Source organism: Chamaea fasciata, unplaced genomic scaffold (assembly GCF_029207755.1).
Source record: "Chamaea fasciata isolate MVZ Bird 193981 ecotype frontalis unplaced genomic scaffold, bChaFas1.0.hap1 SCAF_8, whole genome shotgun sequence".
NCBI lineage: Eukaryota > Metazoa > Chordata > Aves > Passeriformes > Sylviidae > Chamaea > Chamaea fasciata.
Window position 1 is genome coordinate 29681890 of NW_027094093.1, and position 205321 is coordinate 29887210.

Genomic DNA, 205321 nt, shown 5'->3' on the forward strand with positions numbered 1-205321 from the left:
GACATCCTGGTAATATCTGCAGCCACACACAGTGTTCTCTACCACGGACCCTCAGACTTGTCATTTAAACTGAAAGACACTTCTTTTCATCTGGGCCATTAACATCTGCCACCAGACAGAGCAGCTTGTCCTACATTTTCAAAGGAGATCCAGCTGCACTAACTACCCAGTTCCCTCCAAAAGCCACCACTGAATATCAGTGCCAGTCTCACAATAAACATTTTAACTTCATTAATACTTAATAACATTTCTGAACTTCTGAGTGAAAGCTGGGTGCTGATGTAACCAGTCTTTGCACACTCATCTCTAAATTGCACAAATTTTAACATAAAATAGTCTCTGGAGTTTTAAAAAAAAACACTTAAATCACTGCGAGGAACATAAGAAAACCTTGGTACTGAGAAAAAATAATGTTTAATAGGAAAAGTTAATCTGCATATATAAAAACAAAACCACAAAATACAACAGAATTAAATGATGCTTTCAATGATTGCAGTCTATAAATATATGTACAGATGTGTGCATGTAAGTATTTTATATAACTATAATATTAATGCCAGTCAATAGATAATGTACACTCATTAAAATGCAGTAAAATATAAATTTTTTACAGACAGATTTATTGACTGTATGTAAGAAATTAAAAAAAAAACCAAACACCAAGCTTATTATCATTCAAACATAAAGACTGCAAAAGAAAGAAATGCTAACACTTTCCACAGGACCTAAAAATGTAAAATCAATGCAGTTTTGCAAGATGAAGCAGAATAGTATTTGTTTGAAGATATTCTATCTTGCCATTGTATTGGGAACGAAGGCTGTGGAAAAGGTCAGACAACTGCCTTTGTCTCACACAACCCATGTCAGCAGAGATTGGAACAGAATGCTTTCAGATGGAAAATATTGGTTGGTTGAGGAGGGTGAAAAAACCTGTATCTAATATAGTAAAGTGAAGCAGGTCAGGTTCTCATGAAAAACAGTTTTCATCTGCCCAAAGCTGTAGTCCAAATTAAGTGAGCACAAATCCAAGTGAAGCTCTGGGTACTGATGTTTTTCAGCATCACACATATTGCCTGGACCATCTTCCAGAACTGAAAACCAGCAGGGTTAAAATCCTGTAATCTTGTGTACATTCACTCTCTTGCCAATGTACTAGCCTCATCAAAGCAGTCTAATGTTTATTGGAGCACACGGGTTCTTTTAAAAGAAGTCCTCTTCTCCCTACTCTCTAACATTTTTCCCTTATTTCAAAGCTGTCCATGATCTCTTTGAAGCAGGAGTCTTCCTCTAGAAAATCTTGAGAATCTGGGGGTTAAGGATTTTGTTGTCTCTTCTGCTGAAGTAACTGCATTGGTGAGAGGCTGTGAAATTCTTTGCTTTGACCCAGTGTTGTGGTGATCATCCATCCTTCTGCTGCTCTGGTCACTCAGTATCTGCTCTGTGTCCTAAAGCCCCTTGGCTCCCGTGATATTCCATACTACAGAGAATTTTTAGACAAGAAAAGAAGAGAAATAAGGACTCACAAAGATCATCAAGTCCAACATTTGCATGAATGACCCACAACCTTGGTGTTATTACCTCAAACTGAGCTAATCTCCAGCCTCTGCTTCCTCCACAGCTCCCTTGCAGAATTCAAGGATAAAATAGGCTTTTTTTTTTTTTTTTTTTTTTTTTTTTAGGTCATGCCTTCCACATAATGACACACCTCTTCTGACCAGGCTCCCCTGGGCCACAGCAGTGCAAAAGCTGTTCTGTATTATTCATGGCACTTCACACCTTTCCCCTCTGCAATGTTGCAGCAGCTGCAGATGCTCTTGCTGTGAACGAGACAGCAGCAGCCAGGTGGGAGGACACAAACCCCTGGGCATCAGTCCCAGCTTAAACTGACTGCGAATCTTGCATGAGGCTGCAGCTGGGAGGTGCCTCTGCAGCACCTGTTGACTCTATAGCAGCCTAAAAGAAACCCAGGTGGTAGCAGCCTGTGATGCTTGCAGGCACAGCTGTGCTGAGGGATGAGTTCGGCCAGCGCAGACAAATATCCTATGATGCAGCAGACCACTGGGCACCCAAGCTCTTGCTTTGACCCTTGCTTTTCACATATTCCTCCTTTGGTTCCAGGATGACTATTGGGGCTTTAGAAAGGCCTTTATGAGTGCTGATCTCTGCATGGAGGAAAATTGCTGTATTCAGACATTTTTTTTTTCAGCTGCAGCTACAGTTGTTTGGGTGCCTTTATACTACTTTGACCTTCTAGTCCAAGGGAGGATGTACAGAGGCGAGCTTAGGTTCCAACAATGTCTGCAGCCCATAATGCTACTGTTCAGGGATTCCGTTCCCACAGGACTGTGTGAAACACTTACCAAATCATCATAATCCCTCTCTGGAAAATGGTCTCTGTTAGTGGGATGCATCTCATAGGGGTTGTTGGGCTGATATCCTGGGTTTGCGTGGCCAGAAGTGGTCTGCACCCTGGGGAACATGGTTGGTCTATCCTCAGAGGTATTAATGTCGGAATACCCTGGCTTTATCAGGCTCCTCTTCTCTGGATTTTGTTTGTGTCTTGCTCTTCAGAGGAGATGAAAGAACAAAGAAGATTTTAAAATACTATTTAGACTACTTACTTATTAAATCCATCTTACTGATTTGTCCACTCCCACCTTATTTTGAATTCTCAGTCCCATTCTGAAGTATGCACAGGTTTTTATAGCCCACCTAGTGCAAAACCCTTATGGTGAACACAAAGCAATGCAGTCTCTATTGAACTTTAAGAATTTCTTACCTGACTGAAACAATAGAGACTGCTATCACTAAACTCAGGATAACTGCTCCAAGCACTGTGCCCACTATTATAAGGATGAGTTCAGTGTCTGGGGGAAAAAAAAACATCAAACAAGAAATGTGTCAATTAATATCTCACAGTGGATATTGAAAAATGAGGGAGGGAGGAAAGAAAGGTAGGAAAGGAAGAAAAGAAGGGTAGGAAAAGGAAGGAAAGGAATTTATTTCCAGGCTCCTGGTGCTTACAACATTTTGTGGACACACAAAGATGTACATTAAGGATCTGCATTAAAGACCATCTCTGTGGATGGCTATTTTGACTTCAGCTCTAATTCCTAATGCTATGCACTGAATGGTTTTACACATAGTTATAGGCAAGGGACAGGAACAGCTAGGAGGATGCAGGGTTTTTTAAGCTCATATTGATGCTAAATTGTGTAGTTAGGTGTCAAATAGGGTCTTCCCATGCCCTAGGCACATAGAGCAACAGAGAAATTTCACTTTTTTTCTCCCTAACATTTTCCTGCTATAAATGCAGAATGGTGGCACCCCTAAAGGCTACTACTTTTTTCGTTGTCTCAGACAGATTAAGCATTATTGGGCATTTTTCAATTATTAGGTATTTTTCAAATTAAAAATCAGAAATTCTTATACTTACTGTCACTGCATTCCTCCCCAGAGTAGCCCACTGGACAACTACAGGAGGGAAAAAAGAAAAAGGGGAAAGAAAGAAAGAAAATATGATCTTTAGGGTCTCTTTTAATCCAAACCATTCTATGCTCACAAAACAGTAGTATATTTCCCCCTTTTGTCAGCAATTTCTCCACAAAGCGTGCTCATTACAGGTTTCTTCTTTAACCTTATCTTAATGTTAAATTATTTACTTTCATTAGAGTGAAACGATCTGAGATTTTCAGAGTGCTTGGTGATCTCAGAACTCAAAATTTCCGGTTCCCAGTCTGTAAAATGTTAAAACGACCTAGTTTTTCTAAAGAACTAAACTTTGCACATCTGAGCCACTTGGAATTGCCATGCAATGTCTTTAACAAAAGCTTCAGTATAAGGTCTATAAGGACTGGGAACTCTATCTTCCTCCCATGGTCGTTTCTTATATTTAAAAAATATCAATTTTATTGTAAGAAACGTTCTGTTTGCAACAGTAATAATTACAAAAAGAGCTGAATTAATGGATATGGGGAGTGAGTGTCTCTATCCACCAGAGTGGAGCACAACCAGTCACTCACTCGGCCTCACCAGCAAACACCGCTCTGTTCTGTTCTGATCTGATCCTGAGCTGACAGAAATAATTTCAGAGAGAAAACCAAGCAGGAACAACATAGGTCTGAAAGTTATCAGGAAACAGTGCCCTCTGACACCAGTGCAAACATTCCAGGGATTAGAGGCACGTCTTGCTCTAATGCCTGTTGCTTACTAAACACTCCAGCACAGGAGTTCCCATGGCTAAGCCACGCTGCTGGAGTAGTTTGTGTTTATGTGGTGAAGTACTTTATCCTCTTCACTGACTCACGGGTGACCCTGGCTCTCCCTGCCTTTCCTCCAAGGCGTTATGAGTGCACACAAAAGACTGATGCCAAGGAGTAAAAATGCCACAGCTCGTGACACCACGGGAGTTTGTCCACCTGCTGTCCCCCTTGGGCACCTCTCTGATTCACCTAGCTGCAGCCTGTTCTTCTGGATTGCAGCTGACCCTGTGACCGACGTTCTTCTCCCCTACCTCTGCCCACAACACAGGAACGCAATAAAAAGCCGAGTACTCACGCCACACAGCTTCCAGAGTCCTTTTTAAAGTTAGTCATGCATTTGCATGTTAGACCCTCTTCTTCATTTACACAGTACTTGTGTCCCGCTGCAGAACAGCTTTTACTGCAAACTGTATTTTCAGGGAGAAAAACATGTGTGAATTGTAGATAGGAGATTATTTTATTACTCTGGAAACATGCACACCCCCCTCTCCTGTGCTTTAAAGCATCAGAATGGCTTTTTTAGGACGGTACCTACGTAAAACAAAAACTGAAATATAAAATCACAAAACCAGAAGTAAACAGGCTGTGTTTAAAACCATCCAACTTCATTAGAAAGGAAATCTGGCTATGCTGCACCTTCCACAGGCAAGCAATGGCCTGAAGTTTGATCTCACAGTAGATGATCTGCATGGCAAGCTGTATCACTTTAAGACAAACATGGGACCACAAAGGCCTACACTGGATCACATCTCACTAGGATTTATTGCAACCAGTTTTCATAACTTTATCATAGATTTTTTAATTATTTGTTGTTTTTCTTAAAATCTTACATCTCTGACATTGTTTTTTTACTTCTGTAGTGTGAAAATTTTAGTTTCCGTAAGAAGAAAATAATGTATTTTGAAGAAAATTCGGTACATCACAGGGCTTTGGAGGGTAGCTAAAATATAAACAGGGCACTCCCTAAAAGACTCAAAACAAGAAAGTAAATAAAACCCTAACAACTAACAGTTCCCAAAAATGACAGAAATCATTCTTCTCACAAAAGCCTGTCTAAATCCAGGTAATGCAAACCTAGAATTATGAACAAGGGACAGAGCCTTAACAGGTCATTGTAGTGTATCATGAGACTTCCAGTTCTGCCAGCTACCTTCAAGTAACGTGTAGAATTTATTCCCAAAACATGTCCTAGCAGAGACGGCTGTAAGTATAGGATTCAATTTGTTCCATCCTTTATCTGTTTAGGTTTCAGTTCTTACCAGGACTCTAACAATGCGTTTAAGGACTTGCCTACTCACTGGTTTTGGTGATGATTTTATCAAGTTTTAATAATTTATTCTACTGGAATAAAATTATAGATTTGTTCAAAGTGAAACATGAGGATGTCTTTCTATGACTTTCTTCACAGGGTGCACATTCCCTGATTTTTAGAGGTCAGCACATTTGCCCAGCACCCTTCTCAAAAGGAGATTAAGATAGGGAATAAGAGATTAAAACAGGTCAGCCTTTCAGGAATAGATAAAGCAGCAAGATTCTTACCTGAACAAGAACGATCATCCCATTCTGTCTTTTCCAAATCAGGTTTGCATTTGCATTCTGGAAACATGGCCCTTTGACACACTGTGGTTTTAGTATCACATCGATAAACTTCACAAGGGTCTGCCTCTTTAAAAGAGAAACAGGGAGCAAACCTGAATGCCCTTTCATGGAAAGCAATGCACTTGCCCAGTAAATCATAAACTAATTATTTAGTAATTCTAAACAGAAAAAAATATAAGTCTTTCTCTTGGCACGGCAATATCACAGTCTTTCAGACCAGCCCTTTTTTTTCTCCCCGCTCTTTACCAGTTAAGGTCCTGTTTCCATCACAGCTTCTGACCTTCTCTTTCTCAGCCTCCTACAACTACCTCCAAACCTTCCTGGCTCCAGTCTATGAAAACAGACATTCTTCCTCTAAGTGCACATTCTGAAAACTTTCTGACTCACCTTAAAAAAAAAAGACCTACAGGGAAAAACCTTAACTATTGTCCTCTTTTTGTTTTCACAACTGAAATGTGAGACCCAGATCCCATACAGTTCTAGATAGATATAAACATTTATGGGCATGCAGCTCATTTCATGAGCAGCATTAGTATCCTGTTTGCCCAGCATGTTGCTCTTTAGATCCATGTCCTTGTGGTGGGAATGGTTTAAAGACCTCAGTGCATGGCATGCTATAGAGGGATGTGACTGCATTGGTGCCTTGGGAGCTCTCAGTGGATTCCTATTTCCTTCTCATGGCTGAGGCAGATACAGTCACCTTCAGAGACCAAACTCAGGCTTTAAGCCATGAAGTGGATCCTTAATTATTAGCTAGAGCTTTTAAGAAAGCTGATTTCAAAATAGGAACTTAAATTTTTAAAAAAATTAAAAAGAGAAAAAAAAATCCTTATTTTAATTAGAAGCTCTTTCTCCCAGTATTCCACCTTTAACAATGCAAGACTTTACTGGTTTAGATCAAGTAATCCCTTAGTTCAGTAGCTCATCAGTGAGCCCTCATTTCAATTATCATGGCTTATTATGGGAGAAGTCTAAAGAGAGTTTTATCCTATTTTTCCAGTAAAATACTAGCTTGTTCTCAGAAGCACAATATATATCTGTATATATTTTATCCTGATTTTTCCCATTTCTTAACACTCAGCAGGTTAAAACCACCACACGCCATTGCTTACCAGGGAATAAATATTTTCCTTGTCTTTTTTACACAGGAAGTAGGAAGCCTTGATAAGACAAAAGAGCCTAGAGCAGAATGGTTGAATCTTCAAAATTACCCAAGATTGAACATTCAGCTCCTTAAAATCAACAAGGCTTATGATTTGATGGGCTCCTATGCCCACAGAAATTTTCCAACCAGGTTTTAAGAACCTTTGTTTCTGCTGATTAATTACTTCTCTAGCAAGGAGTTACATACCATCATAAATATAAACATAGGACTGGTTATCCTTTTCTATTGCAGATTCTATTGCAAACTTAACTGACTTCTCATCTTCACTTGAGTCCTCCTTGAACACGTTTGTCACTGTTACATTCACTGAAACAGAACTTCTGCTTTCTTGTTGAGATCTGAAAAGGACAGATAGTACCATTTTAAAGTTTCACATAATCCATATGGATAGCAAACCAGATGCAAAGATGAGAGAAAATTTCTGCCAAATCTCCCTCTCTCCCCCAGCTTCTTTCTTCCCATGATGTAGGTAATTGCCAAGAGACCTGAAAATGAGCATAAGTCTGGCTCAGGAATATATTAACAGCCATCTTTCCAGTAGGTCCAGGTGTAAATAGGTAGCTGCTGGATTTAATAACAACATTGCTCCTTTGTGTGCTGTTGATACACAACTGACATCTCTAACTCGTTTAACCCCAAGCCAGCTGCAGTGTGAAGAACCTCATCTGTTAGACCCCAACTTTCACATGCTTCCATCAGCCTGTGGTGTCATCCAGGCACAATGTGGAGAACGCACCCTGAAGTGTGGTGAAGATAATTTCAGGGTATGACCACAATGAATGCAGAAGGGTCTGTTTGTGATCTAGAGGTATCTGTGCAAACTACACACTTTCTAGGTTGAGTTCAGCACACAGCAACCTCCCTGGCATGAGATGGAGAGCAGCAGTGACTGCCCTGTTCTTCAGCTAAACCTCATGCTGCCAGGATGCCTACACAAAAATCCTTAAGTGGCAGATTGCTATAGCTCCCTGAGGTGTCACAACTGCTCTGCTGGAAGTTACTGCCCCCACAACTCTGTTAGAACAACATTCTGCTTAGCTGCTTAATCCCTGGGGTGCACTGGAAGGGTTGACACTGTGTGCTAGTATGCCAGGTTTTGCTTCATGGGGGTTAGGAAACAGAGAAGCTGGCAGAGCTCTGGGGACAGTAACATGTAACAGATGGGGATGGGAAAAGAGGGACATCTCACAGGGTCTAGCTAGACCAGCAAAGGACCTATGCCCACAGCTACAGCCACCACAACCCATGCAGTGGCATCTTTGCTCAACCTGACATCAGGAGACACCAACAAATGCACAATAAAATGCATTTTCCATGTCTCCTGTAATGAGGGTGCTTTTTAAATTAAACTGGACTTCAAGCTGGGTAGCACTCCCAGTGGTAATAGTAACCTCAGGGTTAACTGTTAGAATTTCAGACATGTCAGATATCACAGGGACTGCTAGTTGCAGCACAGTGCTGTATCCTACATGGTGCTAGAAGCAGGACTTCCAGTGTGGAGCTGCCTCAGCCAGCCCATTTCACAGACACATTGGGGTAAAAATGGGGTCAGCATCCCTCCTTTATGGGGAAGCACTCTGAGCTGAACTCATCCCATATCTTCTAGTGAACTGAGAACTTCATGGGAAACGGATTAAAATGAGGTATGTGGAAGTATGTACTGTGCAAAAAACAAACCGGCAAACTTACTTAATTTCCACGATGGCAGTTTTCATATAGCCGTTTAGACTTTTTAAGGCCTTTGAAAACTATAAAAGAGAAAGAAATTGGAGTTCAAGGCAAGCAGAAACATAGACCAAAATCACATGAACCACTGAGGCTTCAGCAGTAACGTTTTAATACAGAATATGCTACTATAAGTACAAAGCAAAGTGATGTGTTAAATCCACCAGGCAAGGTATTGCAGAAGAAGAACAGTGGGGTGGTGCTGTAGAATATGGAAGAACAGGGAATATGGGAGGGCAGTGGGGGGATAGAGAATGAAAGTCAGGCAGTGCATTAGGGTTAACTGACTGATAGTTACAGACACCCCTGTGCAAACTCGTTGCTTAGGAGGGTGACTCCACAGCACCAATCTGTGTACAGGTAGGGGGGAAAGGGAGAAGTCGACCTCCTCACAGATGGCACCTGTCCCTGAGAGGCAGTGAAGTGGGATCATCAGGGGCCGATCTTGTGGGGAGAAGCACCGATGAAAGCATTGGGAGCTGAACAGGGTCAGAAGAAAAGTCACTGCTCTCCCTCATCCCATGTGAAGCAGGGAATACGCAGTGGAGGCAACTGCCTTCAACTGCCACACAAGCAGGAGGCACCATGAGAAGATAAGATCAATTCTAAGGTCTAATTCAACTGAAGAATAAACTATCCATCTTTCTTTGTAATAAAATTCAGATTATGTTCTATGCTGTTTTCACTTCTGCATTCTATTATGTATCTATTTTAGTCCTACATATGATGCTCTTCTGTAGCTATATCATGAAAAAATGCTGGACAAAAAAATTGAAAAAAAATTTTTAACATTTTGGAGGAACAAGTTTTGGTCACTTTCTGATTCAACATTCATAGTAAGCAATATAATAATATGCAGAAATTGATAACCATTTTTGATGATTCCTGATTAACATCTGGTGGATATTTTTTAATCAGATATCTGGTAGAGTTGCATATCTCTTCTTCCTTACTGCCAGAAAGAGAAATAAGCAAATCCACTTGTTTCAACCTGGCAGTATAAATTAAACTGATCATCTTATTTCTTCAGGAAATCTATTACCAGATTTTATGTATAATCATAGAATTATGAAAAATGTGCAATATTCAATTCACTAATAACATTAAAATAGTAGTACTGGCAGACTTATGGAAGAGGCTGAATTTAAGTATTTAGACAGCTGGACAGCCATTCGGAAAAGTTTGTGCTGTCTGGAATCAATAATTTTCTTTAAAAAAAATTGAAGTTGTTAATTTTTACTCATACCACTGAGTATTATTGAGCCTTCTGCAAACAGAGGAGATCAGAAACTCAGTAGGCTGGAAACCTTCTTTCAGCCCCATTGTATCTGGAGAGGGAATGGTGGAAGATGCAGAGCAATCTATGTGATAACTCCCCAGAATAGAAGCAGTACTAAAAATGCAGATATTACTTCAGGGATTCCCTCCACTTCAGCAAAAGCCATGATGTCCCCATCTGAGGGCAAATTCAAGTCTTTCATAAATAGGTCTAAACTAATGTGAAGCATTCTTAGAAAGAAGTAGATCTCTTGTAGAGTGGAACTTTTCAAGGCCCCACATTAAAGAGAGTGTGTATCCTCTCTGTCTGCATGACATCCAGTATGGCATCAAATATATGGGGGGGGAAAAAAACCATTGTCACTCACAAATTCTGACACATTGTTGAACAGCTCTTCATACTCCAAGGAATTTACAGCTTGAAGACTACCACTGTAAGGTGTTTTCACTGCAATGTTCGCTGGAAATACTTTCCCTGGAATGAGAACAGAGAGTGTAAATTAGAAAGCATTCAAGAAAATCCAGTTTCACCTTGGAGTTCTCCAGCCTTCAGGGATGGGAAAATACAATACAGAAAAAAAATGAGTGTTATTTTTCATATACAGGAGGGATCAATAGAGGACAAATCAATTCAGTCACAATGGGGGATGTACTTTGGCTGCCAGGGAAGAAGGCAGGATCCTGGGCCCAACCAATCTATCCTGGTTATGAAACTGAATAACATTAAACTATTAGCATGACCTGAAGCTAAAAGACTCTTTGGGAGGTGTTACAGGATTTAGTGAGAAAAAATGTTTATTAAGGACTCCAAATTTGCAGCTATTAAACAGCTAATGTGGTTTACTGTGGTTTACAGAGAAAGTAATTCAGAATCGACCAGCTTCTTAAGCTTCACAAGTAAATTTGAGAATCCTGCTTGCTGATTCTTAAATAAGAAGCCCTATTTTCTCACATGCTTGACCTTCAGAAGCATTTCAGAGATGCATTTCAACAGGACTCTGATGAGTGTTTAGCAATGGGGAAAATCAATCTGATTGTTTACAGGTCTTCATAAGTTTGGTCCTTTTTAAATCATTGCCATTAATATCGATGTCAGGTTTATACTTGTATTTCTTTCCTGCTTTTCACTCATTTCAATCTCCAGCACCCGTGACATTCACCTTCTTTTCCTAGAACATTTACCTCTTTGGCTGACACTGATTTGTGAGATAGCAATCTAGGTCATTGTAGGAGTGGCTGTCTGCAAAGCAAGAAATCACTCAGCAGTCACTTTTCCAGTCTGATTGTGTATGCAATTATAACATGAAAACAAGCTTTATGGGAAGCGAAATTCACCTGAGCAGGTAACTAAAAACGTTGATGCCCTTCTGCAACTCACCTATGTAACAATTCTTATCTCTGTAGTAGAATCCATACTTGCATTCACAAGTAAAAGTGCTATTTAAGGAAATACATGTAGCCGAATTTCTTCCACAAGGATGTCCATGGCAGAAGTCCACTGATACCAAGATGAAAGACATTGACGTTAGGGTTTCTGTGAATTTTTGCAATAGCCAGTTCATATATAAAGTAATTCATATATTGAATAGTTCATATATTCTACTAAATATTAAATATATTAACTATATTAAATACAGTTCATCCTTCTACTAGAGGAATCTACCAGGTATGTTTTAGAGAGTATAAATGCAATTGCAGATCATACAGCTATATCTTGCATGTTTAATATGTAGTAACTGTTTTCCCTACACAATCTAGCAGGATATCACAGTGAAGACATGGAGTATGGCTGAAATTCATTATCTGTCACATTGAGCATTCACAATTCAACTCCACTTAATACAACTAAAACCAAATCAAAGAAAGAAAGTATATCAAGGCTTGCCAAGACCAGTGACTGTTAGAAAGACAGACTACAATAGCCTGTATGTCTTTAACACTGCACAGGTACATACTTGCCTCATTATGATGGTGTCATAGCACTGTTCTCTACTGCAGACACATTAATAAAATGAGGGCTCCAAAGTGAATCATAATAGTATATTTTCTCAGAGTAACTATATATATTCTTTACAGGTTTAGAGTATGTATTTTATATCTATACATAATTTAAGTGGTTAATAAGTAACTAAAAGTTATATTTCTATACATCTTATATATAGGATGTTAATTACAGTTCTCGTCCAAGACATCAAATTCTGTTTTTCACCCTGCCTGGCTTTTCACACTTCACTCCATAAGTACATTCTCATAGATGAGACATTTTCTGTGAAATGGGGGAAAAAATAGGAATGCTCATTCATAGCCCCAAAGGTAAAAACACTAAAAGAATTTTCATTTCCTGTAAGGTTCATTTCCAAATATTTTTTTCGAGAGAACCTAGTAAAGCCAAATTTCTTTTTCCTGATTAAAAAGATCCCAGGCAGAAAGCAACAACAATTCTGAACTCCTCCAAACAAATTTGACTTGCAGCAAAGGCCCTCAGGGAAGAGTGGTGGGGAGAATAAGCATTAAATGGAGACACTTGGCCTACACTGCACGAGCCTACTGGGATGGAGGACAGTGGGGTATGGAGAGCTCCTGGGACAGACACATGCACAGTGCCCCAGACAGTTCCTGGCCCCAGCCCCATGCCTGGGTGTGCCCCAGCTCCCTCCCGGCCCATGCTCCAACAGCCTCAGGAACAACTCCCTGCAGGGCCAGGTCAAGGGCTGCCCTGGGCACCTCTTTGCATGGATCATTTTGTACCCCTGCCTGCAGAAGTAGGCAAAAAGCACCTAGCACAAAAAGAGCAGCCTCCTCCGATCTTCCCCAACACATTCTCCTTGCAGCAAAGGCCAGCAGGAAAAGAGAGAAGTGTGGAGGGTATTCGTGGCCACTATCTGGGCAGCTTTGTCTCTTCTGGAAGAGGAATATGGGGAACCCAGGCAGGGGGACTCCTTCCTCTCTGAGGGGGTTACAGAGCTCCCTGGGATCTGCTTACACCAAGCTGTCCCAAGAAGATGTTGCCTGAGAATTTTTGCTCCTTACCTGGAGGTCCTGAAGTTGGCGTCTCTGTTGGCTCAGAAGTTGCTTCACTTACAGCACTACTTTCTGATGAAGGGAAGAGACATGTCAGCACTGCCAAGGACTGTCTGTTTAAAAAGCTTTGGGGAATTCCCTGTGCGTGCAGGACAACCTCTGAGAAGGGAAATGCTGGGGGATCCTTGTCGGGCTGAGTACTGAGTGGCCAAAGCCCTGAGCACCCTTGCCCAGCCTCTTGGCTCTCCCTGGCTGAGATGCCTCTCTCATCTGATGTCTCCATGACCCCTTGTCCCCCAGTGGCACCACTTGAACACAAGGACCTCACACACATTGGTCTGTCCACAGCTTATCTGTGCTTTATGGCCAACAGCTGTGTTGGCCAAAACTGTCACTTCCAGCAGCAACCAGCCTCAGGCACAGCTCCCTGCAGGATCTGCTCATAGGATTCCCCTGGGCATGTCTGCAGGGATCCCCTTCTATCCAGGCCTGAGGCAGGAGACAACGGTGCCAAGCACAAAAGGAGCAGCTCCCTCAACTCTTCCCCAATGCTTCCTCCTTGCAGCAAAGAACAGCTGGGAAGGAAGGACTTGTGGCAGGTATTCACAGCCTGATCTGGGCACCTTTGTCTCCCCTGGGAGAGGAACGCAGGGTAAAGCTCTGTGGGGGCTGCAGAGCTCCCTGGGACTGTTCCCAGAAGGGGCTGACGGAGGACTTTGCTCCTTACCTGTAGGTGTTGGGGTTAGCATCACTGTTGTGCCAGCAGATGTTTCAGGAGGAGGATCTAATGAAGGGGAAAGGAGAGAGAGGGCAGCACTAGGGAACTCTTTGCATGCCAGACAATTTATGTTCAGAAAAGTGCAGGGGTGAAATCTGTGTGTGGCTGAGCAGCCACACCTCTGGGCAGCCTTAGCTTGCCTTTTGTCAGTGCCCAGGCCTCGTTTGCAATTGCTGTTATTTTTCTCTCACAGTCCTTCTCCCACACCCTGCTTTTGGACTCTTCCTTCCCAGTAGCAGGTTTGTTCCCTCCCTGCCTCTCTTCTCCAGGTGACTAATGCTGAGTTGTGGGCTCACCACACTTTTCTCCCTGCAACACCTGGTGTGATCCCAGCAGGAGCTTTGACCCTCCTGGCTGGGGCTCCCCAGCACCAAGCTGGGAGTGGAGGATGACAGGCAGGGTCTGCTCCATGGCCCCCAGCCATGGGCCCTGACCTCTCCCTGCTGGGCTGTGCCCCAAATCCGTCCCTGCCCATGCTCCAACAGCCTCAGGAACAACTCCCTGCAGGGCCTGGTAAAAAGCCTGCCCTGGGCTTCCTTTGCACAGATCATTATGTACCCAGGCCTGATGAAAGAGGCAAAGGCAAAAGCAGGAAAAGAGCAGCCTGCTCAAATCTTCCCAAACACATTTGCTTTACAACAAAGACCATCAGGGAAAGATGGAAGAGCGGAAATTATTCACGACCAGGATCTGGGTAACTTTGTCTCCAATGGGAGAAGAACTGGGGAAAACCCAGGCAGGGGAACACCTCCCTGCTTGGGTATCTGCAGTGCTCCCTGGAATCTGGTTACTCCAAACTGTCTTCAGAAGGGGAAGCCTGAAAGCTTTGCTCCTTACCTGTAGGTCCTGAGGCTGTTGTATCTGCTGGCTCAGAAGTTGCTTCACTTACAGCACTACTTTCTGATGAAGGGAAGAGAAGAGACATGTCAGCACTGCCAAGCACTGTCTGTTTAGAAAGCTTTGGGGAATTCCCTGTGTGTGCAGGACAACCTCTGAGAAGGGAAATGCTGGGGGATCCTTGTGGGACTGAGTGACCAATGCCCTGAGCACCCTTGCCCAGCCTCTTGGCTCTCCCTGACTGAGATGCCTCTCTCATCTGATGTCTCCATGACCCCTTGTCCCCCAGTGGCACCACTTGAACACAAGGACCTCACACACATTGGTCTGTCCCCAGCTTATCTGTGCTTTATGGCCAACAGCTGTGTTGGCCAAAACTGTCACTTCCAGCAGCAACCAGCCCCAGGCACAGCTCCCTGCAGGATCTGCTCATAGGATTCCCCTGGGCATGTCTGCAGGGATCCCCTTCTATCCAGGCCTGAGGCAGGAGACAACGGTGCCAAGCACAAAAGGAGCAGCTCCCTCAGCTCTTCCCCAATGCTTCCTCCTTGCAGCAAAGAACAGCTGGGAAGGAAGGACTTGTGGCAGGTATTCACAGCCTGATCTGGGCACCTTTGTCTCCCCTGGGAGAGGAACTCAGGGTAAAGCTCTGTGGGGGCTGCAGAGCTCCCGGGGACTGTTCCCAGAAGGGGCTGACGGAGGACTTTGCTCCTTACCTGTAGGTGTTGGGGTTGGCATCACTGTTGTACCAGTAGATGTTTCAGGAGGCTCTAATGACGGGGAAAGAAGAGAGAGGGCAGCACTAGGGAACTCTTTGCATGCCGGACAATTTATGTTCAGAAAAGTGCAGGGGTGAAATCTGTGTGTGGCTGAGCAGCCACACCTCTGGGCAGCCTTAGCTTGCCTTTTGTCAGTGCCCAGGCCTCGTTTGCAATTGCTGTTATTTTTCTCTCACAGTCCTTCTCCCACACCCTGCTTTTGGACTCCTCCTTCCCAGTAGCAGGTTTGTTCCCTCCCTGCCTCTCTTCTCCAGGTGACTAATGCTGAGTTGTGGGCTCACCACACTTTTCTCCCTGCAGCACTGGCTGTCAGAGCAGGCTCTAAGGGGTCCCATCCCCAGGCACACAGCCTCTGCACTCAGCACTACTGGAGCATCCTTTAAAACTCCATCCATACTCCTCCAGAGCAGTGGAAGAATGACTGCCTTTGCTAACACACACTCCTGTGCTGTAACAGATTCATGTGGACACTGACAGCAGGCCATTTCTGTTCCAGGAATGCTTCTCCTGCTATATCAGCAGCACTATGTAGACCCATCAGACAGTGCAGAGCCTGCACATGTGTATTCCTCCACAGAGGTGTTTGGCTCCCGATCATTCGGGTGGAAGTCAGATGGACACAATCTTTCCCAATGCTGGTCTATTGTGATGGGGAAGTGGAGTGCTGGCAGGAGGGTTGGGCTCATGCAAGCCCAGCATGGAGCAAGAGCTGAGGGACTGGGTAGGTTCCCCCTCCTCGGGGGGATTGCAGCAGGAGCTTTAACCCTCCTGGCTGGGGCTCCCCAGCACCGAGCTGGGAGTGGAGGATGACAGGCAGGGTCTGCTCCATGGCCCCCAGCCATGGGCCCTGACCTCTCCCTACTGGGCTGTGCCCCAAATCCCTCCCTGCCCATGCTCCAACAGCCTCAGGAACAACTCCCTGCAGGGCCTGGTAAAAAGCCTGCCCTGGGCTTCCTTTGCACAGATCATTATGTACCCAGGCCTGGTGCAAGAGGCAAAGGCAAAAGCAGGAAAAGAGCAGCCTGCTCAAATCTTCCCAAACACATTTGCTTTACAACAAAGACCATCAGGGAAAGATGGAAGAGTGGAAATTATTCACGACCAGGATCTGGGTAACTTTGTCTCCAATGGGAGAAGAACTGGGGAAAACCCAGGCAGGGGAGCACCTCCCTGCTTGGGTATCTGCAGTGCTCCCTGGAATCTGGTTACTCCAAACTGTCTTCAGAAGGGGAAGCCTGAAAGCTTTGCTCCTTACCTATAGGTCCTGAGGCTGTTGTATCTGCTGGCTCAGAAGCTGCTTCACTTGCAGCACTACTTTCTGATGAAGGGAAGAGAAGAGACATGTCAGCACTGCCAAGCACTGTCTGTTTAGAAAGCTTTGGGGAATTCCCTGTCTGTGCAGGACAACCTCTGAGAAGGGAAATGCTGGGGGATCCTTGTGGGACTGAGCGACCAATGCCCTGAGCACCCTTGCCCAGCCTCTTGGCTCTCCCTGGCTGAGATGCCTCTCTCATCTGATGTCTCCATGACCCCTTGTCCCCCAGTGGCACCACTTGAACACAAGGACCTCACACACATTGGTCTGTCCCCAGCTTATCTGTGCTTTATGGCCAACAGCTGTGTTGGCCAAAACTGTCACTTCCAGCAGCAACCAGCCCCAGGCACAGCTCCCTGCAGGATCTGCTCATAGGATTCCCCTGGGCATGTCTGCAGGGATCCCCTTCTATCCAGGCCTGAGGCAGGAGGTAAATGTACACATTTCTCTCACCACACTTTTCTCCCTGCAGCACTGGCTGTCAGAGCTGGCTCTGAGGCATCCCATCCCCAGGCACACAGCCTCTGCACTCAGCACTACTGGAGCATCCTTTAAAACTCGGTCCATACTTGTCCAGAGCAGTGGAAGAATGACTGCCCTTGCTAACACACACTCCTGTGCTGTAACAGATTCATGTGGACACTGACAGCAGGCCATTTCTGTTCCAGGAATTCTCCTTCTGCTATATCAGCAGCAGCAGTATCAAGACCCTCTTTCCCTTGACTACACCTTTATGCATTTATGACAGTATCCATTTTTTTGATTCTTTTTATTACTTCTGTGTCATCAATATTTGTGAATAAAGGGAAACCTGGCTGATATCAGCCAAATGATGAAAATAGTTCTTCACGCTTCAGTTTCAGCCTTTGGTATTGCTTTTACTCTTCCAAAATATTTTAGTTATTTATTTTAAAGTTGTTGAGTTTTGCTTTATTTAACCTATGCCATTCTCAACTCTTGATATAAAGAATGAGTTTAGGTTTGAGGGGTTTGTTTGTTTTGTTTTTTCTAGATAGAAGAATAACAAATAACAATCCAGTCTTGCTTATAAATATATGATGCTGACAAAAGGCCAGTTTGGATGATGTAATCTAACTTTAATCTGAATTAGTTAAGTATTATTATTAATTAACCACTTATTTATGAGTTAGGAATAAACTTACTTATTCTATGTGAATGCTGCTGCAATCATAATTTTATCTAAAGCATTAAAAGCATGGAGCTGAAAGACTGATATATTTGGGGCTAAAATCCATGTCACTACCACACTCTGCACATCTCAGCAGGCATTTGAAAAATAGACCCCACTTTTCTGGAGCTTTACAGGGCTTTGAAAGTCCAAATTGAGGAAAATCTTCTACACTTTTTTTCTGAGGGTTAATGTATCTCACATAGAAAAGACACATGCAAAAGACAAGTAATCCATTAGCCTTCTCTAGGTGAAGGGGAAACATGAACAATTGTGCCTGTCCCTGCCCATTCTCCTGCCTCCACTGGTCATTGAGTTCTATAAACAGCATTATTTGTTGCCCAGTTCATGTAAATGGATGTTTTTCCTATAACCATAATAATATGAATCTCTGCTGGCCACAGGCAATGGATGTTAGAACAACAACCTGTCACAAAGCTAGTGCTTTTTTACAGCTGTTAGAGCTGGGAGGCTCTGGCTAACCATAGTCCTGGAATACCCTTTGGACTCAGGAAGAACAGCATCCGTGGTGCCAGCAGAGTGCATGAGCTGCAATTGAACCTTGTGGATAGGCTTGACAAAGGTAACCTGGGCAAAGGTGGCTAATTTATGGCTCTGTGTGCCTAGATCTAACCTTCTGTGTACAGAAACAGAATGTGTTAATGGGCTTGGGCATTACCACTGTGATAAAGAAATGGATGTTACCACAAGGTTGTACAGAGACATCTGGCTGCTGAGCAGGGCAGGGCCTTTGTCAGTATTATTCAAATGGACACATCCTGCAAATCTTTTACAATGTTTGCTTAGAATGAAAAAGGTTTCTGGGCAGATCTATCCTGATGCAAAATCTAATCAAGCGAAAAACGGGTATTGCTTTCAGTAAGTCTTGGCACAAGATTTTTCACATCTTGCTGTTACCTACAAGCCCCCAATCAGAAAACCAACCAACTGACTGACAATCTTAAAGACTTCTATGCTTATGATTTACAGCTGAAAATTGGTCTGTAGCACACTGTGAATATTGCTGGAAATACATCTGTTCATTCACAGTAGTCAACAGAGACCCACAACTGTCCGCCACCAGTCGCAAGCTTAACAGGTCTTAATTTGGCTGATATCTCTGCAATTTTATCATCGTATTAGCTAGGACCTCCTGTCTCTCACAGATTCGAGTTGCTACAAAACTCTTCACACAGATGCTTTACTTCTGCTAATGTCTTCACCCCCTCATACCTCTCACTGAGTATCAGGAAAAGGCAAGTTTGGCTGTAGGCTCTGGCCCACAACTACCAATTTTGGCACAATGCCAGAAAATGTACTAAGTGGCTTAAGGAATGTCACCTTTAGTTTGAACAGACTGTGATGCAACCCTCTTGAAAGCTGGTGTTGATGTTTCCACTAATTTATTTCAACAGGAAGGAACAAAAGCTCTGTGAGCCAGCTCAGGGGGAGCTGCTTTCCAGACTGGTTGGTTAAGGAGCCTCTGGCCAAAAGGGTACTGGCGTGGAACAGTTGCACCTTTTGTTTTGACTGTAACAGAGCTTGAATTACCTGGGTTTAGTTTGAAAGTCCTGAAAACTGCTCTTGGAATAGGCTGAATTAGGTTAATCATAAGCACCAGTGATTTTCCATTGTTCTGCAAACAAGGAAAGCCATTGGCTTGCAGTGACATCTTTCATCATTAATTAATCAAAATCTAGACATGCTAAATTGTGTATCACAACTGGCTTCTCAACAGCTGCTGAAAGTACTAGAAAATCCTTTCACTGCCACACAATAGCTGCCTTGATAAATCACAAAACAGAAGATAGTGGTTCTTACCTTTCAAAAGGCTCAACACCAGGCCGAACCACACAGCGAGGAGCACAGAGCGTCTCATTGCCACTTCTGTTGCTGCTGCCACTTGCTGCTGAGCCTGAGAGAGAGTGCCTTTCTCTTCTGGCGTCAGCTCATTTAAGGTCCCAGCCACAGGTAGAGAGCTCAGCCCTGAGCTGACGTCATGGTGGCAAGTGGCAAATGATAAATTCAAGCGGTGTTTTTCTTCCTCCTCAGGCTGGGAGGAGATTTCTGGACCTGCAGCGTTCTTTCTTTAAGTCATAAATACTTGAAATCTGTTGACACAAGGAAGTTACTGCTAAATAAGCTGACATGGGAACTGACAGTGCATCAGCTATCCCCTGCCAGCTTTCCGTACCAGCTCCTTCCGTGCAGATTAAATGAAGGGTGCAGTATAGTCTGTTCTTAAAGTGCAAGAGGTGACCCCATCCCAAGGCACACTAATTATCCTTGATAATCCTTGTGTGATCCACATGCTCACTTCCCTTGCAATAAATTACCAGTACAGACAAGCTTCATTCCTCAAACTCCAATTACTTTTTTTCTTATAAGCAAAATCCTATGCTAAAGCACTTCTTACTGCTTAACAGGTTAAAAAGAAGTAGAAAACACCTGCACCTTTGACATCAAAGAAGCAGGACTGACGTTGGCCCTTCTGGCAGTGACCATGGCTGGTTTGTTTTCTGCCCTCTTATGTGTGTTGCAGGCTCACTGAAGTGGTGGGTGAAGAGAAGGAGGAGCAGGCAGGACAGCCAGCAGGTGTTTTTTGTCTTTATCCTCCCTTTCTTGAGAGAAAGTGTATTCCTGCCAGGGAGATGTTTGTAACCAGGGATTGTCAGGCTGGAGCACAAAGCCTACAGCAGATCTAGAAATGACAAAAAGCCCAGAAAGCCGAGAAGCAGGTAACACTGCTGTGATGCAGGGAAAATAGGTTGGAGACTGAGACTTTTTAACATCGCATCCCAGGAAGCTTCTGAAATGGCCAGTGAGAGACCAAGATGGGAAAAAAGGTCTCTGTGGGCGGGATTTGGTTATCCCAAAGTCTCTTACTTTTAGCTGTCTCCCCTGTCCAAGTTCTGCAGTGTTCATTCTGCTTTGTGCTCCAGTGAAATGCACTGCTTGAGATCAGCTGGGCCAGTTGAGATCAGTGATTTCCAGTTCTCCTTTTCAGGTGTAATTTCTCTCATTTTGAAGGTCTAAGTGACTCTGTATCCTGCCACAACTGCCAGTAAAGTCTTTCTCTGAAGTAAACACAGGTTACACCATCATTATCAGACAAAAGAAGGATGAACAACCCATCCTTGTATCCCCCGCAATGGCACTTCTAATGGCTATGGAGCTGGTCTCCTGTGGCAGACCCCACTGCCAGTAACACAGGCAGGTTATGAACACACTACTTAACACCAAGTAACAGCTCAATGTGGTAAATGCCTCTCCCTTCATCTGCTTTTGTTCAATCTTCTGTTTTAAGAACAAGAAATGCAGTGTTGGGTAAACTCCTATACTGAGAGGGTGTATCTTCTTGAATGAGGGAGGGTGAGAGAGACGAGAAGTATTACTCAAGTCATTCCTGAACTTAGGGTTGTCTTAAACTTTTAACTTGCACTGAACCAGGAAACACTGCTGGCTTACAGCCAGCAAAAATGGTTGTGTGCCTCTCTGCTGGCACAAGTAATGAGCGGCCTTGTCCCTTGGCAAATCTGCTCAGGATGCTGAGCGTGAAATGTGGGGGGGTTGCCTGTGCCTTCCTTTGTATCTCTGTCCCTGAAGTCCCTCCAGTGCAACCTGCTCCCCACACCTACCCCTAGTCCCCACAGTGACTGCCTGGTAGCCCCCCTCTCCCTCTGTCTGCTCCTTCAAGACATGCTGGATTCAGCTCCTGCCCTGTTGCTGCTCCCTCCCATGCCCATTGCCCACCACAGATCACTCAATTCCTCCAGGCCCCTCCTTAAAACTGCTCTGCCAGGCAGCTGACAGAACAAGAGAAGGAAATGCCTGGGAAAGGTTTGTCCCCAGTGCTCTGTGCCTACCTGCTTGGCCAGTGTCCAGCCTCCACATCAGGTCACCACCACCCTCCCAGCTTCAGGGGACATCCAAAAACTAATCCCAGAGTCTTGTTAGAGTAATATATTTCAGTGCTGTGAGCCCCGGACCCCAGCAGGTGCTTCAGGTGGGAATGGGTGGGCAGAGGAGGACAAACCTGGCTGTAGGAGTGGCAGAGCTGTACGTCACCATCCTCTGGCAATGTCCATCTCCCAGACTTACACTCTTCAGTCTTCATGATACACTCCGATTTTCCAATGCTGCTCAAAGGTGCAACTGAATTAATCCAGGTCTTAAAACCTCCCTGTTGGCTGTAAAGCAAGTGCATGGGACCAAAAGAACTTTTCAACCATTGAAAATGAGGGCCAGGTCTTCATCAGGTGTAAATGGTGCAGCTTTTCTGCCTACACTAGAGACTGCTGGGTGAGTGTGCAGTCCTGCACGTTAGAACAGTTCTCTATAGTGAATGCACATCAGTAGCTGGTGGATTAACTATATTTTTAAACTTTACTTCCATTCCTACCTGGTTGTTTATGTTTATTACGATCACAGTTTTGGCAGTGTGAGTCATTTGCAACGCAAAAGGCCCCAGTTCCTCCAGGAAATAATGCACTGAACAGACATATATCTTCACGGACTACAAGTCTTCATCTCTGCTTGCCCTTTCCTGGCCATTCTGTGACACACCAGTGGTCACAACAGTATCTCTCCAGGAAAGAGCGTGACACACCCTATGTGCCCCATTGCTTGGTGATTTGTGAAGGAATTAGTTATAGAGAGATGGTGGTTTAGGAGAACAGACACAGAGAATTAATGAAATAGGAGAACTGATACCAGTGAAATAGCAGCTCTGCTGAACTTACCAATTAAGTCATTTAGCACACATTTAGACAATAAAAATATGACTGTTAGTCCAGACAGACACACACCCACAGCAGTTGTGACGTTCTGCACAGAACTACAGAGAAATTTCCTTTGCAGAAATAACTCAGTAACTTTCCAGAGGCTGTAAAATCAAACTCCTGTGTGTCAAAACTCAGATATGACAGGAACGCTGAACAATTATTATGGAATAAAAAAATATGCTATGTTTAGTAACAGTAGCTGCTCTATCGTCAATACTTGTTTATGGCAAGAAAAAGAAACATCAAAGGTAAAGGGCCTTATGTATCTATTAGACAGTGCATGTAATCAAGAGGCAATCTTGCTGTCAGAAGACGTAAAGTAGGGAAAATTGTCTTTGACAGCTCTTTATGTGCATCAGCTCAATACCTTTTTTCCTTGCACATTTTTCAATCCTTTTCCTTCCTAGATTCCTATACATTTTGTTATTTCACGTAAATTTGGTTTCTCCACTATATTTGATATGTATAATTAGAAATATATGTTTTAACTACCTAAAAGTTTAAAAAAAGCTTCAGAAGTCCAAATCAAATATTTAGCTATGGATACAGATACACATATAATCAGGGGATGCAGATGCTCTTTAACTTCAGATGGTGTCCAAGAATTTGAGGGAACACTCTATGGATGCATTCAGTGGTCTCAGAGGCACTGGCATGCAAATCTGAACTGGTCAGGGCTGTTAAATCATGTGCTTGTCCATAACCCCAAAGTCCCACGGAAATGTTGTGACCCATGGTTTTACACTGTCAGTTTCCTAAAAGATACCAATAACATGAAATAGTTGTGGTGAGCGATGTCTTACCTCAGAGAGCAGGGTGGGCCGCTCTCTGTGGATGTCTCTTTTCATGGCTACTGAGGGAGCCAGATGATGTGTTCAAACTGGCCACCTAACTTTTCATAGAACAGATGAATCCCACCTTAGCCCCATCTGATTGCTGTCACAGCTCTACCGCTCTGGAGCAACACAGGAAAAAATTGCCCCAAATGAACCTACCTGCCATTGATCCAGATGCTCTTCCACATCATGCCTCTTCTCAGCAGCCTGAGTTGGACTTGGTGTTCACCTGGATTCAAGGTGCCCTCCTTCTTCCTTTGAGGGACACTCAGCTGGGTATTCTTCACTGTCCCTGGTGGTTTTTACTGGGATAGGACTGATGGTCTCATGGTGGTCAGGTCCAGTCCCCTGCCCTTGCAAACAGCCCTGCTGCACCCACCTCTCCTGAGGTTTTCCTCCCCTCCAACATGCACCCACACACATAAACACACAGCTTTACCAGTTCCAGCAAAAATTAAACTGAGGAAAAATTAAAATTAGACTGAGTTGCTTGGTGCAACCAAGATAAATGTATGACAACATAACTTGTATTTCAGCTGAGCAGAATTTTGTTTGGCACAACTAACAGAACATACCCATTTTTCCTCTTTGCTTTTCAATTTAGTTATTCAGTCAGGAAGCACCATCAGAAGATCAAAAGCAATTTCTTCTCTATGCAATTTCTTATTTTCAGATTAGATGCATAATAATAATTAAAACCACGTAAAAACTGCATATGTTTATCTTTACAGGCAAAGCTAAAGACAATAAAAAAGCAAGGACATAGTAATATTCATTGTTTTATTGTATCTTTTTATGATACTGACTAGAACGCCAGATTTAATAATATTGGATGCAGGTATAAAAATAATCCAATCCTTAAAAATTATATTTTGATGCTACAGTACTGTATAATTAGTGGAGGCTGAAAATATAATACAACTTTAAATAATACTGGTTTGGAAAACATCCTCAGAACCCCAGAGACTTGGAAGCAAACATTCAGAGACAGAGGGAAGGAAGTGGAGCAGTGTCAAGAACATAAACCAGGCTTGTAAAGAAGCACAAATAAACACTGAAAATTTATCTTTTGTAAGAGAGTTTACAAAAGGTGAGCTTTACTATTGCAATTCTAAAAGCTGCTCAAATAAGTCATTATGATCTTACACACCAAGTTTGACCTTCCACTAGGATAAAGTCCTGTAGAATGTAATGGGTTTAAATGACTGAGTTTAACAGAATTTCCTTTTAAAAAGGAAGGTAGTAGGTATTTATCCTGTTGAGCTTTTTTTTTTTTTCTTTAAAGTAAACCCATCCTAGAAGATTCTATTGAAGATTTTTTGTGTCCAGTGAATTCTATAGCCTTATTCAAGAGAAGTGATGATTGTTTACTGTATTCCACAGGACTTTTCCATACAGGATTTTGCAGACCTGGGGGGCTGCCTGCTGCAATCATTAACCCAAGTAAGACTCCCATCCCTTCTAGCATTTCATTGAAATAGAGACTGAGCAATTTAACATTTAAATATCACTTTGGAGGAACATCAGGTAGCCTCTCTTGGTGTTCCCTCAACAAGGATATTATCCAACACAGACTAGACACAGAAGAGATGTCATCCCAAACATGACCTTACAGTACAGAAGCCACACTTCTGAAAAATAAGTAAGTACATTTTTTTTTTCTTTTTCTTTTTTTTAATTCTGGTACTTCTTACTCCTTTGTGAATTTCTCTCCTGCTTTTCAATTTCAGCACTTCAAGGGAATGAAGAATGAAATGTACATTGAAAAGGTCCCAAACTCTTACAAGCATATAGGACATACCCCTTCTGAAAATAGGAGATCTTGCTTAATTTCTAAAGGCACAGGTAAGAGTCATCTGAGCAGCTGATATGTGTGACACCAGGAAGCATCTCTACATCCCTTGATATTACATAATAGGAAACAGGCTGGCTGACCAGTAAAACAGCTACACAAAATTCCCATTCATTCTCTTCCCAGGAAGCTGTTTCATATCTTGAACCTGTTTCGTTCATTCTCATATAACATAGCTCCTGCTACAGTTATAAGTATGCTTAAAAAAAAAAAATAGGTACAACATGGAAAGGCAGGAACAATATCACAAAAATAGGCACACAGAGTCAGGTGATAGAGTAATTCAGGCCTAAAAAAAATTTCTTTACAGTCCATGGGAGAGTTACCCCAGTCACAGTAATGGATGCTGGATTACATCCTTTGTGTGTAAAGAGGAAAAAACATTAGTCAGCATAGGAAGAGCATTTAACTAAAAAGCATCCATTCTTGTTAATTTAAGGAAGAAAGCTAAAGATTACTATTAGAGAATGAAAATTCCAGCTGGATTTGGAATGGATATGGCCATTGACCAGCATCAGAGACAAGGCCCAGGAAAGTAACTTGGTGTATCTGCAGCAGTGTCCAAACCCACTCGATGCTCACTCGGGTCCCAGCAATCACCTGTACATGTATCGGCACAAACAATTTCACAGTGATAAATACCTCTCTCTAACTTCAATTTATTGCTATTTTAAAAGCCTTTTATCACCCTCCAGCGTGGAGGCAAATAACTTCATAAGGCTGTTCACAAGCAGTAACTCAGTACATGACTGTGGTGCCAGTGGGTCTTATGGGAAATGCCACAGGAACAATGAGATTCATCGCTGCTATAAAACTTAACACTTCCAATGTGGGGGAAAAGGGCATCAACCTGACCTGCTTTTTCCACTTACAGTCCAATTCAGTGCTGTGAGGTTTCAGCAGTATGAAAAAACTGCCCTGGTTTTCCCAGTGCAGCTGGAAGGACTGGCCAGAACAAGCAGCAGGACACAGGAAGACTGTATGTTCAAGATGACTTTTGAAAGATTCCTCAAATCTGTGTTTTGCTGATCAGTTCACTGGAACTGCTTCTCCTATGCTGACTGTCAGGGGTATTTTTGTGGAAAAGGCATTTTGTCAGTATAATTGGCAGAGCACCATAGCAGCAAACACACGCCTCTCACAACTTTTCCTGTCAAGCCACAGAATTAGCATTTTTTTTCCAAATTTAATTAAAAATACACCCACACAACTGCTCGTGAGTCCTTGCTAACTGCTCCCCTCACTTTCCACAGCAACCAGGAACAATAGCAGATTTATGAGCAGTGTTAGTGTAGTTTTTCTTCCTTTCCCCACATCTGGCTGAACCACTTGCATTCTTCATACCAAAATCATGCCACTTCCCTCTTATCCTCTCAGATAGTGGAGAGTGATTCCCCTTGGCAAAAACAGCGAGTGTGCTCAAAATTTTCAATTTGGGATAGCTAGAAGTAATTTAAAAGAGAGATGAGAAATAAGCTGCATGTTTTTAGACATCCTACAGGGAATTAGGTTGCGAACCGAGAAGCATCTGATTTTGAAAGTGTGCTTGAGGACACATGGAGACCCTTCTTATACCCAAGAGGAGTAACAAGGCACACTTCACTGCCAAAGGGTGCTTTGTGTATGGCAGACACAGAGAGGATCCTGGTGGCAGCTTTACACAGAGACAACTTGCACTGAAACAGGCCACATCCCTGCTGTGGCTGGGCAAGTCTGTAATGCTGGGGTGAGGCAGTGAACACTTGCAGTGAAACTGTCATCATAAACTGTGACACTACACAGTGCACTGCACCCCTTCTGTCCCAGTGGAGCTGGGAGCGGGTGGTGCCTGGCTGAACACAGAAGCACTGCAGCACAGGGGAGAGCCAGGGGCTGAATCATTCCAGGCTGCCTCTGTCACCTTCATAAAAGCTTCCTGGAACACTGTTGGGGGAAAGCACCTGCACTCATCTGGGTGCTGACTCCTCCTGCCTAAACCCCTCCCTTGCCTGCTGGGCAGGGCCTCTAAGACTCCCAGAGGAGGTGTGGCAGGTCAGGAGAGACCTTTTTCCTTCTCCTCCTGTGGACTATGCATTGGCTCTGCGACTCTTCTTAACCAAGCTAAACAGAAGTTCAGGCTGCAATGGATAAACCCTCATAAGAAATGTCCCCATGTTTACCTCCACTGGCAGAGAGAAAATATTTAAGTGCAATTACACTCTCTGTTTCAGGAAAGCCCAAGTTTTGCTGTCCTCATTAAGAAAATCCTGCAGGATTTTCTGAGACTCTTTCTCTCCAGATACAATTTAAGAAGAATTTGAAGACTGTTGAGATAGTAAAATTAATTACTTGCAAACTTTTGTGTGCTCTCCTTAGAAATAGTCCTATCTCAATTCCACTCAAATCCCTTGCAATTTGCAATGTGCTGGGAGATACAGACCAGAAGTTTTGTTCATATACTCTTTGTGCAGAAGGATTGATCGGCAACTGTGAGTTGCTGTGTCGTACTTTGTCCTTTGTACTTGACACACAGAAGTTCATCTCCTAGTCTCTGAACTCGCCAAGCAGTTATACATCTTGGCCTGTAAGCATGGGCCTAAATGCCTCCCCATCTGAGGAAATGCTGGCACCTGGTTAAATCATGGGATTCTCATCATTGCTGGGACACTTCCTTATCACAACCTGCTTTACTAAAAAGGGACAAAGTCCAGTGCTTTTCCACAGGCTTTGGATTTAGATTTAGGATTAATTGCATCTTCCTTTTTTTCTTTTGTAACAAAGACATAACTCTACTCCATACCAGGGGAAAGGCAGTCCTTTCTGTCCTGGGTGAAAACTCTGACCAGCATGGCAGGGAAGAGCTAATTCCTGTGCATTACCTGTTACAGTATTTCAGACCCTGTAAGTAGAGCTTTCCTTAAATACAGTTCCTTAGGCAGCTGTATTTCCCATGAGCATCCATTCCTTTCCCCCTACAGCTGAGATCAGCAGTGTACTACCAGCTGCAAGGCTGATTATGGATCAGACAGGCATGAAGTTGCATGCATTGTCACCAGAAGTTCGTGTAAGTGCAAAGGATACTGCCCTAGGTGTCCATAGAGCTGTTTTTCTGCAAGCTCACACTGCTGCTTCTACACAGAAGACAAGAGCTGAGGCGTAAAAAAGACACTGTGTTTGTGTGCTGTGGCTGGTGCCTTCTCAAGCACATCTGCGGCGCCTTTCCTGCCTTGAAGTTTTGAGAAAACAGAAACTACTGTGAGCAGGGAGCAGAAACCTCTAAGCCAACACAGCTAATAATCGCCTGTTGCTTTCTGATCTCCCTCTGGATACTTGTTACTGACCTTTGATAGGGAACACAACAGCCTTTAAAGTGCTGGGAAAGGATCTGGGAACTACACCTGCAGGAGGAAAGCAAGTGCTTCTTGATGGAGGGCTCCTTAACACCCCAGGTTTGCCTCCAGTGAGCAGCCACAAAAGACATGAGCATCCAAACTGCTGCCCTTACTTGGGGTTAGGCACTTCGGGGGATGCACCCCGTGGTCCTCAGTGCTTCAGTGAGCTGAGCTACCTAGTGAACTTACTTGTAGGCACTGTTATCTTTTAAAGCATGGTGGGGGAGAAGGGAATATCAGCTCATGCACACACTACAGATATGGTGGGTTAGTGACTAAGGAATTTTGCTATTATCCTCATACAAGCAGCCACCTTGAATTAAAAGCCTGCTCACATCCAAGAGGAGAAACTGCATCTGGACCTTGTATTTAAACAGGGTTTGGATGACTCAGATTAACAGTGCAGTAAAGATAAGCGGCAAATATACTTTGTTATATTTAATTATATTTCCTGCAAGTGAGTTGGGGCAATCCCAAGCACACATGCAGGTTGTTGGAGAATAGAAAGTAGCCCTGAACACTTGGGGTGTTGGTTGACGAGAAGCTCAGCATGACCCAGCAATGTACTCTCACAGCCCAGAAAGCTGTGTCCTGGGTGGTGCAATTGTGTCCTGGGTGGCACCAGAACCAGTGTGGGGAGGGGATTCTCTCCCTCTACTCTTCCCTCCTGGGACCCCACCTGCAGTGCTGTGTTCAGTGGTCCCTTAAGAAGAAATGAGGCCAGAGGAGACCACAAAGATGGTCAGAAGCTGGAGCACCTCTCCTATGAAGACAGTCTAAGAAAGTTGGGGATGCTCAGCCTGGAGAAGAGGAGGCTCCAGGGAGACCTTAGAGCACCTTCCAGTAACTAAAGGAGGCCTACAAGAAAGCTGGAGAGTGACTTTTCGCAAGGGCATGTAGGCATAGGACAAGGGGAAATGATTTTAAAGCAAAGAAGGTAGATTTAGATTAGTTATAAGACAGGAAACTCTTCGTTATGGGAGTGGTGAGGCACTGAAACAGGCTGCCCAGAGAAATTACCCAATCCCTGCAAGTGTTCAGAGCCAGGTTGGATGGGGGTTTGAGCAACCTGGTCTAGTGGAAGGTGTCCCTGCTTATGGCAGAGGAGTTGGAAAAAGATGATCTCTAAGATCCCTTCCAACCCAACCCATTCCAGGGTTCTGTGATTAGTAAGATCTCTTTCATGATCTATTCACTTTAGGTCAGAATACAGTCCATGAGTTTCAGTCTGATCTTTGGTGAGAAATGCAATAACTTACATTCTTCAGCTTCTGCTAATATGAATGAACACACCTGGGAGAGGAAACTTGCCTGGTCTGAATCACTTGAAACTAGGATGGATGAAAGAAAAACACTTCAACATAAGTGATCTTTGCTATGTAAGGATTGCAAGCATCATGTTTTCCTTTCCCTTAAACGCAAGTGACTGCAGTATGCCCTCTTTTCCAATGCACTGAAAGCCTCCACAGCTCCTACAAATTCAAGGTGGACTGTGGAAGTTTGAAAATATAGCCCACCTTCAGTGCCCAGAATCCAGGTTCCTCTGCCCAGCCAAGGCTACAGCATTATTACTCCTTCACAGATTCCTCATAAAAAGATTTCTGAATTCAGAGCTCATCTTCTTCTTCCCTGTTAGTAATTATTTAATATTATATTGCTGTGTCTACAGGCATTTAAATCCTTGCAGGGAAACAGAGCCCCAAAGGTTCCCATATGGAAGCACCATGATGGCATGTAGTGGCATCACTTCTGAACAACACTGGTTGACAAAACAACAACATTGCCTATATACAGAAGATTTTAAAGCAGCACAGAGGAACAACTGTGCCTTTTTTTCCATGAAAATTGCAGTGGTGTGACTAACCTTCCTGCACTCCTTGGAGACAACCCATGAATTCAGCCAATATTGCCAGACACTGGGCTTTGGCAAGGACCCACTAACCTGGAGAACCTTTATCAGTAGGAAGGTGAGGGCCAGAAGACAAGCCAGCTTCCCTGTCATGCACAAAGCCAACAGCAAGGCAGTGGTCTAAAAGGGAATGGACAAACTTGCCTGACCAAAAGCAGGTGCACAGTGAATCTTTGCATGAAGGCAGGCTAGGAAGACAAGCACAGTCAACAATGAACAAGATCTGTAAACAAGACACTCCCTAGTGGTATTCAATGCAGAGTGCTGGGCACAGTTCATCTGCCTGTACTGATCCATGCTTGCTCACGTAGCGCCAAGAGTGAAGAACAAATAAGGAGTGCACGTGTTAGCTTCCCTCTGGGTCTTCTAGTGATGTGCTTCTTGAGTCATTCCCTCCTCTTCCTCCTCTTCCTCTCTGATGCTCAGCAACCGTGACTGTCCCTCAGGGCAGCAATGCTCAGCATGAAGTTCAAAGTCCTTCCTATTAAATGGGAAGAGTAAGACTGATGTGGCCTGAACGATCCAAGAGACGGATTGTATCTGGGGATTAAGGGCCACACAACTGTGTCAATCTTCCACTCCCTCTCCACTCTCTGCTAAAAATAGTCTCTTCTTCTGGTTTCGTCACTAATGAAGGACGGATTGTATTGTCCAGGGTAGATGCATGAATGTCGAGATCCAGGCAAACCAGTGTAGGGAGGATAAAGTCCGTTTCTTTCCAGTTCAGGATTTCTCAGTCCAGTTGGCTGTATTAGCAAAAAAAAAAAAAAAAAATAATAAATAAATAAATAAAAAGGGTCTTATTCTCACACTCAAATCCTCATTCAGGCACAGCCTTACCACATCTCTTTGCTGTTGGTTCAGTAGCTAGAGGGAACAATGCGATCTCTAATGATCTCTATAATCTTCAACGATTTTTGCTGTATTGCCTGAAGGGATTATTATGATGAAATCTAATTTCAACATCTGAACAATGAACAGACTTGAAGTTTACCTGACTCTGCTAAGTGCGGTCTAAGTACACAGTTAATTTTTAATTAGAAAAAAAAAATCTACTGCTGAGCTCAGGTATTGAAACAACTCTCAAGGATATCATCCCAGAGCCATCCTTAAAGGAGGAAATCCTAGAAAATCAAAGTTAGTCTCCTGCTTTGAGTATTACGCAGGCACTTCTCTCCCCATTGACCGTAAGTACCTCCTCTCCCAATACAGACCCTTGAATTATATGTCAAATACAAAATGATCTGACCTTCTTTTCTCTTCCCTCCTTGTAACAAAATAAATCTCCTGGGGACATTTGGTGGAGGAACATTGATGTCTAAGACCAAGACTGTGCAATCCTTTCACCCAGTGAATAACATGAAGCCTCTTGGTTTAATCTGTTACAGAGCAGATTCATGCAAAGCCCTCATCACCTACTGCTTTCTAAAAAGTTTCCCTTTCTAGTTCCCAGCATAACGAGAGTCTTAAAAAAAAAATTAGGAAATGCATTTTCATTTTCAAGTATCTCATTCTTAGTGGAAGCATGAAGGAGGATTATTTGACTCCATGCTGTGCAACCCATTAAATTTGCTTACTGAAAAACTTAAAATGTAAGCCAGGAAAATTGTAATGTTCTCTGTTCTCTGCTCTGAAAAGCAAGGAGTCCAGAATGTGTGACTTGGGTGAAATCCTGCGAGTTTCACTCTCATGAGTAACCCACACACACCTTAAGTACATGTTGCTAAAAATGAGTGACAGATGATACAGCCGCACCACAGCTCTGGATACAGCCATTAGCAGATGGTACCACCCATGACAAAACAACGTGTCCTTACGTCTTTCTGTGCCCTACACAGCCTATTACTCCTCATTACCTTAGAGCTAAAGGGATGCTCCTTATGTACCCTGGAAAGGGAAGAAATGGAGGAGAAGAGGGATCCTCAGTGACCAGCATCTTCCTACTTTGGGGCAAAGTTCCCCAGACAGAGGTTTCAACCTTCCACTTCATCAGTGAGGGGGGACAGGATAAAACTGCTAACAGAGAACCCTAGAAGTTTATCCAAAACTTTTAACTGTCCTTCTCTACTCTAGGATTGGGATTTTTGGGCATTTTTACCAAAATATGCCTAAGCGTTCTTCCTAATGGCATATCTTTGTGATATTAACCCCAGGAAAACAGCTAGAGTCCATAGGACTCCTGATGCCTTGCTGTCTATGGAGAACATCTGCCTTGCCTTTTTATTTTGCAGGAAAGGGATCTGCACTTCCAAAAATAAAGGAATATGTCTTTCCTGTATGAGGCACAAAGGGTTAAAAGTTAAGCTATGGATAGATACCGAATAATACACATCTGTCATCTGCAGCAGGTTCTTGGTGCTTCCATTCTCCTGCATCTCGATGGTCTCTCTGCCCCACTCCTGTGCCCGGGGATTCTTCGGATATTCAGCATAAGGTGACATCTGGAAATCCCCACTCTTGAAAATCAGTTTACTTATGTCATTTTTATTCTTCCTGTTTATAAGAGAATGAGGGAAAGTGAAAACTTACAACTTATCCTGCTATCTTGCATACACTTCTCACGTGATCCCAGGAGAGATCATTACTTGGTGTTACGAATCTTGTCTGGGAACAAAGATCACCTCAGAAGGACTATAGCCAAATATTCTGCTCTGAGGCCAAGTCAGATATGAAATCAGATCATGCAACTCAGTGAATTATCTGGTGGGACTTGAAATCTCCAAAGTTACATGGCAACCTCCCTGAGCAATCTGTTCCACTGTCTTACTGTTCCTTTGGTAAAAGAATTTTTCCCTAATTCAGTTTGAACCCCTCCTGTTCCAGGTTGTTCCAGCTATGCCCCTTGTCTCTTAAAAACATGTGTGTTCACCTAAGTCAATGAAAAAATCATGGAAATTGAGGAAGTAAAACATCTGGGAGCTCCCATGCTATTAACTATAGCACCTGTAGGCACTATGTTAATTCCTAAGAAGACCTGCAAGGAGCTGGCCTGAGTGACAGCTAATGTCCCTCCAGGACTATAATGTTGTATGAGTGGACTTTGGTGACACTTCCAGTTCAAAGCAGAGTATCCTCTAGGAAGTCACATAAGCTACCCAAGGCCAGGACTCACAAGAACATCAGTCTATCCCTCTGGAGATCCCTGTGGCCACCTCATCTCACTGGGGTTTGCTGCCATCCCCCTGGCTCAAAATATGGGGTAACTGGCACAACCAAACCACTCCCACGTCTATATTACTGACAAAACCAGTTGCCAACTTCATGAAAGAGCTTTGAAATCCTAGATTTGGGGACTGGAATGGTGGGGAGACAGTGTTACTGCAAGGCATCCCCTTTCAGATTACATAAATCACAGAACAGCCTCCTAGGCAAGCACATCCTGTCCAAAGCCACCTGCTGGCATGGGAACAAGGTGTGTATGTGTGTGAGTGTGTGTGTGCGAGAGGGAGAGACACACAAAGTGAGAGCACATGCAGGACTTGTCCATAAAGCTAAATGGAAATAGCCTTAAATACACTCAAACACCACTTGAGCAATGGCAAGTAACCTCTCCTGTTGCCTAAACTGCTCCTTTCGACTTAGCTTGCAATTTTGGAGTCTGCTTCCTGGCTTCAGAGCCTTACAGTTCTGCATGGGAAGGACTCCTCTGCCTCTCCATCCTCAGAGGACATGATTTCCAGGTGTGCCTTCAAGAGACACCCAGTCCATTGTTTAGCCTGGCTGCTGGGGAAAATAAATTTTAAAATTCTCCAAATAAAAGCACAGTGTGATACTTCAGTACCTCTGATTAACCCACATGCTTAGCTTATGTTTTCACCTATGTTTTGGTCCTTAGCTATCCTATGCTTTAGTCCTGAAGAGTTCCCACGTGGAGCTCTGGGTGTGGTGCAATCCACAGGGAGGACAGCCTGGCTGAGCAGCGGTACCTACCGGCAGCAGGTGACAATCAGTGCTATGCCCATGATGAGCAGCAGTCCCCCTCCTGCAGCTGCAATCACCACCGTGATGAGCTGATAAGCTACAGACAGGAGAGACAGAGGCTGAGAAACAGCAGTGTGGATTTAAACCCCAGTGTAATATAACCACAGTCCCCACACAAAGGGATTAGCTGTTTAATTCTCACCTTCTCCCCGCCCCCGTAAGCAATATAGCCTTAAGTTTTCAAGTGGAATAGAAACAAGTTCTTGTTTCTCTAAGAAATTGATTTCATTCACTGACATACCAGAGTAACTCAAATGGATTCACCTTCAAATATCTTGCTTCGAGAGTGCCCGCTATTTGTGCTAACCTGACAAGACTATACAGGGAAAGGAAATCTCCTTTCCTTAGGAGATGACATTAAGTCAACATCGTCAAAGAAGGTCCACGAAATAACCTTCAACAGAAAGTTATTCAAAACGAAGAAACAAAAAGCACTGAAAAAAGTAGCGTGTATCTACTGCATTTTAGATACAGTCACTTGCAATTACTTGTTTCAAATCTCCTACTTCTGACATTGTAGAAAATAAAAGAAATGAAATTCGGTACTCACGGTTTCCACAGTTGAATCCACCCAAGCCAAAGGGGCAGCTGGGAACAGAGAACAACAGGGGAGTTTCAGCAGCTCAGTTGTGCCAACAGCTCACCAGAGCAAGGATGGTGGGGTAGGAGGAGGGCAGAACAGTCACCATACCTCACACAGGTCTCGTTTTCCAGCTTATATCCATCTTCGCAGGCTAAAACCAGAGAGAAGGGCCGTGAGCACCGCGCAGCGGAGCCGGGAGGGATTTCCCAGCGCCGCTCCCCGCGGCAGCCTCGCCTCCACCACCCCAGGGGCCCGAGCGCACCGCGGCTGTGCGGCAGCAACGGGACACGCTTCGGTGGGGTGCCGGACGTCCTCCGGGTTGGGGAAAACATCGTGCGCTTAAATCCACCTCCCGCTGGCTTTGATGGAGCCATTTCAGGGCTCCCAAGCAGAGCCAGTTTGGAGTCTGGCGCAGGGAGGGGTGCTGGCAATGTAATTCCCAGCAGAGCTTCTCCTTGCCCAAATGAAAACTCACTGCACGCTTGTACTGCTTCACGCAAAATAGCAATGGAAAAAATCTGCAAGTGCCTCCAGTTTTCATTTTGAAAGCCCATTTAAACTATGCTACTTCAGCATTGGTGCGTGTTGTTAATCACTTCTAAATGTTGGTACTGCAACAAGACGTTATGCAAACAGTCAGGGTAACCCGAAGTGGTATGATAATTTTTTTTTTTCTCATGTCACCTTCTTTTCTGATCTTTCAAATTTTCAGCTAAATCAAATTTTGAGATATCATATTTTACTATACAATAGAAATTGAATTTATTATGTCTAAATAATCCAGAAAACTGTTTGTGAGATGTTGGTGAAAAACTGGAACCATCACTTCAAAATAAAATAATTTCCATGCTTACGGACAGCTATCCTAAATTATCTAAGGAAATTATACTACCCTTCTGATGAACAGCAAAGGGGATGATACATTGGACACACAACTATAAGGTTCAAATTACTGGTAAGATCACTCATGTTCTCAGCAATAGTCCCACCAGAGCTCTGGCAGATCTGCTGCCTTTCACAGAGGCAGTGAAGGTGGTCACTCAAAGGCCTGGGCAGGAGTGACACAGACACAGTCACTTTGGGCAGAGGGACAAGCCAGGACTAGCACAGGCAGCAGCCCTTGGGGGTCTGCAAGACATCACCTGTAGGTCTGGAAAACCCCTGTAGCACATCCCACAAGGAATTGTTTCAATGAAAACAATAATGCTCATGAATTTTTCCCCCTCTCAAACACTACTTGCTTAAAACTGTCACAGAATTTCCCTAAATTTAATTCCAGTTTCAAATCAAATAGTTGGACTGGAGCTACATTTTAGAGAAACACCCCAGACTGATTTTAATATTTTCAGTGACAGACAATCAACCACAGGACTGGGTCAGAAGCTCACAAAGTTAATTCTCCTCAGCCATTAAAAACATTCACCTTCTTTCTGGTCTGAATTACCCCAGTGTCAAATTCCAGACTTCGGATGTTTACTTATTAGACTGGAAAAGGTTATATGATCAGATTTCTCCTTCTCACCACCAAATCGCTCCTTTATCTTTAATAAAGCCAAGGCCCCTGAGATCTTTGAGTCTCCCTAATTATTGCAGATTTTCTCTGAGCACTCACAGGTTCTCTTCGACCCTTTTGATTTCTGCTTCTCAGAAATAGATGTTGCAAGCCCAGGGATAACAAAATTTCCCATCTTCTGCCTACTTCACATCCTCAGGATGTGTGGACGTGGAAGAGGGCTGCACTCACATCACGGATGTGGCTGTAGACACAGACTTGCTGAAGCAACTGGCCCCAGTGATGGTAGGGGGCTGATGTCCACAATACTGGTCTTGCACACCTTTCTTTGCCCTATATAACCCCACTATTCCTTCACTACCTCCCTCATTCCATTTATTTTTCTAGAGCTGGGGATGGGGAAGGTGAAGCTCATTACACAGCCCCCCTGCTGCATCACACTGTGATGCTTTTTGTACTAGATACATTTTTCTCCCTCTAAGATGATTTTTTTTTTTGAAGTAAAATAAGAGACCAGAGGTAACTGAGTGAAAGAGTTAAGAGCCTCAGTCAACAAACAGCCAAGGCAAGGATAGTAAATCCCCAAGGATCCTTGCCTAGCTCATTTATCTCACTGGGGCATTAGCAAAAGGAGACTGGATGGGTAGCTCCTTTCACTTGCTAACAAAAGCAAACTGAAAACATTGTGGAGTGAACATTCTACCAAAGTGAGCCACAGGACTGGGCAGTAACAAAATGTGCAGGGGAAGGGAGGGAGGCATCACCTCACAGCTCACTGGAGCTGCCTTCTCTAATGCGCACAGCAGCCCCGTATATCCCAGCCCCAGCTCCAGCCCAGCACCTGCATGTTGGGAAGGCCTGCAGGGGCAGGCAGACAGGTGCTGGAGCCCACCCTATGCTCAGCCCTAGCCCCGTAATGTGTGTGAGGCACATACTCCTTGAGCAGTTTCACAGCTGGAGCTGTGCCATGGGCAGAAGCAGCCCTGGGACCCCCCTGGCACGCAGCTCTCAGGTCAGGAGGATATAGGAGAAGAAAAGAGGAAAAGCAAGATCCTGAATATGCATTTCTCTGTCTTAAAAACTTGGAGCTTATGTATTTTCCTCTCCTCTCTGTGTCTTTTCCTGCCACTTTGCTTTCTCCTTTGGCATCTTTCCTGCTCCTTTGAACACGTTCCCAGGACACCTCTCACTGTCACACTCACTTGGCAAGATTCCAAACACAAGCAGGGGACAGAGGAAAGACCCAAGTGTCAGGGGCCAAGCAAACCTATTGAGTTGCACTCCTCAACCTAGGATTCCTTTGCCTTTGCCTTCCCAAAAGACACTCAGGGGTCTCTTTGGAAACCTGCTTTGCTGCTCCTTGCTTCACTCTGTACTAGTAAAAATAGCATGTCCTTGAAAAGCTGGCACATCGGGTTTGTTACTGAAATAGCCCTGAAGATACTGAGAAGGTTGAAAATCAGCAGCAACCCAGAGACACTGAACAGCACAGCAAGAGGTACCCTGGCCAACATCTTGGAACTCCTGTGGCTCAGAGGCCCAACCCTTCCCTGGCCCATGGCATGCTTTCCCAAGCATGTCCCCGAGGACAGATGCTACAAGGAGGACAGAACAAATCCTGAGGGTCAGGGCAGCCAATTCTCCCAGCCTTCCCACGGGGGAGACCGGACAGGGCAGCACAATAGCCGCTTCCCTCTTTGCAAATACTATAATTGGAGCGACCACACCACATTTTCACAACCCACAATGAGGGTCGGATACTCACGAGACCTCAGTTCCTGTTTAGGCACTAAAAGGGCAGAGATTTTCAAAGAGGCTGGTATATTGTATGCTATATTTATCAGCAAAATGGCCCTAAATATCAAAAGGGGGCCATAGCATGGCTTTTGGAAGAGCTTTTAAAATCCCAACCACCTAGCTGGCCCAGATGGGCACAAGTGATAATGAAAACTGGGAATCTTGTCAGAGTGGCACCATGTAGCCAGTGCTGCCCCCATGCCTCTGCACTAAAGCCTAAATCAAACATCAACCCTGTCCCTCAGACACTCTCAAGCTGATCTGTAAGATGTTTCCTACTGACAGCAGTGAGATGAAGGTGGAATTGAGGCCTCACTGTTTACAGGTAAGGTTTTTATATTTTCCACAGCAAACAAGTTTCGTCACTATGGAGTAAACACACATACAAGGTCTTAGATCTCTAAGCCCTCTGCAACCATCACATCCAAGTGCCTCACAGCCTTTCAGGTATTTATCTTCACTACTTGGCAAGAGACATGAACAAGACAAATGGAGTAATTTTCCCGGGGTCCCCACTGTCCATGATGGAACAAGAATTGGGTGAAAACCTCCCAAGTTTCAGCTCAGCTCCCCACTCACTACATAAGCCCCTCTGTGACTCTCTAGGGTTCATGGAGATGCTCAGTATTTCCCAAAAGAAATCCTTCCTCCAACATACAAGATGAGGGGAAGAAAGGACAGAAAACACAAAGGGAAAGGTTTTGTCACAAAAACCTTTTGTCACCGCAGAGTAAAGGAGAGGCAGGGCCATGACCTGGCATGCAGAGATGCCCATCTCTGAGCTGTCTCTCCCAGAGTCTGTAGCACATGAGTTATTTCCAGGCACATTTTTCTCACTCTCAGATTTGGCTCCAACAAAACATCTCCGCCTATTTCAAGAGCAGCCCAGCAGGCAGTGCCAGAAGCAATATATTACCACTACTGCAATTGTTATTGATATGTCATCAGAAAACTGCTTTTCTTAAGAAGCCTTACAGCAACAATCTAACTAGGGGATGGACACCCTGATCCTCCAGAAGTCATTTTGAACACTGGCATGTAAAGACTTTGTTTAAAATGCAGCAAAACCAGATTTGTTGGTATGAGAAGTAGCTAAAAAGTAATGCAGTCTTTAAGCTTAAAATTTCTATTTGGAACCCAGCTGAAAAATAAATTCGTAATAATTTTCAGATACAAATTTTTAAAATACTGATGATGTATTAATATAAGCTTTTGAGTTTAAAGCACTTCCCCCAAGTTCACTGAGAGTTCAAACAAAATCAAAACAGGCAGAGACACACGTCATCTCTGTTCTGTGCCACTGAACTGGAGCCCAAAGCAGCCAGGCCCCTTTCTCCCTCTCCTCAACCACTGTGACTCACAGCATGCTCCAGAAAGAGATAATATTATTCCTAGAGAGAGACTGTGTCTTCAGTGTCTGCTGAAAAGCCCCCTCACTAAAAGAAACTTGAGCTACTAATATTTATTCATAATATTGAGGGTTTTGAATGCACAGCACCACATGCACACACTCATTTTCACTGGAACAAAAATTTTTGAGGAAAATTCGGGCAAAATACACCACAAAGAGCAATACCTCTGCAGGAGTGGTCCATCTTGTTGTATTTGAAGTACCCACTTTTGCACTGGCAAAGAGCGACTCCATCAAAGTCGGTGCATTCTGAAGTTTCCTTGTCACATTCAGGGTCTTTCTGTCTGCACAAGCTGCCAGCTGTTGGGAAGAGGTGGCCAACATCAGCATGGTTCTCTCTGAACCCACCATTATGCACATTTGCTTTACCAGGGCATCCCATTCAGCTGATGTATTGTTTTAATCTCTTTTTCTTATTTTTACTAATATTTGTTCCATTAGGAGGCAGTCAACATTACCCTGTGTCCCCAGTTCTTGTGTATCTACCATCATCTGTACAGGCAAATAGAGGGGGTGAATAATAAAAGTTTCAGTTCGGAAGCAGAAGGGGAAATGAAAAGGAGAAATCTGGTTTGGCTCAAGCTCAAACACATTCATCCCCTGACACAGTTCAGCAAATCACTTTTTAAGTTTATATCAAGCAAAATGCTTTGCTTACATGAAACCAATTCTTTTCCATTTCAGCATTAAGCACTGGATTTTTTCATTTTTCAAACAAAAATTCTGTACTTTCATTTACAGTACTTTGAAGCAGTGTTTTAATTCAGAAAACCAAACTTCTTACGATGAGCATTCAGCAAAACTGTGGATAAATGATGGAAATTGTGACATCGAATTTACATTTTTTGCTGGGAGGTCAGACTAAATGGAATGAATAAATATTCATGAGAAATAAGATTTTATGGAAAATATGTCACTCATTTGGCATTCTCCCTTTATAAACCTCTCCTTGCTAGATCAATTTTTATCTGACTTTTTTTTTTTTTTTTTTTTAGGTACTTACACAAGAATGTAATTTGTTTCTTACTCTGCTTATTTCAAGTTAGAAGCTGACTTTACAGAATCACTGTATCAGAGGTAATGGTTAAGTATAATCTGAGCATGTTTACCCAAATAATTTAAAGCAATCCATGGGCAGGGTATAGCTTTAAAATACAGCACACTGCAATAAAAGCACACACTAAACCTCTCATCTGCATGTTTTCTTTGCCAAAATGATACCGGGGGTTTCGCACTAAATCCAGGCTAAGTGTTGCCACCCTAAAGGTGGCAAACCCTAAAAGAGTAGGCCAAACCCATAAGCCTTGAACCCCAAAGTCACAAAACACCACATGCAGCAGTTTCCTTGCAGGAAACTCTTTCAGGCATCCTGAGGTACCTCTCACAGATAAATCTCCTCCATCACTCCCTCAGGAAATGAGAACTGGGAGATGCCAGGGCACAGCAGTGGGGTCCACCTGGAGAAGGTCACACACAACACTGGTGCCGTTCTCCACATCTTTCTGTGCTGTATCCACATTCCCCTTGGGCTGATAAAGGATTCAGTACAGAAATGGAAAGGTCTTGACTGTGAACCATTTTACAACCTGCAACACTGGAACTGGGCAGGCAGGAGAGCAGAGTTCAGGGTGCAGCCTCAGCAGCTCTAATCGAGTTCACTGGTGGGGTTTTGTCTCTTGGCTTTCACACCATTTCCCTGGCTCCCAGCCATATGTGTGAAATTAAGACTTACGGTTTTTTGATCTGGCTGGGCCCAGTGTCACATCCCAGAGATGAAAGGCAGCTCTACAATGTCTCTAATCCTGTGCTGCACAATATTTTCACAGAGAGACAGATTTCTCACACATGTGGCAAAGATAAGGCTTGGTATCTGCATCCCTTTTGGACTGGGAGGTTCTTAAGATGACTCTCATTTGAGTAAGATAAAAAGATTCAGAGGGATTTTTCCAAATGACAAAATGTTCTCCCCCTTTTATAAAAGGAGCCAAATAAAACATCCCTTTCCCCTCCTGCCAAGGTCCTTCCAGATGCTATTTACCTCTGTGCAGTGATTTCAGGCTGGAGATGAACTGGCAGGCTTCAGTGGGGGATTTGCAAGCTCGAATGTAGCTTTTCACACTGCTGATGACATCGAAGAAAGTCACGTTGGATGCTAAAGAGAACGTGGATTGCACTGAAACGTGCACAAAATTTGCCTCCCTAACAAAAAAAACCAAAACAAAACAGCCCTGAGTATCACAAGTTGGTCTGATGTTATCATTAGCACCTTATACATAGGACTGCTATTGACACAAGAGATGCTTATCACACACACAGCACTACATGCACACTGAAAGAGCCATGCACTGTAAAGACCTTAAAACCAGGACTAACCAATACACAGAGAGGAGAATACGGAGCTGGAAGGGATGCCGGTAGCTCACTTTGGAACCAGCCACAAATCCCTCCTGGGCAGCCCATCCCCAAGCTGCTCAGGTCAGAAGGAGAGTACCAGGTGAGCCTAGCAAGCTGGTCAGGCATTCCTCATGCCCCGGACCACTGCCAGGCTGGGCTGTATCCAACCCAGCACTGACTCAAAATGGAGAGTGTGGGTCTCAAACTGAAGATCCCAAATGCTCAAGTTTCTCATTCTTCCCCTGGTAGCCTTAGCCTTACCTGCTTGCCTTGACTGTGGAGTGGTGGTATCCTGGCAAGCCTGACAGTGATGCATTGAGCTGCAAGGAGGGAGAGAGCAGCTGTTAGTGCCCCAGGGGATGATGCAAGGAGGCAGCCCCATGGGATGTAGCATGGGACAGTCCTCCTGGGTCCCTGACACCATCCCCTGTGTTTCCCAGAGATGCCTGCTGAGACCAAGGGGGCTCTGAGCATCCCAGAGGTTCATCTGCTCTGTAAGAGAGAAGCACTGCCCTGTTGCCAGTAAGAGGTGGACAAAGTCACCATTGCACAGCCTTGCACAAGAACAAAGCTCCAGGGATTTTGACATGAGCATCTGCCTGTGGCCCTGCAGTGCAATGACCACAAAGGTCAGGCATGAGCCAGATGTCAGCAGGGAGAGAGCCCTGTGCAAGGCTGTCCACAAAGCAGCACCCTTGGAGACTGCAGATCTTCCCTGATGCTGGATCTGTGCAGTTGTTTGTATTTACTGCCCAGCACAAGCTGTGCAGGCAGCACCACAGTGACTCCACCCAGCACCCCCTTTCTTTGGCAGTATCTCCAAATCACCTGCTCCAAAGAGCTGGAATGAAGTGCACCCAGCCCAGGGACCACTAACAGGATGAACTTGTGCATGCAGTAATCTGGAAAAGAACCGCACAGAGATGTACCTATACCCAGCCCATGGGTCTTTTTGGAGCTACTGATGGCATAGGATATGGGGTAGACAACAGAACTGGCTCTCTCAACTGACCAAGAGCCACGTGGCTACAAATGAATGGCTGGGAAACATGACAATCATAAGATGAGTGAAGGGGACTTGTCCCATCAGCATTGCCGAAGTCCCAGCAAGGACACTCACCATCTCCAGGATCTCCCTCTCAATGTGGAAGAGCTCTGTGTACTTCCCATGGGTGCTATTAGGTTTCAGGGGAACCTGGCCAATAAATATTCTCACTAAAACGTAGAATAAGACAAGTTTGTTAGGACAATTCTCTGTGCCATGTGTAGTATCTGCAAGTTTTCATCTGCCTTACATGAGAGGCAGTTTGCATGGAAAATTCCTTTAGAGAAAACTCAGATCTGAGAGTCGCTGCCCCAATAAAACAAAGTCACAGCCTTGGGTTTTCTTCCCAAGGGTTGCTGCAATGTTCCCACAGTCCCAGTCAAATTCCAGAGCTCAGTGCTGCTGAACAGACAGCATTTCACTTCAGTGTTCATACATTTCATGCAGAAGCACAAACTAACTTAAATAGATCCCTGAACACAGAGGGAGATGGGTAAATTTAGTAAGAAGACAGTGTCAGGAACCAAAGCTATTTATGATAATTTGGGGTAAACATGTCAAATCTCTTACTCCTCCCTGCAATGGAAGGAAATCAAATTAGCAAGTCAAAATAAAGCACTGAAGAAAGGACATTTCCATTTTTCAAACTGCTGGAGAGAATGAGCAATGACATTTGAAAAGAGGTCCAAAAGATGCATTTTTCTGTGCTTAGATGCATATTTGATTCACAGCAGCAGAATGTAATAATCTGAGTTGTCCAGACTTTCAGAGATAATACCCCTAAATCTTGTATTAAGTGTCATGAGATTCTCAGTGGAAATGAGAACTCAGAACTCCAGCTTTATGTTCCACCAGAAAAACAAAACCAGTTGCAGATAACATTATAAAGTCTCCAATTCTTTTCCATTTTTTCCCATCCACTGAACCTATCTTCACCACAAATTGTACATCATACATCTCTAATGTAACAACTCCAGACAAAAACTATGATGAGAATCACCTTTACAGTGTTTATATAATCTGTCCATACCCCAGTTCAAGGCGTAATCAAAACATGTCTCTAAATTAGAAGCTGACAGATTCCAGCTTGAAGAAATGTTTCAAAACACTCTTCAGGGACACCTCACCCATGTTTCCTTAGCAAAATTTCCATGCCTCTAATCCCCACTGATTAAAGGTCAGAAGAAAACCTATGAAAACAAATTCCCCTTTACAATGGAATATTGTAAGTCCTTGAGACTGAGAGTCCTCTAATAGAAAGGAAGGGGTCAGAACCTGAGTTCCAGCTAATAACTGTGCTGCTCAAAAAATGCTAAAGGTATGAAACAAGACCTTGATCTTACAAAGACTTTCACGGCTGCTTAACTTTCCACACATGGCTGACCCCACTGAAGCCAGGTTACACAACAGCCCCACTCACTTCTCCCAAGCCAAGTGTCTTCACAGGAGTCTGCAGGGCTGATAAGCTGCTGAGTGGTTTTGGGAAGTTTTAAAACACATCAGGAACAGAAGGGGCACCTCTGTCCTTACTGACAAGCCTGAGCCCACTGCTCCATTGCTGCGTTTTTAAGAAGCACTCAGGTATCTCTGCCTGCTCCCCAGGCAGCCCAACACAACAGGCATTAGACACTACACTTGTAAAAACACTAAAAGGCTCATATAAAAGGGGTGGTTGGAAGGAACATTAAGCTCCTGAACTAGTTTGAGCCTAAAACAATTTATTTTAGAGGATTAAAAATAATTATTACCATCCCTGGTTTTTCACTTTTGTTTTCTTACCTAAATTGCACTTTCCTTTTTCCAGCTCATATCCAAGAGGACACTGACAGATATAGGAGCCATGGGTGTTGTTGCAGGTGGCCAGTGCAGGACAAGGGTTGGAAAGACATTTATCCACCTCTATAAAAGTTAAAAACAGAACAAAACAGATTATACTTACAGAATCACAAAAATCATCAGCTGTTGGGCTAAAAGAGATGAACTTGACTCCCCATCTGTGACTCCTTGAGCATTATCAGATGCTTCATTGCATCATTTGCACTTAATATTTATGCTGTTCCTAATTATTCTGTTGGAGCTGAAAGAATAAATATAAACCACTTGAATATTCATTCAAAAGCCCTTGGGGTCTAGCATGGATCCATGTTAATACAAACATCCAACTGCTCTGCTCATCAGAGGATCTCGGGGTTCTTTCCAAAGACAAACAACCCAACAGTTAATGCATGAGAAGACCAAAGAAGGAACCCCAACAGCCCAAGTTAGACATGTGAGCACGGGCTGCTTCACCAAAGTCCTGCCCTTTTCATCCAAGCGCTGTTTCTCTGCTCCAAAAGTAGTGCTTGAGCACTGATCCAGTCTGTAGATTACCCAGTAACAGTGGAGGCAGCCCTGGCTGCAATCACCTCCTTTTCCAGAGCTCCTCCATGCCAGCCTGGGGATGGTCACAGCAGTGGTTCCTGCCTGTGCCACGACTCACAGTGCTTTTCCTGCTGGGTGAGCAAGATCTTGGGGAGCAGACACCACTGTGATAATGTGATGTCTCAGGGGATTAAGGACTGTAATCTCAGATGCTTCATAGATTACACAGCTCAAACTGCAAATTCTGAAGAATATATCCAATAGTTCCTCTTAAAAAAAAAAAAAAAAAAAAAAAAAAAAAGGAAAAAAGATATCCTGGACAAAAAATTCTTCTTGCTGCATCTAGGACTCACATGAGCACAAACACACATTGCACACACCCACAAGGACAGACCATAGGCAGGGCTGTGGACTTGCCAGTGGCGAGGCTCTACAAGACCAGCAAGACAACTTACACAGCACTTGCACCTCTCTTGTGGCTGCTCCTGAGTGCTGCAGCCAAGGCAGGAAGGACAGACTCCGTGGTTAAAGCATCAAGCACTGCAGCCAAACCCGTGTGAGCATTTCTGGTGGTGCTGCAATAACCCACAGCACCACACAGACCTGACAGCCCTGAGCCAAACCCTGCACTGGGACACACCACCTGATGCGCTCTCATACCTGGGCTAGCCTGGCACAGCTACCTCAGCAGCAGTGAGAAACAGATTTGGTGACTCTAATCTAAGCAGCCAGAAATGAGTGGGTGTGATTTAAAACCATGGCTTTCACTGTGCCATCCTTCAATTTGTGCTTTGTATAGCAGAGACCAGGGCAGCTTCTCTCAGGGTGGTGATTGCCCATGTACAAAGCACAATGCCCAAGACAGCAGAAGGATCTTTTTCATTCTGGTAAATGACAAATCTCAGTTTTTAAAGGAAAGAATAATTTGGCAAAAGTGTGAATCAATTGCTAAACAGGATGAATCACCTTAATTTTTCAATTTAAAAAGAATTCATTCCAGTAAAGTGATTCTTTTTCGAGGTTTTTTTGCATGAAGCTATAGCTATAATTAAAACCAATCAGCCTGAGAAATAAGTTTTAAATACTTAATTATTGGATGGAATATATATTATTGCCAATATTTCACTGAGATTAATGCCTTTAGCACACACAATATCCTACAGTGGCATGATGGCTGGGCTCTGAACTTCAAACACAAAGTCAATTTGCTTTCATATAAGACTTCAGCAAATGTATTTACTTGAGAAGATAAGGAGACTGGCAGTGGTAATAAATTACTATAACAACACACTCAGCAAGCCTATGGTACATAACCTACCAGAAGAAGCATCAGGTCCCTAAGTAGAAGATTAATATTTAGTGAGATGGGGAGAAAAAAACACATAGGTTGTAATATGAGAATCAGTTTCAACACAAATACCAAGTGCTGGCCAAGTGTACTTTCTCATTAATAAGACAGGTATCAATCATTATAGATTGTTATTGTTAACTTATCAAAAAATATAAAGTGCATCCTGTGCTTACCTGTAAGGCCAATCAGCTTTATTTTCTTGAAACTGTCAAATTTCAGCTTAATCTTTCTATCAGAAATGTTCACCAAAGTTTTCACCCTTATTTCAGCCATTCAACTTGATTGCTAAGCCCTTAGCTTAAAAAAAATCAACAAGTTATTGCCCTCAAACCCTGCTGACAACAGACTTGTCATACATACATGTATACACAACTCTTTGAAAATTCCTTAAGTGGGACCCAGGTGTTCCTGGCCCCACCACTGGTGAGAGCCATTGTACACGTTACCTGTTGCTGGAGGTGACGTCCTCAGCCTGGCCGTGCTGCTCAGTGGAGGAACAGTGGTTGGTTTGGTAGCAGCCAAAGTAGTTGCAATGCTCACAGTGGTCTTGGTGGTTGGAGGGGCTTCAGAAGGACTTGTAACATGGAGGTTTTCCTCAGTGACTTTACCAGGCTTTGCAGTGGTGGCATCCATGGCTTCTGTGCTTTTACCGGTGGTATAACTGTGCTTAGTGGCCGTGGGTGTGTGGGCCCTGTGGTCTTTCACAGTGCTGGCCTCACCTGGGGTGGGCTGGCGACCAGCCGGCGTTGTCAGCACAGGAGGTTTCACCGTGGTCACTGCCACTGCAGGGACAATGCTGCTGTGATTTGCTGCACTTGGTGAGGGACTGAGGGGTGCATCTGTTGGACCAGCCTGTGGAGCAACACTGGCTGTGGTGAGCAGCGGTGTTGCCTTCCCAAAGCTGTCCCCATGGGTGGTGGCATCTCTAGGCGAGGCAGTCTCCGTTACTGTCACGGGAGCGGACACAGACACAACGCGTCCACCAAGCAGCTCCATGGGTGCCGTAGGGAGAGGGGACCTGGTGGGACTGAAGGTGGTGCTCTTTTGGGGCTGGTGTGTGACATTGGGCTTGTGGGTCTCTCTGGGTGAGCTCCTGGCTGTGGCAGCTGTGGAGGGCACCTGCCTGACCACGCTCGTAGCCACAGTGATGCTGGTTTGATCACTGTCACTGGACTGCGAGATGGATGAGGGTGATGAAAATACAGACAATAAAGATGCTAACGAGTAAGATGGAGAGGGCAAGGAGGAAGTGGGCAAGGAGGATGACAAAGCCTGCAGAGGGGGTGAAGATGCCATCACAGAGGGCAAGCGTGGCTCAGGTGATTCTGACGGTGTAAACAGAGGAGTTGGTGGTGGTGGTGTTGATGGCAGCGAGTGCTGCAGTGATGACAGTGAGGAAGAGGCTGGAAATGCTGATGAAGACAGAGATGATTTGTCCGTGGTCAACAACTCAGAGTCAGTGTTGAATAGAGTTGTATTTTCTATGCTGCCTGTAGAAGCAGATGTCGATGGTTTGGAAGGGATCACCAGCAACGGCTCCGTAGATGGTCCAACAAAACTGCTACTGTTCGATGCATTGGTGTGCCTGTCATGAGCCACGGACGACTGTGAGGCATCAAAAGGGCTGGAAATTTCAGAAAAAAAGGTGGAGCTTTCTGAGGAGTCAGCAGAGGTGCTGCTGTTGGAGATAGACAGGAGGGTCCTTTCTCCTCCTCTGGTATATGTGGTTGAAATGTATGTGCCATCTGTGTGAGAAACCGAGGTCCTTTTCTCAGCATCAATGCTACTGACGGGCTGATGGCTACCTGAAAAGTCTGGAGTAAAAGGACAAAAAATATTAGAAAGACAGAGTAATATAAGAGCATTTTGATGTCATTTTAAAACTGTTTGCTAAATAGAATATTCTTGTCTGTGAACCTGTCCATGATTTTCTAAAAATTACAAGGACCATTCAAGCATAGTTTTGGGATTAGGAGTCTTATGCACTCCTTAATTGATTCTAAAATGGTGAACCCTGACAGACACAAGACTCCCATGAAATGTGTAGGTTTCCAAATCACTTTTCTTCACATATTGCTTTCCTGAAGTGATAGAGTTCTTAGCATTCTGTGATATTTGTGGCAAGCTAAGCAGGAAAACCCAATTGTTCTTTTTATCATTCATAATCTACAAAACTCATATCCTCTCCTTCTTATCCTCCGTTTCCATCTACACAATATCCATCTTGTTCAGTCAATTTGTTTTTAGACACAGTGAACTTCATGCCTCTGCAAGATGAAATTATAACATTATGTTAATTTGCAGCTTATCATGAACACAGTGATTCAAAACTTTGCAGCCAGAAAAACCTAAATGAACAGCACATCAGCCTGCAAAAAATTCACATTATTTAGCATAAAAGGTACAATCAATCTTATAATACCAATTTCAGGATGCAAAACTAAGTTCAGCCCACTTAAAAAAAATAAAAATGGTGTTGAAATTTTGTTTTAGTTCTACAACTGACTTAGGTTATCATAAAACACTCCTGAAAGCATCACACAAAAGAAATCAGTTAGGATGCAAAACAAAGTAATGCAGCCATCAAAAAGGAGGGTTTATGGCTCCGCTTCTGGAATAGTTCCCCATCTGTGTGGGGTCTGATTTTGAGTCCTTTGATGGAAACATTCCCCTGAGTGAACCCACAGGTGGTACTGAATGTAGTAATGAATGAGAAATTTATGTACAACATACTGAAAAACAGGAGAATGTGAATTCCCCCCAGATGTACAGGAGGAGACACCAACTCACTTGTGAGATTGTTTTGGAAAGAAGAGGAAGTGGGTATCTTGGCAGAACGTACAAAGACCGTCTCCGTCGCAAGGCCCGTGAAACCCCCACTGCTGGTGGAGGCATTGGTTGTCCTGCCCTGCTCCACCAGTGCTGGCTCAGATGGCCCTGGAGAGCTGGGAGCTTTGGCATGGAAAGGAGAGCTCTCCATGTCACCAGACAATGTGCCATCTGTCACTGAGTGCAGCATCCTCTCCTCAGCACCCGCAGATGTGGATGGACTGTACACGGGATTGGTGACGGGGCTGGACATCCTCTCAGCACCTGAGCTGCTCAGGGAGGGATGGCTCCTGCCAATAGCTGGAAAAGGATTGAAAAGCAGGCATCGGATTCATCATCTCAGAGCAGACAGCACTGACTGTCCAAATACTGAGGAATCAGTACCATTAGAGTCATAATGGTATGTTTATGTTATTTATAATTATCACCCCAACCCAGACAGGCAGTCGATGTGTCCTAGAGCAAAAAGCTTCATGTTTCAAGAATGAGACCCTTCTTGTTAAGCATCAGCAGCTGCAAATATACAACACCACTAGGCAGAACCACCACCACTTATAAATGCTGCCCCTGACACCTGCAACAGCTGTGTCAATCCTACAGAGGAGGGGAAGAGACAGGCAGTCAAATGCTACCCCAGAGTTCAGAAAAACTCACTGGAAGGTTCAGCAGCAGTTGAGAAGTAGGTGAAGACCCTGGATGTAAGGGTGACCTTGGGCTGTGGGGACCCTGCTTGGCCAGATGACACATGTCTCACTCGAGGCCATGCCGTGGAGGATGGGATGGGGCCGGTATGGATGGCCCCAGCTGTGCCAGGCTGAGATGTGAGGCTTTCTGCTTTTGTGCTCCACATGCTGCGGCTCCCTGGGGCTTGAGATGTCCCTTCCTTGTGGATGAAGATTGTGGCTGAAGGTGAAGGCACTGAAACTCTGGGAGAAAACACAGGCAGCAGCTTTGTTGGAAGCTCACTGAGCCCAGCACCACTCTGTGAAACATTATTCTTCTTCCCAGGCTCTGCTGCTGACAAGGACAGCAGGACTGTGTCCAGGGTGCTGGTGTGGAGGAGAGAGGGAGCAGAACTCCCTGTGGCACTGGAAACTCCATGGGTGTCCATCATGGGCACTGTGCTGCTCTCCTCACTGGCGGTAGTTGTCACCACACTGGGTGTGCTGGTGAGAGGCAGGTGTCCTCCCATTGCTGAGGTCTTGTCTGCTGAGAAAGAGAAAAGCAAAATGATTTATGCACCCTAAACTATAAATAAGCAGGTGTTCTCTCTTCCATCACCAGCCTCAGGCTGAGGGCACAAAGAGAACGTGGCAGAAAATCCAGTCCTGAGGAAAATGCTGGCTGTGAAGGCACAGCTCTTTCCTGTGCTGGGAAGTGCTGCTCACAGCAGGGCACCCTGGAGAGGGCACTAGGAACAAGTTATGGGAACACGTTTGGGTGCGCTTCCCTTTGGTGCTGTTCCCAGTGCCACAAGCCTGACCTGGGCACCAGACACCCATACTGTCACTTCTGCACCCACAATGAGAGAGGGGAGGTCACACAGCACCCAAATCCCTGGTACTCAAAAGAAAGTGTGGCAGGTTTGTATGGGATCAGTAAATACTGCCTCAGCACCCCAGGGTGGGAGTCAGGAATGACTACTGCTGCGATAAACCCAGCCAATGGGGCAGTCTTGAAATTGTGCTGTCCCTGAAAACACAGCTAATCTCAAGGCCAGACTGCTCTGGCTGTAAGGCTGGCTTTTCCTGGTGGCTAAATAAAAGAAACAGATAATGCATTTTCCTCTGGAAGTTGAAATTTTCATCTGTAATGTCCAGTGCCATCATCCAGCACCTTCTAGCATGCCCTCACCCTCCATGCAGGTGGGTGTCTGGTGTGTGGTCAGAGCTCACCTGGGGAAGTGCTTTCTGAAGAAGAGGGTGTGCCTGTGAGCAATGGGTTCACAGATGACAGGGTGGCACCTCTGCCACCACCACCCTGGTTTGTCAAAGAAGACTGGGAATGGCCTGGAGAGCTGATGTTTTCAGTACCAGTGGTGGAAATCTCTGTTGTTTGGGCCAGTGTGGTGTTGGCTGGCAGAGACCTTAACGTCCTCCCTCCACCCTTGGTGCCTGTTGTGGAAACTGAGGTGCTGGTAGTGGAGAAATTGGTTCTTCTCTCTGTTGACAGGATGCTGAATGGCACGTGGCTGCTTCCAGTTGCTAAAGTGTGATAAAGAAACAATTTACATTTTTACACATATGAAACTATAAATAAAAATGAGCTTTCTTCCAACAGCACCCAGAGGCAGCAAGTACACAAACACAAGTAGAAAACATGAGAAGATGCCAATTTCCAAAGATGCAAATCCTTCCTACAAAAATTTGTCTTCTAAAAAACAGTGTGACACTGACAAAAGTGCTATTATATAAAAACTGTTGAAATAGTAATGCTGTGCACTTGAATTCACCATTATGTGCCTGAGTGCACTCCATGCTGCTAGAACAAATATCGTGATGACCCAGAAAAGCCTGGAAACCAGTTCAGACAAGACACTACCCTGAGCAGTGTGAAGGTCTTAGAGAAGTCTGAAGAAACAGGATCAGGGAGATCAGACCCCTTCAGAACCACAGTGGGGTTCTTAAGCATGAAGGACCTCATTCAAAGTTGCCTTAAATTTGTTGAGCTGGTTCAAATTCTGGGAAGCAGTACAATCCGAGAAGTAGGACAGAAGGTAGGAACTGAAGACTGATCCCTGGGATCACAGGGACATGATCTAATCCTCACTTGCTTAGTTTTCTTTTCTGTAACGTGGAGATAGCAACTGGAGATAGTAAAAAAAAGACTGTGATTTGAAAGTTAATTATTTTTCTTGGCATAATGACATTTTCCACACATGTGCCCTTTCTATAAAAAAATCTAAAGCACATTTTTTCGGTCAAGAAGGAGCTGAATAATTGCAGACACAAAATCACACTGCATCCTTCCAAACAGTATATTCTACATCACAGGAAAGATTCAGGCAAGTGCAAGCTGCAGGAAGTCCTCCTTTGGCTGGTAAGAAAAATGATATTTCAATTCTAACGTGAGCTCACCAGGGGAAGGACCTTCTGAAGGAGAGTGAGAGCCTGTTAGGGAAGAGTCTGCCACCTCAGTGAAATCTGTCATTCCTGTGGACCCCTGAGCTCTGGAGGTCTCTCTCACAGAAGATGTGGACAAGGATTGGGTTGTGTCCAAGGTCCTGTACATGGCACTGCTGCTTGTGGAGCCCTTGGCTGCTGTCCAGTGGCTGCTGCCCGAGGCAGACCTGGGTGGCCTCCCACCACCGCTGGACGTGGCTGAAATGGGAGTGTTGGTGGCAGAGGAAGTGAGGGAGGTCTTCTCTGCCACTGGTCTGTGGCTGCTTCTGACACCTAGGATACAATAAAACCAGGTTTGATTTATGCATACAGAGCTATACATACGGCTGTAAGCTCAGCACCCATTTCTACGCTGCCCACTGAGAAACTGAAAGTGTTTCTCTGGGAAGAGGTAAATCTCTTAAGTACAGGCACACGTGCCTTACAAAAAGCCATGAAAAATCTCAAACCCACGTCCTACAGACCAGCCTGCATGGCAGATATAACACCAGGTGACAGCTGCAAAACCCCAGCAAGCGTCTCTGGCAGGGAAATTTCTTACCAACGTTCTTTCCAGGACTGGAATTTCATTAATAATGAGGCCATCAATGTTTTCCACTCTTTCACCCAAAGCTGAGTTCCACTCTCCCCCTTCCGACCCACCCCACTGCCAGCTCAGTGCAGCTAGTAATAAAAACATCCAATAATGACTGATGACCATATCTGAAGAAAAACAACGCAGGGATGTGAAATCTCACCCAGCCCCAAGGCAGACAGCTTTCAGACTAACAAATTTACCTTGGAAAGGACTTTCAGAGGCAGAGAGGGAGCTCGTGAGCAAAGGACCCCCAGGAGGGCCTGGGAGATTGGTGGCTTCCCATGAGCTGTTGGGATGATGTGTCCCAATCCTCAAGGAAGAGGAGGTCCCGCCCAAAGAGCCTGTGGGGTTGGTGCTGGTGGCAGAGTCCCTTGTCACCCCAGCTGTGTGGCCATTTTCTGGGGACATCAGTGTCCCCATTGCCATGCTGGACATGTCAGCACCCTGGATGTCCAAGTGCAGCGTCGCCTCTTCTGCACCTGGGATGCTCTTGGGGGGTTCATAATTGCTGCCAAAAGCTGAAAACGGAGAAGGGAAAGACAAAAGTGCTTAAGCATAAATAAAAACTGCTAGGTAGGTTTCATCCCACTATCAGTAGATGTGGACAATGTATGTGTGAATATTCAATGCAGAAATATTTAACACTGGGAAATCATTAAGACAGGGGGGAAAGTGGTCTTTTAAATAGGAACTGCTGAAGTTATTGCTTGCAAAATTCAACTGGAAGTTTTCAAAGAAAATCTATCTTCCCCTTCCACCAAGAATAATATTTATCCATACTTTCATTTCTGTGAAATGTTTTTAAATGTATAGAATGTGCCAAATACAATATTATTCCACCTTTCTTTAAAATAAAAGGGATGTATTTTGTTAATAGTCTTTAAATAAGAGTTCTGAGGTATACAGCTATCTATCAAAACTCACTTGTGGAAGCACTTTCTGAAGCAGATGGCAAGCCTGTGAGCAATGGGTCTGTGACACCTCTGCCTTCATCACCCTGGGCACCCACAGACATCCCATGGGTCTGGTTCTGGGCTGAAGAGCTGGTGATTTCAGTTCCAGAGGTGGAAATGTCTGCCATGGTGACCAGCCTGGTGCTGGCTGGCAGAGACCTTAATGTCCTCCCTCCACCCCTGGTGGCTGTTGTGGAAATGGAGGTGCTGGTGGTGGGGAAATCTGAACCGAACCTCTTCGTAGTTGAGTTGTTGGATGGCTGGTAGCGGCTTCCAATGGCTACAGTAAAATAAAAAAAAATGGATTTATACATATGAAATTATAAACAGATGGATCTGTTTTCCTCCCAGATGCTTACGGCGTACATACAGATATTAAGCATAGGAAGTTTTCAATCTGGACAAAGTGCTCTTTTGGAATGGCATGACTCCCCTCACTGCAGGAAGACCTCTCACCAAACCCAGGGCTTGCTGCCAGGCTTTGTGAGAGTGGCGTGGCCCAGACAGCAGGAAACCCCACAGGGCAAGGACTGCGGGGATTTGCTCTTAAATCCCACCTTTGCTCTAATATTGCTGGAAATAGGCTCAGGTTTTGGTTTTGGTTTTTTGTTTTTGTGTTTTTTTGTGGGTTTTTTTTGTTTGTTTGTTTTTTGGGTTTTTTTTGTTTTTTTTTTTTGTGGCTCGAGCACAGCATCCAACAGCAAAGGGAGGAAACCTAAGCACAGCCACATTCCCATATGAGCCTGCAGCTCACTACAAGCCCCAGGGCTCAGCGGGGCAGTGTCATTCAGTACTGGATCTCAGGTTTCCTGCAACCCCAGTGGTGCTCCCAAGAGCTGTGACAGAGGGAAGGGATGTGTCAGTGTGAGAACCCTGAAGATGCGTTTGCACCTGAAAAGCCCTGGACACAGGATAAGGATTTGGCAACATTGAGGTTTTCAGTATTCATGTCAAGCTGGGCAAAGCCTCTGTTTTTGGGAACCCCACAGACTGGCTGCTGTAGAGCAAGCAAGGGGAAGCCATGGAGCCCAGGGATCTCAGGTTTGCTGCCCTGAGTAAGTTGTTAAGCACAGGCATCTCACCCTGTCTAGCTGAGGGCAAACCCACCCCATGTGGCCGCAAGTGTGGATTCCCAGCCTTCCACCCCACTCTGTCACCACTTGGGCACAGGTCAGATGGGGGGCAGAGCTGCCCTTGCTCTGCAGCTGGCACTGGCCCAGTGAAGATATTTCACAGCTGCAGGCATCCACCCTGCAGAAAACACTGTGATAACATCCAAAGAACTTTTTTTTTTTTTTAAGTGGAAAATGCTGGGGGGGGGGGTTGGATCAAATTATTTTTTCCATTGCTTTTTCCTGCTTTCAGCAGGGAATTTCAGCTAACCATCCAAATAATAAAAAACAGAGCACATGCAAAACAGAGCATCTCCTCTGCCTTCAAGAAAGCAAATACTATGAAATGGCATTTTAAAACTATGAAACAAAGTCCAGCAAAGCTCACCTCTGAAAGCATTGTCCGTGGGAGGTGATGCAGTCAGCAAAGGGCCACTGGAGTTCCCCGTGACACCCCTGGGGTGTAGCATGATGTGCTCTGCACCAGTCTGGGTGCTTGAAGCTTGGGAGGAGGCCTGGGGCTGTCCCAGGAAGCCAGGGAGGGCAGTGCTGGGGCTGCTTCCTGACGGTCTTGGTGAAGCAGCAGCAGTGCCCATGGCAGGGCTGCTGCCCAGCTCTGTGCCCACCCAGCTGCCCACTGCTTGAGAGAGGCTGCCAGTGCCTGCAAGGCAAAGGGGGAAAGCAGATGAGAGCCCAGAGATGGGATTAGCTTCCTGCACACCATTCCACACTGCCACCCTGCCCCTGCTCCTCAGTCACTCTGTCTGTTCTGTGCCTACAGAAACTTTCTGTCGGGAAGCTGCACCAAGCAACTCATAATTTTGAATAGCAGGAGAAGCCACATGGATTCTTCTCTCCATCCTTGTGCACAAAGCAAGCCAGAAAACTGCCCTGAGTGCACAGTGAGGATGGAGAGCTGGATCCACAAAGCTCTACAGCACAGGAGAACCAGGCTCAACCAATGCTGGCTGCTCTGGGGAACAGCATTCAGCTAGTTCCAAGGTGTTGGAACACCTTCCCAGTGTTCCTAGGCTGCACTGGGATGGCTCACCTGGGTGATGAGATTCTGAAGATGAAGGTAGCAGCACTGTCCTCACAGTGTTGTTAAAGCCTGACGCATTCCAGATCCCATGGTGCCCTCCCTGTGTCCCCTCAGCCGAATCGGCGCTGACGGCTTCTGAGCTTGGTGGCATCCCTTCAGCAGCTGCAGGGGTGCTGGGAGGAGCCAGAGTCCTCTTGCCTCTCCCCTGGCTGCCTGCAGCATGGTGATGGCTTCCAGGGTCTGGAAAGCAACAGGGAGAGGGGTCATGTTCACCTGGAAAAGTTGTCTCAGCTGGGTGGCAGCAGCATCACCTGCAGTGGTACCCAGCCCTGCCACATGCAGTAGGAAGGGTCACAGCTGCATCCCTCATGTTTCCTCTGTTTGACAGAGCACAGCTTAACTGCAGGAGGGATTGATGGGAACAGGGTTTCTGTCACCAAAAAAATAATGGCATTTTAAACGTTGTCTTCATTTGTGCATGGCAAAAGAAACAGATTTTTTTTAGAGACATTAAAAATGCAGAAGGCAGTAAGAAGCTGGTGCCAGAACAGCCCACAGCTGGCAGCCTGGGCATGCCAACTCTACATTCTAGTCCCTAAGCAGAAAAAAACCCAAGTAATCAAAAAAAAAAAAAATTAAAGAAAACCTCTATGCTTATATCTTATTTCAGCTGGGGTTATTAAGAAAAAAACTGAGGTGGGGACAGGGCAATCAGCACAGCTTTGTCTTGCTGCTGTGAGAAACAGGCCTTGATTTAAGTTCATGATTTTAAAAGTACACTGGTTTACTTATGACTGAAGATTATGAACAATCCCAAAAGTAAGTGTTCCCTTGCAGGATTTCCATGTAAGGACCTCAGCCACAAACCATCATCACAGCTGGTCAGGTGTCCTTCAGCTGAGTTCTTTTAGCCTAGGCTGGGCTTGTTATGGGGTTCAGGTCCTGCTGGGAGGAGGTGTGGGGACACCTGGGGGTCTCTGCTCTTTGCACAGCCCCTGAGCTCAGTGGATGGGCAGGACTGCCTGGGTACTGCTGGCTGCTGAAAAACAGTGGCAGCTCCTGAGAATCATCTTCTTTGTAAAGCTAAAAAGCAAAGCCCAGCTTTCCTGAGATTGGATTTCTCACAAAAATCTGCATTTCTAGTTGTGAGGCAGGAATACTTCCTAACCCACTGGCTATGCTCAGTCCATGGGCTGGGAACAGCTGACAGGGACTCTGATATCCATAAAACTCACCAGGAGGATGGCTGTGGGTGAGTAGATGGGTCACTGTCCCAGCAGATGGGTTCTCTGGGGATCCTGCTCTTGGAGGGGTGACATCCCCATCACTGGCAGGGGGGGCAGTGTGCCCCATGACCCTGCTTGCTGCTGGCACTGCCCTGTGCCTGGCAGGCAGTGATGCCCATTCCCTGCTCCCAGCCAGCATTGTCACCAGCTCCACAGGAGCACCAGGAGTCCTCATCTCTGTGCTTGAACTTCTCTCCTGATGGCTGCTTTCAGTGACTAAAAGGAAAGACAAGAAAAAAACTTAGATCCCATCTGCACTGATGTGCAGGCTCAGCTCACTGCAGTAACACCAAGGCCAAGCTCTGAGCTCATTTACTTACACTAGAGAAAAATTTTGTATAATCAAAACACAGACATGAAATTTATTTTTGGATTTGCACCAGTGGAAACTAGATTGGTCTCTAGGACCAAATACCAAAACCCACCTCTTTGCAAAAGACCAATTCAGCACCCTCAGGACTTTTTTTTGTGTTAAGAGAAATAAATCTTGAAAGGAGCAAAAATAAAGTTTTAAACAAATAACTGATGGAAATACTCGCAGTGCAGAGTCCATGGGAGGAGTGTGAAGGTCTGTGGGGATGACAGCCCAGCACAGCCCATGTGCCTCAGTCTGAATGTAAGATGGGAGGGGAGAGGGCCCCACAGCTCTTCCCCTCTCTCCATTTGGCCAGTGTTTGCTGGACACCTGACCTCAAACCCCATCACCTCCAGAGAGCTGGCATGAAGCCAGCTGAGAGCTGCAGGGCAATCAGGAGGGTCAGTATAACCCATCCAGCCACCATGAGGAACTGAGGACAGAGGAGATCAATGTATAGAGTGGATTATATGGCCCACCCAGGTGATGAAATATCCAAAGCACCCCAAGGCGATGAAATATTTTGGCATTTCTAACATTAACGCCTACCAGAATATGAGAGACAAGATGAAGAAGAAGATTGTGCATGAGTGGTTGTCCAGGGAATCAGGGTTTTCAGCTTATGGTACCACCCAGGGCTGTGAGGATTTCCCTGCATATCAGTTCACACAAAAACCAGCAGCCATGTTACAGTCCCAAGGCTTGGCTGGCACTGCAGCCTCAGATGACCTTCAAAGCCCAAAAGTCAAAGCAAGTCCAAATCTGAAAGGGCAAGGTCCCCGTTTTGTCCATCTTCTGTAGAACCAAAATTCAGTCTCTGTCATGTGCATGGCATCCACAGGCAGCAGCCAAAGGCAGTCAGTCTCTGCCCAAAAGCTCTGATTTTGAAGATTAAACCTGTCCTGGGCCTCCAAACATCTCCTGTAAGAAAATTGTACGTTCAAGAGAAACACCTGTGGGACACTTATTCCTTGTCTTGTATGTCTTCTCTGGAGTTGCTGTACCTGCCACAACAGAGGTGGCAATTTCAGAAGTGGTGTCCTCTATCCACCTGCAATAGCTTCAGTGGGATCTCACCAAAAAATAGAGGGCTAGGTAGGACAGTCTGTATTTCATCCTGGGAGTCTAAGCCCAATGTGGTCCAAGGAGACAAGAGCTATGGTGGAGCAGAGCCCCCAGAATACCTTTTCTGGCAGCCCTCACAGTGACTGCAATGCTGAGCTGCCACTGCCACCCAGAGCCCACTGTGAGCCACCTCCTGTCTCATGGGACAAGCCTCTGGTTCTCACCAGTTGGACAAGGGGATGGGAAGTAGCAGGGGATGCTTGCTATGTTCATTTGCAAGCCAATACCCAGCCTGTAATTGTAGCCCACAAGTCCATTTATAGTAGCCCTGAAAAATGTGGCTGTGCTGGAGGGCAGTGCACTGGTTTTCTCTCCATCCCCCTCTCACTAAAAGCTTTCAGCTGTGCAGCCCATGCTGACTGGAAAGCCCGTGGCCAGCTCTGTTGCATGGAGAGAAGGCAAAGCAGCAGATGCTTAAAGAAACCCTTAGGGTATGAGGATAGACAGAGGGAAATCTGCCTTCTCAGGTTGCCTGCTCATTTGTCAACAAGGGCTCTGGACAGGCAGGCTAAAATATACAGCATGACACTGCAGCAGGCATTTCATTGCCACTTCTTAAAAAGTAACCCTGGAAATGCCAGCAAGCAGTGCCTTCAGCTATGTTCCTTGATTGAATGAGACCAGTTCAAAAGTAAAACACTGCTGTTTGCTTATCTGGTGGTTGTTTGCCCTGCAAATCTACCTCAGAGTTTTCTCTATCCTCTTTTGGCTCTGCAGAGCTGCTGGGAACAAACTGAAGCAAAATCCTTCCCCTTACTGTAGGTGCCAGCAAACCTGGTTTTGAGTGCAGCCAGGCAGTGGAGGGGCTGAATGAGAAGGTATTATTTACACAAGCTTTTTAGAGTCATCTGGCATTTTTAACGCTGCCCTGCAAAGTATGCCAGGTCCAGGTGCAGGGAGAAAAACCTCGTGCTCAGCTGCCCAGTTCAGTGGGTGCAGAGCATGACCCACACTGGGAAATCCAACCCACAGCGTGTAGTAAGGAAATCCAAAAAAAATTGTGTCGTTCAACAAAATAGATGTGAAATCTCACATCCATCAAAGCCTGCCAGAAGTGCAAGATAACCACAATATCCTCTTTGATTTGCCTGCAGAAATTAAGACTTCAAAGACAACCCTCCTCTGGAGAGGATGGACCAGATCAAACTTATTCCCAGAAAAATCCCCATGGAACCATCTGGCCTCCCCTGATGCATTAAAGGCTTAAAGCAGAGTGGCCCTTTAGCTGAGGTACTGATCTGTCACTAACAATTTTGTCACATCCTAAGCTGCCAACAGCTTTGCATGGTTTAACTTCACACAGCCACAGCCACTGAGAAATATTTGACTTGCAGCATAAAACCCCGCCACCCACTGGACTGGTGTTTTCCTTCCCAGTTAAAACTAGCAGTGATGCTCACCAGACAGGTTGAGCCTCGGAGTTACTTTTTCTCTGCAAGCATAACAAGTCCATGGCTTGCTGTGAGCCGAGTTATATAGCTCAGCCAGGACAAACAGATCAAGTTCCAGCTGATTTCTCAAGGCTTTGGGCTTGCCCCTGGCAGCCCAGTTGGATATCTACCTTGTGAGACTCCTGAAAAATCTCTTGTGGGCCAACAATGTTCTGTCTCCACCCCTGACACAGCGCAGGCATTGCCCTGTTTCAGAGATGACTGCTACCAAGGCGTTTAGGTGATGCTCACAACTCTACCATGGGTCAGCACAACACCTAAATGCACAATAATTCAAGTTTTCTGCAGTGACTGGGATCGCACACAGACATCTTAGGGCAGGGAGGGAGGACCGGTGTATCCTGCTAATGCCAGGAGAGCAGCGTCCCCACAGGCAGCATTTGCCAGGAGAGTGCAGCCAGCCAAGGCACGCCTCAAGTTATCCCAGCCCCATTGCTTCCCTACAGATGGGATTTTTTCCCCTCGAGGGGCAGAAAAATACTTTCTTGACTGGGGAACACAAATTTAATCTGAGTTCGCACAGAAGGAAAGCCAAGAGCAGTCGATTGCCTGTCCAGAGCGGCCCTTCACCCGGAGCAGTCCCTCCTCGGGAGGGTGGGCATTCCCTGGGGAGCATTCCCGGTAGAATGCGAAGGGAGCCGCCCATGCAGCGGCTGTTTTGCCAGGGCTGCGGGCCACCCCGGGAGCATCCCATGCCGAGCGGAGCGCGCGTGGAGCTAAAGCAGGCTCCTCCCGAGGACAGGCAGCTATAATTATAAACCCCACATCTGTTAACGTTGCATAATCTTAACATCATCCGAGGCTCGAGGAGGGGAGAAAAAAAAAAAAACCTCATAACGCCTTAGCAAAGTCCTCGCTGGCTGTAGGAAAAGGTTAGGAAGAAAGGCAGGGAGAAGAAGCGGGGAGCGGAGCCGGGGCAGCGGTGGCTGGGGGCGGCCCCGGTCCCTGCCGGGGCCGGGCTCCGGGCTCTGTTTTGAACGGCTGCTGCGGATGTCGGGATCATGGGTGGAGGCCGGTTGGGAGCCAAGTGAGCTTGTGCGAACAAAAGCTAAAGCCCTAAATCTGGACCGTCCAGGGCTCTCTGGGATTTTCAATTTCCTTCCTTGTTCTTGCTCTGAAAGAAGAAGTTCAAGGCGGGGGGGGGAGCGGAGGGGGGGCTGAAATGGAGTTTTAAAAAAAATTCATACTTGAGATGGGTCAGTTGAGCGTAAACACGCTGATAATACTGCCCGGGGAAGGTCCCTCGTGTGCACTAAGTGCGGGAAAAATGCAAGAGGTTTTTAACCACATGCAGTCAACCGTGTTCTGCTAATTTTTTTGTATCAATACAAGGAATTATTCTGCCTGGATTAAGAAAGGTGGCAAGAGAGGGTGTAGGGCGAAGAGAAGAGCTGCGGAAGCCTCGCCAGAGCCTCTCACCCTTTTGTGGGGGTTGGTTTGGATGCAGCACCCCACAGACACATTCCCTGGCAGTGCCTTGCTCTGGTCCTTCTGCTCCTCGTCCTCTCCCCCTGGGCCCCAGGCAGAGCAGGACAGCAATTCACAGGACCTTCAGTAATTTTAACCATAAGAGGAAGGATCCACGCAGGCAACAACGGTGCCTAGAGTTTAATATGTCAGCTCAAGAAAAGTGATGAGGGTTTAATGCCAGCAGCAGCCCCTGCAAGCTCTGAACGCCAAGGCCCACAGGGTTAATGCCCCCCTGGCCACTTCCAGCGATGGGTGCCCATGGGGCTGGGGGCAGCAGCATCATCCTCAGACACTCCAGTGCCACGCCACAGCACCTTGCATCCAGCTCTGCTTTATGACACAGAAGCACTCTGCACTTCCACACCACCTCCCCTCCAGGACCTGTAAAACGTCAGAGGATGCTAAAGGCCATTTTTGCTTCCTACATGTTTTTTCACCGTCCCAGAGCCTGATGCTTGGAGATGCCATTAGACAAAAAAAAAAAAAAAAAAAAAAAAAAAAAAGGATTCAATTACTGCTCTTAAAAGCAGTACCCTAAAGCAAGGTTCTCCAAAAGAAAAGGTACACAGAAATCTCTTATTCTTTCCAAAAGCACAGGATATACGCATATGGAGTGCCCACAACTGGGATAAAATCTGCATAGTGCAGATATTGTTCTGCTTATCAAGAGGTTTACAGCCTCTTAGTTTTGGTGTCTTAAACATTTCCCTGGGGAGGTGCAGGCTCCCAGATCACCAGCTCAATCCCATGAAATCCTGAGCTCCTTACTCATCTTTCTTGGGCAGTTTGGTTCAATCCACAGATCCCTGAGACCACATGGATCCATGGGACCACCTGTGCTGCCTGAAAACTACCAGCCCAGAGCTCAGGGCAGCTCCTCAAACCTTTTTTAATTAACTTTTGCTTTTAAACAGCTTTTCGCAACTGAATTAAAAAAGTCCCAGGTCCTGGTTGAAAAACATTTTTATATAAAATTCCGCTTCCAACAGGGATAAGCCATGATTTACCATACTGCTAAAAAACTCATAACCATGCTGTTATTTTACTGAGGGTCCAGTAAAATCTCAATCCATGCATCCATCCAGAGAAGACTGAACATCCAGTGCCCCAGGCCCCGTGTCCTGACAGCCTTTCTTGAGCAGAAAGCCAAACAAAGCCATATTTTTTGCTTGACAGCTCATTTATATTCTGCCCTAGAAGAGTCCCTCCAAGCGTTGATGTGGGAAAAGCCCCCACAGGCCCAGGGCAGAGTGAAGGCAGCACCAGCTGACAGGTCCCAGAAGCACTTACCAAAGGGATTTCTTTCTTACTGTTTTTAGTAAACATCAATAAAACTAAGCCAAAATACATCTCCCTAACTGCACAGCTCTCTGAGCACTCACACCTCCTCTTCATCCCCTCTCCTGCAACCCTGCAATGCTGAAATGTCCCCAGCTACCCTGCCAGCACCATAGATCCCAAATGCTAAATCCCAACATCAGCAAATTCACTTCTAAAACCCCACAGGCTTTTCTATAATGTCCTGCAGAAATATTACAAAAATATCACCCACACATCACTTCTCCTTCCTTTTTCTGGGGTATTTAAAGTCCCCTGGAAGCTTTTCTAGTCGGGAAGGCAACACCGGCCTCACCAGCACTCGTGAGGCCAGAGCAAAAGCCACACAGGGACCCAGCCTGGTGTCATTTGAACTTCTGCTCCTATCCGAGGGCAGTGCTGCTGGAGACTATCAGACGGCTTAGGGAGGAAGTCTCCTGGCAGGAGTCCACCAAAGTGGAGTTGCTAGGTCACTGGAACAATAAAAAGGCAAGAAAAAACATCCTGGCTGCAAAAAAGATGGGGACAAAAAAGAAAAAGAAAAATCCATGGTACGGTGCTGGTGAAGTGGAAAGAAACAGGCTGGTGAGGCTGGAGGGAGCAGGACCATGCTGCTGTCAGCTTCTGCAAGCACACAACTTCATTTCTAACATGGCTGTTTCTCCAGACCTCTCACACAAATAGTTCCAGAAACCTGGAATTTGTCTGCAAGGTTAGCAGCTTGTGAAAATCTCACAGGGGTCAATATTTCCAGGGCAGCAAGTTCACTGCTGTTATGGAGAGAGTCATTGCACTTTGCCTCTCAGCCAGGCATCACAACCCACTGGAAAGCTTTCACCCTCCAGCAGCTGCCCATGTTCATTTAAACTGGCAGTATAAGAAACCTGCCCCCAGGCAGGGCTGTGTTTTGGTGATAGGGGTGAGCATCTCTACAAGGGGCTGAGCACTGCACAGACCTGGGGCTTGCACTCCCCTGTAAGGAAAGGTGCTAGAGACTTAGAACCTGCAGGATGAAATTTTGCTGTCTGAAAAGTCTAATTTCCAGGCCAGAAGGGAGCATTAGCTCATTCTGTGTGACCTCATGATAACCAGAGCCATTCCATGTAGTTTATTTACTCCCAATATAAGTTCAGTGACTTGTATTTGACTTAAACAGATCTTGCAGGGGAAAAAGCTCCCAAATTATTGATATTTGTGATTACCTGAGTTTTTACTCAAAACCATGAGGATTATGGGCAGGAGCACAGATTTTTCTGCAGGAAACCTCAATGCCTATCAAAAAGTGATGTCAGGCAATATGAAGCAGATATGTGGCAAAAGACATTTGACCCTGGGGCTGAGGACTCAGCCCTTTGCAGACCCAGGTGAAAACAAGACTGTATTTTCACATCCCACCCTGGAAACAAAACCACAAGTCCCTGCCCCAAAGTGGTCTGAGCCCAGGGGCTGCTTCCCACACTCAGGAAAGGGACAATAAATACTGGGAAGATGGAGGAAGGAGTAGGAAAAGGGTGCTGCAATGCTGAAAGGTGATGCTGGGAGCAGCCAGGGACTGCCATGAGTCCCTGGGGGACAAGCCATGCTCACTGATGCATGTGGGCTTTGGTCCAGGTGTCCTGACCAGAGCCTCACTCCAGCAATGCACTTAAGAAGAGCTCCCCAGGGAACTGTTCCCCGTGCTTAACATTAAACACATGCCAAAGAGCTTTGCTGGCTGGCAGTCACACCAGGGATGATGACCAGCCTGGGAACTGAGCAACTTCTCAAGAACACTGTGGGGTTGAGAAGGATAAGGAGCCCTCTTGGATGAAGGAAAATCCTCAGACTGCCAAGTGGTAGATGCCATTTGGCGACATGCAGACACAAAGCTCAGTATCCGATTCTTGCCTTCATGCAGACCAGCAAAATGCAACCCTATCCCAGGGGAAAACTGAAGGTCGCCCAAGCCTGACGCCCAGCTGAAGGTAGGATGCAGGGCATGATGTCATGGCAGCAGGAACCATGGATGCTCTCCTGGCTCCTACCCTGCAACAAGGGGCAGTGAGACTTGTGGAGGGATGGAGAAAAAAAGGCAAACAGGAAAAAAAATAAAGCAGCTTAACGAGAAATGAATCCCCAGAAGAGACAAGGGCCCCCACCTCCCTTCCCCCATCTGCTGCGAAAGGATGATGATCTAAATCGCATTTCCTAGATGACACCGCGCCGATCTGCCGCCGGAAGCGGCGGTGGCAACGCTCAGGATGGCGCCGGACCTCCTTCTTCCAGGGGATGAGCCAGGTCTGTCCCCGCTGGCACTGGCAGACGGGTCACCATGACAAGCAGAGCAGCAGCACTGCCCAGGGGCAGCTGGGACAGAGGTCCCGCCCGCCCGACACCCGGCACCGCTCTACCACTGCCTCTGCAGTCACACGTTTCCTTTCTGAGAGCAGGGGGAAGGGATTTACCACTTCCACTGCCTTTCTGCACAGGTTTCAGGGAGGTTGAAAAATAGGCACCTTCTTTCAGATGGTGGTGGCCAGCAGTGGGAAAGGGTGCTGGAGAAGGGCAGGACTGGGCTGTCACCCTCTGAGCTGTCATAGAGGGCTCAGGGGAGTCATGGTCAGGTCATATCCCACCTCGATGCATAGGGGCATGGTGTGCAGAGGACTGAGAGGACAGAAATCTGTGCCCAAAACCCACCTGCCCACACAAAGACACAGGTTACCCAACACAGAGCCACCACACATCAACTGCCTTGGCACGTCCATGCCATCAGGTGGCCACCAACTTCAGTCTTAACCCAGCGTGTGACACAGCTCATCCAACACCCTACAATCTCCAGGTGTACTAGCACTTTGCAAGACAGGATTATGAGGATCTCTGACTGCACACTGGGGACTGTCCTCAGAGGCCACAAAATTGCTGTTACCCCCATTCCCCAATTTAAAAAGCCTCTTGGTTCATTTAGCTTTCTTCATGCATCATATTTGCTACCTGTTCTAAAAAGAGACCATCTTCATGATTTCCTGCATTCTCTGATTATGTTTCCCTCCTAAGAGACATCCTTTCAAAGGGCCTTTATCTGCAGGGTTGGCTGATGGTCTAATACTGCATCCCCATTCTGCATTTGCTGAAAGAACTGATAATGTCCTAAAAAGAATTAACATTTAGATGTTAGTCCTGTAACCAAATCTGAATCAAACAATGATGACTGTTCAAATGTCTAAAGCTACTCAGGGGTATTTTCATTTAAGCCCTACCAGGCTTGTACCAGGGGTGAGGAGGTTTCTAAAGATGCCTTTGTGAGCACCAGCCACTGAAATCCTTCTCCTTGTCCCTCCAAACACAGATACAATTATACCCAGCTCCAGCACAAAGATAAAGGCTGAATTACAAGAGCAGCATTATGCTCCACAATCAGGGTCCTTGATTCCAATTAACAAGGAACGCAAATCATGCGCAGTTGGTCCGTGGATGCTTCCAGTCCTGGAAATCGTTCCCATCACAGGATAGAAATGAGTTCAATAGACAGGGTTACCTTTTGCATTTCCTCCCCAAATTGCTAAATTACCTTGTCAGTTTGTGAGATCTTACAAGTAATGCAGGGTCAAACTCGGCCAACACTTGTCTGGGATATTTCTTTGCAGAAGGTTTAAATACCAGTTGCTACAGTTTCCCTGATAAGAAAGTGTTTTCTTACCTATAGTTGCATGGATGTAGTAGGACGGTTATTCAGAGGGGCAGTGAAACCCTTCTCATTTTTAAAAAAGTCTATTTAGTGTATTTATCTACCATTCTGGGTGATCCTGCAAGGGGAGATATATCGAGATCCCTTGGGAAATGTCTTGAGATCCCTTACAGACCTTCTTTCTGCTTTTATAGAGGACTCAAAACCAAAGCCAAATGAGAAACCCCTCAAATATCCAAACCCTCACATCAACCCCCCAATTTATGCATACTCCAGAAAGTGCCGTCCTCCCCCCAGAACAGATCCTGACGCCCTGGGCGGGTGGGCAGCAGTACCCTTCTGCTAGGTTATCAGAGAAGGTATCTTTTGGATAACACACTGAAGCCAAACTTAGTGTGATTCATCCCCACTTCAGCAAAGTTCATCAGAGCGTGACGTTTCACATCAGTCCTCAGGGCTTAAGAGATTTTCCACAAGAGGAAGGGTGTTAACACCAGCATCCTAACAAGCTGTGACGTGAATAATTGTGCTCCATAGATCTAAATTCCTCTTGTCAGTCCAGATGCAGAAGTGCCTTTCAGCATGCTCTTCAAGGAAAAAGAGAGCCCTTCTTTGCTACCAGTAACCAAAGGAGCCTTTCCATCAGTCCAAAATTCCTGCACAGGGCTTCTTCCTGTGCTCTGGAGATCTCACAGGAATCTAAGGGTGGTTCTGGTAGCAGAAATTACCTCAGTGTCTGCCTGGTTATAGAGGCGAGAGGTCAGACTGATCCTGTAACAGCCTTCAAAACCTCTGCCATCACAGAGTGCTGAAAAATGCTGAGAAAAAACGCCCTAAATATGTGTGTGTGCAACTCGATGTCTTCTGGGAAATACAGCCTGGGCTGTACCCCTGGGACAACAGCTAACCCTGTTGACTTAACCCTCTGTGCACAGTTTGCATGTCTTTCTATCAAACCACTTAAAATTCCTCCTCACCCCTTCCCCACTGACTTCATCTCAGAGTTAAAAGGTTATTTTCTCAGAGGCAAGACCCTTGTTGCCATCAAACTACTGTGTAAAAGGTCCCTCAAACATCTCCATGTTTGCCTTTGCAAAAGAACTGCAAAGGTCAAGGCACTTCCAGAGGACTTTTCCAAGCACCAAATTGGAAGTCCAAGATGGGGTGCCCACCCTGCAAGGCAAAGGGAAGAACCTGCAGGATTTGGTCACAGTGCAAGTGACATGATCACCCTCGGCCAGACCACAGTCAGAGTGCTGCAGAAGCCTTTTTAAAAGTCCTCCCAGCTTCATGTCCATGCAAAGAATGAAAAGGCAGATGGAGCTTGTTTTTCCCAGTGGAGAGTCACTCCACCAAGGTCAAGGCACTTGCACAAGGTATTCAGACAGCTGGACAGAGAGCAACTGGGTTTGCCCTCGGCATTCCTGCTGCATTCCCTCTCTTCCCCTAGCAAAGCAGGACGGTGCAGAGGGTTACACTTCTCCTGCAAATGCGCTGGCAGAGCCCTGCCAAGCAGGGGTGTCTGAAACAACCCTTCTGTCTGGACACAAAATCGTCTGGAGACCAGCTTTGAGATAGTGTTTTTTTTAAATACACCCAACCTGGGCTTCTCCTGTGGCTCCTAGCTTTGCAGCTAATGTTTGCCAAGCTTTTTTATCTACCACCTCAACAGCCAGAAGCTCTTTTTCTACCCCTCTAAGGGATTCTCCTGTAATGACAACTCCAGGAGTTGGGGTTTTAAGGAAAGACAGCCAAATCTTAGGAGGCTCTTGACACAGATCCTGACTTTTGGCAGCAGTGCTCCCTCGCCCACAGCTGAGATGCTGACTGCAGCTTGGGAGATGCTTAAGTAACCAACTGCAAACCTATTTATCAAGTGACTCCAAGTCAAGGGCACAGCAGATGCAAAAGCAGATATAACCCTCCTCAACAGCCTGCACAGAGGACAGGCAACTTGAAATAGCTCCATCCAAAGCCACACAGGGATGGGGGCAGCAGCACTGGAGCAGCAACAGTTTGTAGGATATTACACCCTGTTTATGCATTTCAGACACTTATTAAATAATATTTTTATATCTCACGCATTTCATACTGGTTTCTGAAGGGAAGAAGCTCCTGAGACAGCTTTGTTTGATCTCATACATTGAAACAAATTAGCCTGGAAGGCAGAGACCTCCAAGTCAGCAGGTTCCTACGGGTTTTGTGAAGACCAGCACTTTAGTAGAGAAAGCTCCAGTGAGTGTCCAGCTTGGGGAGCTGCTGTACCCAGACCAAGGGGGATGTCCATGCCCTGGCCCTGGGACCTGTATACACTGAGCACCCACAGAGCCCAAGATAAACCACCGCACATGCTAATGGCACCCTTCCTGTGGCGAGCAGAAGAGAACAAATCACAGATATTAGTCACAAAGTAACTTTCTCAAATGTCTCTTCCATGGGTTTGCCCATACACTGACAGCTCTAGAAACAAGCCTCTTTCTCAGCTGGTTTTATACAGCCAGGCTTTTGACCCAGTGAGTGGAAACCTTGCATCATTTTACCTTCCTCCAGCTGACCCCTGTGCTCACCCTGGCTCTGCCTGCCCCTTCTCCAAGTCTTCATGACCGTGAGTGGCCATCACCCTCTCCAGCACCCAGTCGAGACCAAAAACAAATTAACATCAAATAAGGGACGTAACCCAAGGTCCTAAAATCTGTGTTGGATACCTCACAGTATTCAGATCCTACAAGAGGTCCTCATTTTATACAGGAACTCGTTTCTATCTCCTTTTCCCCTGTTCTCTTCAGAGCACTTCAGTAAACCAGGTCTGACAGCAGCGTTACTACAGCACAGGCAACAGCTACACTAACAGCTTGGAGAAGATGAAGTTTACAGAGCTTCCTTTACTCAAGGGAACTGCATTTTTCTAAGATTATATTATTACTTGGGCTGGTCGCTCAGTAACGCAACATCATTTCCCTTTTGGGTGGGAAAATTCTCTCCTTGTCCTCAGATGTGAATGATTTCAGCCTGAAAGGATGAATGCGGACTCTGCATGAACTGTGCCCCTTGCTGAAGCAGCAGGATGTTATATATATAACAGCTGGGCATTAAAAAATATATGGTGATGGGTGTACACACATCAGCTGCATATATGCAGAAAATGGTGAGAGAGAAGAGCTGCCAGATGTGACAAAAGCATTTTCTCCTGAGAGGCACCCACAGACTTCATTCTTTCACCATGCCTGTGCTTGTAGCCTTCTGCATCTCCTCTGGATGAATATCCCAGCAAATGAACCTCTCACACTCACAAAAACAGCAAATAACAATCCAAATGTTGCAAAAACTGCTCAAAGAAATAAAAAAATTAATTCGTAATCAGGTCTGCTGCCACTGAAAATTGGATTCTGCCTTCTGTGTTCAGCCATTCAGGAAAGAGGAAAAAATCTATTGTATGACCTACATCTTTAATTGAATGTAAATAACAGGGCCTGTGGTTGGGGTATTCAGGCCTCGTGACGAGCTTGCTCACAAGCTACAGACTATGGATTTTGTACTGAGCATTTTCACGGGAATATCCCAAACTGCCAAGCTTTGATTCGCTTGGAGCACCTTCTGAGAAGCTCTGGCTGGTCAAACTGCCCCAGTGCTGGTTTGCACCATTTCAACAGCAGAAAGATACCAGAGCAGGTGTCAGGATCTGGCCCTGCTTCTTTCCAGAGGAGCTCTGTGCACGTCAGAATGGATGAGCCCAGGCTGGAGCAGTGCTGTTTGTCTGCCAGAGATATCCTGGCACCCCCAGAGACTCCTCACCCCTCCATACCAGAGAAACTCTCTTGAAACTACGTAATCCAGAGGGTTTACACAGGCTATCTACAATCTGTCTAGCTCCAGATCATGTCTCTGGGGGTATTTCAGGGGTTGCAGCCCTGCGTGGAGCACCCCAGGTGGCTGACTGGGCACAGACAGAGGCAGAAAGACAGTATTTCTGTGCTGCAAAAAGTCAGCAGGCACAGCCACAGCTGAACCTTGCCACTCTGTAGCTAACCTTATTTTGGAAATGGTACACAGCTCCTATCAATGGGGAACCCACAGTGCCAGCCAGGAGGTTCCTCTGGCAGCAGCTCCAGAAGAGCTGTGGACGTTGGTGGCGCCTTAATCTCTGCACCACAGCACTGAAACACTATCGCTGTACTGACAGGTCTTATTGGCTTGTTAATTGAAATAGCTCTTTTCTCTGTTGTGGTTATTTGATTAGCATGGATGAATGCTTCATTAATGCCAACACAGCCAGAATGATGCTACCAAGTTTCATGTTTTACATTCTGGATGCACAGGCACGGTCAGCAGCATCCATTCATTTTCTCTATATCCACTAAAACTAACAGCTTTTCTAACCTGGCATCATAACCCCTCTGCTAAATGAACAAAATCCTCTGCCACCTCCGAAAGATGTGATGGTGATGGAGGTGTCAGTCTCAGCAGCTCTGGCATATTCCCTGCAGATAAGCAGGACGGGGAGAATGGAGAACATACAAAAGCTTCAGAGTTCAGTCATGGAGGGTTTCAGACTGGCAGCCCAAAAATTGGTATCTGTAAGAGCAGGTGAAGGAAAAACTTGCCCCAGAAACTCCATGCTCCTCTAAACAGATTAGGATCTGCAACTTTTGATACTGAAAAGAATACTTGCTAAGGAGCACGCCCATGCACCAGCAAGGCTGGCACCAGCCTCTGCAAATGTGGCAGCAACAGCCCATATCTCCCTCATCCCCCAGCCACCAGAAAAACATAAAGCAAGTTAAATTATCCCTCCAAAGGTTGCTGACACCTGCTGAATGGGCACAGGCTGGCACTGGTGGTTTGGTACTGGGAAATCAGACTCTGTGGTGAGCCCAGGAATGGGCTTCAGCTACAGCAGCTCTCCCCTTACCCACGGCCCTGCTCACATCTCTGCACGCGCGGTCACTGTGCGCGGCGGTGCCAATCAATACACATCACTGTGTGCTCCCTGCCAGCCAGGTCACACAATTATCTCTCAGACTGACTCATTTAACACTTAAATATCACATAAAGTCCTTCTACAAATTGATGCAAATCTAGCTGCTCAGTGCATGACCCCTGCTACCTTTCCAGAGCTTGAAATGGGGAACAGGCAGCAAAGCTGATCTCCAATCTTCCTCCTTTTCTGAAATGACTTTTCTTCCTTCTCTTTTCTTTTTTTGCTTTAAATTATGTACCCCAAAGGAGCAGAGCTAAATCCATACAACCCCGGGGAGTTCATGTTCACAGCACACCAACCAAATCCACTCAGACCTCACAGAGGAGTGGCAAAGATGCCCGAGACAGGAAAACCCTGCAGCTTTTTGATAGCGACGCAGAGGCACGGGAGGCAATCCTTCCTTGTCCCTGCACCACAGGGGGAGGAAGCATCCTTCCTGCACCACCCACAGTCACCTGAAATTGTAACAAAGCTAGAGAGCAGCATCTTATACCTCTCTGCATCACTGTGGCCACAGGGAGCGCTGGGTTTCTGCCTCAGGAGCCACAAAATACGGACTGCAAAATGTGAGGCAGGTTTGGAGGCAACACCATACCTTCGTGCAAACAAACATCCTCGGCATCTTCTTTCCTCGCTCCTAACTTTGCTTCTTCCTCACATAGAAAGTTTCAGACAGAAAGTTAAAAATATACAGAAATAAACACATGCTGTTTACGCCTTCTAAGAGTTTTGGAAAGTTTCTCCCACCTGCCAGCCTAAATCTCTGCTGCAACTAAAAATGGTTCCTTCTCAGGTGATTTCACACCTCATTGCCAGGGCTCCCACCAGGGAAGCCGCCTAAAAAGATGGCACCTGCCATGGGAGAGAGGGAGCAGGGACAGAAGGACAGACACAGATGGCAGAAAAGCAGATCAGCTTCTCAGGGAAAGCCCATTGCCAGCGGCTCCGTGCTGTGCTGGGCATCGTGGCAGGGCACCTGTGTGGGTAGAAGTAGCAGGAAAAGGGATGTGGCAGAAACAGGGAGACTCCAGCCATAGTGACTTTGTCAGGGGCTCTGTGTCCCCTCTGTTGTCCCTGTGGTGTCACTGGAATTATTCCCATTTCACAGATGGGAAAACTGAAATACCGAGACCTGCAGGAGGACAGAACTTGTAACCAAACCCTGACCTGACCTAGGCCGGTGGCAGACAGTGTCCTTCAGCTCAATGCCCACGTGAAGTAGCTGCAAGAAGGGATTTCATGGAGGGATTTGATAATGCTTTAACTTCACTGTCGCCAGCTTTCTTGCTTCCTACTTCACTTACTTTTTTTTCCCATGTTACTCTCCTTGGGTTCAGACCATAATTTTAAACACAGGCCAAAGCCATCTGTCTTCATCTCTCCAGCAGACTAGCCCACAGAGGGTCTGGCAAGGAGGGTGGCAGTGCAGGCTGAGGCACAAGCCAGCCGGGAAGGCAGAGGGCTGCCCTGCTCCCACCCCACTCCCTTGCCCCACGCTTTGTGAGAGACTCAAAAGCCCCATTTCTGCACCCACTGCCTCACCATCTGCTCACTAAGCCCTGCCTGAGAAAGGGCTTTTGCCGCCCAGTCTCAGATTGTTGCAAAGGGAGATGTAATCTTCATTTCCTGGTAGAGCCAGGGTGATAGGTTCACGAGTAATGCTCCCCCCATTTCAAGCAAGTGTTTTCAAAGGTGGGAAATGCCTCCGAGGGGCAGGAGCAGTGGCGACACTAACAGGGATTTCTCAGGAGTCTACAACTCGACCTGAGAGTGATTCAGGAGAGCCCCCCAGCCTGCTCCCACAACACCAGACAATCCCCTTGACTGACAGGCATAGAGCTGGAGCTAACAGCGAGTGAATCGCAGCTGTCAGGACCCAGTGTAATTCATGATGCCGTTTGCTGGGCAGCGAGCCGCTGCTGAGCTATTTATCACTCCTTCACGATGCATCCCCTGTTCCTTCTGGCTGGGGCTGACATGATTCACATAAAGCACCTGTAGCTGCTGAGCACTGGCTGCACGGAGCAAAGCCTTCACTGCTGAGCTGGGCAGCCAGGCACTGGTGGCCTGACAAATGGCTTTTCCAGCATGCGGACAGATAGTTCGAGCTTTTCAGACCCTCAACAAAGGAAATGCATTCCTCTACTGACTCTCAGGAGCCATCAAGGTCACAGGAAAAGATGCCAGACTGAAAGCTGAGATGAAATTAAATATTTTTTTCTGTCCACTGAGGAATTTGCACAGCTTTCATCAAGTAATAGGTGAGCAGTTCACTGGCAAGTTGCAGATTTTATCTTCACAAGATTGGTAGCAGGTAAGACAGCATTATTCTCTCCCAGTTTGGAGGGCAAACCGATACTTGGAGTGGCACAAAGAAGTAGCTGAGCTGGGAACAGACCCAAATCACCTTCATTTCCATGCAGTATCCTAGTCACAAAGCTGCTGTCACAAGCACTGCTAGTTAGGAGCTTTTTAATCCACTGCAGGCAACATTCCAGCTGATATCCCCAGCTATACATTTGGTCTAGTGTGGATACATCCTACAAAGGCACGCCTTGGGTTTGTGAAGAAAACTAAAATTTTATAAATGTAGTTTTTTCACATTTCCTGAAATTTTACAGCTCCACGCAACTAAACTTAACCCCAAGTTCCAAAGCACGATATTCTCTCCACATCAGAAATTAAAAGATAAAAATTTGACAGTCCAGCTCAGGCAGGCAATGAATCCTAAAACCCACTTAAAACCTACGCAGGACTAATTTGACATATTGGATTCCTTATACCACCTGCAGACACCCAGTGCTTTCCAAACTCATTGGGAATTAGTCATCCTTAGAACTATGTGCCGCCTTTGGTGAGTAAGTGAGCCGCTTTACTGAATGACACTTGAAACGTCCCTGCTTGTTTTGGGAGAAATAGGGTTTATCCTGTGCTGAAACCAAATTCAGCACAATCTGTAAAGCACGAAACTAGGCATTGCTCGTGATAATAGCACTGTAGATGTGGCATGCAAAGAAAAATGTGACTTTTTATATGACTAATCTGACAGTCTGTAGGCGACATAGAGCGAGAGGATATTTATAGAGAGCTGTCAGCATCTGTCCCCACACCTGATAGGGGTCAGTGCCTAAAGGTGCGATGAGAGCATTTCTGGAGACAAGCAGGAAGCAACCCAGACCTTGAAGACCACCTACAGGAGCCCCCAGTTTCCCACCTGGATGGGTAGACACGTGTGGACAGTACTCCTGGTGCCCCCCCAAGCCTTTCTCAAGTTGCTCTGTGAAGTTTCCACGGTTTGCCTCCCAGTCAGTCCACACAGCTACAACGTGTTTACACTTTCCCACCCACCGTTCCCAACCTTCACCCACTGAAGCGGTTGCCTGTAGTATCACGAAGTGCTGGACAAGGCTAAAAAGGGAAAGGAATTGGGGGGCAGGGGGGAATTGAGAAGTGTTACACTTCTCAGCTGAATCAGCTCTGGGTGATGTCGGGATGCTCGGCAGCCCACAGTCGCGATGCTGTGGGGAGTGCGCGGGGTCCCACGCCACGAGAGACCCGCACGATGTGGACCCCGCGCACTCCCCACCGCACCGGGACGAAATCCTGTCCCTACCCTTATCCTCATCCCCATCCCCGGGCACTCACCCGGGCTGCCGGCGTGTCCCGCGGCGGGAAGCGACGAAGGGCGGCCGAGACGGTTTCGGGACGGAGGAGGAGGAGGGGGAGGTGGAGGAAGACGCCGTGGGGAGGCGAGGGGCAGCGACCCGGCCGGTGGGACCGGGACCAGCCCCAAGCCCAGCAGCAGCAGCAGGGTGCAGGCTGCCGGCATGGCGCTGGGGGTGGATGGAAGGGGAGGCGGGGGGGGGCAGGGGGGTGGCTGTTCACATACCCGGAGCGGGGCAATGAATAACCACGTAAATAGCGATTTTTAAAATGAATTCCCCGTGCCCCCCCCTCGGGGCGGCGCCTTAAAAGTGCGGGGTGCCCATAGCGGATGGGGCGAGGGGGGGGCCCGGCCAGCAGCGGCAGCAGCCTGCGGCCAAGTGCCGGCGCCCGAAAGTAAAAGGGCAGGCGGCGGAGGCTCCTCCTCGAGCCTGACATCACCCAGCCGCGGCTCGGCTCGGCTCGGCATGGCCCGACTCCCCACAGCTCCCCCCACCCCGGCCCGGCCCGGCCCCCAGCGGCCGCCCCCTCCCGCCCCGCGCAGCCGTCGGGCTGCCCGCTCCCTCACCCGGGTGGCTGCGGCATCAGTAGGGGTAGGAGCAGTATTAGAAATAATAATAATAATAATAATAATCATTATCATCATCATCATCATCATCATCAACGCTTCTTTTTTACTTTTACTTTATTTTTCCTGCCGCATCTCGCAGCCGCGCGCCGGGCGAGCAGGACCCCCCTGCCCACGGCCCGCAGCCCCGGTTCCGCGTTTCAATGCGCGCAGGGTCCGCGCCCCGCGCAGCGCACCCGGCGGGCACGGCCGCCCCCGCTACGGTACGGTCACCCCCGCCTTCCGCACTGCATAGCCCCGAACTTAAATTCCATCGAAATCAAGTCCTTGACAAAAAACTTCAACTCTTTTCTTGTTTATAAAGCTGACTCCCTTTTAAACGCCAGCAGCGGCGTTTGAGGCTGGAACTTCTTGCAGTGGTGAATTTCCCAGGCCGGGCTGTACGGGAGGCAAAGGATTTCCCTTCATTGTTCTGAAATTCCCCTTCATAATTCCACGCTCCTAGTTCTGGGAGAGAGCACGCCGCAGAGCAGTGGGCTGGGCTTTGCCGGAGCTGCAGGCATCCAGATGTGCCAGGTTTAGGGTTCCCGCTGAGTTCTCCCTCTCTAGGGACCACAAACATCTCCAGGGAACACAAACCTGGCCAGCCTCTCCCCTCGAGTCGCTCCTGGGCCCTGTGCTTTTCCCTGGAGCTGCTTCAGAATCAGACTTAATTTCCACAAGCCAAGGAGAAGCCGACCTTCCAAAGGGGAGGGTGACAGGTGACAACTCACCACATCCAGACGGCTGCAGCCTGGAACTAACCCGGGATCTGGTACACAGCCCCCCACTGCCTGTTCGCTCTTCACCAAAAGCAGAAGTCGGTGACTGATGTACACAAACTCTCCTGGAAGCCTCTTTCCACCCAAGAGGTGGCACTGATGAGCCCACACCAGCACGTTAATGACCTTGGCTTTATCCCGACAGGACTTGCTCTCCACTGCTCCTGGACTTTTCTCTCCACGTGCAAATGTTTTTTCCAGCACCTTCCCACACTTCTTCACCATGAAGCACACTCAGAAATCCTCATTCTGGTTCTTAAATAATCATGGATGAAAGCCCTGGGAAAGGCCACCTCTGAGGCATCCCTCTATCAATCCATGCTCTAGTCTACTCCCTACATCTTTTGCCATCTTCTTGCTTCAGATTTGCCTAAACCCAAGGGACAAGTCAAGCCATGTCACTATGGGACATGGAGCACAAACCAGTCATGGTTATGCTTTAGCCATGCAAGTAAGCACCCCAGTCCTGGCAAATGGTGTGACCCGAGACACCTGGAAGCCACAGGCAGTCACCACCAAGGTGCCTGATCTACAGGGGACATTTTTAGTCTCCCTCATTCTGTGTCCAGGTATTTACAGATTCTTTATGGAATAATTGTGCAAAACACAGCTTCTGTCTTGATAAGACAGAGAGACCAATACACAACTAAAATTCAAGGGAAGAGCTGTGAAGTATTTCAATGCTTTGGGACATGGCACAGGGAGGGCAATGCAGCAGCTCAAACACTTGGGGATATCTTTATACATGAAATGCAGGACTCCATGCTAGCAGTTCCTAAGATAGTAAGTAATGTCCATGATAAATATGGTTCTTTAGAAAGTTTTGTTAGGCCCTGGAACGAATGCCTTGCCAACCAGCATATCTGCCACTTTTAACTGTGCAATAAAGGTAAGGCAGCAGGGGCACAGAAACCTCTCTGAAGCCAAGGATGCATCCTCAGGGCTGCAGGGGGCAAATTAAAGCCAAACATCTCCCCAGCATGAACTGGATGCTCTCCTGTCCACTCACTCTCAAGCCTGAGGGACCTAATACCAAGTCTGGAGCTCACGCCCTTTCCCTCACCTTTTCCAAGAAATTTCCCTAACATCTAAGCCACACAGCAGCTCCGCAGTCCTACAGCATCCTTCCAAGCTGTAAATCCAACAAGCAGGAAGCACAGTATCAAATGCTTTTCCAAAAAGGTCTCAATAAATTTCTCCTACTGTTTCCCTCTACAGGCCCATCGAGAGCCATAGCAGACACAGGCAAATGCAAAACAAACACTTCTGCAAGAACAACGCGTGTCAATATTGAATCGCTCCATCTCACCAGTCCCCCATGGTGTCCCCATAGCACAGCCCACCATGCAGCGCCCCTCGCTAGGAAAGCAGGGAAAGGCTGGATTACCTCTCTCTGGGTGTGGGGGGAAGGGGGTAGCTGATGTCCTCCCCAAAACTGCCATTAAACCTGCCTGACCTGCTGCATGTCTGAACCAAACAGGGCACTTGTGACCGTGACCGGGGTGACCATAGGGACCGTGTGCCCGAGCGCAGATCCAGCAGCAGGAAACACTGGGCAAAGGGCCCCGTGCTGCCCTTGGATGAGCCATATCCTGGCAGGGCTTAGTATAGGTGGGACAGGAATGCCATTGCAGCCTCTGAGTCCCATGGCAGTGGTGAGGCTGCTGCCTTCACCAGCCCCAGCAAAGGCCCCACAGGTGAGAATCCGTGGGCCTAAACCAGTACTCACCCTCAGAAAGTAATCTCTCGGCTCTCTCCATCATGGTTCCATGAGCAGCACATTATTTACAAGCACCTGGAAAGGAAACACTGATATTCAGGCAGTTTCAGACTTCCCAAATGCAGTCCCTTCACCCACAGGTGTCGGATTTGCCAAGGTTTAGTGCCTGTAAATTTAAAGCTACTGTGTTTTCCTGCCATCTTATTTTTTATTCCTGCCTTCAGGGTTTCGTAAGGAGTATCACTGCATTGAAGGAGTCAATTTATATCTGATATTTTTGAGCTCCAGTTTCAACAGCCACATGAAAACAATGGAGCAAAAACCTCACTTTGTTGGTTTTTAATCAAAAAATACTGTATAACCCATTGGAGCTGCAGAGGGTAGTGTGGAGGGTATACCAACCCTGCCACCCCTGTGATGAGTTTGACACACGTTCCTTGGAGGCTGGGAAAGAAGCTTCAGTGGTGGGAGAAGGAAGAACTGCAGCAGTGTGAAGGTGGCTGTGTGGAGCACAAGCACTCAGTGAAGGCCACTGGCATTTGGCTTTTCCCCATGTGGTGCTGGAGTTGTTTATCCCCGTGGCACAACCGCACGCTCCGCTGCCCTATCCTGCAGATGCTGTTCCCCTCCCTCCTTGGGAGCACAAAGTAGTAGGAGATTTAAGTGCATGAAATCATGTCTGAGGAGCCAGATGGGCCAGGCAAAGCCTGATGTCGAGTAATGCCACAGCATCCTCTTGTTAGAGGCTGTGACCTCAAACGCCTCCCCACATTATGTACAAAACCCATTTAACACATCAATCTGAAAGCAAGCAGCGTGTTCCACATGCAGCAAAGGAGTTAAACAAACAACCTCATCAACACAGGAAGCCTCTAACAAAGCTATATATAAAACATGATTGATATTGGTTAATTGAAACCTGCCCATCACCTTGTTTTGGGGGAGGAAAAACACAGTGTGTTTTTATTTCACCTTGATTTCCATTTTCCAGATTGAGGGGCTGCAGACATGTGACAGAATTTGCTGGGTTCTGCATTGTTTTGGTCTGAAATCACCAAAAACCATGAGAGTCTTTGCAGAAGAGGCATCCCTGTAGCACTTTGTGAGGATTACAGTGACTAGTCCCTTCTCTCTGAATCCACAGGAGCCTCTTGCAGCACAGCCGATGTCATGAAACTCCTGCAGCTCCCTTGAAACTCATCCCAGATCTGTCCAAAACTTGGATCAGGCTCATAAACCTCAGACAAGTTTTAAACTGATGATGAATTAAGGTATAAAGTGAATATTTTCTCCTCCTGGAATTTGTTATTAAAAGCCCTGAGTTTCCAAAGTGGACAAATAGTTCCTGAGTAATTAATTACCTTTGCATCTCCTCTTGATGCTGCAAGCCATCCATTAATGGATACCAATCATCCAAAAGGCACTTAATAAGCAAGCATTTTTCTTGAAATTTTGGGGGTGGCGGTATTTTATCGATTTATTTTAACAAGAACTGCTTGCATTGTACCTCCATTGGAAGCAGTTTGTTCCAGATATTTGACATTTGGAGGTCAGGATGGATACGGGTCTTGTGATCTCTCTTCATCCCTCACAGAAAAGTGCACAACTTGAAATCATATTGCATTTTGAATCCTGTCACTGGAAAAAAAAATCCCTTATTTTCTGGGGGGAAAATAAATAAATCAGCCATCTAAATCCATCTGGGAAGAAGCAATTCTTAATTTCTTATTTATTTCTTTTAGGACCTTTTTCAGCCAGCTCTGGTTTGGAGCACACGCAGACATTCTGGAGCTGAGCTAAACACTTCAGAGCAGTGCCCTTAAATCTGGAAAGACTCCCCCAGTGAAATTTAGAGGGGACACTTGGATCCAATAAAGTTACAGGTGTGCTCCTCTATCACAAAGTTTCTGGGAGCACCCATGTTTTTGTTTTTTATTTTTTTTTTGGTCTTGCACAAGGAGGACAAATCTCACGTATTGGGGAATATGAGCATAAAGATCATGTGAAAAAAAGCCACAAAGAGCAGAAGGCAGAGAGGAAAGGAGCCTCTCCTGTGCCGTATGGGCTTTAAAGTGATTTATTTTTAGCCTGCAATTTGCTGCTAGAGCCTCTCATCCGTAGCTTTTAAGGCTGTTACTGCTGAGGTCTCACCTTGTCTTAGGTTTAAGGGATGCTGTGCCAAATCTGGGTTGCAGCAAGACACCACTGCAGAACATAACAAGTGCATTGTATTCCACTTTCATACAGAGTTAACAAATTTATAGGTTGTCTACAAAATCTCCTTTCTTTTATCCCTGTAATTGCCTTCTCTAAAATTCACCAGGCAAGGGCAATAATTCAAATGCCCTCCATTTCCCACTAACCTAAATGTTAATTCTAGGCTGGCTCCCGTGCTTCAGCAAACCTCTTCTGACCTTGCAGGTGTAAGTATGATGCTGTTTAAGAAACTCTGCCTGTGTGAATCTAAAACAGAGGCACATGGGTGAAAGCAAACCACCTCATAAGGTACAGAGAGCCCCTTGTGCCTTAATTCAGTCATGAACACAAACATCATTCCATATTCTGACACCCATCTTTGCTGCTTCAATGCTGCGGTCACAACTATGTCCTGTGAAGAAGTGGCCATGGCAGGTGTGAGATATTTTTGCCACCATACACAGCAATAGCCATCCAAGGAAACTCAAAGCGGATTGAGAGAAAAAAAAAAAATAAAGACAAGTTTGAGATAAGATATGAATTAAATGAGCTTGATTCTCCCTATGCAGACTCCTAATGGGACACAGATCCAGGTGGATGACAATTTATACCAACTGAGAAATTGTCTCTTAATGCCAATATCACAACAAAACTGCACTTTTCTTCTGCCCATTCTTATTGCTGACTATTTGTGCTGGAAGTTTTTTGAGGCAGAAAATTCCAATTTCTGGACCTGTTTAGTGCTAAGGGATCATAAATGCAGCATGAGTTTCCAGGCAGTACTGCAAGGCAAGTAATAAAATATTTATCCTCAACCACCTTCTGTGCTTGTATGCTCTGCAAAGGAAACCATCAAAAGTAGAGCCACCAATTTACAGCTGGAGTCTTCAAAAGGAAAAAAACCATGTGCCATATCCACATCTCTCTCAAAAACAAATGTTTTCAGACCTTGGGCAATTGCAGACCATTTTCATTTCTTGCATAATTATAATAATGATAACAATAATTATAAAGAAAAAATCAAATTTCAAACCAAAAGGAAAATAATTATAGATGTTAAAAAAGCTTACATGGCTTAAAAAATAGTAAGGCCTTTCCATAATTACATTACCCAAGCTGCAACCTTGATATACAAGCCATCTGATGCTAAGAGCTGGGTCCCAAACTAACCTTCAGGGAAGCTTCATGAAAGCCCCAGCATGTGGTGGCACAGCTTGGCTCTCAGGGGATGAAAGCAGCACATCACCACTTGCAGGAGCAATCCCCACCCACATTTCTTCCCTTCAGCCACTGAATGTGAAAACAATAGATTCCTGCCCACCTAATTTCACCCTGTTTTGGTTTTTTTTTTTTGGGGGGGGGGTTGGTTTGTTGGTTTTGTTCTTTTTTTGAGTGCTACCAAAGCTACAACCATTTTTTTATGTGACACCATGATCTTTAGCTGTACAACTGCTTGCTTCCTTTCTTTCCTGCTGGAAAAGTTTCCTTGATGTGCAAAGCCCTGTGTTCCTGTAGTGTGTGGACTCATGAGATCTCCAATGCTACCCAAACTGCAGGACCACTGGTGCTAAAACAAGGTTTCCTGTCACTCTTGCCGTTAACTACACCAGAGATAATGCTCCAGGGAAGATCAGCACGTCCCTTTCCAAGCATTACCCAGGAAGGTTGTTGTACCCTTGGAGCAAGGAAATCAGCCTTGTGCAATGCATTTCTCCCTGCAGCTACAAGGAAGGACCAGGTGTCTGTGCTTGCCAGGTGATGGAAGGAGCTGCTTCCTGCTGTGGTGGTGGAGGTGTCAGTGAAGGAGGTGGTAGAGTTCCTCCAGCAGCAGTACGGGGAGCCCAAAGACCAGGAACCCCTGGAACAGTGCATTCTGCAGGGCATTTCCTCCACTGCCAGGTCTCAAGAGCAGCAATAGCCATCCAGCACTGATGCCAGAACCACTGCTGCCTTTTTCCAGATATACCAAGACACAACCCATCCCCGCACCCCAGAGCCCTACAGATGTCCCCTCCCCAGGCCCCTACATGGCCCCTACACTGCCCCTTTCCCTGGCAGCCAGCAAAGGCTTGGGCAGCACACAAACACAACTAGAATATTTCCAGAGGATGCTGAGGTGCAAAGGGCTGCTGGACGGTGGTGGCAGGAGAAGGGGACATCTGCTGCACACTTGGCTGAAAGAAAAGCTGTGGGATGTCCCCCCAGTACTGCTAGACCAATGGGGACCAAGGGCCCATCACATCCCAGCTTTGGGGACAAGCAGGAGTCACAGTGTTGAAGAGGCAAACGCTCTCCCCCAAATCATCTGGTTTCAACCAGTGCAACTCCTCAGTGAGCGAGATACACAGCCAAGGACCTTCCCCACCCTCCCTCTCTGGATCTCCTACCTCATGTCTTATTTTAAAAAGGGAATTAAATTGTTTGGTAGCCAACAAAGAAGCTACCTAGGAAATCCTGCCTATTCATCTCCTCATGCCATGGTCTGGGGTTTTCTTTTGTTCAAGCTACAGAGAAATGCAAGGCTGAGCAATCCTTGACTTGGGAGGAAAGGGACCACGGATGTGACCGGACTTTGTGAAACGAAAGATTTTACAGTAATGGCATTATGGTTGGGTATGAAACTGTAACACAGCACCAAGCAGCTTGCCAGCAGTGGGGCAGCAGCAAGGAGTGTTTGAAGTTTGCAGAGCAGGGATATCTGCCAAGGTTAAGAATGCTACAAGTGCAGGGAAGGCTCTCTGGAGCCACTGGCCCCAGGCAACCCAGGGGAAGCTTCAACATGGACCCAAAATCCACACAGCAGATTCAGGTTCTTTGGAAAGCAACAGCAAGAAGCAGGAGGAAAGGAATGCTGGAAAGGTGTTTCCAACACTGAATGACTGATTTGAGGTGGCTCAGAGCTGGTCACACAAACACCACTTCCCTCTTGCCTCTATTGAGATAATTAAAGTTAAAAGCGCTTAGTCAAAGACCTGCAACCTTGAAAAAGGAATACACTTTCTGCAGTGCACCAAGGTGGCTCTTTTCTCCATGTCAGCAGAAAGCCTCCTGTGCCTCCCTCTGTAAGAAAACCGAAAAAGCCAAAGCTGCAGATGGCCAGAGCATGGGATGCCATCCACCCCACCCAGTAACAACCAGGGCACTTAGCACTGGCAACTGGAATGGTGCTCAAAGGCATCGGGAGTGCCCACACAAATGATGGAGAGGAGTTCTTGGTGTCTCAGGCTTTTATTGCACAGGAGGAGAAATAAATAATCTAAAGGCTGAAATTATCAGAGATGAAACAAAGTGAAAGGCAGTGATTTTCCCCCTCCTCATAATGTCAGAACTGATGTGTGGTGCTGAGGCTAAACATATTTTGCAAAAGCAATTCTGAACCATCTGTCCCTTCAGCCAAGAGACGGTCTAAGTGGGCCCAGCTATTTCATCAGGTCTCAGCTCTCACATCAGAAAGGATGTGGGAAATAACTATGAACAGCTTCTAAGACATAATTTCACAGTTTTACAGAAGAGGTCATTACCCTGCATTACTGCATTTAAATGTGTGATTTCAGTTGTGAATATACTTCATAATCTTCTCATACTTGCCACTGATTCTGGCCTATTGTCTAATGTCTTAAAATACTTTCTAAGACCTTGGTAATTGAAATGCTGAGGTAGAAAATTACTGTATTACAAGCAGGGAAATTCATGCCTAGAGGAGAAGTGAATTGACCTGGAAGGTCGCATCCATCCGTGGCACAGCTGGGAGGGGGGCACCAGCTCCTGCTGTCAACATCACTGCTCCCAGGCAGAGTGTCCCAGGTCACCCAGAGGACATCTGAAATGGGGTGTTGTAAGCTTTTAGAGCAGCAACCGTTTTTAGAACTCAGTAGGGCTTATAATTGAATTCTTTTAAAGGGCTATACTGTCTTCAGTAACTCATCACTTCCCTGGACTGGCCCTTTCATTTCCACTTTTTCCTCTCAGTTTGGGTAAGGTTTGAAGCCCAGCAATGTTGTCGTTTGCATAAATAAACAAGCCTCAACTACATAAATAGCTCTTCACATTCTTTGTGCGTATATTCAAGTATTTCAAAAGGCACCCGTGGCAGCCATTAGCACTTCTGGATTCTTTTTGAAGTAATGGATTGATTTTTTTTTTTGTGTGTGTGTGTGTGTGTGTGTGTGTGTCCTTCACTGGAACTGGCTCCCAAATTCCTCTCTGCTGATGAGCGAGGACTGGTGGTAGCGGTCCCGTGAGGCGAAGTCTGCGTTCTCCTCGGTGAGCTGCCTGGTCTCCATCCCAACTGTTGCAAAGGATGGTGTCACCACGATCTGCTCCTTGGGAGTTGGCCTTCTCCTGCAAACAGAGAAGCAGAGGTGCCCACATCACCCCTTGTCTGTTATCCATTACCAGCCATGCTCTGGGCTGTGCAAACAAGGCACGGTGATTCCAGGAGAGGCTAAATCCTTCTCAGTGCCCTTTGGAGGCACAGTGTTAACCTGAAGGCATTTTTCTTAGGAGGCACATAAAAGATGTACTCCCTTTCCCCGAATAAACAGTGCAAAATATACATTTTAGTAACAAATGGGTTTCCTCTTTGGATATTGACTACGCCAACACCTTCCACACTGAGCAAGAAAAGAAGGAGCACAAATCATTTTTAATGAAAAATATCCTTTTTGTGGTTTCCTAAACAAGAAACAAATTGCAATAATTTTTGTAACTTCATTTAAAACAGGAGATTTTCCTGCAATCTCTTCATCCTAGAAGATGATTTTAAGAAAACCTTATTGGCACTTTTATTCAAAACTGTAAGACAAATATAGCACTGACTAAGACCTCAGCAAGCACCTAAGAGCCTTAGAGGTGTCAAGAACCCTTGGCTGCCTCCAACTCCCTTGCAGTCTAATGGGATTTATTCTTTTTCTCCGATTCATTAAAATATCTTGACTGGATTTCAGGAAAACAGGGCTCAGAAAAAAAAAAAACCTCTAAATTACTTCTATGCAATTTCTTGCAGCACAGTGTAGATGGGCTTCAAAATGACCCACCTGACTCCCAAGCAGAGCCCAAGGTGTCTCTGTGCCAGTAAGAGCAGGAGCCCTGGCACCAGGATAAGGTGACCAAGCTGTCTGGATGACCCAGAGATTGCACTTTTCAAGGGGAGAAAAACAGGACCAGTTTCTACCTTGGGCACTCACCAGATCTCCCCTCAGCCTTCCTTGGCAGGGTCTTTGCTAATCGATTGCACTGGCCAAAGAACCAAGGACTTTGTTGGTCTGGTAACCCAAAGATAAAATCCCCTGTGACAACAGCACCTCTCCACATGAGAGGCAGGGATAATTTCTCCTTTCCACAAGTGGTCATTCTCCATGAAGCCTCACACCTCAACCAGACTCCCATGGGGATTTCTGGCAACAGGCAGGAGACACAACTGAGATGAACCAAAGGACAGCTGGGAGGAAAATGCTGTTCTGTCATCACAGAGGCACAGAGTTGAAATGACCAGCCACAAATCTGCCTAGGGTGGAGGCAGACAGAACTGCTCGGGATGTGAAGCAGCAGGGTCTGGCTCACCGTGCCAAGAGTAATTCTGGCAGCATTTCAGCATGGCCCCACTCACCCAGTTCCCAGCCTCAACTCCTCACCCTTGGCTTGGGCTTGTGTCACCAGCCCAAGCAGATGTCGTGCAAGGGGACAGGGAACAATCCCTTTATCAGAATGGGATATGCAGAAAACACATGTGGTGGTGCATCCCACTCCCCTGCCCCTCGGGCTGCACTGTGATCTGAGAAATGCTTGTTAGGCCTCAGCTTTAACAAACAGCACCTGGGCTCAGCTCCTCTTGAGCTTATCAGAAACACTGTCGGCTCCAGGGAACTAATGCTAACAGCTCCTGGTTTTTAATGAATATCCTTGGAAACTTATTCTTCTTGCATGAGTAACAACCCAAGTGGAACAACATTTTTGTTATAGAACATTCAAAGAAAGTTACTGACAAAAATTGTGGCCAGGATGGAAAATTACTATGACCAAAGCCAAGTCTCTTGCTACACTGTAAGCAGCAGTCCAGAGTGAGACCCTTTGAGTTCTCCTGCCCACAGTGGGCTGATACCAGCACCCCCCTCTGAGTGGGGCCTCTCAGAGCAGTGAACTCTCAGGTTTGCTACACCTGGAGGACAAATGCTGATGACAGAGCCTGGGCTGATTCCCCCACTCCTCAAGATTCAACCTTTTACCTGTTTAGAAGATGCAAAGGCATCATAATTCCGTAAGACTCTTTTGTTAAATGGTTTAAATTAAGGTATAAATTAAGTGCTGTTGTGTCTAAGACCTACCATGGGGACCTCAGAGAGATTCCCTCACCCCTGGCTTCTCTCCCCAACCACCTCTGCTACCAAAAGCACGTGGTCATGTTATAGGAACTGTGGACAGAGACAGGACCGGGCAAGACAGACCAATGTGCTTAATTGTCTGGACTTGAATTTATTTTGAAAGTGCTTAATTGTGCTTAATTGCCTGGACTTTCATATATTTTTCATTTATTATTCATTATTTCATTTATTTATTTAAATTGGCACATATAATGCATGGCAGCTCGTGTTGCACAGTCCTTGTGTTCACTCACCCCAACAAAAAAGAAACCCAACAGACTGAGAAACTCAAAGCCCACTGCTCACAGGCAGAGGTGCTCATAAGCTGCTATAGGAAACCCAACGTGATGGAATTAATAATTAATAGCATCAAATAAGTCTAACAAAACTAGTTAATAACAAACCAAAAAAAAACTCCTCAAGGTCTTCTGGGAATCAAAAGCCCAAGACAATGCTATTGCAGTCCCATGCAAACTCAATACTGAATGGATCCTTCACCAAAGACCCTGTTTATCATATTTGCCTGAGTTATTGCAGCTGCCCCAGCCCATATTTCCTCTCTGAAATTTGAACACAGCTGCCATGTGTGCCTGTTCCACCACTACCAGAGGAATTCACTTGTGGTGAATGATGGGTGGAAGAGAAGGAATCTCCAATTTCTCATCTCCTTTCAGATTTTCCAGTTCAACCTGAGCCGTAAATTTTGAGCACAGACCTTTGGGGTAAGATAAAGCTTCAGGAACCAAGATATGGTTATCAGCTGACATTTCCACACACAAAGCAGAGGAGACTCCTGCTTCCCCACATACAGAGCCAGCCATATGCCAGGCTAATGGGAGCAAACAGATCTTTTTACCATAAAGCAAGAATAACCCTGAGTATGCAAGAAGGGCCAGAAAGACTGCTTAAGGTAATAAGCAAGTCAATTCTTCCAGCCCTCTCTATGCTCATTAGTGAGTCACGGGAACAACGAGCAGTGTGTTGGTCACTGCCAAGTGACTGGTACCAACCTGCATGAAGTGATCAAAACCGACTTAATCCAGCCAAAGAAACTGAAATTTGCTGCTGCTCCTATGGAGAAAAGGCACAAGAAGTCAGTATGCTGCTAATTCTCTCATAATAGCATTACACCACTGAATTTTTGCATAAAATCTCAAACCAGCACGCTTGTTATTAGCCTGCAGTACCCAAAGATTTTGTGATAGTGAGAACATTCCTGCAGTCTTCCTACGTGCTGTGGCTTTTAAACAACTGTCCAGATATGAACCCAAATTTCCTATGGAGAACAGCAATGTGTTCCCAGCCTGACAGCTTGTTAAACCCCAGTAAAACATGAGCAAAGCATAGACCCCCCGCACAGTACCTTTCACTCCCTAGACTGCAAAAACTATTCCCACCTCAGGGATGGGGAGACAGGAAGAGCCATTTAGCCAACCTCAGTCAGAGTGGCTGTGGTCTCACCATTCATTCCCTCTTGTCTGACCCAATGGAGAGCTGCCTTAGCTTATTACACCAACACTGATTTCTTTTCTGATTTCTCGGGAGAGTTAGTTTCCTGCACTGGGTCCTTGTAGGGGCAAGAAAGTGCCAGAGCTGAAAGCAGAAGCAGCAGGAGAAGTTTATGGTGAGGGAGAGGGAGAACCAAGCCCTGTCAGCACCTGATGGATTTAGCTTAGGCTGCTGGAGAGGAAGAGAGAGAAGGGATGTGTCAACCACAGGGCATTTCTCCTCCCAAGGTCAGCTCTTCATCTAGCACCTAATCCAGAACATCTCTCAGGCCAGTGTCTCCCAGCCTTTCCAGACAGAAGGGTTGTTTGATCCTTTGAAGAACAAACTCACAGATCATCAGAGCCTTGTGACCGCAAAATAACATTCCCTCACAGCCATAACATTCCCTCGCAGTCAAGTAAAAATCAGGCTGAATTTTGAGCATTCACTTCTAACATTTTCAATGGCATGCATTGTTTTACTGTATGCATGAGAATGCACGTGGCAAAAGAAACCAAGAAAAAAATGTCTAATCATGCCACTGTTTCTCAGATCAGCTTCCAAAAACCTCTACACACTGACAGATTTTTTTAAGCAATTTTTGGTAAATAGTTCAAAAGCATATTACAGAAATATAATACAGTGAGTGTACAGTGAGTATACAAAGGCAAAAGGCTCCAACACCTGAAAACATTATTTGCGTTTTAACATATGGGGGCCATAAACAATTTCTTAAAATGTATATATTTTTTAAAAGATACAAATTAGCAACTACTATCCATGATCTCAGCTCCTTTCAACTATCCCCTACAGATACATAGAAAGGAAGTCGCTCAAGAGCAAGAAAAGAACAATTGAGCAATGTTTGGAAGGTGGTGATTAGTTTTTGGTTTCTCATCATCTGCTTTTCTGAAATCTAGTATGTACATACCTACTGTCTAATAATCTTTCACCTAAATTAACACAGGTAGCTATTTCTGCAGATATTGCATATGAACTCAGGCTCTTGATTTTTCTCATCCTGGACAAAAAACTGGCATGCACTCAGCTATGCACCTCACACACCTGCCGATGGAAGGATGGATGGATGGATGGATGGATGGATGGATGGATGGATGGATGGATGGATGGATGAATACACTCATGAGCAGGTGAGGATGCCCACACCATGCCCCTTCAAAGATACAGAGCACCCCAAACCCCCCCAGTGGCCTTGTCAAGGAGCTGTGAGCTCTCATGAGCTGCTTGCTGAATGTGCTCCACTGTTTAATTTTGAACTTGTTTAAGCCGATCATGTGCACAGATCTTTCTAATGCCCTCTGCCTAAAAGTATTTTCCCAGATTATGTTCCCAACATATTCAATGTGTTTAGCTCTGGAATCAAAAGGCTCTTGTTCCACAGTTATGAATGCTGAGATTTGATGAGACACTGGTCATAATTCCCGTTTTCCTTAAACTTCTCTCAGGTGGGTTTAGATTGATCAGGTTTAATAAAACTTATTTATGGCAGATTTTTCTCATTGCTGGGATACATTTACAAACTGCCATCGCTATCAAATCTTAGTATCTGGTTTTGCCATTTAAAGCACAATATAATAAAGCAATAAACACCATCTTCAAACTATCAAAGCAATGCTAGTTTAAGTTAGAATCTAACAGAAAATTAAAGACTCAGAGAGAAAAAGTATTAACATTAGCAATGAAACAAATTGTCACTGTTCACTGTGTCACCTGCACATTAAACACAAGAGTCTCAATTCCTAATTAAGTTAAATTAAAGTTTAATGAATTTTTAAGCAGGTTTAATAATACAGGAAAAAAAAAAAAAACACTCACCAAGAGGGAGTCCTGGGCTCACTTGGCCAATGTAGAAATACAGAATAACCCCTGCTCCCAGGCTAACAAGGGTGTAGATCCACTGAATGACAAACATTATGATGAGGGACACAATTGCCTAGTGGAAAGACATGTTTTGGGGTTACCCCAGAGTCTGGGAGGCAAGACCATGTCAAAGCCCAGGCTTCCATGCTACAGGGCGCCTCGTTTGGTCTCACTCTTAAAAGGAGGGACAGCACAGGTTTACAGTGTCACCTTCAGCAGCATAGAGGTAGTTCCAGTGAGCTTCCCTGGGTCCCAGAGGCAGCGTGGGTCTCTGCCTGGGCTTCTCCAAGAGAAGTATCCAGAGGCTCACCAGCTCAGGAGGAGATTTGGCTCAGGTTGCATACAAATGGGGGCAGAGGTAGCATCTCCATGGGAGATGGTTGGAACAGCAAGGGTCAACACACAAAGAAAGAGTTAAAATAGTCCCAAATGACACAATTGGTGAAGCTCAAAGAGAGAGGGCAGAGGAGCCAATTTCTGTTCTTGTGATTTTATTTTGCATTGTCAATCCCATCCCAGCTCTGTTGCAACCTCCTCCCAAGCCTGATTATTGACAGGAAACCAAGTTTGCTTTAATGAGCACATCCATCACCTCCATAAGCAAATTCCCCAGCAAAGGCAGAGAGCTGATGGCTCTGCCATGGCATGCACTTGGGAGCCACGTTAGATACGAGCCCAGAGATGGCATCAGCACACAACCTCCCAAAGATGTCATCCTAAAGAGGGGCCACCACTCCCAGCCCACCCCTGATGCTGCAGCCCACTGGGACCCCTCACCAGGAGCTGGCTGCTGGCAGCAGCAGCGATGAATTTGAAAAGCAGGTGTCAGACTCCATCTGAGTATTAAACTAACGGGGTTTGGTGGCCTGTTTGAGTGGGTTTGTTACATTTTATGCACAGCTATGAAATCCTCATCCAGGCAGCAAAGCCATATGGCTCATTCATTATGTATATCTGACCCTTTCTCTGTCATCTGCCCAATAATCCATCTTTCCCAAGATGAATTTAAGTGTCTTAAACTTCTCAGCAGCTTGAGGCAGAAGCTATTTAAAAGTTATTTAAAGTAGCATGCTGTAGGAATGCTCTCCTTTCCTCCCTCAAAAGATGGAATTTCATAGCTGGGCTGCTGGTATCCGGAAGTCAGCACTAATGAAACCCCACCCCAAGCTTGCAGAAACTGGCCCATTACTAAAAGCAATACAGCTTTGAAGATGTCTCAGTCCATTACACAGCAAGAAAAAGCAGACTGGCACATAGTGAAAAGAGGGACAATGATTTTTTTTTTTTTTTTTACTCATGCAGCCATGCATCTTTAAAGTCCTAATACTCCAGACTTTGAATTTGTACTTTTGAGTTAGGTTGGAGCTTGTTTGTTTGTTTGTTTGTTTGGGGGTTTTCCTGTTGTTATTTAATTTAACATGCCATTGGGCTTTCCCTGAATTTGAATGCTGGATGCATGCTACCTGGAGTATTTACTTCAGGTAACCTGGAATATGAGAATCAAAAGCCATTATTTAAGGTACTGGAGTATTTACACTGCAGTATGTGATAAATTTATTTCTGCTTTCTACAATCACAAACCATTGCTCAACATAAAAGAAAATTACTTACACCAGCAAAAGAAATCCAGTGACTGAAAAATCTGGAGTAGAAGGATTCTGGTATTTGCTGAATTCCCAGTTCTGGATGTTGTTCCTTTATAGATGATTCTAAAGAAAATGAAAAAAAAAAAAAAAAGATATTAGAAAGGAGATAAAATGTGGGATTTTTTTCCTCTGCTTTACATTATCAGATTCCAGGAACCAAAGCAAAACTTCTAGCTGACATTTGGGTATGACAGAGTGAAACCAAAACCTCTAAAATGAAAACTGAAAAGAAGTGCAAGAAAAAGTCAGAAAGTTGCTAGCTCTGCTGCTAAGTACAATTGAAGGCCGCATCTGTCTATCTCTGCCTCAGTTTCACAGTTTGTGAAATAAGAAAAATAATACTTTCCTCCCTCAGAGGGGTTTAGGAAGCTTAACTGACTGATGCTGATGATGAAATGGTCTATGATAATGGTAATTATGAAACACTACAGCACTGGAGTTACAAACTCCCTGCACACGTGCTGCATCAAACACCCACATCACCAACAGAACAAATTCAGATCTTCACCTATGGATGTTGAGTTACAGACTCCACCTGTGTTGTGGAGACCAGTGGATTTTGATAGCATGAGTTTTAAAGTCACACAGCTCCAACCATCCTACCCCACACCAGGATGAAGTAAATCCCAAGATACACCTAAACCCTTTTCAATGTACAGCACTCAGCATGCCTGTGAAGAATTATGAGCATATCGTAAACAACCCAACACTAAATTTAGTCCTGCCTGCTTTCCTGTGATTAATCTTCTGTAGGAAATTGCATTGGAACTTCTCCTGTGATGCATTGCAATGAACTCTACCCTCACCTGGAATAAATGATATTATTGCCATGAATCACTGGATGACAGCCCCATATAAAGCTCGTTTCATGCCTGCCTTCAGCAAAGCACTGGAAGGACCAAGGTTATAAACAATTTCCTCTGAACATGGAGATGTCCGTCTCCTGTATACAGCCCTTACCTTCTCCCCTTGGGCCAGGGAGCATCATCACTTCACTGCAGAGCTCTTCCTTCTGCTCCAGCATCCTGGGTGTGTGCTGGGCATCCACAGGGGGTGATGGGCACAGATCTGCACCCCACTGACAGCCCTGCTCATCCACATCCTGCTGCTTCTCGTGGGGCTCCGTGGTCTCATCCCAGCCCTCCTGAGCTGGGGGAGCATCGTGGTGGAGATCTAGGAGAAAGCTGTCTTGTAATGTCTGCTTGGCTGGCTTCCTTGCCTTCTTTCGTTTGGCCTTTTGGGTTAAATTCTCAGCACCTTCTCTTTTGCAAGTACTTGGCTCACTAAGAAATGGCTTAAAAAGCTGGTCCATGTCTTTTTTGAATTCCAGCAAGGTGCCATTTGATCTGCTTTGAATTACCCCATCTGCTGCATGGCTGGGGGGCTTGTTGAAAATTAAAGGCTGGGAAGAGTGAGCAGGTCTAGCAGTTTCCATCTGGGTCTCTTCAGGTTTCTGCTGAATGTTGTAGCTCAAGGATATTGAGAAATAGGAATAGTCCACAGCAATATATGTCAGCATGAAGTTGATGGTAACTATGGGAGCAAGAACATTCACTTGCCCAATGAAGACAAAAGCCATGGTGATGAGACTCGTTAAGCAAATTGCAGCCACTGGAGTCTTGTTGGGGCCTTTCTAGTTCCCAAATAAAACAAGATTACATTTAAATTAATAACCATTAACCTTACCATGAGGATTCCCCACTTGCTCAGCTGCCGTATGCAGTTGCCTGGGCTGGCTGCAGCACCCCCCAAGTCATGAAAACATGCATGCATGTGCAAACATGCAGAGGCTCACAGGCCTAATAAATTAAAGAACAGACTGGAAGACAAAAGCTGTTGAGCTTCCACTTCATTCCTAAGCCTTATTCAAGCCTTTTCTTTGGTAAATTCATCCACTCTCACTCGTATCTCCATGGTAAAACAATGTCATTAAAGCAGCAATAAACCTTCAGAGAGATTTGTGGGGCTTATGGGAAGTCTAACGGGAATAAAACGCGTTAATTAGAGTTAACTGTTCATCTCTAATTATTCTACAGGACTCTGCATCACTGCCTACCCAAAAGGCTCCCTCATGCTGCCCTTGGAAAAGCTCTGCATGAAGCAGTGCCAGCTGCACATCAGCAGCTTCTGGCCCTGCCCTGCCAGGGAGCTGAGCTGAACCCATGGCCTGCCAAGGCTCTGCACGTGGGGCTCCCTCCTTCAATCCACCCCAGCAGCAGGGGGAAAGCAGCAGTGAGGCTGGGCAGGTGAGGAGGCTGGGGGTGGCAGTCAGCTCCAGCAATGCCAGGCAGGTGTCAGGAGGGCAGGCAGCCAGGGGAAACATTGCCTGCTCCTGTGCTTTGGGACTGGAGAACATGCACAAAACAAAGAGCATTGGGAGTGGAAACACCTGAGCCTTCAGCTCAGGAACTTTAATCCCAGGTCTAACATACCTTTCCTCAGACCAGGCACCTCCTTGCCATTTTGCCACCTGACAAAGCTGTGAAAGCTGTGCAAAGACTTTGCTTAAAAATATCTTACAAGATAGCTTACAAAATACCCTAAGTTTTCACTTAACTGCATTTATTTCTTTAATAAACACACAGCTCAAATGGAAACTATTTCTGTTTCCTCCACTTCTATTTATTAATAGAAAAGGGGACAAGTTCTGGACCATTACATCTTTTCAGAATGAACAAAAATACATCTCAGGGACAAAGGAAAACGGATCTCAGAAAGCATCTTCAGTATCAGAAAGATGTACTGAGATGGGGAACAGATGGGATGATCTCAGGATGCATCTGGCTTGGATTTAACTCCACAGAAAGCATTTGTATCCTTCCCATCAGCTGGGGTTATGGTGACCACACCACCTCCTTCAACCATGAAAAAGAACTGATGCAGAGTAGACTGGTAAAGACAAATTAAATGTATTTACTTTCCAAACCCCAAATCTAAACAATTCCCAAGGTGGCAGAGAGAAGGAAGGGGAAAAAGTGATCTGCCTTTGATTTCTCACCTCTTTTTGAGCCCTTCCCATCATGGCACTCTGCCTGGAGTTCAGAGCAGAAAACTTGACAAAAAGACAGAAAACTATCAGAGAAGAGAGGGAATCAACTTTGCTAAACCACTGAGAATTTCACAAGTGTTGCCAAATAGAGAATAGCTTATTCTGGGATCACCCCAAAATTGCCTTCAGAAGCTGGAAGTTTTTGCAGTCATAACTGTTCCTGATTTCCCTACGATTGTTACTATTATTTTTGCTATTATTGTAACTTTTAGTTTAGAAAACTGCTTTGAGAAACACAACCCAACAGAGAGAAAATTATTATACTTATAAAATATTTAAATATTTTTAAACATTCATAAATATCAATACTGAAAAATAGTTTTCTGTATTTTTAAGCCACTCTGAAGGAGCAAAGCATCATAAGGCTTTTCCAGACACTCTGTACAGACAGTTAGGTATTGCAGATTATTGAGAGTGATGGAATTATTTTCTCCCTATTCAGAAAAAGGGACAAATCATGTATGGATGCATAGCCCAAGACTACAGATTCCTTTGTGACTGATATATCAGTAGAATGACTCATGCCTAGAGACTCTTCGTGAAGCAAAGAAAAAACTTCTTGTCATATTCCAGGCAAGACTTTGTTTCAATGCTTATCTAAAGCTTAGAAGACCCTTAACTTTTCAAATCTATTCTTTGTTTTTATTTAATAGTGTCCTGAAGGCACCTTATCTTACAAAGAAGTGTCCGCTTCTCCACTGCACACAGACTGAATCCACAGCATCACAACTGGTCACGTACTCAGTGCTGAGGTTACCACAGAGGATAGGAACAGATCAAAGAAAATGTACAGGAAAGAAGGATAAGAAAGAAAAGAGATAAAAGGTAAAGGGACAGTTACCATCTATTTCATCAAGTGCTGGGACAAAAGCTACAGGCTTCTGCCCTGGGCAGGAGGGCAGAGGAGAGGGAGGCACTTCCTTCAGTCATGGCCAGGATCAGCACCAGCACTGATAAGGCGTTTGCAAGAAAACCCCACAGGCAAAGGTATATCATAAGTGCCTGTCCTGCTGGGGACATCTCGAAGAAGTGGGTCAGAGGGGGGGGGAACAGATGACAGCCCAGGATGGGCTGTGTGTGCCCGGGGGCAGGACAGAGAGCCTCGGGCCAGGGGGCAGAGGTGGGTGAGTGAGATGCCGGGATGGTGAAGCAGGACTGCCCCTGCACAGTGCCAAACCCTGTGGGAGGGCTTGGAGCAGAGGCAGTGTACACAGGGAAAGGACCACAGACAGATGGATGCTTGGTTTTTTTTTTATAAAACCACCCATTTCCTGGCTTTTCTGCCTAGGCATGGGATACCAGATCCTGAGCCTTCCCCTCCTCACATTTCATGCATCCCCCATCTCACTCTACAGACACATAGAAATCATGGCTTCTTAAGTTTAGGTGAAGGTTTGACAGCAATCCTGGAGAAAGGATGACTAACCCCACATCCAAGGAAGGCGAGCATGGGGATCACATTCTCCTGGGCGATGCACTGCAGGATCCTGGGTGCCCCATACAGCCCTCCCATGCAGGAGGCCAGGGATGAGATGTACAGCCCTAGCAAAAACAAAAAACCCACCAAGGATACCTGGAGGAAGCAGAGAGAATGCAAAGTTCATTATGTTATGCCTTAAAGACACCCAAGCAGTCTTAAATACACGTATTTTAAGAGATCACACATATTTTCTAACGTTGTTAAATGAACAGAGTAAGCCCTGGGAGAGCAACAATTTAATTGGTCTGTGGTATAAAGTACAAGCAATTAATACAGGAAAATTATCCCATAAAAGTAATTTAATACTGAACATCCTGTACCGACAGAACCATTTTACAAGCTCATATCCAAGAAATTCTTTGTCACTTGGAGCAATTGCAGCAAAGCAGCAGCTATTAGATTCCTCTTAAGTAACTGGAAGTGAGTTTATTTCAGGCGAGATCACTTATATACAGAGCACATCATACAGGAAAAGCTGCCCAGGCTTACAACCATCCAAAACAGGAAGACCAACCCCTGTGTCTCAGAGGGGAAAACCAATCCTGAAAGAAAACCCACAGCAAAACCAAATCAAAATTGCCACTTAAGTAAATGGCATCTCAAAAAACTTGCTCCAAAGGATATAATACAATGACCTTATTTTCCTGTCTTCAATGAGAAAAGAATTTCCTTTGGCCAACATGAAATGTATAAATAAAAAATGAAAAAATAAAAAAAAAAATTTAAAGCCATAGTGCTAACAAGGCTGGTTTTGGAACTGGTTTCTGAAGCACCCTTTCAAGCTGGGAGCATCTCCTGCAGGTGTGGAGGGAAAGGAGGGACAGCTCCTGGTCTGTCACACAGAAGTGAGGACTGGGGTCGCCCTAAGCAGGTCCCCACTGTTGAGAGCTGCAAGCACAGACAGCATATCTAAAAAACCCCACCCAAATACACAAAATCCCACAATATAAACATTGTGCAAGAAAGCTTTGAAATGGGAGTGCTCCTGGCTCCATCCTGGCAGTGTAAGGACATGGACACAAAAAATAAGGAAAAGAAGGTCTAGGGTCACCTGAGACACCCCCGAGTCCTGAAAGACTACAGAGGTCTGAGAGCCAGCAGCCAGGCACAGAGAAGGGCAAGGCATGGGGGTAACTCCAGCACAAAGGCCAGGCAGAGAGAAAACCCCCACATTTTAGTCCAAATCCAACATGCCCATACTCCTCTGAAGTGAGTGCTGGAGGTGCAGACAAATATCTGTGGCAGAGGATGTCATCAAATGCAGGTCCCCTGCATCCCACACGTCCTTTGCTCCCACCTCCTTCCATGGAAAAGGGGGTCTAAATGAACACAAGTCCTCTCAGCTTCTGCCCCCATAGAAGTCAGGTGGCACATGCTTTATAAGGAGGAATTACAAAAATTTACATGGCTAAAGATGATTTGAGCCACATCTGACCGTTTTCCTATCTACAAAATCTGCAGGCAGCAAAAAGGAGATTGGGTAAAAAGCCATAAAAAGCTTGCTGTTGGGGAAGGCATGTGAAATTAATGTCATGATCCAGAACTGTTCAAACTTCCTACTACAGCATTTCCCCATGAAAATCCACTTGGCCTTGTGAATTGTATCTTGTGGGACAGAAGGAACCTGAGGCAAAGATGAGCAGATCCCAGCTCTCATTAGACCAACAGACAGACACTCAGTGGGGAATCCTCCCTTCCCTCTCCTCTAATCCTACCCTGCTCTGAGAAATACTCGGAAGAAACAAACAGTTGTGCCAGACACCATATATTATTTTAGCTGCCAAAAATGCTTGCATTTAAATGTGCTACTTGACATTCAAATCAGGGTTAGAGGGGAAGAGTCCCTTTCACTGAGGCTGACGAAAGGTTTTGCTATGGGTTTTGAACATAGAGAGTGTGAATACGTTGCAAGGAATTGGCAGTTGGAGCTCATTAGAAGCAAAATTACTGAATCTCATTTTTATGTTTAAAAAGCCAAACAAATAGTGTAACAGAGAAAAGCAGCCAAGCACTCGCTCACCTGTGATAGAAAGGGAGAGCTGGGAGGACCAATGATCTCTCTCCCATTCCTCTCTCCAAAGTCATTAAAATCTAAAGCCTCTTGTAATAACTCAAAGAAGAAACATGAATATTGCACCATTTGTTTGTTCTGTATTAGGGGAAAGAAAATTGAATTTGCTTCTTCGGAGGGAGGTGTTTGCTTGTTTATTTTCTTGTTTTTGACATTATTAAATATCTTCTCATTCATTACTAGGAGATTGTTCATTTTCCCCCTGAGGGTTCTGAAGTTAAAACACAGCTTTAACAATCTGTTTCTCTTCAGCAGATTCATTTAAAGCTGATTCTTTTGGTTACTGCACTTTTTGCCCATTAAGTCACACATACAAAGAGGTTGCCTTAGAGAAGGCAGGTTCTTTTTTTTTCCCTGAAACAGAGGTGGATTTTTTTACCTCAGCAGGAAGTGGCAAAACCCCACCAATAATTGGGAGTTTATTTGGAGGGTGGAAGAAGTTTAGAGCTGCAATTACTTAAGAAACAAAGCCAGAGTTTCAAATTGACATTTTAGACTAAAACCATGTTACACCTCAAACTGTGTAAACTTCTCAACTTCAAATGAATCACAAAAAATAGCGTCAAATACAGTGAAATCATGATTTTGGATAATACAGAATAACAGAAAATTAGACCTTCTACATCCCATCCAAAGAAAGACAATGGCACACACCAAAATCCCTTGCTCTCTTTTTAGAGGCCTGCAGTGGTAAGGCTCATTGTGTGTTACACTACAACCCCCTCCCTCGTGAAAATACTCTGTGTGGAATGTCTCGAGTTTAATAATCCTATTGCTCGCCCTGCAATTACAGCCCGCTCGATATGGAAATGTGAGCTCTGCTTGACTTAGTAAAGATAAGCAGGGGGGTTCTTTAGAGATTTCAGTTTGGTCTAAGCTTTCACCAACGAGAAAGGATACATTGAATAAAATACAGCATTTATCATTAGACCACATTACCATACTTTAGCTCTTAAAGCTATTGCTGGGTGATTATGCCAAGATTTGGCATTACGGGATATGCTGGTGAATGCAAGGCTATTCAAATCAATTGTACTCTGGGATTTGCAACGGGGAAATCCCCCTGAATTTTAATGAGGGATGCATACCCAGATTCCTAAGGCTTTGGGAAAACTCAAGCATCCAGTGAGGCAGATGGCAACCTGAAAGCACCATTATATAAAACCACAAGTTACCTTCTCTGCTATCATGAAGTCATAGCGGAGTGACTGACGGGTACAAATGGCTCCCAGCAAAAAAACAAAGACCATGTACAGAAACCACCTGCAAACAACAAAAACAAACCAATTTCTTCACTGCAAGACGAGACCATTGAGAATTCTGCCACTGGGAGAGCCAGGAGACAGTCAAATGCCCACAAGTTGGGTCTTCAATCATTCTACACGGTCCCTGAATGATTTAGCTTCAGGGATAAATTTGAAACCAATCCATTTTACTTACCCACTATGCTGTGCCAGGCACAGCTGCAGCATGACTGCAGGTACCCCGAAGTGAAGGTACCCACCCCTTAGGTGTGCAGGGGGGGAATATCCCAGTCCTGGGGACAAACTTTTTAGTAGGGCCTGTAGCAGAACAGCAGGGGGTAATGGTATGAACTAAAAGAGGGTCAATTCAGACTAGCTGTCAGGAACAAGTTTTCTACAATAAGGGTGGTAAAACATGGGAATAAGCTGCCCAAATAGATGGTGACATCAAGGTCAGGATGGAGGGGGCTCTGAGCAATCTGATCTGGTTGAAGAAGCCCCTGCTCATTGCAGGGGGCTGGTCTGGATGGCCTTCAAAGGTCCCTTCCAGCCCAAACCATTCTGTGATCCTGTGGATCTGCAGGTACACAGGTCCTCCCATCTGGCAGTAACATTAACAGCACAGACAGCCTGCTCTGCAGCCTCAGCCAGGATCCTCTTCTGGGGTTCTGACCTTTCCATACTCAGGCTGGGGGAAAATTATGTCTATAAAGCCCAGACAGCAGAGAAGGGAATGACCACAGCCTTGGATAGATGGGTTCATGTGATATTTCTATGTTCTGTGGAATCCCCCCTCTTAAAACAAGCACCAGCTTCAGTGGGAATCCCTCCAAGTTGTGAAGAATCTTCCTTCCTGACTGAACATTGGTACACAATAAAAAGAAATCATTTCAAAGGCAATTTAGATGGCAATCAAAGCAGGCAGGAAAACCTACTGAGAGCTGAGCTTTTTTTTTTTTTTGCCTTTTTTTTTTTTTTTTTAAAATATGCAGCAGTGGAAAGTTCTCCTGGAAAGGAGCATTTCCTTGGGAAGAGCATGACTTGGTGATGCAAGGCTTCTGTTTGCCCTGTCTTGCAGGTGGGTAGGTCATCTCACCTCTCTTGGCCTCATTTTTCCCGTAATAAAAAATACAAAATTTTGCTACTTCTTTTCTATTTATATAGAAAAAGAATGCAAGGGGAATAAAATAATACTAATATTAATAAAAGAATAAAAAAGCAATAACCTCCTCCCTGCTTTGAAATCAACAGCAGTGAATGACAAAATCATCCCCCTCCCAAGCCTTCTAGAACTCTGCATCCCACTCTGGGACAGCCAGGCTGCAGCAGCACAAGCATCCCAGCAGCAGCACAGATCCCACCCAGCAGCGGAAGGACTGAGTACATCCACACGAACAAACATCTCCAACCCACCCAGAGAATGTGGTGGTAATGGACGACAATTTGAATGAGAGCCACACTTTAATTTTCCAGATGGCTGAGTAATAAAAGGCTGATGGGAATATGAAATGGATTGGTCACACTCAGGGCAGTCTCCAGAGCAAATTTTCCCCAATCAGTGACTTACGAGGTGCCAATAGCAGCCAGAGACCCCAGAGGGATGTTGGAGGAAGGCTTCTGGAGATCTCCACTCATGTTGAACCCAGCCATCACACCTGTATTTTGCAGACACAAGTGCAATTTAGAGTCAATCTAAGTAATAGTATATATATAATACACATTGCAATATGTAATATAATTTAATCAATCAGTTCATTGATTCTTTCAGAACAGTAACTATATCACTTCATTGCACTGCCACACAGACAAATACTGGCTCCCATCAATTGCCTGGTAAAACACTGTTCATGTCTTCAACAGAAGCAAGGCACCACTAACACGTCAAAGAAGCCTCTGTCCCGTTCGAACAATGCTGGGGGAAAACAGCATGTGAACAAAACCCATCTTATCTTCATACAAACCTAACAGGAGACAATGCTGCCCAGTTGTTGAAAAGAGAAATGCCACTGTTCATCAGGGCAGCACATGCAGCAGGTGGTACAACCCCCAGACCAGATCCATTACAGGTCCCTGCATTCACAGGGGACAGCCACTGCTAACAAAACAGACTGTCCTGTCCGTGTTAAATGATGATCACATTAGCAGAGGGAATAACAGCGCTCTCGTCACGTAGGTGGCACCTTCCAGCCAAGGGATCTGCTTTGGAAGTAGGCATTATCTCTGCCTTGCAGATAGGAAAACAGAAACACTGAGAGGGCAAGTGATTATCCCAGTGTCACGTAGAAAGCACATGGCAGGACTAAGAATAAAATACTGAACTGTTATTTTAGGCCAGGGTACAGGGTATTATACAATCAGGGACAGTCCTTAGCCTAAAAAATTACCATCTAAAGACCCAAGAGAGGGAAACAGGATGAAGCAGAGGATTAGAGTCTCTCCATTAAGACTAGAAAGCCAAGGTACAGGTTGGTTAAGGAACTTTATCCATAGTTGAAGGAGGAGTCATTCCAGACTTGTCAAGAAAACAGAGATTCCCCTGTCACATTATGTCAAAAGTTTTCTTAGAAGCCTTCAGATACGTGCTATAAATAAAAAATAAATAAACAGCAATCTGTTATTTAGAATCCCAATGAGAATTTGGACAATTTGAAGGCAGGACCAAAGACTTTAGGACACTAACTTCTGTGCACCACTGTCCCCTCCCCCCAGGATGTCAGACTGATGTCTTCATGAGGACACGTGGGCCAGGAGCCAGCCAGCAGTGCTGAGGGCACGGTCCCTGGGGCCAGGGTGAGATCACCACAGAACAATGGGGAGAAGGATGCCAGCACCATGGCACTCTCAGCATCTGGCAGCCCCGGCAGCAGGGGACCGACCGCACGCCAGCCCACTGTGGCTGCCAACCCGGCAGCCATTCCTCGTGCTCAGAGGGCATAAGAATGACAAAGTCAGTCTCTGCAGCTGCAAATCTGAGTGACTACAGCTCGAAATCAGCAACAGCCCGTTGCACTTTAAAGCTCAAACACTGGTAGCTGCTTTGGAAGAGTTTTTTTCCCAAGATGAAGGAGAGACAAGAGCCATGGGACCAATCTCAGAGTAAAGGGCACAAACCCAAATCAGCCAGATGGATGCCTTCCCTATTCCCTACAGACCCTGGCCTTTGATGGGCTGTCAGCAATGGTTGCTAATCATGGAACACAAACTCTGCTCTGCTCTGCTCTGTCCCAGGTTTTGCTGTGCATCTTCATAGCACCACCTCCACATCTGCTCAAAGGGACTTGTAATACCTCCTCTCCTCACTGCCCTGCCATGAGGACAGCACATAAATGAGCAAAAGGCACTCTCATGCTGCCAAACAGATCCAGGACTTTATTTTTTTATTATTAATGCTTTTTCCTTGATCATCTCTTTTTTCCCCCCTTGACCAAGTCCACTCACCAGCCATCTTCTCCTGTCATCTCCACCATGGAGCCAGAGCCCCAACAACCATTCCCTGGTCCCCACAGAATCCTGGCATTCCTCAGCTCCTGGAAGAGCTTTTCCTCCAAATTCAGACCAGATTTGAATCCTTGACACCATACTGAAAGCATTACAAATTGAGTTCTTAATTTTCTCCTGGAAGACTATACTGTGGATGTACTTCTGAATAGCACAGCTAAAAGCCTGTCAACTGCTCTGGTTTTCTCTAGATAACACTTCCATGCAGTGTTCAAGCCCTGCTCCTTTCAAACAGCTATACAACAGGCTTAGCTAGAGGTGAGAAAAGTTAGCAAGGCAGAAGTCCATGGAAATGGTCACAACTATGCTAAATAAAGTCTCTATGAAGCACTCTTTGATGACATGCTACTTTGCAATTTAGAGACAAAGCAGAAAACTCAGAATTCTCTCAGAATTTTTCTTCCAAAGGGAACAAACTATTGTCAGGAAGACAGCTGTTAATCTCATGTGCTCCTTGGCCAAGCTTCTCAAACATCTGGCACCACCTTTAAATCTTCCAGCTTGAGTCACCTCTTCCTCATCCAAAGTCCTGCCTCAGCAAAGCACAGGGGAAACACCAAAATGGCATTTTCTGGACGGAACATTAAAAAGCTGAAGACGTGAGTCATCGGCACGGTGATGACTGCACAGCCTGGGCTCCCTCCTTGCCTCCCTCCCACAGACCCACGCACGCTCAGGAGCAGCCAGGAGATGACTTCCCAGAGCCCACATAAAGAGGATCTTGAGGCTGATGATTGACCTCCTGCCCAGCAGTGACCAGGGGTCACACCCAGGCCACTGCACACCACTGGCTTCTGTCAGGGCTCCCAAGAGGTCACTAGAGTTTCATGGGTTCCACAACCAAAGGTCAAGGCCACCACAGAGGGAACCAACTCAGATATTCTCAGCCAGTCAGGCCAAAGCCATCTCCTCTGTGCTGCAATTATGACTCTGACACGACCAGTGCAAAGGTATGGACAATCTGGAAGCACAGATGTATGGACAATGCCAGAGCCACCTCTCCACCACCACCCAAAACGTTCTTTTCCAGACAGGATGACAGCTTCCAAAGAGGAGTTCTGAGAGGGTCTTTTGCAAGCAGCTGCCTAAGCAACCCCCTTTTCAATGAAAGGGCAACCTGACTAATTAAAAAAAATAACATCCTAAACAATCTCTGCCATTCATGGCCTCAGTTACCCCCTGCCAGGAGGGTCTGACTTGCAAGAAGCCACAAAAGGCCTTGTCAGAGATTCTGGCTGCTCGACAGAGGACAATCCCCACACTTGCATCTAAAACTCAGCAACACAGAGAAATCGGGATGTTCCTTCCTTCAGACACAAGGGAAGTTCCTTCCTACCCCTAGGGAAATGGCCAATCCCTTCTGAACTCAAGCAATCATATCTGCAGATTGTCCATGGAGAAAATTATCCACCTCTCTGTTTCAGTGAGATAGCAGGCTGGATTTTCCACACTGGCTATTATCTTAGAGAACAGCAGATAGTGACAAAGCTTCTGGACAAAGAAGCATGAAAACACAGTCAACCCAGCCAGGAAATTATGGCTGAGACAGTCTGCACATTGCTGCTATTCCCAGTTAATCTGGTCCTGGGCATCATCCAGGAGGTGGATACGTGCATGAGGGGACCACCTACACTGTGTGTCAGACACAGCCATCAGCTCCAGCAGCCATGGCTTGTAACTGCAGATATGATCGCTCTTGCAAACGCCCAGTGCATTTTTCAGTGAATGTACTATAAAATACAAAAGGTGGGTTTTTTTCCTTCACCCAGGAGGTGAAGAATGGAAAATCTTAGATAAGGCTTGTAGCTAATTTTTTTTAAGGGCCAACTTCTCCACTGATGTAAGCTGGCACCTTGCCATAGACTTCAATGGAGTTCTGCCAGTTTACATCATCTGATAACTTTAACCAAAACTTCTAAATCTATTTGCTGTCATTTTGCAAGTGCCAGATACAGTTTATTTCAGAACTGGTTTCTGTGCAGTGACATTTTCCACTAACGCTGCTTCAAACGACACCTTACTTTCTTGTATCACAAGACAACACAATTCTTTCATTAGACAGAAGACCGTGGGGATTTAGTAGAAAAACATTTTTTGCACAGCAGAAACTGCAGTTATCTTAATTTTAAGAATGCACTGATGGCTGCATGACTGCTGCTGGGAGCTGGCTGTGGGAAGGCAGCTCCCAAGACTCCCTCCCTGCTGAAAAGCCCTGGCTGGGTGGGTATCCAAGTGTTCACCCGTCACAGCACAGCAGCAAAATGTCTGTATTGAGAAGGTATTTACAAACATGCACAAGAACAGCTGGTTAATGCACAGCATCTCTATAGGGGCACGTTCACAGTGCATATTTCAGTCTTTTGACTGAAGCCAGCAAGTCTGAGTCTTCCATGCCCATGCTCTCCCATTTAGGCCAGCCCGAGATGTATGTTTTGGATCTCTTGGCTACTTCCTGATGATTAAATGACAAACTTGGGGGAATAAAGCCAGCTGCACTGAACATCCAGCTGAAATGGTTTAAACAGGTTTTACCTGTTTAATGGTTTAAGTGGCTTAAAACAATGGTTTTGTCTATTGCACAGGTAGCAAAGAGACCAGCCTCTGATTACCAGCGCTCAGCCGTAAAACTGGGGTAACTTCATTCTCATTGCTGGAGTCCTACCAATGAAACACAGAGGACAGAGCAAACAACCTGACCTGGAGCAAAACAATCCAAGGAGGATGCTTGTAGGAGGCAGCATGATGCTACTGGTCTGCAAAAGGCTGGGATGACCATCCTACACCCATCAGTTGAAGCATGTCCCCAGCTGCTCCTCCTGCCTGTTTGGTCCTGGCAAGGGTCTCCTCACAGGCCCTGCTCCCCTCTCCTGAAGTGGCTGCCACTCTTTGCTGTTACAGCTACCAGCCTGCATTTCAGACAGTTCTGTTTCATTGCTGTGTCTGGCAGAAATGGGCAACTTACAACCACTTTTCAGTATATCCCAGAGAACAAACTTAAACTGGTTGAATTCAGAAAGCCATCTCAGAGAGAGAGGAAGAAGCCTATTCTGAAGAGATCAAAATAGTTTCACTTCAAAGAGGAACATTTCATCTCAAAAGGCCCAAACAATTTGCTTCACAATTTCCAAAATATTCTTTTTAAAAACTTTGTTATCAAAATAGCATCTTAAATTGTTCACTAGCATATGCTAAAAATTAAAAATAGTAAACACAGCATTTAATAATTAAAGATAAACAGAACATTGCTGTGGGTCAAAGAACTGTTTCAAATTGGCTCAATGTAACCCCATAAAACTAAACAGCATATTGTTTTGCTGAAACTCTTCCTAAATTTCTGCTATATCTTAAGGCAAAGGATTTTGCTCCCAGTGCTTCAGCCAGGACACTGTGGGAGTTCCAGAAGAGGTGGGTGCCACTGGGGGATGGTGGTGGGGAGGACCACAGCCTGCAGGGGACTGCCTGGGAGCAGTGCTAACCTGTCCCTGTCATTCCTCAGCGCCACTTGCTCAACCTCTGCAGCATGCTGCCTGCCCTGAAGCAGCAGCACTGGCAGCAGGGAAGCCTTGACTCCCATCCTAGAAATTTCATAATCAGACCACAAGCTCTTCCATGCAGAGCAGCAAACACAGCCCTGCATTTTATGGGGCTCCTGAACTCCACAGTGCTCCAAACAGCAATGACAGGAGTGATAGTGATGTTATATGGTACCACTGGCACTGCTACCCCAAAGGAATCATTTAAATCCTGTAAATAACCAAGCAATTAAAAAGAACACATGAAAAAACTGTGTTAATAACTGAAGTAATTATACATCATCCCAAACTGTATTTTCAGAGAATGTTTGACATTACTACTGGTATTACTACTGCTAACTAAACAGAGCAACAGGCTGCCAGGGCCTTGAACAAATTGTATCTATTAGCTTTGGCATTCTTCCTAGCAGCCAAGCATTAGCAGTGACAAAATTTAATATGGTTAATCACAGCAATTTTCTGCACAGTTTTGACATAACTGTTCCTTCTTCTATAACCAAGGAACTGGGAAAAACCTGCTTTCCTACACCAGTGGCTCACAAGGAACGTCTTTTTCTCTTGGGGACTCACTTGGCCAATAAAAAATTACAACAAAAAAGAGGGCAGAAGACATCTTCTCCATGTTGCTAATAGTTCAGGAAGGTGAGTTTTCCAGGAGGAAGTCTACAGAGGCAAGAGCCAGCCTGATAAGGTGGGAGAGAGGACCTCAAAGAAAAATTTGAAGTCCTGCACTAGGTGCACCTGACAAAGTGACTTCTGCTACCAGACCATTCCTCCAGTACCATGTGTTTCACAAAACCCTTTCGTTTGTCTCCTTGTACCGCAGCAATTCTGCAACTTCCAGTGAGTTGCTTAGAGCTAATCCTCTGAAAATTCATTCTGTAATCCAAGGATTCATCACTATGGAAACAGCTTATAATCAGTACTTTTTATAGCTTAAAACACCCAATATCCACAAAAGGTATTGTAACTTCAACTGATAGTTACTGCATTCCCACTAGAGATTGTCAGTTCTGGAAAGGGGACATGCATCTTCCTGGTAATTTAAGGGAATGAATAATACAAAGGTATCTAACTAAGTCCATAATTATGAGCTTTGATGACATACAAAGATGAACCTGTGACGTCACGCAGCGAGTGGTGGATCCATCATGGGCAATGGCATCAGCCCAGCTCAGTCACCAGCTAAGGTAAGGATGGAGAGAAAGTCCTCCTGTGCCCTTCACACTATCCCAGTGCAATAAAATCATAAGGCTCATCTGATAGGATAAATCATGATCAGCTCTTTTAAATAGGCTTGATACCTTCTGCCCTGACAGCATTGGGCTAGATCAGTGCCTGAGCCTTTTCCTTGACAGGGAAGGATTTACAGGACTACATCAACCCACAGAGTTCACCAACAGTTTCTAACCACAGAGACAGAAGAGCACATCCAAGAGAACAAGACAGGAGTCCAAAATATTTGAGATGCTGGAAGGAAGCCTGAACATTTTAGTTGACCACTTGGGTCTGCTATGGCTGAGTACAGTCCTGCCCACTGCCTCCCAGCCCAGAGGAGCTCCCCTTGCTTCTGTTCATCTCCAAGATCTTCCTGTGGAGGGAAAAAGGGTGAGGATAAAAATTAACTGTACCTGTGGCAGCTGGGAAAAACACTCCAAAAACAGTGAAGAAGGACTCCCCCTGGCTGTAGTCTGGCAGTGTGTTGTTGAACATCAGCTCTTCTGAGTAGCCGACGAAGCCGTGCTCTGTGGAGACATGGAGGGTGAGAGGAGAACCTCAGGAATCTCCAGGGCTGCAGGACACCCTCCAGCTGCTCTCACCGACCACCCCCCTCTAAACACATGCACCTGCAGGGGGTGCTTCCAAGGACCATCTGAAAGGATGAACGTCAACTTATTTGGTGGGGAAGAAGGCAGAAACCAGGGTTGCCACTCCTGCCCCACCCTTCTAAGGTCACGCACACACAGGTTTTACTTTCCAAACAAGTTTTACAGAAGACAGAGGAGAGGGGAAAGCAACGGTGGGATACCAATGTCATGCACCTGGTTTACTGGGTATCTAGTGGAGGATCCTACTCCCTCACTGCACACTTGAAGGATGGCTCAAATTCTTCCACAAACCTCAATTTCTTAGGAAGGGTTAAGCCTGACAGCTGGTGTGCAAGGCATTAATTAGGAAAGGTTTTAGATGCTTACAGACAAAAAAGATAACTCACAAAAGCAGGTTAAGGAATTAATGGGTGTGGCTATTAAATAATAATTTTTAACAGGCAACACTGCTCTTTAATGGAGTATCTTCATCTATGGAAACTTTTCCTCCCTGTCAGTAATCCAATGCTCATGCCAGTTGGGGTTGGAAGGTGAGCAAAGTCAGTTCTTTTTTTTTTTTTTCTCCTGCCACTACAATCTATTTCCACAAGACATGTGACTCCAATAACTTGAATCTTCTCATTAACAGGCAGGATGTTGTTTATGGCTGCACAGGGTGATGGTCAGAAATTAAAAAAAGACTCCATCAAAGCTGTCCCATGCCTCAAAGACAACATTAATGATGTTTGGGCAGTAGATTAAACCAGAACATTAAATCAGAGCTCTGAGCACACGACATATGAACTTAAAGTCTCAGAACATAACTAACCACAGAGCTTTGAAGTTTTCACAGAAAAACCCTATAGATAATCAGAAGTTTCTTACGACATCTGCATTCATTGTGTTGCCTAAACGTGGATGGAAACAGACTGATAGAAGAGGTTTCCTGCTGCTAGGCTTTGTAAAAGGACTAGCTCTCTTCACTAGGAGCAAGTCCCAGATGAGATTTACAGGGAACAAGCTCAGCGCAACACACTGACCTCTGGACCTCACAGATGTCTGCAGAAAGTGCAGTTTCTGGAGAAATAGAGGGGGAATTTGTGTAGGCTGTATGTTCTTGTAAGTCCAGACTTGTGTGGCTTCAACCAGAATTGATGCTCATGACAGCACAGCTCATGGCCTGACTGCAGAGCTCCCACCAAACTCCTCAAGGGAAGTGTTAGTCCATGGGCAAGGGACTTTTCACCAAGTATGTGCTCCTCACAGAAACGTTAATATTTCAATTAAAAATGAGCAAAATACTCATCTTACCCCATGAAAATCTGCAGACCTTCTCCAACCAGCAGCAGCATCAAATGCATCTATGCCACTTGACAAAAGTTTGCCCCACTGATTCATAAAAATCTCCTGTGAAGCAAACTCTAGCCTCTCTCGACAATTTAGTCTCACATATTCCTATCATTCAGGTTTTCCCTAATCACCAACTGTCCTTTTCACACCATTTGCCCAGTTTGTGGAGGTCATCTGAAATCCTGACTTTCTCCGCCAGGCTGCTGCCAGCTCTTCCCAGCTGGGGGTCATCTTCAGATTGAATCCGCACATGCCCTTTTCCATCATCCAGGAAGTTAAGAAAATGCCAAATAACATCAAACCAAAACCAGACTGCTGCAGAACCTTACCAGGCACAGAGTCCCACTTTGTAAGTAAACCGGCTCCAACTGGAGTCTTGCAATGGTGTTTTGGGGCTGTATAATTCACATGAGGCACTTTGGGTGCCTTCTGTTTCCTTCCTCATACAAAAGGCCAAGTGTACAGACCCGTGAACAACCAGACTACATTATCTGTGGTACCATTTTGGCCATATTGTGGCCACACACTGACCATGAGACCCACGAGTCCAATGTCCCACCTGCACCTGTGTGCTTCTGACCCCTATCAATCTTAAGAAATTAAATGATCTCCTAGTGCTCCATTCACTTGTATGTTGTTCCCTTTCCTGCTTTATTCCCCTAAGTGGAAATCCTCAGTGGAAGAGACAAAAGCCCAAAGCCATGACAGATGTCACCAGAGAAACCAGAGAAAACAACAGCCATGGATTTGTTGAAGGAGCCACAGGATGTGCCTACAACTCTATCCCACTTCTGCTTCCTCTCCTCACGACACTGGCAGGTGAGAGGCCATTCTACAGTTCCCCTGTATACAGAACCAGGAACCTTCTTGACTAATTAAAGAGAAGTTCATCCAAGTGCTAGCTGTCACTGCACCCTCATTTCTCACTCCATCACCCTCCTGTGAAGCAAACCTCACAGCCCTTTTGATCAGGCTAGGATCTGCAGTCACCATCAATTTAGGAGCACACTGGCATGGGGCTGAGGACACCATGCTGGGGACATCTCATGCCTGCCCTTGTGCCTGCGACCAGTGCAAGTCATCTGTGACCTTTCAGCTGTCATATTAATGCGACTAATTGTAGCTGACGGGGCAATTGGGCTGAAAATCATCCAAAACAAAACAGGAATCAGCAACTGAGACCGATTGGTTAAACCAACAGAGCCCTGGGTCAGTTGTTTGCAGAGTCAATTATCCACATCCCATTGAAAGTGCACTTCAAAAGGACAGGCTTCGGAAGGAGGAGGGAAGGAAATGCGATAGGGTCTATATTTGGCACGCTGATCTTCAAACAAGGCAAGATCATTTTATATATTCTTTTTCAGTAAGGAGATCTTTTTCTCCAGCTTACTGCTGAGTACAAGATCCAAACCAGATTCCTCTCTCCTTGCTCATTACAAAATATTTGTCTGAAAAATTTTGCTCTCAATCAATTTATGCAACCCCTGGCCTCTAAATCCTGCCTTTAATGATCCTGCTCTCAGCTGGCTTGCAGAGGGCTGGAGCTGAAGTGCTATAAACAATCTTCCCTGTGTCATGCTAGAAGAAAAGAATCTGGTTCCTTCTCTGTGCCGTGTCAGCCTTATGGGAAATGCACAGTAAAGAGCAGTAACAATTTATTTTCATCACTAGATACTCAATAAGTAGAAAGCAAATAATGCATTTCTCTAGTGGTTGAGCTGATCTAAATAAACAATAGGGAAAAAATTACTTAGAGAAACATCTGAATTATTCCTGTGATTCTTCACAAATCAACTCCTTCCAGTTGCTCTTAATAAAATGATGTAATAAATTGTAAAAACCACCTAGCAAATTTGAAATGGAAGAGATTTCAGGATGAGCATCCTCTGTTCACATGTGCACAGGGACCACAAGAGGCTGTTCACCAGCCTGATGTAGCCAGAGGAGGAGGAGGAAGATGGTCAAAACTCTGAAGTCTTTCCAGCCATCACAGATGCCTGGGGGGAGGCTGCCACTGCTGCATGCCCTCTCTCCCCCAGCAGGTTGGGGCTTTTCTTGTACTTTCTCCCACCTCTCACCCTGTGGAAGAGCATGAAAGCACGAGGTTCTTGGCACTCAGGACTCCCCTTGAGAGGGCAGCCCCTCCATGAAGCCCAGGGCTCCAGAATGGGAACTCCAAGAGTTTGGAGAAGGGGCTCAAGGCGAAGCTGTGGTTACACAGGGTCAGGTCATTATGCAACAGCACAGACCACGGTGGCGCTGCCAAGTTCCAGGCAACCTGGAGCTCATTACAGATTAGTTAAGCCCCGGCCAAATTCAATAAGCCTGTTCACAAGCTTAAGGTTAAGTAAAGCCTGGCACCGAGGCAGAGGCTAAATAGTGCAAAAATGGAAAACCACCTTAAGAAACACCTCCCTGAAGACAGTCCCATATTGCACTCTGCTTGTGATTAGAGATTTTAATTATAAAGGTGAATGCTGAAGGTTTGAAATGTGGGGTTTTTTTCTTTTCCAAAATAAGTGAGCCCACACATTCCCTCCTGGAAGGTACTTGCTGAGATTTGCTTTCAGAGGAACAGCTGGAAGTGTTTGTCTTGCAGCACATTTCCCAGGTCTGACCTCAGCGTTTTCAGGACCCTGTGTGATGTGTAAGACATGGAGTGCCAAAGAATAATTGTATACCCTTGGCATAATTATCTCTGCTCTCTATCTTTTTCCCATTTCTTCTTCCACCACTAAACCCTTCTGGCATAAGTTCTGAAACCCAGTTGTTCTCCTTGGATGTCAGTCCAAGCACACACCCAGAACAAAGTTCTGGTGTGGGTGCTGGAGATATCCAGGCCCACCACTGTGGAGAAAACAGGAATGGTCCTCACAGCCTGGTCCCACAGCTGCCATCCTCATCTGAACACACACCTCTGCAGCAAGATAAAGTTTCACTCCACACCAACCACACGCTTACATTTTCCACCTCCAAACTCTAAGCTGAGGGCAAGGTACAAGCCCAGAACTCCTGAGCTGTTGACTCCCCCACAGGAAAGTCAAGCCCTTTCAGGCTGGTAACTCTCAGAAGTTGCGGTCTGTCAGATGACTGTTTGGTGTCCTAAACCAAACTAATTCCTACACAGGTTGGAGTGCTCTACAGAAGGGAAGGAGTGAAATTCTCCCCCCAAAAAGCCCCTGAAACAGAAATTCTTCTCCTGCCTGCAGAATAAGCATCACCCATCAGTCTGGTGGTGACCAAAGTCCCCCAACACACATACTATCCATAGCTTATCACATGAGAGCAAGATCTTCACTTGTAAAAGGAAAGTTAGGCATGCCTGGCTTAAATGAAGTAAAATTTGGATGCCAAAGCACCACCAGCAATCAGTTTTTCAGCATCTCAGTGTGCAATTGCAGATACACAGGATTAACCATCACATAGGAACTGTGAATGTGCAGAGATGGGTGCAAAGCCATGAATATTGCCAAAACCCCAAGGACCTTATCTTTGTGTTCCCCCTTCACTCTATGCAAACACTGAAATTTAACTTCAGGCAACAAACAGCACAGGATCATTTGATGCCACAGCTCTGAAAGATGCTGTACACCAACACAGCCACATTCTGGGTGGCTCTGAATTTCCTCAGTGAAGTGCTGGATGTGCCAGAAAATGACATGGGTCCAGCTGACCACAACCACAGCCCTGCAGTGCCATAGAGCACACCCAGCAATGGGCACTGAGAATGGTGCACGTCTCCAGTGGATTGGCATAATCAAAGAGGCATGAAGAGGACACCACGGTCAGGAATAACACTTGAATCACCTTTTCCAACAGAATGAAAATTAAATCAATCAAAGCAGCACAGTCACAAGCCTCCATATCCCTCCATGCACACACCTGGCTGTCCTGTGTTTGGGCTCATTTAACACCAACATTAACAACCACACCCCAAGCTCCTCCAAGGCTGGGCTGTTTCTGTAGCCATGCCTTCACACCTACCCAGCTCCAGCTCCCAAGGCCCTCACAATATTTTTTCCCAGGAAAGTCCAACATTACCACTGCTGATCCCAGGCACTGCTCTACTGCTGCCAGCCTGGTCCAGGTCAGGTGCAGGCAGAAATGTATGAGAAAACTGTGGAAAGGTTGGGAAGGAAAGCAGGCAGAGGACAGTAATGCTGGAGGTGGAGAGAGGACAGTGTGGTGGTTTTCTCATGCTACCAGTCCACTGCCCAGCTTGCTGTGGGCTGACACTCGACCTGCAGGATGCATGAACAGATTTTCCCCAGAAAGTCCCAGTTCTCCAAGAGAATGGTGAGGGAACTGATGAGTCATGGGAGCAGAGGGCATTGAGCGGCAGAGCCGCGCTGACAATAACAGAGAATAAACATGACCTTTGCTGAACTTGTAAAGGAACACAAAAATGTTTCAACATCTTCCAGGACATCTCCTGCTTCACCTTTGGATAGACAGGTTCTGGCTGGAAGACTGGGAAGAAGCAGAAGGAAAAGGGAAAGGCCGCAGGGGATCAGAGACTGAGGAGATGGGACAAACTGAGGAGACTGATGCCCCTGTCTTGTGTCAGATACCACTGGACTCGCCTACCCAGGGGACCACATGCACCAAGGCCAGGCTGCCCTTTTCTACAGTCCATGTGACTCAGCATGGAGCAGTGCACATTTTCTGCAAGCCAGGAGCACAGCAGCTCCACACTGGACTTGTGGGCAGCAGTACAGCTCCATAGCTGGAGATGGGGCATGTGCAGCCCAGCCCAGATGGAGAAGAGCAAACACAGGATCATTCCCTCTCCATATGTCACAAATGATGTCATGACTTTGCTTCATCTCAGTCCTCAGGGCCACATCCTGCCTGCTAGCAGCTCCCACAGTGTCAGTATTTCCGCTTTGAGAATCTTAAACTAGGCAAGAGAAAAAAACAGAGAGGAATTTTTGTGTTGAATATGTGCAGGTCAGTGATTATGCAGTGATAAAAAAGAAGCTATTATGCAATTAACACATCAGCATGTGGCCACACTGACAGATCAGTGCACAAAGGCTGCAGAGCATCTGCCTGAGCTGCCAGGGCACTGAGAGATGCAGGATGTGGCAGCTCCTCAGCTCCTGCTCTACCCCACCCCAACCCATGTTGCTGTTGGCAGCCCTTAGCAGAAAGGGCTGGGAAGAAGAGGAGGTAAGGATGCAAAGAGACACAATTCCCTCTGTAATTTCATCCTTAAATGCCAGCCAAACATATTTTCAAAAGAGCACGCTATCAAAAGAACTCAGAGAGACCACAGACCCCAAGCCACAGGGAGCAGAAGCAAAAGCAGCACCTCTGCCACTGCCATGACCCCACAAGTCAGGACCAGCTGAAAATTGCCACAGCCAGCATCACCCCACGCCTCACAGTAAGTGACAGCCTCAAAAGGGCCAAACCAAAGCGGGGCAGCATGAGGCAGCTCAGGGTGGGGAGAGCAGCTCATTGCTATTTTTTCACTTGTGAACAAATAAGCTCCTGTTTTATCATCAGCACTGTTTCATGAATCGGGACAAACGCCACACTTAGTCCCACATTCGTCAGAGCTGCAAGTAGCAAAAACTAGACAGGTTTTAGTGGGAAAAAAAGTTTGGCAAGAGGGTAGTGGGGAGGAAGGATTACAGCAAATTTAAAGAAAGCAGGGAAGGAGTTTCCTTACCCAATACTTTCTCTGCACCCACAATAAAGCCAGCAAACCTAAAAAGAGAGAGCATGTACACTCTGTAATTGAAGGAGCAAAAGCCACAGTTAAAACAATCTAAAAAGGCCAAGCCCTGAGAAAGGCAACTCGAATCCCTTATCTTTTGATGGAAAAGAATGTGCTCCCTGAGATTAATGACGTGTTTACCCAAAAGGAAATCGCCGCCCTTCTGAAGCAGCGAGTGTTTGTTCCTCCCGAGTCCCTGTTTTCTGCTCCAGAGCTGATCTCCCAAACCTCCTGTTTAAAGTCAACACACAATACGGCTTCCTGCTGCTGCGGGCTCCCGGGGATCCCACCGTTAACCCTCTCCCAAAAACCACCCTCCACCGCACCTGTGCGTCCCCACCAACACCGGCAGAGTCAAACCCGGGGGATTTAGATGTCACTTTAGAGCAGGAGCAGCGCAGGGACGGGCGCCCCGCTGGCAGCTGCCAGCGATCCTGCTGCAGGGCGATGGATGAATCACCCCCGAGCGCAAACACCGCTCCGTCGAGCAGACAAATTAGCAAGCGGGGAGACTGACAGCGCTGTCGAGGGAAAGCACTCTGGGCGACCTCTCCCGAAGCTGCCCAGGGTTTCGGCGGCGTGTCCTGCAGATCAGCCCGCTGCAGGATGCTTCTTGGAAAGAGGTTTGACATGGGGCGGTGCAATGGTCTGCTGTGCTAGAGGAGGCATGGGAGGGCATGGGATCCCTGCACTGAACACCCTCAGGCGAGCAAGAAAGACTGGGGCAGCAGCCAGGGCCGATCTGTTTGAGTAAACCCGAAAAAAAACCCCAAACCTTTTCGGGGTCATCATTCCTTTACGTATTTATCCTCTTTGGTAACTGCACCCCCATCTCCTCGTGGAGCATCCCAGCCATGAGAGCCGTCAGACCACGAGCACCTCCTCTCCCTAAAGCCGATGGACCTGCAGTATTGGGTGCTAGCCAGCAGCTAAAAATAGTATAAAAGGCAGAATAAACAAAGGGAGCTGCTTAGCTCTGTCTCCGATGTTTGTCTTTCGCTAATGGAGCAATTTTCATTTGCAGGATGCTGTCACCCCTCTCAGATCAGGAGGTAGCTCACGCTCCCCCCAAGCTCACTCCAGCCACACCACATCTCCTGCAGGACTGGACGGGGTGGGAGGAAATGCTAATTTCTGCCCAACTCCCCATGCGCCTGCTTTATCTCTGCCTGAGCTCCTCGGGAAAGTGGAAAACCACTAACGTACACAGGAGCACACTCAGAGCCTGCACGGGCAGCTCCTCACCACAAAAGCGCTGCTTAAACAAAGGAAAAGTTTAGAATGTGCCCGTAGAAGTAGCTAACAGAGCTGTTTGGCATTTACTCTGTCTCTACAGGTTGGTGGGGTTTAATAATTTTTTCCAAACAAAAAGCCAAAAAATGAACATTTTCTGGAGTTAGAAACTCTGAAATTCTGGTTAAGAGAAAAAAGTAAGCTATTTTAACACAGGTGTTTCAACTTTTAAAATTCTTCTTATGTTTTGCATTATTTCATGCTACACACTAGACTTTGCTGTAATATATAAATCTTCCCATTACTATTTGATTTTTTTGATGTGGTATTTTCAGCCTGGCTTGTTCAGCAGTATTCAAACCAGCTGGTGAAAATTATTTTATTCATTGCAAAGAGGACAAGAAGTACAGTGTCCCTTGCTCCATCCTTCTTCTAGGAAAATAGTTTTCATCTATGGGGTATCATTATCAATTACAGAATGATATTTCTTGGAAGTCATGCCCAAAGTGCCCAGCTGTGGGAGGCTCTGAAGAACTTCTCCAGTGAAAAGCCCAAGGCTCGAGAGATCAGAATTTGGGCTGAGTCAAGGCACAACAATTGGAGGAAAGTGAGTGGCAGTTCAGTGGTGATGACACACATCCTTTGGACTGGTTGGAGTGACCTCCCCTCCATCTCAGAGCTTGTCCATGTGTTGTTTGGGACAAAGCCCAATCCATGCTGATCAAATCCCCATCTTTCAAAGGAAAGATGATACAACTTAATCCACCAGATCCTGCCATGAGCCTTCTGCTATCCTCATGACTACAGCATCCCATACTCCCAGCTTCCCACAATAAATTATGGATATATTATCCACATGACAGTGGGACTTCAAAAGAAAACTATTCCTTTTGTTGACTTTTTGATTTTGTGTCTAAAATGACAGTTTTTATTTTTGGAAGGTTTTAGTTATGCTCTATACACAACACACACACAGCTACAGTCTTAAGTCTGGCTTCAGAATGCAAATCAAACCAAACTGCATTTGATTTTGGAAAGGTTGAGCAAGATGTTGTCACCTAAAAGGATTTTTTTGTTTGCTTGTTTGAAACTATTAACTGAATTCTGTGTAAGTCATAGAATACATTTTCCTTACAAAAATCAATTTTTCAGTAGATGCATTTCGAGTAAAAAAGAAAAGCAGAAAGAATCACTGAGCCACCATCCAGGTTAGTGAAGGTGCAACCAGGATAAAATCCCTTACTTACAGACAAAAAAGGCCAAAAACTGTTAACACAAGCCAGGAGAGAGGATGAACAGATAAGGGCCTATTTCCCACACAAAATTTTCTCTTTAGCCTAGGAGAGGAATGCGAACTAGAAGTGAAGTGGCTGGAGTAAGAATCTAATATCTAGAAATTATCTTAATAAATTAAATCCCTAAATAAGGAAAGCTGATTCTGGGCACAGCTGAACTGTGACTGGAATTAAACACTGGAGGAATGAAAAAAGAGGAGGTAAAATGTCTCCATCATTTGAAAACTATTATACAGTGGCACCAAAAAAAAGAGAAAAAAAATCAATGCAATTAAATAAAGCTGTCCCATCTAAACACAGCAATGGGAAGAGAGAGAGAGAGATCATGGGATGATACATATCTTCCTCAAACCAGTCAGTTTTATTAGTTCTCCAGCATTAAACAAGTTGCTGCTGAAGGAGAGCCTGCACAGGAGGTTTTATGGGAGGAATGAATGGATGGGGAAAGCCCACATGAAGGCAAAGTCTAGCAGGGAACAAAGCCAACCAAGGTATTTCAGGATTTATTTACAAGTTCTAGGAAGATGAGCTTAACATTGCTTCTCAGGGAAACAGCGAAGAAATTAAAGGTTAAATCAATGTGTATAAAACCTCCTGTGTATATCAGGAACTCTATTACCTACCGAGCAAGTTTAAACCTGTAATTACCTCAGCAAACCTTCTCCTGGCTCCAGGAACGGACCTGGGCCAGCCAGACCCCGACAGCACCATTCAGTGGCACATTTTAGGGTTTCGGGGGAGGCCAGGACCCTCCTCATTCTCAGCAGCACGTGGCAGAGGGCTGCTTGCTCCCATGGCCACCCAGAAGGAGAGCAGCCCAGAGAGGAGAGGACTGAAGAAGAGCACCAGAGGTCTTCCAGGCAAGGTGGTTTAATGCAAAAAGGAAGGACACCAGATTGTGCCAAGTCCTCAAGAGACCCAAAACAGTGGCTTTAGGCTACAGGAAGAGTGGGTTAGCTTGGCATAGCTGTCACTAGAGCAGGGTTCCCCTAGGATGCAGCAAAGGATCCATAACTGGAACTTTTTAGGAGCAGATTGGATGCAGGAGACATCCATCCCCAGGGCAGCCCAGTAGGTGCAGGAGGGCGGGACCCGCAGACCCTGAGCCCTCCTCCCCTCTTTACCCACCTCCTGGGAGACGCCTCGGGGCGGTGGCCTCAGGAATCCTGCCTGGTCTCGGCAGAGCAGGGACAGGGATGCCAGTCCCAGCCCCGGGGTGCTGCAGCTGTGCTGACACCTGAGCATCTGCCGGCAATCGAGACTGCTGCTCCTCAACGCGGTGCTACTGCTGGATGTCCTCCAGCAAGGAAACAACGGGAAAACCTACCTACAAACAGGGCGGCAGGGTTACATCTCCACCGAACCGGTTTGGTTTTTAGTTCTAAATAAACTGCTTTAAATACCTACTTCAGAGAACCTGGACAGAGTGGTGTAGCTTTCCTCTCACTATCTAAATAAGGCCTCTAACAATGTTATCACTTTCCAAAACACATCTGTCCCGCAGCTCCTAGCCCAGACAATTGGCAGGTAACCAGTTAATAAATGTCTTCGCCAGACTGTTGAATAGGCTGGCCCCGACTCAAGAGTGATGTCAGGGCCATTCAATGCACTATAATTGGAAAAACCTGGGAAAAGCAATCCCATGTTTTTTAATAAATAAAGAGTGTATTAGCAGCCTCCTGCCTTTACTCACCACGGTGTGTACCTTGTTCAGTAGCAAAGCGGGATTTTATTTTTTTTTCTGCTGCCGCTTGCACAGTGATTTCTACTTGGGATTTGATGCCAGTTTCCAGATGTGTCTCAGGCCAGGAAGTCAGCAATCAGCCTGGATAAAGCCTCTGGGATTTGCTGCAGATCATCTCCTGACACACACATCCTTCCTGCACCCTCTCTTATGATATTGGGGCACATCCCTTGTGCCCAAAAATGAAACAACCCAGAGCCAAGCAGAAGCCCCTGATTAGGATGCTTTGATCACTTTCATATTCAATCCATGGGAATATTTTAATTAATTCAGTCCATTGAAGCCCCAGAGGCAGCATTTGAGGGATCTTTACAACACCAGAGTGTCTATATACATAAATCACTTGAACAATTGCAGGTTCCCTGTCTGCTGGAGCAGCTCCAGGCAAAACTCATCTCCCACAGATCCTCACCAGTGGTACCCACAGGACAGCATCAGCTCTCCAGCTCGGCCATAGAACATTGGAGGGGGATGAATCCTCCAAAGCACTTGCCCTCAGAGGAATAAATGAAGATGATAAATGAGTTTCCTGGGCTCTGTGCGAGCAGCTTTGGGAAGCTGAAACCCAAGCGGGTGACATGAAGGATGTGGTTTGCATGGAAAATAATCTCAAGCAGAAGCACTCTGACAGCAATATGCCTTTCAAACCTCCCTGCATCTCTGAGAAATGAACTACTCAGATTTCCCAGCCTGAGGAGAGGGGTTTAGCCCCACACAGCCAAGCTCCAGGCACACCCCAGCCACGTGGTACCATCTACTGCAGGACAGGGGAATCCCAGCCCAAGGGGACACAATTACTGAATTACTAACAAGATAATTTATTTTTCCCCCCCACCAGGCATTTAAGAGGCTGCTGTTAGGCCCCTTTTGCTCAGGTTGGGATCCCTTTCATCTCCCCATCAAAGCACAAACAAATTAACACCAGCCCTCCTCCCCCATGAGCTCCCACAGCCTCTCTGCTTTCACAGGGCACCTGGGAGCCACTACCAAAACAGGAAAGCAGGCGCCTAATTGAAAGGGAGTATTTGGGAGTCACCCTACACAAAAATTAGCAGAGATATGCTAGGAAAATAAAATAGTGGGCATAAATGGACCGCTTATCTTCTTTTTTCCATGACTCTAATGTTCAGGACGTGAAAAGGGCAAAAAGTTTCACATACTGTTCTGAGGAGCTGGTCAGGGAGAGAAGCATCCTCTCCTCTGCTTTCACTGCTCCTCCCAAAATAACTCAGGCTCATTTTGAGGTATGGACCTCCATCATTAAAATACCGAGATACACAAGACAAAACAACCCTGCATTGCTATTATGAAAATTTGTAGCAGGTGCTGGGTCTTGGTGATGGGTTGAGGAGTCCAGCACTGACTGATTTCAATTCACCTGTGTTAGGTTTGCTAAAAACACTAACCTGTGCCTAGGAAGAAAGGGAATAGGGATCTCTCCTGTCTGAAAGAAGGAGCACAGGTGTCTGTTTCTGGAGGAGGGACTGAATTTTGAGGTGCATGGCCAGAGACAGTTCAACGAGGTTGGTTTTCAGACAGAACAGGGAGCCCTTCTCCTCACTACCCCTCTGGCAGAGATCCCAGCCTGGGACTGTGACCAAGCCCCAGGTGCCAGCTGAAGCCAAGGGAGGATTTAGGATTTACTCCAAAAAATCAGTGAGTCCCACCCCACCCTGCTGGCAGCCTGTGGAAGGGAGCAAAAGCCCAGGGGGCCAGGCAGAGGGACAGGGCAGCCTGGTAGCATGCAGGCTGGCAGGCCCAGAGGGGTCAGCAGCACCTGGACAAGTGACCCAGAGCACTCCCTCTCTGCTGGAGCCACTCAGCTCCTCCAGTCCCAGCTCCTGGCTGCAGGAGCCCGGCTGGCTCTTGGAGCAGGAGTGAGCCACAGCGAGAGAGAGAGAGAGGAAAGAAAAGGAGAAAGAGCAGCAGGAAGCTCTGCTGAGAAGCCCCCTTTTGTGTAAACATGCTCCGTCCTCAGACTAAAAATAAAGGCAAACCACAGGAAGGGAGTGAGTGCTTGGACAATATCCGATTTGGTGTGTGCCTGGGTGTGAGCTGCGGGAATGGGGAGAAGAGCAGGGGACTCCACCCAGCGCAACCACACAAAGGCAGCCAGTTAAGACCTTCAAGATGGACAGGCATTCCTGGAGATTATTTAAATTCAAGTAACTGCTGCTTGGCAGATGTGCAGCCCTTTGGTATGTGCGCAGCACTTGGAAATGTTAAGTGAGGGAAAAGGCTGCCGTGGCGGAAAAGGCAGGATGGCTGCACAAGGCCCATTTTACAGGGTCAGAGACTGAGACCCAAGGCTGTGAACTGAAACCCCATAAACCTGCCATGAAACAAGGACACGACCCAGACAAGCTGTCAGCTACAACCCAGCTCACAGCTCCAGCGTCAAAAACCACCTCTCCCTGCACGCTGCCTTTGCGTCTCAGCTCCTGCTGCAGCCACAGAACCAAACTGAAAACAACTCCACGCTCCTGATGGCATTCCTCAGTGGAATGCCCATCCCAAAGGGGTCCCAAATGCCTCCCTCGGTTCTGGGCTTTGATGCAGCGCACCCTGTCACTGTCATCAGCTGGCTGTGGAGGTTGGAGCTGCACCACCACCTGGATGCCCCTCGCAGGAGGGAAGCTTTGCTGGTGGGCGCAATCCCCAGAGACAGGCATGCATCCATCCATCCATGCCGCGCAGAAAGCGGGCAGCACGGCGTGAGGAGGCTCCTTGGAGCCCAGCGCTCACCCTTGGTGCTGACACACCACTCAGAGGCCTTCTGGGGAAATGCAGGACTTAGGAGGATCCCCCCGCCCGGGCACTCTCACAGGGGAGCGTCTGTGGAAGCAGTGAACCCCACAGCTCTCCCCTGCCAGCTGTCCGGCCGCGAGTCCCACCCGAGGGCAGCGCTGCTCTGGGGTACTGGCGTTTGGGGCTCGGATCCGGCCACCAGCAGCCCGATGTCCCTCCATGCACTGGAATCTCTCCTCTCTTCAGTCAGCCATGGCTAAACTGCAGCATCCTCAACGCTCTGACACATCGTTTCCCTTCCTTTCTCTATTTACTGTCAGAAGAAAATGACAGTGCTTGGCAGTGGAGGAAATCAAAGACAACGATGCCTCCGCTTGGGCATGTTTCCTGCTGATTTTTGTACTCCTTTAATTCTTGCCTCCTGGTCCTGTGCTCACTTTCCTACAATCAGGTCTCACCTCGAGTATTCGTTCTTCTCTACTGTTAGAAAGGTCTACTATGAGGACAACAAAAATACAGCACAAAAATGCAACTGCCCCCGTTTCCTCTAGACAACAACTTCCTATGAAACGCAGCTGTTGGGAGCAGGTCACTTGCTTTCTCTGCAAAACACACCCCAGCAACACAACTGTCCTTGCTTCATTCTCATTTACAAGTATTGCTGAAACTTTCACAGGCTCTCATTTGAGGCATTTCCTACATGCTAAATATAAAGCGTAAATGCCTTTCCATAAGGCTCTGTCTGACAGGGGAGCAGCTGCTTCTGTCCCCATACCACCATCCTCACACACCACAGCAGCAGCAGCACAAAATAAAACAGCAGCATGAATGACACTTGTGCTATCGGTGCCACGAGTACCCACATGACACCTCCTGCCACGCAGCCCAGCAGCTGAATCACAGCTGTCAATGAAACCTGAAGATCTTTCTTTAAACTCACTTTAGTAGGTCACTTGCAACCTCCCAAGGTGCTGCTGGATACAGAGGAAGCCAAGAAAAAGGTGACACCTTCTGTTTACTCAGCTAATTACACTTCATTATTGCTGGAGTGGCTGCGGCGTCCCGAGATGTTTCCCAGCAAACAGACAGAAGAAAGCGAACAGGACTTGGTGTGAGGAGGGCTGCAGGTGGGAGCCCTGAACTTCCCCCTTTGCCTGAGCTGGAGCTGTCACTGCAGGCTGGGAAAAGATAGCGGGAGAACTCCCACTCGTGGGTCCTTGAGACCCCAGCAGTCACCCGCCCTCACCCAGCTCCCTCCTCCCTCCCCAGCACGGCCCTGGGCAGCAGACCCAGCAGAGTGGACAGCACAGCACAGCACAGCACAGCACAGGCAGGGTCTAAGCGACCTCAGAGGTCTCTGGCAAGATCTCCATAGCTCAAATTCACAATCCTCCATTTTCATGGGCACAGTGCTTAATGCTGAGTTAGGCAGCAGAAGGCTACAAAGAACACTGCAAACACAGATGCTCTCTGTTGTTAGAAAACCTCCAAGTGAAACATAGCAAGAGCACAAAATGAGAGCTCAATCCCTGGGGTTAAACACTTAAATTAAGAAGGCATCTTCAGTCACGCTCTGGAAACACTCCTTGCGAAATTATGGGTTGTCTCTAAAAGATCAGTACCAAAGGACAGGGGCACATCATATAAGCTCTGAACTCTATCACCGTCCAAGTGAGTGTCACTTCACACAGTGAAGGAGAAAATCCCAGGGAACTAAAGTCTGCTGACCCCAATGCAATGAACCCCCAGTTTTACCTGGATCAAGATGTGTAAAGGACCCAATGACAAAATCCAGTGTTGAGACAGCCAGCAGGAAGAGCAGCAGGAGCTGGAGCCTGATGATCCACTTCACCCCAGCCAGATTGATTCCCAGCAGGCCGAGCAGGACAGCCAGGGAGATGCCACGCACTGCCCAGATGTTGCTGAGGCTCAGGACACCTGCAATGGACTCTGCAAAGCCAGTGATGTACATGGCACCTGCAACACACTGAGGGACACAGCTCTGTGAGTTCCCCGAGGGAGAAAAAGGGATCCCCATCCACAGCCCCCATGCTGGGCTGTGGGGGACTCTGTTCAGACAGACAGACAACAGACAGACAGACAGACAGACAGACAGACATTTGCTGTCACAACCTTTAATGTTACTCTGGCCTGCGGGGACTGAACCCTATTGCTGTAAGACAGCACACTGCCAAGGCAGCAGAGCTACTGCCCAGGCAAACAGGGAAGGCTGGCTGTCAGGGCCAGCAGCCCAGATGTTCCACTGTAACATCTACCATCTATTTACACTCCAGGAGAAACCACACTGGCTCCTCAGAGAGAGAAAACGATGAGTCAACTCCTATGTTTCCTCCATTCTTCTGTTTCTCTGGAGGAAAGGGTCCCAGTTCAACACCTGCCTGAACACCAGCACTTTGTTTCCCCCTTCACTGCCTCCTGGGGGTTATTTTTAACTCGGTGTTTAGTTTGGATGCAAACTCTGACTTTTCACCGGCTCCCCATCTCGCTGCTGGAATGGAGCCTGCACTTTGGAGGAGAACACACTGTGTGAACCATGCCTCCCTGAGCTCCCAGGAAAGCTGCCTGTTTTTCCTTGGAGCAGGACAGGACACACACTCTGCCCCGGGTGGCCAAGAGCCTGCAGGACAGGACATCTGCAGCACAGGCTCAGGCTTCAAACACCACTGCAGGACAACAATCCAAAATATTAGGAAGTTTCCCTCCAGAAATTCCCACTAGCTGACAATTCAGCAACACTTTCCAGTGAATGGCATCCCTGGAAAACCAGGGCAGGGCTGCATTTGGTATGGCTGGTGTGGTGTGGTCCTGCAACCCCACCATCCCAGATGAGGGATGTGCAAGAGCAGAACCCTCATTCACTGCAGATCCCCTACCCGGGACAGATCCAGCACTGCTTCACTGAGGATGCTCAGGACAACCTGGCTCATACCCGGGAGCTGCAGGATCTGTGCGGTTTTCAGCAAGGTTGATGGCATTCAGATGTTCTGACTCAGATACCTGCAACTTGGAGATCCTGGAGGATACACTTCCATCACAGGCAAACACCTCGATCAGGGGAACTGCACCCTGAGAGTCTTTCTCTGCAGCATGTGGCCAGCATGTGGCGAGTACCCCACTTCTGGCAGCAGCTGCCTCATGACAGAAGTTACAGCACTCCCTGAGCATGCTGTAGCAGAGGATCAGCCTGCAGCTGGTGCAGGGCACGTTGGGGAGAAAGCACAGCTGAGAAAGGAAAGGCATCAGCAGCTTTCGGGAGCAGGCAAAGCGATTTTAAGTGAGTTGCCAGCTCCCAGCCCGCAGCCCCTGTGCACACAGGATGCCAAGCCAGGGGCCAGGGCTGCTGCAGCCCAGCTTTTACGACCCTCAGGACAGGCTGCAACCTGATTGCTTTCCCAGATGGGGTCCTCTCGGAAAGCAAGAGTGGAAAATATGACAGGAAGGATTCTCATGTGTGGCCCCTTTCCATATCTTGGCTTGTAACTGGGTTCAGTTCATATTTTATGGACACTTGCTTTTAATCTGGAGTGAAAGGAGAAGAGGGGATTATTTTTGTTTTGGGGGCTGTTAAGGGTTTTTGGAGATTGCTTTAAGCCAGTCAGTTAAAAACAAGCCTCCATAAAAATGCTTCTCTGCTCACCACATTTTATACTGTTCATAATATCTTTATGGGGGGAGAGGGTTAAGTTACTGCAGGTTTAAGTGATTATTTTCCATTCTTTTTGTATACTACTTGTGTATTTTTGTGCTTCACCACCACAACAGCTCCTTGGGATCTTTCAGAAAATCCAGAACTGTGACTTTTGGCTCACAAGAAGTCAATTAGCTGTGGCCCTCACCCCTGCCCAGTTCTCCTCCCACACCAGCTCCACTTCTGCTGGCTCCCCCAGAGAAGCAGCCAAGCCTTGCCCGATCCCTAAGGGCATGTGGACACGCCAAGGCCAACCTGCCAGTCCACAGCCATTTCACTGAGCTTTGCTTGACCACCCTGCCCTCTCCTGCTTCGTTTAATTTCAGTCTCCCACCAGCAAGGGCATGTCCTGGCAATGGGGGTAATTTGGGATGGGAGGATATGACCTGCCTGGCTTGTCCAGACACTCAGCTCCTCCACCAGGGTGACCATGCCAGGCAGCACATTGCCGTGCACAGGCTTGCTCTTGGGGAGCAGCCTGGGGCTGAGTGCTCCCTGTGGTGCTCTCCCATGTTGCCCAGCACTGTGCAGCATTACCCAGATTTTACTTAAAACATTACTTTCTGCAGCAGGACAGCACAAGATTAATATCTGCATTGCAAAGTTTCCAAATTTTCTTAGAATAACTTTTTAAAATTACCTGGCCAAAAATGTAAAGGAGGCCAATGGTGCCCCCTACTTGACCTCCAAGGACAGTAGAAATCATGGAGTAGACTCCTCCACTTCCAATGCTGCACTTCTCACACACCCCAATTCCAGACAAGACTGTCACCAGGGCAACCAGAATGACAAAGGACACCAGAAACATGCCCATTACAATGCCAGTGTTCCCCTGGAAAGAAAAAAAAAGATCAAATAAAGATTAATTCACACCAATCTGCTGGGACAGAATAAGAACAACTACCTACTTCCAGTCACTAGTGATCTATGAATCTGGAGTCATTGCAGATTAAAAGAAACACACTCAGACACCCCTACTTGCCTAATTAATGTAATTGATTGCTGAATTTACAGCCTTTACTAGCACCCCTTTGATGAGAACCTGTCTTGTCCTTGAGCCTGGGGCTGAGCAGACCTTTGCATGAGCAGGTTCTGCTCTGTCAATGGGCTCTTCCATGAATCACTGATTTTGTCCTCTGGTTTAAAGGGAATGAGGTCAAGCAATGATTCAGCCACCATAGGATCACTGCCTGCCTGCACGGTTTAGAATGACATGCTTAAAAAAAAAAAAACCTAAAAAAAACCACTTTCATAACAAAAAGTAGTTTCAAAATTGAACCCTTGGGATTTGCAACAACTGATTTATTAACAGCATCAAGCTTGCATTTTAATTTTTCAGAACATTTACCTTTGAAAGATCTGATCCTTTCAAACAATGAGATCCCAAAGAACAAAACCCCAAAGGCAATGCAGCGTGGAAGATAAATAACACTCCCATAAAGCGGCGTGTGCCGGCCCTGATCCGCGGGGCGCGCACGGAGTGGCAGGTGGCTCTCGCCCTGCCTGGGCTCGGGGGACTTTTCTGCACAAGATTCAGCCCCATGGAAAAAAACACAACCATTCCTGCCTGCGGCAGAGGGAGGGCCCCAGGAGGAGCTGCTGCACCCACCACAGTCTCACTGTGGGGCAAAGAGAAAAAGCCTCTGAACAAACGCAGCTGCAGGTCCTCGTTGGCAGCTTTAAGGACCAGCACCACCTCCTTTTAGGGGTTCAGTTTGCCATTCAGGGTCGGATTTTCAGAAAGAGAAGGTGCTTAGTACCTCTAAAAGAATTTAAGAACTCTTCTGAGCTCAGGGCCTTCCCACTCTCTCGCACATGGCTGTAATTTATTTTCCAGGGTCAAGAGCTTCCCCCTGTGCTCCAGCCCACCTTCCCCTGCTGACAAATCGCTCAGGCCACTGCACAGCAATCAGAAGTCTCCTCCAGTGCCCAGTGCTCTGTTAATATCTGGCTTCCCTTCCTTTTACTTATATTCCAGGCCATGTCTACATCCCCTTTTTCCAACCTTGCTCCGGCAATGTTCATCTCTGAGGCCACGCTAGTTGTGATGGGGTTTTCATCACCAGCACTAAAAGGCTGCTTCCTTGCTCTGGGGTTGGTTGAAATCCCAGATATTTTTTTTCCCTTTTCTCTTTTTTTTGTGAAAAAAACAGAAACATATCCAGGATGTTGCTATCATCATAAAATCCTATTTTGGTTCAGCAGCCTGCTGCCTTTGACAGGGGTGTTATCTGGTCAGTGGGGAACAGAGCCAAGGCTTGCTATAAACACAGCTGTGGTTGGGTCAGCACCACAGCCCACCCCAACGCCATACTTCTTTTTTAAAAGGACAATTGTTCTTTTTCTTCAGCAGATTACCCCAGGTTAAATGGTTGATAAACATTATATGCTTCAGTTAAAAAAAAAAAAATAGAAAAGCAAACATTCACTTAGCCTTGGGCTTTTCCAGAAAGGTGGTAGCAAGCTATGGCAACAGTTAATGGGGAATCCAATAGTTCCTACAGAAGAAGGGGTTAACACTAAGACTGAGGGGGAATACTGGACTCACAGCAACGATAGCAAGCAGAGAAAGTGGGAAAAAAAAGCCCCCATTAAACAATGATGCTTATTTATGCATGCATGCTGGAAGGGGTTAGTGCAGCAGCAATCCCTGTTGAACATTTCAGCAAGATTAGGTCCCCTGGAACTGCAAAGCTTCACCAGCCCCAGCTCCAGCTCTGAAAATTTATAGCAAGAGCCTGACTCTGGGAATAGCTCGATGTATGACTGTCCTCTGCCAGGGGAGCTCTCTGCCAACCCTGACTTCTCCTCCCTTCCCTTTCATGCTAGCTTCCAGCTGGTTCAGTTTTTCTTTTATTTACTGGCTTTATTTATATTTGTGTTTGCTCCAGAAGTAACTTGCTTTCAAAGGGGATGTGGAGGAAATAAAATCAGAAGGAAAAGGAAGCTAAAAAATTCTCCCAGCTTCTCCACCATGACAACTGCAGCTCCCCTCAACACCTCCAGCAAAGCAATTTTCAGTACAGAGTGCAAGTGTCTTCCTGCTCCTTTTGGAAGGCATCCACCATGCCTGTGACAAGAACTCTGCCTGAAGCTCAAATCCCATACATCTCTGGGGAAGCTTTCCTTCTTCTGAGGGGAAATTTTGAGCCATAATACAATGTTTTGCATCAGGAGGGGATGGTATTCCAGGCTCTAGCCCTCAGTGAGATATTATTAAGGACCCAGCAGTGGAAGATCTTTTGATAGCAATGACAATTTCAGCTGACTGAGGATTCCCCATTCAAAAAATCAGGGTCTCCAACACTGACATGGTTGGAAGAGACCTCCTTCAGTGGTGTTGGGAAGATGGATGAGTGGCTGTAACTACTTTACCTGAAAAGCGCTGATTTCTCTTCAGCAATACAACACAAGGGTGTCCCTGTTCATTGTCAAGGTTGGTTGTTGTGCTTTCCCCTCTCTTTCTGAAAGCTATGATAGGAAACCACTCACAAAGACCACTTCAGCTGCACATTTTAGTGGAACTTTTTGAAAAGCTACCAAACACCAGAGGGCATGAGCAACATCTATAAGGAAGAGCATAAAATCCAAAACACTTGGCTGGTGATGGAGATACCAGGTAAGGAGAGGCAGAGGAAAACTTCTATTCAAACATTCAGCCAAGTCAACACTCACTCACCACAAGCCATCCTGTCCTCAGGAAAAGAACCACTCCAAAAATGTTGATCATGCAGGAGGTGAAGACCCCATCCCACGTTCCAAAAAGCACCGGCTCCCATACAAACAGCTGGATCTTCCACCAGGGCTTGGTCTGTGTTTCAGATACCTAGGGAAAAGCAAAGCCTGGGTTTTACCTCTGATGTTTAATGGGCAGACTGCACAAGTGGTGCCTCAGCCAGCCAGCAGCAGGAGGATGGGCACCAACAGCTGCTAAGACGCTCCTTTGCTGCAAGCTGTCTCTGAGATGAAGGGCTGTTGAGATGCCTGGGCCCTGAAAGAGAGGGCTCCCTAAAATACCCTGTTTATATTCCTGTAGGATAAGCAGCAAAGGAACCCTACTGAGCCTCAGTGAATTTACGCCAATTTATGAACCAAAAACACCATTCAGGGTCTGTCCTTCACAGAGCCTGCAGCTACACACTGTGCTTCTCCTCCTGTCCCTACCAAACCCTCCACCAAGGCAAGCAGGATCCTCAGTGCATGGGAGAAGTCCATTAGAGGATATGACAAACCAGGTTGGACCAGCTTGGACCAACAGAGCAGGTAAAGATGGTCTTCCCATCACAGCCACATCTGATCAGGACCCTTTGCTTCTTGAGGAGACACAGGACTGTGGGACTTGGTGCATGGTGATTTTCCAGAGTTGCTGGAACTTAGATCTGAAACTCCAGGGAAACTGCAATTTTCCTATGGCAACTGCTTCCTCTTGCCCTCTGGAAATCAAGTCTCCTCTTTCCCTTTCTACGTCACACACCTCAGATTTACATAGCAAAACAAAGGGCAGTTTTGCTACTTTGGTCCTGTTCCCTTGCCACAGAGGTGACCAGGAGGACAGAGGCCGCGAAATAGAAATCTGGGAAAGGAAATGGCTCTCTGACATACCTGCTGTGCTTCCTCATGGAAGAGCTCTTGGACGTGTCCCTCACCTCGGGCACCATTCCGGCTGAACATCGTCCCCTCCGCGTCACCTCCGCCTGCCCAAGGCACAGCTCTATCACAGCCACAGGCAAAGCTGCTCTGGGTGGGAGGTCAGCTCGGTCAAATTCCTGCAGTGCTGGCTCCTCCGTTGTAGAAGATTCATGGTTTTATTCCAGCTTTGCTGTGAAAGCAGGAAAGATGAAAGACACAACTGCTGCTTTCTTAGTCTGCCAAAGCACAAGGCCATTGTCCACACAGTCAATAGCAGCTTGTAGCAGATGCTGAACCAGAGTGACACCACAGCAAGCAGAGAGCAATGCTCCCCCAGCACCCTCCCAAGCCCTGCTCCCAGCACAGGCTCCACCACCAGCTACACATTTAACAGCCCTTGGAGCCTTCTCCAAATCTAACCCCAGCATCCTGTAGCACTGGCTCCACAGCTCCACAGCGTTGCCTGCAAAATGCATTTCCTCTCGGTTTTAAATCTGGTGCCTGGTAATGTCATTGCATGCTCCTGTGCTCCAGTGACATAGGACACATGGATTATTCACTTCCCAGCACCACTCATCGCTTTTACAGCCTTGATCACATCTCCTTTATCTGTACCTTTTGCAGACCAAGGTCCTGCCAGCATATTCAGTTACCCACAGTCTCCACACCAGGTGTCAAGAGAGACCTTTTGGCTATTCCTCAGTACAGTACACCATGCCTAGGTAAGACAAAGAGGGCTGCAGCCAGAGGGGAGCAAGACTTGTACCACAAATGTGGAGAGGGCAGTTTGTCTGGATCACTGGCTCTCCTGGGGCTGGTAATTTGCAGGCCAGCTGAGCCCACATGCTTACAAGGACAAATCGTGATCACAACAAGGCTTGTACCAATGGCTGGACACCTTACCTGAGACCAGAGCCCAGATTTATCACAGGCAAAAGAATCCAACAGAAGTGTGCTCTGCCTATTGCATAGAGACAGAGACATACAGAACCTACTTTGTGTCACTCAGGATTTCTGCACCAGAAATGCTTTTCACCATCCTGCCCTTATTACTCTGAAATACCCAGTATTAAATAACCAAAGCAGATGCTGCTCCACCACAGTGTTTCAGTTGCAGAAGGTCTCCTGCAGCTGGAGTACAATGGCCAGCAGAGGAGGTTTTTCTTAGCCCTGCCCACATGGCCTGTTAAGTAGCCCCAAAGCCATAAGAGGTCACTGATGCCCTGCTGCTGCCTCCATATTTCTTGAAGCAAATAACCCTTTCTCAATATCACAAATGGTTGCTGTTACAGAGAGATTGGGGCTTCAAGCAGGGCAAAAGCAGCAGGAGCAGATGAACTCTAAAGAAACAAAACTCATGTTCTTTTTCAAATAGCCACAGTAATAAAAAATGGAAGAAAATATCCAACGTGAAACAAGATTACAATTGAATAGCCATATTCTCCTAAGAATCGCCAGTGCAGTCCCTCCTCAACAGAGACTTCACTCAGTAAAGCATTCACTGGGGTCATCCAAACTCCAGTCTGCCACAGCAGTCCCATCTAGATGTGTAGGAAGAGGGAGCCTGCAGCCCTGCAGCCCCCCTGCTCTCTAAACCTCTCCACAAGGGAGTCAGAAGGAGATGGCTCCAACCCCTTACAGTAGCTCAGGGCTGAAGTGACTTGCTCAGTGTATTTCCTGTGTAACATTACATGGATAGGTGTGATGCACCCATATTGCCCAACTGAAACTTGCAAAATGCAGAAAGAAGGGCTGCACACATAGATTTTAGACCCAGAGCACACCTAGCAAGAACTGTTACCTGCCTAGACATTTAAATCCCCTTATCTCACCATTTCCTTCCTTTTTCTCTGCTTTAAAACCCTTCTCTTGCCCTGCGCTCCAGAGCGCTTTCTGCTCAGCTACTGCACACCTAGGTGTAAGATCTTCCTCCTCCACAATGCCAGGAAATTGCCTCTGCAGTACTGCTCCTCTGTGGCATTTCCAACTGCCTAAAAATCTTATTACCTAGTTCTGCAATTATTTACATCCCACCACAACTCACGGATCCATTGGCCCCTACGAGGTAGCCAAAGCAAACACGGGAGGGGGTGTAAAGCACAGAAATGGGAGCTGAACAAACGCACACACAGCACATCCCAATCCATGAACATGCAAGTATTTCCGCAATTTAGGGTCTGTGAGTGGAAAGTCCTTAAGGCAGGTGCCCTGCTCTTGCCCCACGCAGCACACTATCAGCACAGGAATATTTTTGGGTGCTATTTTATGTCCAGGTCATCAACACTGCCAAAGCTTTTTCTGCTATACACACCAGCAGGAAAAATAAACTAAACAGACACAATTTTCCTCGAATATAAGTGAACCTCTAACTTGAAAGTAAACTGCTGTTATTATTCCTGAAGTTTCTGCCAAATACACTAACCAGTCTATAAATTAAAGAAGAATGTCTGGTTTAATCTTTCCATACCATTTAGCACTCAAGAGAGCAGAAGAGCATTAGCAAACCTCGCAGAAACATTACAAAGGCTCATCTCCTTTTCCTGCAACACTTCTATATTTAATCACAAAACCAGATTCCTATAGATTACATTTCTGTGCCCTGCATATCCTTTCAAAGCACTATTTTATTAATCATCACATTGAAGCTGCTTCTGAGCTAAGTGTCGCTGCTCTGAGCTGCTCAACAGCTGGCTGATTTTGAAGAGGAAAGGTTAACGCCTTCCCAAGCACGGCTGCGTGTGGTCCCACGACCTCCGAAGCCTCAGTCCTCGCCAGAGGGGGTGCTCCTAAAGCCTCTCCTCCCAAGGGACACAACAGCCAACAGCATTTTAAAGTTTTAATAAATCCCTTCAACTCCTCTCCGGGTCAAGTTCTTAAAAACACTTAATTTAGGAGCCTTTTAGGAAAGCAGAATTAAAGGGAAACGGAGCAGCCATCAGTGCAATAAAGGTAACGCCACAAAGAGCAGCGCTTGGCTATTCCCAGTTACTCATTTACTGCGCCAGCCAGGACAATTGCCGAGCTCGTTTTGTTTTCACATATCTCCGCAGAGCAACGAAGGCTGCGGAACACCAGACGTGGGAAACGAGTCCGGACTCTCCCCAGCAACTTCAGTTTTCCGGAGTGGCCGGAGAGCTTGGATTTGGCAGAGGCCACGGCGCTGCCAACACCTTGGTGCCGCGGGCTGCGGCCGCCGCCACACCGGGCTGCCCACCCCTGCCCGGGCAGCGCTCCGACTTACCCGTTCCCTCTTCCCTACGTTTGTTTTTTCCTCTTTCAAATTCATTTCCCCCCCACACCCTTTTTTTTTCCTTTTCTGTTTCCCTGTTTTTCTTCCTTTTTCTCTTGCATTTCCTTTTTGTCTGGTTTTCTTTTACCTTTTTTTTTTTTTTAACTTCCTCCCCACGCCCTTTTTTATTCGCCTTTTTCTTCTACCTTTTTTGGGGAGGGGCTCTTTTCCACCTTTTTTTTCTTCCCAACCCCCGTCATGGTTTTCATTTTTTAACTTTCCTCTCTCCCGTTTACCTCCCTCCTTTCCTCCGCCGCCTCCGCCCCGACCGAGCCGGCGCAGCGCCGGAGGGAGCAGCGGGCAAAGCCGAGCCAAGCCCGGCGCCAGCTGCGCAGTCCCCGGGCGGCCCCCGCGGCTCAGGCCGGTCCCCTATCCCGGCTCGGGGGTGTCCCCGCGGTGCCGACCCCACTCACCTGGCCGCTCCCGGGCCCTCCCTCCCTCCTTCCCGCCGGCTCCCGCGGCGCCGCCTCCCGCCGGGGCGGCCCCGGGCGCTGCCACGTCTGCCCGGGCACCGCGCCCGCCCCCGCAGCGGCATCAGCATCTGCCCGGCTCGGGCCGGTCCCACCCGTGCCCGGGACACGCAGGTTCCCGGAGCGCCGAGACCCCGCAGCGCCCAGCGTGGGAAACAGAAATCATTTGGGGCTGGGAGCAGACTGCCCCTCAATCTGCAGTTCTCAGGAGTCTGACAAAATGAGTGAATAAATAAGCAAATTCGCGGTTGCTCGAGAAAACGCTGGCCGCGGGGAAAGGGGGCTCTCATTCCGCACAGCAGCGGCCGCAGCGATGTTTCAATAGGAACTCGATCCAGTCAAACTTTCCAGCCCTGGGCTGTCAAGAAATCCTGTGACCCTGCTCAGGCAAAGCTCCGCCTGAATTAAAGGCAGGAATTTTGGATAGTCTCAATATAAAGAAGATCAAATCTAGAGCCAGCCACCCTTCCTTAGAGTTCGCATAGTACGCTTCGATTTAATTTACTTCTAAAATGAGTTAGAGCCATTTTAATTTTCAAAAAGGTTTCATACAAGACATCCATGTAATCCAGTGAACCTGTTTTGATTTTCCTGCAGAGCCAAAGTATGAATAAGCCTTTACCCTTGAATAAAAACACCAAGTTTCTGCGAGTGGCAGAAAAGGAAAGCAAGAGTTCAGGGAAGACAGATGACTTCTCAAAAGAGGATAAAGCCTGAGGAAATCACAGAATGTCTGGGGTTCAAAGGGACCTAAAAGATCATCTGATGCCAACCGCCCTGTACTGGGCAGACACCTTTCACTAGGTTGCTCAAAGCCCTGTCCAACTTGGCCTTGAACCCTTCCAGGGATGGGGCATCCACACAGCTTCTCCAGGCATCCTGTTCTAGTGCCTCACCACCCTCACAGTAAAGAACTTCTTCCCAGTATCTCATCTAAACCTGCTCTCTCTCTGTTTGAAGCTGTTCCCCTTTGTCCTGTCACTACATGCTCTTGTAGTGTTTCCTTTAAGCTCCCTCCAGGTGCTGGAAGGCTGCATTTAGGTCACTCCTAAGCATCTTTTCCAAGCTGAACAGTCCCAATCCTATGGATAGCTCCCCAGGATATCCCATTCCTGGAATATTTCAGAAACTCTCCTCCACTCTCTTCTTTTTACACTCTACAACTACCAGGGAACAGGTTCAGCCAGATTCTCCCATCATGAGGGCCAGTGAAACATCTGAAATAAGTATCTTGAATTTGTTGCAGCACTGATAAAGAGTCACTAATTCCCTGAGGACCAAGCCCTGCAGCCTGCCTGCAGGCACTTCTGCCCCCTCCCCACACACATGTGCACACCTGGCAAGTGCTAAAGAAGTTTCTTGGGCCAGCTGTTACTGCCACTTGCCACTGCTGAACACTACTTTGGGAAATCCTGCCTCTGCACTGGAAAGAACCACAGGAGAAAAAGAGTAAAAGGTGTTTTTTTCAAGGACCATAACTGACACATTAAATCACCAAGCACTGCTAAGAAGCACTTTCAGGAATCTTCAGTGTTGATCTCTGTCTGTTCCTATTTTAGTCATGGCAATTTTCAACATTCTCCTACTTGTCAAGAGAATCCTTCTAAGAGCAGGAGCCCTCCTTCAGCAGGGCTGTGTACATTTTGGAACCAGTGACTTCATGCAAGTCTTACTCCACACCACTTTTGGGCCTTCCAAGAAAACTATCACAATTTGAGAAAGTTTTCTAAAAGCCCTAATTAAAATTCTCTCTCATTATGCCGAGTACCTTATTTTCTACAGGGAATAAAAGGGGAGAAAAATTAAACTAAGAGATTAAATTGTTTTCTCAAAGTCCAAATCTCGAGTGCTTTCAGGGTCAGCAAAGGACACTGTGAATTCCACAGACCACCTGGAATCCTCTCCCTCAAGTTACATAAGTCCTGGGAGATAGAACCATCCAAAGCCTGGCAGTCCCACACATTGGACATCCTGAACCGTGATTTGAGAAGACTTTTGATGGTCCATGTGGTGTCACTCAGTAGAAATTGCTCCAGGGAATGGAGTCTGGAAATGAATTTAAGAGAGTGAAGAGGGTGACAGAAGGTTAAATGGGACAGAACAGCTATGGGAACAATACAGGTATCAAACACGGCCTCCAGAAACAGGGAAAGAAAGCAGCAGAACAGAGGTTGGTCAGCAAGTGAAGATGAGAATTTGAAACTTCCACAAGTCTGAGACATCCTGTGAAATGTGGAACGGATTGACCCTTAATAGGATGGATATTGTCACCTACCTCATCATCTTCTTCAACTGCCAGAAATACACATCTTACAATACATCAATGTGCAATTTCCATGTACACACACAGCACAAACTGAATAAACTACCCAGTTTAGCTGATCACATCACTTAATGACCTACAAACCCTAGCTTGACCATAAACTGGTGGGCTGTGACACATAGAGTATGTTCTCAGACTAAATGAAGAGACAATCTCTTTCAAGTTCACTCACAGCTGCAAACTGTAAAATACTTTGCCTTTATAGTGGATTTTTGCCTGGTGTTGTTCAATGTGTGTAATAGCGGTTATTAACATAATGCCTGAGCATCATTACAAACAACATTCTTGTTTCAGTTCCTTAAAATGGATTTTCAGGCAACAACTCTGTGAGAGCCAATACTGCCAAAGTGCATTTCCACACCCGCTGTGGGGACTCACACTGTCCTTACGGCTCATTTTCAAGTGGCTGCAACATCCATCACCCTAGCTACAAGTTTGACTAGGAGACTCATCAATCATCCTGTTCAGTTCCTCTAAGGTAACAGATGTAGTCCTCAAGAAAATCCCTCTTTCAGAGTCCTAGTTTGCAGGAAAAGATCACTTGGTCCCACTGCACTTGCTTATGTCTTTCTGAGCTGTATCTTTCTTACACTGCTCTATTTAAGCTTTTTAACAAAGATAGTTCAGGAACTGGCAAGAGAAATGAAAGAAAACACAGGACCTGGGAGAAAACAACTCATCCTTTCAGCTTCTGATGTCGTCCTCTGTTTTGTTCTTGCATGGTCAAGAGATTACCTCACAATTACCCTGAAATTCCCAGCACTCGAAGTCGTTGCTTTATTCTCTCTCACGACTCAAGTTATCCTGTGACAAGACTGATTAAGGATGTGCTGTTCCTGAAGAGCTTTCAGAGTATAATACTTACACATTTCATATTTTCAGAGTATAATACTTACAGTCATTATTCATATTACAACAGAGATGTATTTTTTTATAATTTACACAGCCAAAATAATGAATCCTTTTGGTTTCATTTGGGCCAGGCTAGTGCTTTTGATCTAACAAAAGCTGTTACTTCTGCCTCTGTGAAATGGCGCTAATGACTGATGATGACAAAAACAAAGTTTTTATGTGAGTAAAAGTAAAAATTAACACGCTTGGTGGTAATACCTGTATTTCCATAGCTGCTGAGAAGGTATCACCTCTAAATGAAGGCAGCTATGTACAAGCTACTGCCAAGGCACTGATCTATCTAAAAAGGTGTCAGCACAAAGCCTGGTCCGGACTAGGCACCACATTTCTAGCCCAGAGGCCTGGAAGACGCAGCCACTGGCCCAACGAAATCAACCAACAGCGATCACGCAGCAATGTGTCTTGGCTGTCCTGTGGAAGAGCAGCAGAGCTGCCCAGGGAGATGGACTCCGAGTGGAAAAAACAACAGTGACTTGTACACCCAGCACACATCCAGAAGTGAGTTTAAATAACAGAGGTAGGAACTGGATTCCGTGATCCCTGCACGATATGCACGGCTGCTGACACAGGTAACAGTGACGTAGGCTGGCTGGACTGCAAAAGACCTGCGCATACATTTTAAAATGGAACCTCAGCAAACCATCCTATTTAATCTCTGCCAGTGACTTGTGCATTCGAAGCAGATGGTGCAGCAGGGATGTCAGGAACCTGAAGATCAGCCCTGGTGTGAAACAGGAAGAGCACTGCAGAGGAGGTAACTTACCTGAGCAACCAGGGCAGGGCTGTTGGCTTCAAGAAGACAGCACAGATGGGCTCCTTTTTAAACCCCTGTTCCAGTGAAGAGCTCTCTTCATTAAAGTTCATGCCTTGACAACTAAAGCAGACAAAAAAGCAAACAATATTCTGTGGAAGACTATCTTCTGTTGATTTGGCAAGTGCAGTGCAGAAGATAACCAACAAATAGGACTCTTTTTGAGACGACCTCCCTAAGACAACACACCTCCAAATCTCTGAACTTTCATAAACTGCTCTCTATCCTGAAACTACAAAATAGTTTCCCTGGTGCACGGCAAGAAAAATATTAATTGCAAAGAGATATTTTTAATGCCTCTAAATAACCAATCATTTTAACTGAAAACTGCTTCCCCCTCCTAGCAAGAAATAAAAGCAAGCAATTCAAATGGACTATTTTTCTCACTCAACACAAAGTATAGGTTCTGATAATTCTTTTCAATATCAAAATGTTGAAAAGTATCTCTTTGGTATCACTTTACTCTTTGGCAGTATTAATCATAAAAGTCAATAAGCAGACGTGATCAGTTTTGATTTCTTATTTCCACCACATAATTAAGACAAATGAAAATCAGTATAACTAATGTAAGTGAACACAAAGACAAGCAGGTTGGCTGAGTACACAGGCACTACATCATCAGGCACGTCGCACCCACAACTTAAAACTATTAAACATGAAACCATTAAAAGCAGTTATGCCGGCTGGATGCTAACATACCACATGAAGTTTATAAGGTATTTTTTAAAAGGCAATACTGTAACTTGCACAGTGGAGTAAGATTGAAACCAAGTCCTATCCAGTGCTGGAGCTGTGTTCACACCCTGCTCCAGGGGCCCACAAAGGCACTCAGGGACAGCAGTGCCTCCCACGGCTCAGAGGGACTGAGCAGGGGCATTTCCTACGGCCACTTTCAGTCAGTGCTGGTGCAGTCAGTGACCACCCCGGGCTGAGCATGGCCACCACTGCCAGGGCTGCTGTCCCTAGGTAAGACATGAGAGCAAACCTGAGTGCCCCTCTCTGCTACGGCCAAATCCAGCCTGCTGAGCCTCCTGCTGGGTGCAGGCTGAGGCCAGGTGAGAAGCTCCTCTCCTACAGCCAGCGCTGCCCAGAGAAGGTTCCCGAGGTGGATGCCCAGGTAGTGACCCTGCTGCACCCACTGGGTGAGGGGCTGGTGACATCCCAGACCCACCAGCTCTTCCTGCCGTGCTCATCTGGTCACAGCTTCAGTCTTCACACACTGCTTCACTACAGTATTTTTCTCTTTAAAAGGTATTGTGCCACTTTTAATGCCTTCTTACATAAAACATGCTCTTTCACGAAGTAAAATCAACACAGCCAAGCATTCCGTAACAAACAAGTATTTACCAGAAAGAAACCTACAAAAAAGATTCAGGGAAACATAACAAATAAAGAGGAGAAAACTGAATTACCAGTAATTAATGCTACAGGGCATATTTATGGTTTTGTAGGTGCATAAATGCTGTGATCCTCAATATTTAAAAAAAATACTTGCTTTAACAATGGAAAAATCTGCGTAACAAATATTCCATATACTACACACGCTACAAAATGCTGTAGTGCACACATGGCATACTGTTATCCAACAGACTTGAAATCTTGAGTAATCGAGTTCACCCTTCTCACCACTGAGATTAAAACAAAGTACTGATTCTCATGTACATGAGGAGATGCTGGCACTGAACAAATTCATTCCAGTGCAAACAAAAATCACAAAAGGAAAGCTGGTCTAACACTAGGTGTTTCTATTAAAGTGGTTTCAGTGCAATCTTCTCAGACAACCACGACTGAAGTTAAGGTCAGATATTCTGTTTTCTATAATCAAAGGAGGCAAGGAGATCCAAAGGAGAAGAAAACCCAAGTAAGTTCTGTGTGTTTCAAATCAAATATTTAAATATTTCATTTAATTGTTGAAAAGTATCCACTCCAGTTCTTGCACAACAATATGTATCTTTACATGCCTTCATCTGTCTCATTAAGAAAGCAGATTTTGTTTGAAATTATCTAACATGAAAAATACTGCTAAGTCTATTCATAAAACAGTATTCTATATTTTTATTTTTCAAACAGCAAGTGACCACATTTAAAATGCATCATTTGCAAATATAAATTATCAAACTATTAGTTTAATTAAAAATAAAGCAAAAACATAACTTCCCTTAGTATCACAATACATAGAAGGGTATTATAAACCCAAAAAGACTAAGTTAACCATAAGAAAACAATAACGTCAAAAGTGATGAAACTCATTAAGTCACTTAATGAATAAATCAGTCCTAAGAGTACAATACCATTCACCATGATTATGTAAAAAAAGAGCAAACTTTCATTGTATTATACAGATAAAACAATCCAATCCTTCATGCCACATTTTGTAAACCATGATATAAATTACACTCACAGTCAAATGAACAGGAAGAGTAACTCCCAAAATATTTTAAGTTGCTTTTAGGGCAGAAATAAAGGCAGAAATAGAATCATTTAAAATATATCAAGTTTAACCAAAAAAAATTCATTTGGTCAAGCCTGCTATCCAAATAGTTTTGTTCCCTGCAAAACTATTTTTGTCTTTTTTTGAGTTATGAAATTTAAATGTTTCTTTTACATATTAAATGTAAGTCATGTGTTGAGCTACATTAAATCCTTTTATACTTTTATAATTTTGGCCTTGAGACTCAAACATCTTCCATGGACCTGCACACACATACACACACACACACACACTCACTCTCTTACTGGTATCAGGAAATTCCTCATTTCACAGGAATAATGAAAGACTCACATACTGATTTCTGTCAGAAACATAAGGAATATGCAAATTCATATTTCCCAAGTTCCTATAAAACCATCTCTCACCTATATATACATACTCCAGCTGATGGAATTCAGGTTACGGTCTTTTGTCTGATAACAAAGGGACGGAATAGATCTTGTAGGATAAAGAAATACTGTATAATGATTGAAATAAACCTATTATCCTAAATTTATCTATACAAATTATCTTTTTTATTAACTGAAATACAAAGAAGGCATATGGACTTCAGGCAAATAGCACTAATCAGAAATTCACTGTAACAGTGTTTCACTATATATATCATCAGGTTTTTCATAAAACAATTTCTTCTGTACACTAGATTATGTACTAATTTCTCTGTCTTCAAATCCATTACATTTTCAGATCCAATTCAGCACTATATAGTATGCCTTCAAAATAAAAGGAAGTCACTTGCTTTATTGAATACCAAGTTCCCTTCCAGACAGTATTTAAAGAAAGACAAGACTACACAGACAAAGTCCAGTATAATTCATTTCTGACAATGAAAATTTCAACCCCTCATACTGTTGCAAAATTCCTCCTACTGAAATGTCTACAATAATAATAATTATAATAATAATTATAATAATAAAAAGCATACATTACATATAAAAGATACCAGTGTACTAAAAGTGACAGAAGTGGACTAGCAAATCCTTCAAAGCACATATTATATAAATGACTAGCATTTAAAAACATTTCTTTTTCTATAAAATGTAGGTCATATACATTTATAAATTGGGGGGGGAGGTTCTAAAGCAGTGACGACTGTTCAAATAGATATGCTGCTCTGTACAGTCTAATACCTATTCAATTCAAACTATAAGTTTGACATCTAGTTTATCAGAATAAACCCATCTCATCATCTCATAGCTCATAATTTGAAAAATATGCAACTCAAAGGAAGAGGTGACTCAAAAGTTCAGTTTATCTGCATATGAAATAAGAAAAGAACTATTCCTTTCTATGGGTGGCCCAAGTCTCATCAGTTCAGTATCAGGACTTAAAGACTCCAAATTTATGTAGAGGAACTGGCAGGAATCAGCACAGAAGCAGAATAATATCTCTGATCCTTTCGAGACACAGCTATTCAACCTTAGCAGTCTTCCTCATCTCGCAGATGTTCAGCCAAGCCATTCATTTCTCACTCAAAGTGGATGAAGCCATAGATATAAAGACTGTCCTCTCTGAGACTGAAATTGTGCTCTGTAAACAATGTTATATATTCCAGCAGGAGGACATATGAATTTATTTATAAAAAAATGATTAAGAATATTCATTAACTCAAACAAGGCTATTAACTCCCAAAGGTATTTTTGGAACTTATCTCTATGCTACTTGTCAAGTTAGCACTGTCATGTATTATTGCTTACAAACAGTACATCATCATATGCCTTCTAACAGAGCAGTACTGTGATCAGTTCATATTTACAGGCTTTTCTGTGTTTTTAAACAAGTTATAAAAACATTACATACTTTACAGACAATACAAATACTCAAGTCAAACAAATGGAATGCATAACAATAAGAAACGTCATAAAGGAAGACTGACATAAGTCCTTGATTGTCAAGACACATTTATATTTATATATAAACTCTAGCTGTGCAGAATCAAAGATTCAATCATAGGTACATCCTTATTTGATAAATCATATTTACAGCATGATATTGCATAAAAAAATAAAATAATGTTGTTTACACAATATTACCTTTCCATCCATTGGATTAAGGAAAGCAAGAAACAACTCTTAGAAATGTTTGCTTGCCTCAGTTTGTGTTTCCTACCAAAAGATGTAATTTTAAAAAGGAAACAGAAGATTTTGTATGTTGAGTAGAGCAAAAGCGACTATAAATTTATTTCCCTGACACAAAGCAAATTGAACTTGAACAGAAGTTTAAATTTCAAATTAAAGACATGTCTTTTCATTAACAGTAACACTTTCTTAGTGCTTGTCCTTTGCAAAGTGAGTTTCAGCTAAATGCATTACATGCCTAACATAAACATGCATTACCCTAAGTCCAATGAACTTTCAAAGTTACAAGGCTTCATTTTAGTAAAACATTTAACTCTAAGAACCTATAAAATTATTCATTTGCTTCAGTACCAACCATGTAATTTGAAAGTTCACATGTGTACTGATACCGACTGCATAAACATATTTCTGCCTGTTAACATTTCCAAACGGATTCCCAGGAGTATTAGGATTTTCCCTGTGATTTGTAATGGTATTAAAACAAGCAAATAAAGAATAAAAATCAAAGCTCTCAAAGCCAAGAAAATTTAGTTAGCAAATATACATACGTAATGTAATCCAATGCTGCAAAATTCAGAGTGAATTCATCCAAATATTCTGGTTCATTTCAAATAGTTACTACATATGATACAAATACTATAAAAATATTCTGATCAAGCATGGAATATAACGTAGCTGTTCAGGTGGAAAGTTTTCATAGGAGAACATGAATACTTCGGAATAAACTCCAAAAGTTACAGTAGAACCCCAATAATTCGCAGCAATGCCTTAGAAACCCTTTACAAATTGCAATTTTGAAAACAGTGAGGAAGCAGGCAACAAAAGCAAGGATGTCACATCACAAAATGTACTTTGTTCATTTATTTTGACAACTGCAATTTAGTTTTCAATACTCCTTCTACCTCCCAGTATACTAATATAGATGCTGTAGTATACTTGGGTGAAGTAGTACAGTATTATTGTGTGAGACCTTGCTACAGTACTTTTTAGACCATTGCAGAGAGGTGGGAAAGGACCATGAGGGAAGTAGAAACCTGTCAGATGCTCTGTTTAGAGGTCAGCGAATTAGCAAGATTTTACTGTACTTCTCAATTAACAATGAAAAGCTCCCATCATCCAAAAAAACTGACAAGTACAATATAAAAATAATACAAGTGTTATTTCACATGAATACTTTCTTGTCCTATTTTCTTCTTGAAACACAATTTTCCTAAAGACAACACTAGGAGACACAAGATCATAAACATGGTTCTTTTATCATCCAATTTAAATTGTTCATGTTGTTATTCGTAAACCAACATACAGTAATACATATGGTTAATCCTTCTCCCCAAAACTTGTCATTTATGATTAATTCATTCTCAAATCAAATGAAGAAAATGTAAATGCCTATTAGTATACCATTACAAGCTGATTCCTTCATTGTCTGTTATATTAATGGTAAAACATATCAAAAGATTCATGCTAAAAGGGACACTGTCAAGTAATTTTGGACCAAAATATGGCCTATTAATAAGTGCATGTGTGTGTATATATATATATATATATATATATGTATTTTGTACATATCTATATATATATAGATAGATAGGTGTAGAGAGAGAGAGAGCTTGGTAATAAATGTCATCAATTTCCTCTTTTTAAGAATTATCATTGCGCTATCACTAGTAGATATCCCCAAAAATTCCACCTTACACACACACACAGATCTGGTGCTCGCATGACCTTTGGGTAGGAATGGCTGCTGTTAGCTCAGGGGACTCTCCACGCTCACCCCAGCCTTTATACTGACAGCACAAGAACAGAACAGACAACCAGACATACACAGAAAACTAACAAAAATGACCAGATCAACATGAAGAGTGTGCATCTGCAGCAGATTAAAAGCAGCAAGATGTGAGCAGTGAAAAATGTTATTAAATAATGCCATTAAACAAGCAAGAGCTTTTAAAAGAACTAAACCACCCAGAACTACATAAACACTTCTTCCAGGATAAAAGGGGATGTACTCAGGAAATCACAGCAGTGTATTTGGCTAACTCCTCCAGTGCAGAAAGCTTCAAGCATCAGCAGATCAACTACTCACACCACTGCTTTAATTGTACACATGGAAGAACCCTACAAGACAGTCCCTGTGGCTTAGATGGGACTTCACAGCCTGTCCTAAGGCACAGAGTGCAGCTGGAATGGCTCAGCAGCAGGCTAGGGAATGAGCTGTGATGTAAGGAATAGCAGTTCCTCTGGTGATCCCCATTTGGCTGCAGGGAAGAGCAAGTTCCTTCAGTCTGTGCAGCAGCCTGCTCCCTCACACACCCTCAGAGCGATTCCCAAGTGTGACCATGGCATGGGAGAGCCACTCCCTCTGAGTCCTCAATCGCATTCTCACACCAGAGTGTCAATGCAGTAACTTTTTTTAAATAAAGCTGAGCCAGTCCCCTTCGGGAGAAGGAGGCTTCATTCCTCTTACCTCCCTAGGGGCCCACAGCAGTGCTGTAACACAGTAATAACCCAGCCTTTTTTTTTTCTTTTGTTCTTTGCTATATTTAACAAATAGTACAGTTGCCATCTCCTTGCAATATCAGGACATATGAACAAAAGTGCCAGCACAGTATTATTCAGGCACCACAAGCTAGGATGTCATGGAAATGAACACTGAAAACAAAGTATGCCTTACAAGAGGTGGTTTCCTGGGATATAGGGGCCTTTTATGCTATTTCTGTACAACACAGAATGGAAAGTCAAAAAACCAAATTGACCATAAAGGAGGAAAAACAGAGAGACCACTAATCAGTTTAAAAATATTCTTTCAAAGAAATTTCTTCACATGTATCATTAATAATCCATAAGGAATCTACTTTTCTCCCTTGATGCCCACTCTTTTCAAGTTGTGGCCAAATATTCAGACAAAATTACTGGTAAGTCATAGCATGCTGAAATGCCTTACTGTACTACACAAAGGGTCAACAAATCAAAAGAGCCTGCTTTCTTATACAAAAGTATTAAGAAATTAGTTTATATAAACTGTATTCTTGCCAACAGAAGAAGCAGGCTATGGATAATGAATGCCCTTTCTCCCTCAACTGTACCAAGTGAAGTTAGTGCTGTAGTAGTGCTACCACATGGGAAAAGACAAAAGTGGGATCAGTTTCCTGGTAATGAAAATTCAGAAAAATATTGCTACTGCTTTGGTAAGAGGTGGGAACTGTTCCAGGTCCTGCTCAAGTCCTTTCTTAAGAGACAGGATATATTTTAGCCCCTTGAGATGCAGCCTTTTCTCCTACCTGATGGCTTTGTCTGAGAGACACTAGCTAGCAACAGTGGTCTAAAAACCTGGATGAAATCCTATTTAAAAAACCACCATATACACACCTACCTATATGTGTGTGTGTGTGTGTGTGTGTGTGTGTGTGTGTGTGTGTGTGTGTGTGTGTGTTTTTTCCCTGGTTAATCAGCCTACACGAGGCTTAAACTGCCTTGAACTACAAGACAGTGTCCCTTTAGGGAAGGTGCAATAGAATGAACATACAGTTCAAAAATCTGAAACTTGTTAACTTAAACTACACAATAGTTAGGCTACTCAAATCTTACCACCTTAAAAATGCACACAGAACTACTTATCGTACCATACTGTATACTTCAAGACAAAGTACTATTCAAAAAAAAATATTCATGGTACAGGGATAAACTTTGCAGTTTATTTATACTGTGAAATGCAAAGAAAACTCCTGATCACTCTCCTAGGCTGGAAAAAGAAATCCCGTCATTCACCAGTTTGGATTGGTAAAATTGTAGTGACTTTTACTAAGCAAACACTAAAAAATAGGGAATTTGAATGCCCACTTCTTCAGCTTTCGGGGATACTTCAGAAATTTAATAATTGGAATTGTCAAAATTCTAGACAGAGAATTAAAACAGTTTTTACAGAAGCTAAAAATACCCAATCTCAAGTATACCGAAAAGAATTACTGGAGCTGCTGTATGAGATGAAAATGATGCAACCGTATCAAACCTAAACATCTAAAAATGGTTTTTATTTTTTGAGAAATCAAAAACTATAAAGTTGGCTAAGTGCTCTATGTTAATCGTTATGAATATGTAGGGTAAGGTACAATTAAGCTTTTACATCTTGGAATACACTGTTTGTGTAAGCACTTTGCAATTGGGAATGTCATCTACAGAGTACTTTAACTAAAACTTCAAAATCTTGGTTTCTGCATATGAAAAAGTCATTAAAAAGTTACATCTAGATTCAGCTGTACAAAGAAATACACATTACTTCGGGAATGAAGTAAAGGCTTTAGCAGTTAGGCATTTTGCTTAAAAAAGTGTTTAAAGTATTTTAAATTAATTAGACTTTTAAATAGTAGAGTTAGTCTATCAGAATTCACTTTCTTTCCCTCCAAACACAACTCAAGGTAATGCAAAGCAGAAATGAAGGGCACATGGTCTAAAATTATTTTTGAGAGAGACGGGAGATTTTTCTAGAAAATGCTTTCTTTTAAAGCCAAATTTGTTTGACTTCTGAAACGTACGTGTTTGTTCTGTGTGTTTAGTACACGTTGATTCCCTGCTGAAGAGCAATGACTATGCTGACAAGCTTAAAAATGACAATGTGAATAGTATCAGACAATAAACTGTCCTCCCAAAGCATACACGGAAACCAGCAAGGAAACAATCATGGGGGAAAGTCTTACCTGGGGATTTTGTTTATTTTAAAATTTCAAAGAAGGTAAAATATTTTCTGGATTCAAACAAGTGAATAGTAAACTGCCTTTGATAGGGGCACCAACATCAGGCAGTTCAATGACTGATGGCTAACGAAAAAAATTAAAAAAAAAAAGAAAAAAGAAAAAAAGAAGCAGTTATTGGTCTTGCTAATATCAGCTTACTTTTGTTTTAACATAGCGCTCTTAAAAGCTGTACAGAACTCCATCTTATACAGAGCAACCCCCTTTTGACAAATGTGTTCTAAAGTGCCAGTATTATTTACAAAGATTTCTTAGCCAAAAGTCTGGCCCGTTGTGGCATCAGGTGAAGAAGTCATCCCAGCTCTGCTATCATTTACATTCACCAAGGGAAATTCTGGGAAATCAGCACTTGTCCCTGGTCCCCGAAGGTTCACCTGTCCATTGGCAGTGCTAAACTGAGAGGATATTCCAGCTCTTGCCCCATGGTACTGAGCTCTAAAGGGCTGCTCAAAGGAGCTAATTTGATATGCTTGATGAACAGACTGTGCCTCTGCTTTCTTCTGAGAAGTTACTTGATCCAAGAAGTCCTGTGTAGAGGAGGAAGAAGAATGATTTGCCTCATCACCTGAAAAGGGAAAAGGGTGCTGAGAATCACCAACCATTAGTCCAAAGTGAGACTTGTCTGGAGTTGTTCTTAATGGAGAGTTCATTCCCGACCGAAAGCTATTGACGGGTATAGATGTGTAGACCTTCTCCATGGAAGGAAATGCTGGCTGGGTTGTAAGAGTCTGGTTATCAGTCACAAAATTAAGGCTCGGGTTGTTCAAATAGGCATCATTTTGGCTAGTTCTGTCCAAAGCTTGTTGTAAAAACTTTGAATATTCTTGTAACATACTAGCTTTATCTGATGAGGAAGCTTGAGAGCTTGTTCCAACCGTCTCAGATTGGGTCACCTCAGATACTTCAGTGGAATTGATGGATATACTGGAGGTCACTTCCGTGTCAGCCACACTGAAAGAAATCTCATGCTGTCCATTAGCCTTGTGTGAATAATGATCTAACAGAGTTTGCAGTACCTCATCTGGAATGACATTTTTGTCATGGTTACCTTTAATTTCAACATTCAGTGCCTGTGTGTCTAGTATTGAGGCTGTAGCAGTTTCATCAATGACACTGGCCACAGCTGCCTGCGTTACTGAAGGTTGAGATGCTATGGTACTTACATTCAAGGCATATTCTCGACTGTTGTTACTAGCTGCTTGTAGATACCTCTTTTTCTTTAAAAACTGCATTGCATCATCGTAATTAGTGCTGCTGTGTACAGGTTTACTGGGCCCTTCCTGTAATGTGTCGACTTGATCAATGTCAGCATTACCTTCAGAGTCCAGTAAACTTTGCTTATCCACAAGATCGAAGGCATACTTTGAAACCTTGCTGTCTTCGTATGTAGATAAAGGTGAAATGGTTTGACTTTGCTCAAGTGGCTGCTTTAGACTCCTCTTGTTGACCTTTTTGAGAACGAGCTTCGGCGGGTGTATTTCTCCAGAATTTGCTTCCTCTAAGTGCGATCCACCGACCGAAGAATGTGGCATCTCAACAGCATATTCTGCTACCATATATTCATCTTTTACTTTAGTACTAGAAGAGTACAAAGGCAAATAGTCATTTTTGTCCTTCTTGTGATCCGATTTATCTGTACTTTCCTTATCCCCAGATTTTGTTTTCTCTGTTTTCTGCCTTTTCTTCTTTGGCAAGGAGCTGTCTTTCAGAGGCGTAGAGAAACCGGAATCTTCCTCCGATGGCAAAAAGCCAACTTTGGTGGCACTTCTGTTGGGTTTCTTCTCGCGGTTCTCATGGCACATACGTTTGTGTTTCAGCACACGGTCGGTTCTGGAGAAATACTGGAAAAGATGATGGTGCTGGTTAGGATTATTATTATTATTATTATTATTATTATTATTATTATTATTATTATTATTATGCTGCAAAAATAAATATGTTAGCAGAAAGAAAAGAAACCTTTCATTCTAACGAATTTACTCCATGATTCACCCTCTTCATCAATTTCTAATGAAGAGTCAAACAAGAGTACACAGTCAATAAAATCAAGCACAGCCAGCTTTGACTCTGCTCAACCTGCGCACCAAGATAGCCCATCTTCACAGAAAAAGCATTCATTATGTATTTATTTGTAAAAAATGGAGAAAGTCTCATCTGCAGTTGGGGAATTGACTGGTGTTTTGGTTTTCAATCACAGAAGATTTCACTTAGTCATCTTACCTGCAAACAATATTCACACTGGTAAGGCTTCTCTCCACTGTGAGTTCTTTTGTGCCTTTCCATGTGATACTTCTGAATAAACCTCATACCACATTCATCACAACGAAATGGCTTTTCACCTGATAAAAAACACATAGCAATATTAATCTAAAAGAATAAATCAACATTTTTCCATAAAATTACCAGGTCAGATACTACATTCTCTCTTAGAAGCAGTAAAAGCATTTAGTATACTGCTATTGAAAAACCACATAGGGCTTGCTTACATCATTATTTTTTCAATACTCAGTTGCTGATGCCTCAAATTACTTTAAGCTTTTATGCTAAAAAAAACCCCTACCTTTAAAACTAAATCCTTACTCCTCTTTCTAATGCAGGTACAGGTATGTCTTACATCTAACAAATTAGGAACTGCAAAGGTGGTCTTCCTGAATTGTTGCTACAGTACGCATTTTTTAGGGCAGACAACTGTATAAAAATACCTCAGTCCTCTCACTAATTCATTAACTCAAACCCATCCATTCCTTCCAGGAAAGAACTAATGCATTTCCAAACTCTAATAGAACATTTTGGAAGGTGCTTTCTATTTTTCCATGTTTTTTCCCTTATCTGCATGTGGAATTGAGAGAACTGCTTTGAAAAAGTCCTACTATTTTGACTGAAAACCAAATTTATTTCTTTTTTTAGGAAGTAATTTAAAATATTTTTTAAATTAAGTAAAAACCCCAGAAACCTCTGTAGCAAAACTGGTGTTTGCATACTTACAGGTCTCTCATTTTGGTTGTTTTGTTTGCTTGTTTTGGTTTCCAGTTTTTTTCTTTCAGGAAATACTCATTCAGACAATATGCACTGCCCTGAATCCATCTTCAATTCTCCCCCTTATTTTTCCTCACAAAGAAACCCTGTAACGATCCTTTCTGAGCAGGGAGTACCTCTATTTTTATTTCTTGTACCTTTTGCCTTACATCTTCCCTCTGATATTTTTCTCTATGTTTCTCTGACAAAACCTAAAAATGTCAAATGCATTGAAAAGTTAGTTTTGCTTTTATATAAGTTCACTATTATTTACTAGAACTCACCCTGAACAACAGCGATCTCTCCTCTTAGTATTTACTATGAAATCATTTGGACTGACAAGGAGGTCAAGGATTGTCTTGGCAGCATCTATCAAGACCCTCTTTGTTCTGGATACTGCACTGCACTGATTTTTGGGATATGAACCATTTATGTCTTGTTTCCAGAAATATGCAGACTACTGCTATTTTCTGAGGTAGTCTTATTCTTACCAATTATGTTATGAACTGTTGAATTACCAACAATTAGTTGTTAAAGTTTAAAACTTTAAATTAATAGATTTTATTGTTTAAGATGTTGACAGAGTTTTTATTTTCCATTGAAAATAGAGAAATTTATCCGCATTCTTCTACAAATGGGAATACAGTACCTTAAAATAAGGTTCCAGTATTTATAGAAACCAGAATGGAAAATATCTGTATCGCCCACACATGTGCTCCTAGTCAGATCATTAATGCTCAGAGTTTCAACTTCCTTAATTCCAAGCAATTTCTAAATCTCTCTTTGTAAGCCTATGTCCTATTTCCAATTATTAATTCTTACCTCTCCATGTGGCTTCTCAGCCAATCCCTTTCTTGGATGAAATTATTCCAATTTATTCTCTCCTAAATCAAATTATCTCCTCTCCTCAGATCTCTCAGCTTCCATCAGTTCTTTTTCTACAGGCTCACAACCCCAGCGTTCTATATCTCTTCTTCCACTTGACTTAGAGAACTTTACCATTTCTTGCTTATTAATAAGCACCATAAAATTTTGCTTTTTTTTTTCAACATCCCTTGTTAACTTATAACACCTATCATATCATTCCCTCCCTCTCATCCTGTCTATAAGCAAATCCTCCTTTCTGGCCTGTTTCTTAACTTTGAAACTCCAGGTTCATTCTTCATGTTCTCTTTATTTGTCAGGCACCCTCACAAACTATGGTGCCTTACTCCCAACAAGCCTGTTCAGACTTTCTGAATCAAATTCCAATCTTAGCCTTCCATTTTCAGGATGCTGCGGCAAGACATTTAGTCCTCATTGTTCTTGTTTGATACATGGGAACTCTTCTATTCCTGAAGACTACTACTTAGTCCTTGCTATTTACTGTTTTCTTTCCCTTTGCTCCACTATTCTACTTTGAGGTTTTTTAAATTGCCCCTTCAAACAGCTCTCCTTGCTTTCATGCTACCTTAGATTTATTTAAGAGAATGGAGTGGCTATTTGGGTTGAAAACTATCCTGAGCCTTAAAGCAAGATAGCTGAGTCCTGTTCTGGCCTTGAACAGCCCTCTAAGGAGCCATCCTGCAATCCCAGGAAATGCAGAACACTTCATTAATACACTTACCTGCAGTCTTACACTCATTTCTGTAAGTGAATGCACACAGAGTTCCTTAACATTTTCCTACACAACCTGGCTATTTGCTGGCAGAAGACTCCCCAGCTACCTATTCCCATTTCATGTCTTAAACAGGGCCAAACAGGGGTCTGTGGTTTTTATGTAGATAACAATCACCAGCTATTTTGGAGACTTTTAGGGCACATATAAATGCACTGCTGGCCATGCCTTAACAAGGAGAAGAATTTGGGGACACTGCCCTGGAGTTAACTCAGCACAGTACAGAAAATAACATTTTTCAGTAGAATTCCAGAACACTCTGAAAGTAAGATTAAGAAAACCTTTGTGAAACTGACACCATACTTAATTTTGGCTTTCATCTTCATATGGAAGATAATGTTAGAAAAAGATTAAAAATTAATATGAAGATAGGCTTCCAGTAATAATTTCATCCTAGCAGAAGCCTGAAACTTCAGATGCCTTCCGCAATTTTGTTGTACTTTTCAAACAGGATCTATTGCAAATGGAGGAGATCATTAATAACAGCCTTTTGATGATGCAAGGAGAGTCCAGGACACATTTTTCTGAAATGTCCTGGCGAGTGAGAAAGAATCAGATGTATAAAAAACCCTCAAATTTTAAAAATATAAAGAACAATTAAGGTATTACTTATGAGAACAGCCCATGTGTTGTGTCTGTGTTTCCAATCTATTAAAACCAAGTAATAGAGCTACTCATCCAGTGCAGTACAAATATTATGTGTATGAAGGCTGTAACAATTATAAACCCAGGCATTTCAAAATCTAAACAGACAAAAAACAAAATATAAAAAACAAAGAAGGCAATAAAAAAATCAGCATGACTGAATAAGAAGGCACTTGAATTGTTAGCCCAAATGGTGTTTTACTTTTTTTTATGTAATCTTAGTTTTTGTGTTTAAAATGGAAAATAGGGTGGCTTACACAATTAGGACACATGAACACATGAGTGAGTAAGGTATATAGAAACATTTCTAAGCAAAAAAGTAAGCAGACATATTTGAAAAAAAAGAAAAAAAAAAAAAGGACATTCAGCATCTTCTCCAACCTCATAAACTGAAAATATTTGCATACCAGTGACTCTTCCCTCTCTTACAACTAAAATAGCAATTTTCTGTATCATTAGGGACAAGTTTAGCAGCAGGGTTCCAACACTGCTGCCCTCCTCTACACACAATTAGAAGCAAATTTTGTATTAATGCAATGTCTGCTTTTAGATGCAACTGTTTAATTATTTACACAGAATAAGGGTGTTCATTGATTGCTTCCTAACTCCCTCACAACATTTCCTTTGAAGGAGTGGCTCAGAGAACTAAAGTCAGACTGGAAATAGCTGCGGCACCTGTAAATTGGGGGCTTGTAACAGGCATAAAATGTTACCTGTTACTGCTACTCTCTTTCATTTGTTTAAAATAAACTGGAAAATTTGATAAAAAACCTTTAAAAGAGTAAGAGATTTCCTGTTCCTCATCAGTATTTTGAACACTGTACAAAAGCTGGTGCTGAAAGTGGTCATCCATGGAGATAAAAATGCAAAATAAAAAAGTATTGAATGAAGTTAAGAAACATTTTTTAAAAGGGTATGAATAATACAAACAGCTCTTTACTTCCATCAAGGTAAAACAGACCCACTGCTCACCTTCTCATTAGAGAAGCAAGTTGAAAATTCAGCTTTTCTGGATGGGTTTAGTTACGCACCTCTGAACAACAGAGTGACTACACAAACAGCTAAGGGCCAGAAGTGAACACTGTCATACAGAGGTGAAAGCATAGACAGGTATGCAGAGTGCCAATTAGCTACACTGTAACTGGGTGACGCCAAAATTAAACATTAGTTAGATTCTTGTTAACTGAACAGCCTTCAGAAAAAATTTTGCCACTCCTGGAAGCTGAGTTTTATGTGTTTTCTCCGAAACATTACTAGCTGTCACCTAAGAAAATATCCATAATTCAACAATTTAAACACAAGCACCATCCTCTATTTTCTGAGAAACAACCAAACTATACCTCAGGATGCTGAGGAAAGGAGGAAACACAGTTATCTAAAAAAAGTCAGACAACAATATGGTTAATTAGTTAAATGGTACCTTTTTCTCTGCTAAACAAAGACTAGCATATGTAAGAGCTGGCATAAAAACCTACAATCCCATCACATCCACCCCCTCCCTCCAAAGCTTACAATTGACACAGATTTCTCATTAGAGCTAGAAGCTAAATTTTAAAAGATAATTAAATCAATTTATAAAATATTTTCAGTCAAGTGTTAATTAACTACATTGCCCAGACTCTCATTTTCAAAGCCACGTACAGGGAACAATCCTCATGTGAAAAAAAAAAAAAAAAAAAAAAAAAAAGGAAGAAGAAAAAGAAAAGAAAAGAAAAATCTTCCAAAAAATGTGAAGACTGCACTTAAATTTTTGCCTTTTTTTTTTTTTTTGGGTGGGGGGGGGGGGCGGTTGGGGGGCAGATAGATGGAAAAGACTGAATGAGCATTCCTTTCAGGAATAAGTGTCTACACAAAGTGAAGGCAGCATGGTTCACCAATTCAGAGCCAGAGGAAAGACTAGGAGCAGAACAAAGACACTGGACAGAAGAATGGAAGACTCTTCTGTGGCTGACTGGCTGAGGGAAACCTACTTAGTCTGGACTCATGGCAACCTAGGATACAAAAATCCCATAAACAACAGGGCATTTGTGCATGTAACTCTCTGTACACTGCTCTGAAAATTCATTTTGGAGAGTTTTTCTCCTTCTCAACCCTTACACATGCACACACTGCACTGCGTGTTAGTAGCTTTCATATCCATTTAAATGCTACAGCCAAGAAACACTGTGCACATTCACCAGCTCTGCTTTTCTGAAAAAGAGGCTGAGAAATTGGCATCTAGTCCAAAAGGGACCATATTACAAAATATTTAAAGAGGGATTGAAAGGCCATGCACCAAAATGCCAAAAACCCGCTGAAACCAAACCTGTTAAAGAATGTGGTTCTGTGTGGTGCAATAAGATAAAAAAATAAATATATATAAACTACTCTCTTTGGCTTAAAGCTTTGGGCCTTATTTGACCTATACTGCATGTTTTTAAACTAAGACTCTTCTTTTTAGAACAGTTCTGAATTAAACCCAAAAGAAGAAAAAAAAGTGAAAAGAAAATCTGATACTAATACCTTTGGGGTTAGGCATTTTGGCCATTTTAGTCCTGGCACTTTTCCATCAAATTCAAATAAAAACAAACAGACAAACAAACAAATAAATCTATGGAAATGTAATTTGAAAGTCCTCCTTGTCTGAATTAACTTGATACAACAAAAGACAGAACTGCTTAACGAACTTTGACTTTTATGAATGCACAAACTTCAGGATTTGCTGCTCTGGGGTTATTTATAGAAAACTACTTTCAGATCTCCTTACTGGACTTCATACTCATTTTACAGCCAAAAGAAAGTGGAACAAGTTGAAAGCACAAAACTAATTTCTTTTTAAAAGCTCTATAACTTTATAACATGTGTTAAATTAAAACAAACTACGACAGGGTTTTAGGCTGCATATTTATTACCAGAAACCTTGCCTGAGTGGGGAAACAGTTTTTAAGCACGCCAGTAAAGATACTCAAGGCACTATACTCACCAGTATGAATCTTCTCATGCCTCTGTAGCAGGTACTTCTGTATGAAACGCATGTCGCACTGACTGCACTGAAATGGTTTTTCACCTTGAACAATATAATTCCACATCCATAAGTTAATAACTACACACTGTTGTTTGTGACAACTATTTTCGAGGAATATTAAAATCTCTACTAAAAACACCAGCATCTGAGCGAATTCCAAAAATACCCTGATACCAAAAAACATTTGCCTTACTACGTATATGAACTGCACAGTTCTCTCCATGATCCTAAGAGTCACATTAAGACTAGCACGGAAGAGTGATCTGGAATGGCTGTAATTTCCTCATGAGCAAGATCAATCAGGATGCTGGCATGGACTGCATTCAGGATACTGGCAGGCTATTATAACAGTAAGTACCTTTTTCACTTCTCCGAACACAGAGATACCTCATCAGGCAAATAAGCAGCCGCAGCACATTTTACAAAGGGGTCAATTTTTGGCACTTAGGCTACAAGTCAACCCATTACTTTCTGATAAAGAAAGAAAAGAAACCTTGTAAACAGTTAGCTCTTCAGTTTATTAAATATATGTTGATTTTTTTTTTTCTGATATTCTTTTGACACTTTGGTGCATGGAATCTCTAAGCTTAGATGCCAAGTTAGCTACACTCTTAAAACTGAAATTCGCATAGAGCTGAAAACATTTTTAACATAAGTAAACAACTCTTTATATAGTAGAAAAGACAAATTTGAAGTCAAGCAGTACCTGTATGAATGAAGACATGTCTCTGTAAATGGTAGTTGGTTCTAAAGGCAGCATTGCAATGCTCACAAACATGAGATTTGTGGGTTTTCAGACCAAGTGATCCATCCTCATTTATTGTAAGGATCTATTTTAAAAAGAGTAAAATTTGTTCTCACACTACCCTCTAAAGATGTCTTATTAACTACAAAAAAAAAAACATTAATTTTTTTGATGCAGAAAATGCAAATATTTCAGGTAAAACAATGCTAATTTCTACAGAACTATGCGTTAAGCTTCTAATACACATATCCAATTGCAGTCCAATCCAACTTGTGTTTCGTTGTGCATTAAGAGATATTTCAACAGGACGGAGACAAAAGCAGCTCATGGAAAATCAGCATAGAGCTTCCCTAGGCACAGCTGAGTCACTTTACAGGCTACTGTTTATTTTGTCCGTCTGTTGGAAAGGATGCAAAGCAATCAAACCACTCCTGGGCACTAAGCCATGGACAATTGTATTTTAAAGCAAAAGTGAAAAATTATATTCTTTTTTTTCAAATCACAACTCTAAATGTTTGCTAAAAATCATTAAAGCTTAACCAGAATAGTCATATATATTATCTACATCTATATAATACCAATAGTCTCATGGGTAAAGTTGCATTTTAAAAACCAAAATCCCAAAGCCAAACAACCAAGAGAATAGTATTATTCTTCTCCCCTTTCAGGTTTTTCACTCAATAAAGTATTGCTCACTTAATATACATATTAAAGCATCTCCTTGATGACTTCAACTTTCCACACTCAATTGCTTTGCTGTCAAACAAAGCTGCTATTTTCATATAAGGTTAAAAAAACTTAAATTAAAAAAATGCACCACATCTACCTTATTCAATAAAGCTAACCACAGGTTTTCTCTGATTTGTCAAAAAGAATAAAAATGGAAAACTAAACCAAAACCCAAAATCTCGACTATCTCTGGCAAGAGAATAAGAAAACCAGTAAATAAATTACATTTATAAAAGTCTTGCTTAACTGCAAACACAACTATAAAGAAGAGCTTAAGGAACCTTAAATAATACAGTTTAGTCCCTTGTTATTAACAGAAAATAAAAGTATGCTGGGAAAACACATCTGCAGCTTGATTAGCTATAGCATTTTATGCTTTATGATAATGACAGTGATGAGAAAGAGAGAGTCATTAACTGAGACAGTATCTCTGAAATAGTAGCAAATACTGTAGGATCTACTTAATTTTTAATTCTCCTGCATCAAAACAAGAGTGAAAGTCTCAGACTAACAAATTCTAGTGCATTCACTCTGAAGGACAAGTACATTCATACGTTTGTAAGATTGGTGTGTTACTGCTCCAGTCACAGATAGAGACAATTGTAAAGACTCTGTTCTGTAACATGATCCAGTTGATGAAGCCAACTGCGTCTTTAAAACAAATTTAAATACATGTTATGAAATGCTTTTCATATATTATATTGAAATTTTAAAATAATTGTGCAGAAAATACGCTTAATTTCATGGTTATCCTAAACCTGGGCTTTCTACTTAATCTACTCCTTGTACCACCTCTTAAATGATGAGAGTTAACTTTGTCAGAGCAGCTTCCCTAACCAAAGCAACAAAGAAGCTTGTGCATGTGTGTGTGTGTGCATGCGTGTCTGTCCGTGTGTGCACGTGTGTGTGTGTGTGTGGAGTAGGGAAGAGGAGACAGGAGCCATGACACCTTAATGACTTCTTCATTAGCTGATTACTGCATTGATAGAAAACAGAATTTGTAACGCTTCAGAATGTTAACTGACTTCCATTTGTCAGAGTTCCAGCTGCTGTTTGGATGGAAAATCAACCCCACTACTCTGGAGATACTGAAACTGCAGTAGGCTCTCACCTAGGTCAGTCCTTCAGCTTTTTTCTACTCTGCCTTTCTACACTGACAGGTCTGAAAAAGGGGAAGAGAGACTGAAAAAGAACCTGTTTAACAATTCTGCTGATCATTTTTCAATCTTTTGTCATCTCAAAAGACTACCTCTGGCAGACTGGGAGATAAAAAGGAAGCATGCAAGTACACGTCTGTAGAAAGAGGGGCACACGCCTCTTCTACCTTGCCATGTTTCCATGGAAGTGATCTCTGGATGTACTCAACCTAGATCTCCTTTTTCTCTCAAAGGGAGAAGTGAGAAAAAAATGCACAGCATTTGGAACTTGCTTCCACACCCAATCTGAAGCAATTTCTCAGCTTTCCAAGAATACTACAGGTGCAACCTTATTTGACAGTGCTTAGAGGAGGACTGGAGGGTCCTGCTCCCAGGGCAACAAAAAGGAGGTTTGGGAGATTCTCTTTCTATTATGGTGAGTTTTCCTTTGATGTACAAACAGTCTGGATTAATTTCTGAGTAGGCTTATTTTAATGCTGCTGTGTGATAACATATAACTGATTTACCTCTATCAGAGCAGCCTGCATATGTTCTATTTTAAGTCGGATGATTAATATTGATTTGGGGAATTACTAGAAGATATAACACTGCTACCTCATGAGGTGAAATGATTCTGGTTTTATCTGAAGTGCTTCTCAACAGAAGAAAATTGTTCTCAGACATACAGGGATACATACTCCTCATGAATGGATCTACGAAACAATTTTTTAAGTAACAAACCAGCAGCTAGGGTAAGAATCTTTTGATATAAATAAATACATATATGAAGATGATTATGACCACAGGAGTTTTCCCTACAAGTAAATTATTTTATATATATTAGTAAACTTTTTAGATTTTTCAAAACTACAATTTTAGTTTTCTTTTTAAAAACTTTTCACTACTATGCATGAAGCATATAAAATTAACAGGTTCACAGAAAAGCACAACTATTATTAGATAGATACAGAGTAATGATTTATAAATGGTCTACAAAGCTACTGACTCATAATTTAAAAAAAAATTTTTGGAGAGAGAACTGCCTGGAGAGACAGATGTTAAAATATGTCAAGAGTTCATGTTGCTAAAAGGAGTTCAAAGAAAAACACTGTTATATCAGTTTTGTTTTGGGTCTCTGGTGAACTTCAGAACTGCATCTTTACTGAGCAAACAAACAATTTCCAGCCTAACTAGTTCAAATGCTAATGAAATTAGTCATAGTCAACCAAATCTTCAGGTCCTTTTAATCTTGGTTTTGCCAAATCAATGTCTTACTTTTGCTGGTGAACGCTGTTTTCTTTTCTTCTTTTTCTGCAAATCTACTGGCTCTCGTATTTGTTTTTTGTCTCGTTTCTGTTGTTCAGATGCATCAGTAAAGGTAATTTCTTGCTTTACACTGATCTGTTAAGATACCAAGTGCCAGTTTCAGGTAAGGTTCTCACTACAGAAAAGCAATTTTTCAATTTTAGAAGATGACAAACTGCTGAAACAGAAAACCTTTTCCTAAGGGAATTATCTTCTGGCTTCACTCTTTCAGAAATTTAAGTGAAAGAATTAATATGTATCTTAAATAAAAAAGGGCACAGTTAATTTCCTCAGTAACATTTTGATGTATCCTTTCATTCATCTCCCAAGGTCTTTTTTCCTGACCTGTGGTGATTTTGAGATCAGTTCATGTTAAAATCACTTCCATCTGTAAAACCATTCAGTTTTTCATACCTATTTTACTTTAGTCCGTGCTGTTGTCAATGCAAGATTTAACGGAATAGTTTATTATATATTTAAGACAGAAGAATTTTTAAGAAAAAAAAAAAAAAAAGACCAGTTCTAATGAAGTTTTTGAAAAAAAAAAAAATTCAAAAATCTTGATCTAATGTGAACTTTAATGAAGACCATGATACTCTTACATTTTTCTAACACCTGAGCCACCTGATCTACAGCTAACAGAGTAGTGTTTTAACAGTGCTGTGTTTCTGAAGATTGTTCTTCACGTGTAAGGCTATCTACTTTTATAGTCCTGGTGATTGTCCTTTATGTTTGAAGGGTAACAGTGATGATGTGCTGCATTACAGACAGATGCTCTGTTTTCAAAAGGAAGTCATCTCTATGCTCTCTGGGAAAGCCACGGTATGCCTTCTATGAGATATCGTGGAGGGGCATATTTATGGTCATGTATGAAGTGTCACAGTCCAACCTGCAGTGTGAATGCAATTGCTAAAGCGTCCACATACCTTAAAAACATACAAGATGCTTCCTATAGCAAAAGCAACTAAACAGTACTATGAACAGCATAAACAGTATGCACCTTCTAATAACGCTATTTATTCCGGTTTGTAGTTACCCTTGAACATTAAATATCCTTAAAGGAACACATTTTAACGCTTTAGGTCTATGGTAACAGCCTGCTTATAAAATATTTATAAAACAGATACTTAAAGATTATACTTAATTGGCAAAATTTATCCACAGCCAGAGGCAAATGACATAAATATTTTGATAATCAAAATCCAAACAAGCAATTAATAGATTCTTGCCAGAGTAGGATTAGGCTACCAGATCAAGCTTCCTAGTAATCTCTCCAATATTTCACAAAGAAATTGCTTACAGGGACATTAACAGCATACTGCAGCCCTTGAGGAAGTCTATCTTGCGCATCCATTTCATCATCATTTTTTACCGTCTCCTCATGGACCATGAGTTCATCATGTGAAATCATCTCCTGCTGTCGAAGTTCACTTTCCTGTAACACTTCATCTGTTGCAAGAATTTCTTGGTGTGGCATAGTCCGATCTTGAAGCACTGCCTCTTGCCGTTCTCTCGATACTCCAGACTGGTCAGATACTGCACCCATCCCTACCATAGCCCTGGATGACTGCATCTGGTCTATGCCACCACATTTAAGAAATAATCCTCCCAGCTTGTCTTCAATGTTCATTCTTAAGTGCAATTACCTACAAAGAAAGTTTTAATAGTAAACATCTACAATTGGTGCGCTCGCTTAAAATTTTTTACTTAAAAACATTTTATAAGAACTTGAATCAGTACTCAACAAACACACATGCAGTCCTAAAATTGATACTGAGTAAGAACCAGAAGTTGGATATCTTGGAGGAATGTCAAAAGATTCTCCTTCTGCACATCTGCGTGCACACAACTGAACACTTTCAAATAAAATATTTCAAATCAGTGCTTCTGACTACTGGCAAAATTATGGTAATTAAATGATGCCCAATTCCTCCTTCTCATTCCTTAGAAAACTTCTCATTTTTTTCCTGAATGCCCTCTTTGCTCTGTTCTCTTTTTCCATTTTGACTGTCTTTTACAAACACCTCTTTCATACTGGTCCTGTTCTCCCTACTTCCTTGTCCCTTCAGTGCCCTTCCACGGCTGCTACCCCAGGGCATTGCAGCTCCAGGAACATCTTAACATCCACAAGTGAGAGAAAACTGGGCTGCATCCAAAGCAGCAGTTGAGGGAGGTGATTCTGCCCCTCCACTCCACTCTCCTGTGGCCCCACCTGCAGTGTTACATCCAGCTCTGGGGCCACAACACAACAAGGATGTGGATATGCCGGAGCAAGTCCAGGGGAGGCAAGGAAAATTATCAAAGGGCTAGAACATCTCTGCTATGCCAACAGGATGAGAGAGGAGGCTCTGGGGAGACCTTACTGCAGCCTTTCATTACTTTAAAAGGAAGCTTTTAAGGTAGTGAAAGAACTTTTTAGCAGAGCCTGTTGCAACAGGACAACAGGTAATGGTTTAGAACAGAGAGATGGTCAATTTAGACTAGATATAAGGAAGAATATTGTTACAATGAGGGTGCTGAAACACTCTCACTGTAACAATAAATAATAAATAAACTGGCACAAGATGGCCAGAGAGGTGGTGGATAAACAGGAAAACATTCTAGGCCAGGTTGGATGAGGCTGAGCAACCTGATTTAAGTGAAGATGTCCCTGCTCATTGCAGGGGTTTGGACTGGATGGCCTTTAAAGGTCCCTTCCAACCCAAACTGTTCTGTGATTCTATGAAAATGCAACTTTATAGCTAAAGCTCTACATGAAATAAAGATTAAAGAGAGGTCAAAACTGCTCATAAAAGACATTCACTTTCACACCCACTAAGCAGGAGCATTAGTGAGGAAATATAAATTCCAATCATGAAAAGCAATACAATTCACAATATTCCAGCAAGTATCGTGACACTATTAAATGGTTTTTAGCACAGAGCAGGAGGCTTTTGTGAAGCTGGAAGTGGCAGCATCTTCTCATTCTACTAATAATTATATATGCAAGATAGTTCTAGGACTCTTCTTCTCCTTGGCACACTGGATGCCCAGTCACAGCAGTTTCATTCACCCTATTCCCCAGGTCCATAACCCCTACTACTCATTCCTCAGTGCTCCTTGAGATAGACACACCAACAGAAAGACAGACAAACAGACAGACATCTTTCCTCCATCCTTCTATGTCCACACAGCCAGAGAGCAGAGGCAAGACACACACAGGCCACAGCAGACACAGGGGTGGGAGCAGAGGCACAGTGAAGTTGGACAACACACAGAGGCCCAACCCAAAGCACCAGATGGGACCTTGGGCAGCATCACGACATCAGCAGCACCTTTGATTTTGATGCATCCAGAGTTAGGACACAGGTGTGATGTGGGTATATTGCTAGACATCAGCTTCAAATTCCATCCCCCTGAGAGTGCAGCACGGAGAAAGGATCCACCTACAATTTAAGTCTAAACTCAGAAGCTACGCTGCTGCCGCAACAGCTTGCAATGACAATTCATAACCAAAGAAATCAGGTCTCTCTACAGGTTACATCTGCAGAAATCAGGTCTCTGCCTAAAGCCAGCAGGGCCACCATGCTGTAGAACTGCACCACGACAGCCCCCTCCTAGCCTAACAGCCTGCCAACATGCAAAAATCTCCATCAAACAAATGTACCTCAAATGTGTAAATTTCCATATTTAGTTGGATCCATTTTATCACTTTCTAAATAATTTTCTTCTCTGGGAATATATTTCAGAACTTCTCAATGTATCTAAACATTTGTGAACCTTTCTTTATATTAAACTACACTGAGTTTACAAAATAAATAGTGGTTTCTTTTTAGGTGAGGTCCTAGATTACTTAGTAGGAATGGAAGCCACCAGCTGAAAGAGCTGAAAAATTTCATGACGTTCTCCTACACTGTACTTTGTTTCAAATATTACTATTGGTTCTTAAGATTCTGAAAGTAAAATAAACTCAATTTAAAAAAAAAATAACCCTCACCACACACCTCAACAAACAAAGCAAAAAGTCAATTAACACACCCTGATTGCAACTCATGTCTTATAACTCAAAAGTGAAAGAACATTTGTCCCTTTTCTGTACCGTGAGAGGTTCTAAACTTCTGAATACATCATAGAAAGGCTGACAGCCAGGATGGTCTGACCTCTCTGTTTCAGATGCTTAAGAAGCACACCAAAGGAAGAAGCTTTTCAGGCAAATACTTTTTTTATTATTTTTAGTAAGCCTTGCTCTGCTGGAAATCAGGAGGACAGAGTCACCAAGCCAAATGTCTTTATATATAGACAGTGTCATCAATCTTTTCAGCATTCTTCCTTCCTATATAAAGAGCCCATTTTAGGGACCAAAACCACCCATGACAGAGGAAGAACATGGAAAAATTCTGTTCGGCACATTTATGCTTGCGATTTGTCCTTTTTTGTTCTCCTGCAATTCTAACATCAGCAAGTTTGAAATCATGCTTTTGATTTTCACAGTATCGGTATTCAAATATGGGCAACAATTTCTTAATGCCTTGAGTGAGCTCAGGTAGTGCTATGTGACAAGTTGACTCTCAAATTAATCAAGTTAAAGTAAGAGAATGAGATGTCTTCAAGGGAAAATGCAGGTCTGGTATGTCACACAACCACTTGCAGACATTATATAACTCATGAAGTATTTTTCAGATGTAACTGGGAAACCATACTGATAGTTTCTCAGCAATAACATAAACAAACAAACAAAACCTGGCACAGCACTAAGGCTGTATTCTTCCCACTAATGCAGATCTCCCAGAGATCTTGCAACAACATCACAAAAGAAAATGAGAATTAATTTATCATCTTTTTGGCTTGGAATGTCCTGTGCCAAGTGAGAAAGGTGAGATAGAACTGAAATTCTTAAGATTTGGTAAAAGATGGTGCAAAAGACCTAAGGCTGAGACTGGTTCTTTTCATAGAGCATTCTAAATATCTAGCCTGAAAGACAGACTTCAAGGAAAATAAAACTGATATGTCTACTCATTTTAGCCTTTATCTGAGGTCAACCCATACTCAGGATACTTCTCACACAGATTGTCATTCACTATGCTTTTGTTCCACACTACAGAAATACGACACCATCAGGTCACTGCGGATTCTCCAAAGGAATGACGTGGACAGGTATGAGAATATAAGAACTCAGGATGCTGAAACACACTCAAGGGAGAACAAACAGCATCAAGTGTGGGAACATGGTGGCCCTAATCTGTCTGCTCAGGCCACTGGCAAGAACAGCACAGAAGGTTGTTCCACATGGAGGGTGATACTGCCACATCACTCTGAAATTAGGTAGGAATTGCGGAAATCCTGGATTTAAAGCTACTTCCTGGCAGGAAGTTAGGCAGGCTAAGAAGCTGAGTATTTCACTGCACAGAGGATCCTGCTACTCTCACCAACAGAGGCAGGAAGACTCCTGACATGCCGAACCTTGGGACAGCTGGCGAGATAAAGCAGCTTCCCAGAGGACAGGCCAGCTGTGGACGCGTATTCACGGGTCTTCCGGGCTCCCTCACTTGTAAAGGAGAAGGAAACAGTTTCTTTCTCACCCTGACTAGCAGGTTTAGCAGAGTCATGCAACTGAAAGCCCTCAAGTTGTCTTCTAGTCATGATCTTGAGTCATATCAGAAGTGGTGCAGTGAGTGCACTGCTTATTAAATAAGGCTTTCAAACACCTGGCTTTTCATAGGAAAATAGTGAGAATTCACAGTGTTAGGCTGCATACGAGAAGTGACGAAACAGGATGTAAGTTACGTGACTTGCAGGTGATGTTTTAAAACAAAGAGGTAATGTTTTAAAACAAAGAACCACAAACAAACACAGGCTATTAATCCTAGCAAGAGGCATCCCAAATGCAATTAATTCAGTAAAACACTTGTAATTTGTCAAGTGACACCTTTCGGCTCACATAAAAGGAATCCTATCATTTAAATTGAAGATGAGAAGTGTTCTTGGAAGAATGACAGTGTGATTAAGAAATGCAAGTTAAAAGCATTCAAACAAGATCATTTTACCAAGCCTGAAAAGATTAAATACATTTTTAAGTGCAAGATGCATTTGTGAAATAAAGATCAACTTACTTAGAGATTATCTCTAGGGAAGCTACAAATATGCAAACCACATACACATACACAAGCAAATTTCTTGGCGTAAGACATTGTTATCCCCATTGCAGAGATGTTCTTCATGGAATTTCAGAACTTCTATTAAGCTTCACCAAGTCATCTCAAGATTTTTCTTAAGAGTATATAGTTCCTCTATAAACTGAGAGAAAAAGAGCTGCCCACAAAGCCTTTCAAGAATACACTTTGCTTGGTAGAGATTCTCCAAGCTTTTACTGTAGGCAAAGCATCTCACAAGAGACATCTACAGGCAGAGCTCCCTGGGGAAGAGGGAGAGGAAGGGAAAGGTCTGCCCCAAAAAGGTCTCACAGGCCCCTCCCAGCACCTTCTTTTTACACAGGGTGCTCCACAGCTGCCTGCAGCACATCCCCACCCAGTGAACCCCATTGCTTCATTCAGAAACCGCTGCTTCACCAAAGCCTCCAGCTGCACTTCAGAACTATTCATTTCAGGAACTCTGACATCAGCTTTTCCAAAGACTTCGTGCACTGAGCTGCGGAGCTGAGCGGGAAAGACAATATTCCTAATTAAAGAAACAACCACTTAAATGAAAACATGCTGCATGAAAAGCATGACAACATTTCAATTCAGAATCAAAAATAAAAATATCGTCAAGAGAAAACATTAATTGATGCAAAAAGTCTGCTGGGATGGCGGCTGCTATGAAGTAGATCTGAACAGAGACCCTGAAGGAAAGCAGCAAAATTTGTAAGCCACTGGAGTGCAACACCTGATCCAGGTCTTGTTCTCCACTTTGATTGATGGCAAGGGTTATTCTGTCTTCTTCCTTCTTTTCTTAAGCATGCAGTAAGGCATTATTTAATTTAATGAGCAAGTACTCAGAGATACTAATTGGGTTCACTTTAAAAATAAAATCCGTATGTGCAGAAACACGAATTCTGTAGGATTTAGAAGCCTGTTTATGACAGAGGAGAAAAGAAAACACATTTAAGGATTAACAGCAGAGACAAAAGATGAAAATCATCTGCAGTTTAGTATCTATTTGTAGAACAGAATCAGTTTAATGTTTTTGCTTTTTTTTAGTATGATGGACTTTCTGTATTTGTAAACATTGTCCTGTGAAAGTCTTTGTAGCTTTAGAACTTCTACTACTCCTTTTAAGTGTTAAAAAGCAGGATTAGCTGCTTTCTATATCCATAACCCACTCCACTCTCCCTCCTGTGCGATCTTCTCCCTACTTTTGCAATGAAGTGAAAGAAGGCTGAGGGAAACAGGAAAAGAAAGTTGTCAAAATGTAACTATTCTTCTGGTTTAAACCTTAGCTCCTTCTGAAGGACTGTAGCAAAGACTTGAGACAGAAATATGCCTTTCACTATAGCAATAAGCTCTCTTTGACCATGTTTTCTAAGATACAACAACCCAAACACAAGAGCCAGGTTGCACAACAGCAATTCTAACTTGCCTTTAGCAACCTGATACTGTTCTGATGAAAACTACCTCCAAGATTCCCCTCACAAAAGCTGACACTGTGCTCAGCCCAAGGTATTAAATGGTTTCAGGGTAACCTTACACTGGGAGTAGCCTTTAGCTCCTTTTGCTCCACACTTTTTGGGAAGTGTGTTTTCATTAAAGTAAGGCAAGGCAAAATTCTTAATGAGCAAATATCTGAAGCTACAGAACACATACCTGAGCATTCCTCCCACATCCTTGCTTCAAGAGCTTTTGGAAGAAGAAGTACATGCAGAGCCCAAACCACAAAACATGTAAAAGTTACTTGTGCAAAATGCACACAGAATAAACTTTTCAAAAGGCAATCTGGGGAAACCCCTCAGCTTCTCAGGGTTCATCTCTATGGTCATGCTAAAATCATTTGTGCTAAACTGTAGGATTAAATTAATATAGTGTACATAAATCTATAAAACTGCCTAAATGAACATTCTTCTTCTACTACAGAATGTTTTCCTTCCCTATTCAGTGGAATAGTGGAATTCACTTTGGAAAGGTTTACTCTGAATTAAAAAGTCAACCACTTTATAATCAGAGCAGTTTACTGACATGATTAGTAAAACCTTTCTAAATAGCCAAACTTCTAAAAAATCAACTACAACTGATAGGCCATTCCAGTGGGACATTTGGTGTGTTCTGTTATTTACCCAGATCTCAATGATACTGCAAGAAACAATCCAACACAAGGGGCACCTTCCCAAAGAGGAGTGTCCTGCACCTCTCCCCCCTCAGACCTCCTTGTTGCCTACTCTGGGCTGAGCACAGCATTCTGCAGCTGCCCAGGGTGTGGGACAAAAATATTCCCACAGAAAAGCCATGAGGTTTTGTTTGGATCAGTGGGACAGAGCAGGTGGAGGATACGGGAGCGGGGCAGTGAGGAAGCAGGAGCAGGAACAGGACTGTTTCTTCCAGGAGTGGTCAGTGGCTGGATCAGATTAAAGTGCATTGTGAAACTGCTCCACAAAGGCAATGTGCACACAGAGAGGAACACCTCAGAGCTGCCACCCAGACATACCCAACGGCTATGCCAAACTCAGACCACGGGAAAAATGGCTATCTACATTCTCAAATGCTCTTCTCCTAAAATGAAGTATAAAAGTCACCAGTAATTCTGATATTCCTAATGCTAATGAAGAAACGGATAGCAACAGGGCTTAACAGAATTTAAAACTACTAATGTTTAAGCATTTCCATGAATGAAACCACTGCCAATGCAAGCCCCTCCACAAGAAAGAGAAAAAATAGAATGTAACAGGTTCCCAACATCCACTATAAATCCCTATCAAACCATGAAAAATGCTGACTATTCTCATCACATCAGAAAATATATTTAGTTGCACTACCAAAATATGGATATAGTCCAATATAAAAGGAAACATAGCTAGCTTTCACAATATCAAAGGTTCAATTTTTACCATACCACAGAAGCCTAAACAGTAAAGAATAATACCCTACTTAATGGTTTTAAAGAAAGAACATTAAAAAAAATTCTCTCTTCTCCCTAATCAGAAAAATAAGACTCAGCCTAAAGAATGATTTTTAAATTAACACACAAGTACTTTCAAGAATCAATTAGGATGTGTTGACTTGCAAAAAGAAAGCAATCAAACATAAATCGTCATGAAAAGGTTAACAGATCATAAAATCAACACATTCTAAAAGGTAACATATGATACACTCTTATGACTTGTTGCACAGTTATTTCTGAGTGCTCCATGTTGCTGAACACATGCCAGTGCAGGGCCTGATCCCACCAAGATTTACACTCACACTGAGCTGTGAATAGTCCTATTACAATCAACAGGATTACTCACAGAAAATCTCCTTATCGTGCATAAAATTATCCATGTGTGAAGATCTCTGTCACCTTTCTTATCCTAAAATCTGTATTCCATCATCACCAGCATAACCATAATTTAAGATCAAATGTGCATATGGAAAAGCTTGTGATGCTGTATTTAAAAAGCTACAGTTTCATGTCAAAATCCACAGGGGTGTCACAAACATACTTTAAATAGTCCAAAAATCACAGGCAATGCTACTTTTTATCTGGAAAAAAAAGTCACTGATTTTGTGGCACCAAGTTATATACTACTAGAAAACAGTTATTTTTTGAGAAATTATCTGGGAATTTCTCCCACTGGGTAGTTAACCTCAGAAGAACAATGCAGGATTTCTGTCTTTGCACCATGAAACTTGGGACACTCAAAAGTGCTCACTCACATCAGAGGTCCCCACCTCTGATGACATTTATATTGAGGAAAACAAGCACTACACATAACTAAAGCTACCCAGCATCTTCTAAGTAGGATTTTATAACTTCAGTCCAACTGGTGAAAATTTTGTGAAATTTCATTTGTCTCATGCATGCCCCAAGCTGAAACCTTATAAAAATATTTCCTTTGATTTTTGACAACAGTGCAGTCCTATCATAAAGCTGAGCCAATCTAACAGCTAAGGTCATTGAAAGGGGAAATCCCTCCTCTCCTAACTCTGAGAGTCCGCCCTATCATTGGTGCCTACTCTAATGCTCAGATTTTTAAGTGAGTTTGTTGGCTTTTTTTTTACAAGCCCTTAAACTCCTTGGGTCTCGTAAATTCTTTAGCATCTGCAAGTATCTGAGAAGCATCTCTATTCATCACAAGCACTACGCTAGTGCTGCTTTACAGAAGATGACAACCTGCTGTTGCTCTCAAATTGGCCCAAACACCAAAGGTCTGTAAATGTATGTGCAAATGCTCCTTCTCTTTGGTGGATAAAGAATTGGCTGGATGGTTGCACTCAGAGTTGTGGCCAATGGCCCAATGTCCAAGTGGAGACCAGTGACAAGTGGGATTCCTCAGGGCTTTGGACTGGTGCTGTTTAACATCTGTGTCAAGGACATGGACAGTGGGATCGATACAGCCTCAGCAAGTTCCCAAAGACACCGAGTGGTTGATACTCTGGAGGGAAGGGATGCCATCCAGAGGGACCCTGACAGGCTGGAGAGATGGGCCTGTGTGAACTTTGTGAAGTTCAACAAGGCTGAGTGTAAGATCCTGCAAGTGAGACAGGGCAATCCCAAGCACAAATACTGGTACTGTCCTTTTTAAAAATACAAATATCATAAATACATGTGCATCTGTGCCTACATATATATATACACACACATAAATAGATGGTTTTCTACAGCACACTGGATGGAATGCTCCATAAAAGTATGTGAAACTAGTCAGACAGATTATAATATCCTTGCTCTGTTTGTTACAAGTGCCAAAACACGCATGAGTCACAGAGCGCATGAAAAAACCATGACCATTTAGGCAGTTAAACACTACCTTGCAAAATAGGATCAAGCCCTTTCTACCAATTTTTTTAAAAATAGGTGATCAATAATTATATTTGGCACATTTTCTGCCTGCTTATTCTGACACATTTGGGTCAGATTTACCCAAAATGCTGAGTACTCAGGGCTGCAATTACGTCACTTACAGCAATACTTTAAAAATATAAAGATGAACGCAATGCTGCTATTTTAATTTTTTAAAAAAGCTCTTAAAGAGCTCAATGGACAACCACACCAAATACAAATATTCGTCTTGCTCACAGGCACCAGTTCTCCAGCCATAAAATAAGAAATATCCATTTCCTCTCCCCGAGGCATAGTAAAATACTTGTAATAACAAGCAATGTTCAATATAGGTCACAAGGGTGAACTAATCAGTTTGTGGTGCTCTTGTTCCTGCTGCCAGCACAGCCCCTGAGGGGAGAAGGCAGCACACCTCAGATGGAAAGGTGAGGCTGCACCAGTGACTGACAAAACTGCTGTGAGAAGGTGGGCAAGAGGGGTCTGGTCTCTCCCTAACCACTGAGCAGAAAGCCCAACCAGCAGCAGGTTTCCAGCTAAAGTGGAGCATGCATGGAGCAGCCACTTCGGTGCAGAATCATTAGAGGAATGGGGCACACCAACGTGGGACTGCCATCAAGAAAAGGTAAGTGTGACAGTAAGACTTTGCAAAGAGAAACATTGTTTACCACCATGATGTAACAGAATTATGGGAGATTTGGCTTCTTTTTGTCTCTCCGCCACTGCTTTTGGGGCAAATCTGTTATCCTGGCAAATCATGCCCCCTCTCATCTTTCCATTTCTTGTCTCTAAATCAGGTGCAGCGATCCACCTAGGATTCAGGTGTGAAGTGAGCAGTGGACACAATCTCTGAGGACCTCACAAGCCTACTGATAACTATTACAGAAATTTCACAAAGAAATATATCCATTCTGCCTTCAGAGCAGGATTAAGCAGAGCACAGTAAGAGAACACACGTTATGCAACAAGAAGAAAGCAAAGTACAGAGCAGCTGCTTATTCAATTCATGGACATTGAAAAAGGCAGGGGCTTTGGGGTTCACATATCCTGAAATACTATGGTATAATATTAAGGTGCAATTCATTAATAATATAAGGAGGACGGGAAAATTAAGTGGCACGGGTAAAGCTCAATGCTGCAATTTTAAGGCTTGCATACTTGACTTACACCTAAAATTGCACTTTTAAAAGCGTGCTTTTCTTGTAATATCTTTACTTCAGCTTCATTGTTTTCTAAAAGGCCATCTACGTGTATTAAAGAAAAACCGAAATTACAGAAAAATTCAAGACAATTACTTAACACATCCACATGGATTAAATAACATTGGACAATAAGCTAATGGAAGTTTAACCAAGAAAGTTTTGCTGAAAAAACCTGGAATTTAGCTGCAAAAGCCACTTTAGAGATTCTGGAAGACATTCCTCATTTACATACATGACAGCACAAGGAAAACTTACAGGAAAAAAAACCAAAATACTATTCTAAACCATAAGTGAGAAGGCCATGAATAACAACAATAGATCTTACAGAGCACAGGTGATATTTCTAGACCTTACTTCAGCACTCCAAGACATTATTTCAACATGGGTTCTCAGGTTGTGAAAGCAACACAAGTATTTTAGAATACAGGAGCCATTCTCCTAAATTCCAATTTCAACTTTAGCACATCACCATGCACAGAGCAGGCTTTTTTTTTTTTCCCTAACTTCATTTCAGCAAACCTATTCAGGGTAAGATTACATTCTGAGTAACATCTCTAAACAAATTCTACAAAATACGCTCGGCTCTCTCTAGATTAACTTTCTACCAGGCAAGGAACATTTTCTCATCTCATTCTTCTGCAGAGGAAACACTGTCATACCTCAGTGTAACTTCATTTTTAATGGATATTTATTTCATTTCAGCTGTATTTCAAACACACCCTTCATCCATCTACACACAGAACAGAAACTCAAATAATCCAGTTCATCTGAAACATGACAGAATGAATGCCTCTTTAGCAAAAGATTCACTCCAGACAGACCAAGCAAATCCTATGCTTTCTGTACTGTTTTTCAAATACCACACAGTGTTACCTCCAGTGGCTCACTTGAAAAGATGGGGCCAAAAATCTAGGCCAGGAGACCTGAAAGAGCCCAAAGCTCAAAGACATAGATCTCTACTCACTGCTACACTCTTCCAACCCTACAGGTCTACCCTACCTATATTAAAAAAGGCCTTTTAGCAACCTACTTATTCCATAAGACTAATACAGTTGGCAAGTAAAAATTAAATATCTACTCCACATTTGCTAACATAAACACAAGGCAACACACACGTAATATAGTCGATGGAAAAAAATAAGACCATATAATAATCCCATCAGGCAAGAAAAAGAATCACAGGTGCAGTTACTTGTCAAAATGCTCACGACATTTCGAAAAAGCATTTGGACCCTTCAGAGATGGCAGCTTTATAGGAATATAAAACCAGTGCAATGACAATGATTTAGGTATTACTAGAAGCAGCATCTCGACCTGTATACCCTGCAGCCTTTTCTCAAGGAGCAGAGGATGTTGTGTCACTACATGAGGGAGAGCACTGACCAAACAGTGAACCAGAAAAAAGAAAATCTATCACTGTTCTTCAAATATCCAAGGAGTTAGAAACTGGGCAGCAAGGAGCAATTTTCCTCAGTGGAATCGGGGATTGCTGTGGCCTGAGCAGCACTCTGTTACAGCATCAGAACAGAATCAAGCACCTTCATCAAGAATAAACAGAAGAGTCAGCACATAAACTGACATGTGTTAGTATTTAAGGATAGTATGAAATCAGCCAGAGGGGGAAGGAGTAGATATAAACTCTAAAACCATGGAAGTGAGCAACCAGGTCACTTTCTCAAAATCCCTCTTGGAAAACAAGCATGTTACAGCCCATGTACACTTGCCAAGACAACAAAGAAGGTTTTTTTTAAGAGTATACTCATCTCCAGTTAGGATTTTTTTTTCCACACTGTTGCAACAAATTCACCACCTCCCTACTGCCAGCCAACCCTTGTGGCCAGATTAAATCAACTAAGAACTATTCCTATCCCACTTACATAAAATTCCAGAAGTGTAAATCAACCTTTTAAAATTCATTTTTAATCTGAATAACCCTCACTTCAAAAGAAAAAAGAAAAAAATTTTTTAAAAAAAGGCCAACCAAGTACTAAATCCAGTGTGCTTCTACAGTGTATCCTCTTCAAAAGACTATCCACAACCTCAGCAAGAACTTCCAGGTAACTCTTGCCCTCGATACCTCACGAATGGTATGAACAAGGAATCCCACTGACTTCTACCACATACCCCAAGGTGATTTTTCCTCATTACAGTCTGAAATTTCTCAAACAATTTTCAGGCACTTAAGCCCATTTTCAGATTGAGGCAAGCCAAAACATGAGATGTCTAGAAAGTATTTTATAAGAGCAATAATAACACACATTTCCTGGCCCATCAACTGACTCTGAAAATAATCCAAAAACTAAAACACAGACTTCTCAGGATTGTGCCCTCTTGAATAGAAAGGTTGTGGAAATTGGATTCTACCTCAATGACTTTGGTACCCTGCAGCTAATTCTCACTAATTAAGTCCTAGAATACACTAAAACAGGAATTCAGAATGATCAAAAGATATGATACATGTTTGTAACAACTCCTGTAATTATTAGGAACAAAAATCTTGAAAGTTCTTGATGCCATTAACTCACAGACCAATAATTAAGGGCTACCATTCCAAACAGGTCTGAATTTTTTTGAGAACCCATAGTCAAATAACTTTATGATGAAGCCAAGCCTTAGTAAAATACACTTAATACAATCCATATTACTAAGTAAGCAAGAAACCGATCTGCAAAGTCAGAAAATATTCTGACAGGATTCAGATGAAAGAAAAATTCAGCATATTCTGCCTTTATGAACTGCTTTTTAGATACTGATTCCTTATCCAACCATGTTCAGAGTCTCAGATCCTGACGCCCTGAACACGTTGATGCAGCTCCACTCACCCAGGTTCCCTCAATGCAAAGATGTGTCCTATACCTAATAGGGCAACAGTTTGGTACAGAATCCTAGAATGGTTTGGCTTGGTGGAGTCTTTAAAGATCACCTAGTTCCAATCCCCCTGCCATGGGCAGGAACGTCTTCCACTATACCAGGTTTCTCAGGGCCCCATCCAGCCTGGTCTTGAATACTGACAGGGATGAGGCACCCACAGCTTCTCTGGGCAACCCCTTCCAGTGTCTCACCACCCCCACAGTCATGATTTTCTTCCTAATTATCTACTCTAAATCTACCCTGTTTCAGTTCATTACCCCTTGTCCCATCACTACCTGTCCAGGTACCCAAGATAGAAGCACCAGAGCCAAGATTTCTCTGCTGAACTTTTGTCCAGCCAAATGTGGGAAATGAAGAGTTGTCCAGTGTTACAGCAGATTTTAGGCACATAAGACGTAACAACATCAGATTCCATTTTTTCTGCATGTGCAGCCACACTCTCATCACCACCACAGCAGTGGAAAGCCCCCTGCCTGTCCTGTGACCTACAAGGAATGTAATCCAGGGATGACACAAAGGCACACTAGACAGTAAAATGCGAGATCATGCAAAGAATTGACAGATTAGGTTTTCTGTCAGTTTGTCCTTTTACATCGCTGTTCCTTAAAAAGTGACAGTAAACTCACACTTAAAGCTGCACTATATTTGATCCAAGGCAGTGTATGTAACACTGAGTACAGATTCCTAACAGGCACCAGCTGAACACGCCTGGTTTGCATGATCTACTTTTAACTGTCAGATTCAGACAACAAGCCCACTGGTTTTGTCTACAAATTGCCACCTACTCTACATCTCCAGCAAAATACTGTGACAACTGGATGATCATCCTCAGTGTGCTCCTCTTCTATAAACTCTATTTTAATCCCCCTCTCAGTAACTTAATTTCATCATTGGTGATCATAAAAAACCATATTTCAAATACATAAAAAATCCATGATATTTCAAATATATAAAAATTCTTTTCTAGGAGTCATTTAAAAAGACAACTTCATAATGTCTACCAGGAAAAAACAACACTGAAGCCAAACAGCTTTTCCTTACTTCCTTATACCCCATAATAATACCATCTTTCCTGCTCCTCAGAACACAATCACATAACTTTGACATCTTTTTGCTGACTCAGACAAAAATTCATCACAAAATATAACTGTCAGGTTCACCAGTGACAGAGGAAGCTCCTGAGAACCACAGCCCAATAAAGCTTTCCTCCTTGAAGGATGACAGCAGTCTTTCCCACATGAAAGATTCATTTGCATTTGATGTTGTTAAAGCAATATTCACTCAGGGTACCTTCACACCAGACTTTATTTTCAAGAAAACCAGTTATAAACAGTCAAAACGTAAGTTGAAAGCCAAAATTTCATGGGCATGTCTGAAAAATCTGCAAGTGATTTTGGTAAAATAATTGTATCACACATTGGTACCCTGAGGATTGACCACCTCCATTTGCAGTTGACCTACAGTGGTCAATACAAAAATTTTCTTCCAAGTAAGCAGTGCAAGATTACTCTAGCAAAAAGGGAGTTGGTTGAGTTAACCAATCTATCCTGAAGAACTTCTTCATTAATAGAAACTTTACAGATACAAAAGATAACATGTCTCAAATTTCTGTATGTGGTTACTGTTGTATCAAAAACTGCTCAGTGCTACAAACGACCCAACTCAAAAGCCTGACAATTGTCATCCATCTCGTATGTATTTTGTCTGACAGAGACTGACACGTAACAGTGACCTGTGTTAGAAACCACTGTGTGTATGTGGTCAAAACCAGGGGAGAATCATGCCTCAGGAGATGATAATTTGCTTCAGAGTACTCCTATTAGAGACACTGAAATCATCCACTGAATCTGGAAATTCTGATAGTTATAATGCCTACAGACTAAAAAAAAATCATGTGAAATGTATTTATTTCTTGACTTACATTCGCACTTTGCTTCCTCTTCCCTGCCTTTACAAAACTGAAGAATGTCTGCAGTGCAACACTAAAGATCACTTGTTGAAAGCAAGCCTGAAGAGTTTTCAGTGCCCATGGAAGCCTGCAGAAACCCAGTGTATTTAGAAACTGCTTCCTTGCTTCACCCATTCCTAATGACATCCCAGGCACTAAAATATGCTGCTTATTGTTTGGCAGAATAAACTTCACTCTATGATGAACATTTCTCACTCTCCAGGACTAGAGCTTTATGCCAGACAGCATCATAAATACATGCTACAAGTGTCTTGCATATACATCTGTATGCACACACACTTTGCAGGAGCATTATCACCGCTTCCTTGATTCAAACACAATCCTAACAACAGAAAAAGAAAAATCTGACAAACTTTCAGGGCAATCACATAGCAGTTAATATTCAGAGAATGTAAAAAGTTGGTTTTTCCCTTTTCTTGAATACTGCCAGTGATCATATGACTAGGACACATCTGCACAGCATCAGTATTTCTCACTTCACCTCTTGCACTAAGGTAACATGACCAGGTCATGATGTTACTGGCATTGTAAACCTCTCTAATGAAGTCTTTTCTATCCATGGTGGGCTGCATACGTAGCAAAAGTTAATAGAGGCTTTATGGGAAATTATTACAAGAGCATTTAAGACAGTTGTGTGAGTTTTTTATGAATGGGCATTTTTTAACCTTGCAGATGCAGCTGCCATTTGAAACAATTTTAGAGCAGAAGGCTTATCAGCCACATAGCTGAGCTCACACAGATATCACAACAGCTACACACATGAGTAATATCACATGTTATATCAAGAAACTGTTTTATGGACATTTTACAGGCACCTTGATTTTTGGTTTTGGTTTTTATGTTGGATTTTTTGGGGGGTTTTTTCCAGTGCAAGACATCTAGACAGTTTGTATTTGATAGGCTGTTCATAAATTATACCCTACTGCTGTTTGCAGGTTGGAACTTCTTCCCACACAGATTTCATTTTATCATCAGACTGTTTAATTCTGCGCTTATAAAAATGTCATCCTAGTCATAAGGGAAGAATTAGACAGCACAGTCTTGAGATTTTCTGCACATACCGTGACAAGATGCAGATACTGTGATACTAATATGCCAGTAGAGTGTATCAGTTCCAGGATCAGGCCAATACACATGCTGTTATTGAGCTATGGCTTGCTGTTTTCAAAAGTGCAATGACATAATAAAACAATATAAGTTAGTAATACATTAACTACATTACAGTATTTGCACTGCTGCCTCTTGATATCATAGCCTGGAATACACTGACACACTGATAATATCCTAAGAGTACATTAAAAATTATTTTGGAGCAAAAGCAGTACCAGCTTCTATATTATCTCCCAAAATAACATTCTGACAGTGTGAAAGAAGTTATCAGGAGATTCTAACCTTTCTGCATGTTGTGGATTCCACAGTCTTTCTAAAAGACAGTGAATTTCCCCTTGGGACACACTTACAATCAAGTTTTGTGAGAAGAGATTATAGATTTTTTCCAAGTATTTTATCCAGCATGCTAAATGATATACAAAAAATATCTCTATGTGGAGTCAGGGGAAGATAATTTAATCACACATAATATTTGAATACTCACATATGTTATTGTATTTTAATTTGTACAATAATTTGTAAGTTAAATAGTTTAAAATTTTATCATTTGTGAAGTTTATGGAATTGCTGCTGATGTATAAAACATTCTGTTCTTTGTAGATAAAAAAATGTATATTTAAAATGTATATAGAGTACCAGCTAATGAGCTAAACAGATGGGGTTGTGCATTTAACTTCACTGGAAAGTACTGAAATAAAGTAACTAACAGCATTTGTGTAAATGAAAATAAATCTCATGAAAATCTGAATAGATTTTCCTTTGTTAGCAATTTGTGCTTGGCATATAACTACATATTATAGCCAATGGCTGTGGTTTGCTGACATGTCCTGTCAATAGCTATGTCTCAGCTGTTAAGAAACAGTAAGTTTGTACATCTAACTCAATACTAGTACAAGGGTTTCTGCACAGATACCAACTTAGAGAACTGAAAAAAAGAAAAGAAAAAAAAAATCATGAATCTCAGTACTCCAAGAAATATAATTTTCCCAAAAGTATTTATTTCAAAAAACCCTAAACAAATTAAAGTGGAACTTAATCACAGTACTGACCCTTTACATAAGCCCAGCAACCTGATAGAAGCAGACACCCATGTCTGGTGACATCCATGGAGCCTTTGTGGGACCACTTTTGTCTTTAAACACTCAGTTATGCAGATCTGACTGCAAGCTGAAGGCTTGAATCTATTTCATCATAAATGATGCTGGTTTGAAAGGCAGCTATCATTAAAATGTCAGACAAAGGCAGAGGAAGTACTTATTTTAAATAAAACCTATCTGTTTCTCTGTTAGATCCATTTAAGAGCCTTCAAAGTAAAAAATATTTCCACTGGTGTTTACTTTTCAATGCTTGTGCCCTTCATTTAATACATAAGACATGCTAAGTTTGGACAAGAAAGCTGGATGCTTCATTCCATATTCAGGGTAACAGCAGTATCTTCACTTATGAAAGACATTACCCCAGTGTTACTGTTTCTTATTTAACTTCCGTTACTTCACAGAGAAAAATGTATTTCATATTAGAGCCAAAATTAAATCAAACTTAATCCCAAATTATGCTAAACACTTTGATAGATTAAGGCCCACTCCATCAAGCTGCTCCATACAGACAGGTCTCCATTTGTAAGAGCCCACACAGCAATCCTCACCAGTGGAAGACACTACAGACATTCCAGGCACAAAAAAATCACAGATGTCTCACAGCAGACACAAAAACCAAACCCACCACGTTTCTCCCCAAATTACTAGAATACAACAAACACTTCGTCCACATTAGTACATTTTTAAATGTTTAACCTAAATCCATACACTAACAACCAATACCCTGAGCTCCACTATTTGCAAATCTGTATTACTGAACCTGTGGAGCAAAGAACTTATGTAGAAGTGAGCTAAACTCTTTCAGATGAACCATCACCATATTTCACTAGAGTAATATATTATTAGCATTCTCACAGTTCAACTCTAACATTACTGGAACACAGAAATTCTCAGATAGTAGTACGAACTTCCAACCTCAAAGGTTTTACATCAGTTGTCTTTAGAACACCCCCATGCTCCACAGTGTATTGAATCCTCATACAAATAAACTTGTACACACTGAATTCAGAGGGAAAACCACCTCCTGAAAAACTCCATAACAATATTCCCAAACTATATGTTCCTTCAGGTGAATGACTCAGCCTGCAACATAACTTTTCACATTCTGAATAATTCTTCTCTCTTTTTTTTTTAATCATTGTGGATCTTCAAGTAGCTACTTACCCACTTAATAATTTGATTTCATGATCCATTACATTAGGGACTTTTCCATAAACAGAATATGTTTGCAATACAGCAGACATAAAACACACATGGACAAGACAGACAACAAGAGAAGCATAGATTACATACACATCTGTTCTCTCAGGTCTCAGCCTGAGGAGCCAAGACAGAAGTACACGTGCACACAGCAGTCTAAATGCAAGAGATCATCCTCATCTTTTTCAGCGTTCTTCGTTTATATCAGCTCACTGACTAAGTACAGGTATACTCGGGGAAGAGGGGCATGCAGACATCCACAAAAAACTACAAAGAAAACACTTCTGGAAACTGACCACACACATACACTCAGTTGCATATTCATGATGAAAGGCCACGACAACTGTTTTCAGGAAACTGCAACTGGAAATGAATTCTGTTTTCCTAAATTACTGCAGCAACAGCAGGCTTTGCTGGTCCCTCCTATGACTGTGTCTGTACCCTGTTCCAAGAGCCTGCAGATCCCATGAGATCCACAGGAAAGCAGGCCTCACATGCTCCAGAGCTTCCGGTGCAGCCCAAACTCCTGCAGATGACAGCTGTCACTGGACAATGCACAAACCCAAACACCGCAAATGAACACTGGAAAACTAACGTTGCCTGAAGGCATGCAAACTTTTCACACAGCAGGAGAGATTTCAAGTCTCAATCAGACCACTGGTTTATCTGGACTGATTTTGAGAACAGGATAAGAGCACCTGCAAAAATTGATGCAGTGGAGTACTGTTTTTCTACTTCTTCCCTTCACAAGGCACATTCACCAAACTCATGGAGAATGGCTACAAAATTTATACCACTTACAACAACGAAATTGGATATGGGCACTCCAAAATGTTGAAGCATGATGGGTAGGGCCCAGGTTGCTAGCAAACTTGTAAAATACTACTGACATTTGCAAGTAAGTACAGAAATAAACAAAGAAACTGATATCCTATTCAAAAGAAAAAACACAGTCCTCTGTCATTTGTCCTGTCCAGTGGCAAAGATGCTGCTCATCAGGACTAAGACATCTCTCCCATCTACAACTTCTTGGACCTGAATGTCACGTGTATGCAGACAGAGACAGGTCTGCTCCCGGCAGACTTTCAAAGCAAGACGAAAGTTGTGATCACTGGATTCCACATATCTACTTTTTTCTTTTTTTTTAAATCATTCTGCAAAATCTCTCACAGCTGCCCTAAACAGTTTACAAAAACAAAGTGACCAAAGAGATGGTTTATGTTTGCAACATAAATGTCTTCCCTTTCCATGAGCCAGCTTAATGCAGACGTTGCTGCACTCACCCCAGTTGAGGTTTGGCAGGAATCGGGGGAGGAATGATGATGAGTGAAAGTGTTTGAAGCCCAACTAATTTCTCTTCAACTCCTACTGGTCCCCCCTGCTCTCCCAAGCCACTTCCAGCCTGGCACTTGTTAGCAGCTCCCGACGCTGGGGAAAAGAGGTGCCTTGCAAAAGCTTCCTCCGAGCAGCTGAGAGGAGACTCTGAGAAGGTTATGCAGAAATAAAACCAAACGAAATGACTGTTCGCAGGTCGGCACGCTTCAGCTATCTTACACCGGGAACAATGGAGAGGCGAGCAGCGGGAGGATACGGTCCGGGAGGACGGGGCCGGGGGGACGCGCTGTCCGTCCGTCCGTCCGTCCGTCCGTCCGTCAGCTCTTTGTCCGTCTGTCAGGCAGCCCCGCTGGCCCCATCCCCGGCGCGGCCTGCGCGGCCCCGCGGCTCCCGGCCCGGGGAGCGGACGGAGCGGGAGCAGCGGGAGCCGCGGGAGCAGCGAGAGGCGCGGGAGCCGCGGGCGGAGGGCGCCCGCCGCCGCTTCATCCCCCGCTCCCCGCCGGCCTCTCCGCGCCGGGGCCAAGCGCGGCCCATGCGGGACGCGCCGCGCCGCGGCCCCCCCTTCCCTTCCTTCCCTTCCTTCCCCTCCCTGTCCTCCTCCTCCTCCCTCCCTCCCTCCGCGCACCGAACGGCCCCGACCGGCCCCGGCTCGCTCCCGCCGGCACTTACCGGCCGCAGAGCTGCGAGGAGAAGGCGGCCGGGCCGGGCCGGGCCGGGGCGCGGCGGCGGCGGCGGCGGCTCAGAGCGGCCGTGCCGCGGCCCCGGGCATGGCGGGGGCGGCGGGGCGCGGGCAGGAGGGGGCCGGCGGGGCGGCGGCGGCGGCGGGGGCAGCCCGGGGGGAGCGGCGGCGGCGGCGGCGGCTCCTTCCTGCTGCTCCGCCGAGCGTCCGCGGGCGGTGACAGCGACACCCGGCCAGAGCGCCGCGCGCGCGCTGCACCACGGGAAACGCGCCCGGAGGACCGGCGGGACGGGAGGAGGAGGAGGATGGGGATGACGGCGACGGAGCAGCGAGACGGGAGCCGGGAGCCCCGCCGGGGCTGCGGCCGCTGCCGGGGCGGGCGGTGCCGGGTTACGCGCGGGTCAGGAGGCCGCCGTGGCCGTGGGAGCGCTGCCCGCGCCGGCCCCGAGCGGAGGCGGGGCGGGAGAGACCCTTCGGGCATCGGCCGGGGCGGCCCCCCGTGTCCCTCGGTGTCGTGCCGGCGGCTCAGTGCCCAGCAGGGCCTCCCGGAGGAGAGAGGGCCGCGGTCGGTGTCAGGCAGAAGGCTTAACTATCAGAATTGTTGGAAGGGACCTCTGGAGATCGTCCCGTCCAACCCCCCTGCCCAGACAGGGTCAGCTGGAGCAGGTGACACAGGAACGCGTCCAGGTGGGTTTGGAATGTCTCCAAAGAGGGAGATTCCACGACCTCCCTGGGCAGCCTGTTCCAGGGCTCTGCCACCCTCAATGGAAAGAAGGAGAGCCTGATCTGGTTCCCCACTCCTGACGCATCTCTGGGGTGAGGCCCCACTGCAGAGTGCCAGTGCCATCACAGAGGTGGTGTCCCTTGCACTCTCGGGGACTCCAAATCCATCTGAAAGTCCCAACGTGACTTTTCTGCACTGTGATCTCCACGATCATGATGTTCGCCGTGACCCTGCACAATAAACTATTTGGAGAATCACTAGAGGCCAAATCTTAAAACCCAACGCCTTCCTTGGCTCTCCACCCAAACTGGCTGCATCTCTGCAGCCTGGCCTGTGGCACGGTGTCACTTGCGCCTCTCAACTTCACCTCTTTCAGGGGTTACCAACTTTTCCACGTTTCTCTAAATAAAGTCTTTCACCCAGCAACACGTGCGTACCTCAATTGCTCTATGTCATTTGCGTATAATTAAGCATGTGCTTAAGTGCTCTGCTGGATTGAAGCCAAGATCTGCATAAGCTCTGTTGGGTAAAATTTACCAGCTTCGCTGGGCTTAGCTCTGTGAGTCATTCAATCAGCAGAAGCCCAAAGCTTTTTGCTACAAGCTTAGTTATTCCCAGGCTGTCCTACAGGATCACCCTGTCTCCGTGATGAGGCTTATGCCCTTCGCTCAGGTCCTGTTAGAAGTGGGACGCATCTGCCTGGTGAGTCAGCTGAACATAGGGTTTCGAGTTCCTTCAGCAAGGTGCATTAATAAGCTCCTGCACCCTCGCTCAGGTCAGAGGTTGTGCCATCAAGTTACAGTGCAAGAAATTGCATTAGGAGGAGAGTATTAGTGACACTGGGACCCTGATGAAGGTGTGCCCTGACTTGGTGCAATATTTACATTTCAAAATGATGGTGTCGAGTACTCAATCTCTATGAACAGAGGGAGGAGTTAATAAAATGTAGCTAAATTCCACGCAGTCCTCTACAATTTTACACAAATACAAGAAGTGTCGTTATAAAGTGGGAAACTTTTTCATTTCCAAAACCAGAGTTTTAGCAACTGAGAGAAGACGTACATTTATTCAGCTTTGATTTTATTTTTCCTTCAAAGACAATTAATTTGGTGACTGTACTCATTTTCCCTTGTCAAAAAAAAAAAAACTTTTGAATTGCATTGAGACTGAGTCAGGAAGCTCAGCACTAAAACCTTCTTTTAAAACACACTGAGGAATTAAAGCTTTCTGCAGGGTGAGCACAAGTCTTTCTCCAAGGACACATCAATTGGAACCTGCTTTTCAAAATATCTGTTTGGCAATTAACAGTGTTATACAAAGGAGAAAGACTGTCTTGTGTTTAATGCAAAAAAAGTAAGACTCAGCATATTTAAGTGCTGTTCATTACTCTTCATTACTCTCTTATCATTCTTCTATGACCTTAATCAAGACATGTTCCAAATTTTAAATGACAGTTTGGGTTAGGGTGCAGGGTTTTGTGTTGTTTTAAGAGGAATTAAGCACCTATAAATTGTCAAGTTCAGTGAGAATCTTACAGTGCTTTGTTCATCTGGAAATCCCCCCCACCAGGGTAGAGGTGGTGAAGGGACTCATAAGACCTTGGACCTCTCACTCACGTATTTTCAAATGGTGGCAGTTCCTCACCAGGTCACCCAGCTGTGGCACTGATATTCATAGAGGTGCTTGAACACATATTTAATAATGTGCTGTTTATTTATTAATATTAGTGTTTTGACATTGCAAAATAGAAAAGAAGTATATAAACTCAGTAGCTTGAGAAGCTTAAAGGAGCATTTGCATTTTGACCTATATTTTTTTTCTTTACACTGCTCTGTAAATAGCAGAAAAACTCTGCTTTTCCCTAGGTAAAATAATTAATAGCCTTTAATATAGTGTTTCCTCTCCCTTCTGAATTCCAAAAGTTGCCCACCCATGAGAAACCCTTTAAAAGGCAATGTGTGTGCAGCATGGAGCACAGTACCTTTCCATTTTGAAAGGGCTAAATACTGGAAAGTAAAAAGCACTTCACCATCCTTCCTTTTATTTTTGTTTTCTTCTCTTGTCTGTATAAATCTAGAAACAAAAAAATTAGGAAGCACAAGTAGTTTATGTATTAAAAAGTGGCTTTGGGGGATCACTGGGGATTACTTGTGTTTTAAAAGGTCTTAACCAGGAAGTGGCTTCAGAAGTAACTGCACACATCAAGCAGAAACAACACATTTGACCTCCTGCATGAAAAACTAAAGGATTTAATTCAGAAATTTATGCATCAAGTCAGTAACTTCTACCGAAGCAGCTGTTGACCTGGAAAGATCCAGTCTGGGAATTTGAGAGAGAGGTCCACCAGTTATGTAGGCTTCTAAGATATAGCCTAGCTCATAGCCTAGCTCTCAAATTTATGCCTTTTATTTGTCTACATTCATCAAGCCTGAGCTTCTAATTATTCATTTTAGCTATCATGTTTAAGGACTGTGTATCACGATTTTAAACCCTGCTCTCCAGGTCCTGCTTTATCCTTGTAACTCTTTATAATTCCCCTTCCAGATTTCAAAAATTATTTTTGTTTGAAAATACTGTTAGGGTATTAATTAATAATGGAAATTATTGGGCCTACAGCTCAATAATTTAAACCACAGACAGGTAAATCAACAAATATCAAGTGCCGCTTCTTTTCACCCAACCATATTATCTTTTTACTGTGCCTTTGGAGTGATGTACAGAGTCCAGCGATGTGACCTGTCCTACTGACTCTGTCCAGGCTGAAGTTCCCTGCTGCTTCTCTGTCCTTTGTCATGTAAAAAAAGGATACAGCATGCCCATCTTCTCCCCTTCTCCTGCAGTTGTCACAACTCACAGTTAACAGTCTCATTTCTTTCAACACATATGGTTGGCTTCTTTTGAGGAAAAAAAAAAAAAAAAAAGATCTGTTGGACTATTTATGTCTGTTTGTGGTTACAGGATCAGGCCAAAGGAAATGTGAAAAACAATCTGCACTTCAGCAATCAATATTTTTACTGAGTATTTTATAATGATGCTAAGTCTTGGAAAAACAGACTGAAGATGATCAGTGAAGAGTTCATGTCTGTAGTTTACATATGGAGAGCACTGCTTGAAAATCATTTATGTTCTCAAAAGAAGGTATTGCAAACAAAGTTCAAATCCAAGATAAATCCAAGAGAAGGCATGGGATGTTAGGGTGTGGAAATACACAATTCATCTTCCCAAGAAATGCTAAACCCACCTTTTCTGTACTTGAGGAATCATCAAACAGTTGAAGCTAATAACTTCAGTGCAAGATGAGAGTAACTTGACTTTCAGAGATTACAGGTGTGTTCTCTGCACCCCAGTCCCATTATTCTTCTTCAGTTTTCCTCCTCCCCTCCCCTCCTTCCTTGTCCACAAAGGTCACTGGTTGGTAGGCAGTATGTGCCAGTGATAGAATGCATGGTGCTTTAGAAATGCCTTGGTGAATGCCTGACATTTCAGCAGTGGATTCAATCAGGGAATAGTTGCAGCTGAAACCTAGAAAATCACCTTCCATCCGTTTTTTCAATTGGAATATTTCACCAGGGTTTTAACTAGCACACATATTCAACGCAGAAATGTAATGAGTCCATTGTCTGAGCATCCACTCACATTGTCTGTAAATTGCTTCTCTTCATTTCAGCATCCCTGGTGGAATTTGTATTTTAATTATTTAATGTTTTTTATAGCAGGCTTTCAATTCATGATTCCATGTAAACCTGACTCAATAGTCTGCCTTGCCCTATATTGCTGGCAGATCAGGAATCAATGACAATGCTACAGGGTGGCACAGTGTGCTCACCCTGACATTACTAATGCACAGAAATGTGGTGGCATACAATGGCTCAAAACACCTAGGCATCTAATGTTTGCAAACAAAAATAATTAATTACAGTCAATATTGGCTAGAGGGTGCATGCAAGTCACCCAGCCCTTTCCCTTATTGCCAGAATCTTTTCTGTTCCCAAAACTGTTAGCAAGAGAGCACTGTTCCACTTCTACCTGAGCCCTGAAGAATTCTTCATATCAGATTAGTTTCTAATGCCATAAACATGCCTGACCTGACTCAGTCATTTATTTTACAATAATACAGCAGCCTGAAGTGCTTTAAAACTTGATATCAAGACAGCACAAATATCCCAGGAAAAAAAAAAAGTTTGATAAGAGATATACCTGTCTGAAAAAAGAAAGATAGCAAGGCACCATCAGTCAGGGTGGGTTTGTGTAGACACGAGACATTTAGATATCTGTAATATGTCTGGCTTGGTCCCACATGGCATGCCTGTAAAATTAGCATTATAAATCTCTAGACTAAAAGAAGAGAGGATGTTTAATGTCCCATGCTGAGATGTCTAATAGACAGAAAAAGCAACAAAAATGATGATAATGTAGCACTTGCCTAACACATATTGTCAAATGACACGAGACAGAACTTAAAGAACCCATTTCTCTGCCTTAAAACACAAGTTATAAGTAGAGCAGAAAGCCATCTACTATTAACTTAGATTGGCAGCCTACCTAAGACATTTAAGTTGAATTAACTACAGATAGGAAAGCAAGAGGGCCTTAAACCCCAGTGTGAACACTTTAGGATTAAGCTTTTCAGAAATAAATGTAAAGGAAGCAAGGGATATTTTATCTGTAAAAGGGAGAACATCCACACAGGGATTTGGTGGGCTTTAACTGTTGCAATTTAATGTCACACCTTTACTTAATTCATCTTAATCTTTCCCATGTGTCTGTCCCACTGCAGCTGAGTTCTTTAATTTGAAATATTATAGTGAATCTAATTTGAAAGACAGCATTAGCTGAACCATTTGCTAAAGGCTTGTCCTGCTGGGAGAAGTTACTCAGGGATGAGTGGCCAGCTACTTTGTACCTACTTTGTGTCAATGCTCTTGGTTTACATTATTGTGTCATAGGCTGCATCACACCACTTTGCATGTGCTGAGAGTTTATGCAAGCCAAGTACAGCATTTTAAATTCAGATTCACACCTCTTTACAAGTCTAACATCGACCTGATTAAAAGCAAGGCATGAGATGTGCAAAGCAGGTAGGACACCAGGCTCTGATGCAGGGGTAAGGATGGGAGATCGATAGTTACCAACCAAAAGTTCAAACACAAAAACATATTACATACAACATTAAAAAATAAAGCTTTTATTCATTTTTATTTATATATATATATATATATATATATATATATATATACACACATACATACATACATGTGGGCAGAGGTCTTGGAACTAGAAGACCTTTAAGGTCCCCTCCTACCCAAACCACTCTGTGATTCTATATATTTAAGCCCGAGAGGTTGTACATTCCCAGGGTTACAAAGATCAAGCCATTATGTCAAATGGGATGTTTCCATACATAGTCTGAGCCAACAAACAATATACGGAAATGCCAACAGAGTATAGAAATCTGAATCTGTGAAAGCCAGTAAAATCTCTAATTTCAGTTGGCAGTGAAGGAAAGGGAAATAAGAAGAGCACAAATGGATCTTTGAGACCAAGGAGAGATTCGAAAAGGCTGGAATTGGAACTCAGTAAGATAATTACTCAACGCACAAAAAAAAAAAAAAAAAAAAAAAAAAAAAAAAAAAAAAAAAAAAAAAAAAAAAAAGAGGAAGGTTTTTGGGGTTTGTGTAAAAACATCATAAAAATCATAGTGCTGCCCCCCCATTACTGGTTTCCTCTGGTGCTATGCTCATAAATTGCATCAGAATAAGGAAATATTGGAACAAGACAGGTTATTAACCATTCTCCAAATTACATAGAGCCTATTCATGACTATCAGATGTTGAACTGACTGGGCTGCCATAAATTTATTAAGTTAATCAGACCCCAATGGGAACTAAGCAAAACCTCGGAGGCCTCCAAAAATGCCAGATGAATGGACAACACAATAGCCAACAAAGTTCATTGTATCAGCATGAAGTTCTGAAATTAGAAGAAAAGGCAAACTGCTAAGATCCATCACAAATTACAAATGACAAAGATACAGCTGAAGAAGGAAGTCCTTGGCAGGGAAAGGCAAGAAGGTTAAGTTGTTGATAAGTTATTTTCTCATGTGCCTTTCTAATAAAATGAGAAGTAGACTGGATGAAATCTGTCATAAGGCTAAAGCAAGCAAATTAAATGCTACTTGAATGTAGTGATGACTGATTTTTCTTTCAAAACAACTCCATTCAATGCATCCTTGTGATTAGGGCTTGTACCAGACTATTCAACAGGAGGACGAGGACAGGTAAGTTTTCAAACTGAACCAAGCAGGAGATGGTCCAGGTCCGGGTCCAGGTCCAGCCTCCTCTGCATGAGGATGGAGAAGAAGACAATGGAGTTCAGCTCAGTAAGGATGGAGAAAAGACCTGAATCTGTGGCTGAGCTAAAGGACAGCAATATTGCAGAAGATGGTTTAGTAGGGCAATGCAGTTGTTCACAAGCTGGACATCAGTTGATGTGCACATCATGCTGTTAGGTGTGACCTGGCTTAAACCTTGTAGGACACAAGGGAATCACTTCCATTCAGTCTGCATAGGACAGCTGAGAGTTCAGCTGAGCAGGAAAGGTATGGCCCAGTTGGAAAAGTCAGTAGGAATGCCAAGAGGTCTAGAAAAACTGACCCCAAAGGCACATGTTCCCAAGGAGAATGCTAAAGGAGAGGCATGATGAGGGTCTTCAGACTTGTAAGAGGACATCACACAGACAAGTGGAGAAAGCTGGTTTCCTTGCCCTTAGGAGGCATGTAAGACATAATTTTTTACCTTTAGGTTAGATATTTTTCTGGTTTTCTAATAGCAAAGGTCACAAACCACTGGAATGGCCTATGGGGCTATGGAGTCAATAGAGGTCTTTAAAAGCTGTTTGCACAAGTATACCATGAATGCTTTAAGAAGTAACCTAAATCACAGCCTTTGCCACCAGGTGCCACCCAGATTTGGTTTTTGTGTGCAGATAAAGTAAGCAAACAGATAAAATAGGCTGAAGAACAATAAAAAGATACAATATCTTGACAGAGATCTGTGGTACAACTTCAGGCAGACTGCTGTGGTCCAGCCATCTCCAGCCATCTCAGAGACTGGGAACTTCAGAGGATTCAAAGAGCAACAAGTAGGATCAAGGGTGTGGCAATTCACAAAAGATTTAAAAGATTTGGATTATTATCTTCAGAGAAAAGAAAGGGAGACAGAATAAAAGTACATGAAGTAATGTCTGGTATAGAAAAAAAAATCAACAAAGAATGCAGCAACAGATTAAAATGGGGAACTTCTCTGCTATGGCACCTCCAAAGCATTGGTGCTAAAACCAAAAAGATTCTGAAAGAAAATATCTTGCCAATATGGGTACCTGAGGCACTTGCAAGGCTATAAAGAAGTCTGTTTCTTCTGGCTTGATATCAGCCCTTTGCACCATACCTTGTGGTTGTACCACTCTGTCACAGAATGGGCATGCAATGGGCAAAAGCAGACAAAACTCTGAAGTTTCAGATATTGCCCTTTTTAAAAACAGCAAAGGGGTCAAAAAAAAAAAGAAAAAAAAAAAAAAAAAGGCCACTTGTTTCTGAGAGGATGCTCTTTATCCCAGTAGGCTGAGGCTGGCTGGCCATGCCTGCTCATCACTGAAAGAACAGAGGAAAAGTCTGTTCCAAGCACTCTCTGTGTTAGTTATATCACATATCCTGAGCCAAAAACACTGCTTTCCCCAAAGCAGTAACTTGAACAGACTTTGTAACATCATGGCCTTGCTGTCATCTTAAGAGAACTCAGTGTGTGCATGAAGGAGGTGCCTCTGTGTGTCTGGTTTATCCAATAACAAGCAAACTGTGACAAAGGATCTCCAGTCCCCACGACAGCACTAACTACCTAAAAACAAAAGGGCAAAGGTCTTCAGGGCTAAATCTTACTCAAAGTTAACTTAACAAACCTAGTTATTACTGAATAACTCAAACCATTAAATTTGCAATTATCTATACATATCAGCTGGTGCCTATGAAGAAATAAACTTGGAGAAGATACATTTAAGGACACACATAGACATCAGAAATCCCAAAGACATACCAGAAATGTTGCCAGAAATTTGTTTAAAACACAAAACAAACATCAAGAGACCAATTTCTGTGAAGCAATGTGCTGCTGTGTGTAGGCATTAAGAAAAATGTGACCTTTGTCATGCTGATACATCACCCTGTTTTACACAAGGGGAGAGGTCCCTCCTCAGCTTCTCTCCGTGGGTCCACTTTGACAAGGGAGGGATGCTGCACATGACATAGCCCCTCCATTGATCACCTCAGGAGTGGCAGCAGTTGTTTTTGAACATTAGAGCCAGTGATGGAGCAACACCAGCCTATCTTCAGCTAACAGCACTGATGCAGTTTTCAAACGGTACGCGGCTTCCAACAAGCTTGATGGAAAAGCACCATCTCTCCTGGTCTCCTAGAACATCACACCTGGCATGGCAATTGTGAAGCCCCCTTCACTCTGACATAATCCTTTAGAAGGTTTTGGTGAGGAATAATTGTATCCTGACAGTGAGACCCTGCAGAAGGAGAGCACACCCCCACACTTCATGCCTGGGCAGATTCAGAGAGCCTGAGGTTGGTCAGGAGATTGGTCCATGTAATGCCAGCTCAGAAAGCTCCAGAACAGCAATTACCACCTGCTTGGGAAATCCAGGGAGCTTGGCTAAGCCTTGGGGACAATGTAAAATGAAAGTGGTCAGAAGAACGTCAGAATGGTTTGAGTGTGGGCTGAGGATATCCCAGACAACAAAGGCTGTTTGGTAAGAGCTGCTTTCCATCTGCAAAGCAGATGGGAGTTCAGTGCTGAGGATAATTTAAAAGTCAAATAAATGGTTTAAAATGGCTTGTAGTAAGTAAAACCATATTTCTTTGTGAAGTAAACTGCCCTTGTTTGCTGGGTGGAGGTATGCACATCAAGCCAGACAAGCAGATGAAGAAAAACTGGTACCTGGGTTTAAGGAGAGAGTCTTGGCCAGTCTGAGAGGAGGTGCAGGAAAAGGTGGAAGAAAATATCCCACCAGTGCTTCACAAGGAAGGTGGGAAAGGAGCTGATGGTGGATGAAAGTGCATAACTGGAGAGGACAGATGGTGACAGTGGATTGCAAGGTAATGCACTGGATATTCTTCTGGGTCAAAGCATTGTCTCAAGAAAGAGGCAACTTCTCTTCCCCACAGCCCCTCTGGTGAGCTGACAAGGTTTGCAGAGCTGCCAGTGGTTGTGCAGTAGGTTCTAACTGCCAGACAAAGTTAAATCTCAATTTTCAGAAGCTAGAGGCACAGAGGAAATAGACCCTGATAAAATATCTGATAACCTTGACAAAATCACAAAACTAAATGAATAAGCAGGAGCAGGAGATTCTGAGTAACTCATTGATTACAAAAGGGTAAACCCAACAAAGTGACCCCAAATCCATATACCTCTGGGGGAAAAATAGCTTTATTTTTAAAAAATATCATCATATTATCAAAGATTCCTTATCAACACCAGTAGATCCAAGTTGACAGGCTGAAATCAATGCCAGCTATTGGAATATGAAGGCATGATAAAAGGCTACGTCTTCCTTTGAAAAATATATATTTAGGTGTAGATCAAGGATACTTTCATTTTGTCAGCTTGGCCATATTTTGATCAACTCACTTAGCATATTTCATTAAAGATATGATAGTCAATCTCATTTCTAATTGCATGCAAATTGGCAATATTTTGCGGATTGGTTCCTGCTTCGGAAATGTGTCTGTTTGTAGTACAGCCCACTTATGTACTAAAATGGCAGCTTTCTTTCCACAGTTTACAGAGACGCTAACGAAGCTGGAGCTGTCAAAAAATAAAACATCCTCTGCTGTAGCTGTGCATACTAACAAGTAGTCTTAATGCTGGTGAAATTTTCATGTAGAACTCAGTAAGTCAGTGTCCTTAAAAAGAAAGAAAACTAGGCCTTATGTAGTGCCAAAATAGACAAATAAAATAATTTGCTAGAGAGAACCACAAAGCAAGTTCAAAATACCATAGAATATGTTGTTGAAGTAAGTTATGTTGGTAATACAAAAGCTAACTGAATCACAAATAAAGAAAATAAGCAGAAGACCGGGGTTTAGCATGAGGTGAGGCAGCATCAAAATATCACATGCAAAAATAGCAAACAGGCTGGGTTAGAACAGAAAGAGCATGTAGCTGTGTCTTCACCACAGAAGCGCTGATCATAGGCAGATAAAATGGTTAATATTGCAGCTTCAAAGTTTAGTCTAGCAAAAGATGATTTTCATAATAATATAGGGACATGTCCTTTGAAGCTAAAATAGAAAAAGGCAAAGGTACAAAAATTTCAGTTGCCCTTGCAGGAGCAGTATTCTGAAGCCAATGACAATGATCAGCTGCTCACAGTTAAATCAGATCAAAATTCCTAAAAGGTAGCAGCTCAGAGTGCACAGCCCTCTAAAACACAGGACAAAAAACTGCAGATGATGTTTACTGTTGGAAATTGTTGACCGTCTGAACCTGTGAAATTTTTTAATACTTCAAATCATTCCTAACTAATTGGTATTGGGGTACTACCCAAGAGGTCTTGCTCGAACTGAAGACCTGCTTGCGCTGGACACAACCATCAAAAGAACAAGATGTCTGTCCATCCTCAACTCTGTTAAAATATGTGAAGACACAACCACCAACAGGAATATAACATTTTCTATCTCTCATTGCTGAATTTGCAGATCAACTCACCATTCCCTGTAAGATAACTATTTTTTGTAGCTGCAAACGAATGAAGGAATGTTAACCTTAAATCACCGCAGCTCGGGAATGTGGGGAGGAGAGGGGGAGCCCAGGGAGCTGCTGTGATCCTTCCCTGTGATCTGCCTGACCCCGACCTGCAGCTGCTGGTAAAAGCACCACCTTGCACGGTCAGGCTGTCCCTGTGTGTTTGCATAGTTTCTAGTTAGGGTCATGGATTCAGTGTCAAGAAAAAAAAGCAAACTTCTTTGCATGGTTGAAGCATTTTCAGACCTCAAGTCTGTAGCAGCAAACCACCAGCAACACAGACCACTACACCTAAAGGATTTATCAAGTTTTTGCAATTCATCTAAGATAAATTGTTCTTTTCTCCCCTCAACAGATCTTAAAGAAATTCACAGCAGAATGTGGAAAAGAAATCTCAATCACCCTCTAGAAGATGAGATACTGGTCATCAAACATTGCACTTCCTGAAATTGCCATCATATTGTAAGAGCAGTCACACTGACACAAATTACAGTTTGATTGTTTACAAAATACTAGAACTACACAAGATGACCCATTTGATCCCAGAGCTGGCACAGCAGCCAAGCCTTGGAACATGCTCACAAGCCCTGTTTGAAGAGCAGTACCCCTGAGCTGGCTTCTAAACACCACAGCAGAGGTCACCCCCTGTGCGCTGCTGGATGTGCCCAGGTCCTGCATCCTTCCCCTGCCATGCATCCCCCTACCCCCAGCTCACCACCATTCCCACCAGATGGGAACTGGTCCCCTGCAATGCATCCCTTCCCTGTAGCCTCTGTGCAGATGGGCACTCCCTTGTGCAGATGGTCCTGCCCGTCCCCAGCCTCCTTCTCAACACCTTAAAGCCCTTGAATCACTCTTCAAACTTCTTCCTCCCACAGGGACATTTCAAACCACATCTTAGCCCACCAAAAGCTACCAGCAACCCAGATTTCTTCCCTTGGAACCTTTTTCAAGCTGGAAAAGGTGGGACAAGATCCTGCTGTCACACCACAAAGCACACTCACCTGTCACTGGGTTTCATTCTAGACTCCTTCCAAGAGTCCCCGGCTTTGCAATTACCAAAGAAAACTACTAGCAAGAATACAGCAAACAAGGCACTGGAGATGTAGGGCCACACTTGTAGCTTTGTGGTGTGAAATAAAGGATTGCTGACAGTGAGCATGAAGCAGCCTAGAGCTGCTACTTGCAGGAGCCAAGCACATGGAATTTTGCAAGGAATGAGGCAGTAAGAAAAGAACCAAGGGAAAACAGAGTGATGACCAGCTAGCAAGTGCCTCTTTGGAGATGTCCAGCTCCATCAAGCAGCTACACTGGAGCCCCAGTCAGGCGCAACACTCTCGTCACCAGGATGGTGACAGTCCCTGCCCTCCAGGGAACCCAGACAGCCATGGATAGGTGAAGGAAGGAGAAGCCTCCAGGGCGGTGCGTTGCACTTGACCACACTCACAGGAAAGGAGGCTCCCATGGCAGCTGGTGCGTTTTCCAGTCAGTCACACACTTACCCTGGGAATTACCCTTTCTGCTACTGGAGAGCACTGGGAGGAAGAGGTCATGAGTAGCTGCCATCTGCATCAGGGTAGTGACAGAGCAGAGCAATCCACACACAGAACAAAATATGGGCGATCTCAACCCAAAAGACCCTTAGCTACCATCTCATTAATTGCCAGCTAATCACATGCTTCATTGCACAACCTGAATTAGCATCCCACAACAGGTTTTTCCCTCCAAATTCAAATCAGCAGGCACTAAAGTGGTATGAAATGCAAGTTTAGGGGACCATGGTACACAGAGGGAACTTGCCTTCAGCTTATTTCCTGAAGTGGACAGGCCATGGTAGCCTCGGCACCAGGTGGTTTGTCTCTCCTTTTCCTCTCCCATAACTTATGCAAGAACAGGGAGGTCTGCATCTCCCCAGCCCTGAGGAATGCTCCAGTGCATTCCCCATGGAAAGGTACCCAAGGAGCAGCAGCCCCGTGGAAAAGGACCCTTCTTGGAAACTCAGCAAGAGCCGATTTTGTTCACAGTGCCGAGGAACACAAGTCTGAGCCGCTCTTAAAACAGTGTTTAAGGATGCCAGCAAGTCCCCGTGAATCTCATATTGACACCAACTTTTGGCCATAAATTACTCAGACATGACTGAAAGAGGGCAAAGACTGCCAGTGTCCTGTCCAGGGGATGAGCAGAGGAGACACAGCCCTGGGAATGTGCAGCTCCAGGGGCAGCACAACCACCACTGGTACCACTTGTGCCCATCTGCCTGACCCCTGAGCACAGACACTCCGCAGAAACCAGGGACAGCCTTTGCCACAGCCCTACCAGCCCTTCATTGTGTGAATTGCTGGCAGCTGAGTCCATGTCTCTTCTTTTCCTGCTTTGTGCCATAGACACTGAAAGCAGAGGATGGAGGTAGCTAACTACTGTGTCCTCGTCGTTCTGCAGCGATTTCCAGTTCATCTGCCCCTAACCTACATCTTGGCAGCCCAGCCCAGTGATACATCACAAATCATTTGCATCAAGCAAACCCACGGGTGCATTGCTGTCAGTAGATGAGCTCCTTCCAAGTCTCAGGATTTATGGCTGCATCAGACCACCAGTGCCATGGCCAGGATGGCACAGACTCACCCACAGCTTGACTCCTTCAACTGCTCTGAGAAAAGACAGAAATATTAAGGATGAGGAAAAGACCATGTCACAAGGAAAAAGGAGGTAAATGACCAGATAAGGAGGAAAAAAACCCAAACAACCACAAACCAAAGAAAATAAGGGCTTGACAGTAGCTGAGGTTACACATGAAGAGGAAGGGAAGAAGTATCTCCCACTCAGCTAGAGAAAGTCAGCACAGAAGAGGCTGCAGGACAGCAGAGCACCTTGACTGCACACTCTCTGCCCTGGGGTGTTTTGTTTGTTTTTTTTCTAAACAGGAGGTACAAGTCCAGGCTCTGCTCCTGAAGATCCTGTCAGAGATGGTGCCCAGTGAAATGGGAAATCCAAAAAGAATCTCTCAGAGGAGCTAGAACAAAGCTTTGTATCTGTAGCCATGTATGATAAAAAAACCCCCTCAGATCAGTCTGCTCCAAACACTGAGGAAGTCTGGATGGGGTGGAAGTATGATGGCCAAGATCTGCCTCTTCTCTGACAGGTAAGCCATAAGCAAAGAAGTTATTTCTCTGATTTTAACTTTCCAGGTCTAGAAATGGAAATCGTTTCACTCACAGACGCTGTCCTGTAGGAAAAACTTGAACTGGAGGATTTTGTTTTCATCATTAAAACAAAGACAATATATCAGCTTGCAAGACAAGACCAACAGCAAATGGCTTTTCTTGGGGTTTAGATGACTCTTTTGGGTTTCTTTTCCGCTGTTGTTTTACATTTATGTCACAAACCAGTCTGTCTAGCAAGCATTTCTTTCCTGAGTGCTGGCAAATAGCAGAAGTGGCTTCTCCTCCGCTGCGTCCCCCACCACGCCGAGTGCAGCGTACCAGCTGTCATTTGCAAACACTTATCCCATAACAGTGACTGCCACTCGGGGGCCTGGGGCTTCCAGATTTCTTTCCATTCCCAAAATTCATGACAAGTGGCCTGATTTGCAAAGAAAAGCCAAAGGCAGGGTAAGAAAGCCAAAAAAGCAGAAACAAAAAAACAGTCGGCCCCCTTGCGAAAAGCATGCCTTCAGCGTCTCTCTTTTTCTGGCTTTGCTCAGTCTAGATTTGGGGTTCTCTGCCGAACCCCGTTGGATCGGAAGTCCCTTGGGCAGAGCGAGGCTCAGCGTGGCTTTGCCTTGCTCGGTCCCCAAATCTGTGCCGGGGCTCCCCCGGCGTGACCGTGACGTCAACAAGCGTTTGTGCTAAAAATGCCGAGTTTTGGCGGAACTCACAAATGCGCTCGCAAACACGCAGGAGACAAACAAACAGCGGGGCGGCCGCGGATTGCAGGGCTGGCGAGCAGCGCGGAGCCTGGAGCGCCGCGGGCGCGGCGGGGCAGGTTCGGAGCGCTGACGGACGCGTGAGCAGAGATCGCATTGCAAAACCGCGCACGGGCTGGCGCTGCTCCGCCGAGCCTTCACTCCGACCCCCCCGGCTGCACGGGGCTTGCACAAGAGCCTCCGACCCAGGGAGTGACGCTGCCTGGGCGCTGCCGGTGCTCGGAGCCTGCGAGCCAGCGCTGCGACTTGGCTCCGGCAGGAGCGAGCGAGCGCAGGTACGGACAGGATTTATTTTTCCTGTTGAAACACATCCGTCTGCAGATTAGCGGCGGCTCTGCGCGCAGGGAGCCCAGATACCACCAGCTGATTCTTCTCTGCCAGCCCACAGCCATCCCTAGAAGCAAACAACACCCAGATCTCCAGCCAGCACCTGGCTCCTCTGGGACTAACGTCCTGTGCTCCAAGCAGATAAACCCAGGTGCTGGAGGGACACTGACCCGCAAACTGTTTGTTTGTTTGTTTTTCCCAAGCAGAGAAAAAAAACCAACACGTATAAGACAGGGGTTCCTTTTCCTAGAGAACAGCAGATCTAGTGTTTCTGGACCAGATCCAAGAAGACTCTGTAAAATTCCCACTTTCTAATTTTTACCAACAAAAAGAGGCCAAAGCAAAAAGCAAACCCACAGAAATCCACTGCTGCTTCTGTTCCTTATTTAGGGTAGACTACATCTGAAATCTAATTATCTCTCTGCAACTCCCTGTGCAGTCAAGGCAGACAGAGAGGGATCTCCAAGGAAAAATTCTTTTAACCTGCATGAAACACCTACCTGGGGATGTGACCGACTCTCTCTCACACCCAGCACCCAGGGATGCTACACCGAAATTACTCCAGATCCTGTCTTCTGGGACATGCAAGTCAGACTGAACTCCCACACTCAGCAGAGCAGCTTGTCCTTCCAAATATTAGCCTCTTCAAACATCTGGAGGTGAAGGAACATCTTGGGTGTGTGATGACCCAAGGGACTACAACAATGGCACAATCAGTTTGCAGGCGGAGGCTATTTCACCGTTTGTGCTTTATTTTCCCTTCTTTCCACAGATTATTGCAATCTAATAACTGGATTTAGAGTTACCATACAGCCACGCAACAGTTTGCTTTTCCATTCACTGGATCCAGAAATGTCCCTGTTCAGGGACAGATGGGAGACATGAAAAGGATATTCCAGTGGGGGAAGCGCACCTCTTGCCTGCTGCTGTGTTCCACATCACTGTCCTGCAGCAGGAGACGTTCCTCCAAAGTGAACGCTGCTCACCTTGCTCCAAGAAGATCAGTGCTTTGGAAGACAAACATTGATGCAGAAGTTGAAGAATTCCTGGACAAGTCAGTCAGTGAGGCTTTGCCACTCACTCAGTAAGGAAGATAGGGAAAAAAGGAAAAGTCACTGCTGGGGACATGGTTCATATCAAAGCTAAGCAAGAGTCTCTGCAGTTTTTAGAGACAAAAGGACTGTTGGCTGGAGACAGAAGAGGAAAGGGCAGGAATACAAATGGTGAGACAAGAAGCATCGCTGATGGTGGGTGTTCAACCCAATCTGAAAGGCAATTTATGCTGCTGAGAACTCTTCAGTCACTGCAAAAAGCCGCAGATTTCTGGATAACAGAAGAACATCCTTCAAAGGACACAATTCCTGCTTCTCTAGAGCCAATACATAAAATGTAATTAAGCTTATATTTCCAGGGACAGCTAATTATGGAGCCACCTGTAAAGAAGCAGTGCCTCCCCTGCCAATGTACATCCTAGGAGGCTGGGAGTGTTGGTGAGGACTTAGAGGACTCTGCACATCACGAAGAAGCAGATACCTCAGCAACATTTACTGAGACCCTTGCTATCCTTAACCAATGGATAGGAAGGACAGAAAGAAATTACGGGTGCAATTGCATTTTAAGTGAGAGATAAAGGTTTTGTGGCACCTTCTTCCAGTGGGAAGGCTGTGTACTGTGGACAGCCACAGTAGGAGCCACCCCAGTTTTCTGAGCATCAGGCTCAGGCAGACTGAACATGTTTGAAGGGATTTAACCAGCATGAAGGGAGGCTGAAGGGCAACAGTTGTGGTGCTGGAGTGTTCAGAACAAAAGCAACAAAGGAAATAGACCAGCTGCCTGCACAATGCCACAGAGTGGGTAACCCACAAAATCAACAGTTACGACACATTTGCAGGCACAAACTTAGCACAAGTGTCTTACCAGTATCTGGTGAAAAGACTCACAGGCCAAAGCATCAACACCAGTGGAAAGGCAGGTGACAAGAGAGGAAGGTTCACCCTCTGGCAAAAGATGTCAGGAACCACTTTTGAACCCACAGCCCTGTCTACCTGCTCAGGCATCTGTCTGCCCAGGACACCAAAACCTGCCATCTCACCCCACACAGGTCACTCCAACCTGAGACACCAACTCTCAGCTCTGTTGCTCAAGACCAAAGCTCTTGCATTCCACATGTTCCTCAGATGAAAAAAGTAACCCCAACTCAGCTGCTGACCATGGTAGATGCATGTGAAAGGCAGTCCTGGAGGCCAAATTTATAAACTCTTCCATCAGCTGAGAGTGTGTCTGCCAAACTCAACCCTAGCAAACCTCCAGCTGGGCTTGTAGAGCTCTGGTTTCTTCCCCCTACTTATCCCCAACCCTGCTCCTATTAACAGCTGATTTCCCCTCTACATCCTTATCTGCCTACTCAAAGAGGGATGTTGCAACACTGAGGTTATTAGCTGCCAAAGGTGGGGTCCTACAGCTGCTCACCACCCTCTGCTCCCCTGAAACCAGACAAATCCTGTCAGCACCCCCAAACCAGGAACATCTGCATCAGACCCAGCTCTCTGATCCCTGGGTGTTTGCTGGGAATCTTCAGCCCCACAGTGCCAAAGCCATCCTGCTCTAGTAACTGGACATAGGGGGAAAGGAGAAACATTACCTGGATTGAGTCAATAATTCCCCAGGACCATCTGCCAAAGAACAGCATGAAGGCATCTGTCCTGCCGCTTACACATTTGCTGGCAAACATCACTTTATTTTACTTATCATCATCACCTTCATTTAACTCCAGCCCAGGAAGCTCCACAGTGGATGTCAACATGAGACAGAAAAAGGAAATGTTTTCAAATTGAAAAGTAACACAAAACCCAGCAAACACTAAATTGCCTTGTAATCGAAATCATTACATTTGGTGGTAGGAAACAGAAAAAGCCCAGCTAAGCACTATCTATTTAGCATTTTAAAGCTAAAAATAGCAGTAACTACATCAGCAGGGAGAAGGAGTTTGAACACAAAGTGAATGATCACCAGCAATTATTTCTGGATATTTTAAGTAAGTGTCCTGAAATTGAAAAAGGCAACACATGTTCAAATCCCTGTCCAGGCTTACAGGACAAATATAACCACGTAAAGTATTAGGTAGAGGAGAGGAATCCTAAAGCCAACCACAGAGAGAAATTAGAGGTTAAGAAAGATCAATTATCTATAAGGAAGCAAGATGTACTTTGGGAAGGTTTAACACTGAGAATGATTTCAGATTTTGAAAGGATTCCTGATCTCCTCTAATAGTTTGGCTACTCCTAGTTCACAAATGAGTCTGCTCCATCTGTGAATATTCCTGACACTTAATGAGGTTCAAAGGTTAATTCCTCACTTTCATTCTGAGATGTCAAACTTCAGCAACAGCATAGAGCTATACTGTAATAATGGCTTAAACTATGCAACAATATGCTTTTCACTTCATTTAGGAGGATGCTAAAATCAAATCATGGTCTGTGTATGCTCTTCATCAACCATAGCTCCATGACAAGGGGATATTTTCTCCCAAGACACACCCAGGGTGCAGCACTAGACATTAGCTGCTTAAGTTAATACTTATATTTCCAGATCCATTTAGCTTTTTCTTAAGCTTATAGAAGTCTCAACATAAGAGATCTCTGTACCATGAATGTTGATTTTCAACAGTTCTTGGATTTCACAAGTCTAAAAGAAGTCTGATATTTTGTCTGTTTATAAAAGTATATAACTACAGAGGCTGAATTACTATAGGCCTGTCAGTCTGAAACTAATCCCTGGGAAAAGAATAGTTGATACAGAGCTAAAAGAGATTAATGCCAATCAACATGTTCATGAAAAACAAATCTTGTCAAATTAATTCTCATTTTAAGAGATTACAGCTTCCTTGATGGAGCAATAGTATTAATGCAGCAATCCACCACAGCGCAGCTCTCCTCACTCCGGTTGGGCCAGTCCTGCTCTGAATCAGAAAGCCAGCCTAGCATTCCTTAAAATAAACTAAAATCTGGTCAAAGCCTTCAGGATGCAGATGGAAATGGGAACTTCTTAGGAAAGCAGGGCCCTGCTGTGTTCTCCCATTGGCTCTGTGCTGGTCAGAGTCTTTACTGACAGCCTGGGCAGTAAGAGCATTACTGAGACCACGGGTGAGATGGAGGTGGAAAGGATTAGGGAGCCACTGGAAGAGGAGGCTGTGCTGCTGGGAAGCAGTGATGAATCACCTGATGGGTGCAAGGAGCAGGTCAGTGGCAGGCCCTGCACAGCTCCAGACAGCCCCAGTGTGGTCAGGCTGGGGGAAGAGCCATTGAACAACAGCAGGAGCACCAGAGGTAGCTTAGAATGAGCAGGATGACCTCGGTGGCTAACACAGTCCGTGGCAGAGTAAAGGGAATGTCACACAGGAGTGGGAATGCTGCTGAGGCTGTTGCAACACCCACTCCAGGTTGGCAAATGGCAGATGTAGAGAGGGATGTACAGCTCTGTCATGTGGTCTGGGAAGGATCTTGCTGCAGCACAAGGAGCCCACAGCTCTTCCCTGCTGCCCTCTGAGCATCCAGTGTCTGCAGGGCCATCAGAGGTAAGCAGGCAGAAGCCACCAGCACTGTGCTTGGAATACAATCAAAACAAAGGAGACTGGAAATAAAGTCTATCCTTTTGGCCCCAGAACAACCATCATGAAACTTGGCCTCCCTGTCACCAGAGAGCACACCCTTCAGAAAAACCTCATCCAAAGCAGCACTGGGGCAGGGTGACTTTACCATCTCTTACACAGGACTGCAGCTTGCACAAGTGGCCACAGATCATTCTTTCTGACCATGCAGCTGGCACCACATCCAAGCAGTTATTAAACATAAATAAATAAATAAAAATACTGCTAGCTCAGAAACCTCTGAGTCCAACTCAGGGCAGTGTTTGTGCAGTGCAAAAAGCACCCAAGCTGCAAACCACAGTGCAATACACTATTATTAACAGCAGCCTACAGAAGGACACAAACTCAGCACTAAAACCTGCATGGAAAACTGCTCCAGATTACCCATCCCTTTGTAGTTAGGCTTCAGTTACACCATGGCTGTTGTATTGCTCTCGTACACCTCTGCAGGGCAGGAGGGGAGAAGGTGGCCTTGACCTCTCTCCCGCAGCGAGATCCCAGATCCCGGCCCAGCGAGCTCCTGCTGGAGACCCACCAGAGGGCGGTCGGGGTTGCCTTTTCCCTCTGACTACATCATTTTTCCACCTTTGCGTCCCGGCGAACCTCACCACAACGACACTTCTTATCTTCTGCGGCCACTTAGAGCTGCGTTCCGAAGAGAATATAAATGGTGTTATCACACGCCACAGATATCTACAGATAACGGAACATATTTGCTACAGAGGAAGAAGTTATTTATTAATTGTAGTCCCTGGCTTGTTGGGGTAGCCTCTTTTAGAGTTGCATCAGACAGCAGGCCCCCAGCTTCCATGGCTAATTATGCTGGTGTTTATAGGATTGGAGTGCCCACAAAGTTTATGCTAGTTTTTGAAGACTGAAGCTTCTTCTCCTGTTTTATTTATTTAGAAAGGTGAAAATTACCATATTAAACATAGATGCAAAATATTAGACAAAATTAAATCTCCCCTTCTGAGCTATGTCACACCAATATCCGTGGTGTGACAAGAGGAAACTCAGCTTCAAGACCACAGTCATCACTACAAGTTTCAGTCAGAGATTATCATTATACTACCATTAGTATTATATAGCTGTCTTTGACAGCTCTTGAAACCTCCTTTCCTCCTGCTTTCATCTTCCTCACTTTCTTGTCTTCTCCAAAACAAGGACCACACAGAGCTGCTTTTCCCTTTTCCTGCACAGCCCAGCCTGCAGTTACAGAAGATTTCCATCTGTCCTCCTCTCCAGTTCCACCACCCAT

At 44.3% G+C, this 205321-nt stretch overlaps 4 protein-coding genes across 9 annotated transcripts; all 4 read right to left on the reverse strand.

Annotated features, from left to right (window-relative positions):
• Window positions 1-395: 395 nt before the first annotated feature.
• On the reverse strand, window positions 396-19852 carry MUC13 (mucin 13, cell surface associated). Of its 2 annotated transcripts, XM_066190288.1 has the most exons (16): window positions 19770-19852; window positions 16700-16762; window positions 15382-15435; window positions 14666-14728; window positions 13778-13834; window positions 13060-13122; window positions 11408-11527; window positions 10398-10504; window positions 8716-8774; window positions 7213-7364; window positions 5802-5927; window positions 4558-4669; window positions 3437-3474; window positions 2780-2867; window positions 2361-2565; window positions 396-1477 (listed from the first exon to the last, which is right to left on the reverse strand). In XM_066190288.1, exons 1-16 carry the CDS (start codon window positions 19825-19827, stop codon window positions 1427-1429), a joined length of 1416 nt encoding a protein of 471 aa, XP_066046385.1. In that variant the 5' UTR covers window positions 19828-19852; the 3' UTR covers window positions 396-1426. The 2 variants fall into 2 exon arrangements, with proteins under 2 accessions (XP_066046385.1, XP_066046386.1); XM_066190289.1 differs by lacking the exon at window positions 16700-16762 and having other exon boundaries at window positions 19770-19851.
• Window positions 19853-24331: 4479 nt separating this feature from the next.
• HEG1 (heart development protein with EGF like domains 1) lies at window positions 24332-76257 on the reverse strand. 3 transcript variants are annotated; one of them, XM_066190291.1, is made up of 21 exons: window positions 76066-76257; window positions 58007-58273; window positions 56781-57011; window positions 56118-56390; window positions 54589-54897; window positions 53865-54182; window positions 53043-53360; window positions 51861-52169; window positions 50620-51171; window positions 49927-50265; window positions 47583-48950; window positions 45204-45323; window positions 43500-43594; window positions 42641-42699; window positions 42024-42184; window positions 40151-40285; window positions 35373-35415; window positions 35232-35269; window positions 34631-34718; window positions 33019-33193; window positions 24332-31446 (listed from the first exon to the last, which is right to left on the reverse strand). In XM_066190291.1, the coding sequence occupies exons 1-21, from the start codon at window positions 76247-76249 to the stop codon at window positions 31297-31299; spliced, it is 5532 nt and encodes a 1843-aa protein (XP_066046388.1). In that variant the 5' UTR covers window positions 76250-76257; the 3' UTR covers window positions 24332-31296. The 3 variants fall into 3 exon arrangements, with proteins under 3 accessions (XP_066046388.1, XP_066046387.1, XP_066046389.1); XM_066190290.1 differs by having other exon boundaries at window positions 50620-51174; XM_066190292.1 differs by lacking the exon at window positions 49927-50265 and having other exon boundaries at window positions 50620-51174.
• An 8346-nt stretch (window positions 76258-84603) lies between these two features.
• Window positions 84604-135606, reverse strand: SLC12A8 (solute carrier family 12 member 8). 2 transcript variants are annotated; one of them, XM_066190293.1, is made up of 14 exons: window positions 135581-135606; window positions 131852-132068; window positions 130929-131075; window positions 127890-128081; window positions 125296-125527; window positions 109269-109382; window positions 102174-102261; window positions 100538-100625; window positions 97238-97384; window positions 93723-94395; window positions 92728-92825; window positions 91072-91189; window positions 88758-88818; window positions 84604-85729 (listed from the first exon to the last, which is right to left on the reverse strand). In XM_066190293.1, the coding sequence occupies exons 2-14, from the start codon at window positions 131918-131920 to the stop codon at window positions 85564-85566; spliced, it is 2193 nt and encodes a 730-aa protein (XP_066046390.1). In that variant the 5' UTR covers window positions 131921-132068; window positions 135581-135606; the 3' UTR covers window positions 84604-85563. The 2 variants fall into 2 exon arrangements, with proteins under 2 accessions (XP_066046390.1, XP_066046392.1); XM_066190295.1 differs by lacking the exon at window positions 135581-135606 and adding an exon at window positions 135404-135549.
• An 8710-nt stretch (window positions 135607-144316) lies between these two features.
• ZNF148 (zinc finger protein 148) lies at window positions 144317-183671 on the reverse strand. Of its 2 annotated transcripts, none has more exons than XM_066190296.1 (7): window positions 183634-183671; window positions 162537-162882; window positions 161207-161332; window positions 158028-158151; window positions 157280-157363; window positions 151221-151339; window positions 144317-150841 (listed from the first exon to the last, which is right to left on the reverse strand). In XM_066190296.1, exons 2-7 carry the CDS (start codon window positions 162864-162866, stop codon window positions 149252-149254), a joined length of 2373 nt encoding a protein of 790 aa, XP_066046393.1. In that variant the 5' UTR covers window positions 162867-162882; window positions 183634-183671; the 3' UTR covers window positions 144317-149251. The 2 variants fall into 2 exon arrangements, with proteins under 2 accessions (XP_066046393.1, XP_066046394.1); XM_066190297.1 differs by lacking the exon at window positions 183634-183671 and adding an exon at window positions 182913-183073.
• Between the last annotated feature and the right edge of the window lie 21650 nt (window positions 183672-205321).

Bases quoted from the DNA above. Each gene is read 5' to 3' on its own strand.
- MUC13 (XM_066190288.1), bottom strand. From the start codon at position 19,827: ATGAGACGCTCTGTGCTCCTCGCTGTGTGGTTCGGCCTGGTGTTGAGC. The intron at 4,670-5,801 runs GTAAGAATCTTG...CTGAAAATACAG, and splicing joins GGATGATCGTTCTTGTTCAG to TTTGCAGTAAAAGCTGTTCT. The intron at 3,475-4,557 runs GTGAGTACTCGG...TCCCTCCTGTAG, and splicing joins GACTCTGGAAGCTGTGTGGC to TTGTCCAGTGGGCTACTCTG.
- HEG1 (XM_066190290.1), bottom strand. From the start codon at position 76,249: ATGCCGGCAGCCTGCACCCTGCTGCTGCTGCTGGGCTTGGGGCTGGTC. The intron at 56,391-56,780 runs GTGAGCCATCCC...TTTGCCTTGCAG, and splicing joins TTCAGAATCTCATCACCCAG to GCACTGGCAGCCTCTCTCAA. The intron at 51,175-51,860 runs GTGAGCTCTGAC...TCTCTTTCTCAG, and splicing joins TTCAGAAAGCACTTCCCCAG to CAGACAAGACCTCAGCAATG.
- SLC12A8 (XM_066190293.1), bottom strand. From the start codon at position 131,920: ATGTTCAGCCGGAATGGTGCCCGAGGTGAGGGACACGTCCAAGAGCTC. The intron at 97,385-100,537 runs GTAACTTGTGGT...TGCTTCCTCCAG, and splicing joins ACTTCATGATAGCAGAGAAG to GTATCCTTGGTGGGTTTTTT. The intron at 92,826-93,722 runs GTAAGGGCTGTA...CATTTTCTTTAG, and splicing joins CCCTGGCCCAAGGGGAGAAG to AATCATCTATAAAGGAACAA.
- ZNF148 (XM_066190296.1), bottom strand. From the start codon at position 162,866: ATGAACATTGAAGACAAGCTGGGAGGATTATTTCTTAAATGTGGTGGC. The intron at 158,152-161,206 runs GTAAGACATTGA...TTTTTAAAATAG, and splicing joins AACAGCGTTCACCAGCAAAA to ATCCTTACAATAAATGAGGA. The intron at 157,364-158,027 runs GTACTGCTTGAC...ATATTGTTCAAG, and splicing joins ACATGTCTTCATTCATACAG to GTGAAAAACCATTTCAGTGC.